We start from the raw sequence: 288,358 nt of genomic DNA on the forward strand, positions 1-288,358 counted from the left end.
AGGTAAGAAACGACGTTCAAATGTCATGCACAGGCAATTTGCTTTAAACATTTGTCAATATAATGTTGTGTTCTTTAAAGACATGTTTGTATTTAATTTGTAAAAATTATTTGTCACTGTGAGTTGTTAGTTTTGAGAGGTTGTTATCTTTTACTCACGCTACTTTATCTTCTTTATTTCTTCGTTGAGGTTGGGTGTTGTTTTGGTCGTTTGAGGATCAGACCCCTTGCATCACATCACATCCCACAGGTCGGATGCTTGTTTATGGTTTCAGTCACCTGCGTAACTCAAGGCAGGTGTGACCTTCTTGTTGACATCAATCACATCTGTGTGTGACATGACATCAACATTGTGTGTGTGTTCCCATAACATCCCATAATCTCGTCTGTCCTTCACCGCGGTGATGTGTTGATGTGCAGTGTTCAGAGATTCATCCGACCCTTTATCTTGATTGTTTTTGGACTGTCAGAACATCCATCATACGAAGAGGTCGGAATGAAATGCCAAATGTGTTCACACACACCAGATGTAACACGTGGTCAGAATGAATGATGTCAACTCACCTGTATCTTATTTTACTTCTAGAGAAATGATTTGTATTCTAAGCATGTGTGTGTGCTTGTTTACGGACATTGTGTGTGTTTACAGGTATCTCACACACAAACACAAAAGCTAGAAAGTGGAAACACGTGTGTGCCAGTAAATAAACGTAAGTGTTGAAGACTCCCTGCAGTTCTTCTTACAGACACTTTAATTAGATAAAGGGCGTCTGGATTAAAGGCAGCTCCTTAATGCAAACACCCCTCCATTGTGCTGGAGCTGATTTATGGGGCATTAGGAGACAGAGCCGCCCAGTCAGGAGCTCGGCAGGTGGGTCAGACAGCAGTCCTCCACCCCCCACTGACGGACATCCAGACATCAGCCTGCTGTCACCACACACACACGTAACACACACGTAGCGGCGCTGTTTTTATTATCTTGTGTTATCCTTGTTTTGTGGCCCTTACGAGAACTGCTGATTATTTTGAGAGTTTCAGATGAGTCACGTCTGAGGTTTTATTTAACTAATGATGTTGCATCTGACTGATTCAGAGTCTGCTTTCATTTAACATCACACTCTTTTATTTCTGTTTGTCTGATCTTATGATGTTTTTGTGTTTGTTTTCTCTAGAATCATTATTCTCCACTGTTTCACTGAACACAACAGAAGCCAAATACTTAATGACTTTTGAAGGAGTGGAAATAAAGCGTGGAAATGTTTAAAGTCCTGAATGTATTCAAGTAATCTGTTGATGACATCAGCGTCTTCATTTGCATTGAAATCAGTCTGTTTGTTGTGTAACACGTGTGAATCTGTCGTCTTGTTTGGAGGGCTAAACAAGCGAAGCGTTTGTGTTTGTGTTGTGTTATCTTATAAACACGGTTTCTCTGATTTTCTGTCTTTTAGGAATATTCTGAACTGCACTTGACTGTTTCTATGGATACTAAAGTTTGTATGGCTTTTGTTTTTTGCCGTTTTTTTATGTAGGCCTGCATGATAGGTGCTTTTCGTCTTTGTGTGTGTGTGTGTGTGTGTGTGTGTGAGTTGTGTACTTTGACACTGTAAATTCCGGCAGTTCACAGAGGATTTTACACAACTCAGCTTTTCCCCGACTCTCTCTCTCTTTTTCTCCCTATCTCACTCTCTCTCTTTTCTCTCTCACTCTCTCTCTCTCTCTCTCTCTCTCTCTTTTCTCTCTCTCTTTCTCTCTCTCTCTCTCTTCTCTCTCTCTGTCTCTCTTTCTCTCTCTCTCTCTCTCTCTCTCTCTCTTTCTCCCTCTCTCTCTCTCTCTCTCTCTCTCTCTCTTTTACTCACCTGTAAATACATATGACGGCCACACCAAAAACGTTTTTATTTAGTTTATAGAGATTAAATGATGTATACAATAATTTTTCGAGACAATAATTTCCAGGTAGGTTGATCTTGTTCTTAAAGGGATAGTTCACTCAAAAATGAAAACTCATTATTTACTCATTCCAAACCTGTCTGACTTCAGAATATCTTGTTTGTGGTTTCTCTTTCTCTGACATCAGTCTGATTATCAGTCAATATCTGATGTTTATAAATCACACCACAGGATATCAAGAAACATTTGTCACTTTCTGTATGTCTTTATTTTTGACTTTTTTTGTCCAAAAAGTTGTTCTGAAGACACCGTTCTGAAGCGTCATATGTCCAGACTTTATCCTTTTCATAGATAAAATGATTCATAAAGACAACACGTATTTTATGATTTGTTCTAGGTAGGGTTTGGGTTAGTCTGCATTAAATTTGAGTCATAAAAACTATATAATCCCTGTGGCATCTTCACAATTAAATAACTAAACGTCTGACTGGAGGTATCAGTGAAGTCACAGCCTATTAACACCGATGACCAACTCGCCTGTCTAGTGACCAACAGCGTGTGAACATAACCAGCGCTGTCTACTAACCAGGTGAGATGTGACTGATTTGTCGCAGAACTAACACTAAGAGAGAGAGAGAGAGAGGGAGAGAAAGAGAAAGCGAGAGAGATGAGGGTGTTGTCTAACTAACAGACAGATTGGCTCCACTAGACGCCTGCGGTTGGCTGGTCATTCATAGTGTGTGAAGAGTAAATGAAAAACATTCCTGCTCATGAGGGCAACAGTGTTATCAGAGAGAAAATGAAAAGAGAATGAGATGAGATGAGATAAGGTTAGTCCTGCTGTCAGACAGGTGAGAGGTGAGACCCCTGCTGCAGGACCACAGACAATATCAGATTAACACACGAATGCTCTTCAGTGAACCTGTTGTGAAAAATATGAATTTTGAGTATTTGTGCACTTTACCCAGAAAGACGAGCCAACACATAACAATCTGATGTCATTGGAAAACCTTTTAGTTTCTCTGTTTCTTTCTTTAGTTCTTTAAAAAGTTACTGATGCTTTGGAGAACTAATACACGGATCTAAATAATGCAAAGAAAGCAACATCTTACTATCACAAAAATACACAACAAAATTATTTCATCAAGCATAGATAAGCAAACTATTTTATATGTACTTCAAGCCTAAATTGGGTCACTTTTAGTTTAGTTCGCTTTACATATCCTTTGTGTTTTTTCTAGGCACATGTTTTATTGCACAGATATATAGGAAAAAACACAGAACAATATCAGACAAATATCACACTAAGTTTTTCTATACTTCTTTAGTTTTAGTTAAAATAATAACTGAGCACTTTAATGAAATATTCTTGCGAGGGATTTTTTAATTGTGTAGGTCTGGGTTTTAGTTTCTGGGTTTAACCTGCATCTGAACATCAATATGAGTTATAGAACTACTGGCCTCAATGACTGTCAAATCCAAATGTATTCACACAGAAGAACTCCACCAAGCAATGTTCGTGGCGTGCTAAGTTTTATTTTTTTGTCGATCCCAGCAGTTGATGTCAACACAACGCCGTCTGTTTTTGTTTTTTGTTTTGTCTGAGCCGAGTTGTTTTTAGCATCTCTGGATGCCTGATTTATCAAGATGCTGCTGCCCGGCGCGACCGGCCCGTCTCTCCGTGAGTCGCTTATGTCACATATCACAAAATAAACCCACTAAAGCTTTTTCCACTCCATATCACCTTCATAGTGCATTTAGATTTCAAGATTTGACAAAAAAGGACGAGAAATATCAGCAATCTTGTGATTTTTCAAATCAGTTCTATTACACGTGAATCTGATCTGGTGGAGCATTTTTGTATTAAATGTCACTGTGTAAATTCTGTGTATATCATTTCTTTTGTATATTGTAACAGTTTTTATTGTCTATATATTGTATTGTGTTTCGTGTATTTGTTTTAGTGAATGAATGACACCAGATTTTCCGAATTCTAATGTAGAATAGAAATGTAATTCATCCTTCAGTTGGTTATAAAACATGACCTTTGACATCAATGACAGCAAACCAAGCAGCTAATGCTATATATCATTTTTCAAGGAAAGGTTTATCAAGATATTAATTTAGTCCATTTGTTATTCTGTTATATCTCTCAACGTTTTTAAAGCTGTCATGAGTTGGTGTTGAGGTGACAGCCGTGTGTTTGTTTATGTTTGTAATAAAGCGTCTCCCTGCAGTCGTGTGAGGTCGAGGCGTCTGTCCGGGTTTCCTGGTCAGCACACGATTTAGACGCTTTAGCAGCGTTCGGATTACACGAGCGGAGACCGGCATGACACTAATACCCAAGAATACCCTCCAGACACGCTCGCATGTGACCCGAGAGACAAACATTCTTACTTAACCTTTATTTTGTACTTTTTCTAATAATTTCATAATCATTTACCTTTGGGTCCATCTGCCAGGCTGTCGGGTTCAGATGGAATCTGGGGCTGTGAATGAAGGTCTCTGTCTCTCGGGGCCGGTCAGGTCAGAGCAGGCTTACAGCCCTAATCCCCCCACCAGACGTCCATATCAGGAGAGACAGTAGGAGGTGTGGCGGCAGTCTAGACGGGGCCACAGACGAGCCCCTCCCCCAGAGTCCTGCTGTTCCTGCCACACATTCAACCCCCGGGGCAGTTGATTTAGACAGAGGGAATGTGCTCTCGCAGTAACCCAATCACATCGGCAACGTCATTTATAAAGAGCTTTAACTAGAACATGAAGCCATCTTCTGTGGTTTACTGAGAGACGCTGGTCTTTAAAATCATCAAGGTCAACGTAAAAACAAACTTAAAGGATCGTTGAACCAAAAATGACAATACGCTGATTCTGTAATTTATTCCAAACCTGTATGTGCTTCTTTCTTATGCAAACCACAAAAGAAGATATTTTGAAGAACGTTGATAACGAAACAACATTGACTACCGTTGTGTGAACGCAAAACCACAGAGACATTTCTCAAAATATCTTTGTATGTGTTCCACTGAAGAAAGACTCACATACAGGTTTACGACCACATGAGAGAGAATAAATGATGACAGAATTTTCATTTTTGGTTGAACTATTTCAAGCAACACCAAAAGATACAAATTCCAAAGAAATTCCAAAGCATTTTGAGTATTTTTTGTTTTATTTTGGCATTTCTCTTGTCTGCATTTATATTAAGCAAAGTGCATCTTCTCATTGTCTGGTCAACACATTGCACAATACATAAATAACAATGCATATAAAACTTCGTATTTACACGTAATAATATATTTATATTTAACATAAAATACATCTTAGCTTTAATTTCACTTAATTAAATCTTCAATAAAGTCTTTTATTCAACCAGTCCAAGTGAGTTTTCCTTTGCGTTCTCTCGGGATGAAAAGAAAACCGTAGTCCGCGAAAGGTAAGGGCTAGTCCGTTTCCACGGCGATGAAGGAATGGCTCGGCGTTATCGGTTATTGAATATGACCTCGAGCCAGCAGGGGCAGCTACTGATGAACTGTCTGGTGTAGCATTGCCCCCAGCCCTTCACAAAACTGATCTGCACGGTGAAAACCGTCGGCGGCTGCAGACTGAACTCGTGGTCGTTGGGTCTCCGCAAGCTTTTCGCCTTCTCGAAGTCGAAGGCCTTTATGGAGAATCCGGGGAACACTTTATGCACCAGCAGCGTCCTTGAGTCCGGGTTGTCCAGTGTGGCCGACTTGATGAAGATGGGATAGCAACTGCGGTTGTACACCCAAACGCCGTCGGCCTCGCGACTGAGCTGGATGCCGTAGCCGATCTTGGCCCGGACCGTTTGCACCAGCTGGCTCTTGTTGTCGGACGCCAGCTGACCCAAGCAAAAGCCCGTGCCTTGAGGTAGGTCGTAAAAAATGTCCAAAGACGACTCCTGGACGGAATAGAGTCGCCCCACGCGGGTCTTCTCCTCCCAATACGCCACGACGCACCAGTGAGGCTGTTCTCCACGTTCCTGAAGAGCCAGAGAGTCTGCGGAGAGATGAAGACACTGGGTTAGATAAGATGCCAGGTCGAGCAAATGAAAGATAAAACGTGATGAGAGAAGAGGGGAGATCTTTAGTTCAAAGAAAACACACGCACAAGCTCTTTTTGTTCTGCCAAACATATCGAGCATCTTTAATATCGGCGTTCATGAGAGACGCTGTGGGAATGTGAGGAATCTGACTCTCATCCAGAGTCTGTTTACACACGCATTCGCCCGTTCCTTACGCCAACATCCCTCCTCGTTTTGTGATGTCACGACTGCCAATTCATGACAACCCCAAAAACATGCAGCTCAAATATTCAATAACGTGCAAAAGATGTCAAGAACTCCCAGAATCCTCTAGCGAGACGTCAATTAGCTAGAGCTGTCATTATAACCCTCACAAACCGTGATTTGACATGATATTAATATCACGATATTCTATGTATAAACAAGAGCGTAGTGTACATACAAACATAATATACAGGTGAGGGGTGGTTAGTCTGTCTGGGCTTGTCAGCACGTCTCAAACCACTATGGTACTCTCTCTCTTTCTCTCTCTCTCTCTCTCTCTCTCTCTCTCACACACACACCAGCATAACGTACAGACTCCAGACCTGCTCACAGCTGCTCATTATGACAGGTTGACACACAACGCGCATCCTAAATCAGACCTTCAGAACAAACTTAAATACAGTCAACACAATGTTTAGCTGTTGTTTGTTTGGTTGCTATGTGCTGCACTGGTGCTATTTTAATCTTGATAGTTCACCGGTCTCTGTTATGACACCATTAACCCAACACACACACAACAAATTCACACGTCAAATCCAAAACTCTAGGTGTAAGTAGACTGTGTGAGTGTGTATTGCTGTGACAACCACACTTTATCAAATGTAACATTACACACAAATTACCAACAATCACACAAAAATACTACTGCACAGGTACACAAATGTGTGTGTATGAATGGATGTTTTGTATGTGTGTGGCGTCTGTGTGTCCGTCGGTTGAGTGACCAAGGTGTCACTGACTGACATGGTGACAGCCAGACGCAGAGTGTGTCCTAAAATAGAGTGTGCAACATGACACACACACACACACACACATCACATGAGTGGGTCAATGGCAGTTAAGGATCACATCTTGTGTAACCTCCAGTTTTCAATGGACATCCTGAATTGTGTTAGTTTAAATTCTCTCTCTCTCTCTCTCTCTCTCTCCCTCTTATTCTCTCTCTCTCTCTCTCTCTCTCTCTCTCTCTCTCCCTCTCTCTTGAAATGTGCTTTTTTTATATTTCAAAAGTTACAATGTATCACCAAAACATATGCAAATGTTACAAATAACAACTCAAATGCAGCAAATTGTAAAATAGTACAAGACACAAATTCACACACACACACACACACACACACACACACACACATCACATGAGTGGGTCAATGGCAGTTAAGGATCAAATCTTGTGTAACCTCCAGTCTTCAATGGACATCCTGAATTGTGTTAGTTTAAATTCTCTCTCTCTCTCTCTCTCTCTCTCTCTCTCTCTCTCTCTCTCTCTCTCCCTCTTATTCTCTCTCTCTCTCTCTCTCTCTCTCTCTCTCCCTCTCTCTTGTGCTTTTTTTATATTTCAAAAGTTACAATGTATCACCAAAACATATGCAAATGTTACAAATAACAACTCAAATGCAGCAAATTGTAAAATAGTACAAGACACAAATTCACACACACACACACACACACACACACACACACACATCACATGAGTGGGTCAATGGCAGTTAAGGATCAAATCTTGTGTAACCTCCAGTCTTCAATGGACATCCTGAATTGTGTTAGTTTAAATTCTCTCTCTCTCTCTCTCTCTCTCTCTCTCTCTCTCTCTCCCTCTTATTCTCTCTCTCTCTCTCTCTCTCTCTCTCTCCCTCTCTCTTGTGCTTTTTTTATATTTCAAAAGTTACAATGTATCACCAAAACATATGCAAATGTTACAAATAACAACTCAAATGCAGCAAATTGTAAAATAGTACAAGACACAAATTCACACACACACACACACACACACACACACACACACACACTCTCACGTCTTTGTTTGAGGTTGAGCTGAAGTCAAATCTCCATTTAGAACTGAACTGCCTCAGGTAACAAACCATCTTTCCTCAATCCACACTGACTCCCTTTAGTCTGAGCACTCACATACCAAACACACGCACACGCGGTGGCTTACGTTTTCTCAGAACATTGGGGCAAAGTTTTTCCTTTTAAGGAGACTCAGCTTTTTAAACAGTCAATTTGTACATCAACTGAGAAAAACAGCACAAAAGAGAGTTTGGACATCTAATGGAATCACACACACACACAGTCGCTCAGCAGTCTGGAAAAGTTAATGATTATTTCTGTCTGTCTCCACGCACACGTGCACGCGCACACACACACAGATGAGGAAAGTCAGTGGGTTTTATCGATCGCTTCTCGTCTTGTCTGTGTACGTGGCTCTGAGTCGCACGCCTGCCAAAGGACGCGTGACTCCAACGACAAACACCTGCACAAAAGTGTCTATCACACTACACGCTTTCCACAATGACACCACATAAAGTCTAGCGTGTGCAGCTACGGTTTGCATTTAAAATCTCCAAAGACATATATGAGCAGTCTTGCAAAATTCCAGCTAAACAAATAAAGCTGGCGGCAGAAGCCTCTGATGTGTGTGTCGATTACAGCTCCAAAAATATGATCTTTTCCCCGGGCGTTATCTCACACACACACGCTTTCAACAGAGAGAACGACACGCAGACAGACACGAGAGACAAATGTTTGGCAGAGCGTCTTTGTTTGGAAGTCAATAAAGGAAACTGCCAATTAGTGTGAGAGCCATTACATAACACACACAAACTCAGGAAAACCTGCAACGCAAAGGAAATACTTCACATCAGCCTCCATTGTGCACTAACAAACAGAAAAGACATTCGGATTTTACAGCGTTTTTCACTGTATACTGTACATAGGTGTGTTGGGGTGAGGAAATGGCTGTTTATGACTGAACACGCAGAGGTCAAAGGTCAGAGAACTATCAGCACCATTTAAAAGCAGGAAAGTGCCTTACTACATATTTATAAAGTCATAAAAAAGTCCTGTTTAATTCAAACAGTTTCAGTCCCATGCTTAGATTTTAGAATACAAGAAGTCAGAGATAGATCTCCAGAACGTCTCCAAAACGTCCAGATCACGTCTTTTCAACGCGGTCACTTAACATGTGTATTCGTCTGGAGCATCACTGCTTCATGATATCACTGAGGTATGACTTCGACCCACACACGCACAATGGTCAGGACAGACTGCCGCCCTTGTTCACAATCCAGGATGTTAAACATCACCGTGGGAACCAAATCGTTGCGTGTACATGTGTGTGTGTGTGTGTTTGTTTTAGACAACCAGTCGGGCAGGTTGAATGTAGGAAGCTTTTGATTGTTGAAGCTTTGTTGTGTTGTTTAAAAGCATTTAATTATATTCCAGATTTCAATCATTCATTCATCTGGAGGCGTGCTACGAGCAGCGAGTCAGACCGGAGACGTTTCTCATCACTGAGTGTCATCAACGGTATTGTGGTTTGAGAAAATGTTTGTTGTTTATGATGTCTGTGTCTACCCGAGGGCATGGCGGATACATCACAATAAACAACTTCTTTTTTGCATTTCTTTACTTCCCGTTGAGTTTTATTTGTTTTGCACGCTTGTTTTTCTTTCGATTGATTAAAAACACCAAAAACATCATCCGCACTTCCAAATGTTTGTCGGACTAAGTCGTTCTAAGTAACGTCTTTGTGTCGTTTTCTTGAAATGTTTTCTTTCCGCTTTGCGGAGGCGACCGGGAGGCCCTACCCAAAGCTCAAGGCTTTTCCCTCCGAGGCATGATGTCATTTCCTGTGCTGGCCTTTCCTCCTCAGCTAACCCAAACAACCCTGGAATGAGACGGGAGGTTGTCACGGTAACACTGAGCTCTTTGGCTGTCAGCGTAGGCCCCCGAAGGGGCCGAGAAACATGCGGCCCTGCTGGGGTCTCTCGGCTCAAGCGTTCACGGGACATTTATAAAGACCTGATTGTGGCTCGTCGGAAATGTTTCAGGAACAGCCGTGATGCAACAATTTTCCAGACTCAAAAAATTTCCCTGTTCTCTCTAAAAGCACAAAATGACAAAAAGATGACTACTGAGAAGGCTGACAACCAGACCTTCCGCAGCGATGATTACCCAATCAGATTAGAGGAGATTTGGTTGTCACATCCATAAAAAACTGTAACGCAGACCAAAGGCTGTAAATACGCATGTCACATTTATATGAGATGAAAACAAAGGTAATTAAAAAGCTATTAGAAAGAGACTGTAATGCTTTGTTAGGCCTCAGATTACGATGAGGAAGAAAAAATATAGAAATGTAAGCCAAAACTAACAACCCCCCCCCCGTCTCTCTCTCAGGGAATTTAGTCTGTTGGTGTGGCTCTTTAAGTCAACTCTTAATAACTTCAGACTAACAGGGACAAACAACAGTCAGACAGTCTTATCCAACAATCCCCAACACACACACACGGGAAGATTATTATTATAATTTTAAATAATCAATTTGAATACCACTTATGTAAAAACTTCATGTAGATAACTATGGCTGAGATTAATAAAACAATCTTAGTAAAAAGGTTTGTTTACTTCATATGAAGAGTAAACACTCAACGTTTCTTTTCTGGACAGACTAAGTTCAGGATTTTCATTCAACACAACACAACGACTACACAACGTTAAGTGTGTGATAACACAAACTAAATCAACCTAAGGCCATAAGTGTTGCAAAAAATCGTGTCTCCAAATCTATCTACCTGTCTCTCTCTAAATATTCATTTTCAATTTAAAGTAAAACTTTATTTCTCTCTCTCGCTTCACACAGAGGTCAAGAGAGTGAATCAGAAGGTCAAATAGACATTTTCAGTGGAAACATTTTTACTTTTTGCTTGCGTGTCTAACTTTGCTTCCTCCTCTGCCAGAAAAAATGACACCCCCACCACACACACACTCTCCTCCATCGAACCTTTCCTCTCTCTGAGCTTCGATCTCTCACTTCAACAGGAAAACACAAGTTCTGAGATCTTATTGTACATCCAAACGGTTAACATGCTGCATATTGATGCTTTTCATGCAACAGCCATGACGTCAACCCTAAGCAAACAAATGAAATGTATAAATAAACGTGTTTTCTGTTAGAGGCCAGAATGGCTTTTCCTTCAGTAGAAATGCAGATTGAACTGGGGAGAGGAGGTGTCTGTTTGTTGTGTGTCGGCACAGTTTCATCCACACACACACAAAAAACATAAAACAAATGCCGGGGCCGTGGAGGCCAGAGAAGGGGACCGACACACACATTCACTGAATAACCCACACTCGACTCCTAGCTCTGTACTTTAACATGTGTTTATGTAAAGCTTCCATCAGTTAACCGCTCTTATCTGAAAAGCCCGAAAGACCCCTCACACACACGCCCAGCGCTGAATTAAACACCGTCATAAAAACTCTTTAAAGTCATCGTAATGAGAAACATCTGTATGCAGGATCCCAGCCCTCCCTCTCTCTCTCTCTCTGTTTCCCTCGCTCGCTCGTAAACACTCTTTCGTCTTGTGCGTGTGTCCAGAGCTACAGAAGAACACATAAAGGAACAGAAATGTATAGGATGATAGAAATATACGATGCTCTTACCTGAGAACCCCATAGGGGCTGAATAAACTGTTCCCCCGGTTTCAGTGGAAGCAGAACCTGGAGAATCTGTGGAGAAAGAGAATGACAGCTGTCAATCACAGGGCTAAAAAACCAGAGCGCCCCCTTTGACACGGTGTCAGAAAAACAGATCGGCCTGCTTTCAAGTACAACGTTCCACATTCAGTTTCCTCTGACTTGTGTTTTTCCGTGTAAAATGTGAGTCTTTGCCAAGAGCGCGGTTTGCGTGAGAGCTGTAACAGAAATACCCCGGATCGTATTTGGGATGAACTTCGGGGACGGGGTAGCCTTCAAACAGTCTCTAACAGACGAGAAAACGCAACGACTCTTTCATCGACCCATATGTTCTGATATGGGGTTTCGGTGTTTATTCTCAATCTAACAGTTGCACGTCATATCAGAACATCTCCCGGCGCAGCTCGCTCCGGAACTCTGCGGTTACCGTGGTGATTTTCGGTTGCCTGACCAATCGGATGCCGCATGCGTGCAGAAACGTGTGGAAGCCAATACTCACTATTTTAGTGTCGCTAAAGACAAGACGTCTAAACTTTTAGGTTTAAATGAAAAGGACAAATGTTTGCGATACAAGCAAAATTAGCGCAATAAACCTAGTTCCCGTACTTTAAATTTGTGGTCACATACAAAACAGACCCTCTTCTATATCAGAAAAAAACAATATTATCATTGAAATGCAAGTTTGTAATGCACATACAACAAGTCATTTTGGTTTGCAAATATACAATTAAATATACATAAGAATGGGTTAAATATAGGCCCCAACATAATCCAGCCACAGCACTTTTCTGAGGTGAGATTTTAACTTTTACTTTTAGAGAACGCTCCTAAATGTTTGTTAATTACGAAGTGAAGCAAAGATATTAATATTAACAACATGGCCGCCGAGTGTCGCGACTTCCGTAAGCGGACTTCGGTTGAACCCCTGAATCAAACTCTCTTTTAAACAGCTGTCTCGCTCATGTGCTGTGAAACACTCTCGCTTTGAATTTACTGTGAACATTATTACACGACACAGACTGTCGATTTTTATCTGTCTGTCAGTCTGTGGGTTTTACAGTAAAATCGCAAAAGACTGATCAAGATGAACAGGGTCACGTCCAATACACTATTAGTTCTAGTCTTGGCAAAACACAAAACTCTAAAACACATTAGAATACAAACACACAACACTGGGTAAAATAGCCTTTCTTAGTTGGCTATTACATCAACATTTTTCTTGTCTCATTGTGTATTAACTAGTTCAGAATGTCACCAGTATATTACACCAGTAAACCAAGTCTTGAAGCACAGCGAATGTTGTCTAGGTAGGCAGCTCACTGGGATTCAAAGGATAGTTCAGCCCGAAAACTGAGAGAGTTTTGGTATCGTTTACTCGACCTCATATCATAAGAAGAAGATCATCTTAAAAACAGTAAATTGAACCCCACTGATTTGAACGCAAGACATTTCTCAAAATATCTTCTTTGTGTTCCACAGCACAAAAACGAGTGGTTTAGTATCTTCGGTTAAACTTTGCTATCACTCTAACTATCTGTGGTAATGAAACCTTCTTTGTCATTAAAATGCATCTATTAGCATGCACGAATGTTCTAGAAGAGCGTTGCCAAACTTTCCGACTCTCTCGTTTGTGCTGCTCTGATTGTGAGCTTAAACCGATTGACATGCAAATGCGTTACATAGACGACGTCTCTTCGCGCCTCGCCGTCAGCGACGTGTGAACGTCGGATGGTTATGCGTGTGTGCGCGCGCGCGCCTGACAGACAGTCTCTTCGTCTCTCTACGTCCACGGATGACAAATAACTTCCTCTCTCAACTCTCTCTTTCAGTCGGAGAAAATCAACCGCCTGCTATTGTTCAGTCTGTCGTCCAAGAGCCGTACTACGCAGCTTATGGAAGTGTGTGCGTGTCCCCGCAGGAAACGTCCTCCCCAAATCGGCATTCCTGTCTTCCGCCACACTGCGTCTCTCGTTCGCTACCAAACTCGTAGAGTCATTCGCGCGCACACATTCGGTCATAAGTCCTATTATAAACATTGCCGGACACACGAATGACGGAAGAAATTCACGCAGACAGGATTTCAAAACAAGCACCCAGGCCGGGCTGAATTTCACGAGAAGCTCAAGCGGTTTCGGTGAAATACCGCGAGGGCTTTTGGCTAGAATATAGAGGGATCTTAACGAGACCGATGGGCACGAAACTTCGTTCTGGACTCTGCCAAATACAACACGCTCTCCGTGTTGCTTATCTGCAGTGAATACACAGGGCATACTTATGAAACGCAGCGTATTATGGGTAGAGAGAGAGAGAGAGAGAGTTCACCCAGAGGAAAGAAACAGGCACTCCCAAAACCTCCGATTAATTCGGAAGATAACTCAGCTCGGAGCTGTTCCCTTATGTGATCCATGCTTCCGCTTTTATACAAACTATTCATCTACTCTCTCTCTCTCTCTCTCTCTCTCTCCCTCTCGACCCTGCGGCAAAACATTCACGCAGACCCCCCCCCCCCCCAAAAAAAGTGGCACCGTGCCACCCTGTGACAGCTTCTTCTGTCTAAACTAAGTCATAACACATCGCACACAGATCTGGCATTACTGTCAGTGTACTTCACTGTCAGCGCACGACTACGGTATGATCGATTACAAGAACGGTCCAAATAATACCGTGCGCGCCTTAACGAGCGGTTTTACCACGGAACGTTCGCGCCAGAACACAGACACATGCTGAGACGATATTTGACCAGGAAAAATAATAGACAGACCGGAAAATACACTCATCGGGAACAAACTGATGGAATTCGCCCGTGTGACGTCACCGGCCTCTTGTTGCGTCACAACTCCGACTAAAACCGTATTGAAATGCACACGCTTGACATTGAATTCGATATAAAACTTCGACTTACCAGGTGGTTTAAGAAAGTCCGTGGGATATTTCGAGTAGGGGGGCGGGGGGGATTCTGGAAAGAGAGAGAGAAGAGTGCAGTGAGTGGAGATGTGGGCTGATGATAAGGCCTGGCATTCTCCAGCAGAAGAAGTGTTTGTGTAGTGTTGAGGGTTAGAGGCAGGACAGCTCTGATAAACACACAGCCGCCTGGCGCCAGACACACACACACACACACACACCGATCACTGCGAACTAACTTCACACAGCTTTAAAGTGTGTTGTGTAAACAAATAAACCAATAATAAACTAAACCTGAAACTACAAACAAACGGTTGTTTAATCGACAATTCAGAACTAGGTATTGGAAAACTATTAAACTATCATGCAGGCCATGTGAGGTTTATCTGCCTACAATATTTATTACAAGACACAAATAATAAAGGATGCGCACTTCTGCCAAATAAGTGCCTTAAAAATGAATGATGTAGCCGACTCCATTGGTTATGCGTTGAATAATTATTTTCAGTTCTTATATTTTTAACTCTTAAACGAGGACCTATATTTACCTTTTAATGTCTTCACATTTAAAACTGCAATAATGACATACATGACAAAAAACTATCTCATTTATATGACATACTGCATCATATCTCTCTCAAATGCATATATTAAAGAACGCAAGGCGACGTCTTACCGAGCTCGCACAGTCTGCTCATATGATGCGGGTTGCAGCACACGAGCTCTGGGTTGATTTTCCCGTAAGATTCACAGCACGACAGTCTTTTTAATTCCGAGGAGTGCCGGAGGTCCGGCCACCGGAACACTTTGTAGATCAGCAGCGGCAGCGCGTACGACTGTTGACCCAGCCGGGCGTCCACTTTAGCGGGCAGCAGGAGGCAGGGGCTCTTCGCTCCCCCCTTGGACTCCACCGCCTGCAAAAGCACATCCAGCTGTTTCTCTTTGATCTTCTTCAGGATGGAGTAGGTCAGGGCTTTCAGTTCGGCCTCGGTGCCGGGGTTCGGCTTACCCGGTTTCCCGAGGCAGCAGCCTGCGGTGCCGCGCGTCCCGGTGTCCGCGTCGCCCTCCGCGGGCGCACGGCTTCTCCAGAGTCGCCGGACGAGCCCCGATCGTTTGGTCCTGAACATGCGGGACGGCGAGAGGGTTCCCCGGCTAAAAAACGGCCATTTTGTCCGCAAATCATGAAGATCTCGGGGTCCGAGTCCGGAGCCGGAGAGGACGCGGCGGAGAAACGGCGAGCAGGAGACGCGCAGGCGATCTGTTTCATGCGCCAGTCTTTAATATTTCACTAACCGAACCGACACGAAACGAAACAAGAACCCGTTTTAGATCCAAAACACTCAAATCTACCCGCAGATTGTTCGGTTTGGTGCAGATAACGCGTTCGCTCTGATGTCACCGTGAAGACAAATCCACGAAACGGTCCGATATTAATCCACACGAACACTGATCCTGTTCCGTTCCTCCAGATATCACCAAATCGTGTGCCCCTTTTCTTCAAGCCGAATCCGCGGATCTGATCCAGTTGGCACCGGCGTAAAATTCCACCTCTGAGAAACGAAGAAAGTATTTTAAGCGCTTGTGTTTCCTAACGAATCTGGGCTTTGAAATGTTACGACGCTCGGAATATCCAAAAAAATCCTCGTTCAGATCAGATTATCCCAAATCATAAATGCGTGGAGACCCCGAGCCTGGGAAACGACAAGCGAGTTGATCAGAACTAAAACACTGAACGACAAGAATAAGAGCAGGCGCCTCTCTCTCTCTCTCTGTGTGTGTGTGCGCGCGTCTCTGTGTCTCTCATTGGCGCGCCGCGGGTCATGTGGTTGTCTAGACACCCTGTCGCTTTGAAAAAAAAGAACAGGCAGGAAAAAAGTGATTGTGTTGCGCAAAAATGAAACAAAGTAACACGCAACATCAGACGGGATGCATTTGGCAAAGAGTTTACAAAGTTACGAAGTAACGCGCGCTTAACAGATGTATTAGATAAATAAAGTCTAACACGAGCTCAGGCTGGAGAAATCACACACACACACACACACACACACTGGCGCCAAGCACACAGGTACACTCACATTAAGTATGAAGCACGCACAAGGATGTCACACAATCATTACACTCAACAAATATTTCTTATGCAGTCGTGACATTTCAGAAGAGAACACAACTCTCCTCCAGAACAGTTTGTGGGTCAATTTAAAAAACATTACATGGAATGTGCTACAAATATATTGTGTTAACGTCTACTGTATGGGTGCATCATTGAACAAAGTATAAATGTGTTGTTTTTAAGAATTATTATTATAAACACGTTAAGAATGATTAAACTATACATTTATATATACAACATTAACATTTATCCTGATTAATGTTGACTTTGGCGGTGTTTGTGAATGATCGCCGCCTAGCGGTGACAAATAAACACCTCTCATGGACAACTGACCCAACAAAATACTTCTAATGTTTTACTGACGCAACTAACATTTCTCTGTTTGCATTTACGAAGCATTTGTAGCCGAGTTTAATAAATATAAGAGTACATGAAGAAATTTGCAAAACTACGTACTGGAAGAAAGAAATACAGAGTAGCTTGTCCACGGAGATAAAGGTTGGGCTTGATAAATGGAGTTAAAATAAGGTTGGAGGACACGCATGAAGTAAAATGATCTAATAACGAGGAAGAGCAATATTAATAGGGTTTTTCTCACACTTAATCCATAAGGGACACTCGGCCATTCATTGTAAAGGTCAAACCCCCACCAAGCAAACAGAATAAAGTAGTTCCGCGGGTGTTTTTAAAGGGTTGAGGGAGGTCACGCCCTCTGATCAATGGAAAGACACAATGGCGCGCGCCGGGTGACTGCAGGGTGACAGACGGGCGGCGCGCGGACACCGTCGCGCCTCACGTCACAAGGACTATTATGACGCAGCACAAGTGTGGCCTGACGCTTCGCGAGCACTTTACTAACGGAATGACATAATCATTAACGGAATGACATTGTGACACAATAATCAAACGAAACGAATAAACGTGCTCATCAAATACAGAAAGTGACTAAAGGAAAACGGTCCTGAACAAAGACAATAAACTAGGACAGAATATTGTATATAAAGTTCATGCAATGGGTATTGTATCATATCTTCGGACTTTAGTAGCCATCCCATAATGGACAGAGAGAGATAAGATCATGTTTGTGGTGAAGACAGAGCGCTGTTGTATTACAGACAGTCTGTGTGGCTGCAGGGCGCTGGAGAGGAAGATAATGATGATGATGATGATGATGATGGCTCGCTATTGTTCGTGGATTCCCCACTGGCGCCGCGCGAGCTCATGTCACACATTCTCACATGAAGTCGGTCTTTTTTTCTATATTAAAAAATAAGAGTCTTTGCTAACTTTCTGTTGAATTTAACTTCTTCCCTCATGTATTCTTCATTTGTTTATACGTGTTCGTTCAATTCTTTTAACGTTGATGTGTCAAGATCAAGGCGGATGGGTAGTCCTTCATTTTATCTCTGCACCTGATTTTAGTTTGAGCTGTAGATGTTGTTCATCTAAACACAGTATTGAATGTTACTCACGGCTTTATATTGTTATTTCACATTTTATGTTATATTTCATCTTTACCCAGCACATCCAAATATACATTTTTAAGACAACGTTACGTTTTTCAACTTTTTTTGTCGTTCTAAATTGCGTCAGGCGTATTTCACTGGTTTTCTGCAAACTGGACATTGAAACAAGTGTGTGAGCTGTGGTTTCAGAGAAAGTCTGAGACAGATTAATGGACTGCTGCTGGCAGGTCTGACATGAGCCGAACGTGACGTGACCACAGGAAAGCTCTGTTTGGATGAGGTCAGAGGTCAGACGGATGGGCTGGTGACATTAAACCAGATAATGTAGAGAAATGTTTGAGTGGATTTTCTTTGGACTCAAACAACAGATTCAGCCTCACATCAGTATTATTATTATTTTCTATCATATTATCCTCAATGAAAATAACAATGTTTCGACATCTGAATGCACCAGATGCATTAAAAACAAATTTTTAAACAATATTAAGCAGAAATGTGTTGTAGTCGAGTTCAATGCGGTTTCTTTTCTGGACAATTTTGTCCTCTGATAACTATTAATTTGTTAACTTAAATGCAAGATAATTCTCCCAGATTTTCTATTATTATTTTAGGATGCATTGTCCTTTCACCAGCTGAGAGGTTTGATAGAGAGACTGCAGTAAAAGGGAAGTGTGCTGGAAACAGGGAAGTCTAGCGTTGAACACAAACAGAAATAAACTCCCTCTCGCGCTCCGTCGCCCCAGATGGGACGCCATATGCTGGGCTCTATCCGCCGGCTGACTCTCTCTCTCTGTCAATGAAAGGTATCGTAAAGACGAAACTTCTGAGAGTCTGTTGACCTCTAGACCTCAGTTTTATGAGTCTTATATGACATTGAATTGCTCTGTTAAACTTCAAGCCGTATACTCGAGTCGTTCAGAAAAGAATGTAGCCGACAAGAGCTCAGTGATGCATTTAGAAAAAGACACCTGTTTGATCAAGAAGAAAAATCTGAAAGTGTTTTCCATCAAATGAGCCCTTTTTTAAAATGATAAACAATTCTAATCTGATGATTCCATAAACAACCAACACTTATCAGTAAGCTCACCGTCTGAATGACAATGCTCTGCTTTTAGAAGATGACAGGATGGTGAAGGTTCCTGTGTGACGCCACCTTTAATGTTTCTTTTAAACTGTGCCAAATGCCAATAGCATCACGGTTGCTATGGTGATGCCCCAGCTGTGTCGGAGTGGGTGGGGATTGTAGACTGACCCAGACGAATGACCTGTCGACTGTCTCCAACGCACTTATCGGGAAATACCCAGACAAACAGAGACACAAAGACACACGCAGAGACATTTGTTCACAAATCTATTAATGTTAACGGGTAAAACTATCCATAATGTAACAAGGAGACATATATATTCAAAATATATTCTTTACAACAAAAAGTTTCTTAATCATTATGCAAAACAATGAAATTCTTATAATAATTTAATCAGATGTTTCTTTTGTAATCAACATGCAAATCAATCATAGACAACATAGAAGTGATTCAACATGACTTGTTTACATGTCTTAAATGCTTTCTCATTCACTTTTGATAAAAGTGTCGGCTAAATGAGTAAATGTATTTTCTTTAAAGCATGAAATTGAACTGTTGGAATTTGTGACATCAATGTTCTTTGTTCAGAAGTTTTTCGTTATAACGACAACATCAATTGCAGAATATTTCTATGGTTTGGCTTGAAGGATTTCTCCAGAACAGGTGTACAGCGGGAAACAATGCAGTGCAACCAATTGTAAACGTTACAATGCTTGCCTCATGAAACATTCATCTGTGTGGTACAGTTGATACTCTGACTGACCGTATACATTTGTTCGTATTCCTATACATCACTATACCGTCGGACAGGAACCCAAGATTAAAAATGACCCCCATTAACAATTCCAAGTGAAAAGGCCCCGAGCAGCGGCTTGCAGATCTACACATCATTACAAATGCAGCGGGTGCAATAAAATACATCATTTTCTAGTTTCTTTTGTCTGATCATAAAAATTCATCTTATTAATGAACACGATGCCACAGTCTGCTGGGAATATGATACTCACAATCCCACAGAACACTTTACTACTGCTATCAACCTGAAAGACAGAGCCAGGGATAGAGAAGGTGACCTCACAGGTAACAAAAAGAATCTCGCTGCAGTGAAACCTTCAGCATCTTTATCAGCCATTTTCAGGATTGTCACATCCACAACGGTACATAGGCTATTCCTCATGAACGGACTGAAGAAAATAATGTAAGTATTTTAAATTCTATAAAGAGACATCGCTTCTCTATTTATTGGATATTATTGCTTCAGGTTTGTGCATTTTATTTCTCAGAAATCCTACAAAATGAGTTGTCTCCCAAAAAACATTTGTCATTTTTGTCACATCCATGGTCATTTGCCTTTTCTAAAATACTATATTTGACTGATATTTTTCACATGTTTAGTCTCTATCAACAAGGGTTTAGCAAAATATAAACCAGATGGTTCAATATATTCGTAACAAATAGATTCTCTGAGTGTTTTTATGTCACATAATGCAAAATGTCACATCCATAACGCCGGAATGGCCCATTTGTTCAAATATATATAAATAAGCACTTTATTAAAAATAAAAACTCTATTAAGGGTTCTTAACAGCAATGGAGGAATTATTTTGGTTCCACAAAAAAAGAACCATGAATTCTCACCTTTTAAAGACGGAAGAACCTTTTCCACTACTTTCATGCAGCAGAAAGTTTCTGTAGATGTCAAAGGTTTCTATATAGAATCCTACATGTTTGAGAATGACGGATGTTTGATCTATAAAAGAACATTTCATTAGAAAATAGAAATGAGCTTTTTCTTTTGCTTTATGAGGAATAAAACTGATACTTGGCTCGACAAACACCAGCTCCTTATAATAAAATAACCGAAATAAAGAGATCTTGATCAAATGAGGGACATTTGCAAACCTTTAAGACACAGATACACTTTTTTCTAATAGAAAGTCTTCTTTCTCCTTGACCTGTAATTACAGTAAGCGTCGACTTCCCGAACATTCCTGCAGTGGAACACTAGAACCTCAAGAGAGAAACCGGCCGGAGGAAAAAAGTGTTCTCAGCTTTTATCTCTTAAATGACTCATTATAATGGCGGCAGACAATCAGAAAGAAAAACAAATAAAACAAACACTCATGAAAGAGTCATTTATTATTTCACGTTTTGTTAGAAGAGAAAACATTCATGCGTGAGTGCAGCGCGAGACATCAATATTGCTTTTCAGAAGAGAAAGTCAAATGAAATAAATCTAATATTATCACGCATAACATAAGAGCTGTTGTGAACTTTAGAAGGATATTAAAGTAGAGATAATATTACGGTGTACAGGTTTATTATAGGTTTATATTGACACCTATATGTACACAATCACACAAAAATAACTGTTTCTGGCTAGCAATGATATAGTAAATAATAACCTATTTGCAAAATTGTCATCAGTAGGAATTTTATTTTGAAACTGAATTGAACTGAAAAGGCCAATAATATTGTTTACTCTGGTGCATTGTAACAGGTGATGACATAATTTCAAACATGTCATATATACAGTATGTATTTTTTGGGGGGTGAACCTTTAAGTCACCTTAAAAAACAACAAAATGTCCAATATTATGATTATACGCTTTTTATTAGTTGTATTTCACATTAGAGAAACTCTATGGAACTAAATGAAACAAAACTAAATGTAATATTGGAAACGCATGGAAAAAAATAACAACTAAAACCAAATGTCTAGATGTGGGATAGTTCACCCAAAAAAGAAAATTCTGTCATGTTGTTCCAAATCTGTATGAATTTCTTTGTTAAGTTGAACACTGAGAAATATATCTGGAAGAATGCTTGGAACCAAACAGTTCTTGGACCCCATTAACTACCACAGTAGATATAAATGGTAGTCAAAAGTACCCCAGAACTGTTTTCTGTTTTCTACATTCTTCAAAATATCTTCTTTTGTGTTCAACAGAACAAAAAAAATATAAAGTAATTTTTTCTACTATGTGAAACAAAGAAATACAGATTTGGAACAACTTGAGGGTGAGTAATGATGACAATTCTTTTATTTTTGAGTGAACTATCCCTTTAAAATCTGTGAATGATTCTGAATGATCCAGTTTCGCCAACTTGAAATCTTTATTGAAACAGATGTGAAACTGAAAGATGACCTCTGGTGAGTTTGTGCTGTGTAACAGGGACGTCATGAAGTAACCGAGTTGACGAGTCGAGCCTACACTCATTCATTTCAACTTTCATGGCCTGACCTTAAAATAAAGAGCAACAACCAATGAATAATAGATGCTAACACTACGAACAAATGTGCTCTGTTTATACAATAATGTACATGCAAATAACCAAATTTATATATATACATAAATCAGACACTCGGCTGCATTTACATGTGAAAGAGGCTTAAGCTTTATTACACAAATATCTAAATATGTTCATATTATCTCGAACCTAATTTAAATATTCTTCTCGACTGGAAAGATAAACCACAAAACATCCATAAACAAAATCAATTTATAAAAAATGGTTTGGTTTATCTTTGCTCATATGAAGATTATATACGGGTAATATTTGAGCACAATTAACAAAAGGTAGTGACAATAAATAAATTAATTTAAAACAGCAAAGCGTCCTATAAAACAACCGAAAATATATATGTATTCATCCCCTGCCTATATGACTTTGTGATATGTGATCAATCTGTGCATGATATGCAACAAACATCTTATTGGGTCTTCGCAAAGCAAAAAACAGATTGATCAGTAGTTAACTGAAAAAGATTTGTTTACATTTTCCTCTCAAAGCACAAAACATAAACAGAAATGATGACGAGTGTCAGTATAAACAAACCATAAGACATCAGGCCTGTGATGAGAACGCACATTTGTACCATTCCCACAATTCAGTGCAGCCAGTGTTTGGGGGATCACGTGTCCTGTATATCAGGATGACAAGGATGGAAGCCTGTGAGCCCCACATGAACACACACACCAAAACAACTCATGACGGAGGCACTTCAGCGTCCGACACACACACACACAGTCAGACTGAAAAGTCTGAAAAGTCACGCTCAGTTTATGGCGAGTCCATGCTGAACAGCTCAATGCCCTGAGAGTTCCAGTAAAGACCAACACCAGAGTTAAAGACCAGCGACCAGACGTACGGGATGAAGAAATCCTCCGGCTGTTCTTCCTCCACGTATTTAAACTTCAGCTCTGGAAACTTCTGCAAGAGAGAGACAAACACACACACACTTCGTAAGATATCATATGGTGATCTGGAACACTGGATTCTGTGAAAATTGATAATAATATATGTACTGTTATCAGAAACATTTCTTTCTTCTTTACTACACTAACTGTGTTGACAAACAGATGAAAGAGAGTAAATGAAAAGTGTGAGGTGAGCGCTGAGTGTTTCCAGCGCAGGTCGTCTGTCAGCTGTGGGATCTCGTGTCACCAGGAGCTCTTTGAGTTTTGACGCAGGTGTAATTTCACACACCTGCGAGGTAAATAAACTTGACTTTGATTGATTATATGACACGCAGCAAGACCTCAGACGCTTCTCTTCGTGTTTGAACACAAGTCTCTTAACCTCTGGGAAAACAATACGTGTGGATTCTAACCCGAGCGGATCAGAGAGAGGACGAGAGGTGTTATCTAACAACAGACATCCAGAATTAACCCCTGTGACATGTGACTTCCTTGAGGACAGTTTGGATTTTCTCGTTTATTAATTAAACCAGGTTGCTCTTTCAAAGCTGAAGACACACTCAAAATAAAAAGTTTGCTGCTTGTTCTATTTACTTAACTTGCTTAAGTTTAATCAACACATCTTTCGGAAAATTTGGTCACAACATGATTTTTTTAATTTAACTGAATTCATTCATGTGTTGTGTTAACAAAAAACAGTTAAAATTGGGAAGAGGACTTATATTTCCCAGCATGCTTTGCGTTTAGCTACATTTTGAGAGATATTTTCTTAAATAGGTGGTATTTTATGCATTTTCAGTAAAATTAAACACTTGTTAGTGTTTAATGTTCTTTTAGTTTTAAGGTTTAGAAGAGTTTGTTATAGTTTTATTTTTGTGGTTACCATTATTCAGGAAATCGTTGTCTTTGGTTAGGTCGTGGTTACGCGGTAACAATCCTTTATTTGCATTTCTGTTGAGTAGTTCTATCAACTCAATATCCTCTTATAGAAGTAAAATTAAATAATGTCTAATTAATGTTAAAATTGTATAATATAAAAAAGTTCTTGAGTGCTTCCGTAACATGATCTAATTGATAAAATTGGGTATTTATATTGGTTTTATGTAAAATATGCGTGTAGATGACACAAATTAATTTAAACAAGTACGCTAGAAAGTCCATACAACAAGAATTTAAAGAGTCGTTTCAAACAAAGTAGATTTTGCTGGAGAAATGTAATTCAATTTTGTGGAAAAGTTTTCCTTAATTTAATTAAGTTTGTTCAACAACTTCTGCAACTTTGAGTGCATCTCATCGAAGTGTAAATGAATGGAGATCATAGAGGTGAAATAATCTGGATTTGGGTCAATTTCATGAGCAATGTTGGGATCTTCCATAATTATTGACGTTTGATGTCAGACTTGACAAATATGAGCTCAGACATGGTTGAAATCTCTTCTGGAACTCTAATGACAGAAACATTTGTGTCTTTATCTCAGAACACAACGGTTTCCATTCGCTCTCCATTTTGATGTCTAGGAGAAATAACCGAGCAGCTCGAGCCGGCTCAAAGCCTCACAACAGCCTTCACGCACAACACAGGATCAACCAAAACTAACAGCTGGGAGACGATGGCGACCCTACGGACTGTGACCCGACCCGAGCCCACGCTCAGGTGAGTGACAGGTAAGCTGGCCATCAGTATGAATAATTCACGCTGGTCCTCTCATATTCCCGCCGCTCTCATTGTGTGAGACAGAGGACGTATTGAAGCGCCTTCATATCTGACTCCACAGAAAGGGCTCAGAACTTGGCTGGACTCTCTGACTCCGGGTCCGCTGGCTCGGCTACACTGACGCTCTATTCACCGTCGGTCCGGCGCTTTCAAGAGCTGCGTAGCAAACGGAGCCGTCCCGTCATGCGGGGGAGGACACGGAGCGTCTCGCTTATCCAGCAAGGAGGGTTAAAAGGTCAAAGGCTTTCAGAACGGCTTCAATCCAATCTGAAATTCTTACGGCTCAATTTCACAAATAGAGAACAAACAAAACAAAAAAAACATTAGATTATGTGTACTGATGAAAACAAACACTTATGTCTTTGTCACATGGTGATCGTCTAATATTTTTAGTTTTTTACGATAGCATGGTTCTTAATAAACATTGTATTTGCCATTTTTATATTTTGTTTCCATAATGTTATGGTTCCAGAATATGACAAGAATCTTATTCAAATCATTTACGTGTTTCAGAAAACACATGTCAGCTGTAGACTGTGGACATAGGAAAAGAGAAATACAGACAAAATTAACTGGAATTATGTTAGACGGGAAAATGATCAAATAAATGGTATGAAGAAAATAAAAAAACCATCTAAAATAAAATATCCCAGCCACTTTGTGGAACGAAAATATGTGGTGGGCTAAAAATATGGTTAACTCTCCTAAAAGCTAAATCCAAAACAAACATAACAGTATTTTTATATAATGTAATACATTTAACAGACACATCTGTGAAAATTGAGTACTAAGGAAGCTTTTAAATGTGATATTGTTCACAGAATAACAATAGTTATCAAAAAAAAATATATATATTGCGGAATATTGTAAACATTTCTCGTGAACTTAGTTAAATACACTTTCAAACGAGTTGAGACGTAAAAGTGATTCTGAGATGTCCGGACAGGTATTAGTCTGACTAAAGGAAGCTTTGAAGCCACAGCGGGGGTCTCTCAACTCTCTAATGTTCTGTTAACTGAAGTCAAACTGTGTGTTTTCCTCAAACACTCACACGCGTCCCCCGCGGGCCCCAGTGTTTCCTGGGAAGAGAAGGGCCAGACAGTGCCCGGGCAGAATTGGCTCATGGTTGGCTGGACTCCAAGGTTGCCCCGTCACACACGCAAACACACACGCACGGATCTCAGTGGGGACAGTCCATAGGTGTAATGATATTTATTCTGTACAAACTGTAGGTTAAGGATAATTTAAAGTGCTTTTTTTTTTTACATTTTTTTGTATGATTTATAATCATTTATAATCTTTTTTTCCCCCATGGGTTCCTTGGTTTTGATCCCCACGGTCACACGTGTCCCCATGTGCTGATGTGTATTGAGTTTTAGGTCCTCAACGGGCTATAAAAACAAGGCCACACACACACGCACACTCACACACAGCAGACAGACTCTGGCCCGGTCACTCACATCACAGCCTTTTCTGTCGGCTCACAAACACACACACACTAAATTGGTCCGTCTCTTTACACACACACACACACACACAAGTATGCAAACATGATGTGAGTGTGTGTATGTGCTGGTGTGTCTATGGTTGTGTGTGTGTGTACACGTGTGAACTCGGCGCTGTAACTCTTTCATCATTTTCTGTATAGGAGCCAGAGTGTCTCAGTCTTATCACTACACAACACACACAACACAGAATTCCATCCCCTCCGTTACTCAGAACACGTCACATACTGCTTCTCTGTTTCTATACAACACACACACAGAGAGAGAGAGAGAGAGAGAGAGAGAGAGAGAGAGAGAGAGAGGGCATGAAAACAGAGGAAGAATATCAGTGCAGTGCTCCGGGCAGACTGGCTGGCCCTTGATGCTTCCTCTGGGTGTGTGTGTGTGTTGTGTTGTGTTCCAGGGAACATCCCACACACACACAGTTGCTCTCATGGGACTGTAATTCTGATAAGCGCTGCCCATTACATGCGTGTGTATGAGTCTGAGTGTCTAGACAAGAATTTTTCAATCTCAGTCTTGGGGGACACCGACGCAACCCCTAAACACACATACACACACACACACACACACACACATAAACGGATATAAAAATACGCAAGCAGACAGACACAAGGGGCAGATTACTAAAGAACACTGAGTACAGATGATCTTTAATATGACACATTACTCACAGTCTGTTTTGTTATATAAACAGTGAGTTAAGTGATAATATTTGTCATCTCATTGAGACTGATGGTACAGACGTATATTTCTCACTCATCTTATCAAGAGGCCAGGCAGGTAATTTTTTAATAAATAATTCTCAATTTGGATCCAAACCATTGAAGACTTGCAAATGACACAACCAGAAACATTAACACAATATAAAATGAATCGCTTCTGTTGAGTACATTTTTATTTTGTTTGATGTTAAATAAACACTAACGTTGGCGAGGTCACAATGCTTTATACAAGAAAGTTTGGATTTTTTCACTGACACAGACACCCTCGTGAGGGACACCATCCTAAAATGTTAATGTCCTATATCTTTTATAAACACTCAATTTATAAACTGAGAAAATAATAATATAAATCTAAATTATTTAATATTGCTACATTATTCTTTTATATATCTTTTATTTTGTAACAATGTTTAGTATATTTTTTATCTTCGTGTGATTATTCATTAGATTTTTTTGATTCGAAAGTAATCTGTTTGATATAAATTTTATATATTTAAAAATGAAGATTTTTAGACTTAATTCTAAATAATTAACTTCCGTTAACATTTATATTTCTTGATTATTTCATATTTTTTTCTCCGTTGTTTTCCTCTGACCCCAGTTTGAAATTAATTTCTCAGCTTTATGCCCCATTTTTTATTTTCATCTGCATTCTTATACATCTCTTTTTCATGTGAGAGCTCATGGTAGACCTGTTTTTAAACGGCTCACACATTAATAGCTAAAAACCCATTTCACTAAAGAGAAAGAGAATGAGATTTTTACTAGCAGAAGTGATGGCCATCTCTTTCCTGAACGATCATAAACACGACGAATGTCATCTGCGATCCCTGCAACAGTGAATGTGCGTTGGAACACGCAATTATTCTGTGGAGTAACGACACACGCTCTCCATTTGACCCGTGATTTAAAGGCAGCAGAGAGGATTGTGGGTAAGGATGAGCAGGTATCATGACATTTACGCCGCTCTTAAATCAGTGACAGATAAGAGCGTGTGTGTGTGTGATGTTCTGTTCTTCACATGTCATCAATCTGGTGTCTTGTAAAGGAGTAATGAACGGCCCCGCAGGAATCATTTGTGATAATGAAGATTACGCTTGACCTACAGTCATGATGGCATGTGTGTTCTCCCGGTCTCTCGCTCTCATTATTCTCACTCTCTCTCAACTGCTTAATTCAACCAGATTAAGTCGAAAAGTAAAAAAAAAAAAAAAACACCAAATGCAAATAAGAAAGCAAACGGAAACATTGTTTATTCGACGGACCAGCTGAACATTTTTCTTTGTTAAGATTCAAATGATGCGAGCGATCTACTTCAGCTCAGTGAATCTTATTGGCTGATGTGTTTTGGGATTTCCCCAATAATGCTGAATACGGTTTCACAGCTGTTGAAGGTGAATGTTCTCTGTTCAGCTGTCTTTGACCGGTGTGGCCGAAAGCTCATTTCAGTCACCATGTGTTGTTTCCATGTCAACAGCTGATGTTTGTGCATGCAGATGACTGTTATCACTGTGTGTGTGAAGCTGGTGAATTATTAAAACTGTGTATCTTTAAACAATGTTTTTCTCTATGAGGAAGTCAAATGTCACCGTTCTGTGGTTTGAAAGTGAGTAAAAAGGAGTGTAGATATCAGGTGTATGTGCGTGTGTACCTTCAGACGGTCTTTGGGCAGGGCCACAGCACCTTTCTTGATGACCTCTTGAACTCTTTCTACTGACAGGTCACTTCCTGCCTGCTCCAGACGCTGACTGAAGAATCCAATCACCTGCGAGACACACGCTTACATCATCACCACGGCAACATCACTGCATCCCAGCATCTCAACAGAAGGCACGCATACTGCACACTTCACAAATGAGTACAATGATAGTACACTATTCTAAACACAGCCAAATAAACTGTTGTGCGAGATTAGATGTTCTCTTAGATGGTGGCATCCCATGTAGACGGCTCGCTAGGGTTTGAGGTTCTTATCACACAGGTAAAGTCTCACCGTTTCGAGGTTCTGCATGATGTCCTGGAAGGAGGGGTGAGATCGGAACTGTTCGAAGAGCTCGCGTTTATAAAGCAGAGCGTAAAGAAGGTTGGGGTTGTAATGGAGCGAGTTACTCAGGCAGGAGTTTATGATCTCCAGCATCATTCTGATCACCTCCTCAATGACGTTCAGATCTTGAGCCTGAGGAACATACAGAGAACATTCTGTAAACATACCGCAGGTGTTCTGAATCTTCAAAGTGATCAAAAGAGTCAAACATGTAGCCTTGCTTAGTAATGCACATTTTAAAAAGAATTAATTCAAATATATAAAATGATGCAAATATAAAAAATAAAAAGAAATTCAAATATACTAAATAAAATAATGCAAATATGTAAAATGAAAAGTTATCCAAACATATAAAATAAAATACATATAGAGCAAATATAAAAAATAAAAATGTAATTCAAATATAAAAAATAATGCAAATATAAAAATAATAATTAATTCCAATACATAAAACAAAAATCATCCAAATACATAAAACGAAAAGTAATTCAAATGAATAAAACAAAATAATGCAAACATATAAAATAAAAACTTTTGGTCATCATTGGTCATAAAGCGTCTATGTAAATATGTTTGTCGCTGTCAATCTCAAACCTCAGATGTCCAAATTCGTTGGAAATTAAAAAAACACGGTGCTTATTAAATGACTGAATACCGTGTTGTTGACTTCACTTTTTAATACTTTAATTGGTTAGATACCAGTTCAGGCAAAAAAAAATATCCATCATGATATATGGAGATTTCAGAAGGAGAGCAGCGATATGATTGTTTCTGCATGTCTGTGATGACTTATAGGAGTCATATAATGAAGTTATCCCAGATTAAACCCTCCGCTCTGGGTCTGGGTTGCTCGCACCTTTCCTTCCTACCAGACGGAGGAAATTCCTTCCCTCCGTTCCCATGACGACCCCCTACACGTGGGAAAGATGTGCATACGCAGCAGTCGGGAACATTAACGGTGTGGGAGACTGTCGCCACTGTTATTAACCCAATTAAAGCAAATCCTTATGAAACTAGCACACTAATAACAAAAGTGCAGGCAGAAGAGGAGTACAGCAGACTTGTCTAGCCCAGCGGATTCTGACTCCTGACGCAAAAATGAGAGAAGACAGAAGAAGAGGTGTCAGTTGTCTGTCTGTGTGCGTGTGAGGTCTAATGATGAGCTAATGACTCAGTACCATCTAAGCCATTAAGAGGCAAACTCTTGTCACCATGGTAACAAGGCCATAGGCTCACTGACAGAGGTCAGAGGTGAAAGGTCGAATCTCAATCCTCAACATGAAGTCAAACAAATATACATTCATGTTAGAACGACTGAGGTTATTTGAACTCGTGAACAAAACAAGCACATTTTCTCTCCATTTACATGTATTACTTTAACGATCTAAAAAAGATTATAAATCAATGTTTTATAATAACACAGAACATATAACTGTGCTCAAATTCACATGAATGTTTTAGATGGGACTTATTTTTTTCAGTGTCTGACTCTTAATCTGTTAAAAGATTTTAAAAGTCGTGTGCAGAAACAGAATTAAGAAACAGTTGAACTAAACAGAGTTTAATGCGTGTCATCATTTACACACCCTTGTGTTGTTTTAAAGCAGTATAACTGTCCGTCTTCATAGGAGTACAAGGACACAATGCCAGCGACGGACGGACGCCAAAATGTTGTGTTCCACAGAAGAGATGACATGAAGATGAGTATTGATAAAACTATATGATCAACCATTCCTTTAACATAACAACCCCATTTATCTGTTATCATTAAATGAAGGAAATCCCATGATGATAACAGTCCCGGCAGACAAAAACACTGTGTGTGTGTGTTTGTCTTATGAGATATGACACAAGAGAAGCTTGTGAAATCGAATGTAGTCTAAACTCTCCCTTGATAAGTGCGGTTAAGGAAATCCTTCCCATGAAGCTCATCTGAGAAACAGAAAGATCACAGTGGTGTGGAAACTACATTTACATTTGCACAAGAGGATCTTCTGTCCCTAAAGACACCAAAATCCCGACCTCACATCCCTGAGCACAGCGTTCCCTCATTTCTGAGGCTTTCAAACCAGTTTCTCATTGTATACAATGTTAGAAAACCAGTTCTGCAACTAACTGTTATTTTGATAATCGATTAGTTGGACTGTTGTTTTTTCTGATTAAACCGTTAAAATTATTAATGAGATGTTTTGCTTATAATATGTTATTAGTGATGGTGAATATTATACACAACTGAACTCACTAGCCTTCTCCCAAAATGTTTTGGATGTCTCCCTATAGACACAAGTCTGATGAGTTGGTTCAGGTGTGTCATGTTAGAAGCAGCCGCCAATAGTCTCCCCCAAACATGGGACGGAGGGTCGGCCAAGGAAGTCATTTTTTGTGGCATGAAAAGTGAGATACTTGTCATTAAAAATAAATAATACTTAAAGTTCAGATACTCAAAAAGTGTACTTAAGTACAGTCCTCGAGTCACTTACCACCCCTGAACTAAATAACCCCTCAAATCAGGGGGTTTAGCCTATTATGTACTTTGCAAAGTGCAAACGCCACAAATTGGGTTTTACTAATATAATCTTTAATTTTGTCATTTAAAACACATCTCCCATTTAAACTTTAAAACTGCGCAGCTTGAAGAGATGCATCCAAAACATCCCTGACTTAAAACCGTGCAAATTGTGCCGCATGGAGACATGCACGGAGGGACGCGTTTGACTAAAAAACTGTGTATCTCATACTGCACGGAGAGTCGAATCTGACTTAAAAACTGCGTAGCTCACGCTGCAAGGAGAGACGCATGCACAGAGACATCAGCTTTAAACATACAACAACCCCCTATCAAAAATAATACAAATAAATAAATTCTAATGGTTAACTTGCGATATAACAATTGAACACAGTTTTGTATATTATACTGCATTTATGTTTATACATCCTCCAAAAATGACACACTGGACCTTTAAAATAAGATCTAAACACACACTCATAAACAAACAGAGATGTGGTGGTTTATCTGTAAGCTATTTATTGTTCCTGTAGCACAGCGGGTAGTAATGTAGTCATCTCAATGCAAACGTGCCCATCTCCCTTTTGAGCATTGCACCAATTTGATGGAAAGGATGGTAGGAGCGAAGATATTTAAATGGAGAGAGAGAGAGCTGGAGAGAATGAGAGAGAGACAGATGGAGAGGCGAAGAGGAATAGATGTGAATAGAGCAGGAGACACAAAGGACGTGTGTGAGGCCTAATGAGGACAGCAGACAGCAGTCTGAGCCACCCAGACACCCAGCAGACATCTGCAAGACACTGGCCTGAGGCTGATTGTGAACACACACACGCACTCTCGCGCACACACACACACAGACACACACACACACACCCCGAGTATCTCCAACACATCAAGGTTGCCCTCTCAACTGAAGACAAATACACACACGCGTCATTTACATCCCTATTGTCCTAGACACCCCTCCCCCTCGGGGTGGTACAGCAGGTTGGGCGGCCCCCCCTAGGGTCAAACCCGCTGACCCGAATGCCCCTCTGAACAGCCCCTCCCCCTTTCCTCCCTATGGAAAGGTGACCAAAGACCACAAAATTGGTATATTGCTATACGGTTCATTAAGAATTGACTCTTATGAGTCTGTTCATTTGTTCAAATTGAATCCGAGATATCAGGGCGTTTTATAAATCGCAGGGTTTACATTACAAATGTGATGTTATCTTGTGCACAACCGGACAGATCTTTCACCCGGCTCAAACAACACAAGATGGAGGGACATCAAAAGCTAATCTGGGTCAATGATTATGATTCATGTGACTGATGAGCAAACGTTTTGTCATTTTCTTCTTATGAACGACAGATCATGCGTTCACGCATCCCAGCAGGGAGAGGAAACACTTACATAATCAGGCTGGACCGTCCCATCATCTGCTCCCAGAGACCCACGCAAGGACTGGGTCGCCTGCTCCAAAACCTTGTTGTGCTTCTTCGACAGCAGAGCAAACAAACTGAAACAGAGAGAGAGAGAGAGAGAGAGAGAGAGAGAGATGAGCAGTGAAATCACACGAGTCTTTCTTAAAATCATGGTGAAATAGTGTCCAGTCTGTCACAGAATTAACAGAAGCAGAACACTGAAAAACAGAATTTTCTTATTCTCCCTGTGCCAAAGGCTACATTTAATATATCATATAATTTTATACTTATTAAAGAAATTTGGATCACACAAATCATATACAGATAAAACCATCCCACAATGCATTTCGATACATAATGCAAACCGATGGAAGTGAAGTGTAGTTACAATAGTTTTATTCATATTTTAAATTAGCTTTTATTATTAAGATTCATGGTTTTTATGTTAATTTATTTAAAGTTTTAGCAATTTTGTTGTATACTTTTGTTATCATATAAGTTACTTGTTTGTTTTTTATGTTGCTTTATAAGATTAATATTTATTTATTTTAATTTAATTTAAAAAAAAAATATTTTTATAATTTAAGTGCTTTGAACTTTTTTTAAAGGCAACATTTTAATTGTTCATTTAGTTTAATTTTTTCCAATTATGAATGAATAATAATTATAATCTTTTCTAATCTTTCCAGGTCAATATTTTATTTAATTTCAACTAACAGAAACATTTTCAAAATGTCAATTTTAGTAAACTAAACTAAGGAAATTTTGGTTATTATACTTCTCTACTTTTTGTGTGCGTTACGTATCTCAAAGAGCTCTTTTCTAATGAAGTTTCTACAATATGTAATCTGGGTCAGAGTTTTCTCTCAGGTCAGCGCATGAGAGCTTTCAAACCACCACCCTCCAGTTTCTCTGAGAACTTCATAAAGCAGCTCATCAGAAATTGGGTCACGCTTTTGACCTGCGGATAGAAAAGACTTCAGGACCACATTAAAACACAAACAACCAAAAACAAGTTTCCTCCTGAAGTGTGTTTGAGTACGTTTAAAGAACATCACGTCTATAGGTATTTTCTTAAAGGGACCCCAAATGGGAGCTCACGGCAATGCATTCTGGGTAGATCTCAGCAGGTCATCATGAATAACTCAACAGCCAGTGTTCCACCCTGTAGTATGTATGATAACAGTCGAGCTGACATGAGCCAATCAGATTCAGTATGTTAAAGGCATGAATCACAGGTTCATGGTCCCATTACGATGACCTTCATATCCTCCCCGTCTCCTTCTGTATTTGTGTGTGACGCCATGCTGAACAAATGAGGGGTGATTGAGAACAGCAGGCATGATGGGAAGGATTAATGCGTCTCATGCTGATGACCTCATCAATCTCTAAAGGACAGCGCATGCCTTGAGCTCAGTCATACGACACACCTCCTAAACTACCTGAACCCCCAAACAGATTGTATTCTCACTGCAATATGATGGAGTGTCATGGTCGGTTGCCAGGGTGTTGCCATGTGTTTACAGCGTTGGGTTTTGTCGCAGCACAGAAAAACAAAGACCCCTGCGATGAGAGACTCTCATGATGAGTATATTGTCATCGTGTTGCTGTGAAAATGTTTTAGTATGAGATTGCAGCAGTAGCAGTGAGCATGTGCGACGCTCAGATGAAACAACATGTCACAGTGACCTACTGAGAGAACATTAAAAGCCGCTGGCACACACACAGAACTAGCTGTCCGTCTAGTCTGGGTCTTGATCTGTCTGATAAACACACACACACACTGTCTGGTACACTCTGTCTGTCTGGATAAGTCTGCTGTCAACTGAAGTGCTGCATTTGTTGACTTGATTTCAAGTCTCTTTTGTGTCTGTCAGGAGCAGGTGGTGTGTTCTCTGTGCTAATGGGACGTGCGGCAGCGGACGGCACTTTGTTGACTTTTGAGCTAAAAATACTTTTGTGGATGTCTTCTTTAGCCAGAGCTCCTTTAATGCATTTCAAACCGCAAACACGCACACACTTGAATACATAAGCCACAGTGTGCGTGTGAGTGTGGCCTTGTTTTCATATCCCAGTGGGGACCTAAACCTGAATACACACAAACTCATGGCGACTCGCGTCACCGTGGGGACCAAACTTGAGATCCCTGTGGGCATAAAAGCTCATAAATCGTACAGGGGTGCGTTTCCCAAAAGCATCTTAGCCAACTATGGTCACAAGTTCCGTCGTTCCACCATAGTTCAACGATTTCGCGAAACCATCGTTCCAACGATCAATCGCAAACAGCAACGCAACGTGGATGGAACTACAGGTCTACAGTTGTGGTTAGTTTGTTAAGAACATACAGGCGCTGTTTTTTTAAAAGTGTGCATAAATGTATGTACACTAGGACCCTGGGGAATCCCTGGGCGGAGTGACGTATGAGGAAACTTATGAATGGATGAAGAATCATGAAATAAAACAATAGATAACTAAATAGGATAAATAAAGTTAAATGCACTGTATGTTATTTACAGCAAGAATTTGACATTAATTCGATCTGAATGTATTTATTAGTAGACCTCATAAATCCACCACCTGTATGGGTTCATCAACTAGATAGATGAACCAACTGGTCTCCGACAGAGTTCCTACAGTTTCAGGAAAAAGTTGTAACTACAATGTTCATTTCCCCAATGATCCATCATACTATGGTCAACTAGCGAGTTATGCCGTTGTTCAGGAAACTCCCCAGAACGATATTTTTTGAATTATTTTATCTAAAAATGAAAAAAGTTTTCTACGATCTTTAGGTCTAGGGTATAAAATATAAAGTTTATACTGTATAAAATAATTTTGCCTATGAATAGTCCAACGTCCCCGCCAAAAGAAGGAAGTCTTTTTTGCAATTTGTTAGCAACTGCCGTTTTAAGACTCAATAAGGCTTTAAAAAAAATCACATGCAGGTTATAATTGTCTAAGAATTAGGAATTTACCAAAAACCTATTAAAAAAACTTTGGAGAGTTGGAACCGGAAGTGCTAAAATGCTAACTGGCTTTTGGGTTTTGCATATAAAAATATGTCATCTCTGAGCCTCCCTATTGAGGAACAATGTCAGCAATCACAACTGCAACATGCTTTTGTTACGATTTTCATCACTATACCAAAAATCCTGATCCTGACAACGAAAAAATGTAAATAACCGTTTATAACGTAGAGTGAAATGTGACATGAAAAGATAATTACACAAAGCTGAATACCCTAGATATATATTTAGGAAACACAGAATATATGGGGGGAAATCTTGCATGTCTCGTGGAGATGAGAGTTTTATTCTCATACTGGGAGCTGAAAGAATCTTCAAAATTACCAGTATTTTATATAGAATTTATTTTAGGAATTCTCTAGAACTTTTAGAATTCTGTTGCAGTCTGTGGAGATTTCCATGCCCAAGTGTTTGGCTTTATGGGAATTTAAAATAAAATGTAAAATGAGTTCATGGCAATGAAGACAATTTATCAATTTTAAAGAGCTTCAATTGACAGTTTTAATATCAAAGCGATCAATATCCCCTTCAAATAACAATCATACCCCAGTTCACACAATTCATCTAAACCAGTTCGTTGAGATCCATTCACACGCCTACAGCGGTTATAAATCCAGATCTTCACACTTCATCATCCACATACATCCGTCCATAATGCATTCCTATTGGCTATCTCAAACTCAAGTCACTGGCTTTCACGACGACACGACAATGTGCAGACAGTGTTTAGACTACCACACAACCAAATCCTGTTTCCTGCTTCTTAGTTTGGCGGTTTTATTATCTCCAGGATTAACGTTAAGCCCTAAATGTCAAAAGAAAAAAAAGAGCCGTCAGTATGTTCCCCTCTAAGAAAACACATTCTGACGTCTGTGAATCGGTGTGTGTGTCTCGTCCTGTGGGTTTAGTCTTTTGTGTGTTACGCCCATTACACATTGAACAAGAAATACAACCACAGAACACAAGCTGATCTGTTTGGTCTGCGTCCGACTCATCTAATACAGCGCTGGGCTCGTAACTCTAAACACTTCCTGTCCGCACAGGAAGCAGAATCCTCCAGACAGCCTGGAGCAATTAAAGTCTTTCAGTTCTGAATTTGTACAGACACAGATGCTTCAAAGACGAGCACACAGTGTTCTTGTTCATTTCTGAAGCAGCTGGGTGCCATCTACACCCACCACAGGAAACAAATAAACATTACACTGACAAAAACACTATCTTTTAAACCATTCTAGATAGGCAAAGACTATAAAAAATACGTAAAACACACGTGCATGTATGAGTGCTGCATTATAAAAATGCTATAACTTGCTAAATAATACTGTATGCAATATGAACTAAACACTTAAAAGTATGTAACATAAATTTTAATGATGTAATTATACTTTTATTACCATGAATAAGTGTAGTAAATAGGTAATAGAACTAAACTGGTCTGAAAACCATTCGCCCATCCAAAATAATCCCTGACTGACATTAGCATAAGAACTCCACCCTTAAAACCTCATTGAACGACATCGTTATTCAATTAACCCACCATAAACACTGACCTTTGCTTACTTGCACAAAACCAAAAACCATCACCTGGTACGCACAGCCATGCCATCTTACGAGCAAACCGCCAGTGCACTGCAGCCCTACAAAACAGTTTTAACAGGAACTTGAGCGGTGCCACTATAATGTTAAATTAGCGCTTGGCCCCGAGTTCCTCCATCATTAGCACGGTTGCTAGGGGCATTCATGCAAGCGATATGTGTTGCTAACACTGGCGAGCACGATCTCCACTACACCAAGAGCATGAGAGCATCGCCTGCCAATACTGCCATGATATGCCAAGAAGCAGGAAAAAGTAACATGGAATGAGCACGAAAATAAAACAGCGACATGGAGGTGCAGGATCAAATAAAACCGATGCTGACGCAAGGTACAATTTTATTTTGGCAGAGATTTGTCTTCCTAATGAGGAAAACTTAAGAAATGGTGTTTCATGTGACTAGGCAAAAAAAAAGGAGTAACAGTTTTAAAACCACAAACACTAACGGTTTGGAGCTGCGTTTACACAAAATTAAACCAATCATCCAATTCAATGTGTGATGTTTACTTTTTTCCCTGACATACATGTTCTATAATTTCCTTAAAAATAAAATGTTCTGTGTCCAGTTGAAAAAGTTGTTTCTATATGTAGACATTAGAAAATAACACATTTATAATTGTGTTGTAATCGCAATACAGCAACTAGGCGTGTCACCATTATTAAATAATTGTCTCATCACAATTATTAGAAACAATCGCAATTATTAGACACAATCGCAAATATCAGATATCATCACAACTATTAGACACAATCGCAAATATCAGACATCATCACAACTATTAGACACAATCGCAAATATCAGACATTATCACAATTATTAGACACAATCGCAAATATCAGACATTATCACAATTATTAGACACAATCACAAATATCAGACATTATCACAACTATTAGACTCTATATTCTGTTTCTTGAATAAACTAATTGTAATAAATCGTTATAACTTTCAAAGCTTATTTAACTCATTCCCCGTCAGCCTCTTTAAAAAAAAATTTGCCAGCCTACGCCAGCGTTTTTTAACATTTTTACTCAAATTTAATGATTCACAGTAAATTTTCTGTAAAGAATATATGGACAAACAATATATGGACAAAAAAATATCTCAAATGAAAGAACAGAGTCTCAGCTTTTAAACAAAAGAAACCGTAGTCTTCTATCTTCATTTGTTCGTTTTTTATTACTCCGTTGATGTGGGTAGGTTTCTTCAAAAATGCATAATTTTGATTAAACAGCTGAGATAATTAAAGTTTTTTGTCAAAGATTCCGCCCAGATTACACTCAAAACAATCATTAAAAACAGATAAAACATATACATTCTAGGTTCTGGGATTCTGTACTTTTCCCCAGTGGTGTGTAATAGCGCCACCTGCTGTACAACAGTACAAACACTGATTGCCGTAATAAATCGTCTTTGGCGGGGAAGCGTTTTTTTTTATGACGAGATAACTCGTCAATGGCGGTGAAAGAGTTAATAGACAATTAACAAGAAGCCAAACGCCTTAATCATGCCGTCGACCAAACTAAAACCGTAATTTCTTGCATTAGATTATCATACGATCAAAATCTCAGACTGGCCTATGCTTAAATGTGACCGGTGTAACACTCGCAGTACCAACACCGGCCACACCTGTGCATGGCCATATACATTCCCGCTCACTTTCCATAGACTTTTAGTTATGGACATCATTACCCAGAACCCCTTGCACTCACTCACTACTGATTACACTCACACCTGCAATCTATCATGAACACCCTTTATATCCTGCACTCATCCGTTCACCATTGTCAGATCTACTTGTTTCATGTTTCATGTTTACCCTATCTCTGACTGCTCAATGGATGTTACCTTAGTTCCCGTGTATGTTTACCTGTTCTGTTTACATTGGATGTTTCTCAAGTTACCCGTTTGACACTATAAACCGGATTTGATCTACCTTTGATGTGAATCGTGTCCGTCATACGTGTGTCATTACAACAGATAAAACAAATTTCATTTGTGTCACGTTAGATGTTCTTCAACACGACTGTAAAATACAGACAGTGTAGCATAAAAACACACAAAACTAAAACTTTACATTTATTTCATTAATTTACTTTATATATTTATATTGTTTTACCTTCAATGGTTGATTTCATAAACAAATTTTATTTTCAATCCGTCTCAAAACAAGAAGAAGAATCTTTGACAAAAATAATTTGAATTAAGCTTAAAATTCTCACACATCAAGCTCAGAATAACGGCATTCACACATTGTGTCTGTAATCGTGACTGTTTATCATTTGCTACGTTCCCAATGAAGTCATGAGAAACACGCGCCAGCAAATCATACGATTGGTAACATGCATTTGTATTCACGCGGCAATAAAATAGTACATAAATGCATCAAACATTTCCGGCAAAACACATTCAAGCGTTTTTCAAACCGTTTACAACGTGGCAGAGAACTCCATGTTTTTGTGTGTGACGACCCATAGAAATTCTCGACCAATCAGGTCGCTCGTGGGGCTTGAAAACATCCTGTACTTCAATGTTACTGTGTTTCAGAGCATCTGAGGTGATCGGAGTGTTTTTCTCCCAGAATCAACAAACATTTAATTCCCTTCTAATATCGGGAGCGTGAAACACGATCTGTTTGTGTTCGACTGTTTGTGTTAGAAACAGTCACATTGTGTTGTGTTCCACAACAGTTGCCCACCTTTCTGATCTCAAACAGATCCAGTTTCTGGACCCATGAAAACAAGCCCATCTGTGATCCTGGCCCACGGCCCGACAACCATCGTACTCCACACGGACACAAAATGACTCACCTAATAACAACTGCGACACACACGCTTCTGAGGGATGTGTGAAACTGACTGGTAGGTGGGTTGTCTGTTCGTTTTAAGACGTGACGTGAAAGACTAAAACTAGTTTCTAGTTAGTTGATCTTTAGAACTCAAACTCTTACCTTATAATTCTCTGAGCGGCGTACTGGTGGAGGTTACGAAACTGAGCCGACATGTTGGCCAGAGCGGCCAGGCAGTTTGTGTGGAGATATTTATCCTGAACGAGAGAAATCAATAAAACATGCATAAATAATCACATCTATTCCTGCTCTCCGGGCAAAACCGAATCAACTAAACCATTGTTTGAACATAAAAAATTTACAATTCATTGGACGCCCTGGACGGAGTCAGTTTGTTGATAAAAATATAACTTCTTGTAAAACTAGGTCTTGTTGTTGCGAGTCTGTTTCCTCTTAACGTTTTGAATCTATGACTTAATGAATCATACATGAGCCGACAGAGGCTGGAGAGATCTTTGCTCATTTAACCACAAACTGGAAAGTCTAATCTACGTTACTGCGGTTTGTTGTCGCGTGTCTGATTCTCACCCTGGTTCGTGTCATGTTGAACTGGATGGTTCGGATCACAACCAGAATCAACAGACTGCCCAGAGAGATCTCCGTTAGGACCCGCTCAGTGTACCACGAGATGTTCTTCAGCGTCTGAAACCGAGAGAGAGAGAGAGAGAGAGAGAGAGAGAGAGGAAGACATGAGTTTGTTGTTATTCAGAGATTGGTGAAAGATGTTTGATGTAGAGCTACTGTCATATGCTACAAATAACATTAAACTTTTCAATTAATTCACATTTTGGCAACTATTTTATTTCCTTTTACAAATGTTAACAAAGCGAGATACACCAGATTAGGGGTGTTGCAACATGCCAGTACTGACAGAGCTGCATTAATATTTTCTTTATTGTTACATTTCAAAGATATCTCTATAATTTTTTCGTAAATTATAAATGTGTAATAAAAATGACATTCCTACACCAAATATACAGTATGTAGGATGAGTCTCTAATGGCAGATTTAATTATTTCATCAGTTTTTTCTGGGGCTGTTAAACGATTAATCGCGATTAATCGCATCCAGAATAAAAGTTTGTGTTTAAAAAATAAATGTATTTGAATTAATAAACACATTTACATACATGCATATATTTAGGAAAAATATACAATACTATTTTTTATAAACATTTATTTATGATTTAAATTATTGGTAAATATAAATAATACATCTAAATATTTCCTTAATATTTTGTGTTAATAAATACAAAATTAATATGCACAGTACACAGACATATATTATGTAAACAAAAACTTTTATTCTGGATGCGATTAATCGTTTGACAGCCCTAACTTTTACCCAGAAGCCCCTGCACTTGCCTATAACTGAATGCTGATTATGAAACACAGGCAGGCAATAAAAATAATAAAAGCTGTCAAGATTTATAAAACTATAAAATATTATAATAAGAACCCAAATTCCCATTTCTAATTATAACGTTAATGAATAATCTGATGAACACATCAAACAGGCTACAAAGAACTGATCGCATTAAATTATTCGACCGGAACATAATTACTCATTAATATTCATGAGCTAAGCCTTCTGTTCCCACCACGAAATGATGTGAATATGAAACCCTATTCTGCACAGCTCTTAAATATTCACACCAGAGTAAATATACACACAAAACATGCACATTAATGAGAGTGAAGAGGTGAGACGAGTGACATCAGTGTGACCTCACCACTTCATGTATTGAGCGGTTGAAGGTGTCGTCCTCTGTGAGGATGAGGAGGATGATGAGGGCCATGTACACGTGATGAGAGTTTCTCTCCTCTACATGATACAAGATCTCCAGAATGGGCAACACCTGCACGCACAAGAGAGAGCGAGACCTGAGTCTGACGTTCTGTAGAATGTGTATGTGTTGTTTTGTTGATGTTTGTGTGTGTTTGTGTATATTGTTGTGTGTGCGGCGGTCTCACCAGGTTCTCCATGTCTGTGCGTGACAATATATAGGTCCTCATGTTGCTGTTCTGATGCAGTAGTGTGTATAGCAGTAACGTCACCTGATCTGATTTCTGCTGTTCACAAAGAGCCGTGTACAGACTGTTAAAGTTGATCTGAAACGAGTGAGGCTGCGGAGACGGAAAAGACGACGAATCTAAAACACAAACACACACACACAGAACACCATGAGTACTGCCCACTTTAAAAACATCTGGTCATGTTGATATGTCATGGGCTGGTAAAAACAAAAAAATCCAGTTGTTTTCAAACTGGGGCTGTCAAACGATTAATCGTGAATAATCGCATCCAGAATTAAAGTTTACGTATGTGCATGTTTTATGTCTGTCAACTGTGCAGTTTTATTTTGCGTTTATAAACATACGCATGCATATTTATATATATATATTTACATATTTAGACGTACTTGTTTATATTTACCAATTATTTAAATGATCCTTAAATGTTTATGATTTTTTTTATTTTATATATTAAAATATAAATATAAGCACGTGTATGTGTGTCTAGAAATACAAAATTAATATGCAAAGTACACAGATATATATTTTGTAAACACAAGCGTTTATTCTGGATACGATTAATCGTTTAAAAAGCCCTATTGCAAACGTTTGTCATCAGTTTAATTTACTGACATTTTTTTCAATTGTCATTTTTGTGAAAGTGTGATCAGTTCGGTCTGGCTATTGCTATCGTAAGGTATCAGGACACAGGTGTGAAGACGGGCCTTACCTTGTGTGTTTTTAAAGCAGGTAATGGCCTGGCGGTAGGGGTTCGGACATTCCGCTCCATCTGTCAGATTGGCCAGAATCAACAGTAATAACAGGCTCTGATTGGACAGCGGAAGGGGGTTCTGCTCCTGCTCCGCCCCCGGCCTGCTGCCAACCCCGCCCAATGTGAACACGCTCCACAATCCACCTGAAAAACACACACAAACTGTTAAATCGAAGTCACAAACCAAGATCTGAACCTTTCTAGCACACGGTCAGAGGAAAAATACAGTGATAAAGAATACGTGAGCTTTACAACGTGACGGTCCCGCACATGTGTCTTTACAGCAGAGGAAGTGATGCAGAAGATCATTCACACATCTTTAGGAAGAGCATAGAGGCAGAAATGGTAATGACTCAAAAAAGGACAATCTTCCGCTTCAGAGATTCTGGACAGAGAAGCACAAACCTCGCTCTGTTCTCGTGTTTCTATAGTGCTGCATGTGACATCACAGCCTCTCACTTGCTCACTTATCTAAAAATAAAGATATCTTACGGCAATTCGCATAGCCGAGCGGAAGAAAACACAAACACACATGGCTTAATGTTACACAACGCCTCTGTCACATGAAATAACATGAAGAGTGTGTATGTAACATATTCATGTGTAAAATGTGTAATACACGCAAAAAGCGCCACCTACAGGCCGGGGACTGAATTTATTTCAATATAGTCTGCGTCAAGTAGAAAATGTTTAAAAAAGGTTGTTGTTTTCATTTTCCGCACACACAACCGATGCACAATGTCAGTGAAGAGTAATTGATTTGAAACCACTAATCGCTCAAGCATCCTATCGGGTGGGACGGAGAACAAGAGCGAGATGGAATTGAGATGAAAACGAGACGCCTGTCTCCGCTTCTAATCACTTGTGGCTGGACATCACGGCCCCATCGAGTCAACAAACATTGAGCACAATGAAAACAACAACATTTGCAGAAAAAGAAACAAAACAAAAACAAAAGCACCCGCCCGACGCACTTCCTGTGGCTCTCTGCTGAGATCTGTTTCCAGAAGCTACTGCTCATTTTGTTAAGAGACTAGTCACGTTAAAGGTCATTGAACTTTTTTATTGGCTGTCGTGTAATGTTAAGAAGGAAATGAGGTCATGTTGAAACCGGAGTCTTGCTTGAAACCAGGTCATTACAGACGCCGTGGCGACTCTAGCCGACCGATGACAAGGCGCGCAGACGGCGTCTACGATCTACAAGTCGGAGCCAATCGGAAGAAAGCAAATCAAAGTTTCTCGCTTACACATGAAGTACATTAGAAAACATAAGACAGCAGTTAAACGTAAGACAGTGATTCATCCGGACGCTGTTGTTTCGGTTCATGACTTTATCCAACAAGGCAGCAGATGAAGGTGGGTGGGCACTTGAGAATATTTCACTGTGCATTATGAAGAGTTGAAGTAGTTTAAAGGACAACGGAAGTCAACTGAAACTCAACTTCCCAACGGGACTAAAGTGAATATTTGATGTTGGTTGAGTGAAAAAGAACTGCTGTGACAGAGACGTGACCCCACACGGCAGTGGGATTCACTCGGCTTTTTACTTTTATTTATGCACAGCCATCTGTCAGACTCAACACAGGAGTGTATACATCAACCCATGTGTGTGTGTGTGTGAGACAGACGAACATATCTGTACTGTCAGAATCACTCACTTCTGCCGGCTGACACTGACCTCTAAAGAGAGAGAACGTGAGTGTGGGGGGGTCATAATGTATACATCAACATTGTTGGGATTTCTTCAAAGTCACATGTAACTTGCAGACTTGGCTGTTGGGAGAGAGAGACACACAGGTGCCTCAGCACACAAGTACCTCACCACTTCCTGTCTTTACTGCATATGTCCATCATTACTTCCTGTATCTTTGGTTTCCGCAGGAAATGTGAACAGTGCCCATGCACAATGAAAGAATGTTGTAGGCGGTTGCCAGGGGATTGATATGCGGTGGCAAATTGTATGGTGCGTTACTTTGTGGTTGCTAGGGGCTCAGGTCTCTGGTACACCTACAGAATTTTTTACCCGCATTATCATCCGATGCAAATATCAGACAAACCAGATCAGTAAAAAAACACCGCTCCACAAAAAGTAACATGATGACATCATTCACATCCGTAGCACAAACACGGCTGAGTGAGTTGTGTACTAAAAGTTCAGAGTCCTGTATAGTGTATAGTATAGAGATTCTGTTCACAGGTACACAAAGCATTTGCCTGCCACATAAACCTACAATAGTACCTCAAAAAAATAAAACTTATTTTTGTAATGCCATGACAGTTTCTATGGCTATGTTCCTGGCCGGAGCCAAGTTTATTTATTCAAAATATATTAAAACTAAATGCGATTAATCGCATCCTGAATAAAAGTGTGTTATTATATAACATATGTCTGTGTACTGTGCATATTTATGTTGAATTTCCAACCACAAAAACATACAGATACATTTAAACATTCACATACATATTTAGAAAAATTTAGATGTATCTATCTATATTTACCACTAATAAGAATTTGATATATATATATATATATATATATATAAAAAAATTATAATTAAAAAAAAATTAAACATGCACGTTTGTGTTTTTATAAATTCTAAATTAATATGCAAAGTACACAGACATTATATAAACACAAACTTTTATTCTGGATGCGATTAATCGCGATTAATTGTTTGACAGCCCTAGTTTTAACTAAATGATTAAATGTTGAAACTTCATTAGAAACCTTTTAAAGTTCCTCACAGGGGCAGAAGTACAACAGATTATCTTTCCTGTTGCTCTTCTCTGTATTCTCAGGGGATTATGGGTAATATTATCTCGAGATGCAAACCTGGAAAATCCACCGGCAATAGCATAGCAACCGACTGCTCTGACAGCTGTTTAATAATCAGACAGATGGGTGAAGACAACTGTGAAGACTCAAATCAAGAGTTCACTCAGATCAGACAAATATTACTTAAATAAGAACATCAGGATACACAACTAGACTGTAGAGCAGAGTATTAACACTACATGACCATATAGATATCTAGAGAATGTTTCATATGTAGATTTTACAGAATGACCTCATGAACGTTATGGTGTAAAACATACTAATCTTATAATAGATAGTATGGGGATATTACGAGGATTCAGCCAGCCACATCTTTCTCTCTCTCTCTCTCTCAATCGGTGTCTGTACAGGGTGGACGGGGAGACGGCACTAATCCTGAACGCAGACAGCATTATGAGATTAATGCAACACACAAACAAAAACAGGATTCTGTTAGTAAAGGAATGCTTCGCCTATTTGTAAACATATATTTATACACCGAAGATTTACGGAAATGCTATTGTTAAACAAACAAGAATCAAGAGTTGAGTAAGATCAGACAAACTGAACTTTAGAATACAAAGATTTCCACAGTATTAATCCTACGGTACTATAACATGTCCTGTGAATGTTCTACTTGTAGAGAAGATTTAATGAAGCTGGTTTTCTCCTCATCTCTCTTGTTTTGAGCTGACAATCACGCACACATCACCTAGATTCCCGTATATCGCATCTACAACCCCTGATGAGATCTCTTTAATACCCGAGATACGTCTCCTAGACATCAATGAGATAAATGGAGAGCAAACGATAACTTCTGATCTCAACAATGTCATAAACTACGCTCAGATTTGTCAAGTCTAAAATCAAGAATGTCAATATTTTGGTTTCAAGTTTTCTGAATTTTAATATGGTCCTGAAGACTTTGAAACGCGTGTAATTCCAGAGTGACGAATCGACCGTCTAATCCTGCATGAATCTTTCCATCCCACAGCATCGGAAACAGGATAAGTTCCAGAATTCCAGCTGGGGGTGATGGGAATGACACACAGGCTGGTGTCTCTATTTAGCCGACAATGAGGACGCGCCGTCTGGGTCCCACACGCACACATTCAGATGTAATCCTGACACTGACTCACAGCTGTTAACAAACACATTTGGGGTGACAGTCAATGACACATTTACTTCTGGATGCTACATCACACTTCTGACCGACTGCATGTCAGAGCGAAAGAAAAACACAAACTCTCACATTCTAGTTTCACTTTTATACTTTTTGCACTTTATATTGAGTATCAAGAAATAACTTTACATTAAAAATAAGCAAGAACTGAAAGAACAACTATTAACTGTCTATCAATGCCAAGCTAAAGAAATGTCAACAAACTTGCAAATATCATCATATACAGATTCAGAAAAAAAAACATATTTTCTGTTTTTTATTTACGGTTTATAGGTATAAATTTAGGTAAAGTGATCATTTTTGCTGCATTCTGTGAACTCATAGCAATATTTCTCCCAAATGTCAAATACAATTTTTGTTTCTATTTGCATTTATTTGTAGTAAATGAAAACTGGAGAAGCAGCTGGAAATAACAGGCCGTGTTCAGACTTGACTTATTTTTCGAAGCTGCTAGCGTCTGTTTTATATTATAATCCTATGGAGTAAACTGTGTTTTCAAAAAATGTCCCGAGCGCTTTTTTAAATGCCAGAGCCGGCATCTTTTTTTGCTGCTCAGTGCATCATTTTATGTTGAAGAAAGTCCAACTTTTCTGAAAAAATGCCCTACGTCAAGCTACTTTTCACAGCTAACCAATGACAAGCGAGTAGTGTGTTGTTTCCATAACAACGTGCGAAGGAGGTGGATGGATGAGCAGGATTAAACTCGAAAAAAATAAAATGACGGACGAAACGCCGGTTGGAATATAGTTTTGTATAAATATAAATTGAATTTACAACTTTCAATAACTTTTGATTGCATTTCTTTAGAGCAATTAGTATTAAAGTTTTTAAATTTGTGATTAGTTGTTTTAAATACGCTCTCTGTTTATAATTCAATTAGACTTCTGTCACGATGCCTATCTGTTTCACTGGGCTGCCTTTTTCCAGTGACGCTGCCTCTGAAGTCATGGCCTTCGGCTTCTATTTTTAAAGTAGCAGACTACTTAGGAATCCAATTTTATTTGTTTTATGTGATAACTAGTTTTCATGTGTGTTGTCATGCTGTCAGTCTTTCACATAGCTGTTGGATGACTTTGTCACTCCTGAGATTTGGTTTTGTTGAAATTCAACAAACACTGGACTGGAATTACACAGTACATCTAGAAATCCTGATTAAAAGAACCCTTCATTGTCCCCCCCACTGTATATGAGATAAATTTGCAAGTAGTTTTCATCTTAGTGCAAGGATCCAACAAAACAGCTACAATAAGCCCTTAAATTAAAATGTAAATAAAACAAGATTTCCATATCTGTTACACATCACTACAAGTCCAAGGTATAACCACAATTCAGATTAGAGGGATTAAACGTGTGTAATCAGGACTGAACACACATATTTCGAGAGGTCAAAGGTCTGTACAGGTCTCGGTCATGTACACATGCTGGTAGACGTCTGTGTTTAAACTGCATCTCTCTCAACCAGTTATTGTTTCAGGACAACATCCCTGTACATCACCAGTGTGTGTGTGGACTTAGTGGGGACCTATACCTGAATGCACACCATCTCATGGTGACCCGTGTCACTGTGGGGACCAAAATTGAGGTCCCAATGGGCAACAAAGCTTATACATTGTACAGAACAATAATTTTTGAAAATCTAAAAATGCAATAAGTTTTCTACGTTCTTTAGGTTTAGGGGTTGAGTTAGGGGATAAAATATACAGTTTGTACACAGTATACAACTCATTACGCCAACGGACTGTCTCCATGGAGATAATAAGACATACATGTGTGTGTGTGTGTGTGTGAATTTTTTTGTTCCCCAGGAGGAAACGAGCTTATAAATCATACAGAATCAACTTTTTTGAAAATCTAAAAGAGCAGAAAGTCTTGTGTGATTCTTAGGTTTAGGGGGTGGGTGAGGGGTAGGAAATATGACATCCAGTTTGTACAGTCTAAAAACCATTGCATATATGGAATGTCCCTATAAAACATGGAAACCCAACTTGTGTGCGTGTGTATGTGCGTGCGTGTACTGACTGGCAACTCCAGAAGCGAGTCCGTACAGAAGTCCTCCTCCATCAGACTGCGTCTGGAACACTTGTGCAGCAGGTGGATAATTTTCCTGTCTGATGAAGTTATAAAGCAGCGTCTTCACCAGACGACTCGTCAGAGACAGACTGCAGACAGACAGACAGATGTAATGACTCACAAGAAGGCAGTTCGCAACCCTGAACAATCTCTTCTGAATGTACAGTTCATTAAAAATGCAGCTACGAGCGTGTTTGGGGGTCGCAGCCCGAGCGGACTAAAGACACACGTGAGGTTTCAAGAGGCGACGGTCAGGACCTCAGACATGCAGACTCAGCTGCAGTGAAGATCTAATGAACTTTACAGGCGCTGGCGATGCAAATGAGCCCTCAGGGTGAACTCGCGCGCGCGCCACCAGACACGAGCATCTGCCGAATTAATGAACTGCTCATTTGCATATGAAATGGCTGCAAGTGACAGTTGTCCTTCTGTTTATGCCGGTCAGGGGGCCACAACGTCACGCTGGGACCAACAACGCTGTGACGGCCAACAACTCGACACAACTTCAATTGGCTCGGCGTCATAAAGTTTAAAAGTTCAGCATGCTTCCCTGGAAACTCATTTCACTCTATATAAATTCATTCAAATGTGAAGGATCTCTGCGCATTTGCATTTAGTTCAGTTCTAGGAGTCGTTTATCCGCCTGAAGGGCTTTATTTTGAGATAACAACTGGCCAGATGTTCATCACCCCACTTATTACACAGCTACTTGCCACATGAGTAGTTTCAGGAGTTGGTATTCAAAATCACATTTTTGGGGATAGTCTGTCTCAGCTACGTGATACACATACACACGGTTACTCACCATCGTTCTCTGGTCAGGTAGCCGTATATAAGCCCCTCCCTCAGAATCTCTTTATGGAAGAGCTGATAGGACAAGAGGATCAGGAGTGTGGTCACAGCCTCGAATAAGATGTTGTAAGTGATGTCCCTATAGGAACACAGAAAGACAAAACAAGGTCAAACATGGACTGGTATTAATGTACACACTGGACCATTAGATGCTAATGATGATTGCTTAGTAAAATAAATATTTACTATGGAAGAACGTTATTTTAACAGAAAACTCTGTGAGGACTCGTGACAGGACCACGGGCCGGATATCAGGATGAGTTCTTATGTTTGATTATTAAAAGTCTTTAATATGCTTAAACTTAAACCAGTACATTTCATTATCCATAAAACTTCAATATTTTCTTGTATTACGGTACTGTGTATTTGGGATAAAAATTTGGGCAAGTTTCCATTAAATGTTATTATGCAAGAAATTCCCTTTTACAGAATTAATTTGATAGGTTTTTATAAATGCATTAACAATGAAGAACAACCGCAATAATCTACAAACAATCATTCATAAATCAACAATAAAGCAGTTTATTTATGAGTTAATACAGTACAATGAACTCACCCACCCTCTCCTTAAACACACACACACTTACACAACATCAATCTCTCTCTCGCTTTTGTCTCTCATATCCTTCCTTCAGATCTCTCACTTCACTTCCACCGCTGTGATGTCACCTGGCACAAATCCCTCTCACTTTCACACACAATAACATCCAGTGTTTCCTGTAGGATCCTGTGGCGGTGCAGCCGGGGACCAAATATTGTCAATGTGAATTTTCGGCCACTGTACTACACACGAAAATGTGAAAAACTCTCAGAGAACCAGCATTATACACATAACCTATGCATGTGTGTTCGTATGCAATTCTGTCATCGTTTACACTCCCTCTTGTCATTTCAAACCTGTATGACTTTCTTTCTTCTCCAGAACACAAAAGAAGATATTTTGAAGAATGCTGGTAACAGAAAACCTTTGGTCCCCACTTGCATTGGTGTCCGTACAATAAAAGTCAATGTTGACTTGCCAAAAATCTTCTTTTGTGTTTCGCAAAGAGAAAAAAAGTGACGAGGGTAAGTAAATGATGACAGAAATGTTCATTTTGATGGCGGACTATCCCTTTAAACGCTCAAGCACACAACAGTGAGATTTTTTTTTTTCAAAAGTCCAATTAGAATCTGAACTGACAAACAATCCAGATCTGAGTACAGAGTACAAACACTTGTTTCTACCTCTGACGCCATTTTTTTTCTTGTTTTGAACCTTTTGGCAATGTAACCTACAATTCACAACGTCCTTCAAAACAGTGCGATAAGAATCCCGTCTCCTGCTTCAGGAGAACTCGAAAACACGTATAAAACCTCTTGATGTGACCCGCGGCTGACTTCTCTCGGTCAGCACGTAGCAAGGAAACAAGACAAACGGCCACCAAAACAGACGGGGAACAACAACAGCGCTCTAAACTGAGTTACAATCCAGTCACATACTGTATGTGAGCCGACAACAATATCACAGCCTTTATTTCCAAAATCACATCCGCTTGTGATTACGTGAGCTTTCTCACTTTCATCCCCTCCTGATTTATTCGTCAATATCTTCTTTATGCGTATATTGGCTGTTAGCTGAACGCCAGCCGGGACTGTGTGTGTTATTCACCAAAATAAATGTTATTTCAATTTGAAGTTGACTAATGGATGAGCATCATCATCATTATATCAGAATTTATCTGGGTTTAATATGATGCTTATGCTTGACGGAGCGAAACACAAGGACATTACAAACACATAACAAAGAGATTTATATTCATCATCTGTTCTTCAAACACATCTCGGCACACACAAACCTACCCTAATCATGTCTGTTTGTATTTTTTTATCTGTCCATCGCTCAATAAATCACATCTTCATGCACGTAGGTGTGTGAATGACAGCGGGTCCAACAAAAGTCTGATGAGACCTGAGGGACCGTCAAAAAACTGATCGTAGAAAACATCCATATGAAACAGGACGCACAATGACTTCATTGAAAATCAATTAAGTACACAGAAAAATAGATCTGTGTAGAGAAACTGAATTTAAAATCAGTGCAGTTCACTGGTGAAAAGAATTTTCAAACATCATTTTTTCGTAATTTCATGTTTAACATATAAACAACATGTGCATTTAAATCAAAATATAAACATTTTAGGGGTAAATACTGGAGTACAATTGACTACTAATTCCTAAAAAGTTCTTCCAATATCTTGCTCAGAAATAAAGAATAACACATATAGATGTTATTTCAAAGATAATAACTATTGTAACGGTTATATATTGCAGATTCAGAATGCATGAATTAACTGTTTACATTAAAAAGTGATCTTTCGACAGCATAACTTTTCATGAAAAATAGATTTGTGTGAGCAAATATTTTCAGTGACAGGATGAGTCAGATTCGACCTTCTCACGCTGTACGTGAGAGACCAATCACACATCGCGACAATAACACACACGTCACACTGAGACATACTTTATCACTTAGTATTTGCAAGACGGAGAAATCTATAACAAAACAAACACTCTGCCGTCTCTCTCACACACACAACACACGTGTCTGGGACTTACAGAAGAGGCACTTCAACGATGAGATGCACCAAATTACAAACCAACTCCTCCAGAAGATCCTCACAGCCGGAGTCTGAAAATACAAAGATATAGAAATCAAAATAAAGTTACAAAGAAATTCTGACACAACAGGATCGTAAATATTCTGTGTGTGTGATAAGTCCATACACAACTGGGACATTATTGTACAGTTTTTAAGTTTCTGTAGGATGGTTTTGTAAGGTTATCTGGTTTGGTAACTCTCCTTTGTTGTCTTATAAATGTCTAGACACGTAATGAAACTGCGAAGACATCAGAACAGACATCCAGTCAAAACAAAAATACCAAGATTCCAGAATTCAAAATCTTCAATAGAAGGAAGTCATTTGAATCGTCAAGGAATGGATATTGTAATTCTTTTAAATCAATTTCTCTAACAAATATACAAACACAAGGGCTATAAGTTTGAATTGGTCATAATGTGCGTTTAATGTTACAATGTCCTGGTATGTTGACAATGTCCAAATGTTAAATTAACACACAAAAAAATATTTTTTTAGTTAAACGTGTGTGTGTGTGTGTGTGTGTGGCCTTGTTTTTTGGAGACTCGTGTCCTTGGGGGACCAAAATTGAGGTCCCCACTGGCAAAAAAGCATATATATTGTACAGAACAATGTTTTTTTGAAAATCTACAAATGCAAAACATGCATTTCTAGATTGCCATGTAGAACCATCCCCAGTGGTGGTAATAAACCAGACGTGTGTGTGTGTGTGTGTTACCGTAGGTGCCTGGCGCCCTCTCCTGGTAAGAGAACTGTAAACGCAGCTCATCTGCATTCATCTCTCTGATAAAGACTTTTAGCAGACAGCGAACCAGGAACAATGCATTATGGGCCTGCCAGATAAATAACTGACTAGAGAGAGGAAGAGGGAGAGAAAGAAAGAGAAAATATATTCAAGTAGCTGATCCAGGATCAGAGTTAGTCCGTTCAGACATTCAAAGAAGTGGGTCACATTGGTTTTGAATGAGATCTGTGTGCATGATGCTCTGGGCTGAACCGCTGGTATTCCAGTGGGAAAATCATATCATCACAGAACATCTTAATGCATTCATCATGAGTGATCATTGAAATATTTCTCAGACCCTCACCATTCTCCTGTGCTTTTAGAAAAACAAACTTCCATGCTGACCCCTCAACAGCTGCTTATGATACATAATAAATACAGCACAAAAAGATGTCACTTACTCTTGACATTCTGTGGAAATCTTCAGCTCTTTGGTTCTGCTGAGAAAAACTCTCACCAACGCCCCGAAGTTCCCCGACCTAGGGTTGTTCTGAACTATAAAGGGCACAAACACTTCATCAGAAAAAAACAAAACTGCAGGGTGCGCGTCAGACTGCTTTATCAAATAAACAATCAAAGTCAAAGAAATGATAGAAATCATAAAAGCCCAGCTGTCTCGACAAACACATGTACATGCTGAACACAGACTGCAGACTAATAAAACAAATCAATTACACATGACACAGTGAGTTTATAATCAACACAGCATGATACTCACTGAGAGTTTTAGCCAGCGGGACAACAGCCTCCTCAAGGAGTTTAGCATCAGCACTACAGAGTCAAACAGAGCGATCACATCAAAATCTGTTCAGACAAATAAACTACAAGTGTGTGATGCTTACAGGAAACTATTATGACACAACATGAGAACCAAATCTCTGTAATAACACATACGCTCAAAGATTACTGGTTTTAGAATAGAAACCGTGAGTAACAGCATTTTTAAAAGACACAATGTTCAATATATAATTGTATTTAATATAAATAAACAATGCCTTTATAAAATAATGATGTTCATTAACCTGACAATAGAATTATGTAATTCTAAAAAATGAGAGCAGAACTATCCGTGATAAATAAATTGTATGTTTGATTTTAATCTTACGGTAATATTCACAGTTCTTTTAAATATGTGTCAAATTTAAATGTACATTAGCATTATTGGTAGCTGTTAAAAATTAGCGGTCTTAAAACATGATCAAATTTATATTCAATTTGTAAGTCAATAAATACAGCAATAGTTAATGAAATGTTAAATTATATATATATATATTTAAAAACTTTATAACCCATTTAAAAAGAACATTTCTATGGAATAAAAGGAATATGATTTAATTTAGTTCTCTGGTTCCCTCTGGTGTCTACTCCCGGTATCCACTGATTCTCACAACATCCCACAAAACCAGTGTCATGAGTTACATCCGCAGTAATATAATCGATAACAAGAGATGATTTTCAATCATTAACTTTATACATAAACAGATAAGAACGTATACACAGAACAAGAGAGCAACCATCATTTGCATTCACATTTACGCATTTGGCAGATGCTTTTATCCAAAAGGACTTACTTTGCATTATACTATACATTGTATCTATGTGTGTGAAATCCCCTGGGATCGAACCCAAGACCTTGGCGTTGCTAGCGCCGCTCTCTAACCACTGACCCAAAGTAAAGCATTTTTAGCATGTAAAGCATGCATTTTAGACATTAACACAGCAAAAATGTTTCCTTTGCCTTTAACTGGTTAGTTCTGTCTGTTCATGTCACAGAAAATGAATGATGTGATTTTGGTTCTGCTTTGTTAAAGAAATTTAAAGTGCGCATGGAGTGTGTGTTAACTTATAGGTGTGTTCCGAGTTCAATGGAATCCATGTCAACAAGTCCATTCCTAGAGAAAATAATTCAACAGACGTTGCGAAACTGACACGGCAAAGTCACTCAAAATCTGTCAGTCATTTACATACATCCATCTTAGAGGTATGGCAGCAAAGACAGACTGTTTATTTGTAAATGTGAAAGCGAGAGGGAATATAGTTATAACATTAGGGTTTTTTTTAGGAGAGAGCAACTCGGACAACATGCATGAATTGTAGGGTCTCCAGATCATCTCACCTGCTGTTGGGGCTGCTGAAGGTGAAGGAGATCAGCTGGTTCCAGAAGGGCTCATTTTCAGAGATGGCATCCGGACCAATCAGAGTGCGGATGCTCTGGCTCTCTGATAGGTCGCTCACCTGGCTGGTGTTTGCACCCATCGCCCTCGGAAACCACGAGGGGAGCTCCTCACAGCCTCATCTCCAGCCCAGAGAGACCCTGGAATATTACAAGACACAAGATAATATTTACCTGTCAAGACGGTCTGTTGATGATCGTTTAAAAAATGACGTGTGTTCAGGAGTGAGAAAGATTCATTTTGTTATCAAGCCATTGCTGAAAACCAACCGAGGCGTATCATAAAGTTCATTTCTGAACATACATTATCACACAAAGAGATCAAACTTAATGTTTAGGCAAGTGTCGAGTCGACATTATCTGATACACACATCATCAAACATTAAACAGGTGTGACAGGTAGACAGAGCGGCCACAGACAAACAACACACCTCTTTCTTAAACACACACCCTTAACACACATTACAAATGACTGATCTAACAATGTATGAGCACTTCTTAAAGGTACTAAGAGGAAAAAATCCGGGTCCTACCGGAGTCTGTTTTGATCACCGAATGTTGAATGATGTCCTGTAACCCTCTCTTAAACTAACATTCAACTCTGTATGTGAATAGTGTACTCTGTCTTTCTTAAAACAGCACATGACACACAATTCTTAAAATTCTGAAGTGAGCATTTGTAGGAATGGAAGGCGGTCGAGAGGGTTTTTAAGCTTTAAGATTTTGAGTGCAAGTTTATATTTAAATGTCATTATAGAGCAGCAAGGGGGATCCAAATTATTTTCACGTGTTTAGGTAAAATGATCATTTTTGCTTCATTCTGTGAACTAATAACAATATTTCTCCCAAATTTCAAATACAAATATTGCATTTATTTACTAATACAAATCTAAAGTACTACAAATAAAAAATGGAAAATGAACAAAAGAAGATGCACTGTATTTCTTCAAGTAGTTCATATTCACTTTTAAGCAAAACAACAGTAATATTCTATATGTCGTTAGGAAAAGTTAAAACATAATTTTTATGTGATAAACTCTAGTTGTATCACAATTTTCATGCGATTACATGCTGTCAGTCTTTCAGATTGCTGTTGGGTGACTTTATGTCAGTACTGAGATTTGGTTGTGTTGAAATTCAACAAACACTAACTACACTGGAATGGCTGCAATACATCTAGAACTGCGGATGAAATGAACATTTGGAATGTTAACCACTCAGACACTGATGTAGACCAAATCCAAAGTGTCTTAACTTTAGCAGTGCACAAAAACACTACACAAATCTTAATTCAATGTCAAAAAGAAAATCCGTGTCATGGCTGCAGGCTTCTGTAAACATTTCACATTAATAGTTAACTAATGTAATGAAGCACCACTGCCTGCCAGTGACAACACATGACAAACGTCAACAAAGCACATGTGAATATCTTTACTACCAGGTAAAACACCTGCATAACTTTACAAATGATATGTCTATGATTTCTTACATAAATAGTAAGTTTAGACAGCTACATCATCAACACAGTGCAATTGCACCCAAACACAGTATAAACAACACTGTATAGACATAAAAAGTATAGTCAAATATACAAGTAACTATATAGATTGTATACTATGTAACGATACAGTAAAATTATGATTATATCAATGTGTCTTTACTCAGCTAACAATCTCCGTGAAGTCTGCAATATAACTAACCTATCAGCTCGGGCTTTCGGAACACAAATAAACACTTGAAAGACTTATCAAGACGTATCGTTAATGCAGTTTATAATTTACACGTGAAGAAATGTGCAGGAATATCAGCTGGTAGCATCTACTAGCCTGCAGATCCGAGTGAACGGAGAAGTCCATTATAAACCCTTTAGCTTTCCAGCTAACATGCTAACAGACTCAACGGCTAGCAAACTTACCGGGTGAATGAGTGTCAGAGGTGACAGCTCTGTGAAAACGCCGCTTATGTTCGTTCAGACACACGACTGTGTGTATCCAGGTGAATAGAAGTCAATGGGGAACAATTGTGGTTGTAATCGTTGTGTGAAGTGAGTTTACCAGTGGAAGTTGTACGTGTATTGACGGTTAGCGCTGCGTCTCCACGTCACCAGCGGCGCGCGTGACATCCCACCTCTTGGAGCATGCGCAGTTTAGCTCTACCTTGATTACGGGAAGTTTACCTCATGAATATTAATTAGGAAATGAGAGCACTGTTGCCAGGGAACGCCATGATGAATTTAATTCTATTTTTGGCCTGGGCGTTAAAGTCGGCATGAAACGGAAGTAGCGATTATCTTTTTTTTCCGTGACCTGACGTATACCGGAGTGAAACGACTTCTGAAATGAGAAATTATTTAGGGCGCGACTTAATTTGATCCAGATCGCAATCTGTCAGTCATTGCAGCCCCGCCCTCGCGCCATTCCTCGTGACCGCAAGTGAAGATTTCTTTACAAATGTCATTATGACCCAGAAGTTTATCGTTTAAATTGTTCCAAAAAATGAGTTTGGTGAGCTAATTAGAACAAGTGCTCGAATTGAAGGGAGGCTCGGGGGGTCCGGGACCCCCATAAGGCAATAGGGACCCCCATAAGAAGTAAAAAACAGACTTTGGGGGGATCCCTCATATTTGTACTTGAGCAAAAATTATAATGACAAATGTGATTAAATTCATGAAATGGATATGGTCAATTTTGCAAATTAATTATTTACAATCATTTAAATTAAGTTTATTTATAGGCTAGTTGTCATGTCTCTTTAAATTTGAAACGCCCCGCCCCACGTCTAAAGAGCGCTAAGCGCAGGACAGTGAAAGAATCCTGTTATTCTATGTAAGCCTGTTTTTAATAAAATAGTATGAAGTAATGCATATACATCAAATATATTGAGTATTTTGTATAATTGTATATGGCGAGAGTAACCCCCACCAAAAAAAAGTCTTAAGAGGGGGACCCCCTTAAGACCTGGTTCAATTCGAGCACTGATTAACACCAATTCAATTCACATGTAAACCATGAAAGACATTAGTAATTCTGTTGTTTTTACTTTTTAGGAGGGAAAAGAAAACAAATAATTGATTAGTGTGAAATAAAGTGTTCCGTGAATTGCTGAATGTGTAATTGCTTTAAAAAAGATTTGCTTGTACAAATCTAATTTTATTTAGAAAAGCATTTATTTTATATGCTGTTGTTGGGTGTCATGCTTGAATATGTTTAATATGTTCAATGTTATAATATTGTCGTGTGAAGGACTTTTAGACTATTTATTTTATTAAAGAGATTTCAAAGAACATCCATTAATCTGCACACATACATTAGTTCTGACACGGTGAGCTGTGACGGTTTCACAAGTATCAAAATTGTATCTTTATTTCCATTTAAATGTATTCTCAAAATTTTAATGCAGAATTGTGAAGGGCACTGCAGACATACATTTGAATGGAACTGAACACGTTATATCATGACCACATTTTTATCAATGTAAAACAAAGTCACAAAGCCGTGAAATCTTATTCTTTATTTATAGACATTTTTGCAAAGTATATTACAGTATGATACAGAGAATCCACAGAGTTTCTTAAAGGTAGATTTCTCAAATTCTAAGGCACTTTTTTGGCTGGATGGATTTACCTTTTAAATGTTTTGTTTCATTAAATACGAACATTGACAGTCAGCCAACATAATAAATATGGGTTTTCTCATATATGACATTATATTATGGTAGGTTATATAAAACCATTTAACAGTTTTCATGTAACTAGTGTTAAAATGAGAAAGAGATCTCCACCCTACAAAGTCCCTGTAGCAAAGTGCAGATATGAGTCTAATTCCATGATGAAGAGGAACGAGATTTACATCATTATGACTTCCTTTCATTACAGTCGACTGTTTTGCATCAATGGCTGAAGGCAAGACCACCCATTTAAAACAACTCGCATATCGTATATTAGTCAAGGAAGACATCACAGACTGCTTGACCTTCAGGGAGATTTCTTAAAAAAACTGAGCTGAAACGGTCACCACTGATAATGGAGGTCTCAAGAAACATGACATTTGTAGAGTTAATGTAAACATGAAGCTTTACCGCATTCATTGTCCTGTAAAGTGTAACGGTTACCCGTAAGGAACATCATGTAAAACAAGTAACCAATACCCTGAAACGCTTAAACCGTGAGGAGGAAAAGTCTTAGTGGGGTTTGTAAGATTCAGTGAGATCAAGATGATAATTCCTTACAATGTTCACATTTACAGATATACACGTTCACTTAAACGTACGTGAATCTAAAGAGTCTCATCGGCGTCATTCATGTTTCTTTCATTGTTGGTGGGTTTGAAGAGGACACACACAAACACACAGTTTAACATTCAATCTCACAAAGGACCCTTAATAGTACATGTGCAAAAAGTAAATCAAGGTCCCAACCACTGACTCCATAAAAGACGACATAAAAACCTGAGATAAACAATTTGTCGTACGCAACGCACAACCTAAAAACCAGTTCTGGTCATCGGTGAGTGTTTACTTGTACTTCCCCTTTAAACACATTCCCCATCTCCCATTGGCTCTTCTGTTAAACCCCTCCCCTTTAAATGACACAATGCCACTTCTCATTCACCTATTCCAGTGGGCCGCTCAGATCTGATTGGTCAAAGGCACATGGTTCAAACACATTCAGTTTTGACAGGTAAGCAGGTAGTGAGTTAGGAGTGCATTCAGAACACAGCTCGAGCAGGCCGTGTCTTTCTTAGATGTTCTCGGCCTGTGGGACCTCTCGAATGCTGTCTCTGAGTTCGGGGCGAACGCGCGGGCGCTGGCGTATGCTGCGACCCGTCGAGATGAGGTCGGCGTAACCGGTGGAGTGCGAGAAGGCGTACGCTGAGCGGCGGGATCGTCCGCCACGCTGGAATGTCGGCTTTCTCTTCTTTCTTTCCTCTTCTTCATCTTCAACCTCATATTTTTTCCTGTTCCTCTGAATCTGCGGGAAGAACACGGAAGTGTCAAAAAAGCGGTTTCAAAAGTAACGTCTTCGAAAAATACAGATTGTGTTGAAATTTTACATCTAGTAGCCATGATATCTGTACTTAAAATGTAAACAAATAGTACTTTTTTTCTTTCCCCTGTGGTTGTTCATAATGTCATGTTGAAAACAAGGTTATTACAGTTATAACTAGAAATAAGGTTAAAACTAATTACTAGAAATAATTAAAACTGTTCCTATTAACACTTTTTAAATTCCTATTACTTAATTTAAATTAAATTAAAATACTACTTTATATGAAATAGACATTAAATATAATTTGAAATAAATCATAAAATATTACAATAAATATGAATATAATCTCAAATTCTAACTTGAAAACAAACTAAACTATTATTTACAATCAAATAAATAAAGTACAGCCTGAGAAATAAAGTAAAATAAGTTGACTTAAATTAATAACCAAGAATAAATTAAAACTAAATTAAAACTGAAATAAAGTTTATTTAACTTATATAGCAATATAAAAAATAAACAAATAAATAATAAAATGACAATAGCACATAATTATAATAAAAAATATATATGTTTTAATAAAACTACAATAAACTGAAAACTTAACTACTTACAGAATAAGTAGTTAAGTTAATTACAGAATGAAATAAATATATTTGTTTATATGTTTATATATTATAGAGCATGATTTGATAAGAGAAGAAAAGAAAAGACTGAATACAGCTCTTATACATTATCTTATGTCCCACACGACCCAAAAACAAACATGTTTCTGAAGCGGAGCATATTATTCATGAAGAAGGATTATGAAGACATGTGCAATGGTGATTTGTACACAATAAGAGCAGGAACTTGCATTAATAAAGTCAATGTTGAATTTAAATCGATCATTGGGATCTCACCTGGTCTCCCACAGATGGCCAGATGGTTTGACAGAGGAACTGAATGCAGATGACAGGCAGGAGACAGATGCCCACAGTCAGAATGATGGTGAGCCACAGGTACGGCTGTCTGAGAGCGTTTGCTGCCGCACCTGACATCCACAACAACAACAAAGTTACATTACGAACATAAATATTAATATACTATATACCATCCCATCATAACTTACAGTTTTCTTATTTGAACTAAATACAATTCACATATGGTACCTATCTGTTTTTCTTTTATATCTAGAGGAAGCAGTGCTTTCACACTCACCTGTGAAAGTGAAAGTCGACGGAAAAATGACGTGGATTCCTGCACTGTGGAGGTCAAACATGATGCCAAAGTATAAAGCCATACTGCCCAGAACAGCGAAACAGTTCACGAAGGTCCAGTAAGAGGTATCCAATGAGATCTAGAGCAACATCAAGTCAAAAAATGAAAACCGTCTCTCTCATTCAGTTAGGAAATCTCGATAAAATAGTTAACAAGCGTAGTTTGTTACAAAGTCGCAAACGTACCTGCAGGTTGACGGTGATGATGAGAGACGAGGCCGCGACCACAGCGAACGATTGGTAATCTGACGGCGCCTCCCCGTCCTGTCCCATGGTCTGCAGGAAAGCACCGTACGGGATGAAGAAGATGATGAGGGAGGTGAAGATTCCGTGAAACAAACTACTGAAGAAGGTCTTGTAGTTGAACAGCACCCCCAGCTGACCCGGAAGATACAGCTTCGGGAAGCGCGAACTGAGTTTATCGTTCACATCCTACACGAGGAGAGATGCAGTTTAGAGTCGAGAACATCCACAGGGCTCATCGCTATGCATTCTGGGATTCCCTTCTCCACGGAGCTATTCTGTTCGTTGTCTTATGTTTTCACACAAATCGTCTTAAACTTTCAGAGACACATACCTGATCCAGAAGACCAACAAGTAGAACAGGCAGACTGCTGTAGAAAACGTTGTACAGGGTGATGAACCAGTCTTCGTAGGCCGTCTACACAATACAAAAACAACAAAACATTTGAAATAAAGTTTACATCGAAAGTCAAGTAAAAAAGGACTCTAACGTCTTTACGGGAAGATATGAAGAATCGATACGGGTCTCTCTTGCTCACCTGTGAGGAAAATCCATTGAAGAAAGAGAACCAGAAGTGCACCAGGGTGAAGGCGAAGTTTTTGTAGAAGAAGTAACGGAGGAACTTGCACATGCGGATGTAGGACCAGCGTCCGTGGACCAGCAGAAGACGCTCGAGATAACGGAACTGAGCAAACGCGTAATCGCTGGACATCACCGCCTGCATCCCCTCCTGACCGCTTATCCCCACACCAATGTCTGCAGCTGCAAAGGATCATGGGATAGAATGTTAGCAACACAATTGAACAGATTCACCGGAATAAACTGAGGCTGTCACGGTGCCAAAACAATTCTTGATAACAGCAAAAATGTATATGCAATTAAACAAACTTCTTTAAGAAGAATATTTAATATAGAAGTATTCAATAATAATAAATATTGCCCTTTTTATTTATTCATTAATTTGTTTACTTTTTATATAAATAGCATGCTAAATTTGGGCTGTCAAACGATTAATCGTGATTAATTCACATTTCTTGATAACATAGCGAAAATTAATATGCAGTTAAACTACTTTAAGAAGAATATTTCATTTTATAATATTCAATAATAATAAATATTGTCATGTTCATTAATTTATTTACTTATTATCTTAATATCATATTTTAAAAAGTTTGGGCTGTCAAACGATTAAGGGCGATTAATTCACATTTAAAACATAATCGTGTTTATATAATACATGTCTGTGTAATGTTCATATATTTTTTTTATTACACAAACACATACACACACATATTTAGGTACTATTTCTTTATATTTACCAATAATTAAAATTCTATATAAACGTCTATTCTTTTTTATATTTAATATTTTTCTTAAACATATTAATGTATGTGTGTTTTTATAAATCCAAAATTAATATGCAAAGTACACAGACAAATATTAAATAAACACAAACTTTTATTCTGGATGCGATTAATCGCGAATAGTCATTTGACAGCCCTAATAAAAACATTAAAGAAATGGTACAGATGCTATGCAGCCTATGCAGAAGTAAATATAACAGTCAGTTTTCTCGTCAAAATGTCTTTATGAATAATAATAATGATTAAAAATATCAAAATAGAAAACAATTTTAGGTCTCACGCACAGATACTGTGTCTCGCCTGTTTAGATTAACTTAAATGAACCGACCGTGTGTTTAGAACACCACCAAAGACAAACATTAGCCAAGTGGCACATCTGATAATTTACACAAGCAAACACACACAAGTGCTGCGTGACTGACAGATGGTTCTTTTCAATCACGCAAAGACTTTTATAATCATCCTGATAACACATATCCAGAGATGGTTTTCATCTCTTAACACGTTTACTGGTTCAGTGTGTAACTTACTCTTGATCATGTTGACATCATTCGCTCCATCACCGATGGACAGAGTCACGGCTCTCTTGTACTTCTTCACCAGACTGACCACGTTGGCTTTCTGTTTGGGCGTCACTCGACAGCAGATCACCGCCGTGCACTCGCACGCCATGTCTACAAAATCCTCCTGACGTTTCTCCTTCTCCCAGTCATCGATGGGCTGGCTGCTGTCCTGAGGGTTGTTGGAATTGGTGAACCGCTTGCCGAGCTTCTTCAGACGCAGACGACGACGCTTCTTCTTCTTCTCATAGAGAATCTCATTCTGCACCGAAATAAGAAGGTGACTTTAGATGAAAATAAGAAGTTTTTCTTGGCCTCAGGTTAAGTAATAATTTCATTCCACAGTTTTTTTTTAATAGTTCCAAACCCATTCTTTCAATGTTAAAACATTGTTTCAATGTTAAAAATTCCCGGCTCTGTTTGAAGTGCATGAAGACGTACCAGCCATCCTCCAGTAATGACGAGCGCGTTCTTGCCAGGTTCTTTGAGAAACGGTTCTTTGCCCTTCTTGTTCCTTCCTTGAGGGTCGTTGCGTCTTTTGCCCTGCCTCTCCATCAGCTGTTGACTAAAAACAAGAAAAGCGCACATTAGAACATCTCATCCCTGACGGCACGGATGATGTCATCTTCAGGAGGCGGAGCCATACTTCACGTCCTCTCCATAGTGGATCTTCATGTCGTCTGTCAGCAGCTGGCAGGAGTAGCCGATGTTTTCAGCCGTCTCTGAATAAACCACAAAAAAACAAAGATTCAAACATACCGCCCTTTAAATGAGCATCATCAGCGTCAGGAATGTGTGTCGCTCACCTTTCTTGTCTCCAGTCAGAACCCAGATCTTAATATCAGCTTTGGCCAGTTTGGCGATGGTCTCTGGAACACCGTCCTGAAGTTTATCTTCAATGGCTGTTGCACCGATCAGCTGAGCACACAGACGGCACACTTACTCTTTATTCCAACATAAACATTTGTACGTTACACCTTTTTTTTTTTTAAATGACTTAAAACCAATATGACCTATGACCGAAGGATGTACATATTATACAATATATGGATCTAGACTATAAAAGATGAAATCTTTTCGTTCATTACCAGAAGGTTTTTCTCGATCTCTTCGTACACGACGTCCAGAGCTTCCTCACGGTTGCCCATGGAAACGCTGGCAATCTTATGTTTCTGCGCCCAGGCGTCAAACTCCGCCTCAGTGATGTCCTTATAGCAAAGACACAGAGTCCGCAGGGTCTCGTTGGCAAAGATCTGTGGAGGAAACCAAACCCTTCAGAAATGAACCTTATACTTTATTATTGAAACTTTTCTTAACTTTTAAAAGCCCTGCGTCGTTTATAAAATGTGTTTCATTGATCCAAAAAAATAAGTTTATTAAGTACATGTAGGAGCCGCATTTGAGTTTGTTTTTTGGTTCCATAATTTACTTAGTTTTCTTTTCTATTGCATTCTGGTAGTACACCTTCTAAAAAGGCAGGGGGCGCGCCACCCTATAAGTTGGAGCAGGTACCGCATGATTGGGGAGAAGAAGTGCCAGCAGATACAGTCTTTGACCTCGGCCCGGATCTGCAATACCGGAAGGCTTGGCTTATACCAGAAAGCGCTACACAGGAATACTTAAAGACATTTAAAACAGTTCTCATTTTTTGTTTAGTCTTTTACTCCATCTATTTTACAATAAACATCGACAAACATTCAACTACAAACACTCTTGGAATTTCTTGGATTCGGGCTGTGAGTCTGACCCTGCACTTGCATTCTCCCGGTGGTCGAAAACAGTAACAGGGGGTTACAGGAAAAATCCAACGTTGTTTTTGCCACTATATTTCGTCAAAGACTTGCTGTGGATTCGTTAAAAACTGCCTGTGAATTCATCAAAGGCGGATTTATGTTGAAACTACGCGATATGAAGATGAAGGAAACGTCGATCTAAGCGTGGGAAGCCAAACAAAGAAACACTTCAGCGGAGGTATGTGCTTTCAAAGTGAATATTATTAGAAGGATATAGAAATGAATTTCACTGCAGATTTTTGAGTTGATGAACTGTGACACAATCAAGAGCGGTGAAAGCACAACCTAATTGGAACAAATGAAATGCAACGATATGTTGATCTTTGGAAAGAATAGGAACTGTTTTCTACTTTTTTGAAGCAAGGTATACTCTCTGTGATTTTTGGAATTTTTTGGATTTTTTTGTTTTGTTTTGTTTTGTTGAGAATAATGGCAGATTCCAACGAAGAAGAAATAACTCCTGTTAAAGACATGAGTGAAGTTGTCGCGCAATTGCGCTCATCTAGAGGAGGAAAAATGTCACATGTAACAAGGAGAATGAACATTGTGAAAGATTTAATGACTGATCCGGAATTTCTTGATGAAGTTAAACAAAACATGATTAAGTTTTATGAATTTCTTGAAGAGTTCAAAGCCTTGCATGCCTCCTATAGTGAAATGTTGGATGAAGAAGCAAATCAAGAAGACCTCGAGACATGGTATCAGCCTAGATGTGTACAGATAACGGCTTTTATGGATAACGTTGAAAATTGGATTTCAGGCATAGAAAACCCAGGTTCCCAAGCCACAGTTGAAGTCTCCTCTTCTGTCACCCAAATAGAAGATGAAGATACTGATACCGATGCACAATCATTTAGATCACAGACATCGTCTGTATCATTGCGCATTAGTGCAGAGGCAGAGAGAGTAGCTTTAATGGCTAAAGCTGCAAAGCTGCAAGAAAGGCATGCAATTGAGGAGCAGGAGCATATTTTAAGAAAAAGGAGAGAATCTTTAGAGTTGCATTCTGAAATTGAAGCCACTACTGCAAAAATTAATTATCTGAAAGAAGCTGAACAAGGAATGTATAAACCTGCTCATTCTGATGTGACGGTTCAGATGCCCTCATTAGGAGCAGAAGCAGATGAAGTGAAGACAAAATCAACAGTGACACCTTTACCATTGGATGAAAGGCTTGATAGCTCTCTTTATTTACATGACAGGACTTCCCCAGTAGTTAAAAGCAAGCCAGGTGTTCAGGTTCAATTTCCTCTTCTTAATTTAGGCCCAGATAGGCATCACAGCAGATCTGTCTTCCAGCCCAGGGCTAGCCGGCAACAACTACAACAGACCTCCGCGTACAGTATTCCCCCTGTCATTCCCCAGTCATTTGCAAGGTCAGCCACAGCAATTCAGTCCACTGTACCTCAACAGCAAATTCCTATACCCAATTCAGCACAGGAAAGCCATATGATCAAAATTCTGGAAAAGCAGAATGAATTAACAAGGATTCTTATGAAACAGCAACTTCTCTCTACACTACCGCAAGGTAGCATTCCACTCTTTGATGGACAAGTTCTTGAATACAAGTCATTCATTCACTCCTTTGAAAATATGGTTGAAAGCAAAACTAATAACAATAAGGATAGATTGCAGTTTCTTATTCAATATACTAGAGGCTCGGCACAAAGGCTTGTCAAGAGCTGTGAGTACTTGTCACAAGATAGAGGCTACCAGAGAGCAAAGGAGTTGCTAAAGGAAAATTTTGGAAAGGAATACAAGATCTCTTGTGCTTACTTGGAAAAAGCCCTATCCTGGTTCCAAATCAAATCTGAGGATTTTAAGTCACTACAGGATTATGCTATGTTTCTTAGGAGCTGCTGCAATGCTATGGAGGAAATGGAATATATGGAGGAGCTGGATACAGTATCCAATATGAGAAGCATTGTGCTCAAGCTACCATACAAGCTTCGGGAAAGATGGCGTAACAAGGCCTATGAGCTACAGGAACAACGAAGAGGTAGGGTAAGAATTTTAGATTTAGTCTGCTTTATTGAACGACAAGCTCGCATAGCAGCTGATCCAATATTTGGTGATCTTCAAGATCAGTCGGCCAGTAGAGGAAAGGCTAGATCCCCAGTCAAATCACAGGCCTCGAAGTCATCTGGCAGTACTTTTGCCACTAGTATAGCTATTGCCCAAAAGCAGAAGAAGTTTGATCTTTCTTGCCCCTTCTGTAGCTCAAGACACAGATTGGACTTGTGTGAAGATTTTTTAAAGATAACACATAGAGACAAGCTCAGTTTTATAAAGACCAAAGGCATATGCTTTGGATGTCTCTCCAAAGGCCACATTAGCAAAGACTGCAAAAGCCGTCTCAGCTGTCAAGTATGTAAGCAAGCTCATCCTAGTGTCCTACATATTGAGGCCAAAGATAGTATCATCAAAAAGGCAGAAAGATCCGCCGATGTTACAGGCAGTGCATCAGCAGGGTTATGCGGTCATATAGGGGCCGGAGCCAAAGAGAGTGTGCTGTCCATTGTCCCAGTTCAGGTTAAGGCAGCAAAGGGCAGCCAAGTCTTACAAGTGTATGCTCTCCTGGATCCTGGATCCTCCGCCACCTTCTGCTCAGAGGATCTTATGTTTCGGCTCAATCTGAAGGGTAGAAAAACTCAAATTCTTCTACGCACAATGAATCAAGAAAAAACTGTTCCAACTCATGTTGTATCTGAAATTGAAGTTGCAGCACTGGACAGCAATAACTTCTTACCTCTTCCTGATCTCTTCACTCAAAAAGAAATGCCAGTTACCACAAACAGCATTCCAAAGCAGAAAGACTTAGCACAATGGAAGTATCTAAGTCGAGTCAAACTTCCCAACATTAATTCAAAGGTGGAGCTGTTGATTGGCACAAATGCTCCAAAGTGTATAGAACCGTGGGAGGTTGTTAATAGTCAAGGTGGGGGCCCCTACGCAGTTAGAACCTTATTGGGATGGGTTGTAAACGGGCCACTGAGAAGTGCTGATGGCAGTGCAGAGAGTGTGAGTGTGAATAGGATATCGGTTGCAAGTCTAGAACAGCTTCTGATCACACAGTATAATCAGGATTTCAGTGAGGTAGCATCTGAGGAGAAGACCGAAATGTCAATTGAGGACAGAAGGTTTTTAGAGATAGCCAATGAGGCGTTCTTACAAGATGGACATTACTATCTGAAGTTGCCCTTTAGGAAAACTGATGTCAGTATGCCTAACAATCGCCAAGTAGCAGAACAGCGCCTCCAAACTCTAAAAAGGAAAATGAAAAAGGATGGACAATACAAACAAGAATATGTTACTTTTATCCATGACATCTTTGAAAATCATTATGCAGAGGAGGTCCCAGAGGAAGAACTCACGCAGGTACCTGGAAAGGTGTGGTATATACCACACCACGGAGTATACCACCCCAAAAAAAAGGAAACTTAGAGTGGTGTTTGATTGTGCAGCTACTTATAAAGGTGTATCCCTCAACACAGAGCTACTACAGGGTCCTGATCTGACCAATTCCCTTGTTGGAGTCATTTGGAGATTCCGCAAAGAACCTATTGGAATTCTGGCTGACGTTAAGTCAATGTTCCATCAGGTGGGAGTAGAGAAATCAGGTGTGGACTACTTGCGCTTCCTGTGGTGGCCACAGGGTGACACCCTTCAAACCCCAAAGGAATACCGTATGCTTGTGCACATATTTGGTGCAGTGTCCTCCCCAAGTTGTGCAAGTTTTGCATTACAAAAAACTGCTGATGACAATGAAAGCTGTTTTCCCCTTCACGTAGCTGAAACAATCCGGCACAACTTTTATGTGGACGATTGTGTTAAGTCCGTGGCTGAAGAGTCTGAAGCCATCCAGCTAGTAAAAGACCTCACCGCACTATGTTTCAAAGGTGGATTCCAGCTGACTCAATGGGTTAGCAATAATCGGGCAGTTCTAGCATCCATTCCAAAAGAAAAATGGGCAAAAGAAATTAAAACACTGGATCTTGACAAAGACAGCCTACCAATAGAAAGAGCCCTGGGATTGCAGTGGTGTGTGGACTCTGACCATTTCCAGTTTAACATCAATTTAAACCAGAAGCCACATACCCGCAGAGGCATACTTTCTGTTGTAAGTTCCATTTTTGATCCCCTCGGTTTTCTTGCTCCTCTCATTCTCCCAGCCAAGCAATTGCTACAGGAGCTCTGTCAGAGAGGTTTTGGATGGGACGAACCTTTGCCCCAAGCTTTAGTAGACCGGTGGGAAGGATGGACAAACAGTTTAGAAAGAATAAAAGGCTTCAGTGTTGCACGTTGTTTGAAACCAAAGGACTATGGAACAACAAAGTGTGCAGAACTACACCACTTTTCTGATGCCAGTGAGAATGGTTATGGCTCAGTGAGCTACATAAGACACGCTAATGAACAGGACATTATACATGTCACTTTTCTCATGGGAAAGTCCAGAGTCCTTCCTTTAAAGAACATCACAATACCACGTCTGGAGCTAGCCGCTGCAGCATTGTTGGTAAAGGTGGACAAAATGCTAAGGAGAGAACTACATCTAACATTAAAGCCCTCCGTTTTCTGGACCGACAGCCAAACCGTACTTAAGTACATTAGAAGTGACACTGCAAGATTTAAAACGTATGTAGCAAACAGGGTCTCGCTGATTCGGGATAACTCAGAGCTGTCTCAATGGAGATACGCAAGAAGTAAAGACAATCCAGCTGATGATTCCTCAAGAGGATTGAGTGCAGTCAAATTTATGGAGCAAAGGAGGTGGATGCATGGCCCAGAGTTCCTATGGAAACCTGAGGAAAGTTGGTTAGAGGTGGAGGCATTGGGCTCAGTGTTACAGGATGATCCAGAGGTCAGGAGAAACACTACTGTTTTTACAACAGTGGTGAACACTGAAACACCCACAGACCAGCTTATTTCATACTTTTCAAATTGGATTAGGCTACTTAAAGCAGTGGCATGGTACATCAAACTAAAAAAGGCCTTGATACTGAGAATCAAAAAACAAAAGGACTTTCCATCGTATCAAGTTATTACCCGCTCCCACAGCCAAAAGGTGAGCCCAGAACTTGAGGTTCTCAGGTCCAAACCCGGTGGACAGCTCCTCTCAGTGGAAGATCTCTTACAGGCAGAAAGGTCAGTTATCTCTTATGTTCAGAGGCAAGCATTCCCAGTTGAAATAACAACACTACAAGCCACCCCACCTAAAGTGAAAAGGAGCAGCAGGATCTGTAGGCTTGATCCTGTGCTAGATGAAGGCATCTTAAGAGTAGGTGGCCGGATGCATAAATCAGCCATGCCTGATGAAACTAAACATCCCTGTATCTTGCCCAAAGATGCACACATTTCAATTCTTCTTTTAAGACACATTCATGAACGCTGTGGTCACAGTGGTAGGAACCACATGCTCTCAGAGCTTCGTAAGAAATATTGGATTAGTAAGGCCAACAACTCCTTAGCAAGAAAGGTGCTCTCAAAATGTGTCATGTGTCGACGTGTGAGGGGCAAAGCAGGTGAGCAGAAAATGGCAGATTTGCCGCTAGAACGAATCCTACCTGACCTCCCTCCCTTTACCAATGTCGGATTGGACTACTTTGGCCCGATTGAAGTGAGGCGAGGAAGAAGCACCATCAAAAGGTATGGAGTTCTGTTTACATGTATGTCCAGCAGAGCTATTCATTTGGAAGTAGCTTTCTCATTAGACACTGACTCATGCATTCACGCTTTGAGGAGATTTGTTTGCAGAAGGGGGCAGGTTAAGCACATCAGATCTGACAATGGAACGAACCTGGTGGGTGCTCAGGTGGAACTCAAGAAAGCTCTGATAGCACTGGATAAGTTGAAGATCCAGGATGCCCTGCTTCCTTATGGAATCGAGTGGAGTTTCAACCCACCAGCAGCATCGCACCATGGCGGAGTCTGGGAAAGGCTTATAAGATCTGTTCGTTACGTGCTGAACTCCACACTCCATCAACAGTCCATCGATGATGAGGGTCTTCAAACTCTATTCTGTGAGGTAGAGGCTATTTTAAACAACCGTCCTCTCTCCACAGTGTCCTCAGACCCATATGACCTGGAACCACTGACCCCAAACCACATCCTCCTGCTGAAAACCCAGCCCATTATGCCTCCAGGAATTTTCCTGAAATCAGACCTTTATGCTAGACGCCGCTGGAAACAGGTCCAGTATATGGCGGATCTCTTCTGGCATAGATGGACCAAAGAATATCTTCTTCTACTCCAGGAAAGGCAAAAATGGACTGTAGTGAAGAAGAACCTGAATGTTGGAGATCTTGTTCTAGTGGTTGACCCCACTGCTCCTAGAGGATCATGGCCACTAGGAAGAGTTCTAGAGACTAAGCCTGATCAAAAGGGGCTGGTCCGATCCGTGAAGCTCCAGACACAGACTTCAATCCTTGATAGACCCATTACCAAGCTATGCCGAATTCTGGAGACTGAAGAGTGTCCGGTGCCTCCTAAAGATCACCAATAAGGGATGTAATGTATAAATACATATTTTTCTAAAAACATTAAGAGATTGTTTATTTCTGGCTCCTTTTTTGTATTTATTTTAAATAATTGGTTCTATAGAGACCAATTAGGGGCCGGTGTGTAGGAGCCGCATTTGAGTTTGTTTTTTGGTTCCATAATTTACTTAGTTTTCTTTTCTATTGCATTCTGGTAGTACACCTTCTAAAAAGGCAGGGGGCGCGCCACCCTATAAGTTGGAGCAGGTACCGCATGATTGGGGAGAAGAAGTGCCAGCAGATACAGTCTTTGACCTCGGCCCGGATCTGCAATACCGGAAGGCTTGGCTTATACCAGAAAGCGCTACACAGGAATACTTAAAGACATTTAAAACAGTTCTCATTTTTTGTTTAGTCTTTTACTCCATCTATTTTACAATAAACATCGACAAACATTCAACTACAAACACTCTTGGAATTTCTTGGATTCGGGCTGTGAGTCTGACCCTGCACTTGCATTCTCCCGGTGGTCGAAAACAGTAACAGGGGGTTACAGGATTACTGAATTACTGAATTATTCATCCGCATAACAACAACACATGTGATTGAAGTTAACAAATAGAAATTGATTCATATGAATTAAAACCAATTTCATTAAAGTCAATTAAAATGTGTTAATATAAATAAAACTAGAATAGCAAGAAAAATAAAGAAAATACTGTATTTTAAAATTAATTAATGTTAAATTCATAATATTAATTTTTCATTAGAAAAAATAGGGGGTTCCTCACGCAAGGATGATCTCACTTTAAGGAACAGCTTGTACTCACATCCAGGGCTTCCTGAGTCGTCTCTACATGCTGGCAGTTTGAATCAAGTCTCTGATAGATCACCGTGTCCGCTCCCTTACAGTATAGACGGATTTTGCCGTCTGGATACCTCACTGCACACACACACACACACACACACACACACGTGTGAGAAACAGACAGACAGCGTGACAGATAGACAGAAACTGAACAAGTGAGACTCACAGATGATGGACATGCGCTTGCGGTCGCTGTTGAAGTCGAGCAGAGCGAGCATCTCGTACGTGGCCTCCTCGCCCATCTCACTGATGGTGATGGTGTCCTGAGTTCTGGACAAAAACACGAAGCCGAAGTTCCGCGCGGCCGTGACCAGAGCGCCCTCATCGGGCGACGCGGCCTGATACACCAGCTCACCTGATTAATGATAAATCAGAAAATGAACGTGTTAAGAATGTCATTTCTCCTTCAGGTGTTAAGATGACAAACTGAACAGCTAAATATCGGTCACAGTGTGAAGCATAAAACCAGCGTGTTTCAGATGCATTGTGGTCGACTCACCATCTTTCTGCTCCACCATGACTGTGTGACACAGAGACAGAAGTTTGAAGAACTCTAACATTTGTGGGTCTTTCTTGGAACGAATTGTGGCGACGAGGAAATGGTCGTTAAACTGAAAATTCTTATCGGCGTGTTTATTCCAGCTGAAATCCACAGGCTGAAAGACAAGATGGTAAATGGACATCCGTTTAAAACAAGTGACAGATGACGAACCATTATTTTGGTTGAGATTTCATAAATACATCAAGTAATTTAAGGGAGTATTACTGGAAAAATATGCATTTATGTAGTATACCTTTCCACGATCCAAAGAGACGCCTTCTGAATTAGTGGGATTACCTATTGAAAAAATATATATAAATATTTGAATTTTTTCTAATATATTCTTTTGCTCAGTTTCTCAATGAACTACGGTTAAATACGAACTCCAAATGAACTCCAAATAAGGGTCACAGAAGAAGTACCATAATACACGTATGCTTGCGTCCTCATTCACCTACTTATCCTATGCCCTTAAAGTATGTTCTGTTTTTGTCATGGAAAATGATGTACACTTTATTGCGTAGCAAAACTGTATGCACGCACTCAGACATATTAATGCGAAACGGAAATGGTCGTTGTTGCCTATGAACTGTCACGAACATCAAACTACAGCTCTTCCTTACACTTAAGTGTTTATTCATTCATTATTTTTTATGTAATGTTTACTGTATACTCACATTTATTAATTTAGCGAAGCATCTTTTATTTAATTTTATTAACGCAGTGTAGCGTTACTTAACTCCGTCTCTCGCGGTGAGTGTCCATGGATGCACACTTCAACTTTTCACCGTAAACGGTAGACCATCCGGGTACTTTGAGAATACTTTTTCAGCATACTATGATTTGGGACATACTCATTCTATTTTCAGATACTATTTAGGACGGATAGTATCACATATAGTGTAAATATAGGTAATTCGTGTCCAGTTGTAAGAAACCTGTCAAGTTAAGAGAACCTTTGTTGTTAGCGCTGAGAGTTGTCTTTTCATCAGGTCTCTATATGCACTTTAGCTTACAGCTAATTTATCATCAGTTTCTGTATGCTTTCCTGGAATTCGAACTCGTAGATATGTACAGTATGTGTAAAAAGCCACATTTGACCACCTCACACACGATGTGTCCAACATTTCAGTTGCTGTCGTCCTAAATCCAACAATACTGCGCCTCTGGTTGTAAACGGCACAAGAAATCTAACGCTTTGTCAAAGAAAAAGGAACCAAACCTCTTCCCACAGTCACACTTCACAGACACAATAAAATCACACAACACAACACACAATGAAGCTCATATGAGCCGAGTCTGCGTGAACGGGTTAACAGATGATTATTCACAACACAAAGACCTACAGACACCTGATGCTTCACTAGTCCTGATTCTGCCAGCCCTCCAACATTAACTTCAGCACTTTAACAACAGCATGATGTGTTACTTCTCAAGTAGCTAGCAATTAACATGATGTGTCTCTCTGACGAACGTGAATTATGCTCCAGTATAATATAGTATAGTCAACTGTAGTTTATTGTATAGTATATTACAGTATTTTGTAGTTTTAATGTCTTTGCACATACAGTCAGAAAGTTTCGTATGCGTTCTTTCGTATTTGCCGCTCGTTTGTATGGTGTCTCTGAATTGTCCAAAAGGCTCTTAAAATTAATTGATGTAATATTTTACATTTTTACAAAATTATAAAGGCAACCACAGCCGTAAAAACAAGTTTTAAGATGTATGTCTTTTCTTACAGTAAATCTTACAGGATTCGTTTACGGTGACTGTCAATTTTACAGAATTATTCTGGCACCCACAGCACCCACAGCTTTTTCAGTAAAAAATTCTTAATTGATAAAAGATTAAATAATATAGTATGCTTTAGTATTTACTATGTAAGGTTTGATAGTATTTTGAAGTTTTAAACTAGTTACTATAGTAAATACTGCAGTATACTACAGATTTGTTTTGCATATGGAATTCAGTGTGTTTAAGTAGATCTCACCGTAGGTTTGTCCAGCAATGGTGCATTTCTTGAAGGCCATGATATTCTGTGTGAGCGTGCCGGTTTTATCAGAGAAGATGTACTCGATCTGACCCAGCTGTTCGTTCAGGGTGGTGGTTCTGGCTTTGGCCGGCGTGTCTTTATCGGCGAAGTACATCTGCAGATCCCAGTTTATAAACTTACTCTGACCCAATCTGATCACCTCCACACTAACACACAGAGAGAAACCCAAAACATGAACATGGGACACATACAACTATAGTCACTCAACTGGACAAAATGTAAAAAAACTTTACTTAAGTTTATCATAACAATATATACACCTGAAGAGTTTGGTTCCAACTAAGTTTTTAAACATTTCCAAAATCAGTTTTTTATAATGATATCATTGTCTTATTGTGTTAGTCACCTTTACTTTTTGAGTTATTATGCCTTAAATAAAAAAAAACTGGAGTTTGATTTATATTAATTGTAATGCACAATAAACTGAGTTCTCAATTTGGAAGCAAACTCTTCACTTCATGAATGTATACTAAAGTAAATATTAGAGTATAAAACAGTCTCTTTTCTAGCATGTGGGATGAGCCGATTACCTGACGTAAAGAGAGATGGGGACCATGGTGTTGAGGATGATGATGTAACCCCAGAAACTGAGGAACCCTCTGTAAGATGAAGTGTAGTCCAGACCGTCGAAAAGATACCAGGAGTTCCTCCCGATGCTCTCGTACCAGTACGTGTGTCCGATGGCCAGACCGGCGCATATCAAAACCAACAACACGAAGATCTGCAGACGCACAGAGACAAAGATCTTCATTTAATGCTTATTCATAATGTTATGTTTCATAGATGCATTTTGAGTGTGAAACCTAAAAAAATAAAACTGCATCCATGTCATTGAAAATAATAAAATAAAAAACAGCTGTTCATCTCACCGTGTACACCATGTAGTTCATGAGTTTGTCTATCCGGGTGCGTTTGAAGCGTGTCTTTCCTCCGTTCCTCATGATTTTTGTGTCATTTCCTAAAGAAGCAAAGCATTCTAGATTTTGCGAACACGAATAAAAATGTATGTTTGTCGTCATGTTAAAGACTGACCTGCGAATATGACCAGGCCGTGACAAAAGTTTGTGTTGCGAATCTTGCAGCCTCTGAGCAGCATGTTGTCGAGATCGAGCGGGTAACTCTGAGAGTCCCAGATCATGGTTCCCACAAACTTATCCAGACGATTGTTCGGCTCCTCGCACATTATCATCCCTGAGAGTTTAGAATAAAGTTACGTCATGTTGTGATCAATTTTTATGAGCCACTAAAATGATTTTGCTTTTCATTCATTGTAAGATTTTTTTTATTTCTAAGACACTTATATCAGATGACATTACTTATACAGCAAGAGTTCTAGTTTACCGTTAAATTTGGCCATCTGATTTTCCTCTTGAAGACGTTCGTCTGTCACCTTCAGACCCATCTTAAACTTCAGATTCGTCTCTCTGGACAAACACAAACACAAACATTACGAATTCCCATCGTGGCAAAACCAGCTCCCATAATGCCATTGGAAACCATCCCTGAATAAATACATCAAGACAAATACGCACATGTCTTTTGTAATGTGATAGATGAAATGATGCATGTGTGTTTGAGTAGAGAGAAAACAAGAAGACAATGAACGCGTCCATTACACCACCCATTATGAAGCACTGACGACAATCAGATTCATGCCACAAAAAAACAGAACCGCAATGTACATCATAAAACTATCCAAATCAAATGTAAACATTTTAATTCCATACAGCCGATATACATTAAGCATGTACAAACATTTTGTTTTGGCTTTTCAAATAAATAAATGATAATGCAGTATGTGTGTTGTGTGATACGCAGTGTTGGGTGTAACTAGTTACTAAGTAATTAGTTACTGTAAATAAATTACTTTTCCCTCGAAAAAGTAAATTAAGGGATTACTTTTCTGTAGTTACTTCTAATGTAATTAAACTTAATACCATGTGTAATATATGTGCCTGCAATTGAGGAACTGACATCAAAATTTTAAGTCTAACTTAAAATTTGTGCTTTAATGTATAATTCTCACATATCTAATACTTTGGTCAGTTAGTAATTCTACTTTATGTAGTTTTATATTATTTATTTGAATGAATTTAAAGAGTGGTTTCATGTCTATTCTTGAATCACTTAACAAATCAAGCTTGATATAAGATATAGAAAGTAATTAGTAATACAATTATTTTTGGAGAGAGTCATTTGTACAGTAATCTAATTATACTATTGAATATGTCATTAGTAATTAGTAATTAATTACATTTCTAAATATCTTGCCCAACAATGGTGGGTCATGTGTAATTATAAAATAAATATTTTGTGTTTGTATGCATATATGTTTATATAATGATAAAGTGACATCTCACCCGTCGAGTTCTGCTGTCTCTACGTAGCAAAGACTGTTGGGGTCTGAACTGGACAACAGCATGATGTCAGCCTACATGAAGTCAAAACACACCAGGTTAAAAACAAACCCAAATACACCAAAGCAAAAAAACCGGGAAAAAGAAGAACTTCATAAATAATAAAACCAATTGAGTGTGTTCATCTCAAGACATCACAGGACTGATCTAAGCACAGAAAGTCGAACACTTGGAATATAACTTACAGGAATAAAGTCGTTTTTCTTTAGTCGGACAACGTCGCCAACTTGTATGTGCATCCACCTGGTCTCCACAAAACTGAGAAGCAGAATGAAACAGGAATCAATAAAACTGTAGAAGCTTCCACAACTCATCCAGAATGACAGAACGTGTCAGTTTATAAACTGAATAATGAAAGCAGATTGAAGTTTCTGGTTCACCTGCCGTTGAGCAGCACGTCACACTTCCTGTTATTGATTTCATTGTCCATTCTGTGCCGTGCCTTTAACACAAGAGACATGCCAAACGACAATGACATTAGTGCGGGTCAATGAATGCTTTCCTACAACAAACAAACACACACAAAAACAAACACTCACCAGGTCATCCACCAGGTCTTTGATGGCGGTGATGCCCAACACCAACACTAAAGGCACCAGGGTGGTGTACCAGGGTAAAGTGGAGATTTGAGGAATGATCTGATGTAAAAACACAGAAAAAACAGATATTACAATATAAACTAGAATCAAAGAGCCTGTGTGTACACATAAAACAATGAAGAATTAAAAATAAACATATACTGTCAGTATATAAAACATAACATATAGGTTAATACCAGTGTTGGGCAAGTAACTCTGAAAAAGTAATTCATTACTAGTTACTTAATACATATCCAAGATTACTGTACGAATGACTTACTACATATAGTATTTAATTACTTATTACTAATAACTTTCTATATCCTATTAATCTTGACTAGTTAAGATATTGGAGGATTGACATGAAATGGGTCTTTTAATTCATTTTAATAACTAATATAAAACTACTTAAAGTAGTATTATTGACTGATCAAAGTATACAAACATGAGAATTGTACATTAAAGCATAGATTTTAAAGTTAGTTTTGTCTATTCCACTATTGCACACACATATAATACACAGAGAATTTAGTTTAATTACATCAGAAGTAACTGTAATTAAATGACAGAAAAAAATGTGAGTAATCCCTTACTTTACCTTTTCAAGGAAAAGTAATTAAATTACAGTAACTAATTACTTAGTAACTAGCTACACCCAACATGGTTAATGCATCTTTTTATGGTCTCTTTATGACCTCTCTGTTTTCCCATCAAATGTTTAAAATGCCTATTAAAATAATGATCTATCAGAAACCATGTGACAACATTTCCTGTTTCTGAAAGTGTTTCTCTGGGTCAAATGGGCGGGGTCGTACCTGCAGGATCAGCAGACACAGGAAGTAGAGGTTGGCCGCTCTTTTAAACTGCTCGTACATGTTCAGCGGGAGGAAAGTGATGGCGTTGTATTTGTACGTCTTGATGGCATTTCCCTTCAAATGGACAAAAAAATGATGATCAGATAGAATCAAACTTTTTGAATCCCACAATGTCATGGAGGTGTAAAATGAATGTAGATTATAGAGGTCAAATCATCTGGACGAGAAATGTTTGACTTCATATTGAGATCTCCTTTAACTTATATTAGAAATATTTGTAAATCTCTTTTGTGTTTTTTCTTTCTTCAGGGAGTTGTTCAAAACTAGTTTTTTTACTCTCTCTCTTGTTTCTATTTTTATCATCTCTCATTCACTATGAGCTTCATTCACTCTCTCAACATTACTGAACCCAATCTATTTCCATAAATGTAAATCACAACAAAATCTGAATATGTTCTCCCAGAATAACATTTCAACCTCAGGATAAAGCCAGACATCTTGAACATAACACAAACACGTTACACGCAACACACCTCTGGCCATCAGATAACTAAAGACCGGATCCATTCAGAGCGAAAGAGTTCAATGTGTGAATGTTTAATAGAAGGGATCATAATATTTTTAGAATGAAGATAGCGCTGTTCGTGTGTGACCGGTTGCATCAGATAAAATGACAGAGATTGACAAACACGTCAACTAATGTTGGGTGTCTGAAGAACATCAGACAGAAGACACACGTGTCTCACAGATGTCTGGAGTGAGTCAGGAGATAAGAGATGAGTTGATACAGGTATCAGGTTCACACGGCTGCTCATTAAACACTTAGGATTACAATCTTATGTAACATTTCCTACTCGTTTTATTTAAAGACATGAGCAATGTCTCATCTGTTATTAAGTGTGATTTCTTCTACAAACATCCAGTGTACAATTCGGGAAAGTATGGTGACACTTACCTTATGACATTTATTTATTTAAAAAACAAAATGAGCATTAAAATAATCTAAAACCGAACTGTCTGAAATGACTGCACTGTACTTCATGTATAATCGTTTTATTCTTAACTGTTTTAGTTCAAGTAAAATCAATTTTTATATAATTAAAAAGTTTTTTAATTCATTATATTTATTGTTGTGATTTTTTTTTTAAATGAACATGTATTATTTAAGTTCATTTAATGACAGACAATATCTAATTAACAAATTATATTTTTAATATACACTTAATATTTTGGAGAATTCTAAAATAAATATTTGAGTTATTCATATTTACTTAATTCACGTAGAAACTCCATTAAAATTTTTAGAGTATGTGTCATGATATTAAAGGTGATTCATGACTACAAATTAAATATTGGATGAGAAAAAAATACTCCAGTTTTCCATTAAGGTTTCAAAAAGAGTAAAAAAATAATCTTGCCTTTCAAGAAATCATTTACAGTCTGGACCATCTGTGCAATACTGAAGTTTATCGGCAACATTTTAAAAACAATGATTCCCATTAAAAATGCAAAATTATGATTTACATACAAGCATCAGCCCGTAACGAACATCCAGAATATTACAATGTTTGTGATGCAAACAGTCAGTAAACTATGAATTATCTGCAGACACAGAGATTTGCGCTCTCTACCGCCATCTCTGGTCGAAACATAAAATTGCAGCTTACTTTATGAACTTATCTTTAAGTGTGTAAAAGTCAAACGATGTCATACTGATATTTCCAGCAAAATCGTACCCAACATCTCAAACCTATACATCTTATTCAAGGTTTTGTGAATCGGTGTGAGGTAAGTCGACAGTTGATTTACTATGCGCTGTGTCACGCCCCCTCTGTGTAACATCCTAAAACACCTTCTGTAGCAGACACGTGCATGATTTTATAAATGATGGTGGAGATGCTCACAGAGTATTTGCTCTTCTTGATGCAGAGAAAGACTTTCTTCTGAAACTCTGGCCGTTGGCAGTATTCCCTGTCATTCGCTCGGACGCTCCAACCGGCCTCTGGAAAGAAAAGAGAAAACACAGATGCAAAATGAGAATAAATCCGAATAAACCCAATTCAACCAAAGCAAAGTGACCCAAACGCTCACCAACGCTAGCGGCCGCCGGTCGGGGTTCTTCTCCCGGTTCTGCAGGAAGTTGGTCATGACTTTGATCCAGCTCATCTTCTAACTCATCGTCCGTCTCATCGTCACTGTAGGGCACTACCTCATCATTCGGCTGCTCCAGAGAATCCTGGGAGTCAGCTCGCTGCCGAGTGCTCATCCTGACAGACTACACACTGGAGAGAGAGAGAGAGAGAGAGAGAGAGAGACTGAAGAGTTAAAAACAATACAGCATCACCAAACCCAGTAGCAGAATAATTTGTTTTCAAACAGCTGTCCATTGGTCGGTCATTGAGATAGCCCCGCCCCCAAAGGTTTCTGTGTAGGGATGCTCAAACAATCACAACAATGTTTTGATAGCAGGTTTATTCTTTTGGCCCATGAAAGTTTATAGTTACTCAGAAAGTCTCATATTGGAGAGGTGACACTTTAAACAGGCGAAAGTCCAGAAAGATTTAATAATCGAGAGATTTGCATGTCGTGACGGAGTTTGTCAATGAGGAGCAGCATGTCAAAACATCGATTTGGTTTGCTAACAGCATGCAGATAGGCACACACAGATTTTCCACTGCATACTGTACACAAAACCCACTTAACCTTCAAAAAACACAATCCTCGACTGTTCATGACACGCACTCAAAGTGCCTCTGAATCTGACATATACCAAGAATTTCCAAACGAAGAAATATGAGACATAAGTGTAGACACTTGATCTGTCTTTTTAACGGGGCTTTCTAGGTCTAATAAAATTTAAATATCTCATTGGTTTTTCTAATCAAAATAAATTAATTAAAAAAATGACCAAATTTGCTTTTTAAATGATTTCCCTTTTTACATCATATTTTTTTTAAACCGAAGTCTCTTAAACAGTTAACTTCATTTGATTTGAAGGTGTGAAAAGAAATGCGGGAGTTCAATCTTTCATTTTATAATATAAAAGTCCTAAGGTCTCGCTGCTGAAAGGATTGTGATTTCAGTATATTTCATCCGTTGGTTTCTGGAAACAAACAACAGATTGAGGGCAGACAGCGTTGACACGCGGGGAAAAGTGTTCAGATCAGAGAAAATTCTTCAAACTCTTGTTACTTTTAACAATCTAGATTTTTTTAAAAAATGGTCTTTGTTGTTACTCTATTTACAATTGTAAATCAGAATTTTTATGAAACATTCAACCTGTATTTTTTTATAAAGCCAGTTAAACGCCTCAAAATGACGAAAGCGCAATACAAAGAATAAAATGGTTATGGTCTTAATTATAAGTATTGAATTGTTAGCGGATTGTTCACGATACGACTAGTAACGTAACATAAATAAGTTTATTTTGATTCTTAAATGACTTTCTCTGTGCTTTACACCCCGAGACATTCGAGTGTTTCTGAAGCGTCTCTCCAGTTGCTCACCGCCAATCATGATAAAAGACTCACTTGGAAATGTTCAGTAGACGGAACAAAGTCTGTAAATATTAAAATGTTCATTAACCTCTGTCCATTCTTTCACAACAGTGATGTGGCGTATCTTTAGATCTTTTCAAAGCCTTGACCCATTTACCCCTGTCAAAGCACCAACACCTTCCATTGTTCTGCTGAAAATAAAATGCTAGCTGTCATCTTTGATGATGCATCTCATACAACCTCAAAGCCATAAAGATAATGTCACACTAAATCAATCAGAACTGGAAGAATTCATGAACATTTTCTGGATAATCCATGAGAGGTGACTGGTCGTGAGAAACTTGCCACCTCAATGCCAGGCTGCTGTGGGTATACTGGGTGTTGCTTTTGCAGAACATCCCTGTGGATTTTGACCGACCCGAGTCCAGCCACAGGTCTGGATATAGCGGTCTCTAGCAGCGCCGCCACATTTAATGTGCGATTTGATCAAGCAGACCAAAATAATTCAAGACCAGAAAAGCGACGGCACAGCTCTTCTCAACAAACTACACAGGGAGTTGTATGAATCTCAGCACAAATGTTTTGTTTTAGTTTGTCTTGCCTTAGAAACCGTGAGCTCAGAAACAACACAACAGAGAAAGAAACCACTCACACTCCCAGAAAATCACAAAAAAATGCACACAGCATGCAAAACACACACCCATGTTTATCCAAGAGTTGTTTTGCGTACGTGATGCAATACCACAGCAGGCAACATTTCCAGCTATGAAAAGCAGAGGTGCAGAAGCCCCAGCAAGACTTGACTGTTCTCCTTCTGAAGATTAAGAGATTACACACCATGGTCACAGATTTTCATACAGAGATTTGATCAGAAGTTTAGCAGAGCGGACTCTTCTTACGAAGAAGAACCCTGTTTCTAGATCTTCTTTAGAGAAGTCGTTTCAAGAAACTGAATTCATTTCTGAGTCCTCTCTTACATTACAAAACAACAAACTCAAAAGTATAAATCTCATCATAAATTGTCATATTTCACCTCAAAATAAATAAATGGATAATAAACTTGTGGCTATTTTAGTACCAGATTGTTTGTATTCTCAAGAGGAAAATGTAACTGTTCAAATGTTGTCATTCATAACCAACACAATCTCACGGCAAAAAGACAAACTGTTTTTCAGGGTGGCTAATTTTGGCTAATTTGTATAAATTCATACAAATCTTATTCTTATATTTGAGTACGATTTGGTTTCTCAAGTGACGTCAGGGTCATGGGCGGGGCTTCAATACAGCTTTTCTCCTAGTAACCGTACTTCTGAAAAGATTCACAAGGTACAAATTCATCCGAATTATCCCCCTCGTAAAATAGTTACAAATTCATCAGGTTTTCATAGCTTGTGTTTCGAGTCTCAACCTAGTCTCAGTTATTTCTCCAAAAATTGCATTAAACACAGATGAAAAAAAGAACGCCGAAAGGCAAATGAATCTGGATTTGGGTAAATTTGAGAAATCAAGTAGAAATGACTGAGACTGCTTTTATTCGATATTATTTAACAGAATGATCTTGTTTGCTCTATAAACACCATGCGCTGTGTTTATATCTTTCTGTTTTTTTATTTTTGGTATTTTCTCCTGTCGAGCATTATGAAAAGCGCAATATAAATCAAATTGAATTGAATCAGAGTTGTGTTAAGATCTTCAAAAACTATCAAAGAGAAATCTGTAATTTTTCTTTCTTTTGGGTAACGACCTTGTCATAAAAGCAATGCCATGAAAATGATGGCAATCCCACCTAACCCCGAGGTCCAATGCTGTGATGCAATTCCTTTACGAAAAACATGGTGGCAGACTCAAAAACTGGACATTTTCAAAATGATTGACAGTCCAAGTGGTACTGTGTATATCTTTTGGTAGATGATGCGTCTAACCTTTATAACTGTTTCCGTTGCCGTACAGCATACCGCCGGTCTGATATTACCTGAGAAACACGTAAGGTGAGATTTCATCCACGTTTGATAATTAACATCATCTAAAAAAGTGCTTTTGTGCAACAACAACAACAAGTGAGATGGATGTGTCTGCTAACTTATGTAACACTTATCAATGTGTAAAGCAGCTCTGGAATGTTTAAATAAAAGAAACGCAAGTCTCCAATGAGAAACATCCTGTTGTTGTAATAATGAACACGTTAGTGAACGTTCCTCTTCCTCAAATGACATTTATCGACGCTCCTGGAGGTTCTCTCTCTCTGTTTCTGTACGTCACTGAAAATCTCACCGCCATCAAACACAACAAAGATTCTCATTGATGACGCTGAACGGCCTCCCACGTCCCCACAGACCTTCCGCAGACGCTTCTAGAGGTCTGATCGCCTCGGGAAACAGGTTTGAAAGTTCTCATTCTAACATGGGGGAAGGGTTCGAGAGCACAATGAAAGCCCAAAACACGGAGATCCCTGTGAGACACCGGCCGTTTAGAAACTGGAGACGAAACAGGAAAAACAGCATGTGAATGTCTACAGCCATACAACTACCGATGACTTTGACCGTTCAAGCATTACAACTACGTCCACTTTTATTTAGGCAAATAGAGAGCTTAATGCGTAAATTGTTCGTGAAAATATTCAAACACAAACTGAATAGAATGCAAGATATTCTCCCCGGCTCAACGATTGTGGTTCGGCAGCATTTACATCCAAGTTTCTCGGCCCATGAAAATATAAACCAAAACAAACCACACGGCAGATGAAACAGGACACACGCATCATTTAACGTAAAGTGTGTGAATCGACAAAAGATCGACTGGAAATGACAAATGATGTGAACATCAGCAGAACATTAAAATGAGAATGTCTATTCTTGTGTTATGAAACAAGTGCAATCTTATCAATCGTCATTCAGATTTTGTTCTTATATATAACAACTTTATATGAAGGACTTGTATATGAAAAAAAATCTACTTTAAAGTTCTTAGGGGAGGGACTCACACGGCCTGCTTTACCCAGGATGCCTTGTGCAAACTCGTTTTGCAATTCATTGGATTCAAATTCTTTCCCATTTGCTTCACAAGTCAGGGGATTCAAATCCTGGAATCGTGGCCTTTCGCTTCTGCCGGTGCGATTTGCTTGTGTTGTGTTGCAGGAAGAGAAGATTTTACTAGCACCACCTGAACACTGACACTCATCTCAGCTTCTCCCAAACCTCTCAAGCCGAATGATATAAACCTCTCAGGGTCGCATTCCGTGTTCTTATGTGAAAGACCTGAGAAAAATGCTCAGACGTTTCTCTTTTCGTAGCTCAGAAGTAAAATGACTGACTCAGCTGAAACTCATTTAAGTTTCAAGATGTTCTCCTAAATGTCTTAAGAAAATATATATTCAAAAAAACACAAATGAGCTCCTTCGGAGTTATACAATCTAAATCTTAAACGGATAAAGATTCAGTCGTCATGTGTGCGAATCTTTCTTCATATTTTGCGAAATGTCTCGGTGGTTTTGTGTTCATACAACGGACCTCAAATAGTTTTTTATATATCGTTGCGTTCTGAAGTCATGAAGTCATGAAGGTTTGGTACGACACGAGGGTGAATCAATGATGAATGTTCATTTTGGGGTGAACACTTTAAACGAAAGGAAAGGTTTGGAATAATGATGAGGTGTTTGCACAGATGTGTAATCGAACTGGATTTTGAAATTTTGAAATGTCGACTGAAACTGATAAAACTGGGATCATTTAGAGATTTCGTTTCATACGCACACCATCAAAACATCAACACGATACCCCACAAACACACACTGAATTTGATTTTACATATTGGGAAAACACGCACAAGCCACATGGACCAAGCAAACACAGATTTCCCATCATTCCTGTCAATGGAGCGGCCACACGAAGATATGAGATGAAAACATACCGAATCTTTTCCCAAACAGAGAGTCGAAAGTGAAGGAATGGATCTTAGAAGGATGTGCACCAGATCTATGAATATTAAACACACAATCTGATGTGTCTGATTCAAACCTTCATCCTTCCAGCCACTTTCAATATGGCCGCTCAGCCCATACAGCTCTTCCTGTAAAAAGAGCCAATCGTCAATCGTTAAAGACTGAAGATTCTCTGCACGGGATGCGGCTCTTGTGATGAGTTTGCTTGCTAAAGCAACTTTGAAAAAGTTTTTTTTAGTGCAATTTAAGCGATACGGTACAGTTGATGACAGGTTTAAAAGTTGGATTGAAATGTGCCAGTTGATTGCGATTTTTGCCAGTGATTTTAGACACAACAGGACTGTGGTCTTGCTATGACTGAAATAGCCACCCTGAGACGAGCATGTCCGCCGAGTGCCAAGACTTTCCTAAATGGATTTTTAGTGATTTCAGAAATTCAGACTCCTAACTACGCTTTCCACACTTTTAAAACTCCTCTTAATTTCTTACCCAACGGTCACAAGTACCCTAAACTCCTGAACTAGGACATACAACATTTCACTTGAAATTCAGAAGTATTAGTACTCTATTAACCTGCTTGGTATTCATGGCACTCCAAAGTACTTCCATGATGGTAGTGTACAAAAAACACGACCCCATTCCTAGAAATGGCAAACCATTGCTCCTCCATTAAAGATCCACAACTACACTTAGGAAAAATGAGCACGTCATTTTCAGATCATCAGCATATCATCGGATAACTGTATGCCCCTGTCCAGTTAGCAGTGATACAATATTTGAGTAAAACAGGCCATGCAATGGAATATGTAAATGTAGGGTGGGTGTTGATTTTATTCGTGGGGTGTTGACAGGACGGTGAAAAGTGGTTTCTATATGTAGGGTAGCTGGATGGGAGAGGCCGAAGAATAAGAATGCCTGATGATGTCAACCAAAGCAGATATTCCATTCAAAATAATCAAACCAAAGTTTTGTTCCAGTCTTTGTTTAAGAGTCAGCTCACGGACACCAGAATCAACAGAGGTGAACCCTTCCCATGATGCTCTGTGTTTGCCTGCAGGAGCGCTGTAGGTAACTGTATCCTCCATTGGAGCGGAGCCAGGAGACGAGCCGTGTTGCCGTGTTTCCGGGGGTCTTCCAGGAGGGATTTCTTATCTTTATTAACCAAGCCGTTTGTGTTCCATCCACACATTAAACTAAACTATGAGTTTCAATGGCACACGTTGAACCTAAAAATGAACTACACCGAGATGGAAACTGAGAACATGAGCTTGATTAAAAACAAACTGAGAAAAAGTACAGCCGAACAGTGATGATATTAGATATACTGTAAATACAATGGTACATATTTAAATAGTTCTACAAAAAACCTAAAGTACATCATATCATCATTATTATAGTGGTGTCCCAAAACCTACTATTCCTAAAACAACATGACAACACCATGGCACTGTTATGTAAGGCATGTTGAGCACACATTAGAAAAGCTTATTATCCTTAATTATTCTAGACGTGAATTTTCATGAGAATAAAACCAACATAAGTTTCACATAAACTCAACTCGACATAAAGTTCCATTATAACAGAGAATAACATGCAAAAAAAAAACGTGTTTTCTCACAATCTATCTGCTTGTTTTAACATATCTAACAACAAATCGCAAACAGGTGGAGTCCGCTCGTCACAAATCACGCACTTCTCTTTGAAATCCTGCAGTTATCAGTTCATCTGGTACACGTGTAAATTAAACTCTTCAAGAAATAGAAACCCCACCTGCAGCATGGCGTCTGACGTGGACGGAGAAGAAACCTGTTCTGTGGCCAATACAACCCTTTCTAGTACAGAGTCTGTTCAATTTAGCCCTCACATACAGAAGACAATAGAACAACAGCGATCAAGCTGAGACTTGTCCGGTCGCTTTCAAGAGAATGTCATTTATGAGAGGAAAAGAAACCCATCACAATAATCCTTTAGGCACACGCAACACTAAAGGTGTGTTTGTTGTGTTTTAAAGAAGGATTCGTTCACTCATAACAGGAACTACATCAATTAATACATACAAATATAAGACACTTGTAAAAGTTAGTTTCCACAAGTTATTCCACAACTTTCCCGGTTATTTGTGACTTCCACCTTTGAAAAAGGCCATTTTCAGTTTAAATTTTACAGCTGAACGTGAAATGTATTTCTATAAATCACAACTTTCTCAGTCCTGGAAAGCACGATTTTAATAATCTGCTATTTCATTTACAATGATGAATCCTTTACATTCATTACAATGACACACATGCATCTATTTCCCATGTTTCTGGTACAATTCTATATCCACCGTGCATTTCTGAAGAGCTTAAAAGAAAAGTTTGATCTGTTTTATACACTTTTACACCTGCCCGTATGATCTCAACGGATGATGGAAAGACTGACGGAAGGAAAAACTGAATCTAAATCATTTGACTGACAGAAACAACCGAGCTTCTTTTCTGACAGTTTTCCCCTAGACTCATCATTTGCATTGACTTTGAGTTCCTTGTGTTTGAGGTATAAATCCTGCATTTGTATAAATAAATGCTATTATTTTTCCTTCTTTGAACTCTTCTACAAACCCACTGTGCGTATAATAATACATCTGAAGCTTTGACTTCTCCTGTTTCATCAGTAAACTGATTTAACGACGTAAAACGCAATAAAATCAAACAAAATATGGTCTTTTATAAAAATATGTTGCTACAGGAAAACCTTTTAAAATTCATGAGCTCCCCTACAGTATACACTGCAACATCTAGACTGAACAACAACAGATCCACAAAGAGCCAGCTAACATACAGAAACCACAGCCAAAAAGGACAATTTAGAAAAGTTTACTTAAAGTCTAAAGAATGATGTTTGTTGAACCTCAACAGATATGTTTTGTGTGTTTGTGATTGTTGGAGAGTTCAACACGCACAGGTAGAGGCACTCAGGTGCGACACACCTCAAAGAAACACTTTACAAAACAACATCTCCACTTCAACACAAACCACTTTAAACACATAAACATGACTTACCGATATCAAACTATCTTCTCTGAATCCTTTAGGTTGTTTTGTATAGAATTATTGCTCCATTTATTCCTCCGGATCAGTGTGGAGGAGCTGATCTCTCTCTCTCTCTCTCTCTCTCTCTCTCTCTCTCTGTCTGTATGTGTTGCGTGTTCTCAAGCAAACTGGAAAGACTGGTCTGACTGGGAGATGCTTTCCAGCTACAAAGCCATTATATACACACTCACAAACAACACACACACACCAGGACGAAGTGCTTCGTTTCTTAAACCGACACACTTAAAGACTGCAGCTCATACCTCTCAGATCACGTGACCGCACAGGTAAGAAAGGTGTGACTCGTTTTACAGTCAAATGAAGAGGGAAAAACTTCTGCTTTTGCTATCGTTTCCTGGTTTCTTTGTCGTGGCGACAAAGAACATAAATAACGCAATAGCTGTCACGGCATGTGTATATTGCATATTTGAAATGAAAATAAGACGTTTGAATTGAAAAGTAGAGCATTTGAAATATCAATCTTTGAATGCTTGTCATCGATCTGGAGTAGAAAAAAATACACGCAACAATATTTTCACATGGTCCATAATGCGACTTTTATTGTAGTTTCGTAAACGCTTTAAATCCACATTTTTTATATTATTAGGCCTACATGTTGTAAAGCATTGCATTACTTTTATAAACTGAATAGTGATAAAGAATCGCCATCTACCGTAAGAAATATTTAACTCTTTTGTGAAACGTGTGCGTAATATGGGCGGGGTTTAGCGGCCCGGAAGCTGCGGTGCTCGGGCTCTATTTGGTCACGTACACGTACGACTGGTCTAAATAATCAATGTTACATTTTAAAATATTACTTTGTAATGTAGTTTCAATGTATGTATGGCTATTCAAATTCTGCGTTGTCATCGTTCAAATATAAATTATATTATTAAATATTATTATATTACAATTACTTTTCTCATCGGTGAACCAATCAAAGCGGCTTCCGGAAGAATCGTTTTTTTAGCAGCCAATCGCGACTGGAGGGGAAGTAATCTTACCTTTCTCGCCTCATCCGAGTTTTGCATAGAAATGGCACTTTACCGCCCTCTAACGTTTAATGTACACGAACAAAGCATACAATAAATAATGAAGAATTTTACTTTGTAATTATTTTAAACTTAATATTGAATATGTAAAACTATTTGTGGTACCCCAAAAAAGAACCTTTTGTGATCGAACCCTTTTCTAAAATACATATCCATCGATACATGTTTATGGATAAAGAAACATTTAAACATTGTTAGATAAATAATTAATGTGATATTATAAAGACAGCATATTGTATCTGAAATTTACGTGTGAAATAAGGAAAAGGTATTGAGAGAAAAATTCACTTTAAAGATAGAAATAAACAAATCGTGAAACCATGCATGTAGCAAAAAATAAGAGAAAAAGACATTTTATGTTTTTCTTCTCTGACCCTGGACCCCGGTTTGAAAACACATGCTTTTAAAAAACTGTAGGTGGATATAAGCATCTGCCAAAATCATGCATAAAATTGAAATAAAATATACTTCAAATGTATAGGAGACCAGTGGGTCTCGAGAAATTCAATGTATAATGTATAGCATTTCTCAATCTTTAAGTATAAAATAAAGTATTAAAGTTTAATATAAAAAGTAATGCCTATAATCTTCCTATATGGGGAAAGAATTCATCCCATATGGACCTATATACAAGATGGTTATGCATATCTGTTTAAACAAATATATATTTACAACACTATTTTGTTTTCAACCTAGAAGTAATAAATCATGTTTCTTATATCTAGTTGCAGGGCTTATAAAAATGCTGTTGATGAATATCAAGAAACAGATGAGACTTAGAATGCAAATCAATAAAACACAGGTTTCGCTGTTGTTTTTTTATTTTGTGTTAATACAATAAATATACAAAACTCAAACTACTCAACATGCGACTACAGGAGAGACGCGAGTGCGTTTGTACAGTACGATGAAATTAAGGACAACAGGCCTCCTTCCTTTAGTTGTACAAAATATACAAATATCCCTCGATTCTGCATTAAATAACATCAGACTTGACGGTCAAGATTCATGACAACCAGTGCTGCCTCTCTCAATACGTTTCTCATGTATCAGTGTTTCAACTAAGATCCCTAACATCACTAATTAAAAAAAAGAGAGACCCCTAAAGCCACGATCCATTGCACCACACACTCTTTTTTGTGTACAAGAAAGTAATTCAAAACAGCTGAAAATAGAAGAACATTCAGGTGCCATTCATTGAAATTTATTTATAAAAGGAAGAACGACTTGCAGTGTCACACAATGAAGGAGTGTACAAATTAAATAAAGAAAATTCAAACATGACACTCATCAGATGTTCAAAAAAATCAGGAAATGTCTTTTGTGTTCCATGACGGAGAGATAAGAATTTGGAATGACATGAGGACGAGTAAATGATGACAGAAGTCCTGGGTGAACTTTTCCTGTAAGTCATAAGGCAGAAATATTTTAAACAAACTCAACACTGAACATGGGTGAGGAACACACGCACAACGACAGGTTAACATTTCCATCTCGATGCATATCCCATAATTACAAAACTTGGCTGTCTCTTGGTGACAGTAACCAAGGCTACAAGGTTCTCTGCTCCACTCAAGTGAGAAAAACAATTTCAAACACAAGCACATCTGCACATCTACAGAGACAAAACAACAAACCAAAGACAGATGATGAAGGACAAATGAATTTGTAACATGTTGAGCTTTAGTCAGGGCAGACGCCACAGTCCGAACAAACATCTGGATAAATCATTCATAAGACCTCAATAACTGCTTTGATTTGAATACAACACTCACAAAGCGTCTGTGTATGATTCTCAGCGTCTACCCGACTAAAGTGCATTAAGAATCCACCATCAGCTGATGTAACGGTACTGATCCGGCCCAACACGGTTCAGTCTTCAGTGATGTGAAATTTGGGCGGAGTGATGCAAAGATTGGTTTATTATTTTTTATCCTCATTAAAGTGTTTTCTCCAGTTTATGTCTGTACGACTGGCAGAGAGGAGAGCCGGTCTACAGGTCAGCAGGCTTCCCATGCATGTGCAGGATCACATCATCCAGAGTGCTTAACCTTGTGTTAACATTCCAATACAATTCTGTTACGAAAAGAAACCAGGAAGCTTCAGAATCATTCACAGGTTTAAAATCAATCAATACTTTAAGTCATCATACAGGTTTATATATATATATTTATATATGTACAGGTATAGAGACCCTCTGAGCTGTGTGTGGGCCTGTTAGAAGCTCCAGCGCTGGCTCATTCACAGGACAAAGTTCTTGATAACTTCTCTCACGATAGTTAGAAATGATTAGGCCAATTTCATTTCGAACGTCAAATAAATTATTATTAAGTACTATTGACATTAAGAGTTTGAACATTTCAGTACAATGAAGCATCCATCATCGTATATTTTTAACCGCCACGATCAATCCATACATTTAACTTTGCAAATCAAGACCTGGGGAAATGTATGAGACCGTTGTGCGATGACAACAATCATAATTTCCTGAAATAAATAATGTACTGTTTTGCAGCCATCGTGTTTGTTTTAAAGCAGATCGGCAAGACAGACTTGTGAGGGCAAAAAAATCTCTCTTTTCTTCTTGGATCCATAAAAGGTCACCTGATGACATCACTTCCAGTTTTTTTTTCCAGCACAACAGGGACGCACGGAAATCCAACAGTGATGTGAACGTACAAAGTGACGACTTGGTTGTTTATGCACACATAAGCACACACTCGAGAGTTGGTAGGCAACTCACACGCACACTCAAATTAAAGATCAGGCGCGCACACCTTCTGATTGACGTGAGGGGAGGGGCCGGGGGGATCTCAGTCAGTCACAGGAGTGCATTGAGGCAATGTGAGCGGTGTGGTCTTGACCAGCCAGTTACGGCTTATGTACGACTGTAAGTACAGTTAGAAGGAATGAGGGGGGGCGGGTGGGGTCAGAGTAGCTTGGACGGAGCAGGGGCGGGTTCGAAGCTCTCTGGACCAATCAGATCTGCTCTTTGAAGGCTCCCCGGGCAGCGTTGGAAGCAGCGCTGGAAGCAGCGCTAGCGGCGGCGGTCTGCACCGTCTTATTGGCCATGACCCCGGTGGCAAACTCCTGTTGCGCTTTCTCGAAGCTGGCGCCGGTGGTCCGGTACAGCGCATGGACCTGAAAACAAACACTCACACGTTACTTTCATTTAGTGAGCTGCCTCGAACTGTCTACATAGTCAGCTTAGCCTAAATGAAACATGATGATTTCAAATGCAGCATTAGGTGTATTTCACGTGTATATTGTCAATACTGTATTTGGTTTGTCACCTTTTTAAACATGATGAGAGAGATGACAGCTGAGGCTGTGAAGAGAGCAGCGATCAGGATCATGATAATCCCCACAGGAATACTGGTGTTGAGACATGTCAGCGCTGAGATCCAACCGCTACGCATACAAACAAACACCGACCGTATGAGTTGTTTTTATAAACAGTGTGTCATCGATTCGTCATAGATACACATCAATAAATTCTACATTTTGTCTCACCTGGCTCCCCAACCTGCAATGCCGATGGCTTGTAGCACATGGACGCCAAACTGGCAGATATAGATGAAAAAGAATACAAAGAACCTAAATGAGCTGTCGCTCCTTCAAACAGACAGAGAGAGAGAACACAATTACAAACTGACCTCTGCATAACATTTCTCTTTGTGTAAATGTGTGTGTGTGTGTGTGTGTGTGTGTGTGTACCTGAACGCTCCATACAGAGGTCTGTACCAGCAGACAAATGAACAGGGTGTGAATAACATGAACCAGAGCATGGCCAAACCAAAATCCACTCCCCTCAATGTGTCTACACAGAACCACGCCAGACAGCCGAATATATTTGCAAACAGCGTCCCCGTGTGGACTGGAAGAGAATCACACGAGAAAATGATTAGCAGATTGTTAAAATACATTCCATTCTTATCAAGCACAATATGACAACTACATTTATTACTGTAAACAATCAATTAATTGTAAACTAAACTAAAAAGAATTAAAAAATGAATGAAATCGAAAGAGCAATAACTGCTACCAGGTAAAGAAACAGCCAATGAGATTCATTCACATTTGAAACCTATAGCGCAAGTTTTAGGCTTGTACAAACAAGCATAAAAACATGATTTCTTGCCCGTTGTTTTCAAATTTTAACAACAACCTACATTATAACATTTAAGTGATTAGGGTTTTCAACATTCCCTCTTTCTTTGCGCCAATTGTTTGCCCTATAAGATCAGCCAAAATAAAGTGTCAGTCACATGATATCTTTATCACATGACACAAGGTGCACCAGATCTGTCTCGCACACCATCTGACTATGATGTCTAACCACACAGGGATACAAAAACCACAAAACACTCATCTGCAAATAGAAATCTAGGACAAAAACACCTTCTCTAGTAAACCGAGTCTATTAATGTCAAGTTGTACCACTATACTATTATTATAATACAAAAAAAATGCCTCTTCAGGAACAAAGAGTAAAAAACACACACAACCCGGCAAGACCAACTTTGTACACAGAAGAAAATTCACTAATGCTAGTATTTACATGTTACACTTCACAGCACTTTGTAATCAACGTATAATCCAGAACCAAGAGTTACTCACACATCCAGAGATAGTACATGATCTTAATGGTTTTCTGATATTCCACTGGGATGTCCACTGATATGTCGTGATAGAAACACGGTCCCACAGGAAACTTCTCTGGGAGGGGGGGCCAGTTGTTTTTCCTCCCTTTGACAAAAGCATTCGACAGACAGAAAAATATGTTAAACGGCTAAAAAGAGATGGAGAAAAGTTAGCGATGATGCTACATCCAGCACTGTAGCACGGTCAGAATAAAATGATTGACAGCTGTTCTGAATGTAAATGCAATGTGACATCACTAGCTTTACATCCAAACTTGGTATGTGACATAGAGAATTTGATGTACAGAATGCACGTGGCTTTGAGCAGAATTGGTGTGTACTGCGCTTATGAGGGTGTTGCTTGTTGTATACGTCAGAAGTCGAGCTCTGTAATAACTCACCTCCCGATGCGCTCAGAGACTGCATCTCTCTCTCCCTGCGGTCCAGCTCGGCGGCTTTTCTCTCCAGCTCCTCTTGTCTTCTCAGTAACTCCGCCTGGGCTCGCACCGGATCCTACACGCACACACACACACAATCCAGTTATTAACACATGTGTCTGTATTTCACACACATCTGAAGTCATTTTCAGTGAACAGCTGTCAGAATCAAGCACAAACACAATCTCTCCACCATCACTCAGATACCAAACCTCATTTTGGTTTGACCACACTGGGGAAATCTCTTCATTTTTAATCGTCCAAGTCATTTAACATTTTACACGTACACAGAGGATTCAAACATGATCAGAAAATGACTGTTAGAAAACACATGATCTGAGTTGGCTTTTTTATACTCACCTTTTCTGATAAGAGCCCGAAGGTAAAGAATGACTTCACAGTAGCAGTGAAATCTTTTGTCTGGATGGTTAAAGTGTTCTGACAGCGAGGTTCTCGTTCAGCAGACTGAGCTGGTTTTAATGTAAATAACGTGTGGGTTGTGGGACTTATGTGTTTGCCTATTTGAGCACTCTACAGTGTTTTGTAAATAGACAGAAAGTCAAACTTGGGAGTTTCTTTTAGTCCACGTCTATTAGATTTGTGGTCACCTAAATACGTGTGTATTCCAACAGCCTGAAAATTCAAATATGTTCGCACACATGTGCACTTTACATTTTTTTTAAATGGATGACATCACCTGTTTAAGGGTGTATACGCATTCTTGTTCAAACAAAAGCTCAGAAATGACACGTCTACAAAGATCACCTGCCACCGACTTGCAACAGCGGTGCTTTGATGTAAACGAAATGCAACTTCCTGTTCCAACAGAAAATACATAATCAGAGTAACTATTGCTATAGGTTTATAACTGGTAAAAAAAGTGCATAAGGCCCAATTCAGTCTTTTGAACAAGTGACTGTCTGACAGATTAGAATATTCAGAACGACTCATATCTGAGCCAATCTGTTGATAGATAGTGTCCTGAAGAGGACTTATTTCTGGGTCATTGAAGGGATCAGAAAGCCCAGAGTTCCCGGCTTTTTCCTAAAGGCTACATCACGTGACGTGAAGCAAGCCTTCTGTCGACCCCCGAGGCTCGGACCCTCCCGGCACCCCACACGCTAAGATTAAAGCCACAGACACGGCGCCAAATAACAGCAGGTTTCTATTCGCACTCCAGCAGAATCTTTGGATCACCTTGCGTCCTAACCCGAAGCGCCTGACGTAACGGTGGGAAGCCCGAGCGAGTGAGTCATCTGATATGCGTCTGTCCATTTGTGTGAGAAGTGAGGTGTCCCATTCATCTCGAGGGCTGTTGAATCACACATTATAACAGCATTGGTGAACAGATCGCTTGCGCTCTGGGGTCTTCTGGCCTGCTCGAGGGGTCTTTGGGGAGTATTTCTCAGAACTATAGTATGTTCAAGTATTTGTTAACTAAGAAAGATTGTGAGTTTGGAGATGTCTAAATGTGTGTCTTTACCTGTGTTTGCTGAGGTTGGGTGTACGCTGGCGGCTCTTCGGTGGGCTTCATGATGGCCGGCTGTGTGTTAGTTGTAGGTGGGATTGATTTATGGCCAGCGCCTTTTGGTACCTATAAACACCAAAACATCCATTTGAGATGTTGTTATCCAAAACCACACAGATTCATTAATCACAACAACACAACACCAGACATCTTAATGAATTCTGATTGACTGAATGTGTCATTGGATCATATAGAAATGCACTCATTCATATGCACACATTTCACAATCAATAAAATAAAGGGATGTCTAGATTTATGTGACTGTTGGGCAGAGGACGACTGGCTTCATGCTGTGGAGGTGTGGGATGTTCTGGGCAGGCGATACCAGACCGTAAATGTGTTTTTGTTTGCATTGTATGCTAGGTTAGTCTCTCTTTTCTCTTAAGCTGTGTTTAGAAAAGCAAAAATACGCAATATAAAGCGTGTTTACTTAAAAGGATACTTCACCCAAAAATGACAATTCTGTCATCACACCCGTTTCCATTCAAAGTTGTGAATTTATGGTATGTGCATATTTGGAACATTGCATAAAAGATTTTCGTATAAGCACCGTTTCCATCCAACTAGTCAAACGTCGCTTCCTAATAAAGTGCCACTAAATATCAGTAAGAAAAGTAAGAGAAGCCACTGAATATAATACTTTTCATATATAACAATACTTGTGCAAGCAGACGAATACGATACACAATAAATGCAGTGCTTTTGTGGATGCTTGTTGTTTGGGAAACATTGTCGTGACAGTTCTAAGAGGCAATTACAGAAATACTTGACGACTTTGCTCAGTTATTTAAGTATGACCATAACAACATTTCTGATCCTGTGTAACAAGATCAGTACTCTGGTTAGTCAAGTTACGCCGTCTCATAGTGCAGTTACATGACTTTAAGTAGGAATTTATTCGCCCATTATTCCCATTAACCCTTTTTTACAAAAAAACACCTCAAGCGAGCGTAACCCTTTTTTGGGGGGTCGTTTTCATCACTCGTTTCTGATGCGAAACTTCAAAATGGGAATAAAACCAGAGTGATGGAAACTCTCCTTTGAATTGTTCAAAATCTGTATAAATGTCTTTGTTCTGATAAAGACAGAGGAAGATATTTGGAAGAATGCTTATAACTAGACAGACCTTGTCCCCTATTGATTTCCATTGTAGGAAAAATTTCTTTATCATTTTTTTTGTTTTGTTGAACACAAAAGAAGATATTTTGAAGACGTAGGACAACAGTTCTGGTGCACTTTTGACTAGTTCCATCTTTTTCCTACTATGGGAATCAATGGGGGCAAAATCTGTCTGGTTATAAGCATTCTTCCAAATATTTTTCTCTGTGTTCATCAGAACAAAGACATTTATACAGATTTGGAACAACTCGAAGGTGAGGAAATGATGACAGAATTTTTATTTTTAGCTGAAGTATCCCTTTAAAACACAAGGTAAATGTTACATTGGTAAATGTGAATTAAATGGAATACAGTATTCCAGCTTTAGATAACAGTGTCTGTCAAATGCAACTGTTTGACTGGCTTTGATTTTCTGACACATAACTGGATTTAAAATGCTAATAGTGGAACATCTCCAAAGTAGTACTGTCAAATCGGTCAATCGCGACAAATCAAATCCAAAATTATCCTTTGTGTTTATATAATATATGTGTTTATATAATATATGTGTGTGTATATTAACATCTAAATATTAATGTTATATAACATATACTAACATAAACCTATAAAAAACTAGGTAAGGTATACTGTACAGACGTTTCGAGTCGGGTCCTGATCACACTGTCGGGGCTTATTTCTGCATAACACCCGGCTGCTTGTAAAATAACTCGCTTATTACACTTAAAAAAAAACTGGACATGAAATGTGAATTTGAAATATTATTAGCTAATTTTTACAGAATGCAAAGCAGGAAAAGCAACTTACTTTCGGTTTTAAGGTAAGAAAAGATGCTCAAATGGTATGAACAGCAAGTTGGTTTAATCAGTTGTAAATATAATGTCATATGTTATTTAAAGATATATTAATATTAAATTTGTCAAAAAAAAAAAATCATTTTGAGAGGTTGTTATGTGGAAATAATGAACCTGCAAATGTCATGACTGGCCAATCAGAATCAAGCATTCCAACGAGCCGTGTAATTAATTTAAATAACATATAAATAAATATATGTTACTCATATTTCTTAAATATACTCATGTATGTTTATTTACACAAGCACATAAATATACACGCCAAATCACAATTTATCATTTGGACAGCAGAAGTTCAAAGTAATAAAATCACTTGACATTGTAACAAACTACACAGAAACTTTAGTAACTAATACACACTACACAGTATGTAGTAAAAAGGATGCCTATAATCTATTGGGAACACCACACGTCTCCCTCTCAGAGATACTTTCAGCCTGTTTCAATTATTACTGTCCTAACAAAACCTTCACAACAGTTTGCTGACAAACTCCGGGACATCTGTGTGTTTACAGCCTCTCACAATGGTGTCAGGTGTGCACTCCCTCAGCAGTTGCATCATTATGGGATTTCATTGCAAAAACCTGCATATTTTTACCAACCACCCACAATTTAGTCTAACAATGAGCTTAGACAGCACTAGCCCATCTGTCAGTCTTTTCTGCGCAAACACACCTTAGACACATTAGAGATTTAATTTAACATTATGCTTAAGAGCTGGTGGTAGTTTAAAGAATTTGCACATTTTCGGATGGATCACAGTAGCATTAATTCACCAGGACATCAAATAATGATCAGTTGATGGATCAGATCCGGGCACACATCCAGACACACGTGGCGTGGTCCAGTGCACCTTCGCCATTTTAAAGAGCAGATTCAATGGTCTGGACTGCAGTGCTGAAGTGATGCTGTGCGGCCCCAGTAAAGCACGCCAGATTGCGTCAGTCTGCTGCATTCTTACACAGGGACGGACTGCAGGATTACCGACTGCACCATGAAAATTGCATTCAGCCCAGACTTTTGAAGGTGCAATTGCGCTGAAAACTGATTTACATAATTCCTTTAGTGAATCGAGAGCTTAAACAATACAGACAGAATACAGGAAAAAATATATAAAAACAGCAGTCGCAATTCATTCTTAGTGTGCAGCCACTCACCGGCTTTGAGTCTGTGAAAGGGTTATACTCCTCCAAGCCAGGAGGGGCAGTCCGCGTCACTTGCGTCACGGACGGATCCTGCAGAAAAACAAAGTAACACCAATATTTAGTTTTTTCCCAAATGACATAATATACACTATGCACTTCAACCATGCCCTATGCACTCAACCATCTAGTGCATGAATTTAAGAAGGGTAGTCTTGTCCAAATGTGCGCAAATGACGTGCGAATAAAAAACAATTCAAAACATTTTACATTTAATGCCATTTTCATCTGTTTTGCCCAGCATTACTTTAGTCATCATCAGATTGAAGTGGTATCACTGTACACAGGGGCGCCGTATAGGTTGGAAAAGTTAGGACAATTCCAAGGGCCCATGGCAGACAGGGGCCCCAAAAATAGGTAAAAACTAATATAAAATTATCAAACCATCATCCATTATATATATTTATATAATGATACAATTAATAATCTCTTTGTTTTCGGCAGTAAAAGGTAATTGACCCATTGACCAAAAAGTAAACATCCATATTGACCAACAACCCCCCCCCCCCCCTGTATCTGAATGAAATGGTTTGGTCCTGCCTTAGCGCTCTCCGTGACGGTGTTAAGTTGCAGTCAGTAGACACGCCAGAACTACAGTGGCGACGATGTTCCCTAATCAAAATCTGGTTTCCAAAAAAGGAAATAGAGAAAAAAGAGAGAGGAAAGACAAAGGAAAGCGTGTCAAACTGTTACCTAGTTTTTCACCAAGAATGGTGTGTAGCCTATAGCAGTGGTTCTCAACTCTGGCCCGAGAGATCCAGTTTCCTGCCGAGTTCAGCACCAACTCTGATAAAACACCTGAAGAGGCTTATCAATGACTTCAGGAACAGACGCATTCAACTTAATGTTGGGCTGCGCAGATTGTTTGGCAAATCGCATTAAAGTACTGCGAGAGCGATTAAAATGCTTACTGCCCAATATGCACTTGAATCTCTTTTGCGGTATTTAAATGTCATACGATGATAGATTTGCGCAGCACTAAATTAAGTTGAACGCATCTATTCTAAAGACGCTGATTAGATTGTTCAGGTGTTTTTTAGTTGGGGATAAACTCTGCAGGAAAATGGATCTCGCGGGCCAGAGTTGAGAACCACTGGCCTATAGTCTGTGAGTGGTATTAACCTGTTTAATGTCCATAGTGAAATAAGCTAGCTAACAAAAGTCTAGCCTACATTTAATCAGTGCAGGGAAACGTTTAGCACTATAATAACCCAGGTGTGGAAATTCCATTTTACTTTATTTCTTGTTGCCACTTTATTTTCTTGTTGGCATATATGTGCAGCTAAGTAAAGAAATCTGCCATTTTCATTGTTTTGAGAAGATGATGTTAATTTTTAAGTTTTTTTTTCTTTTTTTATATTTCATTAATAATTATAATAATAATTAATTACAATAATTAATAATAATTTTGTTAAGATAATTTTCCATTTTGTCAAATTTTACAATAAAAATACATTGAGACTGTAAAAGATAGCCTTGAGCAAATTTTTTATTGTTGCTTTTGCATCAAATAGTTAACTGCATTAAAGACTTGCATGCATGTACAAATCACCAGCAGTAAATATTGTGCTAGTACAAGTATTGAACTACAAGAAGCAAGACAGTTGCAAGCTTTTAATAAGAGTTGTGTAAAGCTTTTAATGGGACAGTTAGGTCCTAGAGATGTGGTGACAACAGCTGCGCAGAGGGGGCCCAATTAGATTTTTGGTAATGGGGCCCAAAATTCCTGGCGGCGCCCCTGACTGTACAGGAGAGCAAAACTGCGAGCGTTGAGTGCGTGAAGTGTCCACACTTCCACACTTCATATTTTCAGTTAAAAAAGTGCATCTTCCGGATACTTAAGGTGCACTTCTTTTTTAAGAATTTTCAATGTGAACGCACTGAGACTCACACTATTTATAAATGCTGCACAATTAATCGAAAAGGAACCGCACTTGACTTGGCAGTTGGCTGTTATGTTTTATGCCCAGTTTGTAATGATTATCATAATTCACGTCACAGATGATGGTTAACACCACAACGAGACAAACTCATTCACACGGCCAGCGTTGAGTCAGCATCAGACAACAGCAAAGATCCACAGACAGAAACCAAACATGTCACTCTCTGTTGAGGAAATACTACAAATCCTCTTGCGTGTTTTCACAGCCTTTAACTGCAGAAGCATAAGAGCCAACCTGCAATTTTCTGCTGCTTGATTCCAGTAATTTCCACAAAGCTGAAGCTATAAATAGATGAAGGGGAGAGATTCAAACATGAGGAGATATCAGAGGAGAAAAGAGTGTTCAGAATACGACACCAGCATTACTTTGTGTACTATTTCAGTATGTACACTGTGTCTCCCACAATGCATCATGCTAGAACAAACAGCAAGTGATATCAACTGTAATTTTACATTGTTTTTATTTTGAATATGATAGTTGCACCTGCCAAATTAAACACAAAACGGAAAAGAAAACTCGAGCTAAATTAAAAATGAAAACACGTTTTTGTCGCTCTCAACTGGTTTTCACTCCATAACGTCTGTATGCTGGGACACGGAGAAGCAGTGAAAAAACTACAGCTATAATAGAGATGAAAACACAATGGCAAGGGTCACATCTGTTGTGTCAACCTTAGCTTGTATCTTGTGTGAACACAAATTACCTTTCGGTCAGCCTGATGAAAGGAAAAGAACAAAATCTGAGATCAGATTTCTTTAATATCTCAGTTTATAGATAGTTTAGACATCAGAGTAATTAAAATGATTAAATGTAAATTCGGTTAACTTTCATCTGCGTCTCAGATATTTCTCCTGAGAAAAATAGTCAGAAATCTGACGAACGTCTCTGTCCTTAGAGTTTCAGAAGAGAAGTCTACAATGTCTCAAAACCTCTAAATATTTTCACGTTTTATTCTATGACAGAATAAAACCTGCTTATGATTTTTTAAAGCCTTATTGTCTCTTAAAAACGGCGGTTGTTAACAAGTTGCTAAAAGCGACTACTTCCTTCGGCGGGGACGTTAGACCTCATTGTGCATATAAAGCTCACGAATAATACACATGGGCACAGATCTTTTAAACCGTCGATGCGGATTCATTCACAGAGTGATTACTTACCAGTGAACACATTTTTAATAAAGTTTGAAAGAGTTGCGGTGGCTTCCTGGTGGTGACGTTGATATCGAGCGACCTTAAGTGTAGTCTGTTTATATCATCTTGTTAGCTTTTGACTTCTGCCAATTGTATTTCGGCTTCAAAAGTAACAAATATGGTGTTAATTTGCAAAGAATTTGTTAATCACAGAGATTATTTTATGGAACCTTCAAGTCTTTGGGAAAAATGAATAGGCTTTCGGTCGAGGGAAGCAGCGCGGTGCTTACTCTCAGGTTATCCTAGAAAAATGCGTCATCTCTGAGGTACTGGATTCTTCTATATCTAAACTGTAAAAGAGCAACTTTTGAGCAACTTTTTTTTTCTGGAGACCAATCAGATTTTATTAGATTGAATACATAAATTTCCCATTTAATGTGCAATATAAAGTACAGTGATTGGTTGCAGGTGGGCTGCGGGTGGGCGTGGGATGTCAGAGCTTTGTCTGCTGACCTAGAAGTGACATCATAACACAACAATGTAACACGTTACTGAAAGAATGTTGTACACATACTACTAAGAGACATCTGCAGACAGCTTGGAAAAATAGTTTTATATTCCCTCAATGAGTAAATGATAAATTCCATGTTAGCTAAACACAAACACACACACTAACTCAATCCCTTGTTTCCATAGCAGCCCCTGTAAGCGGCGCTCTGGTCCTGAAGCGGATCCGTTTCAATCCAACTGTCAGGGTTCCAGAGCCATGAATATTTCACTCAAACACTGAATGTTTTATGAGATAATCACACACATACAAATGTGATGCGTGAGGAAGCCATTGTCTGCATGTATAAAAATTTGTCAAACACAACACGAAACACTTTTGTCTGATGTCACACCCCAGCATCTCCCGACTATCGTCAGGCATGGATGACACCTCTTAACTGACTCAAACATCAACTCAAACAACAAACTTTTCTCGAGCGTCAGTCTCATTGCATTTGAATTCGGTGACCTGATTCTAAAGCAGAAACCCCAGCAGCATGTCTAAGTTTGACCTCCTTCGTCTGTGTGTTCCTACATAACTCAAGATCATTTCAGAATGTACATGTAGAGAGACGAGACTCAAATACACAGAAATCAAATATCACAAACTCCAGCCTTATTTTAGACAGAAACAAGATTACAGTTGAACATAGCTGAGATGAAAACAGCAGAAATCAGATCAACGCTGAAATTACTGCTTCAACTTTTCAGAGTAAAGGGAAAACAAAGCTAGCGACAAAATGGAGAGGATTCTCTAAATTCAGGTTTATTAGCGTCTGTGTCACTTTTAACTTTTGGCATCTCAATGCACCTATTTCTGAGAGTATGAGTATAATAAACACATGAGTTTGAAGTAAAGGAGTATGTCAATATTAGAACACATTTTCTGTGTCATACATAATTGTCTTGTCATGTACACACGGTCAGTATTATCCAAAATAATTAACCTAGAGAACCCCACATAAATCAAACTTTGAAACCATCTTTATCAGGGCTTGAGACTGAGACAGTCTCATCATTGACAAGTTTACAGACACAACATGAGCGCATTACAATACAAAGATTCGCTGTTTTCTGTGATGGGATGTTTTGAGCCTGGAGGACAAACAATATGATATTTGAGACGTTTAAAAAAACAAAACTAACCGCGGAGGAGTTCAGAATATGCCATTTATCTGTTGATTACTTGAGACAGCACTGAATCATTTCCAATCCGATCACAAAAAGAATTATCTCTCGTTACGTTTTATTTGAAGTTATCTTTACATTGTGTTGTGTTAATACATAATTCATTCATCATGAGAACGTAAGACGAGCCCTTTCGTTTTGCTTTAACACTATAAACTATATTTCATACAAAATGAGATGCACATGTTCTGTGGGTTCAAATGAATTCAGAGTACTGCTTTGGTGTGGTGTATTCAGAGTTAAAACGCTCTCTTACTTAGCACTTAAAGCTTCTCTGTAGGCTCTGCCTCTTTTTAAATGATGAGCAGAACCAAACCACTGTCACCTGCAGTTAAATGCATAGACAGGAAGTAACTATATTAACACATATTTCCATTTCTGTACAATGTAAACACATTTAAAACTGTTCCACAGAATTCTGCAGATTTGAGCACAGAATTAACAAAAATGTCTGCAGGTTCCTTATGACACTGGTATTGAGTGATGTCATTTCCCTCCGAAAAGAAAATAAAACTGCAAATTTTCATTTCTGTGAGTTAAGTATGTGCCACAAAACAACTACTAAAATGTAATGTCAAAACCATCAGATGATCCACAGACTCTATCTACAAGTTAAGGGTGTGCGAGATATATCGTGTGCGATAATACCGTCAATCTTGTTTTAACTATGTGCAGTAACGTGACAGAAATTTCAGAATTTTGTTCGGTCAGTTGAATGTTGTTGCTTTTTCTGCCAGGAGCTGCACAGATAGACCAAGAGAATGATTGATCGTCTGCGCAACGTTGCATGAAGTCAAACACACCTGGTATTAACAGACATCGCGATGATTTTAAAGTCGATTATCAATCTTTTTTTTTTTAAACACATCTCCCAGCCCTATGAGGGAGTATGACAAAACTCTCATCAGTGAAAGCTCTCTCTGAATGAGTCCCGTGACAACAAACTTACAGCACTGACGAATGAGTCAGAGAGAAACTAAACTCAAAGGACTGAACTGAGTCATCACTTCCTCACACACAGTGACAGGTTCTCCTTTCTCACATCATTGTAGGTTTGACATCACTTCTTTTGTTCTCCTGTGCCAAGCAGCAAAACAGCTCAAACTCATTTAAGGGAAGACTGTATTTAGACTAGGGATGCAACGATATATCGTCCACGGATATTAATCGGCAGATATTGGATTAATTTAACATCATCTGCATATCGGCAATAGCATGAGAAAGGTTTTTAATTAACTGCATGGAGGCATTGAGTTGCATGTCTGAATATACAACCTTTTAACTGAGCAAAATAATGAAATAGCATCAGCATAGACTTGTTAATTTTATTATGAAGTTTATTAAAGAAATGTCAAATATGTGTTAATGTTGTTAATAAATTAAATATTGGATAGGAAGAATCACCTTTAAAGACTGTCATGGTGTCTTATTGTCTAACTTGTGCCTCTCTTTAAAATTGTTTAAAGGATTACACACCCACATGACGTTCAAGAGGTTTTAAGACCTCCCGCAATCTTCAGAACACAAATAAAGGTATTTTAGGTGACATCCAAGAAATGTCCAGGCCTGCTCATAGACATCATGGTTATACTGTAGTTGTTGTCAAGGTTCAGAAAAGTACTTAAGACACAGTTACATTGTTCGATCCGCTCATTATTTTTCCTCGCATAAAGCATTCTCGTCGCTTCAAAAAAAAAATCAATCTCAATTGAGGCACACTGAGAGGATGGACCAATTTAACGATGTCTTTAGTAGTTTTCTGGACCTTGATAAGAACTATATCCATGATCTCTCGGATGTCACCTAAAATATCTTTATTTGTGTTCCGAAGACGCCTTGAGGTACTAAAACATGTTGAACTTCATGTGGATGAGTAAAAAATAATACAATTTTAATTTTGAGATTAACTTTTCCTTTAAAAGGATCCTATTCTTGTTCAGTAAAATTAACTTAATGCTAGTATTGTAAAATGAATTTGACCAGTATCGGATGATAGTAATTTGTTAAAATTGGTATCGGCCAAAAAGAACTATATCTAATTTAAACGGCCTAGGTTTGACACATTTTGTGTCTACAAAAACACACACGCACACCCACACAGGTTTTACAAGACAGCTTTTAAACAGTTGCTGCATTATGAAATCATTATAATAAACTCAAACTGCACCGTCAGGTCCAATTCACAATACACATGTGCGTCTTTATCTCTCACTCTCTCTCTCTCTGCAATTCTGCAACATCCTGCAGCACGCCTACTTGTTGCTGAAACTACATCAGTAAAGACGGGTTCAGCACGCCAATCGTTGTTTCTATCAAGGTTACATACAGGATCAAGACCGTTTACTTTGTGTTTTTTGGAAACTGCTTATGAGGGTAAAGTCAACATTCAACTTAATGATTAGCAAACAGCACTCTGGAGGATGAGACATTCAGAGGAGCATGAACTAAATGTCTACACTTTTGAAAAGATCATTTATTATAAAATGGAAATGCACGTGTTTTACACACTGTGTTTATTAAACAAATTTATCAAACTATGAGCTCCAGAAGTCAAATCTGATTGGATGAGTAATACAGTTGAATCATAGAATATTACAATGTGACAGGTTTAAGGAATGATCATTACATTGTTTTAACAATAAGGTCTGAGAGTGTAAGATACACAGTAGCTGTTGAACAGGCGTTTCACGTCAAAGCGGTTACTGTAGTGCCAATTTAATATGAATGCAATGGTGTATCGACCAATAAGCATCAAGGACCAGAACAAACCAAACCATTCCACTTTATGAAAAAACACAATTATTAGAGGGGTACATTACAAAACAAAAATTTTACAAAGCAATGCAAAAAACTTTTTTTAGGAAGTATTTAATCCTTTGGTTAAGCTGCAAACATGTGACCTATGTCAACATCCATAATGTTTTAATACTAAACTTCTTAATTTGTGCTTTTAATGTTTTAAGAATTTATCTTCTCAGGTTTACCTTTCTCAATTGTAATCTTGTTTTATTTTTCACAGACAGGCCAGTTACATTTTCATTAATTTAAATACATCAGTCTAAATAAAACATTGATCGTTGTCAAATTTAGAATAAGCTTAGGTGTGTGTAAATTTTTTTTATAAAAATTGAATATCGAATAACATTTCTGGAAATAAATCCTAATCTAAATATAATTTTTTTAATATGTATTGTGAACCCTGTGTCTTGAATTATGTCACACTGTGAGCCAAGTATATCATTAAAACCCTAAAAATAATTAAAAAAATAACACTGTAAAACAAAAAAAGCCGTTTCAAATGAACACAACGCTGTCTGTATGTTTACTGGCAAAAAGAGATTAAAAAAACAAGACAAAAAACAAATAGCACTGTTTTGTAATTGGCTAACCATAATGCTGATGTAGACCTATATATCAGAGAGGTTTTCACTGCAACATGAGGTTTGGGTGGCAGGTCAAGCCAAGCGAAATAAAACCAAGACTGAGACCGTCTATACACCCTAAACAACAGCATCAGAAACACAATGAAATCAAGAGACAGCGTGAATTATTAAGACGTGTCGCTACAGTCGGTCAGCTACAGGACCGCACTCGTGTTAAGTTACCACGGCAACTCCGTGACGGACCGCATACCATTACTGCTAATCGCTTCTGACCAGATGAAGTCCATGACGACTTCCAAGACAAGCCAGAAAACGTGAAGACAAATGACTTTCTGTCTGTGTGCGTAACAGCAGCAAATAAGATCTGAGTTTGCGTGGGTGGTTTGATGTTGACCACTGGACACGAGGGAGAGATAATGAGAGTGCACGAGAGAGAGTGAGAGACAGAGAGAGAAAGAGAAAGAGAAAGAGAGAGAAAGAGAGAGAGAGAGACAGAGAGAGACAGAAGGGTGAAAAAAAGAGGTCCAAATGATCATGTCCTATTCAACAGATCAAAGGCCACAATCTGCTGTTCATAAATTAGCATTTGTCCACACAAGTGGAAAGCTGGTAAGATTCCACCTGTGTGCCTCTTCTACACCTGTGATGTCAAACACACACAGTCACGTCTACATCTCCCCAGAGAACAGCCCAATAATAACAGAGAGAAGCCCAAGGCATATGGCATTTGTGTATAACTGACTTACAAAGCAGTGTCGTTTCTACAACCAAATCACCAGATATAGTGAATTATGTACGGACAACAAATGTTTGGATCTCCCCCTGAAAACAAAAACATGCAAGAACAACAAGATAAATACAAAACAAAACAGGCGGTCAGGGATCTTATTCCCTCGGCTGACCGGAGCTCACATACACACATACAAGGATATCACATATCAAAACACATCATCTATTTTTCCAAGTCTTCACAGCAGAAGTACAAACCTCAGAACAGAGATTAAGCACTTACTGACCCTAAACACTAAATACATAATGACAACATTACCCATCTGATTATAAATTACTGTTCAAATGACTACAAATCCCCCAAAATAAAGTCAATGAAATATAACATAGAGAATAAAGCTCCCATTATCTCTACATCACTAGAATAAAGCTAAATGGATCTGTTAATATGGATAAATGTGAGGAAAATACGTGAATTTAGAGTGAATTCAAGCTGGTTTTGTCTGGACTGTCAGACCAGAAGTAACGTTAGACCCCCAGAAATGGACCAGAACCGTCAGATTTACGATGATAACAATAATAACACAACCCTAATGATTTAACGACTTTGTCATTGCGTACTGACACAAAACTGAAGGATGGTAAATATGTACATGTAAAAAGATCATTTTTCAGCATAATAAATGTATCGACTATTTAAAACGACCAGAACATTGATTGACATGACTGGAGTAACATAAGAAACTAGAGAACAAAATACAGCAATAAAACATGTTTATTTGACTTTACCTGAAACGGGTTGCTAAAGTCCGGGTCCGCGAAGGGGTTACTGTCAAAATCCGACATTTTATCGGTTTATTAAGACCGTTTCAGAGTGAAATCAGACGCTGGGTTGACGGTGATCTGTGAGTGAACGCAGCAGCAGTGGCTCGACTCGAGATCCGCAACCGCAAAATGGCAGAACCGGAAATGACGTGATGCAGCGGCAGTCCGTTAGAAATATTATTACGTTTTTAAATTCGTATTATTCCATCCTCAGTATTATTTATTTATGTTAATTTTACTCTTTATCGTATTGTACTCCGTTTCAGTGAATCCAATATTTTTTACTGATGTTTTAGTTTTTGTACTTACCATACCAACACAGACATACTTGAACCATGTAATGTGTGCAATTCATTTCCTTATATATATGTATAATGTATTATAGTACATTTTTATGTTTTTATATCAGATTTTATAACAAGAAAACACCTATAAAAAACAACAAATGTTAGGATGATATAAATATAGAGATTGCTGACCTCTAGAGGGCATTCATGATCATTACAAAAAAATTGTCATCGTCGTCTTGATATACTGACAGAAAATGTAGCACTTCATATAAATGTGGTAGTGAGTTAACTATATTTATTTTACACGTTCTGAAAACCTCTGATTTCTGAGGTGAAAAATGATCTGAAGTGTATTTCTTCTTCCGTAGCTTTTAACATGAGTGGACTGATAAAAGTCTTAAGCTGGGGGCTATTTTTAACATGAAGAAGATATTGAAGAATAAAGCCCACAAATTGAAACGTTATGGTTTATGCAAATAATAAATTACATGCATTTTCTATTGTTAAAATAAAGGACACAATTTAAGGACACTGACTATCAGGAGGTCCAAAACTAATTTAATTATTAACAGATGAACAAATGTTGTCGTTCAATGTGTTGATGTGTGATGGAAGAAAAGACCCATCTTATACACTATATGCCATTTATATCTTATTAATATAATTGTTTTAAAGTCATGCAGTCTTGAGATGGAGAATGTATTAAAAATATAAGAATTATAAAATAAATTTAAAAAAAGATAAAAGAATGCAATATACATAGTGAAAAGAGCAGGAACACAAATATTGACCTTTGAATGTAAAAAAAAGTAATTTCTCACCTAATAATGACACTGTGATTATAGTAAAACAAATACTAATTTACCATAAAATAATGAAAGCATATAAATAAAATGTTTTAACATGCTTGCTATGCACCAAACACCACGTATATGTTTAACCACGTACGTGTAAAATCTGCACCACAGAGTCGTATTATGATTTCATTTGATTAGTTATAAAAGATCTTCGTGACGTCAGAACGTGTTACCGTTTGATTCGGTTTGCGGAAGTGGCTTCATTATCACACCGAGCAGGATTTAAACAATACACAATTCCATCGGTTTTCAGGCTGCACGATGCGGTTGAGATGTTGGCTGTTGTTTGCTGTGTGTGTTTCGGGGTGTTTGTCTGTAACGACGGGAATCGAGCCCATCAGCACCAGCATTGCTGTCGGGATGGCTGCTGCTATCACCGGTTTTCTGGCCAGCTATCAAAACGCGTTTTATTACTTTCACGAATGCTGCAGACCGGAGTGGATCTCGTACAACAAAACAGGTTTGTGCGGAGTCTTTATTTGTACCCCTTGGGTAACGTTACACAACTCTTGTTGTGTTTTATTTTGTGGTGTCTGGGCCTGTGACATGGTAACCGAACGTTATTAAATTCTAAATAGTTCACATCAATGGGTTTGCTACAGTAACGTTTTGTGGTTTGAGGTTATACAAATTGTAACAGATTCGATTACTAGAGTTACTAAATATTTTCCTAAGGACAGTTATTGGGTTTTTCATATGCCGGTTAAACGATATTTAAATATAGGCTGTGATAAAATAATATAACAAAATGCTGTGCAACAGTGTATGATGAACTTGGCGCACCGCGCATGCGCCTTTGTGCGCGTCGCAGCCAGTTGACGTCACGTAATCAGGAAGTGGCGGTTGTGAATTGGAGTCTCGACGTTTTGCGATTGAAAAGGTTTCGATGACTTAGTTATTAAAATGAAGGAAAGTCGTTCTCGTACATACATCACCCTGCTGCAGTGTATCCTGATTTCAGGGACGGTCGTGAGGGCGATAGAGCCCGTGTCCACATCACTGCTGGTGGGCGCAGGGGCTGCAGCATTGGGCAAAACGATCTATCGGTATTTATTTGAATCGTGCGACGATAAATGGGTTCACTTTAATGCAACAGGTAATGTGGGTTTGATCAGACCTTGGAGAACAATTTGTTGTGGTCAGGGTTTGGTTTATAGGAACATGCTTTTGTGTGCAATTTCTTGTGAACACATTGCTGTGAATGCGCAAAATCACACTCAGAATTGTGCTTTTATCATAATAGGTTTATTGTTTCATTTTTTTATGTAAGGAATAATAACATTAAATATTGATCTGTTATCTAGACCAGTCTCTGAAGTTGGTTGTGGTATTATTACTACTGTATTTGATTGAAGTTTTTTAAATAATGAGACTTGTTTGTGAGCCATGTTTGTTAATTTTAGTATTTCTTTGTTCATTGTTATAAAAAAGGTATCTTGTCAAAATGCATAATCTCATTTCCTAAAGCATTTGAATCGTCACCAATGTGTCATTTCTGTGTTGGCACGTTCTGAAGATGGGACAGATTTTAATCTGTCGGTCTGTTCTCTTGTCCACAGGGCTGAAGCATGACCTCAACACAAAGTTGTTCGGGCAGCACGTCGCCTCTCAGGTCATCATGAAAGCCGTCACAGGCTTCATGAGCAATGAGAACCCGAAGAAGCCGCTGGTTCTGTCCCTCCATGGCTGGACCGGTACTGGGAAGAACTTTGTGAGCCAGCTCATAGCCGAAAATATTTACCAAAAAGGAATGTCCAGCAGTTTCTTTCATCTGTTTACCGCCACAGCACATTTTCCTCATGAGAAACACATAGAAACATACAAGGTAACGTCTTCACAAACACAGGAATTTTACTCTTTGTTTTGTTAAATAAATAAAGGGTGAAGGTTATGATTGAAATATAACACATTAAGGCCCGCTTTCACAGACAAGGCTTTAGGCTAGTCCCAGACTAAAATGAATGTGTGACCTGTCTTAACTGAATAAAACTTGCCCAGAAATATCTTAAAATATATCCGTGCAATTGTTTTGTCCTGAGATGCTCACCAGTAATGTATTCTTCTAAGGCATTTTATAAAAGCGAAATAAATATCTTATTTCAACTCAGGCATAGTCCTGGTTTAAGATTAGTCGTGTCTGTGAAACCGGGCCTAAATGTAATGCATTAAACTTGGAATGTTTAATTTAATAAATAATTTAGTTAAAATTTCATATCAAATTGTCATCAAAACATATAGTTACACCTGAGTGTCAAATCATATCTCTGTTGTGTATATGGTTGTGTGCACAGACGCAGTTGCAGGAGTGGATAAGGGGAAATGTGTCAATCTGCGCACGCTCAATGTTTATCTTTGATGAAATGGACAAAATGCATCCTGGCCTGATTGACAGTATTAAACCGTATCTGGATTTCTATGATAACCTGAATGGAGTGTCGTACAGAAAGGCTATCTTCATCTTCCTCAGGTTAGTGTCATTCTCATGATAGTAGTTATGAGTCACCGCCCCAGGAAACGCATGCAAATAAAAAGTTATTAAACAAAAAAGAAAATATAACTGTTTCAGTAAACACAAACGTGTGTGTCTTATGTGTGCAGTGTGCACAACTTTATCCTGCTTAATGGCTGCAATGCAAGATATTCGATTTTGTCTTGCTACTGAGCTGTACCGTGTTTCTGTAGCAATGCCGGGGGAGAAAACATCGTTCAGATCGCTCTGAAATTCTGGAAGGACGGAAGAGAACGTGAGGAGATCAAGTTAAAGGATCTTGAGACAGCTCTGTCACTGTCAGTCTTCAACAACAAAAACAGTACGTCACCCGTCTCCTCCTTGATATCCAAACAATGTTATATTCAGTGTGATTCTACTGTATGAAAGCATCATTTGCGCATTTACCAATCGTTCTTGTCCATAATGCTGATTAAGCAATTCTGTGTGTGTTGCACACCTCATGGAATTTGCTTGATAAAATATGATTTCATAAAAATGTGTGTTTCTCATTATTTTGGCAGTAACCACTTTATAACTACAGAATGTTTGTTCTCTCTATTTCTGTAGGTGGTTTCTGGCACACGAGTTTGATCGATAAGAACTTGGTTGATTTCTTCGTGCCGTTCCTCCCGTTGGAATACATGCACATCGTCCAGTGCGGTTTGGCCGAGATGAAAGTGAAGGGTCACGCCCCTGATAAAGAAGTTGTTGAAGAAATGGCACACGAACTCAACTACTTCCCCACAGAAGAACGTGTGTTCTCCATGCAGGGCTGCAAAGTCATCTCCAGCAGATTGGACTTCTATATTTAAAAGAACGAGAGAGTGAAAACAAAGCATTCAAAACCACATGATTATCCGCTGTGTGATTTCTTGTGTGGAACTGCCACGCTCTCTAAAGACTGATGATGAAAACAGAGGGACATTTTTTACTCAATCCAAGTGTTCTCTTAAGGAACAGTTTTATTAATTCCTGATCTTGAAGGTTATATCCTTGTTTTTGAGGATGTATTTGGTTGAAATGATGGCCAGACAGAGGAAGCTTTTTTAAATGACTTTGCACATTGTGGATCTCACAAACACACTGGCTGTCAAGATTTTATAATTATGAACATTAATTTGCCTTTGTGTTGAAATGTCAGTTATACTGATCGATTTCTTTTTTTAAAGAAAAAAAAGATTTTCATGATATGTTCTTAGTTTAACTTGTTTTTTTAATGTGGAGTCACAAATCAAAGTGCCTGTTTAACATACATCAACACTACAAGCACACTCGAGCGCTGATAAACCTGTCACAGTCTTCATTTACAATCTTGTTTATTGATCACTACGTTTGGGTATAAGGTGTATGAAAGATTTCTTATTTTTGAGATCCACAAAGATAAAATGGCAACATACTTGAAGGATGTACATACTTCAGTGTACAGATTGATTTTGATAAATCTTTGACTCAAACAGACTTTGTTTTATTAGTCTAATTGAGCTCATATTTTAGACAGGCGTGTCTTTGCTCCTCTTTAGCGATTAAACTCACTTTAACATGTTATGCGGATAGATCTGGAGATACAGACCTGTTTGACACATTTTACACTCACAAACTCGGTTAAAAGGTGTTTTTTCAGGGAATGATTAACATTTAAAAAATCTGTAAAAGATTACTTCTAAAAAATACCTTTCACACACTATTGTCATGTCTCGGTTTTCTTGAAATGAATTATAATGCTAATACCATGGTTTACGAAACAAAGTAATAGTGTTATTAAATCACAAGGGTATCACTACCACGGCACTGCCACAGTACTTCTGTGGATCAAATTTCTCTTAAAACCTAAATTAGTAAAATAAACTGAAGCCAAATAGGGAAAACTCATTGATAATTTTTATTTGAAAGTAAACAGCACTTTTTTTGCGATCCACATGTTCTTGCAAGCGTTGTGTCCAGATGCAAAGCAGAAATTTCAGGATCTCCAAATCATATCCCTTGACAGGATTTTATGTTTTTAAGATGACAGTTTTCCAGAGAATTGATGATCCCAGTTGTACTCTGAGGCACAGTTCGATTTTAAACATCTCTGCTTTCCTTATACCAACAACACGGCGTTGATGCAACCATCATTTTCCGGGTTATTCGTCACCTGGGCATATTTACCTAAAATAGATGATTTTGGATTAGAAAAGCATTCAGAAATGATAAATTATAAATGTGCCAATCAAACGCTCACCCCAAATGACTTTCCCGCCCTGTGTGACCAATCCGAGCTCGCTGACGTTGACCTCGATGACTGTTCCCTTGGTGATGACCCCCAATGTGGTGTAGAGTGAGGAGGAAGGGTTCTTCTTCACACCCAGGATGGGCAAACAGAACGTCGCCTTTAGCTCAGGATGAGTGACATGGGCTTTCTTAAATCTCAGACCCTGGACACAAGTTCAATTACAACTCGTTTAATATTTATACAAAATAAAATTGTTTCTGCTTATTATGTGAAGCACATTGAAGATAATATAGAGATACTTAATTCATATAATTGTAAACCAAAATCTTACCATAGGTCTGATGAAACGTTCATATTTGGGGGGTTTGCGTGTGAAACTGTCTCCAACAAAACAGACTTTGGTCACCATTCTCTTCCAGGCTTTCTTTTGTCTCTTTCCTGTGCGGATGACTTTCAGGACTTCTGTCTCACCCTGAGCTCGGACCTTGGGGAGAGGAACCTCCCACTTCCCCTAAAGAAAAAAAAAAAAAAAAAACTTGTATGAAGTGTGGGAAGTTAACCGACAGACAATTTAATAGCAACTGATTTTATTCAATGTAGTTTCAAACAGATCAGGACATTTATCAAAAAAATATGTTTATTAAGGAGAAATTGAATGAATGGTGAAATCTGTTAATTTGCTACTTTTAAAAATGAAATTATTAAACAATAAAATGGTTAGAAGTTATAAAATAGAATAATTTGACATCTTTCATGGGTTTTCAAACTTACAGCCTTCTCTTTCCTCTTCTGTTTAATCATGTTTGAGAGAACTTTGGCGCGCGATTGGCCCTCTCTGTCCAGCAGGTAAGCTGGCACTGCTCCCTCTGGTGTTTTCTCATCATCTTTCTGTTTGCTCTTCCTCTGTTCATGCATCTTAATCCTGTAACAAGACAATAAACAAAAACGTTTTACACAACCAATTTTTTTAAATTTATGAGTTTTCGCATTTTATCCAAATGTAAGATCATATGTCAGGATGGAAGGCTGAGTTGCTAAGGATAACTTCCATGGCAAATTTAACAAATGTCTGTTTCTATAGCAACCGGTTCACTCACGTCTTCTTCATCTGGATCTTCTCGGCATGCCTCTGTTTGTGGTAAAGTTTGGCTTTAAGGCCGATCATCTTTCTGGCTTTATGTGATCGCTCGTGCGCCTCACGGCTTTCCTTCTTTCTCTTCCTCTCGTGATGGTCCAGCCGGTATCCATGACGCTTGCGGTGTAACTCCATGTGCTCGTTCTGCGGCTGTGGACAGAGATGTGATACTTAAGAAAGGGGCGAACTGAATATCATACAAGCAATGACAAAGTATCATGATCATCATATGATAAAATGTACCGTCATCCAGTCATTACCGTCAAATAAACCATGGCCATCACTATGCTCATGGAATGGTACATTATTCGGTTTATTCGACAGCTACTTATCAAATTAGTACATAAACGGAAGTTAAAATCACATCATTTGTCAAAATAAAAATGAATTGCCCAATATATAAAAAAGAAAAATTGACAATACAACAGCTCTTGTTTGGTCAAACATGGTAATCTATTCATCATGACAATATCAGATGACATCACACTTAGTCAACTCTTTTCATCATAACAAATAAACTCCAACCTGTAGTCTTTAGCAATGCCATGATTACCAGAAACATAAACTTTCTCCCAATAAAATATTCACATAAACTATAATATGTAAGATTATTCAGTCAAAACAGAAGTTGCAGCAGTTGGTGTTACTTACTATATTAAAACTGTTGATTGTAACAATAAACATACTAAAATAAACTCTAAACTACACAATTAAAAGATTTATACACAAACAAATTCTCACTCTCACAACACTTCATCATTGTAACTGTCAAACAAAACCTTATATTCTTCTGTTATACACGCATGCGCGCACAAACAGCCACATGTCAGACATTAAACATTTTTACACGACACTGACAGTATTTCTCTTCTTACCATGATGAAATTTGATGTGTTGACTTATTCACAGAACTTCTGGGTGTTATTGAGTGCGCTTTAATCGAGTATTTCGGATATTTTGGTGTTTTAATTTCAGGCTCGAGCTCGCGATGTTGTTTCCTCAGAGCCTGCGCTTAAAAGGAAGCGCAACTGTATAATCCGTCCGGCTGAAACTGACATTTACCGCTGAAAAACCTTAAATATGAATGTTTTTAATAGAAAATGCATTTTTTTATATATGTAAAATATATGTTACACATACGTTTATTTATCTATATATTTACGCAAGTTATTTTAAAATGAAAGTAATTAAGGTTTGTAAAGGAACCATACAATGTGGGTGTTTGTTCTCACGACGAACATTGTAGGTGAAACACAGATTAGACAGCATGGCAGATGAGCCTCCTGTAAAGAAAGATAAACTAAATACACCCTCAAATAAAGAGGTTTGAACTTATTTCTTACTTAAGTCTTATGTAAACTTGTTTAAAACAATAAATTGAAACGCTATTTGTGTATTATTTTGTCCAGATGTGTCACGCTTTATTTGAAGATGTTGTTGTCACATTGAATTTCTTCCTATATCATTTTTAAATATAAAATGCTTATGATTTGTTTCTCTTTCAGGGCGTGGAGAAAGTGGACTGGAAACAATGGAAAGCACAAAGTGATTGACAATCTCATTCAATTGTTTATTTTACTTTAGAGATTTGTAGAGATGGATATTGGATATAATGGGAATATGAGAATCGAATAATTAGTGTCACTGCTATTTTAATATCCATTTGATGGTTTCATGGCTCCTTCCTGTGTTTTTGTGCTCAGAGAAAGAGGAGAAGAGGTTACGCAAAGAGAGCAGTTTAATCCGAAAGCTGGAGAAACAGAAGCTGAAGAAAGAACATGAGCAGGAGGTTCAGCAGGAAGAAAAGGAAAGTACAGGTAAGACAACAACACTCGGTCTGTTTATGATGTTAATGAATCGTTACGACCATATGCCCTCACACACGAACAATCTTTAACCTTTAACAGATTAATTTTCTTATTTAATGTCTCCAATGTTTGTCTCACATTTATTCTTATGTCTTTTTTCTGGCAGGTCGTGCATATTCATTGAGCGTGGCTCTGCCTGGATCAGTGATGGACAACGCTCAGTCTCCAGAGCTGCGTACATACCTGGCTGGTCAGATCGCTCGGGCGTGTGCCGTGTTCTGTGTGGATGAGGTGGTCATATTTGATGATCAGGGAGACAACACAAGGCGAGGGACTTATTATTTGATAATGGTGGTGTTTTAGGAGGTCAGGAGTTGAACCTGAAGCTCCACTAGTGGAACCAAACAGGATTACTGTTTTCAACCATGCTTTTGCAAATCATTGATCTACAAAACAGAAAGTAGAGTTCAATGTTTTCATGACATTGTTTCATCAAACAGGCTCACGTGGTATTATGATTATGGTCATGCTGAGTCTCACCTTAATATTTCAGGAACATTGAGGGCGAGTTCAGAGGTGTTGGTAAGAAAGGCCAAGCCTGCGTTCAGCTGGCACGGATCCTGCAATTCCTGGAGTGTCCGCAGTAAGTGCGACATAAAAATGTAATGTGCATGATTTCCCGTACGGCAGTATGCACTTGAGAATCACATTTGCATTTGTGTGAAGGTACCTGCGGAAATCCTTTTTCCCAAAACATCACGACCTGCAGTTAGCCGGTAAGCATCAGAGCAGAACTGATTCTTACGACCTCTGTAAATATGATTCCAATTCCCGTCTCGTTCAATGTGTGTATCTGTGTGTATTTAAGGTATTTTGAATCCACTGGACAGCCCCCATCACATGCGCATCGATGAGGAGGTGGAGTTTCGAGAGGGGGTGGTGCTGGATCGGCCATGCAGATCAGGAAAAGGGTCTTTTGTAAACTGTGGCATGAGGAAGGTTTGTGTTGAAGACACAGAATAGAAGACACGGAAAGAAAGAAAAACAGGAAATGACCGTTTGTTTACACTGTTTACAGGAAGTTCAGATCGATAAACAGCTTCAGGCGGGACTTAGAGTAACTGTACAACTCAACAAAAATGACAACAAAGGTATTCACACAAACAAGTGTTCTATATTAATATCTGATACTGTTGTTTTGACCTTATTTTCATCGGGAGCACAGCCGTGGATGTTGTTGTTATGTGAACAAACATTTCTGTGTGTGTGTTTCAGATGGTAAAGTTTATAACGGTAGGGTTGTAGCTCCTCACGTCCCGAGAACAGAAGGAGGGCTGTACTGGGGCTACAACGTGCGGCTTGCTTCTTGTCTCAGTGAGTTCTTCTCATTTATTCATCTTCCCCGTCCTCCTTTTATGAAACTGTGCACATCATCACGTGATGTGTTTCTGCAGGTGCAGTGTTCACAGAGTGCCCGTATAAAGAGGGTTACGATCTGACCATTGGCACGTCTGAGAGAGGAACCAATACGGATCAGGTCACTCTATCTCCATTCAAGTGAGTTCTGAGTGGGGTTGAAAATCCACAGCTTGTGTTTTTAAATGTGATCAATGTATTAAGTTTAATAAATCCTCTCTCTGTATCTGTCTCGCTGTCTGTCAGACACATGTTGGTGGTGTTCGGTGGACTTCAGGGTTTAGAGGCGAGTCTTGATGCTGATGAAAATCTCAATGTCACCGACCCCAGTGTGCTTTTTGACCTGTATCTCAACTCCTGTCCCGGGCAGGGCAGTCGCACCATTCGAACGGAGGTGAGAGAGAAATAAACTATTCACATAATGGCTACATATATTTTCTTTAGCCTCTGAGAAGATCTAAGGATAGCCTTTGTTGCAGTGTGAACTTCACAATTGTTGCAACAGCTTTTACAACAACTTGCAAATGGTTTTGTTTAGTGTGAATAGACTTTAGGAAAATCGTTTCCCAGTGAAAGTGTTCACTTGATGTTTTTCTTTTCTTATTAAAACAGGAGGCTTTATTAATCTCACTATCAGAACTCCGGCAGAAAATCGCTGCTGTATTTTCTGACGCGTCTACAGGATGAGCACGAAAACTACTGCCACCTGCAATAGAAGTTCATTTTCAACGGGGTCCAATCAGAAAAGAACTGAACAGATGTCTGGGACACAGCCATGAAAGATCTTTTCGACAAGCAGCCCTTTGCGTTCTTTTTACATGTACATTTTTGTAAAACTATCTTTCTGAACTACGATGAGTATTTGTGTGTATTGTGTTTAGGACAGTAAACAAATACATGATGATGAAAGTCCAGAGTCTGTTTTCAAATGTATATTTTCTTTTAAGACAGGCATATAAAGAACATTCATGACACGAGCACAGCCAAACAGTTTATACTGTCATATCAATGCAGTCAAGAGTAATAATGCATTCCCCAATACTGCTCAGACCTGAACACTGTCAAATCTTACAAATAACTCTGATCATATCAACACCCAGCATTATGCTTGATTTTAAATGGCTAAATGAACAAATATAACAGGGATTGTTCACACTGCCCACAAATATGCGGTCATGCACACGGTGATCTGTCGTGATGGTTAAATAAAGCAGTCCGAATGCCTGCTACCATCCATAAAAAAAAGACGGACGAGATTTTTGTCCGATTGATGGGGCCATCATTAATGCACACTCGTGTCATTCTAAACCTGTTCCTTCTTCTGCAGACCACAAAGTCGTTCTTTTATAGAATGTTGATCATTAAAAAACATTGAAACCCAATGACTAAACCACTGAAACATTTAAAAATATATATTTTGTGTTCCACTGAAGAAAGAGTCACATACGGGTTTCAATCATATGAAGGTAAATAAATCCTTTAAAATGGCTCGACTTGAGCACATTGCACACGTCCTTGAATTCAGTGTAAAGTAAACTGACCCGTGTGCTGTGAGTGATCTGAGCACCAGACGGGTGATGTACAGGTCAAAGGCAAAACACATCCAAAGCAGCACAGACCTCAACCCAATTCTCAGATTAAAGCACAGTGCCAGACACAGCATTGTCCAATGAGAGCAGGGCATCTCATTTGTTAACAGAAGCGAGTTTATAGTATGATATTTAAAAGTGTGTGTTTGTGTACTAACAGCTATGGCCAAAGGAGTTTATCAATAACATTAAAACAGCATGTTATAAAGATCATCATTATAAATCTAGAGGCCTCTACACGTTCAAACATGTTTAACACAGCATGTCTGTTACTTTTTGGTGTCATCAAAAGAAAATAGAAGAAATGAAGAAATTAAATATCTTTGTTTTAAAGGTTCACAAAAAATGAGATAATTCTTTATTTACTCATCATCATATAATTTCAAACCTGTTTGACTTTCTTATTTCTACAGAACACAAAAGAAGATATTTTGAAGAATGTTGGTAACCAAACAACATTGAACCCCACAGACTTGTATTGTATGATCCCAAACCCACTGACGCATTTCTACAAATATCTTCTTTTGTGTTTCACAGTAGAAAGAGTCACATTCAGATTTAAAACCACACGAGGATGAATAAATGATGACAGAAATATTATTTCTAGGTGTACTTTACCTTTAAAGGTGAATTATGAGCTGATTGTGTTCTTGCCAGTGTCGGTCAGAATAAACCAGGAGATTGTTTACTGTGTTTACTGCTGAATGAAGGCTGTGATCATTGAGTTTGTGGACTTTTTGACGTTCTAGATATTAGTGGAGATTATATCTGTTTTTAATATGAGTCTGAAGGATATCATAAAGTTAAGAGCAAACGGATACCGGAATGTTGACAAAGATTTCAGAAAATGTGTTGTTAATGTGAAAATATCATTTAAATAACTCCGGTTTAGTTGGATTAAAAACGTGTTGTAAGTTTCTTGTGATCTGTTTTCATTTAGGGCACCATATAAACATGTAAAAATACATTTTAAATAACAATTTACATCATTTTTATTTACAAAATAAAACATTTATATTTTAAATTGAATATTGACATTTCCTATTCGTGTTTTCTGAACGCCTGGTCTCTTTAAATGACATTCGGATTGAAGCAGAATGTTAACTAATTACCTTTTGGCAATGAGACAAAGTTCTGAAGTCTTTCTTGTCCTAAAAGGCCTCTGTTCGCTGTAAAATGATGGATTATAAGCGAGGGTCGAGGAAGGGAAGTAGAACTGTACAGCAGTAATACGTCGATGTTTTAGGAACATGCTTAAGACAAAACTGGATAAACGTTCCATCGGCTTCCACATCTGTTTTCCTGAGAATTCCAAAAGAAAACAGAGACTGGCCATCTGTGGATATGATCTCCATTTCGCTCAGTTTTTCATCCACAACGCGTTTTCGGGCAACACACATGTGAAATGGCGGGTCATCGAGTTCAGATGTGACCGTGCTGGAACCTCTGAGATGAATATGTGACAGATGATGATAAACTGGATCGTTCTGTCACATGTCTCCATCTGTGAAGTTGGTGTCGGTTGCTCACCATGTTGGGTAGGCGTAGGTGATGTTGTACAGCTTGGCCCAGCGTGCAAACACTTGTTTCTCAGTGATGAAGCGATGATGTGATCCACGCCGGCCTCTCTCGTTCTGCAGGTACGTCAAGCACTCGTCTGGACCTCTGGGTTTGTAATAGTGATAAGGCATCCGTTTGGGCTGTGGACGTCTCCTGTATGAAAAAAGGATTCAGAAAACATCTCTGTGTCTTTAGGATTGTAATTAAAAATGAAACGGATTTACTTCTCAATCCTGCTGCGGATGCTTTAGTGACCAGACAGTTCTCTCTTACCCGCAGTGGTTGGGCGGTACCATCCCATAAATCTTGATGTTGTCACACATTTCTATCGCAATCACCATAGTGAACCACCCTGTGCTTAACCAAGACTGAGACTTTTTTCTGTGGAAACAGAAAACCATTATTATAAATGAACGTGATGACTATTTACAGTATCTGTAAATGTTTTTTCATCCATAAAAGTGTTGCTCAAGTGGGGCCTGTACCTGTCTCGGCCGGTCTCTTTCTGAAAGAGTTTGTCAAACTTCTGCATTTTGTTAGGAGAGATGATGAAGAATGAAATGTTACTGTAGGTCATGCTGACTCTCTGGATCAGACGGTACAGAGTTCCCTTTGCTCCACGTCCGATCTTTGAAGCCGGACCCCAGAATATAACGGAGGCGTTCTCGGAGCTATTGAGGAACTCTGCAGGTTTCCGGACCACCCGGAACACGCTGGAATGAGCCACAACGCGCACGCTGGTTCGGTTCCCCACGTCCGATTCGTAACTGCTGGTGGGGGCGTCGTTCATTCGGATGACGCACTCGGTGCGGTCGATCTCCTCTCCTGCCCGAGTCCCCAAAACGTGACTGGAGCTGGTCACCAGAGCACACTGACGGCAGCGCAGATTCATGCTCTACAACACAACAGTATTATTTCACAATCTGGCATCATTAGATATCTGACAGACTTGTTCATGGACAATCCCTGAATCACCTTGTTGCCGTAAACAGGCACGTATCCGTCCTTTCCGGCCCATTTCTTGAGGTTAGTGTTGAGGACGGTGCGGTGGATGTCATGCGAGTCTCTGAAGGGGCTGTAGAGATCGGCGGTGCTGTTTGAGCTGTACAGGATGAGGAGGGTCATTATGAGGAAAGCCAGCCCATAGATCGCCATCCGCTTTCCCTGCTGCCATTGCTGGGGAACCAAAGACACAGAGAACATTGATGATGTCATTATGTAGTGACGTCTGTTTAATGACAAATGACAGCATGAATTTTGTCACATTTCGTCTCTCATCTGATTAATTTACAACTCTGTAATGGTTTTAGTAAACAGCTGCATTGAAGATATAACACAAAGGAAATGTTGTGTATTACCCATCCACCAGATAGTATCTCTCCAATACAACTCACTACATAACCAGTAGACTACTTTTATTTAAAGCGCCTTGAAAAGCTTATTTAAAGGCGCTAGATAAAAATAAAGTTATTATTATTATGATAAAATAGTTCCAATTATGTTCTTATAAAAATAGGTATAAGTTGATTTTATTTCATTTAATTAAACATGCTGAAGTATACTTCATGGAGTAGGTTCTAGTGCTAATATACTGTACTTGTGAGTGTTCTCTTCGATACCACTTGGGATTAAATTAGCCCACTTTTCAGTTTATAAAAGTGTACTTTTTAGTATGTTAAAGAAGTTTGACTACATAGTTAGCAAACTGGATCGATCAAACTAGACTGAAAGTATATTCTAATTTACTTTAAAAGAATAGCGTATTTATACAAATATTACATTTTATATTGAATGTGAATTTTAAAAGAAAAATGTGATAAAGGGTTAATACTGTTAAAATAATAAAATATCTTTCTCCCACTTACTTTATCTACAAACTGCGGTCTCATTCTTCTTCCTTCAGGTTTCAATACTCATGCCTAGAGAAAGAGAGAGAGAGAGAGAGAGAGACAGAGAGAGAGAGAGAGAGAGAGAGAGAGAGAGACAGAGAGAGAGAGAGAGAGAGAGAGAGAGAGACAGAGAGAGAGAGAGAGAGAGAGAGAGAGAGACAGAGAGAGAGAGAGAGAGAGAGAGAGAGAGGGAGAGAGGGAAGGAGAGAGGGAGATTGGATGATTGGTGAAACAAATCGAGTGACCAGCCTCCTAAAGCTCATGTTGATAATGAACATAACAACAATCTCTATTTAATACTATAAACCACTCCCTTGATAGAGGAAGAAAAACATGATGATGATAAGAAACAAAGGAAGTCTTTGCATGATAGAGCAAAGTCTATCTCATCTGCAACCTGCCCAGCTGGTTACCTGTCGTCTGTGGTGGTAAACACTTTTATCTCCATTACAAACCAGTCATATAGCTGTACATACATGTACTGGACAAGGACCGCGGCACCCGACTTGAAAGTGCGTTGTACATCTGAGAAACCAGAGCGTCTTCAGATGTTAAGGTACTTTTAATATTTTAACCCATTTTCTGTCTCTGTTTAAACAGTCATATGTTTGACCATTTAATAAGTAAGGGATAATGTACAGGCTGCCGGTTGTTATCGCAGAAATAAGCCCTGATTACTTTCGGTTTTGAGGAAAGAAACGATATTCAAATGTCACGAACAGGCAATTTGGTTTAATCATTTGTAAATATAATGTCATTACAATAACATTAATGTTATTAAAAGAGATATTTATATTTAATTTGTTAAAAAAACTGTCACAATGATTTGCTGCATCTGGGTTACCGTGTGTTATTAGTTTTGAAAGGTTGTTATCTGGGAATAATGTACCTGCAAATGTTGCGTGTGTAATCATATTATTTATTCTTGCTTAAATGTAAATTTTAGGTTATTTTGATTATTCTGGGATTTCAATCTCAACTGGATCAATTTCAATATGCGTTTACTGGCAAATTAAAACCAGGACCCAAATGAATGTGTTAATGGTTTGAAACATTTAATTTTGGTTTGAAACATATCTCATATCTAAAGAAAAACTAAAGTGCTCAATTATTGTCATGCTAAACCTTAACGGTCTTATAATAAGCGTCATGTAAAATTGTAATAACAAAAATAACTTTTACTTACTGTATGAAAATTATAATCTGTACTCTCTGTATTAAAATTATAATATTTAATGCATGCCAAATATAATGTTTACCTCTAATCAAAACATAAACTGTATTTAAAATATAATCTTCACTTTCATTATTCAAAAGATAATCTCTACCTCATTCATGCTAAATATAAATATATCATTTGTTTTCATTTTGAGGTGAACTGGGCGTTAATTCCACAACACTGTGAAAACAGGAAACTGTCTCCTATAGTCACACCTATAAGGCCTTTAAAGATTAAAAGAGCAGCATCTGTTTATGTTACACAAAATGTCAGATCATGTTTAAATCAAATACATTAATACATTTATGATCAAACACACGCAGGTTTAACACGCATGCACTCGTCATTAACGCATTATATGATGCTGAGGCTGCTGCGCAAACCGCATTAAAACAGGTTTGATCAGCTAAATAAAGCATTTGATCTCGACAATAACGCGACTGAAGATTCATCAAAGCAGTTCGGTTATAAAAACAACACAAATCGGCTGTTGGTCGTGATGCTTACCGATGCATCAGGTTTCATAGCGGCTGTCGTTTGATCCGCGCAGCATCATCATCATCATCTGTCGTTTCTGTCATCAGTTTCATAATTGTGTCCGTTTGTGCGCATGCGCTGGAGACGCGACGCAATCCTGCTTGACGTCCATACGCCGTTGACCAATCAGAACGTTTCTACGGTACGTCGCGTTCGTATACTGTATGGGAATTATAATCGAAATAATATTTATTTTATTTAATAATTTTTCATTGAATTAATAATAATTTATTTCATTTATACATAAATAAGGTAAAATAATAAATAATGTAACACTGAAATATTAATTATACGTTTAATTTAATACAATTAATGTATAAATGATAAGTTAACATAAAACTATATGTTGGGCTTTTTCTCTTATTGTTTACCATGACTTACCTACTTTGTTTTGTAGGAAACTTAGGAATGGAAACAAGAGTTTAAAACAAGATACAGAATGAAGACACATAATGTAATTCACACAGTGTTTAATATGTCAGTACGTTACAGAGAATGACAACAGATAAGCATCAAGCACCAGTAAACACAAATTAAATATAAAAACATAATTGTATCGGTGTACCACATTGACAGGTTTTCATTTAGAGACACTGACAATAATAAAGCACGGCAGCTTTTGATTTACTTGAAATGAACTTATGCAAGTAAAGATAGGAGGAAAAAATCCCATTTTGTATAAGGAAGCGTCAGTCTGAATTGTTCGTGGCATATTTAAATATTTATGTTCAGAGAGCTATCCACAACATTGTTTCAAAGCAGCTTTTAAAAGAATAACTTCTGAAAAATTCTCAAGGTGACAATAGCAAGGAAAACTTAAAAATAGTGTAACACACACAGACATGAACGCTCATACAATATTCAGTCACACTTCAAACTAACTTTATAAAACACTCACTTAAACAAAAAATTAAATAAAACAAAGAAAATTAAGAAAGTGCAACAAAATCAAAAGTATAAGAAAAGACATCTGATGTCTGAGGGCCGTTTCTTATACACGGATATCATTGTGCAACATCTGGGCACAGAGTCAAACTTTTGTGATTAGATGTGATAAATTACAGAGTTTGTTTTACTACAAACAGCATGTAAAATGCCAGCCATCACGTCAGAAGTCTCAGTATAGTAAAAGTCCAGCATGCAGTAAATGCATTGATGTGCACACATACCTGTCTGTATGTTTAACCGTAATGACAAAACAACCTCTTTCCAGTCAGAATCCTGTATGCTTTATGAGCGGAATCATTTAATGTAAATGTCCACTACTGTTCTAGCAACAGTATGACATATTTTTATACAAATTACAATGTTATTTTTTAAAACCATGCAAAGTTTGTACATTAAAACTAGTAAATTCAGTGGTTTTCTGTTAGAATTGATGTAAAACACAAAATGACAAAGAAGAGATAAAACATTATACTACAGTGAAATGCAAAAGGCTCATCATATAAAATATTATGCGAAAATAATTTAAAATTGTATCACACAAAACATAAAGGCAGAGCGGCATGAGTCAAAAGCCAAACTGCTGTCTGAAAGTAAATACGATTCCCCTAGAGCAGAGAAACGTCTGCTGTAGAGGAAAAAAGACAGTGATTGATCTACATGACTTAGTTAAACTTTAAAACAGAAAAAGGCAGAATGGCCTGTAACTTTTGTTCTTGACCGTGTTATGTGGACCAGGACGGATAAACAAACCGTAGATTCCCCTGGGATGCCCAGCGTTTGTAAATCCCTTTTTCTGTGACGAAGCGATGGCCGCCCCTTCTAGCGTGCTCATGAACACGGTACATGTCACACTCGTCCAGACGAGACGGCTCATAGTAGTGGTACGGAACCGAGGAGTGGTTGGCCTTACTATAAACAAGCCCAAGAAAATGTTATGTTATGAAATAACAAAAGTTTAAGACAGTTACAAAAAAGTGATCGAAAACATGATATGCTGTACATTTTTTTTTTCAATTTGTACACTTTTTAATGACCCCTCAATGATGTCTGTCAAGCTCACCTGCAGTAAGATCCATCAATCATCCCGTAAACCAGAGTACTGTCACACGCCTCCAGGGCTAAAATCATAGTAAAAAACCCTGTACTGAGGTATGCTCCTGATCTCATCCTGAGAGGGAGAGAGTATTGTAAATAACATGCTAATGATTTTTTTGTTGCCTAGACAAAACTTAAGAAAAATGTACGAAAAAGAGATAAGGTGTAATACCTGTTCTTCCCTGTTTCATTTTGAAACACAGAGTCACAGTACTCAATCTTTTCTCTGGTGACAGTGTAGATTTGCGTGCGCGGGTACTTCCTGGCCAGCTTCACTAGCGCGTTGAAGATCTTCCCTTTTCCATCTTGCTTCATGTTTTTCTCAGGACCCCACACTACGTATCGGGTGTCTGCCTCTTGCCCGAAGAAAAACCCCTGCTGTCGTACCAGATGTGGCACGCTGGTGTGAGAGACGACCCGCAGTGTGGTCTTATTCCCCACATCAGCCTCGAATCTGATGGTGGGCGCTGCGTTCATTCGAATCACACAATCATGTCCGTCAATCTCCTGACCTTTGCCACCACCCAACATTTGTCCTGAACTGGACACCACGGCGCAACGCCCGCAATGGAACTTCAGCAACTGAAAGAGGTTAAGTTTATATACGCCACATGAACAACCGCATTTGGTTTTATTTTTGGAACGTTTTGTAGCTGAGATCTTGTACAAAGCATCAAAGAGACAAAAACAGGAGCATAACATACATGTGACCTCGAGTAACCGGTTGAAGGAACCCTCACGTAACCATGGAGACCCCTTCTCAAGAAAAACCCAAACATGGCCATATGATTGTACCATAGCACCAGGCAGAGAGACAGAAGAAGGAGGCAGACCCACTGAAACTTCTGAACGATGACAGACAAGAGAGAGAGAGTATGTGAGAGAGAGAGAGAGAGAGAGAGAGAGAGAGAGAGAGAGAGAGAGAGAGAGAGAGAGAGAGAGAGAGAGAGAGAGAGAGAGAGAGAGAGAGAGAGAGAGAGAGAGAGAGAGAGAGAGAGAGAGAGAGAGAGAGAGAGAGAGAGAGAGAGAGAGAGAGAGAGAGAGAGAGAGAGAGAGAGAGAGAGAGAGAGAGAGAGAGAGAGAGAGAGAGAGAGAGAGAGAGAGAGAGAGAGAGAGAGAGAGAGAGAGAGAGAGAGAGAGAGAGAGAGAGAGAGAGAGAGAGAGAGAGAGAGAGAGAGAGAGAGAGAGAGAGAGAGAGAGAGAGAGAGAGAGAGAGAGAGAGAGAGAGAGAGAGAGAGAGAGAGAGAGAGAGAGAGAGAGAGAGAGAGAGAGAGAGAGAGAGAGAGAGAGAGAGAGAGAGAGAGAGAGAGAGAGAGAGAGAGAGAGAGAGAGAGAGAGAGAGAGAGAGAGAGAGAGAGAGAATATTTAAAGTTAAAGTAAAAAAAGATGAATCATGTGACGGATTTCCTTCCCAAACCACCAGTTATTCTGCTTCTGGTAAAGATCATATTTAATATAAAGTGTAATACCATGCCCCTCATGTCCTATTGAGACTGAAGTGCCAACCCATGAGTTCTACTGGGGAGGACAGCCGCATTTTCCTGGAATATAGAGTAATGAAAGCTCAATTCTGACTCAAGACATCATTCAATAACAGTATACAAATATGTAACAATTTAATGTAACTTTCAAAACTATTTTAGTTCAAATCTACTGTAAAAACAATAGACCCATACTTTAAACTGCTGTGACTACAGTAATGATGACATCTTAACAAAGTTATATTAAAACGGAACGATAACATTACAAACACATAATAAAATCCCTAAACGCCTTTCTGACATTATTTATGTTTTAGCTTTACAAAGACTGCACGTATATATTAAAATATTGAAAGAATGTAAACAAATATAACCATATAATTAGCTGCTCGATTAGCCTTCTCACATTTTCCTAGGTACGCAGGTGTTTACCTTCCTACATGGAACCGTGCCTGTAACTTTAGTTCCGGGCTTGCAAGTTCGCACTTTTTCTAATGACAGAATTTTTAATTATATATTAAATCATATTCGCTGTTGTCTTAAGTCTTTGTGGTTTAATGCATAATTGTTTTGGAAAATAAATCAGTATTGTTTAGCATATTTGTTTAGTTTTTAACAAAATGATTACTTCATGACTGAGAATGAAGATGAAACCAGTAGACCACACATATCAACATGTGTCATGGGAACCGCAATCAAATATAATATAAAATGCAAAGCTATATATATGTATTACTAACATTTTATTTATTATTATGTTGTTATTATTAATATAATGTTTCAGTTCAAAAAAAAATTGAAAGTATCGGTGCAGCACTATCTGCTAGAAAAGATTTGAAATAATATTAATAACGGATTAACCTCATAACGTAAACATATATTTATAGCATGCACAGTATGGGACAACGTTTCACAGACGCAAGCGTCAAGTCACGACTGTTGATCTCATTGGATAACCAGCTGGTTGTGTCTATCTGTCCTCCTCTCTGATTGGTTATTGCTCGGTCATCAAATGCGTCCATAGGTTAACTCATCTGTCGGTCAAACATCTTACCCCACCCACCAGGAAATCACAGGTAACCGTTAGTGCAATGCGGAATAAAAATGTCCTTCCAAACCTGACGAGAGTGAGTATGCTGCAGTCTTAACACAATTTATTATTCTGCGTTGCGTTTAAAGCGTATTTTGAGTGTCTTTAAGCGTCACTTTATGCATGACTTGTTGCGTATTTGAAAGGAAACTGTTGAAAGCTGATGGTGTGTGTGTGTTAAGCTAAGCTAATGTGCTGCTGCTGTTTAAGGACATCTGAGGTGCATCAGTGGATGAGTGTAAAACAAACGGAAACTCTTTAAATAAACATGTGCTGCACAAAAAAAACGTCTGTCTGATACCAATGTGATCTTTATAGGCTTTAATGACTTATGTGGTCTGCAGTACTTTTGTTGATCACATATGATGGGGAATTGCCATAGTGGAACTGTTATATTTATGAGAAAACAGGTTTATGAAGAACCATTAATGCTTGATGTCAGATGTCATATTATAGCCGGTGTGATCTAGCTGTCAGATTTATAGTGGGCTTTGAATTCCTGGTTGAAAGATGTCTCATTCATTTTATGTGGGAATTGAAAAAAAGTTGTTTAGAGAAACAGTCCTTCTAAAAATAAAAATGATTGCATCATTTATTATTATTCAAATCTCATTCCCAATCTGTATGACTTTCTGCTGCAGAACACAAAAGACATTTTGAAGAACGTTGATTCCCATTGACTTTCTTCATTTTATTTGTGCTGTTGAAAAGCAATCGCAACATTTCAATGGAATGTAGTCTGTTTATGTAAAGATGGCTTCTGATCTAAACAATGCGACCATGTGTGAGATTAAATGGTGCTTTCGTCTCCAAGGCAACCAATATGAGCAAGTGGTATCTGGACGAGCGCTCGCACACGTTGGATGACTCCCGCTGATGTCCAGTCAGTGTCAAAGTCAGAACTGAGTTCTTGCTGCAGCTGTTCGCGTACGGGTTTAGAGGGTCTCGCATGTTGAAGCGTCCGTAGGCGAGAGGGACGGAGCGGAGATGTCAATCAGAAGAGCAGAGGGCATGTCCATCATGCAAGCCTTAGCCATGACAGTGGCTGAGATACCAGTGTTCCTGTATTCCACCTTTGGACAGGTACATTGTTTGAATTCTAAAATGCTTGGGACGCTCGTGTTAAAATTTAACTGTGTGATTATAGTTTACAGGTATTGTATACTCACAGTTTAACCATGGTCTTTTTGAATACTCGATTCTGATTGGATGGAAGGTGTGCATTAAAGGAATTTTTCAGGCAAGCAACAACATTTCCCCATGTTTTACTCACCCTCGAGGCATGCTAACTGAATATTACTTTCTTCTTGAAGAATACTGCAGTCGGAGTTATAAAACCACGTATCATTTAGTGCCGAGCGATAATATGGGAGTGAATGGGGGGCAATTTTTATGAAGCGCGTGAACCGGAGGCTTGTTTTTCCCGACACGCGTGTCGTAAGTTCCGGTGACGAACTTGGGACTTTTCGTTTTGTTCCATTAAGATACCGTCTCCTCTTTGCGGGAGCTTTCTTCACCGTCATTTGCCGGAAAAACAAGCCTCTGGTTCACGCGCAGCCGAGGTATAATGGAAGTTATCGTTAATAGCGCTGTCAATATTGTTCAATATTTCTCTTAAACAAACGCATCCATTTGCTTCACAAGACTTTTGTTAAGACCAAGGAGCCGTGTTGAGCCACTCCTTGATCGATGGATGCACTTTTTGGGGCTTTGGAAAATTGCGCTCCCGTTCTACCGCTTGGAAGTAAAAGGTTACGTGGTAATATAACTTAAACTGCATTATTCTTCAAGAAGAAAGACATATTCAGTAAGTATGTCTTAAAGGGTCAAGCATGGGGAAATTTTGTTTCTCGCCCCAAATATCCCTTTAAAACCATTTCATGCATGGGAAGTTCCAGTCAGTTTGATCAACGTAACTGACGAAAATAATTTTCACCTGTCTGATCAAAAATGACACTGTAAACATTATAAACAGCTTTCCCTTGCAAATGACCATGGTATAAACGGGATAATCCACGGCTAGCCTTTCATTAAAGACAGTAGTGTAACAAAGAGATGACGGGCCCCAGGTTTGTTACGCACTTCAATCCATTCCACTGATGTTCTTGATTATCTTCCAATTTATTAATTGGTAGATGCAACATTGATTCATATTAAGATACATTTTATACAAATAGAAATTCACTTTAAAGAAAGGCTTTATACAAACCATAACATAATATTAGGTGGTCAAAATCATGTCTGACCAACTACATGTCTCCAGACATATTGCGCATTTTATGAGCCTATCATAGTCAAGCTGTTCACTTTCCATAATCAACATAGTTGAAAATAAAAAATAATATTATTCCCGAAAATTTATACATAAATATGAAACTAAATAGGATACGTTTTCTTTAACCCTCTGGCCGATGAACGCTCCGGTGCATTCTAATGGATTTCTTCCTCATGACAGCGAAAACAACTCCAAAAATACTTTGTACAGTTTTGGGCATAAAGATTTGTGCAAGACATCATTATAAACCTTTCTCAACTCTTAAAGAAAGAAACATCTCCATTCGTTCGAGCGCATAATCAAAATTTACTACAATTAACCTGAAAAACTGAAAGTATTATTAATAATTAAAATATTAACTAAACAACAAAAAAAGTCACTTTTCACGCAATAAAATGCAAGCTAATATTCAGTTCAGTTATAAGAACCATAGAAGGTTTTAGAGTTGTGTTTTGTTATGTTCAGTCAAAACTAAATAATAATCCTCAGTTTTTTCCTCCTCTCTCTATTCTTCCGTACTAATATCATGTCTGTCTTATCCCAGTCTATATTCTCTCAGCTGAAGCTAAGCCCCAATCTGAAGAAGATTCTGTTCGCCACAGCGCTGGGCAGCGTCGCTCTGGCTCTGACCGCTCATCAGTTAAAAAGGCGGGGCAGGAAGAGGAAACAGGTGGTCGAAAAAGAAGCCCAAAAACCTGTGGGCATTCCAGAGCAACTTCTCCGAAGCCACAGACCGTCTTCGCTTAAGAGAGGTGATTTGTCTTGCATTTGATTTGTCAATGTGGGTTGTCATACATTAATGAGCTCCAGTTATCAGTCTGTTTGTTTGTTTGTAGGTCCAGTTCCAGCTCGGCAGATGATGAGTCCCAGCACTCGCAGTAATGACACGCTCAGCGGCATCTCGTCTCTCGGTCCCATCAAACACTCCAGCTCCTCACACAGCATCGCCTCGGTGCGTCACACTTCAACACGTTCTGCCCTTCTGTTTGTCACATGGCATCCTGGAAAAGTGGATTGTCATTGGTCAATAATGACAATCTACATAGATGTGCTAGTTTCGTGGCTTCCGTATCGTTCTGCACACGTTTTACATGATAATAAGAACTTTACATTCACATGATCTCCTATTAGTTGTGAACATGCAAACTTGATCGGTCGTGTTTCAGATGCGAGGCCCTTCCTCTCCCAACCAATCGGTGAATGCTGGGATGGCGTTGGAGGCGGAGCCGGTAGCTGAAGAGGTGGGGATTGGAGAAGATGCTAATGCTGAGAACCTCTATCTCATGGGTATGTGATTTTTAGTGATGTATATTAATGAGATAAATAAAAATAAGATATGTTCACAATGGAAGTGTACCTAGTATGCACTACATATACCGTTCTGTAAAAGTAGTGTGTAGAATGCAGTGTTGACAAGGTTTAGAGATGTCTTCAGCGTTCTGTTGTCCGCTCCTGCAGGTATGGAGCTGTTTGAAGAAGCCTTGCGTAAGTGGGAGCAGGCGCTACACATCAGACATGGAACTCATTCGGGTAATTCAACCGCCGACAGTTTCGTCCCAGAGGGGTCTGAACTCGTGGAACGTCATTCGGTAAATATCACTTATAAATAACAATGCTATTGCCAGCGATTACATTTTCCGACGGTCAGTTTTGTTGAGTGAGTTGAAACTCACGTAGTTCATCTGATTTAATGACTGGTCTGTGGGAGGCGTGTCATTCACGTTTATCTATCATTCTCGCAGCCTGAACTTTGTAATCATCAATTTGCGGTGAAGCTGGAGACTTTACTCCACCGAGCGTACCACCTGCAGGAGGATTTCGGCAGCACCATCCCACCCGACAGCCTGCTGGCCGATTTGGGTAACACACACACACACACACACACAAACAATAGGTTACATCCAGGGCCGGATTAAGAACACGTTGGGCCCTGGGGCTATAGCAAACCCAAGAGCCCCCTTCATGTTATTGCCATGCCACGGGGTCTTCAGCAGTGTTTATTACATTTTATTGCTATTATTATTATATTTCATTTTCTAATTATTGCATCTAATTTTCTACCGTTTAAATATATTTATTTCTTATATTTACTTTTCTAATTATTTCATCTATTTTTTTATTATAGTAATTTAATTTTACATGTAATACTTATATTTCATTTCTATTTTATATAAGCACTAGTTTCCATACTAAAATTTCTAGGCTATTCAAAAAACTTTAACATTAACTCAATATTTATTTCTTATATTTACTTTTATAATTACATTAATTATAGCAGTTCAACAGTATAATTGAGAGGTATCATTTCTAACAGGTAGGAAATATACAGAAATTGAATGAAGTTCTCAAACACTTCAAAGTCTTTAATGCTAAATTCTAAATTAAATATAGAAGAATTCTCATTAAAACTACAAAACACATTGAATTCCTATTTTCTTCCGTTCTTTATTAACATTATAGTGATGGGAGTGACAGCAGCAGGTTTAAGAATGTGTCTCCTTTAAAAGCTGCCGTGTTGTGTTTTGCCGCGTCCCACAGCTAGAAGCTAGAACTGTTTCAAATCGTGTTTAAGTGGTTTAAAAGCCTTTACATAAATAAGAGCATGATTATCTAACCTAAGGCTAGACAAAGCATGACAAAACAAACTTATTTTTTGTTAATTGCGTTAAATATTTTTACTGAAAGAAAAATTTTATTGCATGCTTCAACGCGTTAACATTGACAGCCCTACTAATATTATTTAATTGTTGAAAATTATATTATATTTAATTTCTATTTTCTATTCGCACAAGTTTGCAAAGCCTACTTAACTTTTTAGGCTATTAAAAAACCATAAACTCCAGATATGAACCTCAAAACAACAGGTTTCCAAAATCAGCAAAAACATTTGCAATCACTTTTTTGAACACCAACTGAATTCTCGACATGCGAAAGCATAACGCAAAGAGGCGTTTCCTGATGTAATGGTGCATTATAACCGTGAATTATATCAGTCAGGAACATTTTCCAGTAGTTTCTTGCTATTTTATAATCAAGCACCTTTATGAATTGTCAATCAATGATGTACGGAGAGCTCCCAGTTTCTCCAGCCAATCAAGCCTTCCGCTTCAGCCCCAATTTGCCCTTGTGTTAATCCGGCCCTGGTTACATCAATTTATAGCAGTTTTTGAAGTACATGAGTGTGTGTTTGTGTGCAGAAAGTGAAGGAACCCTGATTCTGCCCACGCTCGGAAGTTCTCATCCAATTCTAGACGATGACTCTGCGACAGTCACATCAGACGACTCGTTTTTCTCCGCAGCTGAGGTCAGAAAACATACACTTTATAAAAGGTATTCTTTTAAGTGCCATAGGTGTGACTCTTTCTTTAGTGGAACAGAAAAGAAGATATTTTGAGAAATGTCTGGGGGTTTACACAATGGAATTGAACGTTCTTCAAAATATCTTCTTGTGTGTTATGCAAACATTTGGAATGACATAAACGTGAATAAATGATGACCGAATTTTAATGTATGGGTGAACTACCCCCAAAATGTTTTTGGGTGAATGCTTTGACTTTATATGACATTTATTTATAATATATTTATAATGAATCTCTGTGTCGTCCCTTCTTTTATTTGTTTGTGTAGTTGTTTGAGGCGTTCTCTCTGGAGGACACATTTCATCTCTTAAAGCCTGCAGCTCTCTATGAAGAAGCTGTAAGTTTAGTTAAAGATGGAGGCGTGGCCTGCAGAACAATGAGGTATTTCATACTACACTTACATACATACTACATACTACACTTACATACTGCATACTGACGCAAACCACCACACGTCTTACTCTATAAACACAACACACTGCATGTATCATAGTCTGACTAAAACAGACAGATTGTATACTGACACCCTAAACGCTGCATACTAATATCTTACACCCTACACTAAATGAACACTCTGTTTCTAGTGTGAGATAAGAGCACATGTGGGTGTGTCACTGCACGTTACAGTGTTTCCACTGGGATTTGAAGATTTCCTGTGGGGCTGATGGGAGATCTCGAAGGTCATGTGAACGTAATGCCTCTGTTTTACAGGACGGAGCTTCTGGAGTGTTTCAGCGATCAAGACTTCCTCGCCAAGCTGCACTGTGTTCGACAGGCCTTCCAGGTCAACACACACTCAAACGCGATTAAACATGCACACACACACACACACAGATATACACATGGGAACGGGGCTGTTTATCAGTTGTGTGTGCCTGTTTGTATATGTAGGTGCTGCTGTTGGATGAAACGCACAGAATGTTCTTCATGGAAGCAGGGAAGCAGATGATCTCTGGACTCATGGTCAAAGCCAGCAAGGTGCATGATTGCAAAACCATTGGGTTGTGTGATAAACTAAATATTTATTATTAAGATAATTATTCATGTATTTGATATATCTCAGTCATGAACAGTGCGTTTTTTTAATGTTCAAGCAAAATAAAACTTTCTACTCTTTCAATCTAAATGTGTCTTTGTTTAGAGTCCGAAGGCGTTTCTGGAGAGTTATGAAGACATGTTACGCTACACACAGAGAGAAGAGACATGGGCTGTCACAAAGATGGAGCTGGAAGGAAGAGGGGTGTGTTGTGTCTTGACTGTCCTTCTTGTCTTTCTGTCTGCCTGCTTGTCTGTCTGCCTGCTCGTTTGTCTGGACTGGAGCTTCATTTTAATCTGTGATGTTTGATTCTCTTCTAGGTGGTCTGTATGAACTTCTTCGACATTGTTCTGGATTTTATCCTGATGGATGCATTTGAGGATCTGGAGAATCCTCCGACCTCTGTGGTCGCTGTACTGCGGAACCGATGGCTGTCAGACAGTTTTAAAGAGACGGTACACCAACATAAGACTTCTGATTCTGTTATATTTATGTTGATTGACAGTGTTGTGTTGTTGTTAGAGATGTCTGATTTCAGCGGTGTCTTTCATTCTCAGGCTCTGGCTACAGCCTGCTGGTCTGTGTTGAAAGCTAAGAGAAGACTGCTAATGGTAAGCATAAAAAACTAAACATGCGATAGATTTAACTCGGAGTTGCCTTATTTTATTTAAAAAATAAATACAATTATATTATTAACAAGAGCTGCAAGCAGCACAACGGGACCAAGCCCACACTTTGCACCTTTATCCACCATGCCCACCACACCCAGCCCACACTTCCCCCAGAGTACCCACAACACTTAATAAGATACACAGTGTATTGGAGGAACGGATTCAGTTAGAATATATTTTCATGTATTAAATCCCTGTTTGTTACATTACATACATCACACTTTATTTTATTTCATTACTAAAAACCCATTACATTACATTTGTTTACATTGCACTATTTTTGCACATCATTGCAAATCGAAATGTGTAAATGCGCACCACAAGGTATAAACCAGCGTCCTTTTGCTCTTGAGACATTTGCGAAATTATATATACATAATATAAAAACTCTATATTTCACGATCGCTACATGGTTCAAAAGATATTGAGACCAGCAGATTGTTCAACCGCGATATAATCTTACTCACCCGATCCTGCACGATTCGAGGAATCCGGAGAGATCGAGATCACGGTTTTCTGACAAACTTTTTCAGGCAAAAAACAAATCAAATCTCCCGACCCATAGGTGAGTGACGCAGTTCTCCATTTTGGGAAAAAAAACAATTCCGAGGTGTAGTGGAAAGGTACCAAGTGTCGTATCGATGAATCAAACATTGGTGGAGTTACAGCCTCCAATACATTTTGGGGGGAACTTTGGAAACTTTGCGAAGTCGTTACTTATGAGCAACGGTAAAAATCACAATTCTTTTAGTTACATCTGTGCAGCTTATTCCAAAGATAAATTGAGCCAATTTTCATGACAATCAGTTTCAATTACTGTATACTGTATACAAATACTGTACTTTTCAAGATGGCCGCCACTGCAATGGGTGGAGTCTTAGTGTAACGTATGAAATGCGATGAGCGTGACAAGTGCATGAGGTGTGCGGAGTAAAGTCTTTGTACATCTCCGGGTTCAAAAGTTACAGCTGTTTGAAAAGTCAATTTTTGATCTGTTGGTGGCGCTATAGAGTGAGTGCTAGAGACCCCATACTTGGTCACGGGACTTATGGGTACCACTTCTACGAGTGTGCCAGTTTTCACCATTTTCCTACGTACGGTTCATAGGGGCTACCATAGACATCCATGGTTAAGAAGAAGAGGCAGAATATCCCCTCAAGGCTTGGCCCCTAACAATAGTTAAAAGATAAAAAAAAAATATTTTGTATAATATATTTTTTGACATTTTTTGGAAAATGAAAATTTGACAATTTTATACACCATAAAGCTGAATAAATTAATTTATGGTTTGTAAGAATAGGAAAATAGTTGGCTGAGGTACAACGATTTGAAAATCTGGAATATGAGGGTGCAAGAAATCAAAATATTTAGAAAATCGTCTTTAAATTGTCATTTAGAAGCGCTGTAGCAGGCCGTTGCTAAGAAGAAACGGGTTTGTTTTAATGCTCTCTGTTGACCTACCGCTGTAATGACGTTGTGGAGCTGATATTCTAAGCTTTACATAGTGACCAAACTTGGATAATTCCCAAAAAGCATGTAGGTGTGTTTCACGCCATTTTCGTTCGCGCATTTGCTGCATCCAGTCACAAAAATAACGTTTTGATATATTTATAGTAGGAAACTTCCAAAATATCTTCATGGAACATGATCTTTACATAATATCCTAATGATTCTGATAAAACATATATCAACAATTAAGTAAACCCCTAATGCCAAGTATGATCGATATAAGGGAAAGCAGCACTAATAATGTATTTTATATATCATTATCCTCTGTCTGAATGCAGCTCAAGTGTTTTTGTTTGTTGTTCAGGTTCCAGATGGTTTTATTGCTCATTTCTATGCGATCTCTGAACATGTCAGTCCAGTTTTGGCTTTTGGTTTTCTGGGCCCCAGACAGCACCTGAGTGAGGTCTGCACTACATTCAAGGTAACATGTTCAATGTTCTCACAAACATACTGGACAGAAATCTTAATGTGGTTAATGTGAGCTTTCCTGTAGCTCAGTGGTAAGAGCATTGTGTTAACAACGCAAGGTTGTGGGTTCGATCCCAGGGGATTGCAAATACCTGTGTAAAATGTATAGGATAATGCAATGTAAGTCGCTTTGGATAAAAGCGTCTGCCAAATGCCTAAATGTAAATGTGACTAAAGATCTTGGTTGAAACCAAACGTTTCCTATAATATTAAACGTCACAATGTTCTCATTTGGTCTGCACAGCAACAGATTTTTCAGTATCTGATGGACATGTTTGACCACGATAAGGTGCGCTTTTCATCGGTTTCATCTCTGGCTGAAGACATCCTCAGTTTGTCCCACAGACGGGCGGACATCCTGGTGGGTTACCTGGGCATTGACTCTTTACCTGAGACCAACGGAGCAGTACCCAAGAGCCCTTGCCAAGACAACAGCGAGAATCCAGACGTCAGCGAACAACATGAAGTTGTGGATCTCATCGAACAAGTTACCTCTGACCAATCAGTGTGACTATATTAACGTAAAGATGTTACTGCTACTGCGTTTTATCAGATATGTAGAGATATAAACAAAGATCGACTCTTCAGAGCTCATCGGGGGCCTTCCCCAGATTCGCTTCTGGGATTTTTCATTTGCCATCGTATTTATTGCGCTGCTGATTAGGAACCTCACATTTGAGAACCAGCACAGTTGCATTTGGGAACTGTCGCAGAACCCGTCTTGATGTCTGTAGGAATCGACAGCAAAAGCAACAAGGCGAACTTGCTAACCGCTTCGTCCCAAAGCTTGCATACATCAACGGATACCTATTGTGTCAAAATACTATATATTGTGTATTTCACAGATCAGCTTCCAGTGTGTGATTGTGTGCCGTTGTGTTCATGGCCAATTAAAGTCTTGCACTGAATGATGGGTAGTACAGAACACAATATCTAAGAAGAGCAGTTGGAGGTTTTTTGCGTATGTTAGTGTAGATTTGTTAGCAGGGATGAGGTTTGCAATGGGTGACAATATATGTCAAGAACATGTCTGGGTCATATTTTACCCCAAAACCACAAGAAATAAATAAAAATAGCACCCGATCATCTTTATTTCTTTCGATTTTGGGGTAAATTTGTGACCTGATCGTATAGAGGATGTACAGGTTGTGTGAAGAGACGGAATGAAGTTTCTGTCATCGTTAATTCAGCTTCATGTGGTTGTTAACCGGTCTGACTCTTTCTTTAGAGGAACACAAAAGATATTTCGAGAAATGTCTCATACAACGGAAGTCAGCGAGGTTCATCGTTGTTTGGTTATCTGACATCCTTCAAAATATCTTTGTATTCTGCAGAAAAAGAAAGTCAAGAAACGTTTGGAATGACGTGAGGATGAGTAAATGATGAAAGATCAGTTTTGGGTGAACTGCCTCTTTAAGAGAATGTAGAAGAAACAGACAGGAAGTGCATCATGAAGGAGGATGACAGGATGCGGTGATCAAAGTCACATTGGTTGCTAACGGCAACGAATGTCCGCTGAGAGCTGATGGAGGCTTTGCGTTTTTTTATGCGGTTAATATCGAGCGACACCATTGTGTTTCGCTCTAAGAGTGTGTAAACGTTTGTCCACTTAGGCACATCATTCTTTGGTGAAACTTTATTTATATACAGAGTCTTGTTATTCAATATACAAGCCTCAAAATAGCTAAAATCAATCATTATCTACTATAAATATTCTCATTTGTAGATATGATCAGTTTTAATTCAAACATCTGTGCTATTGGGTCAAACAGGCTTCATTTGTAGAATCATCTCTGTAGGGTGAAATGATCAGTTTTGAGATAAAGTGAAGCCGCTAGACGCTGTTGATTATTAAATAAAATAATTTAAACACAAAAAAAACCACAAATGAACTTACAAATGAAGTCTGCAGAGCAACAAAGCTTATAGACCTTCTGTTTTCTTTGTGTTTTGCTTTTTTTCACAAACTGTAGGTTAGTCGTTTTCTGTGGTGGTTCACTGCTTTACTTGAATTCAATCTTTAACGTTATTATCTGTGTTTTAAAGCAAACACCAGACATTTGTTAGTGTCCACGTGGATCACACAGTTATTCGCCGTATCATAAACATCACCTGCGATTGCAGCGTTACGTAAAGCTTTCACTTGAATGTTAGGAATTAACGTCCGTGTTGTGGATTTTTATTTTCAACTGTATTTGCATGATTGTATGCAACAAACATTAAATAGCAAAACCCATTGACCTTAAAGAAGCTTGACCATGTTCCTCAACTGTGCGTGAAAGGTAAATGAGAAGATGAACTGTCAAGAGTGTTTCTTTCGCTCTAGTGTTTTAATTTAAAGTCACTTGGCGGCCCTGTCTGTGTCTGTAGACTTGCACTTTATTTGTTTTAAAGTCGTGCACTTAATTTGTTGTCAATGTATTGAATGCAGCTCATAGCTGGCCTGTATCCAGTGTATTTGTCAGTCTGTTTTGTTACAACATTTAATTGCTTTCATGTGTTGAACGGACAGATAATATATATAAAATGTCAAGATGCAAAAGTGAGTGGTTTGGTTTTATAAGTTTGAAAAGTTAAAGACGTTGGCTGAAGGATGTCAAATCTTTTTAACCATTAAATGTGTTGAAATCAGATTTATGAGAGGGAATGTGTGCTTCTGTTGTTAGTGATACAGGTGTATGTTATTTTCCTGTATTAGATTCACTTTAACACACACATTATTAGATCTGTGCTTCATTTTTATTAACCTTGCCAATTACAACGTTCTTTCACTGATTATTATTATGTTTATAAAACCAGAAGATTGACTTTATTTTGCTGTGTTATGATGTGAATTGAAGTTGGATGTAGATTGATTCTAAATCATTCCCATGTGTGTCAGTGATCAAACTAAAAGACCCATTTTATCCGTTAAGTCAATTGATAATATTTGTCAATTCTTTCAGTGCTTGTATACATCGTAAATTAACGGTAACATTTTTCTTATGTATTACTGTGACAGATGCACGTGTCGGCTTGTTTGCGATGACAAATCTTGATTTTGACATTGTTAAAAATGTTTCTGTTGTATTGAATCTGTTGTTTATTAGTGGTCAAAGACTATGAACCAATAGGAATATTCAAGGAACTCTTTCTTCTTCTGAATCATTTCTTGTTGTGTATTTGTATTCTTTAAATGCCTTTTGTTGTGTGTATCTTGTTTGAATGCAGTTTGAATCATTGTATTGTTTGGTTTAGTTATTGTCATTTCGCTTTCCAGAGCTAACATAAATGACTTTACTTTTTCTGTCCGTCTTCAAAACGTGTCCTTATATTTATTTATTTATATCTAGATTTATATTCATATATTGTAGTAACGTCTTGACCACGTCAGACATAGTTTTCAGTTAATCAATCCTGTGCATATACATTTTAATATTTTGTCTGAATAGGTCAAAGGTCTTTACCAGTCTGCACTGCAAAAATTGACTTTCTTACTTTTCCAGTAAAAATGTCTACAATTCTTGAATCAAGTTGCATTTTCTTAAAAAATATGAAGTTTCAGTGAATGTTTGCTTAAAACAATCAAAAATATCTGCCAATAGGGTAAGAAAAATAATCTTGAATTAAATTTTATCTTTTTCTTAGTCACTCAATTCAAGATCCCCATTGGCAGATATTTTTGCTTGTTTTAAGCACAAACTCATCGAAATTTCATATTTTCTTTACTAAAAATAAGACTTATTTTCTTATGTCAATTTACTCATCAAGAAAATGCATCTTGATTTAAGAATGTTAAGACATTTTATTGGAAAACAAGAAGAAAAGTCAATTTAGTAATTAAGAAAGTCATTTTTTGCAGTGTGCAAAGTTTTTCCCACGTGTTCAAGGTATTAAGTAAACACAAAGTCTAGTTAAGTTGCAGTATTTTTGGTAATATTCTCTTTACTTGTTTTCATAAAGCAGAGTAAGTGTGTGGCTCATAGTAGCTGATATCAATTGAAGAGAATCTCCTCATTCACTTAATTTCTCTTCTTTCGTTTGAATAAATCTATTTTCATATGTCCAGCCTGACGGACTCCGATTGGTCCGATACGCTTAACAACAAGCCTCTGATTGGTCGGTGGTTCCCGTGCAGATTTTTTTCCTGAGAGAAGGCGTTTGGTGAATGGCCGCTCGTCGTGGAAGCGTCCGGTGAGTCTGATTGGCGGAACGCGTCGGGGCGTTTCATTCTGATTGGTCGACGCCTGATGCCCGGTGTCCGGGTAAGATGGCGTCGGAAGAGCAGTGCTCGGCACCACTTCGATGGCGGTCGATATCCTTAACTCACGTGCAGTATCCGGCGGGTAAGAGCATTTTTAAATCGTTGTTCTCATCGCGAAGTCGTTCGCCGCACAGTACGCCGCGTAAATTGCATCGTGGCGTGTGTGGAAGATCGCGCGACTGAATGGCTACGGCCGGGGCTGGGCTGCCAGATAGTGCGCCCTCGTTACACAGCGCGCAGGAAACGGAACACCAGTTCGTGTTGTGCGCATGCGCGAGGATGCTGTATGCTCCCTAGTACACCGCAGCGGGAAATCCTTCCAGTGTTTCTCAGGATTATGAACAGTTTATAAATAATGACGTGATCTAATGCATGCTTGTATAGAAAAGCCAATAATCTATAGCATTATATGTTGGTGATTTTGTTTTATTTAAGCGTTGAAGCCCCGTTTGCTTCTGTGGGTTTCGGGAAACACTCGTGGCTTTGATGGGTTAATCCAGTTCATTCCCCGTTGGATCACGCCCTGCCTTTGCTAGGGTCTGTCTGGTTTTACGAGTAAATAAACGGCCCCAAAATCCCTAAATATGTCAAAGCAACTAAGGGAAATGACATTATGTATGAGGAAGACTGTGCATGTTCAGAATTGAAGCACGCATGTTTTGATGTATGTGCACATTAAAGTGTCATGCGGGTTGCATTAGATGGGAAGACATGTCAGCATAAGTATGCATGAGATATGTGCTGACATCCAGATTAGCATAATTGATCCTTTATACATGTAATGAATCTGTACATCACATTGATAAGGTTTTCTTAAATGGTATTTTCACATTTTTTATAACACTGTTATGTGGAATTGTGTGTTCAATGGCCAAGACACAAACCAAGCAATATTTCTGTAGATTTGACGTTTTCTTGAAGTCCATTTAACTGGAATCATAAGTTCCACCATTCCTCTAACCTGTACCATTAAGGGGTCTTTACACCAAGGGGCAAACACATGTTTTTCTGTGTAAAAATCGAAGTTTCGGAACAGAAGAAGTTTTCTATGTAAGAGCGAATGCTCACCCAGACCTGCCTGAAACGCCTCATGTTACCAAACCCCCACAAATACATGTCAGTTCTAGGTTGACCAATACTGCCCAAATGTATACACACGTCAGTACAATTGCTTTGGAATCTGATGTTCCAGATGGTTAGATGCGTTTCATTTCCGTCACACGCTTGCAGTATTCGACCAATTACTACACTGGTTAACTGGCCAATCATAGCACACCTCGCTTTTGTTGTGGCGAATCGGCCTTCCACCGCAGAAAGAAATCTCCGAGACAAGGGCTCCAGGAGCCAAGAGTTTAAACTTTATTTGCCAAGGCAAGCAAAGTGGGATATTCATCTGAAGTGATCCAACGAATACATATCTGACTCCATCTTTTATACATTGTTCTCAAGTTGTTATCACAGTTTAAACCGATCATGTTTGCCTGACATCATCTTTTTCCAATCAGGTTTCATATGATATCATCTTTTTATTAGCCCGTCCCTCTGCGCTCGCTAGTGTTATATTTCCGGCCTTCCATATAAGGATTTAATCGTAGCGAACGCCTCTCAAAAACAGGTGTCTCTTTATCTTGACACTTTTCTGGGGGTTTCGGAAGATACATGATTTAACCTTGTTTTTATTAAAAATGAGCTCATTGATTAGCGTAGGATGAGCTACCCAGTGTCCTTGGTTGTATGCAATAAATTACAATTCTCTACAAAAGTGTATGTGGTGTACGTGCAGTTACAGTCTTAGTGTGATAAGATATTTGGTGTGTATGCAGGTGTTCAAGTGTTCAAACTCATACTTGAGGCCCATAGCCCATATTTTTTCTGATGAATTACATTAAACCTATAACTAACTAAATGTATCATCTTTAACTAAGAAAGAAGTGTATGTGACCTAGACCTGACGTAAATGTATAAAAACTTAATACTATAATAGAAAATCCACCATACTTTCTAACTTAAAGCGAATGCTCAGTCAGACCTGCCTGAAACGCCTCATGTTACCAAACCCCCACAAATACTTGTCAGTTATTGGTTGACTAAAACTGCATAAATGTATACACAAGTCAGTACTGTCAGTACCATTGGTTTGGAATCTGATGTTCCAGATATGGTTATAGGCGTTACATTTCGGTCACACGCTTGCATTATTCGACCAATCATTACACACTGGTTAACTGGCAAATCATAGCACACCTCGCTTTTCAGCGCAATGAGCTATGTTAAAAATCTGTACGTTTCAGAGAGGTGGGCAAAGAGGAGATACAAACAAGCACGGTTTGTTGAAAATGCGTTTTTTAACCTTAAATCGTGGATACACATGTCGCTACATTTAAAACAAACCAAAATATTGGTTTTCCCTTTAAACAAATTAAAGTCCCAGTGAAATTAAAAAGGACAAAACCTATTTCTTAATGAAATTTAGCAGTATTTATTGTAAATAGTTTATCAATGTGGGTCATTCTCTTTTTAAATTTCATGTACACATATAATCTTCAGTTAAATTATGAAAATGCACTTCCTTCCTGTAATGACAAAACATCTTAAATGACTTCTAGACGGTTTTGGTCGAGCATCCGTTAACTCCTCCCCTTCAACTGTCAGTCCGCTAACAGTTCCATTGCAAAATGCAAAGGCTGTTTTTATACAGCCAATCAAATCACAGAGAAATACAGATGCCACGCCCACTATTTTTCTCATAAGAAATTCCATTTCACTAAGAAATTTGTCAAAATATGGAAGTTAAAATTTAGTTTAAAACATCTCACTGGAAATAGAATATGAAGTAAAGCGTGTTACATTTGGGGATACAGTAAACTACGCAGGCCGCAGATATTCTGAATGTTTTGACAAATGTGGTAATCAGGAATCTCATGCATGATGAATATTCGTACTATGCAGAGTATAAATAGTGCGTACTGCAGAAATAACCCTTGTTGTGTTTTTGACACCGTGCAAAACTTCAGAACTTTTTTGACTCTTGTGTATATGTGTGCATTCAGATGATCTGACAGGACAGGTGCTGGCTTACACGAGTCTGCTGCCCATAGCCATCCTCGTCGGCTTTGTCACACTGATCGTCTTTAAGAGAGAGCTACACACGGTGAGTCAAAGGATGTATGTAGCTGTAGTGTTCAAAAAAAGATTATAGTGCATACTTCAGTGTTTAAGTGCTTTCTGCCATGTTCATTACCATGTCTTTTGTTCACTCTCAGATCTCCTTTTTTGGGGGTTTGGTAATGAACGAGGGGCTAAACTGGCTGCTAAAACACATTGTACAGGAGCCGCGGCCATGCGGGGGTGAGTAATATCAACGTGCTATTTAAGAAAACACTTTTAACTTCAGTTAAATATCAACCATCATTCACTGTATCTCCACACAAGATCCCAGTGGTTTAGAAAATATGCAATACCACTGAGAATCATGGATAGCAAATGACAGAAGTTCATTTAGTAAATTAAGATTTTTGTTCATAAACTAGTCAAAAACTATGTATTTTTTCTACACGACGGAAACGGAGTATTATAGTGTTTACTGAGGGTTTCCAGGTCGGTGGCAGGACTTTTTTAAAAGGCACAAGACTATAAAAGCAAGTTATGAAGTCTGCACTAGTGCTTTCTGATTCCTTTCTTTATTGTTTTCTGTATGTAGACAGCTGTGCATATTTTTCTACGCTATTTCATATTTAACTGTGTTTGGTGTCTTGCTCGTTCATAATTTTGGGAGTCTGATAGTACCGAGCACCGGCAATCTCATGAAAACAGCGTGACCTTGTAAACAGGAGATACTCCCTTCAGAAAATAACAAACTGAGACTCAGCAAACATTGACGTGATAATCCTCTCTTCCTTCAGCTCATCTCCTACACTGAAATAAATGGGGTTTGGGAGTTGCTTAAAAACCCTGGAAAATTACTATGCAGAAATGTTCTATGCATTTCTTTTGCCTATAATTTTGCAAATGCACTTTAAAAAGCTTTGTAGACTTTTTCAAATGCACACATGCAACGGTTTGTTGGTAAAGATAGAGGGCTGAATGTATGTTGTTTGCTGATGTTTCTGAATTGTGTCTTGTGTTTTATTCACAGGTCACAGTTCACTCACCACAGAGTATGGGATGCCTTCCAGCCACTCTCAGTTCATCTGGTTTTTTGTTGTATATTTTTTTCTTTTTCTTTATTTAAGGTAAGACATTGTGACTTAAAACAAACTTCTTATCCAGAGCTCAGGGGAGAGAGAGAGATGTAAACGTGATGTATTTAGATTCACCAATAACAGACAGTGGTCCACCCTACCGCTTCTGATAGTGTCTTAGCGCTTTCAAAAAGCTGATATACCAATATAAATATAAGTAATAAAAATATATAATATCTATAATTGATCGGCCAGGCCAATATATATCAGTCATTGAGTTGTGGCAGACGAATCCCTTGTTAAATTTAAACATGAAGAATCAAAACAAAGCAAGGTGTCTTCTTTTCCCAGAATGCATCAGACGAACAATGCTAGGTGTGTTGAACTGTTGTGGCGACATATACTGTCCATCATTCTACTGGGTGTGGCTCTGTGTGTTTCATACAGCAGGTAAAGAGCACGCGCGTGTTTGTGCGTGCGTGCGTGTGAGAACATACTTACTTCCAGGCCTTTATTTTGAATGTCTTAAAACAACATGTTCGGTGTGTTCACAGAGTCTACCTCTTGTATCACACCTGGAGTCAGGTGATTTATGGAGGTGTGGCTGGTATGGTCATGGGAGTCGTGTGGTTTTTTATCACCCAGGAGGTGCTAACGCCGGTGTTTCCTAAGATTGCAGCCTGGTAACAACACGCAGATGTTCTCATGCGCATTATTAAACCCGCTCGTATTTATCATAATGTGACCTTTCGCTTTTTCTTCCCAGGCCGGTCTCAGAGTTTTTTCTGGTGCGAGATACAAGTCTCATTCCAAACATTCTGTGGTTCGAATACACAGTAACCAGATCAGAAGCCAGGTAAAGCCCTTCGCAGCACTTTCTTGACAAACGTGGGACAGAAATCTGTGAACTCATATGATTTGTCATGGACAGCATGTTATAAAGCCTTTTTCTTCTTGCACAGAAACAGACAACGAAAGCTGGGAACAAAACTTCAGTGATCAACAGTGAAAACTGACAGAAAGGACCACATGTACACACACTCACAATTACACACAAACACACAATCAAACACACTGGAGTTTCATCGTCTGGACTGTTCTGGTTGACACACAAGCGCAGAATGGTGTACTTGTGGACCAAAGGAGCGAGTTCGTTTCTCAGACGATGACCGTAATCATGCGACCCCACCTGTTCGTACGCACGACAACATGGCCGTCAGCCCTCCCCTTCCCTTAGACTGCCCCTGCCATCCTAATGCATGCGGACCGTGTAAGACACAAAAACTATTTAATGAGAAATGTAATATATATTTTAATCATTACCGCTCGCAGGAAATATCATACCGGTGAACGGGGTCAGAGGTGAACGTGGCGAATCAGTCAGCATGGCATTACTTTTATTTAAACGATGCGTTAATGAATGATTGACGGGAGGGCAGGAGGGGAATCGCAGATGCAACACTGATAGCAGACGGGGGTGTCTGACGGACAACTTCTTTAGCTCATTTGCATATCTTAATAGAAATATATCTTTTACTCAGTAAATCTCATGACAACATGTCGCATTTTCCCCGTTAAGCAATTCGTAGCAGTTTTTTTGCACTGTGACTTTTTCAGGGCAGTTAAGCGCATCCCTCCGCTCTTCATTGAATTCTGTGCTTGGTTATCATGAAATAATGTCACAATGCAAAATAAAATCCTAAAAACAATTTTTTTTTTTTAAGTTATTTCTTTTGATGTTTGGGGTAAGATATGACCTGGACACGTTCTTGAGAGGTTTTGCAAGATTCACTCAATAGTTCTGTTAAAAGTGTAATGTAAACGAAACAGTTTGCACTTTGTGAATTTAAAAACGTGTTTTTATCATATTAACACTAGTTATTTCAGAGAGGCAAGTATTCTTTTGTTCCCGACTTTCATCGCTGGCCTGTTTTAAGAACGAATGTGTCATGCAAATGTTTATTGGTTTCAATTTGTGCTCAAAGTCTGTAAAGGCATCGCAAGTATGGATTTGGGTTTTATAGATTCATCCGTTTCAGTGGTGTAGGGAACAAAATTGCCTAAAATTTGTCTAAATGATGTAGTACTTTTATTTGTTTTTCAGATTGCATTATTTCTATTTTGCATAATTTTTGTACTGCACTATTGGTTAAGATATTAGAAAAACACATAGCTATTTCTGGTTTATTGGGCTTTAGAAAGCTTTATGTCGGCTAATGGCTTTTTTTGTTTAATGTGATTTGAAAGATATGCAGAATCACGTTGTAATATTTGGGATCTACATTCCTTATAAATATATACATATCAATCCAGATCTCAGAGGTCACAGTTCTGACAGGTGGCTGAACACGTAATGCTAAGAGTTTTAAGTTACAATTTATCTAGACTTTGTCCATTTTGACCCTTTTGTGCTGTCGCTGAAGATTTTCCCTTGACATTCCATAAAACCACTTTCGAGTATTTAGTATTTAGTAAAACTGCTATTACAGGATGAGATTTCAAATGGACAATGAAGCCCAAACCTCAGGTGAACTCTAGCATGTACCGAGGCCTCTGATTTATTAGGATGAAACTGTCCCCAACGGGGTGATGTTTTTATAAAGGGAGGTTATTGCATAACAATAAGTTGATCCTCTCTTTTATCATGTGTAATTCATATCAGGCTGAACAATAAAACAAATTGTTTACGAATGAAGTCTTGCGTTATTTGTGTCATTTAACACATTTTGTATAGGTTATATTTTGCACCTTATAATGCTACATTTTGTACTATTAATTATTTGAGCGTAGTAATTTAGCTCTTTGAGGTTCAATCTTTGTGGAAATTTGTGCTAGCCTGTGTCCCTCTACCATAAATACTCCTTATCTAAAGTGCATTATATCCTGACATGCCTTATTGATATATTATATATTGATTATATCTTGTTTGTAACAATATAAGGTGACACTGTGAGTAACGACCCAATGTGCCTTTGCCATTGTTCAATATGTTCCAGAACCAGATGTATTGAGAACACGTACAGAACTCAAGTATCGCTGAGCTAAACAGACATTACTAACAATATGTCTCGTCATTTTCCACCGACCAAAGTGTTTATGTCTTAATCTGAGCATTACATCATTCCCTCATCTTTCGCATATACTGTATATGACCTTGCCTCAATAAAGATTTGACTTTGAGTGAATTTAACTTGTGTGTCAATCTTGGTCCCTGGATCCAGAGCTTCCTGTTGTTCTATTGACTGACTCTTAAACTTTCAACCTAGACAAAAGTTATATCTTAATCTTATTTTCATGTATGATGCACATTTTTATAAATGTTATGTTCAGTCCAAGGTTTTCCGAGTACTTTTCTTAGTTAAGGTTTTAGCAGTTTTTGGGATATTTCTTCATTTTTAAATATGAATGATTGTTAATTATACAAACATTAGAAATCAAATAGTGTATATTTGTGTGGTTTATTTTGATTCGTCATCTGTTTTAGCTCTCTTAATTCCTGTTTAAACATAAAATAATGACTGAATATAAATAAAATATGAAAACACGGTTTCTCCCACCAGATGTTACTTCCTGTCACCGATTTTAAGTGCTGACCAACATTATGTTCCAGAAAGTTTCAATGTTCTAAGAACATTGTGCTGCCTTTGCTAACAATATTAATAGAGGTCTGGTATGTTTCCATGACATATCTTAATTCCTCTTTTATGAATATTGTATTGGACCTATACTCAATAAACTTTGGACTCTGATTGAACAGCACTTGTGTGTCTGTGTCATTCTTGGTCCCCAGGCCTGAAACTTTGTGTGCTCCATCAACTAGACTCTTTAACCTTCTACCTAGGCAAAAAGTTATAATTTTACAAATATGCACATGGGATTTAAGGAAATGTAATGCAATATGATATAATAACAATGTGTGTAATAACAATATGATATGATGACAAAATGTGAAATAACAGATTTACGTTAAGCGACACATTGGATATAAGGACGTGTAATGCAATATGATATAATAACAATGTATGTAGTAACAATATAATGACAAAATGTGAAATATCAGATTTACGTTAAGCGAATAAAAATAAAATCAGCATTAATTAAAATGTTTAAATAGACATTTATAAAGGAATACAGATAGGCTATGCGAAAAACACAAACATATATATTTTATGTATAAATTTAATGGATGAAATTGCATATTTGAAATCTAATTGCAAAAGTGATGAAAGGAACAATGGAGGTTGGGCTATTTAATATGAATTAACATTTTGCCGTTTAAAATAATAAATCCGGTTGCATATTCAACAGCATTGTATACTTTTTTTACCACCAGTGGTTTAGATCTGTCGGGCATAAATGAATCAATAAACTTTAGCTTTTAAATATATTAATATTACAATCAGAGAACAAATGAGCATCACGTTTGGTCGATAATTGACTACGAGTGTCGTCAGCGCGATATAAATCACTCGTCTGCCGCTGGTCTGCGCAGGGGCAATGGACGGCCCCGCCTACCTCGTGATGTCACCGATGTGCGACTCGGCAGCAGGAGTGTCTTCAGTAGAAATGAGAGTGAATGTAGACTACACTGTTGAGGAGACATTTACAAATAAGATGAAACTCAGTTAAAGGATACGAACAGTCCTGTTTTGGAGCTTTGTCGGTAATATACAATTGTTGTTTGTTGCCTTTGCATTTGTTTGAGCGTTTATAGAACATTTAAATGTGTTTTGTATGTAGTGTGGCGCCAAAGTTCGCTCATCGTGTAACGTTACTTCAGTGATTTATAGCTTTGACGGGACTGACTAAGTAATGCGTTATGGTTTGACATTTATATTTGACTTTTCTCAGTCTGACTGTCAAGTAATATTTGATCAGCCTGTTTTAATATGTCATTATTATTGGCTGCGCATGTTTTGTTGGTGTCAATAGAAAGCTGGTTTGTTTGTGCTGGTTAAACCCTTTTATTTGTTGCTTCTACTGGTTTGTGTGCATCACGTCAGAACAGGAAATCCTTGCGGCGAATGCGGCTTATATTTGAGAATCTGCTGGTTCTCAGTTTTTGGCGCAAATTCATCTTCTTAAACAGACAGCTGTGGTCCTTTAATTCTGATTGGCTGACCGCGTTACAAATCCCAATGTATTTACTTTATTTTATGAAACCTTGCTTGCATATGGAGTAACCGTTATATAAATGCAAGAAACAGCATTTTATATTTTGTTATTACACGACTCCTTTGAATGCTTGGTCCCTACATTTGGAGGTTTGTTATTCCCAGATAATAACCTCTCAAAACTAATAACACACGGTAACCCAGATGCAGCAAACCATTTTGACTGTTTTTTTGACAAATTAAATATCTCTTTTAATAACATGCATTGCATTATATTTAGAAATCAACTAAATTGCTTGTTCGTGACACACAACAACGAACGTTGTTTCTTACCTTGAAAATGAAAGTAAACTGCTTATCCTCGCGGAAGGTGAGCTTATAAAGTATTTCAAATTCACATTTCATGTCCAGTTTTTTTTTTAAGGTGGCAAGTAGCCGTGTATTAAGCGGGATAATGTACAATCAGCCCGCTGTTATCGCGAAATAAGCCCCTTAAGTGCGAAACAAGACCGTATCACTGATCACACTGTCAGGGCTTATTTCTGCGATAACAACCGTCTGCCTTTACACTATCCCTTAAATATGAACTTATTTTAATTATTATTTAAGCTGATAAGAAATTTGCATTTTTTAAATGTGGTCTGGCGGACTCTAGTTCAAAGTACTTATCTCTCGATGTGCAGACCTCCTACTTTCTCTCAACTCTTGTTTTATGGCTTTGGCTTATCTTTTGCTTTGACCTCCTTACATTCTTTCAAATGGTAATCTTATGACAAATGGCTTTCCTTTCATTTCTCAGTTTATCACATACTTGTTTTTCCATTCATGTAATTTGTTGCATTTTAATAAGATTTATTTTATACATTTATTCACTTTTTATTCAAATGCATTTAGCTCTGTAAAACACTGTTATACTGCAGTGATGTTTGGCAAATCCTAGATTATTAATGAACTTGTTTTTTTTAAGCTCTTTTAGTCTGGTGTCTGCTGTGCGGGTACATTATCTGTACATTAAAATTGTAGATTCTGGGGAAAACTGTAAGTGCACTTAAAGACTCCATATGACTGTAAATACTAAGTGGACAATGTCTGTTTGTTTTTCAGGCATGCACAGAGAATGATGATGATCGAGAATTGTATGTGGTGTACCACATCGCTGGATGTGGAGGGAGGGGAAGCCATCAGAACCTTGTTGAGGCGCTACGGTTTAGAGAAGCTGTCGAAGCATGAGATGGATTCTCTTAATGAAGATCTCAGTTGCTGTATGGATTGTGTGGTGGAGTATCACCGAGCGAGAGACCGTGTCACTGAACTGCACAAGGTACACAAGCACTATACAAAACATTTTAAATGATTTGGGTCTAGGAGCGTGTGCATTTCATTCAGGAATAAAACCTTTTTTTTTGGATTGACTTGGAGAGATGTGGTGTTCACCATAAAACTAGGAATGTGCTAATTTGGCTAAATTAGACCATTTCATTTTTGACGTTCTTCAGATTAGTGTGAATTGGTGTTTTATACGTGTGTTCAAATCTTTTGTTGTTGTTCTTTATGGAAAATACAAGTAAAATCTTGTTGCACATTCGCTAAGAGCAATAAAAACGTCACTATAAAATGTTCAAAGTTGGCATGAAACTGAAGAAGCGTTGTCTTTTTTTTTTTACCTGAGTGAAAGGACTGACTTCATCCACTGACAATTGTTCAGGTCATTAGATTTGAAAAGATTTGGACAATCTGACAGTCAGTGAAGCCCTGCCCTTGCGCCATTCTACGTCACCAGAAGTGATGAGAGGTCGTTTCGAGATGGGGAGGAGGTTCATGTTTCGGAATAATATCACTAGTGCAAATCAATTAAAGAAATGATGATATGCACAGATTATTTGAAAAAAAAATACTTCACCACTGTGTAAAACTATTAGAATGATAATTTCTTGCTGGATTTAAACTGCAAATTAATTTTGCTTGCACAGCCATGAAGATAAAGACATAACTTTTGAAAAGATGGAGCATAAGGGGCAGTATTAGACGCGAGCAGTATGGAGGTTTATCTATTATAGTTTTGAGTTTCTTATATGAAATGATACATTTAAGTTTGTTATATCAGAGAAGTGCATGAAACCTATAACTAAGACAATGGGTCTCATGGGTTAAGCACCATCAGGCATCTGCATAGCATCACACAAGCAGCACATACACTTTGTAGGCATTAGTTGGTTCAAGTGAGTATATGTTTTACAACACAAGTCACAAACACTGCTGTGTTCAGTTTTATCTTGTTTGAACGGTAATCTTTTTGGGTTACACAGTATTGATTTAACCATGAGCTCATTGTAATAAAAACTACATCAAGAAAGGTTCTAGTAAATGATAATGTGATATACTATACATCTGTCTTCTAAAAGGAAATGTATAGCCTGACATATAACTGTGGGCTGGCATTAATCCGGGTGCCCGGAGTTGACGAATGCTGAAGTTTGGCCTGAGCTCCTGAGTTTCAATTTTTGCTGTGAGATACAACTCTTTTAATTCTTTTCAGTTGGCAGGGAGCGTTTTCCATGCAGTTTTAGACACAAAATGTGAATCTGACCTACAAACGCCTCAGTGCCTCAGACGTGCCTCAGCCCCTTAGACGTGCTCTTTTGATTAGTTTTCAGTTGGAAGGGAGCGTCTTGTACTCCGCTTATGTGCGCTGGGCGCTTCGTGTTTTCGCCGCCAGCTGCGCCTCACGTTTTTGGGCGGAGCGCTCCAAGCACCTGAAGTTGAGAAAATCTCAACTCTGAGCAGAAAAGCACTTGACATGCGCCTTTAACTATTGTTCAATCGAATGAAAGGAGACGTGGGCCTTCCAATGTGTTGACTGAACTTTTCGGTTATTGGAAACGTCCGGAGACTGCAATGATGATGGAGAAAATTGTGTTGGCTGACGCGGGTTAGTAGTACAAGCTCAGAGCAAGCGTTCTCTACTTGTACCTTTTAAGGCCTGATTCACATTTTGCATCTTTTCTCCACGCATATTTGTTATTTTAAATGTAGGCGAGCGGCAGCAATGCGCAAATAGGGGGTGACCTAAAGGTTTCATAAAGGTGCATGCGCACCGCAGGTCATGTGACAAGAACCAACTAGACAATATAGACAAGCTCAATGCATATGGAGACACAGATGATCACAGCATAACTAAATCTAGTAGCGGAGTTATTGCAACGTAGTTTCAATGCATATAATCCATATATCCTTTGTCAATACCTCCTCGTCTCAACGGCTATCGAGGCCCATGGTTGTTTTGCGACGAAAGGAGAGTGCGAAGTCCAGGCACTTTGGAAAAAAAAGAACGCAGTGGAACTCGTGTTTTCTGCGCGGGTTTGGAAGCAAAATATTATCATAAACTTTAAAGGCTGATTAACAAGACAGTTAACGGCAACTAGATTGCTCGCGCGATAATCTTTGATTGACAGGACAGCTGTTCCGGTGCATACCTAGCAACATGAAAAAGCGCTCTTTTGAAAGAGTCAATCAATGAGCCGCGCGGCACGCCTCGCATTTTCGAACATGAAAACACATTTTGTGTGATCGCCCGCTAAGTCTCCTAGTTAAGTTTGTGTGTGTTAACCTGTAACTGTATTAATATACGACCTTGGACAACAAAACCAGTCTTATGGGTCAATTATTCCAAATTGAAACGTTTACATAATCTGAATAAATAAGATTTCTATTGATGTATGAATTGTTAGAATAGGACAATATCTAATATATGTATTTTTATCTTTTACTAAAAATGTTCCTGTGCTATTTAAGACTGGTTTTGTGATCCAGGGTCACATATGGTGAACTGCCCCTTTTGTGTTGACACGAGTAGAAAATGTTCTGTGAGGCGCCTCCGGTGCTGCTTCTCGTTGGGAAAAAGATAAAATAATAACAGTAGCATCTATGAAATGCGCTGAACTCTTGGGAGAAACAAATACAAAGATGAACACAATGCATCATAGGATCATCTCCAAATGTGAAAATCATTTCTGAGAGAACTTCTGTTGGAGGAAAAAAAATTGGTACAAATATCCACATGAGATAATAAAAATGTGTAAAATAATGTGGTTTTATTAACCATGACGTCACCCTGCCAATGTGACGAGAATGCAATCTTACCAAGTTCCATATACTGATGGTATAAAAACATGCATGTTAATGTACGGGGCCCGTAGACCAGTTGTGATGAATGACGATGAGGATTCAGGAATGCAATCAATAAAAATAATTACTGAAGAAATATTGCCAGAAGAATTCCGCTTCATCACTCGCGAGGAATTCCACAGACAGACCTGTAGTTACAGCAAAATGTAGTAGTATTTATGCCAACTAAACTGCGTCATTACTTTACTCCGTATTATCTGTCGTCCAACCAATCATATCCAAGGACAAAAAGCTGGCAAACACTTCCAAGGGTAACATGCAGTATAGTTCTATATGTTATCTAAAATGTGAGCACACGGTATAGAACCAAAACATGTCAAAAGGTTGCCAGCCGTTGTGTCCATCTTGTGATTTTGTTTTTATCCTCCCGTTTGTACTGTAATTTCCTGTAGGAGTACAAGCACTCACACACACAACCCCTCAAGGCACTTTGCTGAACCAAAAGAGTGTTTTCACACATGATGATAATAAGTCCTTTCTTACAGTCATGATGACCTTGCAGTAAGATAGGACCTACGCCTTCATTGTAGACTCCCTATTAAGCTCTACTGTTCATATCATAATCATAAAAGTTTAAATACTGATCAAATCATATTTTTTTTTTTAAACAATTATTGATTAATAAATGATGATATATTTGAAGCAGTGTGGAGCCACTGTACCCATCCCTTCAGTACATTAATGCATTTTGTGGGACACTTATTCAAAGTAAATATGATTAAACAGGTTTTGTGGGAAATGGAGAAAGCTCGACTCCTGCATGTGTTGGGATCCATGTTGGACCAGGAGCTGGGGGAGGATGATGATATCTTAATCATCGAAGACGACCACGAAGAACCCGTGTCAAAGATCTCGCCTACAGAATTCCTCAACGGTCTTCGCTTCCCATTGTTCGAAGTTCTCAAATATCCGTACCTCCTCTGCCACCCTGAGCTGTGTAAGTCATGTTGGCACAACCTACAGATTTCTATGTAATATGTTCATGTGGTTCTATATTCTACATTGAAAATGGCATACTTGAACTTGTTTGAATTTTTGGTAGAGCCAGTTATGTGGTTATTTTGGAGAGCGAGAGCTTTGTGCTTCTTAGAAAATCGATTACATGATAATTATTCCCTCTCTCTCTCCACAGGTGCCATGGCGGTAAAGGCCTTGTGTATGCTGCAGGACATGAAACAGTCTTTGAATGTGTTTGAGAAGTATCAAGGAACATACCTGCTGCTTGTTCATCCTGATGAAAAGGTATTTCTCCTAAGCCCAGACACCTTTGCATCCGATTTCTCATACTTCCAGTTCTGTAATGTACTTCTTTTTATTCCAGGTACGACGCTGGGCGATTGACGCAGCGAAGACTATGAAGAGTGTGGACCGGGACGCCTACTATGACCTACAAGAAATCTTCTCTTGCATGCTTTATGTCATTGAGCTGGGATTTTATCAGGATGTTCCCGATTTGGATCTGGATTCCTATGCATGCGGCACCATAGAGAGATTGCCCTCTCACCTCTATGATGCACACAATAAGAAGAACTATTGGCTAGGTTTGTTTTTAGAAGTCTTCTTTTATGTCTTCCTCTCGTTTCTTATACTTGGTCAATTCTGGTTGGAGGAACTCTAGTCTGTTTTCACTCCCTCACGCAAAGAACATACTATTTACCTTTAATCTGTAAGTGATTTCATTAAATATGCAGTTGGAAATGTGTAGAAAATGGTAAATGCATTACAATATATTATACTACATTTATGCATTTGGCACACGCTTTTATCCAAAACTGACATTGCGTTATCTTTAGGGATGGGCATTTAAAGCAAAAATAATATTCAAAGATCGATGAGAACTAGTCTAAAATTATTTGAAATTCGCACCCCTCCCCACATGGACGCATTTACAGTATTACACACAGAGAGAGAGAGAACATTTACACTTTAAATCCGTATAACCGCACACTGCTTGATGTATTATGGAATAGGAAATCTTACATCAAGCAATACATTAAGATAACGTGCTGAAACATTAATATATTAACAAACGAATGACGGCACTTATTAACAGTACGTCGATCAGCCTCAACCACTCATAATGCTAGAACATTTCCCTACCAACTAAAAAACAGTGTGATTGATCAGGAAAATATATTAAAGCCATAAAGATTTTAGACCAGACTTAAAACGTATTAAAACATATTAACCGAATGACGGCATTTATTAACAGTTCGGAGTGATTTCATGCATTAATAGCTCAAAATGCTTCCATTTCTATTGTCATAAAAAAGTTTCTCCAGTCTGGCAGTGATTGTTTTTTCTAGACGAACAGTAAACTCGGGCTGTTCAAACTCCATAAGATTGTTCAAACCCTCTCCACCGACAAAGCCGATCGGAAGCACATCCTTAGCGATCAACTTAGTAATTAAAGCCGTTATTTGCTCCGCCCGTCTGGCATCCAAATTGGTTGTTCTGACCATAAAACTAGCATTCGATTGCTGACCTGTGGATGGACCTGCTGGGTGCTTCGCCCTCAGATGACTGTGCAATGTAAAGCTGGTTTATCATGGATCAACAACTACGATGCAGAGTTTGCACTGCACTTTATTCTTATTCATTTTATTAAAGGACCCCACACAGAACTCATTTTTGACATCGTCTCAATTTACCGTATCTGTTATGCCATGCGGGTCTACAATGTGCCTAACTTCGTTACCAATTCTTGTGGGAAAATGTTTTCCTCTAATGTCTCTTGATTGACAACCTTTAGGTTTTAGGTGCGTCGTTATTGGCAGCGCCACCCTTTGGTTACATGAACACATGTGAAAACACAGCGAATTTTTAAAGGTCGCACACACTATTCGAAATTCTATAATTAAATAAACTATTCGAATATTTGAAATTCGTGACTCATCCCTAGTTATCCTATACATTGATACATAGGTATGTGCAATCCCCTGAGATCGAACCCACAACCTTGCGTTGTTAACACAATGCTCTTACCACTGAGCTACAGGAAAGCTTAATACTAAATCATAAGGAATTGATTTTCTTCACATACTGCTCTCCACCATGTGGAAATGGATTTAGTATATAGCATTATACACTGCCCGTCCATAACAAAGTCACCACCTGGATTTAACTAAGCAAATGGTTAAGAACCTCATTGGATTGGATTGGAGGTTAGGGTTAGGGTTAGCCGAAATGTGAGATTAACCCATCCAGTGAGTAGTGAACACAAGCACAGTAAGTCGTGAAGACATGCACAGCCGGAGCAGTTGGCAGCTATCACTGCTGCGCCCAAGGGAGCAAGTAGGTGGCTGATGGCATGGGCGAATTCCAAGATGACAATGCCAGGATACATCAGGCTGACATTGCGTAGTTCAGGAAGCATGAGATGCATGGATTTGCCACCACAGAGTCCAGACCTTAAAGGGATACTTCACCAAAAAATGAAAATTCTGTCAGCATTTACTCGCCTTCGTGTTCTGAAGAACACAAAGATATTTGGAAGCATGCTTATTACCAAACAGATCTCCACCCCCATTGACTCCCATAGTAGGAAAAAAACCACAATAGTAGTCAATGGGGGGAGAGATCTGTTTGGTAATAAGCATGCTTCCAAATATCTTTCTTTTTGTCATCAGGACGAAGAAATGAATACAGATTTGGAACAAGTCGAAGGTGAGGTAAATGATGAAGGAAATTTCTCTTTGTTGGGCTGAAGAATCACTTTAACCCCATTGAGAATCTTTGTGATGTGCTGGAGAAGAAGCGTTCAGACTTTCCTGTCAACAATAAAAGAACAATTAATGCAACTCTGGATGGGACAAAAAAATGTAGATTCTTGCCATTGCAGAAGCTTATTCGAAACGATGCCACAGCAAATGCGTGCCGTAATCAATGCAAAATGCAGTCCAACCTATGATTAGAGTGTGTGACTTTTGTTTTTGAACGGGCAACATATTATACTAAACATAAGGAATTGATGTTTTAACATATTGCACTCCAACATGTGGAATTTTTGCATTATATTTTCCAGTATATTCTGTAGATTTATTGTGTAATGGCTGCGTTTGTCTGTGTGGCTCTGGATGGAATAATCTGTTGAATATGATTTTTGCATCTAAAAGGTGACCGATATGTCACACTTGGGTGTTTGTACGCACTACTCATTCTTTATGGTTTCATATGCTACATTGTTGATTTTCAATAACCTAAAAGGATGTAGTTCAGTGCTGTCTAGATCGAATCTCGGGGGAAATGTCTATTTCTATTTCTAGTTTCTCTTCTGCGTTTTGCAGCTGTAATGAAATTGAAGGAAAAAATGATACTGTAGCTTCTGCCTAAAATAAGTTTGACTCCGTGTCAAGTGTGCATCACAGTGCAGATATGTTGATCATGGGTTTAATCCTAATGAATGCAAACATTAAGAAAATGCATAGCTTGAATTGCGTCGAATTAGGACCACAGCCAAATGCATAACTGTGAATCGAAGTTTCTTTCCTAATCTGTTCCATTTTCTACAAATACCCAAAGTTACTTTGTGTTGGAAACTGGTTAGGCTGTAGTGTAATAATGACCTTGAGAAAGCGAAATCTTCTGGACCACATTTCAGAATGCGAGGTATGTTAAACCTGAGAAAGCGAGTATAAATTACCTCTTTTAGAAACGTGCTTGAATTACCCCAGAGGAAGTTACTATGGTTACTGATTCGGTGAACCTAACCTGGTTGGGGTCAGGGTTTCTATGCTAAACCCAGAGTTTCTTTCAATCTCCTCCCCCTTTTAAAAGCGGAGGTTGTGTACCTCATTCATTCATTCATTCATTAATCATTTGTGGCACAACATTTTGATCACACATAGACCATCTCTGTGACAAATATGACATATGTTCTTATATAGAGGATCCTGTATGTGAAGAGGCCACATTCATTCATAAGGATGTACTTTGAATTCAGGAGAGCAATTTAAGACCCAAGTGGAATTTTGCCATTTGCCCGTACAGTTTTATTAAAACAGTACATCTAATTCACTGTAAAGAAAAATGATTTTGAAATGCATCTCATCCATCCTTGCATCAATAACATCAGCCATCGTGGTCGTGTATTACATCCGAGCATATTCTTTCCCTTGTATGTTCTCACAAATGGTTGCTTTCTATGGGGGATAAAAAAATGACTTGAAATGAGAAATTAATAAATACAGACATAAATGTAGAAATGAAGCGATAAAGGTAATAAACAATTAATTTAGACCTGCAGCCATTCCTATCAAAATCTGCTCCGGGCAGGGTTCGAACCGATGATCAGTCTGACTTTGACACGAAAGTCTGACACCCTAAGTGACCTATACACCATGACGTCTCGCACTGATCACTAAAGCTCTGATGGGGAGTGAGAACATGAGAATTTTGTATCATTAATTTACTGATTGTTTTGTTTATGTATCTATTCATTAATTGAAACTTAAGTCATTTTCAGCACATTACTAAATCCACTGTATGCAGAGCAGAAAGTGTGTCTCTCTCTCAAGCACTTTCTGCCGCCATGTTGCTCTTTTGGTGCTGTTGTCATGATGAATGTAGTATCTGTGCTCCATTGATCCTGGCTTGTTGTAGTTGTGGTGCAAGCGCTTAAGGTAAGCCTACCCAGAGTTGATATAATGAACTCTACTAAGCTGTTCTGGCACCAAAAACTCAGTTTCGCATCTATGTGTAAATTCACTCCATTCACATTTTAACTGTGTTGGTTGAACCTCCTTATTGAAACAACCCCTGGTATCCAGCTCTCAGGCAGTTGGAGTGCGTTTTCTTTTTGAAATTTTGATCTTTGTTCCTTTTAGGCATCTGTATGTTACTTACACAGCTCAGTGCTGAAACAATGGACTCACTGTTCATGGGGCAGTTCAATATCCCTCTCTGCATACTCAACACCATGGACGGGTTAAAAAATGGTATGTAGCAAACTATATCTAATAGTGTTTCTTCTCCCATAGACGTTATGACCATTTGTTAAAATGTCATTTTTTTTTTTTTTTTTTTTTTTCGCCAGAGGATGATTTTGCTTCTGACCCATTCTGGCCAGCCCTTCAGTGTTTTATGGTTATTCTGGACCGACTTGGTTCTAAGATCTGGTTTCAGGTCGACCCTATCGTGGCTTTTCAGACAATAACTGGAGCAGCCAGATACACTGCAGAAATAAGAAACATCCAGCAAAAAACCATGGGGTAGGAAGTTTCCGCATTGCCAGAATTTTATTCTATACCCTACAATTAAATGTCCTTTGAAATGCAGCCAAAGGAGTTTGGCAAAGTGAAACTGGTCTAGTTAAACCTATTACCATATCTGTTAAATGAACACTTGATTTTTTTTTTATGAGCAGGGGGAAGGTTAAGGTAGAGCCGGATTATGACGATAACATGGTGACCTGCAGTCAAATGGTGTATGACTGTTATGCTTCAGAAAAAACAAGCAAAGTAAATTTCTTCACAAACAGCACAGATCTTTACATACGCCACAAATTTACCACATTCTCATCCTTGTTTTAGTACTGAAAGTGTTTAAAAGTGTCATGGTTTTCACCTTGCAGACGTCAAGTTCATCGTCCAGTGGTGGTATTTGCAACAACATGATCTATGAAGATATGCAGTCCCTGGTCAATGTACTTGATTCTGAAATGGGCCAGAGCATGCGCGTCTATGGCAGCACATTTCTGTGGTTCATTCCTTTTGTACGGTCCATAATGGACCTTCCGGAATTCAATGCCTCCTACATCAGACAGGTCATTCACTACCTGTGTGATAAGATAAACGTCAATCGACACATGCTGAACGGACAGACTAACATGTGCGATAAAGTGACAGAGTTGTTCACCCGCATCCTCATTAAAATTGTCAAGCTACATTTTGATGAAGGACGAATGGGCAAACTATCACGCTGTGCCCACATATGGGTGGACGTGATTGCCATGTGTACTGTCCTGTCTGATGAGTTATTCAATTCTAGACCACCAGGCTGGATGGGTGGGATTCACGGAGTCAGTTCAACCTCGAACACTCTCGGTTACAGACTACCTGCACCTGGAAGTGGTGTTGGTGCCATTATTCAGGGCTGCAACACTTTGATTCGGCAACTGCTGCAGGAAGGAAAGCGAACTGGATCTGACCAACGTTCTACCAAATATTTGAATTCGCTGAACAAGCAGCTGCGTGGAGATCCGAACAAACGGTGGAAGCTAACAAGTTCTGAATCTGCTGAGCTTCAACGATGTTTAGAAAGCATTGTCAAGTCCATGCCAGAAAGACCTGCTTCGCCACCTTCTGCACCCTCTGCACCATCCATAGAGGCAGCTCCAAATTGTAGTCTTTTTAAAAATACGACTTTGCGTGCATTTCAACATGAAGACCAAGAGGCAGGTCCAAGCAGAGCAGGAGAAGCGTCCACTTTCATCAAAGAAGAGCCACTTTGGGATTGCATCTCTGATGATGATTTCTTCAGTAGTCTTGAGGACATCATGGAGGCTAAGAAGGAACCTTCTGAGCCAGTGATGATTTCAGAATCGCAGAAACCTTCTGTTGAGTTGGCACACATTAAACCAGACATGGGAAAACTGCAGGAACTTCGATCCAGGCTAAATGATAACCAGAATTTAACAAAGATTGAAGCTATAGCCCAAAGGATGCCTGGTAAACCTAAGGCTGGAGGAGACCATATTGGCCATGAAGGGCTACCCGTGACATCAAAACGGGTTAAAATAGCAGCAGCTAAAGAGGAATGTGGTTTTGGAGATGAGATGGAGGAAGATGATGATGAACCTCTTGATAAGAGACGGGTCCGCCTGATGAAATCCCAAAGAAATGTTGGAAAAAAGCATGCCATTGGTACCTCAAAAGAAAATTTTGGTACCATAATTATCTCTGACGATGAAATTTCTGAAAGTGGTGAAAGGCCAACAAATGAGATTGGGATGTCCTGTGAAGATAATAAGTCTCCAGTGTCACCCGAGAGTCCAGGCCGTGACTATGATGATCTCAGTGAATCACAAGTGTTTGAGTTTGAGACCCAGCAATATGTGGCATCCGCTTGGGAGGATTCAGACTTTGACACATCAGTCGTGACTAGGAAGTTTAAGTTTGACTCTGCTCTCAAAGCACAGGTGACTCCTGTTCCTGATGAAGGTTCTCCCTCGAGGTGTTCAGAGACCGAAGCGGTTCCTGATGAGGACATCGAAAGGGCCTGTCAGCAAGCAGAAGAGAAAATTAGACAACAGCAGCAATCCGAAGAAAAGATCCGACAACAAAAGCAAACCGAAGAAAAGATCAGACAACAAAAGCAAACCGAAGAAAAGATCATACAACAAAAGCAAACCGAAGAAAAAATCAGACAACAAAAGCAAACTGAAGAAAAGCAGCAAGCAGAAGAGAAGATCCGGCAACAGCAGCAGCCACAAGAGCAAACGGTTTCATTTGCATCTTCTTCATCCAAATTGAACAGTCCTGTAGAGTGCAATGATAAATTCATCAAACCAACTACTCTGCCAGTAAAAAAACAGAAAACTCCACCATCTGGAAAAAGAGACACTGTGCAGTCCAAGAAACCTTTAATAATTGAGGCTCTGGCTCAAAAAATCAGCCGCCATCACCGGAAACGCACCCGGAGTTCTCAAGATGATGAGGAACCACATTTAACTTCTGCATCCTCATCTGAGCTGCCTGCTCCATCCACATCCTCCAGCTCCATTAGCTCAAATTGTTATTTATCCTCCACCTCACGTGGCATTCCTGCTGTCGTTCCCCCAAAGAAGTTTCGTAAAGCCATCGAACCGGAATCAACAGTGGAGCGTCTGGGATTGAAAAAAAGGGAAAGGAAGGCCTTTGAACTTTCTCAGCGGTCCCTGGACAGTGTTGCTAAACTGCGGGGCCATGGCCAGAAAGTGCAGGTCGAACATCAACAGATAAGAAGGCGACTGAGTGCCACCAAGACCTCCCCACAGAAACGTATTGGGAAAGGCAACAAGAAACTCCTTGCATCTCAAGATATGCAGTTTTTCCGGCAGAGCCGTGATAAGCGTCAAAGGCCAGCAGTGGTGTCCCCCACAACGCCAGCGCCCAAACCAACCATGAGCACCCAACCAGGGGACATGCACCCACTGAAACCTAAGGTTGGAGAGAAAGATTTCGCCTTTCTTCCCTGCCCCCAGCCAGATCTTGACAGTCCACAGAATAATGAAAGTACTGCAACGGAAATTAAATCAAACCATACCAATGAAAACTGTGACACTACATCTGCCGTGTTTGAACATAACAGGACAGAGTCAGAGTACTTGGGAAGTGGTGAGTTTGCTGATGTTGCTGTCAACAAGAAAGGCAAAAAAGATGCTGAAGATGCAAAGGAGGAGGTGGATGATGAATGGATGTTCCTCACCCAAATGGAACCCACAGACATGGAGCTATGCTCTCAAATGGAGCAACTTGAAGAAAATGATGAGCGATTTTTCCTTACACAGAGAGATCCTGTAGATATGGACCTGGACATGGATGATGAAGTCAACGAGTCCGATACCACAGGGCAACAAGTGTCTTCACAACCTTCACATCCTATGCAAACTCCTAACATTTCTAAACGTATTGATTCAAGTGATGATAATTTGTTCTTGAAGCCTGGGATGTCCCCCATGTCTCAGAAAAAAGCCAAGCCTTCCACCACGAAAATATACACCCCAAGCTCACGAAGTGCCTCCCTTGTCCAGGAAATGGAAAGAGGAGATAAGCCACCTCCTATGTGCAATACTTCTAAAGCTAAAGTAGCCCGTCCGCCTTCAGCCATGCCACCCCCAGCCATTCCACCCCCAAAAACAACTCCTCCCCCTTCTCCACAGTATGCACATCCAATGCCTTTAAGGCCAGTTTTTCGACCACAGAGTCATGCACCTAAATCAAACACCAGTACCAAAATAAGCTCTACCTCTGATCCGCCAACTTACAAAACATACCCAAGACCTGAAGCTCCAGTTCACAGACCCCCGTGTACAATGGATCAAAGCCCAAACTTTGACATGTCGTTCCTGACCCAAGCAATTCTCGATTGGGAATATCGGATGTTTGAGAACTACAAAGCATTTGGCAGTCCAGATGACCTGTGCCGGCATCCACTGAAGGAGGTGCCAGTTAAATTCACTAGCTACCTAGAGTACTTCTACACCATGTACCCTCTGCTGCTTGTAAATGCATTTGAAGAGGTAAGCTCTATCATTCCTAAATCTTTGTATGGTTCTTACACTGTGCAAGAGATCTTAAATTTCGCCTTGTCTAGAAATTAAGTCTTGATATCATCTGTGGGCTGTATGTCAATGTTTCATTGGCTTTCCTAATAGATGGCTAAAGAGTGGCAGAAGAAGGGAAGAGTTAGACTGTTTGCAAAAATCCAAGGAATGGAGTACAGCAATCATATAGCCAGCACCAACTTCATAGGTAAGTCCAACCATGTTGGGCGTTACAGCAGATCATCTAGTTTGTGATGTTAATTTTCTTGAATTTTTATATCTAACGCTTCTATATTTGAAACATATTGGCACTTTTGAATTGGGCCAAAAAATATCCACCCAGACCGCCATAGAAAAAACACGGCAATGCCCAGATAACCATTCACAATGCTAGTGCCTTTTGGAGAAGCAGCACACAACTCGCACCATAAATATATCCATCAGTTAGATTTCATATTTTGCATTTGTGTTAGTCAGCCGCAAATGACATGAATTTCTTGGTGATGTGCTGCCAGTTCTTTTACTCCATAATATATTTATGAGGGGAATGTCTGTGAAAAGTGGTATCTTTGTACATCAGTTTAGTTATGTTATGTTATGTTTAGTAATGTTTCTCTGGCTTTAGCTGGCCTTAACACAAATGAAGAAATGAAACAGCTCTATCCCAAAGAAGAGGACCTCGTGCTGCTTTGGCTGCCTGAGAACACTGGGGCGTACGAACACGATGGACACGATACCGTAGAACATGCTCATTTTGGTTATGTATCCCGGTCCAACATTTCCAAAAGAGTTCCAGGTGTGTGGCTTTTATTTTAGACTAGGTGTTTTTGAGATGTATTGTGTGCAATAATATTGCAAATCTTGTTGTAATCCTTTTAATGAATATGTCTCACAGTTTTTAAGCTCCACTAAAGACTGCACTCAGTGTCCACAAATACTTAAGTCAAGCACTGCGTGTACATATTTACAGCTCAGTTAGCATTTTAGCTGACCGCACGGTCTCTGTCAGCTTTTTATCTGCTCTATAATGGTGATCACACAGTGGAAGGCGTCAGGTGAGGTGATGTTTCTTAAGGAGTTAGTTTGGTTGTCCTGACGAATACGGTCAGTTCGGAAGAAAAAAATCCATATAGACCTGATTTCACAGCTGCAATGCAAAGCTCTGATGTGAAAATGTAAGCATCCCACACAAGTTTGCTTTTGGTAGGCAACTTTTCTATTCCAGTGTGGTTCTTGCTGTTGTGCTGCACAGTCCACCGAACACCAGAGATGTCAGGTGTTGTGTTTCTACGTGAATGATTCCATTTAAAGAACGTTTTTTAAAGGGATAGTTTCCTCGAAATATAATGTATAATAAACATTGTTTATTTATCCTTATGATGTTGAAAACCTGTATATGACTCTTCTGTAAATACAAAGATTTTGTCTCAATGGTTTTTTGTTTGTACAATGGAAGTCCGTGTGGTTCAGTGTTTGGTTAACATCATCCGTCTTGCACGCACACAGGCGTCGCGCAGCTTCCAAATCATACTGTACTGCGGATAAGCATGAATGGACAAGCTCGACACATGGGCAGAATGTCATAATGTGGACTCTGCTGTGAACATTTGTTTTGGGAATGTGCTGTACACGGACTGTATGTGCGGACGACCAAGGACCCTCCTGATGAGGAAAATTGCGTCATGCAGGGAAATCACGATGCCGGCCCAACCCTAACATCAACAATTAATGTCCTGGTTACATTTAAGATTGAGCTAGTACAACATAAGACTATAGGATGCAAAATATCGGTTGCTTATCGGGAAATTCTAGATATCTTATTTTTTTTGGCCAATATCCCCTACTTTAGACGCAAATGTACACCATACCACTGTTTCACTTCTCTTTCTCCCCCTCAGGTACCAACTCAACCTTAAGCATGACTATCCAGACTCGTGGCAATGTATCATCGGTGAACGCCCAGCCTGTTCGCTGTGAAGTCATTGGATCGTTGGTCAGTACATTTCGGGAGTTCCGTGCACTGTGTCTACTGCGTAACGGAACCATGTTGCGTCCACTTCTCACTTCACATGTGTCATACTTCACACACAGTCGGGATATCCAGCTGAAGATGGATACGCCAGTGAGTTTGGCATTGTACAGTGCTCTTCCAAACATGTGCTTTTAAAAGAAATGTGTTTAATCCAATGTATTCCTAAATGCCCGCTCTCCTTTTCTCTCTGCATCATAGGAGTACAACGTTGATCAGTCCAGAGCAATAGCCTGTGGTCTTGCCATGATTAAAAGAACACAGAAGACACCCAAGTTTTTACTGCTTCATGGACCTCCAGGAACAGGGAAGAGTAAAACCATTGGCGGTCTGCTGCACAAACTACTCTCTTCGGTCTGTTGGTTTAAGTGTGCACTATACTTCTATACTACGGCTCCCTAGATGCATTTAGGGGCCAGTTTTGCTTTTTGTTGACTCTGTTTGTGTTTAATTGGCTAGGTTGGTAACGGCGCTGCTCCAGTGGGGAGTCTTTCCTCCAAGGCTCGGAGGACACGCATTCTTCTCTGTGCTCCCTCTAATGCTGCCATCGACAGTCTGATGAAGAAAGTCATTGTGGTGTTTAAAGAGAAATGCCGTAACATCAACATTCCACAAGGTTTTGCGCATTTGATAACTGACTGAACCGTGCATGTCTTACACTTTGACAAATCGCAATTTGAGCGTTTACACGCCACATGTGTTATGTGCAGGTAATTGTGGCGACATCAATTTGGTGAGGTTGGGAAGTGAAAGGACCATCTCAAAGTCACTCAAACCATTCAGCCTCGACCACCAGACCAAAGCTAGAGCACGTGAGATGAATGCAAACACCTTGAGTCTTCTCCTTCGAACTCTTGTGAATTGTGAATCTAAACGTTGTGTGTCTATGCGTAGAGCGAGTCCAGCAGACTGTTGAAGCTGATATACAGACACAAAAGGAACAACTGGACCACAGCATTGATATTCTGTCGCAGCGCCATGCAAAAGTCAAGAAAGATACTCCAGAGGTACAGAAACCAGTCTAATACTTCTAAACATTTGGTGTGGTGTTGAGTTGCTGTTTCATGTCCAAGGTTGTATCCTGGAGTGGTTCTCATGTCATGCATTTTACAGAGGATACTGCAGAAAATATCGGTATCCCTAAATGCAATGTTTTAAGCTTCATCTTCCATTTCAATGCAATGAATGAACCAAAATAAACCTCAGCGTGATTTATAATTCCTTGATGACTCAAGAAAAAAAAACGTAAATATGCACTTAGCATTCTGTTTCAGAAACTGGATTAAAAATCAACTTCCTGAAACAGAATGCTATGTGGAATGCAGGAAAGAACGTATGACCCAATTTCGTTGCCAAAACCGATTGAAAATTTAGCTTAGCAGTAAGTTAGCATTCTATTCCAAATGTTGCCCGAATAAGTTTTGAGCAAATGTCTTGTTTTAATGCTTGCTTATCTTTTTATATCCTTGTGGGCTGGTTTAAAGTTCAACGAACTAACTAAAAAGAAGCTGCAGCTTCTAAAAGAGAGGGAAGGTCTTAGTCGAAAGATTAAAGAGGTGAGCTATCACATTTCTTCATGTTTTGCTTTGTTCATTATTATCAAAATAGCCACTTCCAACCAACAGTTGTCTTTTGTCTTCCTCAGTGTCGCAGTAAGCGGCAGGAGTCTCAGGCTCTTGTGCTTCAGAATGCTCATGTGATCTGCTGTACACTCAGCACCAGTGGGAGCATCATCCTGGAGAATGCCTTCCGTCGTCTCGGACACGAGCCCTTCAGCTGTGTCATCATTGATGAGGTGATCACGTGATCGCTGTGATTGTACTGTCCTTGGACTAAGACAACATTAGGGGTGTAACGGTACGTGTATTCGTACTGAACCGTCACAGGCAACATTCCAAATGTTGTTATCATTCCTATAGCCTACTCCCTCCGAAGAGCAGAGCCATCGGAGTTTAGACTTCGGAGTGAACAAGGTATTTGCGTGCATTATGTAGACGTTTAGAATGTAAGTAAGTGACGTAATTTCCTCATTATCTTCAGCTTGCATGTTCCTGTGACAATGAGGCATTGTGTCTAAAACAGCGACATCTGCTGACAATGGCAGAACTTAAGCATAAAACTTGTTTGGAAATAAACTATACACTTTATATTTTGAAAATGTTATATATATTATTGTTCATATATAGTATTATATTTAGCATATTTTAAAACGTTTTATTTTGCCAAGTGAATTCCAAACATCTACATAATGGCACGCAGCTGCCCTGCTCACTTCAAAGTCTAAATTACAAGGACTCTACCCTTCGAAGGGAGTAGGGCATAGGAATGATAACTTTATTTTGGAATTTGCCCCTCAACAGCTTTTGACAGTTCGTTACGAATACGCGTACCGTTACATCCCCACAACATATTGTTCTAACAAAAACGATTTCTGGACAATGTCATTTGTAGCTGAGTCTTGTTTATTCATGCAAAACTCTCAAGGTTTATCTACACGAGTGGTTCGCAAACTGGGGGCCCCAAGATGGATTCGGGGGGGCACAGATTTTGCTGCATTATATGAAATGGACATATATATTTTTATGTTCAATAACATAAAATTATGATTAAAGGCCACCAAACAAAAGTACTGATGTTCCAGCATTGTATAACAGAATTTGTTTTTAGTTTAATTAAAATTCTAACTTTAAGATTATACGTTTTTAAAAGGGGGGCTCGCAATGCACTGAACCAGGGGGTTTGAAAAGCACTGATCTACACAATGTCTATGTTTACATAAAATGGCACATGGGCACTCAGAAACTCTTCGTCTGACTTTTGTAGGCTAGTCAGGCTAAAGAAACTGAGACGCTGATTCCCATGCTGTATCGATGTCCTGCTGTAATCCTTGTTGGTGATCCCAACCAGCTTCCTCCAACCGTCGTTTCACTGGTATCCAAAACAATATTCATGCTTTCTTGAAATCATTTTATTAGTAGCATTGGACGTAAATAATGTTTAATGAAACTCTTTCATATATGCTTCCTTTTCAACAAATTTTTTTTGGTTCTTTCATGCTGGTTTTGAATCGATGTGTAATCTTTCTGTGTTTGAATAGAAAGCCAAGGAGTTGGGCTATGACCAGTCTCTTATGGCGAGGTTATATAAAAGCCTCCATCAGTCGAATCAACAACCATCTCCCGTCTTCCTCCTCAGCATGCAGTATCGCATGCATCCCGACATTTGCGAGTTTCCCTCCAAATACATCTACAACAACATGCTTAAGAGTGACTGGTATGCATAAACTCACCCTTGCTATCAGGTTGTATGCAGAGAGGGAGCGAGATAGGGATGAGAAATTGTTACATCAGATCACTCCCCCTTTGTATGATCTCAAAATGTGTAGGCAGGGCCAGTGCAGGCAGCATGAGAAGGAGGAGAGGGCTTTGACCAGGGCCGAGTTAGGACTCATGAGGTTTTTTGGTGGACCGTGCAAGTGGTGAGTGCTCAACATGGTGGACTCCAGCCTTAGTTTGCAGCGTTCATCAAGATGTCGTCCTGCTTGTGATTGGCTGAAATAGGCCGTGTTTGTACTGGATTTGAATATGCCTTGAACCTTAACCCCGCGTGCTGTGATCTCTTGTTGAGTGACTTCCTAGTAAATATTGCTCAAATATTGGCATATTTTTTTTGCTTCAGTGTTAGCAGTGCTCTGTTATTAATAAAAGAATGTGGGTTTTCCAATTTTCTCATTAACTGGACGAAATGTTAAATGGTTTTCGTTTTTGTAAAAGTTTGTTTGTTTGTTTCACAGTGAGACAGCTCAAAAGCGCTGTTCCTTCAGCTGGCCCTTCAAACCCTACAGAGTGTTCGACGTGACTGATGGGAGAGAGAACAAGGAGAGAGAGTGAGTGACCGGGGGGCTGGGTGTGTTATGGTCATTTACTGCGCGTGGTGTTCGAACAATGAACTTACTGTGTTTCTCTGTTTTAGTTCATTTTTTAACCTCAAAGAGGTGAAGCTGGTGATGATGCTGTTAAACCTGTTAGGGGAAAAGCAGTCGGTCCGTGTGGGTGTCATAACTCACTATAACGCCCAGAAACAAAAAATATTGGAGGCCCTGAGAGAGTCGGGCAGTGAATACAAGCACCTTCAGTGAGTCTTTTTCTTTTAAATGACAGATGGAAGAAAACCGTTTACACAAGTGGCCAGTTGCATAAACTTAGCCGCTAAGTTAAGACTGCGCTGCATCTGAAATCGCCTACTTCTATACTATATAGTAGGCGAAAATGAGTAGAAGTCACGAGTAGTATGTCCGAAACCTCAATATGCAAAAATCAAAAGGCTACAAAAATCCTTGAAGAGATTTGTTATTGTGGATCGGATGGACACTTATCTATCCCATGATGCCACGGGAGCAGAACAACGGTCAAATTTAAAAAAAGAAATCAAATAAATATATCTAAAAATGTCTCCTAACTAAATTATAATTTATCAATGCTCGCGTATGGGTTGTTGTTAATACAAAATGGAGATGGTGGTCTAGTGGGTTAAACCACTGAACTGGTAAATCAAAGGTTGCTGGTTCGATCCCAGCAGCCACCACCAATGTGTCCTTGAGCAAGACACTTTACTCCATGTTGCTCCAGGGGGATTGTCCCTGTAATAAGTGCACTAAGTCGCTTTGGATAAAAGCGTCTGCCAAATGACTAAATGTAATACGTCATGGGTCAAGAAGCATACGGGACACATGACCATAAAACATGGCGGACGCAGTATGTCCAAAATGAATTCCTACTACTCATACTATATAGAACTTACTGTTTTAACGTCCAACAGGTAGGTACTTCATCATGTACTGTCACAATTTGCCATTTCAGACGAAGCGTGTCTTAAAAAATGCTAGTCAGTGAGACTAGTTGTTTAGGACCAAGCAGTCTTACTTTTCAGATTTCAATTAGAACAATCTACCTTTTTATGTTACTGAGAAGTTATGACCAGAAGAAAAATAATGAGATGACTAAAGCAGCGGTCAGATGTTTTGACTTATTGGTAACTGGCCCAAAGTGATGACGGAAACAAACATCGGTGGAAATGCCAAATGCTATTATTGCTTAAATAAATAAACAAACTAATGATTTGATCTTTGTTCAAATTAGATGTGGTGTTCACGTATGTTCAAAAAAAAAGTATAATTGGGCAGAATCATTTTTTTACATTTTTATTAAGTGTGTAAATGTTTCAGGGTGGAAGTAGATACCGTCGATGGCTTTCAGGGTCGAGAAATGGACTGCATTATTGTGTCTTGTGTAAGAGCCAGCAGTGAAATGGGTTCCATTGGGTAAGTGCGTGCGCGTTATGATGAGGTATTGATGCATTGGTGTGAACTTGTTAAATATTCATATTTCTAATCGAAACTTCCATTTCTTCAATATAAGATTTGTTGGTAATCGGCAAAGGATGAATGTAACCATTACCAGAGCCAAGTTTAGTCTCTTCGTACTGGGACATCTACGCACACTCAAGGTAACGTACACGCATATACACTTGACTGTATCCAAGAAATGTCGCTGTTTTGTGTTTTTCAATGAAACGTGTTTCTGCAGGAGCAAAGCGATTGGGGAGCGTTGATCGAAGACGCCGGAAGACGTGGGACTGTTATCAAGACACGCGAGCGAGATTTCTGTAATGACGCCAAGAAGATTCTTAAACGGGAAACGCCATCTCGCAGTCTATCTCATCCCCCTGTTAACAGGCCTAGCGCTGTGACCCCACCAGGCAATCACGCCCTCATGGAAACTGGTTCTACCTCCACTTCGCGACTCCAGCTGAGTAGCGGTCCATCGCGGCAGCAGCAGCTGCAGCAGCAGCAGCCTAGTCCAAAGCTAATACCTCTGGACTGCCCTAGAGACCCACGAAGTTGTGTAACTGACAGGCCCACAGATCCCCGCTTTGCAGAGTGGCGGCCAAAACAGATGCAGGACATGGAGAGGAGGAGCTCATCGGTGTCACGCCAGTCGGAACAGAGAGACTTCTCAAATGATGTAGACCATAGAAATATCGGCCACTCTGACAGATACCATTCGCAGCATCATCGTTCTTCATCGCACAGGAGATAATTCATCCCTGTTTTTATTTATGGTTTATATTTGAAAGAAATGCAAGAAGATTTCGGCATCTTTCTCATGTTTCGAGTGCCAGCTTTAAACCACGAATGTGTTTAACATCTCTTTCTCAGGCAGAAGTTTATTAATTAACTTACAAAATGGGTTGGATGGCAGCATTTGCATCTTTACTAAATGTCTTCCTCAAATTTGCTGCTAAAAGCATAAAGTAGTTATTCAGATATCTTCATGAAAAAATAGTTTTTCTTTGTTATGAACATGTTTTGCTTCTCTCAAAAAATAAAAAATAATTGCACTTTCCTAAGCAGTGGAACCCGGTCAGAAATAACCAGTCTTTTGGGTTTGAGGTTTTGTACTACTTGTATGTCACTTATTTGAGGTTTTTCTACTACTTGTCTGTCACTTATTTGAATGTAAGAATTAAGGTGTTTGCAGGTGAAGATTTGCCGTGTATATTGTATAGTGTTTGGAATATGGTTTGTTTTATACTGAATTTTTATAGACTTGATAGACAAGGTAAGTACACCTTTTCTGTTAAAGCTGGATGCTTTTTTTTTATACGAGTCCACGTTATTTCGTCTGGATTGTTGAAGTCTGATACATTATAGATGTTCAGGAGATGGAGCTAAACAAAACCAACAGAACCGGGAGAAATGTATCCCTAAACCTTTTGCAGTCGAATATAAAAAAGAAGTCATGTTTGAGTGAATTGTGGCTGTTGGTTTAAGTTAAGTTTGACATGGTCAAATTGAAAGATATTGCCACTTTTGTTGTGGGGTTTTCATATTTTTGTTGACCGTTTTACAAAAGTGTATGAAGAATAATTTTTTTATGCTGATGTACTTTGCATGTCTGCCTCTTTTATAGAGCTGTGCAGGTTGTAAAATAAAAAACCTTTTTTATTATTCGATGGATTGGTTTTGTGTCATGAGATTTTCCTGGGTTTAACCATGCAACTGTATTTTTTTTATTATATCCAAATATGTTTCCCCCATTCCAAAAATTCTTCGTTTATTTGCCATATATATATTATAGTTCGGTCTAGCCGGGATTTTATTGTGTTTTATAAAGAACTTGGTGCCATATCCACATTATTAAGAAAGAATCCTTGCATGGCATTCACATTTTATAATTGATGAACCATGAAATATTAGTTTTACAGTTAGTACATAAATATTAAATAAACATTTCAATGTAGAGGGATTGTACAATTGCAAAATAAACCGTTTTTGTCTATACGGTCCGGATCAAGTAAGCGCGCGCACAGAACTGGCGCCAATTTCTGAGGTGATCGAGTAACTGTTGACTTAAGACGATATGAATTACACTAAAATGTCATTATTTCACCTCCATAAAATCTACAAATTTTGTAACGTTTTAAACAGATGTGTGTTTTGCCTGTTTCGCCACAAGGTGTCTCTACGCTTCAACGTTTGAGAGACATATTGCACAAAACTGAGGGAGGAACTTCGAGACCCCATCACCACACCATTTCAATATAATGACACAAATTATGATAGTTTATGTTGTTTTATGTTCCAAGCAGTTAGCCAGCTAGTGCTATGCTAATGAACAAATGTTAAACTCACCATTAAACCCCCTTCAGGCTATCGAAAGGCGCTGTTGTGAAAACATCAATGTTTAGGAACACTTAAGTAGGGGTACACATGTATTATATCTTCTTTAGGAGACATGAACTGAATACTGAGGGAAGCCCGCCCACAGAGAAAAGTGATAGGTCTGTTATCAGAAAGAGGGACCAATCAGGTTGCTATCTTTGGTTGTTCTCCCTCCATATATATGTTTCTTTCTGTCAATCTCTTGAAGCCATACAATATTACATACATATTCACACTCACATCATTTATTGCCATGTTTTATGTCATTTTAGGTTGTCAGGAAGCTGCTGAATATGAGGGAGACTCCCGAAACCTCCACGAGAAGTAGGACACCACAGTTTTGACACAGTACTGTATTTTTCCAACGTTAAACAGTTACATATATATTTTTTTAAATGGATATTTTGGCAAAACGGATGAAGATGTTGTACCACTTAATATTTGCCTCCCTTGAGTATATGAACCGCTTAAAATAATACAAATTTGAATGCATTCCATTATGAATATCATCAGCCGATTAAAGCTATTACACTTTTTTTGGTAGTGTTTTACAGTAGGATTTTATGGTGTTCAATTCACCATTCAACACCCCACACAAACCCGATATAACAAGTCTTGTGTTGTAAGACCCACCTTGTAGACCAACAGAGTCCATTACAGTTTCCATTAAAACCAATTAAATTCTCAAAACCATTATATCCATTAACATTTCTTCTAATGGTTTCTTTTTCAAAGCATGGATGGCACTTACCAAGTTTGGCCACACAGATTGTCCTCATGACCAACTGATAGGGCCCGTGTGTACAAGAATCGTCATTTTAATCATGTTTCTATCTGAAGGTGATGAGATTGAAGCTCTGGACCCATAAAGTAGCATCTTGGGATATTCTCTCTGTGTGCTGTATTGATATTGTGAGGAAGGGAATCAATGCTCGCTGACTCAGGTAAAAGGTCTGATCCTCTCAGGTGCGGAAGCTCAGTCTGACTCCTGTGATGTGACGCAGCATTTTTCTCTCATCATAAACATGCCATCTCAGCAAGGACTGGGATCTTGCTTTTGTTGTAATTTCACGTTATTGGAGCAGCATTCAGTTATGTTGTCTCACTGGCTCAGATGTTATTGAGAAATTTCATAAACCCTGTGACCACGCTGACCAAAAAATAAATAGAGAACTCTCTTTGGGTTCCTGTACAGCTGATGTAATTTCTCTGAAGTGTGTCAGACTGTTACATAAGACCAGATACGCTGCGAGTGGGTCTTTCCTTCTATTGCTTTTCTTTCTGTGTACATATTTTGTTCCTGTCATATGTACATCTGTGGGGGAGAATAGGAGACCCATTTTAAATGTTAAATTTAAATCAGCATTTCTGGATGTACCGTGATCATTCCAGTCCAGTGTTTGTTAAATTTCCACAAAATCAAACCTCAGGAGTGACAAAGTCATCTAACAGCAGCGATGGGTGTAACTAGTTACTAATTAGTTGCTGTAATTGAATAACTATTCCTTTGAAAAAGTAATGTAAGGGATTACAGTTACTTTTGATTTAATTAAACTAAATACTTCTTGTGTTTGTAATAGTGGAATTGACATCAAAATTCAAGTCTAACGTTAAAATCCGTTCTTTAATGTATAATTCTCACATTTGTAATACTTTGGTCAGTTAATAATAAATTTGTTTGTAGTTTTATATTATTTATTTGAATTAAAAGACCCGTTTCATGTCTATCCTTGAATCACTTTACTTATCAAGGTTGATATAGGATATAGAAAGTAATTAGTAATAAGTAATTAAATACTTTTTGGAGAGAGTCATTAGTACAGTAATCTAATTACACTGTTGAATATGTCATTAGTAACTAGTAGTTAATTAATTTTTTCAGAGGTGCTTGCCCAACACTGTCCAGCAGCAATGTGAAAGACTGACAGCAAGACCCATGAATACTATTTATCACTTTATAATTTCCTAAAAACATGAATAAATATGATTGTTGTGTTGCTTAAAAGTGAATATAAACTTGTTTTCTGTGCAGTATTTGAGGTGTGAAAAAATACAGAGCCCCTTATCTGTTATTTCCACCTGTTTCTCCAGTTTCATCTTCTGAAAATGAATGCAAATAGAAACAATATTTTTATTTGAAATTTGGGAAAAATATTGTTAGTATTTCACAGAATGAAACGATCATTTTACCTATAAATAGTACATTTTAAAATCAGAAACGCCTCTAAAACGGTCTCTTATTTTTCTCGGCTGTACATATCTCTAAAAAATGCACATTTAAGAGTGTTTTCTTTCCAAAGCAAATTTCTCAGTTTCATTATCCACCCAGCTGCTCGACTAAAGCCTGGAATATGAAAGTGAGTAAATGATCACAGAATTTTCATTTTTGGGAAAACTAACCATCCCTTTAAACGCCTGTTGTGACAAAACAACCTAAAAACAACATTTGCCAATGTCGAGCTGTGCTGTTTTCGCAGCAGTGCTTTTAAAAAGATTCTTTTAAAATAACCAAAAAAGCACATTTATTTCTTTAATGTTACCGAGTTCAAACGCTAGTTCATGTATAAATCAGATGTTTGCTGAAATCCTGTTTGTCAATGTGGTGCAGAGGAAACAAGCAACACAGAAACCAGTCAAACACGTCCAAGTAACAGTCAAATTTACTGTAAAGTTTACAGTGTCAAAATTGTATTCATCTTTTTGTTCTGTAAAATTCGTTACAGTGTAATAAACCCCATCCCAATACTTTTCTATAGTTTTACTTCTCATAAATTCTGTATTCTGATGTCAAGATTCATACATTTAGTGTCTTTCATCCCTTTGTAATACAGTGCAAACTTTACATGATAGTTTCTCTTTCTATAATAATCTGTGTGCTTGTGTAATAAAACCTTTTGCTTCACAAGGACAGCTGTAGATCCAAACAAAAATATTCTCTACCCAAAAATATGTAAATAATGTGGGTTTATAATAACAATCACATTTCATTAGATATCTCTTTTTCTGTGTTGGATAACCTGCTTGTGTCCTGAATACTTTATAAATATTGTTGGTCTCTAACGGTGCCGACAAACATCCTTATAACAACCAGCGATACAGTGTCTAAAATCTTAATATTCATGATATAAGAAATATCACAATCATATTCATACTCTTTGCTTTTTGAGATCGATTTGCTTATGCGCTCGCTACATACATCTGAATGTCAAAAACTGGAGGGGATGAGTGTAAAAATGTGAAGCGAGGCCTTTCTTGTGTTAGAGTAAAAACAGACCCTGATGAACACTACAGTCGGACCGTACCGAAAACGGACTCCTCGTGAGATTGTGACTCCACAGCTTCTGATTGGTTCCTTCACAGGAATGCTGCTATCTGATTGGTCCCCATCTCTAAAGCCCACCTTCACTTCTAATCTTAACTTTAGTAGGGACTAACAAGGGAGTAATAATCCCACGTGAGTCTGATTTTGATACGACACCACATGTTCTGAGCACGTGCCCCTACTTAGGAGTGAAGGAAGTGCGCTGAGCTATTGCAGAAGAAATGAACCTCACTTATTGTCGGTTTATTGGAATTGTGTGCGTGTCTTTTTTGGTATCTTTTAAACAAACTTTATACTTTGAGTTTCCTATATTTCCTTGTAGAGTCTCTGTTTCTCTCTCACAATCTCCTGCGGGGCGTTCTGCACCGCGTAGGGAGCGCTGGCGAGCGCCGTGCCTTCTCTGCGCCCGCTGCTGGTGATGCAGAGGTATCTCAGGAAGCGGCGGTGCGCAGCAGGATGGCGAGGAGCGGGCAGAGGAGCAGTGCCAGGCTCAGACCGAGCCCGCTGGCACCGTTGCACTTTTTACCTCCGTCGCAGCGCGACTGTTGGCACAAAACGCCCTTAAAGTCCGGCGTGCAGATACAGCGCTGGTTCTGGAAGCACGTCCCCCCGTTCTGGCACAAGAGCAGCTCCTCTTCGCACACATTTGCTGTGAGAACATGAGAAAGTCACGTGGCACTTTATAAACGCAATCATGCAAATATACACTGATATCGGTTTCCTGTCTCTCTCTCTCTCTCTCTTTCTCACTCTCTCTCTCTCTCAGACACATTGCTGATTATTGTTTGGGGCTTGAATCTGTGTCACATTAAGCATGGGCGTCTGGTGTCATTTAAAGGTTGTGGGTGTCTGAGTGCTAATGAGTCCAGGTGCAGCACACCTGACCCCAAACTGTCTCACCGTCTCCGTAGTGAACAATGAGTGTGTGTGAGAGAGAGACAGAAGATGATAAAGAGGGCGAGACTAGGCCCATGTTCAGAATAGCATAGCACTTTTGCTTTTTTTGCAGTATAAAGTGTGTATGCGGTGCGTGGTGTGCACATTATCTGTATGCTTTGAATACCCAGATGACCCGCTCACACTGTGTGGAACGCTGTTTCCCACAATGCAATGTGTTCAACTTGATCTTCCATTTATATTGTAATGAATTCACATATTTTTTGGTCATGATGGCTAAAAGTTATAATCGTTTATAAAAAAATGGAAATGGACTCGATTTTTTGTATTATAAGTGTACTTGAGTAAAGTTCAAGTATATTTTTAAAGGAATTATTTACCCAAATATTTTAATCCTGTCATGAATTACTCACTCTCTAGTTGTTCGTGATTTGTGTCAATTTCTTTGTTGGTTGAACACAGAGAAAGATATTTGGAGGAATGCTTGTAACCAAACAGTTCTCAGCCACCATTGACTGCCATAGTAGGATAAATGACAACGGTAGTCAAAAGCCCAAACTGATTGCTGTCAGAACAAAAAAATGATCAAGTCATTTTCCCCTGGGAGTCAATGGGGTCCAAGAACTATTGGGTAACAAGCATTCTTCCAAATATCTTTCTCTGTGTTCACCACAACAAATACATTTATACAGATTTAGAACAACTCGAAGGTGAGTAAGTCAAGACAGAATTTTTATTTTTGGGTGAACTACCCCTTTAAGTATAATAAATGTAGTAAGTATACTAATATAAATGTAATAATAGTACACTTTTAAGTGCACTAATTCAGTACTACCTGGGACAACATTGGCCCACTTTTAAGTTTATAAAAGTTGCAACTAGTTTACTTTACAACTTTATATTTTTCGCTTTTCCTGCATCTACATTACATGTGTAAACTAGTTTAGAAACTACTATACTTGTAGCACTCTATTAGTTAATGAAAAAGTACACTTTAAAGTATACTACTAGTAAAACTACCAGGGCTGCGTTTCCCAAAAGCATCATAAGCCTACGTTGATTGTATCTCCATTGGTTCCAAAATCAACTTAAGGTTACGATGCTTTTGGGAAACGCAGCCCAGCTTAGTAGTTAGGTAGTCTTTATACTTAAATCCTAAAAACATAAAAGTGACGAGTTAGTAATGCAAAAACATTATATACTAATTTAATACACTTCATTCACTAGATCCAGTAAATCGTTCCAACATGTAGAAAACTTATTTTTAAGCACACTGACTAATCCTGAAGTGTTTTTCTCTAATGGATTGGCTCTGTTTTCTCTCTCTTCTTCTACACAGAGCTGGTGCTTCTGGCTGGGCCTGTTTCATCTTAAAGATGGATCACATGGAAAATGCACAGTGCAGGGATTCTAAAACCATCTTGGGAATCCAGGCACAAATGTGATCATTACCCCACAAACCAGTTTCCAATGAACAAGAGCTTCTCAGAATTTGCACACATGCAGCGGCGTGTTATTTCAATCCATAAAAAAGCAGAGAATTTAAGACAAAGCAGTTTAGACATTTTTAAAACATCTCTTTGCTCTTTTCATGTCCTACAAATATCAGACTATTGTATTGTGCAATACAAGTTCAGTCTCCGTCAGATGAAATTCACCTGTATCAAACTTCTTTCAACAAATGCCATTGATTCTTGCACTAAGTACAATAAAAATTTGAAAGAGAAGATTGTCAATAATACATTTATTTATAAATAAGTTGTGTCTGAGGAACAGATAATGTATATTTGTTTATAATGAAGGATGATGTTTACAGTTGAGATTTATTTAGTTTATTGAGTTTTCTTCATGGTTTATTTATTTATTTGCAGCTCAACACCGTTTGTCAGTTTACTTTGATTCCTGGCAGTCTGAACATCCTACAAAAAACACATTCATCTCACACGAAGGTGAGTAGAGGATTTTCGTTTTTGGGCGAATTTCTTAAGGTTAGAATAGTTGTTTGGTCTGGTTGCTTGTTTGAAGATAAAACTGGTCATGTTTTCTTATCTGCCAACAAGGACTTTGATGTTAAGGGTTGTTAGTGAGTGAAAGGTTTTAATATCTGATCGAAGTGTGAGGTCTGGGGAGAACTGAAATCGATTCATTTGTAAATAAGTCTTGAATGAATTGAAGAGTGTCATGAATGAAGGAGGTACTTACGGAAGCAGCCCTGTTTCCAGTAGTAACCAGGGAAACATTCATCACATTTGACTCCCATAGCGCCGTCTTTACACTGACAGAAGCCGGTTCCGTTACAGCGGTCGTGCACCGAGCCCATTGTGTTACAGTTACATTCTAACAAGACAAAACATGGACACACATTATTAGTGACACAATCTCTGTTTATTCCGGAATCTTTCTGTACTTTTACTGTAATTTAAAGTTTCACCTTTACGTTTTAACAACACAATCTCACGTGAATTTGTGACATTGTCACGAACTGTAATCTATTCATTAGTGTTTACTGACACAAATTTTCCCCTTTTTTCATGTCACCCAGCACGACTTTCAATCTAATATCTTTCATATTTATGAATATATATCAACGCAATCTCATGGGAATTCATACATATTTTACAAGGTGGCACATTGGTGTGAATTCCTATTTCCTACGATCTCATTGGTATGTTTTTTGTTATGATTCGACATTCCCCTGTGATGTTAGGTTCAGGGGCGGGGTTAGGGCAGCCACTTATCGTCAAAATTAGCCTTTGCGGCTGTGATTTTAGGGTTTGGGGTGAAGTAAGGTGTTGTTTAGCCACATCCTAAAATATGTACGACTTCTTTTGATATCAGGTTATAAATATATTAATGTAAATACACACAAAGTCTGTGTATTTAAATTCATGCTGAGGGCGACACGAAAAGAAAGTCGTGTTGAGTGACACGAAAAAATTGACATATTCATGTCCATAAACACAAATTAATAGATTCCAAATTTTGTCCCTATGCCACGAACTGCCTCGAAACTGTGTTGGTTTTAAACCCATCAGCGTATTCTATTGGGCTCCGGCCAGATTTATTAGAGGACAGTTCTCTGGACTGCTGCACTCGTGTGAAAACTCCTGAAAATAGACGGTATAAAGTCGGTGAGATCGGGGTCTCAGGATGAGGTAAATGTTCTCCTGGTGGAGATCTCAGTGTTGATTCTGTGCCATGTTGGCACCTGGCACACGCCCGATGGGGAGGGCAGATTTGTGCTGACTTCACAGCGTGATTTCATTTACCCTGCGTCCTGCCTCCTCGTGCGGCAGATGGATTCCCTTCTCCGTCCCGGTCCTCTCAGCGCCGGGCTGGAACCGATGCCACTGATTTGAAGGTGTCATATCCGGGTTTATTTCTGGAACTTTATTTAAGTGCCGCTGGGAATCTCTAATGTGACGCTTCCAGTAGGATAATGTTGCAGTTTAACTTTGACCTGCGGTGTTCGGCACAGCTCGATCTTTCTTGCTTTCTCTTTTTAGCTTTGTGTTTATTTGGCAGTGCATTTCATTTGTGCGTTCACCGGGAAGCTAACCAACAACTTTTGCCTGTCTGTTTGTCTTCTGTTCAAGGTTTTTGTGCTATCGATTTTTCTACCGTCCTGTCTGCAAAACTGTGTAGTTATTTTGCAAAAGTTGGGAGGATATCCTGGCGTTTTTTTTGCATCTGAAGATTTCTTTGATGCACAAACACTGGCAGTCGGACATGACTTCACTGACGTCCACACTGCTGGGAACAGCTCTCTTTAAACATGAACTCTTGTACTTTTTTACAGTAATCTTTTGCTGAATTGCTTTAAGTGTCTATCCAGAGAAAAAAAAATTATCTTCTGCATAGCTCAGGAGATTTTATGTAGTTCTCACTTATGCTTCATTTAAGTATTAACGTAGTAATAGATGCTTCTCCAAAAAATTCTCATGAGAAATAAAACAAAGAAATGAGTGAAATTGTTGAAAATAGTATGGGGGTGTAACCTGTATGTAGATTGCGGAGGTCAAATAATCTGGATTTGAGTAAATTTGATGAGAAATGTTCGAATTCATAGCGAGATCTTCAATTATATTGACTTTTGATTGACAAATCTGAGTTTGAAGAACTGTTGGGATCTTTTCTGAAACTGTAATGAAGACATGTCAGTCTTTTGTTTCCTTTTCTTTTTAGGAACAGATCTAGAACACTTCAAAGTCTCCATGAATCTCATTACTATCTATGCAAAATTAAGTTTTTAAGATATATTATCTGCTTATCTTTCTTAAAAATATCCGTACTGTTCAATGCTCCTGAGTTTTAAAACCTTCAGGTGTAATTGGTAATATTAAAAAATGTAATTGCATGAACATGAACAAATAAAGTCATATCCGTGATAAACTTCTATTTTAAGATTGTGAATCATGAGCATAGCTTGTTTCTCTTCTTTTAACAGTTACTGCGTATCAATTATTGCTGAAATCCTCTTTTCTATGAACACACACACTGTTACTCACCGATACACACGTTCTCATCATCGGGCTCAGCAGATGTGTTTTTGTAGAAGCCCATGCGACAGTGCTCACAGTTCTGACCCCGCGTGTTGTGTTTACAGCTCACACACGTGACGATGTTCAGGAAGTCGATGTAACTGCAGCGGTTGGAGTGTCCGTTACATTCACAGTCTGAGAGTGAAAGAGAAACACTGCATCAAATAAAAGACGAGAGAAAGGTGTGGACACAGATAACGATGGGGTGAAATGAGATGTTGAGTTCCGTTTGAAAGCCCTTGTTTCTTCTCTTCTCAGAGTAACATTCGTGTTTTGGATGGATGACTAAAGTGGAAGACTGTGCTTGGTGTGTCATCTTCTCTTTTGTGGGTGGCCTGTGAGCTTGAAGCGCACATTTGTCAAGGTTTCTGACACCCCCCAAAAAAAACCAGAACAACAAAACCATAGAGACATTTTTCAAAATATCTTCATTTTTGTTATACAGAAGAAAAGTCATATACAGGTTAACAACCACATAGGGGTGAATATGTTTTGGATAAACTATGAGGCAACATATTCATACTAACAGCCAAAAAAAATTATTGCGACGTGTATGGCTACATACTACATATAACTAGATACTTGTTTTGCATCTGTTTGTCTGTCCAGCCACACTCACGGCACTGACAGATGAAATGGAGATTAGTGTGTGCATGTGTGTGTGTGTGTGTGTGTGTAGTGCTGACAGAGCGATATCCACACAGGGGTCCTCCTCGCTCCACATGCATATGTATGTGTGTGTGTATGTGTGGCGGTAGTGAGACTTAAAGGATGATGGGAAATCTGATGACAGAAGATTTGTTGAAAGCATCTGTTTTATCCATCTCACTCGGCTGGGCTTCTCTCTGTTCCACTTCACACCTGCCCTATATGCTTGTCAGTGTTAAATGTCTCTTTCATTCTGTCACTTAGAGAGAATCAATGTTTAGTTCATCAATGAACCAAGATTGAAGGAGTCATTCCTCCTGGATCATTGAATCTGAATCGGTCGCTTTGCTTTGAGACGTGTGAATGAAGTCCCGACCTAGAAAAGCATCAAATGCCGACCAACAGGTAAACATCTTGGAGTTTGTGTCACTGTAAGCGAGGAAGCCAGAGATCAAGTTAAAATAGCGAACGCCGTGTGGAAGAAGAAGCACAGATACAAGTTATTGATATCAGAGAAAACGATATCATTATTTATTCACCCTCATGTCATTCCAAACCTGTACGGCACTCCTTCGTCTTTTAAAGAACGTTGATAACTGAACCCCATTGACTTCCCTTGTATGAACACAAAACCACTGAGACCTTTCTCAAAATATCTTCATACCACATGAAAGAGAACAAATTATGACAGAATTAAAAAAAAATAGGTGAACTGTCCCTTTAAGTAAAATTAAAGGCAATTTTCACATAATCATAAAATCATTTTCACCATTTATTCAGCTTTACAAACTTATAGTTATTTCAGCATTTTTGTAATTTCGTAAGTGCGTTTCAAATATTTATGCGCACCATAAAAGGGAGAAGTACAGAGCCTGTCTCAGCACACAGGAACCGGCAAATCAATGAAATATAAATGAACGTTCGCTCGCCCCATGCATTTCAGCGCTGGTTATGACAAACTTACCGTCTATATCACACATGACAGAGAGGAGGGTAGAGATGGAAGAGAGTTAGAATGCAGGAGGAAATTGACATGATGAAACGCAAAACACAAAGTCTCTAGACTGTCAACGTGCAGTGACATGTTCTAGATCTCTCTACTGTACTGCTCATTAATACACATCACCATTTGAACATGTTCTCACGGGAAAATTATTTTTCCAGGTGAAGACTTCATAAGAATTTGTATGATTTGAATATATCAAAAACTGCAAGAATGAAACTAAACCTTTAACGTTAAATGAAGCGTTTTTATAAATAGTTCTAGCTTCAGACTAAGCTCTCCGTTAAACCACAGTTGTTGAATGGAAACATGCAGAGGTATAAAACTGTATAATGACAGAATTATCATTTGTTTGGTTGAAATCAAATTATGGTTTATTAACAGTTCCAGCGCCCACTGTACGTCTGTCATGTTACATCATTGTGTTATTGATAAATATCTGTTTATCCAGAGAGTTAATAAATGAGATTTTTATTTCCAGAAGGCTGCTGTTGTGCACATCACAGTAGCCAGGTTTTCATCACCCTGGTTTTGTGCATTTTTAATTTTCGCATTAGAAACGAGTGATTGGAAATGGCAAATTTCTCAACAAAAACTGTTAATTCGCTCATTTTCCAAAAAGGTGTTAATATGAATAATGGGAGATGAAGACGCATTTGTCGAATAAATTCCTTCAAAACATTATGTAACTGCACTATGAGACGGCATAACCTGACTAACCGGAGTACAGATCTTCGCATTATACATGCTACCTCTAGGAGATATAATAAAGCGACACGGAATTAGCTTTCACTGTTATGCTGATGATACTCAACTTTATATTTCCTCGATGCCTCATGAAACCCAGCAGTTTCATCGAATAAAGGATTGCATAGTTGACTTAAAAATGTGGATGAGTAACAATTTTTTACTACTAAACTCGGACAAAACAGAAGTGTTACTTACTGGACCGAAAACTGCTATGCGTAACAACCAAGAATACTGCTTAACGATTGACGGATGCTCCATAAAATCCTCGTCATCAGCTAAGAATCTTGGCGTTGTATTCGACAGTACTCTCTCATTTGAAAGCCATGTCGCAAACACCTGTAAAATTGCATTTTTCCATCTTAAGAATATATCTAAATTACGTCATATGCTGTCACTGTCAGATGCAGAGAAATTAATTCATGCATTCATGACATCAAGACTAGATTACTGTAATGCACTTCTAGGTGGTTGCCCTGCGGGCCTATTACAAAAACTGCAACAGGTTCAAAACGCGGCAGCTCGAGTTCTTACACGTAAAAAAAAGTATGAGCATATAAACCCGGTTCTGTCAACCTTGCACTGGTTACCTATAAAGCATCACATTAACTTTAAGATCTTGCTTATTACCTATAAAACCCTACATGGTCTAGCGCCGCAGTATTTGAATGAACTTCTATTGTATTACAGACCTCCACGTACATTACGCTCTAAGGGGTCCTGTCAGTTGGTAATACCTAGAATTTCAAAATCAAGTTCAGGTGGTAGATCCTTTTCTTATCTAGCTCCTAAACTTTGGAATATTCTTCCCTGCACGGTCCGGGAGGCAGACACACTCTGTCAGTTTAAATCTAGACTAAAGACTCATCTTTTTAATCTTGCATACACTACACCTCCATAATATTAATCCTCAGAGGATTTAGGCTGCATTATTTAGATCAACCGGAACCAGGAACACATCCAACAACAAATGATGTACTTGTTGCATCAAAGAGTGCAGAACAGTACTCTACTCTCAGCCAGTCTTGTCTCTTTGTTCCAAGGTTACCGCAGGATGCAGTTCATGCCCAGACCTGATGGCAGAGCTGAGAATGGGAAGCGGTGACCTGACCAGTGCTAAGAGGATAGAGCTGGATAAAGGACGCGACAACTTTGTTTTTCCTACAACATTTCAAATGCTATTAGATTGTTAATGATAATCTTTAATCCTTAATTTTTATATTTTTATTAAGCCTTATTGTGCAAGCACTGTTGAGCTTGTGCAGAGGCAGCAGCTTTTGCCAGAGGGGAACTGGAATCCCCTGGTTGGGCCTGGGTTCCCCTGAGTTTTTTTTTCTCGATGGGAGTTTTGGGTTCCTCACCACCGTTTACATATTGTTTTGCATCTGCCTGGCCGGGGGGGGCTGCTTTAGAATTCATACTTGTATTAAATGTGTCTCATGTACAGCTGCTTTGTAGCAATGAAATTTGTAAAAAGCGCTATATAAATAAAGTTGAGTTGAGATCTTGTTACACAGCATGTGAAATGTTGTTATGGTCATTCTTAAATGCCTGAGCGAAGTCTTCAGAGTATTTCTGTTATTGCATCCCAGACCTGTCACGACTGTCATTCCCAAACAGCAGGCAGAGTGTGGGTCCAGAGAAAAGATGTTTCTAAACTGGGCTGGATTCTGCTAATATAGAGTTCATTTGCAAAAACTGCAGTTGGATGGTTTTGATTAAGTAATAATAACTCAATATTGAAAAATATAGCTAACTAACACAATAAAACACGACAAAACAATAAAAAACATATTTTTTTGCTAATGAACTCTTCAAATGTATCTGCTACATCAGAATATTGCTGGTTAGTAGTCTCCCTCTCTCTCTCTCTCTCTCTCTCTTTCGCTCTCTCTCTCTGTCACTAACCCACCCTTTAACTCACTTTTACTCACTCACTCAGTTTCAATTTAGAGGTACTTTACTGACATTATTGTGTGTTCTTACAATATTACCAAAGCATAACACATACACAAGAGACATACACTCACTCACCCCCTCTTTTATACACACACTCTCTCTCTTTTACTAACACACTCTCGTTCTTTCATTCACTCAATCACTCATTCACTTATTCTCTCTTTTATTCACACCCTCTCTTTCTCTCTTTTACTGGGATATTCTCTTTCACTCACTCAATTTTATTCATTTAAGTCTCACTTATTCTCAATTTCTCTCTCTCTTACTCACTCACTCACACACTCGCTCTCTCACTCTGTCCCTCTTCCCTCTCTCACTCTGTGCACACATGCACATTTTTGTTTTTGTTTCGAAACTGATTGATGAAGGTTCTTCAAGTGGTCATGAAACATTTCATGACCACTCGTATCATACTCGTGCTGTCGCTCTACCATTTCCGCATTGAGTCGTAACTAAAGTTATTATTTTGACGGTAAACAAACTTGCTGAAAACGAACTTGATTTATTAACATATTTTATTAGAACTAGGTTTAGCGTAAGGGTTTGGGTTAACAAATATTTAACTTTGATCATTACTTACAGGCGTACACTAAATTATGGCATTGATAAGAGCAAACGTTGTCGACCACAAGTTGTACATACAGTGCGAGTAGTTGGAACTGGATCCGACTTCGTCCCTTGGATCTTGTGTTCTGCAATGAGGACCATCTCAAGTGAAAGGGCTTCTGAAATAAGGAAAAATGTGGGACGGGACTTGATATCCCACGTTGAGAACTGATTGGATCGTTGGAGGCAGAGTTGAATGCGACTTTGCATTTAATATTGAAGGATCACGCCCCAAGAGACCAGAAAGATCGTTTTTGATTAAAGATTATCAGGGTACATGATTTTTTTTAAATAATGAAGTGCACAGATACGTCACTTATAAAGAAATATAATTATATTTATGAATCATTTTTATTCAACTTTTTATTTCATGCCGTCTTTAAAGCATACACGTTAGAATACCTGTTTTATTTATTATCTGTTTTTGTTGTGTTATTTATCATGTAATATCTGTGTGTTGTTGCCAGTCCACCTGAAGTGACCTGCTGTTCTAGTTCTCATGTGATTCTGAAACTGTGATTTGCTCCCTACAGGTGAAATGTCAAGCTACTCTCACAACCGTGGTGTCCTTGACATCTCCACAGCTCCTCCATCTTGTCAATACCGAGAGGACACGGTGCAGATCTCCCTCATATCTGTACATTAATATAAACATATCACGTTGTTCTCACCTTTAAAGTCATCATATATGATCCCCTTAAGCTGCACCGTCTGCTGCCCCCCAGACAGTAAGAACTTCAGAAGAGCTTCAAGAAATTAAAAGTCTGATTTAACGCTTCTGTCTAGAAACACAATGGGAGTAAAGCTACAACATGCAGCTCTCGACCTACCCAACTACACACTAGGGGTTGTCTAATGGAGAAAAATCATTTTATGGAACATTTAAAAAGCGCAAACATGTTCTCTACAAGGTTGGACTAGTGCGGGCAGATCTAAATGACTACACTGAACACAGCAGTAGACTTCACTACCCATAATGCACCTCTACCTTTTTTATTCTTTTCGTCTTTGTCCTCTATTTTATCTTCCATTTCCCAGTTCTTTTCAAAGTGCCTTACTTTCCCCTCTTTCTCGGTTTTCTCTCCTTCGCTGTCTGTCTCCTCTCGTCCTTCACCCTCTTCCGTTGAGGATTTGTGTGGCGCTAGACGAGCAAAGAGGAGGACTGAGCAATCCACAGATCAATTAATAATATACCAATTACCCACAACACCTCAGCTTAAAGAGGATCATTTCTGTATACAGATCAGACAATGAGGCTAGAACGTGCCAACACAAATATAGTTTTGTGATGAAGTGTACTAAGGTCTTCGAGGGTTAAGATATCAGGCCATGTTTTCTACGTAGTAAGCCTCACAAAACTACCTCTACGGGTTCTAACCAAGTATTCTAACTCAAGATCATTGGTCCATTCATACCTTTTTCTGTCTCTTTCTCCTCCTTTCTTTGCTCCTTTCCTTTTTCTTCTTTCCATTTTGACTTATCCAGTTCTGGCATTAGAGCCGCATGTTTTGGTCCTGAGGCGTCAAGCTCCAGTTCTGATTCATCTGGCATTGGCGTTGGTGAAATTGGCACTTCTTTTGGTTCGACAGACTCTGATATTGGCCAGAATGACTCTTGTACTACTGGGACAGATTCCAGATTTGGTGGGATTGTCTTCTTTATTGGCTCTGTTGAGCTGGGTGTTGGCGGGACTGATTCTGATATTGGTTCAACAGACTCTTTTATTAGGTCGAATGACTCTTGTGTTGGCCAGGCAGACTGGTGTTTTGGTGGGACAGACTCCGGTATTGTCTCAACAGAGTCTGTTTTTTCCTCAGCAGACTCTGGTATTGGATCAACAGACTCAAGAGATTCCGTCATTGGCTGTTCAGACTCTGGATTTGACTCCACTGATTCAGGTATTGGTGTGGCTGATGTGCTAGTAACTAATAAAACGATGCAGGACTTCATCACTCACAGCAGATTAACAATAGAATAAAATAAAATAAAAAACAGAATTTATACCAGTTTCTTTCCTCCCTGTGTCGATCTCTAAAACACTTTCTACTCTCTCAGTTTCTCCATCAGTAACTTCGTCTTTCCCAGAAGGATCCTCATCCTTCCCAGAATCCTCCACACGAGCGTCTAAAGGAAACGCTAGTTTGCATTGATGATAATAATCAACATACATCGGTATGTACATACAAACACACACACACACACACACACAAGCAGCACCCGACAGTCATTAAACTATCTACCAATAATTCAATCTGTATGATAAAACTAACCACTGTTCTCAACTCACGCCTCATCTAATTTTTCACTCGTCTTAAAAGAAACAAGTTTGAGACGAGTCTAGTCGAGAAAGACTCTTTGTACTATTCTGTACTTCTGTACTAGTATAAATAATGAAAAGTTGAATATTTAAAAAAGAATCCATTTACACATGGTTTAAAATGACCAGTTATTTGAATTGGTAATACTCTAGGATGATGAATAAAACTGAATCTAGGCTATCATATTAAAATGTTTATACAATAAATGTTTAGTAAATAAATATTTAAGAGATTGTTGTCTAATTCAGTTTTAGTCATATGCTCTTATAATTACGTGTACGGTATATATATTTTTCTCATATTTCAGGTTAATGTCTATAGACAGGCAGTTCAAAACACAGAGAACGTCTCATCTCAATGCATTTGAAACAGTGCTGCTTTTTATGTGTTCTACAAACTATTTGCATCCTCCTTTTTACGACATCTTTGTTTGAGACCAAAATGTAAGTCTGAGAACGGGATCAGTCTTGATTCTTGATCAGTCTACTTTTTATGGTAGTTGCATTTAAAATAACAACCAGCTGTTCAAAATCCTCGTTTTGTTGAGGTTGAAAATTTTGAAACAAAATGTGGGTGAGTAAAATCATTTTTGGGTGTACTATCCCTTTATCGTGTCTCTGCAGTGTTGCCTCTGTGTTTTCCCTCATGAACACAAGTGCTGTTTGACATTTAAGCCCTTTGCACTCATCATCAAATTCAGCATGTTTTGTAATATTTGCACACTACACGTTGACGTGATCTGCATTGAGGTTCTGCATTGCGTTTATTATGTTGCTCTGAGCCATTGTTAACATTTGATGTAATAGACAAACACATGGAGCAAAACTGGACTTACAGTAGCCTAAAACAAATGTGTGATGGTGTTGTAGTTTTATGCACACACATCCACTGGGGCTTCAAAGTTCTCCACCTTTATTAAATCCATCCACTCGCTCTGGCGTCTCAGCCGAGCAGTTTATGCTCCTCTCCGTTTTTACTTCCAGCTTGACATTTTGGATCTCAGTTCGACAATCTCAGACTAGCTCACGAGTTCACTTGTTAAACGTCATGCACTATTCATTCCTCTGGTGTGTGCACGCTTCGATCAGTGTGTGTGTGTGTGTGTGTTTGTGTGGTTTGTTCATGCAATGTATGCCGCCCTAATCCGCTTTACGCTAAAAGATGCAAAGTCACTCTATTTTGACAGAGGAAAACACAGTCTAATTGAGCATTGATTTCCCACTGTGCACACGGTCTGCAGCCGTTACCCACAATCCTCTAGGGGTAGCTTCGAGTAGATGACTTACTGGCAACTCAGTCGCTGAGCTCTTCGCTTTGCTACAACGCTTTGAGTGCCAAAACATGTGTTTGAAAAATCCTTCAAGCTCAAACACAGACACGCAAGTGCCCGGCACTTACCTGTGCTCTCTGTTGTTGTGGGGACGGGCCCCTCCTCCAGGGGAGTGGCCTTGGTGAGAGGGGGTGTGGCTGGGGTTGTTGCGGTATCTGTGTTTAGAGGGGATTGGGGGATTTGTGGGGTGTCTGTGATCGGTGACGGGGCATCTAAGGGGATTTTAGGAGTGAGTGAAAGAAATGTGTCAGAGAAACAGGAGTCAGCATGAAATAAATAACAAACTGCTGAGCTACACAGAATAAAATAAATATTAAATAGTGTGATTGGATCTACCGAAGATCTATTTTTATAACTTCATTGTACCGTTTCAGAGTATTTAATATCTCTTCCGTGCTCTTCCAGGTGCCTATGCATGAGCATAGGGGGCACTAGTGACGTCCCACAAAGTGAATTAAACATATGTCGAATACATGTTTTTATGTGTCTTTAGTGTGTTATAAGTTGCCCATGCATGTATAAGACGTATCGGAAGAAAAGATGCATCTGAAAGCGAATTCTCACCCAGACCTGGCTGAAACGCCTCGTGTAACCACACCCCCACAAATCTACGTCAGTTGGTGGTATGATTTGACTAAGACCGCTCAAATGTATACGTAAGTAAGGTGGGCGTACCTGTCAGTATAGTTGAAGAGGAACCTGATGTTCCAAATATGGTAAGAGGCGTTACATTTCCGTCTCACGCTTGCAGTATTCCACCAATCACTACGTTCTGGTTAACTGGCCGATCATAGCTCACCTCGCTTTTCAGAGCCATGAGATTTGTAAAAAATCTGCACTTTGTCAGAGAGGCGGAGCAAAGAGGAGATAAAAACATACACGCTGTGTGGAAAACACAGTGTTTTTTAACTTTAAATCATATATACACATTGCATTACATCTAAAACAATCGAAAATATTAGTTTTAGCCGTGTCATATGTGTTAAATCAGAATTTGGAAAGAAAAAGCAAGCAAGCTGCATAATGTGTAGTCTACTAATGTTTTAAATAGTATGTGAAACAATATGTGACCCAGTCTGTGAAAACCAGGCTCAAAATCTAATTTCAATCCGACATAGTCTTAGTGGAGATGGTGGTCTAGTGGGTTAAACCACTGAACTGGTAAATCAAAAGGTTGCTGGTTCGATCCCAGCAGCCACCACCAGTTTGTCCTTGAGCAAGACACTTTACTCCATGTTGCTCCAGGGGGATTGTCCCTGTAATAAGTGCACTGTAAGTCGCTTTGGATAAAAGCGTCTGCCAAATGACTAAATGTAAATGTAGTCAATATTAAAGATATCAAAATTATAGATCACAGAATGTTTATGTAGTCACGTTGGACGGTTTTATGTTAAAAACAGTAAATCGCCCCAAAATAACTTTACTTGGTTTTTCATAAACTGGGTTACACATTTAGTACTATGGCTGCTGCATTACGACAAAAATCATAATCAGAATTATTTTGGCCAATGTTGAGATCAAGGTCATTTCACCATGATTACCCACTGACTACTGAAAGAACATAATTTTGTCATTTTATTTGAATTCAACTGAAAAACTAGTAGATGTGCCGCTGCAGATCCTTGCAAAATGAAATGCTGCACAATAATTGTTTTGTTTTTGTAATCATTGGAGGCCAAAGTCACGGTTATGAATAATAACAAAGAATTGCACAGCCCTATTTAGTTTGCACTGCGTTTTTGTGGCACACTGAGAAAAAGTTGCTGCCTTAAATTTCTTATTTGGTCATAAGTTTCTACAGTGTCTCTACAGTCTATGCAGATCATGATTATAGGCATAATGAATCATCTTTTTTTGTTTTTCAGGTATTTGTTCTGTTATTTTTAGAAAAGTCACGATTTGCAGATTCAATCTTTGTTTTAAAATAATTACTATACTATATAATAACGGAATATTTCTGTACAGTGTTTAAATCTCAATTTAAAACTTGGCCATATTTCTCGCTGTTCTCTGTGACACCGTGTGACGTCATTCATCTAGATTGGGGCTAATTCAGGTTTGAACATTTCTATTCACATGCTACTTTGTTTCCTAGCACTTTTCTGAGTAGTTTGGATACATCTGACTTTCCGAGTTCAGTGGAACGCAGAGATAGTTTAATACCCAGAGATTAACTCTGATGATACTTGATGTCATGTCCTGCGTGGTGGTTAATTCTCCCTCTTGTGGCCGTCTGCCCAACTGACCAACCAGCTGCCAGATCACGCCACGGCGACCTCGTAATCCCTGTCTGAACGAACACACTCGCACACACTGATGGTATAATCCCTGCCTGTGTGTGTGAGGAAGGACACACACACACTGGCCTACATATCAACTCATCTTCTTCCTCGTGCTTGTATGTATGAGTGTGTGTGTTTTCTGTGTGTGTGTGTTTATTGTGTATAACCCCCTGTGTGGGAGACCCTTAGACCTTTAGACTACAGGGGAGACAAAAACATGGACATGATCTATGAGTTTGATTTCTCTGGGCCATATGCTCTACACACACGCACAAGTACGCACACACTTCGTGTGTATTTTCTATTAAAATTAAATGGTAATATGGATGTAGTGACATCATTTCCTGCTTATCTGAAAAAATGCCCATTTTCCTATATTCCCACTTGGATCAAATGGCGTACTTTCACAATCATGACACACTGCTTACAGAGAGTATGTGTTTGTGTGTGTCGATGAAAGACAGTTTAAAGCTTTGCCATGCTGCACAAATGCTCTTAAATTCCTAACGTCCCGACCTCTATTCTGCCTAAGTGCTTTTCCGCGGGAACACAGACAGTCGACGAGCGTTAAATTAGAATCACCGCTGCGGCAGGATCTACTCAGCAGTCCTTAAAACTCGCTCCGTCACAATGCATAAAGTCAAACCCGACTGTGTGTCTGCGTGTGAAGGAGACAGGCAAAAAATAATGGCCAACCTTAAGGGCGATTCACTTTTCGGGACTTTTGCGCGCCCAAGTTTGTTATTTTAAATGTAGACACGTGTCAGGCACACGCAAATAGTGAGCGACACGCATCCACTGCAGCGCGCACATTATTCTAGGCGCCGAATCGAGATGGAAATCGTTAAACTTTTCAGCAAGGCTTTAGACGCGAAATGTGAATCGCCCCTAATGTTTTTTTGTAGGCTGTGCGTTGTGAGATTTTTTATTTCTAAAGCTAGCTTTCACAGTCACGTAAGCACTTGGTTTGTCTACCTACATCTTGATTTAAAGCTACTGTAAATCCAGGGTTCAAAATTCACATTTGCCAAGCAGAAAATGAAACAGCAAATACGCATGTTTGGACCGGCTGTGGTCATGAAAATTTTTGCTTTCTTTGCCTGTTATTTTTCTTTGACATCAGTACACAATGATTTACCTTGAAAATGCTAATTCATCAATAATTTATGAAACTGACAGTATTTATTAACATTGTTGGGTGTGGCAAACAGTAAATTTTGGACCCTGGTCACATCGTGCCATTCTCTGTCCCACCTGCTGTTGTGGTCATGATGTCTTTTTGTAGGGTTGTTGGAAATAAAGTTGTTTTGGGAGGTGTAGTTGTATCGGGGGGAACGGTTGTAGAAACAATCACCGTGGTTTCTGTGGATGTCAGGGGCACTGCCGTGATGCTTGTTGCTATGGAAACGATATCCGTAGCAGCCGGCACCGGAAGAGTTGCTTCGGCTGTTTGAAGAATAATTTGTTACGACCTCTTTTGTGTAACAATCATACATGGAATCATAATGTAGGAAAGATAAACCAAAATTTCATTTCCAACCCTATGACGATAAAAAAGGGACACCATATAAACGTTTACCAGGCTACACATCCGTCAAAATACCACATAGAAAAGTTAAGCTAATGTTTTGTGTATCAATTAGTTTATACATAAATATTAAGGCCTGCTCACGAGAGCCGTACAGTCGGTTCCAGGGAAAGCCCTTGATTTTTCCATTTTGTCGTGAGTGTACAGTATGTGTGTGTTTGCTTGATGCTGTGGGCGTGTCCTCAGAGAAAATCTGTACTTCAGCTCCTTCTGCTCAAACCCTCAAGGAATAACTGTCTTTCCTGCTTTCTATCTGTCATCCTCTCTTTCTCTCTATAACTGTCCGGTGTCTTTCTCGCTCTCTCTGATGTCGGACTGAACTCAAGGCAGATTTTGCAGCTTGGTGATGATGAAAGTCAACCGACGAGCGGCCCATGAAAAATGAAGAAGACATAACGAGGGATGGAGCGCAGAGACAATGAAAAGAGAGTGAGAGAGGGATGATTGACATATCAGAGAGAGAGAGAGAGAGAGAGAGAGAGAGAGAGCACCTTCTCTCTTGTTTTCAGTGTTCTGTACTTACTGGAACCAGAAGAAGAACCAGCCAGGGCCTGAGAACCTGAGAGAGAGAGAGAGAGAGAGAGAGAGAGAGAGAGTCAATAGATCTGTTCCAAAACGCTATCTTCAAAGACAGCATACTGACAAGAATACGACCTCATATCTATGCTCTTCAAATGTAAGGTTCTTCGTTGCATAGAAGAACCATTTTGCCTTCGTCAAAATATAAGTCAAGGGTTATTAAAAAAAAATGTTTTTCAAAGTTCTTATAGCCTGAAGAGCCCTTATCCACTACAAAGAACATTTTGAGTGAGGGATGTAAGGTTCTTTATACTTCACACGTTCTTTATAATGTAGAACCATTCAGCTTGACAAAAAAACTTTTAGGAACTTTTATTTTTTGGTGCGTTATTGAGAAACCTTGAGTACCTTTGCAAACAGTGCATCACACAAATTGACCAAACTAAGTTCAACACTTAATTTTTTTCCATAAACATTTAAAAAAATCTTAATTTGGGACACACTTACTTGAGAAGAAAATTAACAAGGGTTAAAACATTTTTTTTATTTCGTTTAATTTATTAGAATCTATTTTCAGGATTTGTGTTCAGAATTAACACAACTTCAAATAACTTTTAAATGTCATTTTGCTTCTCAAGTAAGTGTATCTTGATTTAAGAATGTTGAGATATTTGTACTGGAGATCAAGTCAGAAATGTATGCAGTGAGTATCGACACAAAGCCAAAGAAAAAGTGTAATTCTTACTACAGATGTGAATGTTATATTATATCCAAGTTAATAATCAACACTTTTTAGTGTTTGATGAAATATATCTGTGAAGGATGCACTGCTGCTCTTGTGAAGGATGCACAGTGCTGTCTAGTTAGGCGGCTCAATAGACTTCAGAACAGAGCTGGTGTTTGATTGTGTGTGTTTGTTGTTCAGTGAGCGATCGGTGCAGATTGGAGATGTTGTCTGCACACGCTGTGCATCACTGAACATGTGTGTGTGTGTGTGTGTGTAGGCAGTATGGCAGTGTTAGTCTGCGCTTCTCTCTGCTCTGTTCTCTGGGAATAGGGCCGCCACATAGCGGTCTTGATCTTACTGTGAACTGACAGATCTGTGAAGTCTAAAAGGCTCTGCAGTGCTCAAGCGCTCGTGTGTGTGTGTAAGTGAAGCAAGTTGAGGTCTGCAGTCTGCTGAATTCATCTGTGTGTGTGTGTGTGCGTGCGCACTGCCCTAGATTATTATTTTATCATCAGTGCTGCTGGTAAAATGGAGGGGCGTTGTGTTCCAGGGGATCTCCCTTTAGATACTGTACAAAACGAGAGGAAAATGAAATGAAAATGAAATCCCTGGGTTATTTTTGGCTTTGTCTTGATTTTTCCTCTCTTGGTTTCTTCGTTTCTCTTTCATCCCTCATTTAAGCTCACACGCTTGTTTAGGGCTCTTGTGTTTCCCTCTTGATCCCAAGTTTGCAAGAATGGATCAGATCCGGGCGGCTGGATAACTGGCTGTCTGATGTCTCTGTGTGTGCACCTGTAAAGATCTCTGATGCTCAACAGAAATTTAGACGAGGAACTCTGATCCCCGGTAGTCGTAATGATGTGTTACTAATGTGTGTGTTACTCTTGTGTGTTTAGTGCAGCTGAAAGAGTGGAAGCTGTACAGTATCATGTGGTGTGGGTAGAAGAACTGTATGTATATTTTAAGTGTGTGTGTATGTATCTGATATGTGTGTTTATATCTGCATGTCTATGGTGTGTGTTTGTGTATTTCTCTGATGAATGTGTGTTTGTGTATTTTGCGTGATGTGTGTGTTACTCACATGTGTTTGGTGATCCGTTTGGTGTGGGTAAATAAGATCCTGCTTTCCAGGCCTTGGCTTTGAATCCTTTCTTGCATCGCTGACAGTCCTGTCCGGTTGTGTTGTGTTCACACTGACACTGTAAGTTTCCATCCATGTACAAACATTGAGACGCGTGCAGGTGACACTTACACCTGTGTACACAAACACACACACCACAAAGAGAGAAAAGCAGACGTTCATTTTATTGGCTATTAATATACTGTAATTCAATTTTTTCAGCAGTGCCAAAGAACAGTGAACGCTGTGCACAGTTTTCCTGATGCAACCGGGTTGGTGTGTCTTGATGGCTTGGGCCCGTCATTGCTGCTTGCAGCTATATTTATATTGGTTATTTGTATGTTTTTTTCTTCTTATGATCATTGCTCGTCTGTTTAAAGTTTTGATGTGTTTGTAAATAATATTGTAAATGTAAATTTGACAAAGATCAACACACTTTTTTCTCCTTTTAACGCAGTACCGTTTAGAACACTTTTAATGATATGATTTGCCAAAATATGACTGAACACTGTGCAACCTGAAGACCGTTTTAATCTTGTTGTTTAAATTACAGGTGTGAGTGTGTGTTGACAGGTGGAGATGAAAGAGAGAGAGAAAGAGCGAGACACAGGTGTGCTGTTGTAGATTGGGTCCAGTAGAGCGGATATGAGCGTTTGTATAAGACCAAATGGCCCTGATCCTAAATGAGACTTTTCCACCTGAGCAGTGTGTGTGTGTGTGTGTGTATGTGTGTGAGAGAGAGAGAGAGAGAGAACTTGTGTGAGTGTTACTGTCGAGCTCCAATCCAGTTTGTTCCGCTGGAGTGAACATGAATCCATCAGCATCAAATATTCACGACATCATCCTGTACCTTGAGCCAGCCCTCATCTATCTCTCTCACACTACTTTTATTCTTGCTTTCTCTTTTCTACTGTAAAGTTTTTCTTCTTTCCTTTGCTCAGTTCCTCTCATTCCCTCGTTCTTTTACACCCTCTCTCCTCCTCTTTAAGGGTCTGGTTTGAGCGGAGTGGTTTGTAGAGCGTTGTGTCCTTCATTCATCACACCACGCCTTGAAGTGGGCTTTGGCGTACACGCTTAAAGAAGAGTTTACAAACTAAAAGAGGAATCTCTGTGGAGCTTGATGGCCATATGTAATATAAACTGATGTTGTGCCAAAGAGATGCATAAAGATTCTTTAAAGGTTCTCCTTTTGTTTTTCATTGCAGACAAACACCAACATATTGATGTGAGACTGAGCTAATCGTTTCAAGAACCCAGAAAGAATGAAACATTAAGAACTTTTCTAATCTCTGAAGAACCATAATGCAGCCTAAAATGGCTTTTGATAAGAAGAGGGAGTTGAAGAACCTTTATTGAGTCTCTGCAGTGTTTTAAAGCGCTCTGTGATGCTCTAGACTTGTGTTCTGTCATAAAGTCCTGAAAAGATTGACAGTCTGATTCTGTATTATAAAGTGATTCATGTCCTAGTGTATTTCTCAGGTTGCTGTTATATAGTTTAATGAGGGTACAAGAGATGTTTAGAACTTTACAGGGGCCATGTTCTACACCTACACCATTTTATTTCTCCACATACTGTATAAGGTTAAAGTTTCTTGCTGCAAACTGAAAACTAAACTAAACTGAAACAAATAATAATTTATTTTTTGCAGCTGTACATTAAAGATTTGAGATTTTTTTGTTGTTGAAAAAATCTGTAGAATGTAGATGTTAGTTATGAGTATTAATGTGCAATTTTAGGACTGATTCTTATATTTTCCTTTTATACAAAACTCTGTGTTTTTAATTAAGTGTTCTGTTTTTGACGGTGAATTTTTTTTTTTTAAAACAATTGTTTTTATTCTTTCTCCATTTTTGGGTATTGCGATTGGTAAATTAAGTGTTGTATTGTGTAATGGTAGATTTTTGTAATAAAGGCGTTGTTAAATCTCTCTTACACTCTCACTTACTCTCTCACTCTCTCTCTTTCTTTTCACTCTCACTCTATCTCTGTCTCTCTCTCTCTCTCTCTCTCTCTCTTTCTCTCTCTCTGTCTCTCTCTCTCTCTCTCTCTCTCTCCCTCTCACTCTCTGTCTCTCTCTCTCTCTCTCTCTCTCTCTCTCTCTCTCACTCTCTGTCTCTCTCTGTCTCACTCTCTGTCTCTCTCTCTCTCTCTCTCTCTCTCTCTTTCTCTCTCTCTGTCTCTCTCTCACTCTCTGTTTTAGATTATGTGTTCTGTTTTTGACGGTGAATTGTCTTTTACCCATATTTTATGTTTATTATGATATATAAATCATTTTTGGTTATTGTGAATGGTATTAGAAGGGTTATATTGTGTAATGGTTGATGTTTTTTGTAATAAAGGCCTTGTTAAATCTCTCTTTCTCTCTTTCTCTCTCTTTCTCCCTCTCTCTCTGATTTGGATTATGTGAATGTACAATGAGTAAATCAATCAGACTGAACAAGCATGAATGCACACTGGGATTTATCACTTTTTTATATTCTCTCTTTGTTTTTCTTTGTACAGGTTCATCTATTAGATGTTTAAGAAGACCCTCCAGATTCCATCATGAGGCATTTCTTCTCTCACACAGGACATACAGAACGAGAGTCGTGGAGTCATGAAAATCTATTCAATGTATGTAAATTAAGGTTACATTGTATTTAGTTTCTGCTTATTATTAATAGAACAGACTGCGGTCTTATTTTCAAAAATAATTGCACAAAACAAAAATATACAGCATTCACAAGCAGGGGTTCTCAAACTTTTTCGTTGTACGGCACCCTTTGTGTAGAGTGCATTGGTTTGTGGCCCCCACAAATAAAACTGACCACCAACTAAAGGAACTGATGCTCCAACATTGCTTAACCGAATATGTTTTTGCCACAATTAAAGTTCTGAGTTTTATTGTATAAAATTTATAAAAAATCTATACATTTCTATAATTCATTAAAAAAATCGCAAAATCTGTGGCCCCCCGGATCCATCTTGGGGCCCCCAGTTTGAGAACCACTACATTAAAGCCATTTGTGAGTGATCTTGTATGTTGATAAACATACAGTATCTAGATGAAAATGCTCACAATAACATGAATTAAATGAATGTTTTTCGTATATTTCAAGCACATACAGACCTCACTCATCAGATGTGCATCTACAGAGGTCGTGTGTTAAGTCCTGATCCCGAACTGAAAAATATGCGCATGCACAGCTGGAAAGATTGGAATGTGTGTAGCTGGGGGAGGAGAGACTTTGAATGACTGGGAGTCGGACGGGATCGCGAAGGGAATACCGCTTTCACTGAAGCGTGACTGAAGAGCAAAGCAAACATGCCGATGGATGAGAAAGAGTTTGGAGTGTGTATAAAGCAGGAGGAAGACTGAGAGTGTGCTTTTCATTTGTTATGTGGAAATAATGACTGAAGGATTCAATCAAAACTGCTTGATTATGACGATTGAGAAGTATAACCATGATGATCAAAAGATTGCGTGTGTGTGTACAGCAAGCCATAAGATGCAAGCGGGTCAATCTTGACCTTTCTGCAAACCGCGGTGTCTGTGATACCTGCACAGAGCTCTCCGATAGCATCCCACTCATCTCATCTTCTGCTGTCTTGTCTTAAGACCCCCCAGAAGTACGCAGTTTGAAATCTGCCATCTTTGCGGGTGTTTTGAGTCAGACAGAAGAGTTGTAAATGTCATGAGACTTTTCGCTATGAATGCCAAAATGTTTTTGGTTTTTTGAATGGCTCTCACATCAAGTCGAACAAGCCTATTGATTGAAAAGCATATGTAGCAGTCGGCTCTCGCGGTAATGTGATGTCATCCGCCTGTTTGTTAAACTCAAACAAGCCTACAGTCTGAAGCTTCAGCGTCTTTTATGATGTAGGGGCAGGATTCAGATTCTAGACAGCCTGTGATTAGACAGAATATTTGATGAGACACTTAGTCACTTACACTTGAATGATGTCGTGAGGATTCTAGACTTTGTGAGAAACGCATATGTTTTGTAAAAATGAATTTTGTCATTGTTTCAAAGCACAAAGACGGTTTCATCGGACGCACATGCCCGGCCCGAAGTTAACTTCTGGCCTTGTGTTTGGTTATAATGTAACAATTTAATTGATATTAGTATTAATATTTTATCATATATTAATTGTAATAAACAAAATTTAAAGTGCTCAACAGTTATTGATTCTTTGCTGAGGTCTACGGAAGTTAAGTTTGGGCCACATAAAATCATCTATAAATAGTCTTACTAAATGCCATAAAACGTCATGATGTCATGAGGAGGAATCAGACAAAGAAATGTCTATTCATACGTGTATAACCCATCCAAAGAAAACTGTATCTCACTATAGCATAATTTATGTGCTTTATATTTTCCCTTTATGGTTTTAAATGAAAGTCAGTGGAGAACGGATGGATGGATGCTTTTTTAACTGTAGTTATGGCATCTGCCAGCAGGGGCTAACTTGATCTAAACTAGTTTATGATACACTAGACTTGTGTAGCCGAAGCTTTGACTCAAGCAGAAGGTCTGGTGTTTTTTGCTGTTTGAACCGGTCAGAAACAAGACAAGTGATATACATCAGATAGTTTGTGAAGGGACCGTGAGCGTGTCATCTGAGGCTGATGATACACAAACTCCATCAGGGCCAATTAGAGACAACACATGATGTGCATACCCTCCAAACACACACGCACGCATGCACACACTGATGTCCTCTATATTCCTGTTGTGTGTGTGTTTAGGTTTGGTTGTACTTTCGTGTGTATAAGGTTAAGTATAGGATATACTGTAGTGTGTGTGTGTGTGTGTGTTAGCATATATGTGCGTGTGAACCTACTACAGTACATACTAACCCATATCTAAAACCCATTCATTACCCATAATGCTGTATGATAAAAGCTTTAGGGTTACAAGGTCACTGAGCATGCTCAGAACCCAGAGGAATTCAGACGGCTTTTAAAGACGACCTTCAACCGACCCGAGTGTGTATGTGCGAGAGAGAGAGTGTGTGTGTGTGCATGCTAAAAGGTCAAAAGTTATGTCTTTTACCTTATACATGTAACATGCTCAGAGGTGGCTCTTCAAAAGCTTGAGATATAAAATTGAGTTTTCATTTGGGTTTCATTCAAGTATCAACTTCGTTTTAGATGTTCCTTCCAACTTGAACTTCTGACTTGCTTGAACTTTTCTTCTGACGCTGGTCTTTTAGTGGTTCCTGCGACTCGTTTACGCTCTATGGGTGATCGTGCCTTTTCTTCTTATGTACCAAGATCAGGACAGCTTGAATCTTTTAGTGCTTTTGAATATTTCTTAAACCTTATTTTTTAAGATTAGCCTTTAGGTAATACCTTGTGTTTTAAATATGTTTTTTTTCTGTGTTTTTTTATTATTTGTGTGTTTACTTATTATTATTCATATTTTTTACTCTTCACTTCTGTAAAGCGCTTTGAGATTCTCCTTTTAAAGGGGATAAATAAAATAAAATTGATTATTATTAAATCTGAGATCAGTTTGAGACATTGTTGACATCTCTTCTGAAACTCTTGCAAGAGACATTTCTGAGATTTATGTCTCTTGGGAGAAACATCACAGACGAGTTTCATTTGAGATATTAACGAGATCTCATCTGTGGTTTTCAATTTTTTCTGTGTATGTATTTGCGTGTGGGTGAGTATGTGTGTGCCATGTGTCGCAGCGTGTGGCTTGTGTATGGTGTCCTACTGCGTAGTGGAAAGTGAATAATTTACATTGACTGCAGCGAAACACTTTACATCTGAACTCTGTTTGTGTCTGTGAACGTCAAAGATCCAAGATGAAAATCCAGCGCAGAAACTGGGGTTTTAGGTGTGTGTGGGGGAAAATAGATTAAAAACTGAGAAACGTAGCCTTGCACACACACAGACATTCTCCAAAAGCGTCTTCAACACACAAAGATAGTAAATGAGAGAGAGAAGAGGGTCAGATATACATCAGGAGATGCAGGCAGTTAGAACAGAGGAGTTCAGTAAGCATCTCTTTCTTCAATATATTTGACACGTCTAATAATATAAAACAATTAAAAGGAACTGTTCACTCATTCCAAACTCAATGTTTTGTGTGATCTCACAGTTAATTCTCGATGAAATATGTTCATACTGGTTGCAGTTGTTCACGAGCCGCATGAGAACTGATCGTACTTGTGTTAATGGCGTGGGAGCTGGCACAAGTGAGATTTGAGAGCTGAGGCGGAGGAAGATTAGAACAGCCACCATTGCTTTAAGAAGTTTTATTTTAAAATTCAGATTTATTTGTCTGTGGTAGACTTATTCAATTTCCATTCGTTTACAGACAGAAGGTTCAGTTAAACCTCTTTAATTCCCGTCTACACAGGACGCTTGCGAAGCAGCGTGACATGTTAACCCTTTTAAGAACACCACATTTGTCGCATCGCATCCAGTGGGGGGAAAAAATTGGATTTGAAGGTTTATTGTCTTGTGTCATGTCCGCTGTAGGCATGGGCCGATTACCAGTTTCAAGGTGTATCGCGGTTTGAAACGGTTTTCTGTCTCATCAAAGATGGAAAGTTTAGGAATCCATCAGGTTCTTTGTTGTTTTTTGTTAATGCTTGATTTGTTGTTTATTGATTTATTTATTTATGTTTAATTACTAGAAATTAATGTCAACAAAGAACATTGAAGGGGTTTTTGGGAACCACAGTTTTAACCTGACGTACTGTATATGTGATCCTGGACTACAAAACAAGTCAAATGGGTCAATTTGTCGAAATTAAGATAATCTGAAAGATTTATAAATAAGATTTCCATTGATATATGAGATGTATAAGTGAGATACAACCGTTTAAATCTCAGGAATCTGCAATCTGCAAAAAAACTTAATATTGAGAAAATGGCCTTTGAAGTTGTTATTAAGCGGCACTGCTGCACGCCATCAACTCTCAGAAATAAAGTTTATTTATATATTTAAGGTAGGAAATTTACAAAATATCTTCATCGAACATGATCTATACTTAATATCCTAATGATCTTTGGCATAAAAGAAAAATCGATAATTTTGACCCATAGGATGTATTTTTGTCTTTTACTAAAAATGTTCCCGTGCTACTTAAGACTGGTTTTGTGATCCAGTGTCACATATGTTTACAACTGTTCCAAATATGTTGTGTTGCTTAAGAATAGAATATATTGTGTTCAATGGGAAAATAAAGTTTTTACCCAGACATTATTAACAACAGTTTTATACAATTGCAAAACCGCCATACCGTGTTTTTTTACCATTCCGTCAAAATCTCATATCTTGTCAAAAAGTTAATGTTTTGAAAATAAAACAGTTATTTGAATGTCAGTTGTATTTTTTATTTGGTCAAAATACCGCGGTATCGTAAACCAGTATTGTGTACTGTATTGAATTGTGAGGTGAATGTTGAAGATTGTAGGACAGCAAACAGTTCTGGGGCACTTTTGACTACCATTGTGATTTTTTCTTCTATTTTTCCAAATATCTAATTATAATATAATCGTATACAGATTTATAACAATTCGAAGGTGAGTAAATGATGACAGAATTTAATTTTTGGGTGAACTATTCCTTTAAGTGTGCAGTGACACTTCTGAATATGCAAAATGATAATTGTGTATAAATCACAATGTTGTCATGTAGTAACACCTCAGTGTGTATGAGAGAGCACTATAACTGCTGACGTGTGTGAAAGCTCTGAGTATGTTTTGCTAACGTTTTTAGCGTCTGTTAAAACAGACTCTCTTCAAGGACATCCTCACACCTTTCTCTGCTCTCTCACTCTCTCTCTCTCTCCTCCCTCCCTCTCTTCCTTTTCCCCTCTACCTCTCTCGCTCTTAGTGGCTCTCTTGAGAAATAAACAGAGTAAATGTGGGGATTACTGTAGAGAAGGAGGGATGGAGAGAGATAGATGAAAGGAGAGCTGTGGGGCTCAAAGTTAGCTTGTTTGTTTTAGTTTGTTCGTACATTTAAAAATTAAAGGACGTAGAGAAAATGATCCCTGTAAAAATAACAGAGTGGAGAAATAAAGAAAGAGGGAAGAGTCGAGTAAAACGCTGACACTGAGTGAAGACGCAGCGCAGGTAGAGTTCACTTTTATTATCAAATCATCCGTCTGCACGAGAGCATAAATCACTCCAGCACTCATCTTCTCTCTCTCTGTCTCTCTCTCTCTCTCTCTCTCTCCGTCTCTCTCTCTCTCTCTCTCTGTGAAGAGCTGCGATCTGATTCTCTAATCGCTGATTTAAATGCATATTACATAAATGATAGTTTGTGTATGAAAGTGCGGTTGTACATTTGAGTGATGAAACAAGAGAGCATGTTACTGAAGTTAATTAGAAAAATTATGAATTCTGTCTTCATCTCCTCATATTTTGACTCGTAACTTTTATTCTATTCCACACAAAAAAGCTGTTTTAATAGTATTTGATGTACACACAAAGTCCATATAAACATAACCTGAAGAAAAGGAAACTGATGTGAGACATGCTGAAGTTTGACATTATAATATTGTGAATTGCCGGGTTTAAGCTGTGCATTTCAACGCTAGAAAGCCAAAGGTCACAGTCCATTTTTGTGTTGTGAAAAAGAGCAGCGGAGACATTTTTTCGGCCCTCGAAGAAAGAAAATCATTCAGGTTTCATTGGCCGAATTAACAAAGACAGAATTAGCATTTTTGTGTGAACTGTTACTTTAAATCCTCCCTGATTTCCCTCTATCATCTTTCTGTGTTTTATAAAATCTGCTCTGGTCTTTTGAGATTACTTTAATACAATCACTCCAGGGGTCGACCACACACAATCTCAACTCTCTCTCTTCTTCTGTCCTTCGAGGAGAGGAGGACACAGGGTTTAGTTATAACTCGGAGAGACAGACATCCTGGCTTTTCCCAAAGTCACACTGTATAACGCCTATAGAAACTGTGTGTGAGATCCCTCATGTGCCGACACTAGACAGCCCTCCAGAGCTTTGAGAGCACAGATTATTTATTGGTGACCTGTAGCTGTCACAGCACACTCACATACGTTGCAGTTCACATACAGTGCAGAAAAGTGGAGTTGCATCAAGTTCTGGACATGAAATATGTAGACGCTCTTGTCTGAAGCTCAAAGGCAACATTTGTAAAGAAGGAAACTTTGAAATGTCCTGCAGTGTAAACAACTTGATAAACTTGAACAGTATTTGCTGAGATGATTTATTATCACTTAAATTGATTCTCAGAGTACAGTTATTAAAGGCTCTAAAAGGGGGTTTCGACTGAATAAGTATTTACATTTTTTTTAACATTTTTATAGACGGTTTCAAAGTGACAACATAAACAAACGTTACTGCGCATGCGTGCGATCGTGGACTACCCATAACTTCCGGTACATATTCACAAACAAAGTGCCTCTAGATTAAATCTGATAACAAGCCAAAGAAACCGAGAAGAAGCGTTACTTGTCTAAACTTGTCTCTCCAATATTTTGAATTTAGACTGCGATACCAAGCTCAACCGCTAGATTTCAGTGTACCACACGCTTTCTTTAAATGCGTCAAAACTACAGGACCCGTATAAAAAAATAAAACTACAGTGACCAATCAATGGATGGGAGAAGTCTGCCATTGCCGCCTCCAAAGTCTCAGAAGTCAACTCGACGAGCGAGCAAGTGTGGGTCTGAATGTGAGAGCTTTGAAGGGTTAAAGCGTGTAGGGGACCAAACAACTGTTTCTGGAAGTGCCCTTTTGTTTTGAGAATGACATGATTTCTTGATTTTTAATTGTTGTGCATGTCAGCGTCTACATTTAATAGCTCAACCTCACGTTTTACTTTTTCCTCTTTTTTGAATAGCAGAAGTTATGATCACAGACATTTTGCTACTATGCCTTCACGTTTTAAGGTTTTGCAGTGTCCTGTTTCATTGTCAACATTTTCGCATGGATCTGGCATCCAGGAATCTTTTAAATATAAACTTAATGAACTGTTATGATACAGAAGTTTAGGATATGGCCTCTTTAAGATGACGTTAGCTCTTCTTTCAAATACCCTCAGCATGTCTTGAAGGTCACTGCAGCCTTCCTACAGTATAAATCCAGTAGTCTTCTTCTCATTGTCTGAGCTTACACAGATTATTCTCTGCTTGAACACAGAGAGACTTGAAGTCGAGTTCCAGTTGTGCATGGAACTCAATTTATAATGTGATATCTACACATTATTTCACCCACAGCAGCTGCTACGGTCAATGACTTTAAATGAGATATCTTAATATTCAGTCTTGCTGTATCCTTGAGTCTTAAGAAACATACAAAGACTGCTATTTCTATTTCTGTACTTTCCAGGTTTAACAGGATATTCAAGGAGATGTATGATGAGACTTGATCCTTCAGTAACTGTTCACTGGAGGTAAGTGATCCTTATTGTATGACAGGGGCTGGATGAGATGGGTTGAAAAATAAAAGTGATGTCATCCATAAAGAAAAGTAGTTTTAGAAGCGTAGCAAGTTATTGTTGTGATAAAGGATTACAAAACAATTATTGATGTTTTTCTTTTTCACTTTCGGAAAAACGTGCACACTTAATCAGATATGTGTATTAAGGTCCGTTTTTTATTTCATATTGACATTTTTGTACACACACACATATGCATAATTATATATCCTTGTTTCGATCATTACAAGCTAGCAAGCTGCATTTATGCATTTTGAAGATGCTTTTATCCAAAGCGACTTAAGCCTGTGGCATATTTTGTTTTATTACCTGTATGCAAGCGAACGCACAACCTTGCAAAGTGTACTTCTATTGACTCATACCTGTACACACGGGTTTTGACGCATGCGCATTACAACATATCTCTCCAGTCAATATCTCTTTGTGCCTACAGGGGTCAGGCTTTCTTCAACTACATTGAATTGATGCTCCCAGGACACAGTTGTTGGTAACTGCAAGAAATGGAATGCGCATGCCCAACCACCGCGAACGTTATATGCAAAGTAACGGTGGTGCGTACTATTCTGATGACGAAATTTGCATCCTGCTCACTTTACGCTTTCCCTCGCGTTTTCGTAAAAAGGAAACTATACTCTGCGCTTTACATCGCATTATACTACACATTTGTTTCTAAGTATGTGCAATCCCCTCAGTTCGAACCCATGACCTTGGCGTTGCTAGCGCCATGCTCTAACCAAACAGAGAAAACAAATGCATGTTTTTCAGTTGTAAGTAACTGAGATGAGATTTTAACACGGATCTTTCTCTGTTTCTCACTTTAACACTTTCTCGTGCGGTCTCACCCTCATACATCTCTCACTGTGTGTGTAAGTAGTGTCACATCCAGTCTGTTACTCCGCAGCATTAATTATCCTGTCAAACCCACAAATTCAGAATTTAATCTGCATGAGGTCACACACCATGTGGAACCTAGAAAATCATATCGGCAAAAGATATTCCACTTCCGACTCCCATAACAGACACACTTTTACGACACAATACACACACTCACACATACAAGCAGTGTACTGTAGAGGACTACACACACAGACACACATGTTGTGATGGATCGATAGCTGTCAGGCCGATCTTACCCAGTCTGAGTCTAAGAATACTTTATCGATCATGGGATTGTGTTACCGTGTGTGTGTGTGTGTGTGTGTCTGTGTTTAAATGGCTCTATTATGACTAAATACTACAGGAAATGCATCACCAGGGCGGTTATAGATACACCATGAAATACATATTCAATATATAAATATATTCTGATTCCGATACACGACCACAACACACAAAGGAAACCTTTTACTGTTCACCTTCTGTTTTTATTTCAGTGGGCAGATTGTCACAGTTTTATCCAGCTACACAGCACAGCAGATAAACATTATTCATATTTTTAAATGATTGTTCTGTATAAACTGTGTTGAGTAGTGACATCTAAATGCAGTGATGTTTGTGTGTTTGTGACCTATACTACAGCACCTGTTTGTGTATCGGTGACTGTGTAGTGACACAGACACACATTATAGTATGTTATCACTCACTGTCACACAGAACTGTACATGTCAGGATTTTACACTGTCACCGCGTGTGCGCGTGTGTCTTTAAATGCAGCTAAACGTTCACATTTATCAAAGTGATCTGCAATCTCAGCAGTCGACTATATAGAAATAGGTGTGTGACAGTAAACGCTGAGAGTTTGTGTGTGTGTGACAGTAAATGTGTGTGGTCAGGTTTTAGAATGTAAACTCAGGTGTAATGAAGTGTATCTTAATTCAGATGTCTAAGGCATCGCTGAGTACAGGAATGACAATCCATAAATCTTACAATAAACATGTACTAGGAGTATTCATATATTCATCACACACACACACACACACAGCAGTAAAGTTTTCATCTTGAAAACATTCTTGTATGAAGTTTTAACTATTTTCTTCTGTTTATTGATACTCTAATCCTTTAGTAAATGTTAAGTAAATGTTAATAGTTATCCATATTTTGACACATTTCCGAGTGAAATGGAACTTCTTATGAGAGAAATTGTGGGCGTGTCTTTCGTCTATCTCTGCGATTTGATTGGATGTATAAAAAACAACTATTGCATTTTGAAATGTAACTGGCAGCAGACAGTTATAGGGGAGGAGTTAACGGAAGCTCCGCCCACGCCGTCTAACATACATCTTTTAAGATGCATTGTCATTACAGGAAGTGTATTTTCAGATTTTAAATAAAGATTATGAGGTCACACAGATATAAAAAGAGAATGACCCGCATTGATAAACAATTTGCAATAAACGCTGCAATATTTCATGAAGAAATAGGAATCGTAAGCTTTTATTTCATTGGGACTTTCAGGCTCCTGTGTCTCAGCTATTTAGAGATAAAATGTCTGATAAATGTGTCTGTCATTAGAGTTTGAGAAGAGATGTCAACAATGTGACAAACTGAGCTCAGATTTGTCAAGTCTGCATTCAAAAGTCTATATTATAGAAGTTCTGAAAATGAACTGTAACATTTCTCATCAAATTTACTCAAATCCAGATTAACCTCTAAAATCTAAATTCATTTTACACGTTTGAAAAATTCTCTTATTATAATTTTTTATTATTTCTCCTAATCTTTGGACTAATAATACTAAGTTACGTAATACTTAAATGAAACACAATTCTGAGAGCTCCATCAAATCTCTTGAGATATAAAAGAGACCCATCTGAGCAATAACAGTAGTAAATAAGTACCTCAGTACGTTACGATAGTCATTTATAAAATATTTGTTTACTTTAGCACTTACTATCAGTTTTATCTTTTGGTTTTGGTGCATGAACTGTACCCATCATGCTCTTGGGCAGGTGACCCTCACGTCTCTCCGGCTGTTCCTGTGATAACTGAATCTTATTGTCTTTCTAAGTGTTTACTTTCTGACTGCAAGATTTGTAGAATTCGCTGACGAAGTCTTTCGTTAAGATTGATTTTCATCCAAAACGTTTATATTCTCGAATCCCACGTTACCAAAGCTGTTAAGTACCAGAAAACCAAATTTGCTTTGATTGGCATCTGTGTGAAATGAAGCAAATACTTTTATCTCTCTTCCCATCACTCATTTTAAGAATATGAGAATCAACAAGATGATTTTAGTTCCTTTAATTCAGTCTCATACAACTCCTCCAAGAAATGTCTGTGGTTGTTAGTGATGGAGATGTATTGTGATACGTTGATGGTATCAGACTACGGTGCTCTTGAGAACCCTTATGTACATAGAGAAAGTGTTACTGTTAACACGCTATCAGTAGCTGTCATATTAACACCCTACAGGTAGTTATATCTGTCCAAGTAATGACTCAACCGTTATTGCACATCATTTGTGCATCTCCAGGTACAGGAAATGCTTATTGGACACGTTCTTAGCTAGACACAAGAGATGATATAACCATAACAAGCATCTGTTTGTCTCCGCAACAAACACAAATCTGATTAGATGAGCTGTTGTGAACGGTTTATGAGTAATAACTTGCAAAACTCACATTGGGGCAGAGTAGATTACTCTTCATCTAAGACTGCTTAAACACGTCCATGCATCCAGAGGGGAATTACAGTAACTTAAGATCTTATTAGGATTTTTCATAAATTTGTTTTAGAAAAGCAAATTTGTAACTTTTTTAATTGTGAACAGGTCCATCGAGTTAAATAATCAAATCTCACGAGCAACCGACAATGCACAAAATATATAAAAGATTAAAAGTTGTGTTTCTTGAAATATCTTCAAATATAAATGCGACAAATGTACAATGTGACAAAATTTTGCTTTTTTTCTGCAATGTATGTCATTTTGTCTGATAATTGCAAATTTTACTCGTGTACTTCTAATGTGTTTCTCTAAAAGTTTTACGCAATGTCTGTTCTTATTAATTCAGACATGTTTTTTTGTCATGATTCTGCCTCACCTTGTCATGTCTTTCTTGATCTCGTGGCGGATTTAGGCAGGATCCCTTGTTTTATGTGGAGAGAGGCAGTTTGGCCCACTTGGCTTTCCATATGCTCTCTCCAGTCTCGTCTCTGTTTGCCCCATTGCGGGAAGTCTTAAGTTTATTGTTTATATCCCATCGTGGGTATAATTTTAAATATTAAAGTTATTTGTTGTGTGCACTGCCGCCTGCGCTTGGGTTCTTCCTCCAAATTCATGACTTTTCTATATTGAACTATTCATTCATTGGACATATTTTTCGTAATGTTACGTCTAGCTTTTTGCAATTGTGGTATGTTTCTCAAAACATTTTACTTAATTTTTACAACTTTTTGTCTCACAATGTTGAAACTCTTGTCATTTTAATTTAATTCTCAAAATGTCATAACTTTACTCTCATAAACTTACAAGTACATTTTTTGCTGTTATTTACATTTTAGCACAAAAAGCTGTCATATGCAGCGCACCATCAGGGTGATCCAATGTCTTTTTATCATCAAACATTACTGTTTTTTTTAGCTTTCAAATAAGTTAACATACTAATGGTTGGATCCTAAAATGATTATTTAAGATTTTTAAATATGAATGCTTCTATAAAACTAATATTTATAATAACAATTATTATTAATATAATAATAATGCTCCTTTCCCCCTTATCTGTAGTTACGATAAGATAAAAACAGGTTTGTCTGTTTCTCACCTGGCAAGGACTTCCACGTTAGAGATGGCGTAGAAGTATTTCATCAGGTTGTCTCTCTGGACGTACGTTCCTCCGAGAGCGGGCCTGAGCAGCCGAAGCCTCAGATCTGTGAACGTGAAGAAATCCCGCAGGCCTTTCATGCTCTCCATCCGTGTGTATAACCCCTCCATGTTGAGCAATCTCTGTCCGGCGAAGATGGCAAACCGCGAGCGCACATCGAACCGCACCACCTTCTCATTCTTAGAGCCGACCCAGCGGGAGTACTGCTCCGTACAGATGACCCGCGTGGCGTTGGCCGCGTTCAGTTCCCGCACTTGTCTGGGCGGCATGCCGAAGGTGTCGATGCAGTCGTCTGCGTAATACTGGTAGGGCTGCCACGTGCGGCCGAAGTTCAGAGATTTTTCTAGAACCATAATCGTGGGCCGGCCGTACTCGAAGGTGATCTGGATGTCGTCTGTAAGCTCGAGGGTTTTGTTCCAGGTCAGGGTGATGTTGGCTTGAAGAGGTTCGGGAAACCGACTCCACGTGACCGTCTGCCAGTATGTGATCAGACCACTGCGCTCTCGGTCCTGCATCAGCTGCGGCGGGTGAGCCAGGTCGGGGTTAGACGCATCACATTCATCACTACAGAGGTATGGATTCTCCTGCAGACAAAGACAAGAGCGAGACGGCCGCTGAGAGAGAGACGGACACTGCTTGGGTGTAAGATAGACAGATGGACAACAGTACTGTAAGTGGAAGACGTACGGATGAATGAGTGTGACTGTGAGTGAGAGACACAGAGAGAAACAGACCGGAAGAGAGAGAGAGAGACAGATTGAGGGAGAAGAGAAAGTATGTGATAGAAAGAGAGACAGATGATGTGTTTGTGAGATATTTAGAATGGGAGACTGACAGAAAGTGTGTCTTACAGAGAGACAAACTGTGTGTGTTTGTGTTAAAGTAAGAGAGAGAGAGAGAGAGAGAGAGAGAGATGTAAAAAGGGTGCCAGTATGGTTTTGTGTTTGTGACAGTTTTGTGACGGTGGGATCAAGTGTGTTATAGAAAGAAAGAGAGAAACATGCCATGAGACTTACAAAAGAAAGCGTTAGAACGAAAGAGAAAAAGATTGATAATACAAACAGAGAGAGAGAGAAAGAGAGAGAGAGAGAAAGAGATAGAGAGAGAGAGTGATTGCTAGAGAGACAGAACGTTACACACACACACACACACATGGAGCGAGAGGGTTGTCATATAGTAAAACTACTGTGAAGAAATCCTCTGGCTTTTATGAAAAGCAAAGACTGCAGGGAGTCTTGATGTGTGAGCACAGAAAACTGCACAAGTGCATCATTAAAAATCTAGGTCAATTTTATCAGCTTTATAAAATCATGCAAGAAAATGATAACATCTAACCACCACGCGCACACAACCTGAACACACACACACAAACCTACACACACAGACACACACAATCATAAACACACACAGACACACACACAAACCTAAACACACACAGACACACACACAAACCCAAGTAACACACACAGAGTTTGTGGTTATGCTGCGTGTGGGCAGTTGTGTTTAAATTTGCTCACTCAGCAGATTTTCAGCTCTGTTCGTCTGTCAACATATCTGATATGATCCCATCAACACTTCAGTTCACACCACCCACAGAGAGATAACGGAGGGAAATAAACATACTGCTTCTCTTTTGTTCTTCATCTCTAAAAAATAGGATCCACGACATACACAAATGCTGCTTAATAAAAAGAAACACACACCCATACAGACAAACCTCATAAGCTTGTTACAGCACAACATCTAGGGAAATACACTATACGATTTATGAAGGCAGGCACGCGGAGAATAAAAAATAAATTAAAGCAGAGATAAAACAAAATGTGTGCATGTGCGAGAGACACAGCGAGAAAAAGAGCGCTGCTGATGAAATAAAGTCTTGAGGTTCTGAGGCTGTGCATCTTCCCTCGTCGGCCCAGAACGCTCACGGATAAGTTCACTGCGAAGAGATGGAACCTTAAAACAGCTGAGCAATGGACGTTGTGGTTGGTCACCTTACATGTCTAATCCTATCATTTTGTTGTGCTGCGTTATGTTTCCGTCCTCTCCAAGATCACATTGCTCAGTGCTGCCTGTCATTTCTATACAATGTTGATTCCTGTCTTCCTCCATCTCTCTCTCTCTTTAATGTTATTAGAGAAATCTCGTTCTGTTAGAATCACAGTCTGTTTCATAGACACTGCAGACAGACAGGATCAGACAGCATCTGACCTCACTACAACATCTGCGCACACGCCTTCGAACATGTAAACATGCAAACACACACACAACCCCAGACACACTAACACTATAAGTGGATTAAGGAAGAGAATGCGAGACAGAAACATTCACTGAAATCCACTGAGACTCAACCCTGCGACCAGTGTCGGATGAATCTAGTTACTTTGTAATTAGTTACTGTCATTTATTTACTTTTCCAGTGAAAAATGTATTTTTTTCTAATTAAACTAAATACTTGTATTATATGTGTGTGAAATAGTGGAATTGACATCAAAATTCAAAGTCTGACTTAAAAATAACGTCCTTTAATGGATAATTCTCACATTTGTAATACGTTGGTAAGTTAATAATATAACTTTATATAGTTTTATATTATTTATTTGAATGAATTAAAAAAGCTGTTTCATGTCTTTTCTTGAATCACTCGACTCATCGAGGTTGATATAGGATATAGAAAGTAATTAATAATGAGTAATTATATTTTTGGAGAGAGTAATTTGTACAGTAACGTTATTACACTATTGAACATGTAATTAGTAACTAGTAATGAATCATTTTTTAAGAGTAACTTGCCGACACTGCCAGCGACACACTTAGTGTCATGATGAGGACAGAACCCATGCGCAGGCAGACAAAGGGTAAACACAAAACTTTATTAAACAAAAGGAAAACCCACAATGGGGAAAACACGGCGAACAAAACAATAATCAAAACTAAAAAAACTTCCTCGAGGGGAATAAAACACGGTCATTACTAAACCAAAACAATACCATGCACATTCTCCACATAAAACACATGGGTCTGACACACTTAGTGTGTTAACGTGTGAAGTGTGTGTGCAGTTTGTGTGTATCTGTATGTAAGTGTACATTTGTATGTGTGTTTATGCATTTACATGTGAGCATCTGTGCATGCGGCCCTGTGATGCACCAGCCACCTGTCCAGGGTTTCCCCGCTTCAGTCCGTCACAGCCGGTACAGTCTCCAGGATTCCCAGTGACCCCAATAGGGATAAGCGGTATGGGGGATGGATGAATTGGTGTGTGCGTGCTTTGGTTTCATGCATGTTTTGTTTGAATGCATTTTAGCGAGTTTTATAGCACGGTTGGGTGAAATAGGACAAACCCAAGCGTTGAGTTAAATTTCATGTAGAATTTCTAGATTAGATTCAATTTACACGGTTATATGCATATAATATATATAATATTATACATAATATATAATATAATTTTGTAAACTCTATTTTTTTCTATTTTCAACCCAATGTTGGAACAAAACGGGATGAACCAAACCATTGGGTTGAAGATTAACCTATCTTGAGATGATTGTATCCCAAATGCTGGGTTGCTTTAACCTATTGTTGGGTAGAATATAAAACAATTCTGGGTAATTTTAATCCTACAGCTGGGTTTGTCCCTTTTTTGACTCAATACTTGGTTGAAAATAATGCAACATTTTTGAGAGCGTATAGAATGCACACCGTCCAAGAAATGAAATGAGACCATTCTAAATGTTATTTAATCAGGATTTCTAGATGTATTGTGGCCATTCCAGCCCAGTGTATGTTGAATTTCAACTAAATCAAACCTCAGGAGTGACAAAAAGTCATCCAAATGCAACGTGAAAGACTGACAGTATGACACTTGGAAACTGTAATAAAAATCCAGGTTATAGCATAAAAAAAACTTTTTGAACTTTTCCTAATTACATATAGAAATATGACTGTTCTTTTGCTTCAAAGTGAATATGAACTTGTTTTCTTTGCAGTATTTGTGGTTTGATGGTTTTCTGTTTCTACGATTTTCATTTTCTGCAAATAAATGCAAATGCAACATTTTTTATTTGAGCTTTGGTAGAAATATTGTTAGTAGTTCACATAAAAAACCAAAAATGACTATGAATAGTACCTGAAAAACTACTTTTTACACGGCTGTATATTTGAACCTAAGACCAAAGTATATCAAAAATAATTTAAAAGAACAAAAAAGGTTCAGGGTTGTGTTAATTCAAACAAACAGCTGCGTTTCTCCATATTTGACCCAACTATAAGTTATTTTATATAGTGTGCATATGTGTGCGTCTGCTACCCACACCGTCTGAGACAGAATCTTCCAGCTAATGAATTATTTATTTGCGTCTTTGCCGTGACCTTGTCGTAATAATGCATGTGGCAAAGAGGCAAAACTAGAATGTATATGCACATGCTTGTTTTTCCAGCCCCATATACACACACACGCATGTTCTGTACACACCAACTGTTCCGGCAGGTGGCCCACATCCCTACGCTCCTGGAACAATTATCCGCATTGGAATCCCGTGGCTGGTACAGCACCCAGCGTGGATCTAGATTCCCGTCACGCCATCCACATTACAGCCTGATAAACCAACCAACTGGAGCATTACATCACCGTTCAACTGGAACTTCACTTATGCATAGTACTGTACGGCACGGTACAGCTCACTTTTGCGCGTTTTTCCACCTGGTAAAGTAGCACATACTTCGAGTACAACCTCGGTTGAGGTTCCAAGTGTACCATGCCGATACCAAAACATGACGCGTTTACACACAGATTGGGCCGAGAAGAATCATTAAATTGAATACGCACATGATTACGCATTTTACTAAACCTGTCGTACTAAACCTGATGGTGCCATGCCGTGGAAAAGCGCCATTAGACCCCCTCGCATCCCATTCAAGTGGTTAGATCTCCCCCATCTGTCTGTTCGTGTCTCTCTTCATTGCTTTGTTTCCTCTCTGTAGATTTATGTACCTTTAGATATTTTGTGTGTGCGCGAGTTATAGCAGCATTTAAGAAACCGGGAGAACGCAATGTGCGCTCCATTCAGTTTTACGAGAACATCTAAGAATACAACACTCGAAGGAATATACAGGGAAACGTCAAACTCTAGTGTGCTGCCTCCATGTCAAGTAGCTTCCTTATGAGACGCCATCCAAAACCAAACTGAACCTCACAAGGGCCTAGACCGAATATGCAGTTTTTCATCCTACGATTTTTTCTCAGTGATGGCGAAACCAGAGCCGACAGAACAGCGGAGCTCACCTGGTGTTTCAGCACAGGTGCGTGCCGCGATGAAGTGTAAATATAGCCAATGGAAAATGCGTATTTCGTGACTTCTTCCAACAAGAGTGCAAAAGCTGTTCTTTAATAAAACTTCACAAAGTCCTTGCAGACGCATTCGTCTTTTCCAAATGAAACCCTGTGAGGTCAACGCTTCGGAAAGTTTTCCTTTATAAGTTCCTCGCATTAGCATTCTGGGTGTTTTGGATAAACAATAACAGTAATCTCACATCGCCAAACACGTAATCAATCACTTTAAGATATTACAACATTCAGGGTGGAGGGGTTGAATATGAGATTTGGAAGAGAAAGCAATTTTATGCTGCGAGGCCAGTCGTATAACACACTCGATCCCTTTTTTAAACACAATTGTCACAAATGCTTTTATAGTTTCAGCTCATTGCATGAGCCGCGTTCAACACCGATGTAAAACAACAACATGCTGCATATAGTAAGCAGTTTTAAGTATGAATGTATTAAGTTATACTGCATATTTTTTGGTGGAAATGTAGTCGCACTTCTGTATTCTGTATAATTCTATCTCCATTCTACTATCATTTCTCTTTCTCCTTCCTGTTTCTCTCTGTGTATTCTATTTATAGCCGTGGCTCATTTGTGCATGTAAATCAGAGAGTGCTGTTGTGTAGCGTGAGGGTCTCTACCTTTATACACGCACCGCAACATATGTTCACACGTTCACACCTCTCGTGGTTTTAAGAAACGTGGCTGCGTGTTTTCAGAAACATGCATGACAAACACAAAAATGCTGTGATTCCCTTATATTATTAGGGAGCTTTCTCTCACTTCCTCCCCCTTACTCTCGTTCTCAATAATAGCAACCAGCTCACAAACATGCACAAACTGGGACAGACTTGCAACGAAAGCATGCCAACACTTTCATGGCCACGAAACGCACACACACACTATAAAAAGAGTAATACACAACTGCCTTATTCACTGTGAAAAATGAAGAGTTGCCTTAACTTTCAAGACAATTCGCAGCACAGCCTTTTGAGTTTACTCAACTTTTGGCCAAGTATTTCACCTAACAATTAACTGAGTAATGTCACATGACTGTAGTAATAGAGTTGAACCAACTTAAAATAATTATGTAATCAACTAGTCACTCAACTATAGACTTAGTTGACCCAACTCCAAAGATCATGTTTTATATAAAATTAATGTATAATTGTTCTATTGTTATGTACACACGCTCTACTTAATAGATATATTATGTTTAAGTTACTGCTTAACCTGTTTATGTTTTAAACATTTTAGTAGTGTATTTTAGTGTCATTTACTTTCAGACCTCAAGCACATGAGCGTCAATGATAGTTACAATCATCAAACATCATATAGTTAAAAAAGGAACTCTAAATACTTAAGGTAACTTACAATGACAACAAAAACTAAAATATAGCCAACAAACACTTAAATAACAATAATTTTAACCGGCAAATTGAAAATCCTGCAATGCATGCTGGGAACCTTCAAACCATAGAATTGCTTTTTGAGATTACACAATTTGGCAAATTGGTAAAACTTCTTGACGCACTTTGGACAATCACTTAGATATCTATGTACAGTCAACAAAATAATCTTTCTTGGTACCATATTTAGACTAATTTTGTGCAGCATACTCAAAATAATAGATTCTACTACAAAAAACTTTGTTCAAGTTACTTTATTACCTTTGTTGGGAGAACAATTTGAATTTGTATTTTTTACAGTGTTGAGTGACTCGTGATTATTTGAAGTAAAAATCATTTTTTCAGACTCTCTGAGTTATGTTGATGTTCTTCAGTTGGTTAACATTACTTTAGTGACTCTCTCTTATGTGAGTTTGTCATTTCCTTGGAAGGATAAATACCGGAGAGCATATGTCTTTTGTGAAGTGCTGACTGTGCCGGCCTGCTTCCCCCCGTCATGGCCCATTAAAGCCCACATCAATATTAAAGAGCCTGGGACGACCCGAGGAACATTCCAGAAGCAGGTCCATTAGCACAACTACAGAACAACAACTAAGTAAGTGGTCGATATATTTGAAGTAACAATCAAAATGATTTTTTTTTGATCAAATAACAAACAAATCTGCCAAACAAGACTTTAAGGATTAGAAGAATATCAACCAAACAATAACATTCTGTCCTTATGACTTCAGCACATTTTTGTCTTTTCCACACAACAGAAGCAAACGGTGATCGAAAAATGACACAACGGCACTATTAAAGTATTATAAAAGTCCATAAGTCTCCTGAAGAGATGAAGAACAGACACACATCTCCTTTTATGTTCCACCCCTGGTGTGTAAATTGTGACAAAGTGTTTGGTTGCACTATTCCTGTTATTTTGTGTACACTACTGTTTGAAAGTTTAGGGTCACTTACACAACTTCATCTTTTTATAGACAGCCGCCGATAAATTAAAGGTTTTTTAAAAGAAATATTGTTTGTATTTGCATTTATTTGCAGAAAATTAACAGTGAAGAAACAGGTGAAAATAACAGTAAAGATGCGGTGTATTTGTTCAGACCTCAAATACTGCAAACAAGGAAACAAGTTCAGATTCGCTTTTAAGCAACACAACAGTCATATTTCTATATATAGAAAATATTTCATGTGTTCTTTGAAAAAGTTCAACGATGATTTTTTTATGTGATAACCTGTTTTTGTTTTGTTTTCACATGTCAATGCTGTCAGTCGTTCACATTGATGTTAGATGACTTGATGTCACTCCTGAGGTTTGATTTTGTTGAAATGCAACAAACACGGACTGGAATGACAATAATACATCCAGAAATGATGATAACATATATAGAATAATAGTAAGACTGAGAGGAGAACACACATGAGAATGATGTCAAAAAATAAAACTGTTATATTTGATCATCTTCGGTGTAGTCAATCTGTTTAAAGGTTTTAAGAACATGAGACACATTACAGTGAAGTGACCCTGAAGTCTTGACCCTGAAGTGTAAGAGCGTTCTTTCTGTTTGACATTAAAGCAATCATTAACTGTTGAGTGTCTGATAGCTTCTCCATTTCCTCTTCTCCGGACCAGTAAATGTCTTTCTCTCAGATTTCCATCATCATCCTCGCTCCATTATTGAAAGACTCAGTTTCTTCAGAATCATGTTTAATGAACAGTGTTGTGTGTTTGTGGGTCTGCAGTGCACATGTTTTTACACGACATTGCGGTGTGTGTGGATAATTTCATTTGAACTAATCAGTGTTGTATTTCCTCTTTTCCCCTGATACTAATGTTTGTTTAATCGCTTGTTCTATCTGCAGCCCGCCGCTTTTTCTGCTTTATCATATTGCGATAATCTGTGTTATTCCATATCATGGATATCTCAGAGCCTGGAGATCATTATTCACTCATGTTTTTAAAGGGAAAAATCACCCAAAAATAAAAATTCTGTCATCCCTCACGTTGTTCCAAATCTGTCTAAATAATATTTGGAAGAACAGTTTGTGGACCCCCTTGACTGCCATGGTAGGAAAATGCACTGTATAGAGAAGATATTTGGAAGAATGTCGAATGCAAAACAGTGCTGGTGCACTTTTGACTCCCGTTGTCATTTTTCTTTTAGTACTTTTTTTGTAGTCCCTTTAAGTTAACCTTTAACAATGGTACCGATATTATACACAATCTAAAGGTTTTGTCACTTTGTGGTACTGGCTGCTTTTGTTTGGGAAAAAAAGGAACACCATACTGTCATGGCGATAACTTGCGCACTGGTAAGCATTAACATATTCAGATTTCTTCAATGCTAAAGTATTGCTAACTTGTTTATTGACATCACTTTAAAGTCAAGCCTTTTTCCCTTTATAAAACTCAGTTTATAAAACCCTAGGCGTCTCCTCAGCGCATGACCTCCGTGCCCTTGAGAATCCCCTTTGAAGCTGCTGTTAATGAGGTGATGGTTTCTGTTCCTGTGAGCTTTGCTCTGCCAACAAATTCCACGTGGGTAAACAACACTTCTGCCTCCTCCTCTCCATGTCTGCTGACCTCAGCTGCATTTTTTTTTTGTGGTCGGTGACCCGCACAGCACATCCTGCTCGAATCCTGCTTCAAGACCTCTAACCCCATGATGGGCATCGGTTGGCATCGTTCTCCAAACCCTCAATATTTTGCTTGGACATGGTGGCCGGTGGTTAAAAGGCCTCGCAAACATGCTGGAGGTCTGCACAAAAACATCTGCCTTAGGTCCCGCAAGGCCGGAAACTACTCGACAGTCTGCATTGTGTATTTGTGTCTTTAATGGGCTGAAGTAAGCATGTAGGGAAACAACACAGATGATTCAGTTTATATCACACCTGCATCCTCCTGAGAGGTAGTGTGTTCTAAAAGGACAACGGTTCTGAGATGGTGTGCAGCAGATTTTCAAAGGGTGCTTATTTGTGTGCATGCTTTTCGGGGATAACAGCTCTTTAAGTTATACAATGAAAGAAATTAAAGTTTTTGAGAGAGAGAGAGAGAGAGAGAGAGAGAAAGAGAGAGAGAGACCAAAACATCCTGAGAAAATGCCAAATTGGTTTCCAACCCAAATACGGCACATCCGATCATATATACACTCTTCGTACCTTAATTGACAAAGAAACAAACCAAAAGAAAAGAAAGCTCTACTCATGCTTTGTTGACTTCAAAAAAGCTTTTGACTCAATCTGGCATGAGGGACTTTTTCTTCAGTTGATTCAATGTGGCACCGGAGGAAAAACCTACGACATCATCAAATCAATGTACACCAATTTGCACATTTGCAGTTAAAATTGGCAACAAGCACACAGACTTTCTCTCCCAGAGTCGTGGAGTGAGACAGGGCTGTAGTCTAAGTCCTACACTATTTAACATTTACATGAATGAATTAGCTGGAGCTCTAGAACAGTCACCAGCACCAGGTCCGACCTTACAAGACACCGAAGTGAAATGCCTCCTGTTTGCAGAAGATATGGTGCTGCTGTCACCCACAAAGAGGGTCTACAGCAACATCTGGACACCCTGCACACTTTCTGCCAAACATGGGCCATATCGGTTAACCTTAAGAAGACTTGAGTCATGATACTCCAAAAAAAGCCCAGTAGCCAAAACCAACATCACCGTTTCAAACTAAACATTGTGCCCCTAGAACACACCAAGAACTACACATATCTCGGTATAAACATTAGTAACACCGGAAACTTAAACAAGGCTGTGAAAGACCTGAGAGACAAGGCACGAAAAGCCTCTTACGCAATCAAAAAGAATATTAAAATTGACATCCCAACCGTAATCTGGCTGAAAATAATACAATCAATTATAGAACCAATCGTGCTGTATGGAAGTGAGGTTTGGGGTCCTCTCGCCCACCAAGAGTTCAGCAGATGGGACAAACACCCAATAGAGATTCTGCAAACAGAAATGTGTAAAAACATTCTACGGGTACAGAGAAAAACTCCAAACAACGCCTGCAGAGCAGAATTAGGACTGTATCCTCTAATCCTTAAAATACAAAAAAGAACTTTAAAATTCTACACACACCTTAAGAACAGCGACACAGACACACTCCATCACAAAGCCTTAAGTCATCAAGAGCTGAGCCCAGAGAGAAACCCCTTCATCCAACTGATCTCACAACTAACTCTACAACCCCAAACATACCCAAGTCAACCCCAAACCCCAGCCAGACTAAACCAAATGATGAAAACACAAAAAGAGAAATATCTCAAACACTGGACAGAAGCAACAGCTCAGCACAGTAAACTGGAATGCTATCTGTCACTAAAGAGAGAATATAAAGTGTCAGAATACCTCACAAGCGTATCAGACCCTAAACTAAGAAAAGTGTTGAGCATGTACAGACTCAGTGATCACCAGCTCACTGTAGAGACGGGCAGACACAGACACACATGGACACCGAGAGAAGAGCGACTGTGTCCACACTGCACACACAATCAAGTGGAAACAGAGCTGCACTTTCTCCTCTCCTGTCCCAACTACACACACATCAGAGAAACATTCTTCCCCCAGTTTACAAACTTACACAAAGACTTTGACCAGTTTCAACAAAAGGACAAGATCTCATACATACTGGGAGAAAACTCAAGAAGCTCAAACCTGCTGCAAGATATGTCAAGTCCTGCCACGACCAAAGAACAACCAGCACAACACAAAACAACACTGAGAGGACAACACACACAAACTGACACTATCACCCTCATTGAGAACTTTAATTAAAACTCTTTTTCTGTTTATATTGAGATGTATATATATAGATTTTTACTTATAGACTTTTAATTTTATTCTATCTTATTTTCTATCTTAATCTGTATTTCTGCATGTTTATATTTAATCTTGTGCTTTGGCAATGTAAATTTTCTTTTATCATGCCAATAAAGCTCCTTTGAATCTTGAGAGAGAGAGAGAGAGAGAGAGAGAGAGAGTGGCTGCATATGATATTTTAAATCTCTAAAAAATATGTGATATGTTAGTATGTATCACATTCTTGTATACAATAAAATTGGACTGCCTCCATCCCATCAACTCCACGCCCTCTCCACAGAAACACGCCTTTCAAAAGCATAGAGGCTAAATGATTGACAGGCAGAAAGTTTCTGAACAAAGTTCTGACAGTTGTTTGTCTTTTTAACAGAGCCCGGGACTGTCACCAATAATTTCTCAGGACACCTATTTCCGTGACGTCAGTCAGGTAGTAAAAGTTTAAAAGTGATATTCACAGAATCTCTCACAGCAATTATATTTACGCACTAGGCAGATTGTCTCTAAAGGGAATAACGGTGCATTTAATATATACACTTGTGCGTATTCACTGAGAACTGAGCCCACAAACTTTCCGCTGGTAATGCATTAAAGCTACATAGAGTTTTCACTCTCATACAGTAAGTTTGGGGAACTCACCAGCGTGCAGAATCTCTCCGGCGGGTTCCCGCAGGTGACGCCAGGCGGCTCGACGCGGATGCGCATGTACTCCTTCACGGACTGTGCTTTGGGTTGGCACGCGTAATGCTCCCACAACGCGCCGTCGTCCGTGCTCACCAGCGACTTGCACAGGTCGTACTGGCCTCGGGCTCGCGCCAGCACGTGCACCAGCAAGAAGAGGAGCCCCGCGCGTGCACGCATGGTAGGCGCACGACCGACAGAGGGTCCGGAGAAACGGGATCGCGGTGGATTCATTGGGGGGACTTTGTATCACTGGTGGTCAAGTTAAAACATCCCATAACGTCACCAACGTCATGCTTTGGTTTATTCAGGACACAGTCAAATATCTTGATTAAAAAGTGTTTCCCGTAATGAGGGGAATCTTTGTAAATCGAGTTTATTGTGTTGTGTGTCTTCTTCACTTCTGTCCTGATGTGTTCCCTCAAAGATGCTGATGCTTCTCGTCGGACTCACATCCATAGCAGCACCTGTCCTGATGCGCCACAGAGCATAGTGTTATGCTGAAGGTCAGTGTCCCACACAAAAAGTGCGATGTCTCGCTTTTAAACTCAAGAAATGTTCTTCCACTTCTTCCCGTCACTCGCGCGACATTTCACCGGCCGCTGTCCGTGGTTCTGAAAGAAAAGCCCCTAACATGTTAACTTCACGTCTCACATACACAGACACATGATGTCATTCTGTTTTTTTATGCGATGGTTTTTAGTTGACGGTTTAATTTGCCAACACCCCTAAACAGACGTTGGATGTCATCTCGCGAGCTGCCAGCAGTCCGGACAGATGGCCGGTCGCGTACAACACGAGTCTGCTGTGCGGAACATGCACACACTTCACAGATAAAAGCTGTTCAAAGCAAGACTTCTAGAACGAGCCTGGGCAGATATATTTCTGGTTTAGCCGTGCAGTTGTTGCACGATTTTACTCTGGTTGCAAAAACAGTGCATGCCTACACTGTAAATGTGTTTTTCCGTGTAAATCGAGTCGTTTTGTACTCATGTTTCATTTTCACTTTAACAGTTTTTGAAACACATCCGTGTCTATTTGATAGTTCTGATCCATTGTCTTCTCTAAATTTCAGAGCTGAATTGGGCTCAGAAAAGTCGTTAAACTCCTACTCTTTTGCATTTTTGCACATTTGGTCGTGTTTCGCGTAAAGACGTGGGAAGTTCAGATATGGATACTCTATTCAAAATAGAAACATCTAAAACAATACCAACACATTTAGGTTTCTCAGCTTGGAAAGTAATAACAGACTAAACGTGACTAAAGTTGATTAATTGTAAGAGTTCAGCTCGCGCTTTCCTCCGCAGCACGCGCGGGGTGTGTCGTGCGCGTCCCGTCAGCTCCGATATAAAGATGAGAAACTGCGAGATACGAAGCCGTGATAAAACACGTTTATACACCGAGACTCACGGTAAGAGAGCTGCTTTTGAGATCTAACACGATCAGAAACAACTTTTTAGCCGTTCAGACATAAATCAAAAGTGATGAGCCCGGACAGATGAGGGGTTCGGCCCGTTTCAGAAAGAGAGGAGCTGGTCTCTATACCACTCGTCTCATCCGGCTTGTTGTTGTAATAGTAGTTGGGATGTACTCACCGTGAGGTGCTGTCCCGGTGCTTTAGGCACTCACTCGGGTCCGGTACCGTGCCGTTACGCCGCCGCCTCCCGCAGCGAGGATGTGGTTCTTCCGCGTTTGTTTGTAGCGTTTATTCCTCCCTGCCCGGATAGTTTTTATAAAACAGCCCGCGAGATGCGCACACACAAGAGGAAGGTGCCCTACTTCTGCCGGAGATACTGGATTACCGGAGGAGGGCGTGTGTGAAGTATCCAAAAGTGAGAAGATCGACTTGTGTGCGTCCTCCGTACTTTACCGGATCGGATTTGCCCTGTGTGTTCAAGGGCAGCGAGCTTCGTGGCACATATCCCTCCCCTCTCTCCCTCATCTCTCCCTCCCTCCCTCTCTCTCTCTCTCTCTCTCTCTCTCTCTCTCTCTAATCCATTTAACCATCACTCTCAATCACTATCTAAGCCTTTATCTGCGGGCTTGAGCCAGGCTGGCCCGGCTGTTCTGCTGTCGTCTTTGAGGGTCTGAAACGGAGCTGTCCCGGCGGTGCTGAGCGCACGGTTCCGCACTCTGGGACACCAGGGAATCCTTTGCGGTTTACGCACTACAGAAGGCACCGATGGGGCACTTTCGTCTTTTTTTTCCCTTCTTTCCCTTTTCTTTCTTTTATGGATGATTTGGTTATGTAACCCTGAATGGTTAGTTTGGTTTGGTCAGAGTTTTATCACAACATTTTAAGTGTAGACAGTGTGTATTCATAAAATGAAAAGTATGGTGGCCTCAAAAACTATCTGCAAAGCAAAGACAATTATTTCATTCATTTAGAATAAAAAATAACAAGGTGCAGTTATTTAAATAAGAAAAAAATGTTATTCAATCAAATTGGAAAAGTTATTCTTGTGTATTGGCATCTTGCGCTATAGGCGGGAATACAGAGTTATTTCTGCTCTGAGATCACATTTGGTAGATTAGATCACTGTTGCACTTTGGTGTAGAGTTTTATGTTACATTTCCAATGCACCATGACCCCCAAAAACTAAAATGTATGAAGGACTTTGCATTAGATAACAAAATATCAAAGTAAGTGGCATTTATTTTAAATAATCACTACACATTTAATCAAAAATATTTAGCAAATATAATGTTCAAATTTATTTCAAAATCCAAAATTGTAAATGTTAGATTAAGACAAAGAGTTTTAGTGGAACATCTGTGAATGTTTGTCACAACCTGAGGGAATCTCTCTCTCTCCCTCTCTCTCCCTCTCTCTCCCTCTCTCTCTCTCCCTCTCTCTCCCTTTTCTCTATTTTCCTCAATGCAGCTGTGCTGATTTCAGGTTTTACTATCAATAAGGGGACAGATGCTTCACACATTGATGAAACCTGACCTAAAAACACACTAAAATACATACACACACACACACACACACACACAGACACACACACCAACACACACACACAATTGCATTTATGAGGAATTCATGTCTTTGGATTTTCACTGGCTTTGTTGCTTGGTTGTATAGCACATTAATAACATTTCTTTATACCTTACATTTTATTATGGAGTTTCTTGTGATTGGTTAATATGTCATTATAATAATTCATAAAGTATGTGTGATGTTTAAGATAAAGCGAGCAGGCTGGTGTGATTCTGTACTCCGGCCGGTCTGCATTGACAGGAGTGCAGATCAGATCGATAGTTTGTCCTTGCTGTGTCTCAACGGAAAGATTTCCACATCTGTCTCTCTCTCTCTCTCTCTCTCTCTCTCTCCCTATTTCTCTCTCTCTCTCTCTCTCTCTCTCTCTCTTAGCGCTGACTTTACTTTTTAGTCACCCTCACTGTTATGTCGTAAAGAGCTTTTTACAAAAATGTGTTTGGATTAGAAAACTTCCTTCAACTATATATGGTACAAAAAATGTAATAAAGGTTTAATTTATAAATAATTTGAGTGAACCCGTGTTGGCACGAATCAGCCTCACAACACAAACGCAGGATTAGAGATCAATTACACAGGAAAGTCCCTCATCACTGATGACGTCACCGGCCGTCTGCCAAACTTCATTGTGTGTCTGCTAGTTTGTAATCTCACTGGCACCTGTCATCATGTTGACATATCTTGTTGTAATGAGCTAGAGATTAGCGAGTGTACTCATTGAAGTCATGCAAAAGCTGCACACATATTCCCTGATAAAACTCCCAAACTCATGACATCATCAGAGGTCATGACCTTTTACACCCCATGACCTGTGAGGATGCAAACGAGTGACTGATAAAATGCAACACAAGTGAGAAAAGCTGATTTGAATCTTTATTTTCTCCGCACAGGAATTACAGCTCAATGAGATGAAGTCAGCGAAGCCAACATTTTGGCTCATATTTGGTTTTGGAGCTCTCAAAATAAGACAGAAAAACATTCCTCCCCTGCACTGGCGTGTCTGTGTGTGGAGTGGGAGGCGGCTGAGGTCATTTACACACGCACTGTTCGGCCAGACGCTGCCTGTATCAGATCTTATGGTTGGCGTCATTCGCACGCCTACAGCACAAACGCTCATGCACACAACCCCAAAAACACACACACATACTCAAAACTGGTGAGTTTAGGAGAAAATGGCACTTTAGTCACATTGTTGGGCATGAACCCACATGCTGATGTCTGACAGACCTGTTTTTACATTGAGCAGCATTACTGTATTTAAAGTTTGTTTGTTGATGGTTTAAAACTGATCAGAATCAGGGTGACTGCTAGAGAATTTCTGTGCATTTGCCAAGGTTTTAGGACAGATGGACAGACAGATAATATGATTGATTCTCTGGACACAGAACTGTTACCTTTGGTCACAGGTTATGGGTTTTGTATGTTGTCTTAACAAACATAACTGTCCCTCCATTCGACGGAATAAAAAAAAAGTAAGGCATTGAGTAGAGGTTTGATTTGGTAAATTTGGCAGTGTGTGTGTGTGTGTGTGTGTGTGTGGGTACTTGGCAGACCTTCATGAAGGTATACCCTTCACAAACACACCCCACTGTGGTGTAACTCTGTTTATCTCTCTCTCTTTCTCTCTCACACACACATTAGGAGTCAGAAAGTGAGAGTAGAGCATAATGCAGTATGCATCAGTATTTTATGCAGGCTTGAGTCTTGGGATTTAGTGCGTGACCTGCAATGTGTTTCCTGAACTTCCGGGACTCCCAGCTCAACCACACACACACACACACGCGCGCGCAAGTCTCTGGTCCGGACTGCAGAATCTTGGCTGTCACTTTTAAGTGTTGAGTCAGGATGTGACGCAGCTTTTAACAAACATCTTGACATTGACGTGCTGTCTCTGTATTGCAGCGTTTAGCTGCGCAAGCAAACAAAAAAGAGACAAAAAACGGTTTGATTTCAAAAAACATTCAAACAACTTATAAAGCGCTGTGGGTATAGTTCTGGTTTTTACGTCTGCATCTGTTCACTCCTTCAAAGTCTTGTGTTTTTGACGTCCAAAGGTCTCTTGAATTTTTAAACAGCTCACAGCATCAACCGAATGACCACGTCGGCACATTTTAACGTATATTAAGGATGAGATCATCAAATCCAGGGGTTGATCTGCTCTCTTTTGGTCCATTATAACTCTTTTCTCTCATTCTTGTGTCAATATTAATTGGTCGTAAAGAAGTTTGGCTAATATTCTTATCGAGCATCTTGTCTTTGTTTTCAATGGATTGAGGTCATACTCGTTTAATACAGAAGCATCGATCTTGGGTAGATTATTTGAAGTCTTTATTGAGGTTGCAAGGCCGAAGAATGAATATTGGGGTGGGCTGAATGTACTCATTTTTTTACTTTGTTCTTTATAGCTTTAAAGGAATATTTCACCTTCAAAATGAACATGCTGTCATCATTAACTCATCCCGTGTAAATTCAAACCTGAATTACTTTCTCCCGGAGAACGCAAAAGAAGGTATTTTGAAGAATGTCGCCACCATACAGCGCTGGCACCCATTCACTTCTATTGCATGGACACAAAACCAATGCAAGTGAATGGGGTCCACTTAACAACATTCTTCCAAATATCTTATTTTGTGTACTGCAGATGAAGGAAACTCATACAGGTTTGAAATCACACAAGGCTAAAGAAATTTTAATAGTATTATTATAGTATTAAGCAGTATTATAATCCTGATAAAGGAGACGTGAATCGGATGTGTGTCACAGTAGAGTTGATGTGTTCCTTATAAAGTCCATGAACAGCCGATGGCCCAACAAATTCTCTCTATCTCTCTTCCGTCACGTCCAGTTCTTCCAGTTGGTTGGATTTGGCAGAGGTAATCGCCATGACGACCTTGTGTTTCACCAATCGATGTGGACGTTTAGAGGTGCCTTTCACAGAACTCTTGCGTTGTGAGTGCATAAATGTGTTTTGTATAATTATGTGCATGTGTTTGCATTGTTTATAGGCTCTTTGTGTTTGTTCAGTTTATGTGTCTCTGGGGTTGTGCTCACCAGCCTGTGTTAGTTTTTGCTTACTCAGAGAGATATAAAAGGATCAGGGGCTGTGTTCTTATGATTGATTGGTTGTGTGTTCCCCAGACCCCTGACCATATCACCACCGTAGACCACCCGCTCGCTCTGCTGTAAGTTCATTTTGAAGGATGTTATTAACTCATTGGCGTACAACAGTGAATCTCGATATCATCCAGATTCTCTGTCTTTTCAGTCAGTTATATCCTGATCACATTACTTCTCATCTGAACCCAATGGACATCATTAAAAATGTTCATAATGTCAATAATCTCACACCACATTATTTATATTCAATGTGATTGTTACAAGAACCATTTTCGGTCGATTTTGATGTGACCGAGTAGAACTATTGTGTTTGATAAGAACCGCGAGAGGGTGAATGTGAAGAAGTGCAGGTTTTGCTGTAGTTTTCTGTATTCATGTGTTGTCGCTGACGAGGGAGCATAAATGAATGTCTTGAGCTTTAAGACTCAACGCTGTCTCGGGTCTATTGGGTCACTGATCACGTAAGTGCTGGCCGGACGTGAGGTGGAGTTTTTCGCAAGATTCCTGGCAGGGTTTTGATCCGTGTTGAGGGAACATCAGAGCGGCTGTTGAAGCTGTGCATCACAGTGAGAGCCAAGTGACACACACACTCTCTCTCTCTCTCTCTCTAGAACAGTTGTTCTTTTTATTCCTCCTTACCTGACAGATGAAAAGAGTCATCGCTGAAGGCCTTTATCAGTTCAGCTTATCTGTCCATCGCTCTCCCTCCATCTTCTCTTTTTTTCTCATTATCTGTCCCTATCATCATGTACTTGTGTTTGGCACCACAGCCTCATTTTCAATAAAACCAGAATCGCAAACTTATGCCCTTGCTAGAAGAGAGTTAAGTACAGTGTGTGTGTGTGTGCGCGCTTGTGTGCCTGCGTGTTTGTGTGCCTGTGTGTTTGTGTGCGTGTTCTCTATAAAGACATCACACTTACCCCTTTGGCTTCTTCTGTACATACAGGATATCCCTACACACCTGCTCCTGTGTCAACACCCTCTCTCTCTCTCTCTTTATTTTTTACACACACACACACTGTTGGTAATCACACTCTTTCTTTGCACCTTCTATATGTAAAACCATTGCAATGGTTATTTTATTGTGATTATTTTACTCTGATTACTCAGTTTATTTTGAACTGACTATGCTTCAATATGTATAATTTTATTATCATCTGCCATTCAACTCTTCCGTTTCGTCTTTTAATACAATTTCTTACAATTGAATCTAAGGATGCTTATGTAACACCATGACACCATTCTTCATTGTTATATTATTCTACTCATGTGTGAAGTGATATGTTGGCATTTTGCCTGGGGTAAGAAAAGAGCATCTGTGTTTTTTCCCTCATCAGTAGGTGCTGTAAGTATGACTAATTCGTCAAATGTTCATTGAAATATAGTTATTGATAATAACTTCTTGTTATACATCTATAAATGTCTTCCATAATCTCTTCCATCATTTCATCACACCAACACACACACACAGAATGTGCTCTGGAAAAGAGTTTTTGGCTTCCGGCAGGTGTTGATAAGTGACATCATGTCACAGCATGAGAAACGACTGGGGATTTAAAATTTAGAACATTCTTTGTCTGTATTCTCTCTTTCATTTGTTCTTTAACACTTTTATACTGCGACACATTTAAGTTTCTTCTGTGTGTGTATTTCCTGTTTTTCGTCACTGTGAAGAAAGTTATGTGTCTTTAATCATGTGTCTTCAAGAAAGACAGCAGCAGTAAAAGCTATATGAATTATTGTGTGCCTGCTTTGAACATACCTGGTTGTTTGTGTGTGTGAGTGTGTGTGTGTGTGCGTGCGTGTGTGTGTGCATGTGCGTGTGTGGTCTTTGTGTTTGTACTGTATCATATTCACATCTGAGTTTGTTTTCCAGGCAGTGAATGCTTGTTAGTATTGAAAATGTTCAATGGAGCATTTTGGTTGGCCACATGATTGCTGCTTTATACAGAAAAACTCCACCCACGCAACATCACAGGGACAAAAGAACAACACCCAGAAATCAAAACACTGTTCTACAGAACTGAGAATGTATAAAACATTCTGTAGAATGATGCAAAACTCATATCTCATAGTCCTATACAGCCAAAAACACGTCATAATATAAAGAGGAAACCTTAGAATGAATATATTGAATGAAAATATGAAATGAATTATTTCTGTATTAAACATCATATTAAACATTCAAATTGTAAACACAGACTTGAGCAATAGATTTTGTCAACAGGTTTTACTGTTGTGAACTTATTTTTCCTTAATTTTAGGAGTCATTGTTGCGTCAACTTCTGGCAATATTTTACAAAAGGCCTACATGACATCAACAGAAAAGGAAAGTCATTACATTTTCATAGAAGGAGTATTTTTCTTTAGAATAACATGCATTGTTGAATTGTTCACAATATGATTGAGTGTGTATTGACAGGATCACAAATTTTGCTATTATTTTGACTCAATGTTAAATGTTAAAACTACAGAATCAATTAAAACACAAAACTTATAGATCCAAAATAATCAACACTTGACCATCAATTAAATCGTTATCATGATTAATGTAGGAATTCCATCTTTAGAACAGATCAGAAGAAACATATTCTCACTTTTATTGTTGATTGACACCTGCTGTCAGTGGTGCTGAACACACTGACATACATTCTGCTGCTGTCCATGGTGCTGAAATAACACACATTCTGCTGCTGTACTGAGAGCAGCCCTGAGAAATCTGATCTGTGGTGAATATCTGTAAGTGATATCTGTGATATCTGATCTTAAATTGTCTCAGAGTGTCTCTCAGTGGTTTGTAGGTGTGCTCATCTTTGAAAGCGTGGCAGTTAAATTTGAGTGCTGTGCAGCTACAGGAATTGAGAGAAGACCTGGTTTAGACAGTCTGCAGTTCTTCATATAGCGGCTGATGTTTCGGCTTTGATCCTGCAGTCTTAGATCATTTTTGTTTTGCTTTATGAGAACACCTTCAGTAGGATCTAATCCTGGATTGAAGAAGATGTCTCAGAGAGTGCTCTTTTGTAGCTCGGAAGAGTTCATAGAATTTCAGTATCAAACTATTTTTTTCTGAAGTAGGGAATCAAAAATATAAACAAGACAATCGTTGACATAAACAGCATTTGGCTATGAAATTTTGGATGACATTGTTTGATTCTTTGCTTGAGACGTTGATGTGATCTCTTTTGAATCTTAGGTATTATATTTGTTTTTCACTCTTAAACTGACCAAACATACTGTATATGTTAACGTCATGACACTAAGTATATATTCTATTAGAAAATAAAGCACTTATTTGTTCAGTTTGGAAATCTGTAAGAGTCTGATTACAGAGGCCTACCTGACATGATGTCTCCATTTACATTTGTGTACCTTGTTTTTGACTTTAGAGTCACTATCACTAATGTCACCTCTCTTTCTCTCGCTCTCGTTCTCTCTTTCTCTTAAAATCTGGGCAGAATTTCAAATAGTTGCCTCATGTCGGAATGACTGCGCCAGAAAGCCTGTCCTTAAATAATCTCTCTCTTCCTCTGAAACGTACACGCACATACTGACTTTCTTTTTATCTTCCACCCTTTTCCTCTCTATCATTTCATCTTTTCTTCTGTCACTCTTTCTGCAGTTTAATGATCTCACTCTCTGTATGGTTTGGATTTCAGAATGTGTTTCCTCTGGTAGGCACACGCACAGACACACACACACACACACACAGCTCATTAGTTTTGGGACTGAGCTACTGTTAATTAAATAAATTCATGGTCTGTGTGTGTGTGTAGATATTGTGTAATGTGGAGGGCGTCCCTGCCTGCAGAGAAAAGTGAGTGATTACACAAACACGCACACGTGGTTTCTGCTTGTGGTTCCAGGCCGATAATTAGTGCAGGAGGAGGAATGTTTCACGTTTGTTGGCAAACACACACACACACACACTTTCGTAAAAGGCCTGTAAATTGGTCAGGATCAAACGTTCCATTGCTTTTTGGAAAAAAACTTTCACAAAGAATGCAGTCTGTGTACACACACACACACACACATAAAATGAGTTTGCATACACACAAGTGGGATGTGACAGGTTTGTATGAAACTCTGTACTTTTCATCTGTCATAGAGTAACAGTGTTTCCAAAGAATCTGTTGTTTAATGTTTCAATTTCAGGGAACTCGCATAAATGCTGTATTCAAGTCTCTCTGCATTCAAAAAACTTTACTGATTTGAATTTGACTGAATTAATGAATGTATTTTTCAAATTTTATTTACAGTAGAAGAGCATTTACATGACTATGTCAATGCTATCCTATTGAAACATTGTATCTCCGTTTTTCGTGTTTTCTTGTAGTTGTTGCCAAAATCATTATTCTAAGTTAGGCTTCATGTTTATCACTGGGTTTTGCAAATATCTAACAAATTTTTTTATTAAAAAGTGCTTGTCAACTTTGACAATATTTTATCATTTAAAACATTCTGTGTTTTTTTCAATTTTCTGAAAGACAGCGAATTTGGACGTCTGAGGTTTCTGAAGGACAGCGACGATAAAACATATTTACAACTTTTACAAAATACACATGTGGACTATTTGGCTCACAGGCTTATTATTTGCAATTTGTTGATTTATTTCTTTGTTAATTAATAACCTTGCACTGTAAGAAAAATCTGTGAACATAGTGCTGTGTGAGATGGTGGTCTAGTGGGTTAAACCACTGAACTGGTAAATCAAAGGTTGCTGGTTCGATCCCAGCAGCCACCACCAATGTGTCCTTGAGCAAGACACTTCACTCCATGTTGCTCCAGAGGGATTGTCCCTGTAATAAGTGCACTGTAAGTCGCTTTGGATAAAAGCGTCTGCCAAATTATTAAATTATAGTGCTCAATTTACTATTATTCGTTTCCCCTGTATTTTAAAATACAGTATATATAGTTTTTCCTTTACATTTTTACAGTGTTTAAACTTTGGATTCAGTGATCATACAGTTGTGTTTACAGGAAACCGTCACCTAGCTTCTAATATTTCACTCACTTCAGAACTTGGTTTAATATTTCATGAATCTTACATACAGTTTTCATGGTCATGCAAGAACATACTGTTGTGTTTTCTGTCAGAAAGATCAGATGTGAGTTTTGCAGTGGACCGTCTGCTCTTATTCTTCAGTAGAGCAGATGAATAGTAAAGAAAGAGCGAGAAAGAGCGAGAGAGAGCGAGAGAGAATCACAGGTCTCACGATAAACACCTCAGGCAGATCCACACTCACACACACATATCATTCACGCAAGAGAAATGCAAAGTAGCAACACTTAAATCAAAAGATCTGTCATATGTGTGTGTGTGTTATTGTTCCATGACACTTTTGATATCCAAGGTCATCCCGACAGGCCTGCTGGGAGTTCCCTCTGTCTCTGTGTGTGTGTTATTGTAGGACAGGTCCGGGGGCGGACATGTCAGGACGTTTCTGATCTGAGAGGACGTCAGGCGATGCTTGTGCCCATGTGTGTCGAGAGAGATCACCTGAGCATCAGGTACGTTTAGTATGACACATGGTAATTAGATGGTGATGATGTCACAGTGTCTGTTTAGTTTATTCAGCTGGTCGTCTCATCACGACACACGTGAAGCAACAACGCTCACACAACTTCCATGACTGCTGGACGTTTGTTGTTCTTTAAACACATTTCAGGTTCAGGATGTACACACAGCTGTGTGGTATCCCAGAGGAAAATGTCAGAGATATCTCTTACATTGCTTTCACAGAGGTTTGATGGAGTTCTCAGATGTGTTTCATTTAAGTGTCAACTGAGTTTGAGATGTTTCTCATAAAATTGCCAGGGATAAATGAAAACAGTTGAGGGTGTAATTGGTGAAAAGAGTGTGTAGGAGTAAATGAATGTAGAGATCAAAAATCAAAAAGCATTTGGGTAAATTTGATGAGAAATGTTTGAGTTTATATTGAGATCTTCACTCATATTGACTTTTGATGTCAGACTTGACAAATCTGAGCTCAGTTTGACACATTGTTGACATCTCCTCTGAAACTCTAATGACAGACACATGAGTGACATTTCTGACTCATTTCTCAGGAGAAATATCTGAGGCCCAAATACGACAAGTGTGTAGTTTTTTGGAGCATCCGTTGACAGAAATGTATAAAGACCATACATAATGAAGCGTTGTGTTTTTCTTATCTTAGAATGAGCTATTTCTATCTACATACACCGCGGGTCACCTCACATGACTTGTTTCTGCAGTAGCCCTCAACAGACAAACTGCTCTACAGAACACGTTTCATAAATCCGTTATGTCATTTCGGGAAAGAAGCTATTGCAATTCCCTCATCTGCAAGAAACCTCATCTGTGTTTTCTTCTTTCCTATGTGATTATTCTATAAGGTGTATAAATATTTTGATTATGGAAATATAAAGGGCTATTGTAAGAGTGAATTGATTCCGAGGAAAATTTTAATGTTTCTGATACATCTGAACCTCTATTAACCCGGAGACATTTTCATGTTATAAAGAGCTTAAAGATCATAAGCACGTCACCTTTTTTTAACCCCGTCACACACACAGGTCACATCTGTCTTTAGTGTGTCTGTTAGATGTCCTGATAACAGCAGCTTCAGAAGCACTTAGGACGAGTCTCTAAACAATCCTGCTGTGGTTCTTCATCTGTGTCACATTCACTGTGTGTGTGTGTGTCGTCAGTGAGAGATTACGGATTGAGACAGAGATTATGCACCGCTGGAATAATCTGACCCTGATGCAGCAGCGTGGTCATGTGATCCTCAGATGACCCGACTCATGGGGTGTGTAGAAACATGTGCATACTCTGCATACTGCAAAAAAAATGAGTTCAGATTGTAGAAAAGCCTTGTGTAGTATTCTGCACCGACCGCTTGTCCACTATTCCTCTTTAAAAATGAGTCACTTAAATGAAAAGCAAATGCACCTCATGGTCTTAGAAACTACACTTAAATGTTTTCAAGTCGTTTTAGAAGCCAAAGTCAAATTGTGCTAACATATTCATTTCAATCTCATTACAAAATTAAAATGTACTTTTATGTACGTTTTTAAAGCAGCAAAACAAACAAACGTAACTGCGCGTGAACACTTTTGTGGCCCAAATTTAACTTCCGGTACACATCCGCAAAGAATAGAATCCCTATAGATTATGTGTGATCACAAGGAAAAGAAATAATACGTAAATAACATTAGCTAGCAAGTTAAAAGTATGTCCAGCCAGTATTATTTTGAGTTACTACACTAAAATGTGACAAAGTTACAAAGTTTATTTATTCAAAATAATATACAATACTATTCAATAAATTGTGTGTAATACAATTGTTATACAATAAAATGTTAAAATAAATTAATTTTAATTAAATTAAATGTAAATAGTTATATTACTAGCCACTAGCCAGACCGATCAACAAACACAGACCGGAAGTGAACTTCGGGCCATGCGCGTGCGTTCAATGAAACCGTCTATAAGACTTATTAAAAATAGACGAATAAATGTGAACTGAAAAGCCTCTCAGGATGAGACCTCAAGAAGCTGCTTAAAAAATGATGGAAATTCCTGCAAACAAAGTGCGACTACACTGGGGATAAAAGTCAAATATAGTATTGTTTTGATTTATTTGTGAATGATTCCCAACGTTAGTTTTGACAAATAACTTTTTTTATAATTGACTGAAAAAGAATCAGGTCATCTAAGTTTGCTTTGATGGCAGTGATCACCAGTGTTATTATGTAAAAACATGTTTTTTCAGATCAAAACTGTGGTTAAAAGGATGTGAGGGAAGTGACAATGAACATGAAGAAGCAGCTGGTACGCCCTCTTGTGGATTTTATTCGCAAGAATAAATGAGTTAGATCAATATAGTTGACCAAAGGAATAACTGAAATTATCTAAAAATATGTACAAGTACACAACCACCACGCATACAACACTCTGACCCGACCTCCATACCGACAGTATCAGATAGAGAGAGATAAAGAACAGGAAGAGAAAGTGTGACTGACATCTGTGTGTGCGTGTGTCTTTGAAACAGCACTCTGTCATTAATGGCATTGATAAATCAAAGACAGATTTGTTTCCACGGTAACGGTCTTGTCCAGTCAGACACATTGACGACACATTGACAGATGTCTCAATTTGTTCCTGTAAGCAGCGATGAGAATCCATGAAAATGAAAACGCAACTTAACATTTGCTCAACCTCTCTGCTTTTCTCTCTTTTACATGTTCACATGATGTCTCAACAAAGACTCAAGCTGTGCTCAAAAAGTGCTCTGAGATTTGAAGATAAATTCAGGTTTTTCTTATCTAGCTTCATTGAGAAAACATTTGAGATATGTTATCCAGGTTTTTTTGTAGCTTCCTATTACCTTGTGAGTCATCAGTAGTCTTCTAAAGGAAACATCTGAGAATAGGCGAATTAAATGAGACTCCTCAGAGCGAGAACTCTCTATTCCGGTCATTTGTCAATGCATTTTTACCTGGAGAACAGGTGACCCAAATAAACGTGTGTGTGAACGTGTTTGTAAATGATATGAGGAACACATCTCTTTATACATGAGAAACACAGAGTCCCTTCATGCATAATCAAAATGTACAATATCAACATTTTCTGAAATTTGTAAATTGTTTTTTTGGAACAGGTTGAACGCAGATCAACCTTCTGATCCTGAAAAATCACTTAATTAAAAGTGCTTCGAATGATAAGGTTCTGTCTGCAAAGCATTCACTAAATCGATACTTTTTCAAGCAACACAAACAATTAACTTGATGAAAACATGAAATGAGTGTATAATTATGTGTAAAAAAGGTATTTTTAAGGATGCTTTTTTCTTGTTCAAGTTAAGCTTAAAAGGTCGTGCTAATTGTTGAATCAATGTTTTATCCACAGAAGGTGGGACAGAAAAAATACTTTTTAGAGATGAGTATGGCTGAAAAAATATAATAATGTTTATTGCTGTACTATTTGGCATTAACTGCATTATGAGAGTCTATGTGCACGTAGGTATAAGGAATCTAGCGCTCCTGTTGTGTCCATTCCATTCCATTCCATTTTCTACCGCTTATCCGAACTACCTCGGGTCACGGGGAGCCTGCGCCTATCTCAGGAGTCATCGGGCATCAAGGCAGGATACACCCTGGATGGAGTGCCAACCCATCGCAGGGCACACACACTCACTCATTCACTCACGCACTCACACCCTACGGACAATTTTTCCAGAGATGCCAATCAACCTACCATGCATGTCTTTGGACCAGGGGAGGAAACCGGAGTACCCGGAGGCTCCTGTTGTGTCGATAAATATAAAAAAATCTCCTCAACAAAACCTAAAATGGAACAAAAAATACTGTAGTTTGAGCTGTTCTAGTTGACAGGTGTATCAATAAAAGAGTCAATCTTGAGGTTCTTAATAAACAGTTTTGTGTTGCACTGTTTCCTCAGATATTCCCCTGTGATTGAGGAGTCCGGTCACATGACAAAGAAAGCTGATCCTGATTGGTCCTCTTGTGTGCATTTAAAGTGCTGATTGGCCTTTGCAGATTGAAGCCATTGTGTTCTTAAAAAAAGTCCCAATATACACACATTTAAAAAAGCAAACATGGCATAATGTAAATGAGTGGTCACAGAATAAGAACATGTGAATAACTCTGACCAAAATGTGAGATCAAAGCTTATAATTCTTAAGCGACGTAATCTCAAATGTATTATTGAGAATGACGTCTGAAGGCCCGATTTTCCAGACGCAGTGTTTTAGAGCTCTGTTACGATTCAATTTCATCATTTTAGAGAGATTTAAACATTCTTGTCTGTGTACAATGTTTTGTTTTGTAAACAATTACTGATTTCCTAAAATCACCAAAATGAATGTGTTTCATTTACTCAGCTTTGTGTCGCTCTCTGCTTTAAATTACTTCTTTCATAGACACAGGAAATGAAACACTTGGAAAAGCATCAAGGAGTAAATGAACAGAATTTTGACGTTTAGATGAACGATCTTGTAAGTTAAAAGACACTGAATTTGATTTTCACGTGTGCAGACTTCAGTAAAGAGGACACTCAGTCCACATTACAGTGTGTGCGTGTGCAGTAAAAGTGATCGATCAGCTGATGTTAAACACGTGCCTTTCTAATTACCTGACAGAATTTATTGAACACTTAACGTCGATCAACTATTGACAAGACATTCACCTACTGCTTTGTACAGTGTTGCCAATCTACACACACACAAATGAGAATTTAAATTAAGCAAATATTTAAATTATGTTGTGGGAACTGCTGGCGTTTCCCCACAGTGAAAGTGGACCGGACTTGTGGGCACAATGAACCCCACACACCTTTTTAAAAAGTGAAAATTCTGTCACCGTTGAGATGGACTTATGATGTCACAAAGTAGTTTATTAGCTGTAATATGAATATGCGCGCACACACAGACACACACACACAGTCCATGTGAAGGTGTGTGTATCCACGCTTGAATGATTTTAGAGATACAACAGTTGTGATTGACCCTCACATCAAAGCTTTCTCTCACTTCATTTCTGTCTAATAATCAATCATATTTTCTCTATCAGCCTGTGAAACTCATACGTGTCAATTTCAGTTTTTGTGTTTGTAAATATCTGTATATAGAAACCTCCGTGCCCCCTCATCGAGTGTTGTGTGTGTGCAGTGTTCTGGATTATAATTGGATTGTGGGTAGTTGTTATGCTGTAAGAGTCTTCAGGGTTTTTGTGTAATAACAGAATATAGTTGAAGTGAAAGAGAGAGAGAGAGATTGTCAGTGTGCTGAGGGGTATCAAAGCAGGGCTTCAAAGCTGATCACTGCAGTCTCATGGGTAATCTGCCATCCTGCACTATAGTTCAAAGAGAGAGAGAGAGAAATGGGAAATTAAAGAGAGAGAATCAGGCAGAGAGTATTGTGTGTCTGCAACCGTAATTTTATGTCTTTGTCGATAGACATCTTGTGTGTGTGTGTGTGTGTGTGTGTGTGTGTGTGTGTGTTGCGTGTGTGTGTTAAATGCTCAAGGTGTTTTTCAATACAACTGAATTTCAAACAGACTTCAATCCACTTGTTAACCCATAATGCAGGGTGCCATGTTCCTTTAATGTTTTTAGATCAACGATTGACCAATCATATATATATATATTATCCAAAGTATTCTACATATAAATATTAACCACAGGCCTATTCCTTTCCTCAAATATCGCTTTTCGATTATTTTGTGATTTTTTCTAAACATGTACAGCTTTCAACACACACACGCTTTGAATGTTGTGCAATGTGAGCTCACGTTATATTTACTCTGTATGTTTATATTTACATTTGAATCACATCGATACGAATACATTGCAGTAGAATGCACACTAGAACGGATGTGGAATAAGAGAGAGAACAGATGATGTGTTAGTTCATGAAGAACAGCCTACAGTGAGTGACGTCCCCGGAGAATTTATATCACCACTGCACGCGTCATTCTTTCACTTTTTCTGTCATTTTATGAACACATTTTTAATCTAACACTCCCACCAACCCCAAACAACCCTTCACACACACACACACAAACACACACTTGGGTCTCTTGGGTGCTGGATGTTGTGTTCGCTTTGTTTTGCGATTTGTTCAAGTTTTGTCTTTTGGTTGCAAGGACTGTTAAAATATTCTGCCTTTTATCCTGAGCAGAAAGCTACAGAATCTTAATCAGCTGACACACACACACACACAGTTAGCTTCATACACAGAAACAGAATCAGGCGAAGCTGTCAATCATATGACATCATGTTTAATTGTCATGAGGGCAAGTTCCAGTGTCACCATGGTGACCGGGTGTGAATGAAGAAGTCATGTTTGTGATGTGGAACATGACAAAGTTGAGAAAAGAGAGCTGGACCCCGAGCCACACGTGTGCATGCGTGTGTGTGTGTGTGTGTGACATTCAGGCACAATCCATTACTGTAAAAGAATCTCACCTTCAAGGTCACTGAAGGGTTTTACTGGATGTGAGAGGTTATATGACGGTACAGGACTCAATAAAAGCATTACTCTGACATTGTAGAAGTCACATTGCAGGCTGGCTGTGAATTTTAACCATTCTGAAAACTATTATCAAAACATATGAGCATATCACCTCATGTGACATTGTTAAAGATTTTCGTGATTTTCTTTTCAAGAGGTTCAAGCTTTTTTTATAGAACATGTGTCAGTCAATAAACTGCAGTATTTATTTTGTATTTATGTATTTATTTTGTATTTATTTTGTATTTCTTTTGTGGCAGGCCTACATTATAATCTATTTTACAGGATACAAACAGAACAATTTATTGCTAACAAATCATAAATCCATAGGGAACCCTGGACAGATTACACAAATGTCGGGTTATCCCAACTGTTGAGTTAAACTAACCCAGAAAATGTTTATATTTGACCCAACAATTGGTTAAAACAACGCAGTTCATTTATAACCCAATGGTAGGGTTTGTCCAATTTTTGACCAAACGTTGGGTTAGAAAAAACAAATCTTTTTAGGGTGAAGTCTTAAGTGTTCTCCTACAGACTGTGTATCTGTCCTCGATGGAGATCATGTTAATGTCAAGAGATGGTGGAAGAAAAACCATGGAGCTCTGAAGCGTAGAGTTTTATTTCGTAATCGCTTCATTTGGTTGTACGTACGTGTTTAAATGTGAGTTGGGTGTTTGGTACAGAAGATGATTTAGTTTCTTTCAAACATCTAGACTTCTTCAGATATTTCTCTCTCTTTTCAGCGTCTTATGGAGTTTTATTCGTGCCTCATTCATCTCTGGCTCTCCCAGGACAAAGTTTTCTGTTTTGAAACATTGTGTTTTGTGAAAAGCATTTACGAATAAAATTGACTTAATATTCATCTTTATCTGTCAATGAAACGTCCCAGCAGCGTCATATTTTGCTTGATTTCGTGCTCTGAATTTTTTTTTTTGATGAAATCTGCTGTGAATTTAACTGAACCGTACTGAACTCAGAACAGTGCTGATTTTTATAACTTGTGACTGCGTGCACTTTTGCGGTTTTCAACTGAACCGACTCAAAAAAAAAAGAATGAACGCTAAAAAAAATTCAGGATTCTCTCATTTAGTTCTCAGATTTTTGGCATTGAAGTTCTCATAAAACATGATAATTGATGTTGATCTTCATGACGTACCAGAAGAGACTTATTTTAGATAATTGCGGTTAGACAAATGTGAGAAGCAGGACACTTTAGGCCCTTTCTCCCCATCATCTCTGACTGTGAGACCATGAAGAGCTGTTTGATGTCGTCTGTCCTGAAGTTGTCATTCATGGATCTGTGATTCATGTGCTCTCACATCAAATTTATTCAGCGCTGTATGTGGACAGATGGCGTCGCTTCGGCTGACGCCAGTGTTTTTTTAAAGAAATGTTTTGATGGAAGTGTCAGTAGAATGGTGTTCACACTCACCGTTCAGACACACGGCCATCTGCTCGACCAGACACACGTGGATCTAGAATCATCGGCACTTCTGATCTAGAACCGGTGCGGTTTAACTCCGATCCACAGCTGCATGAATCTAGAATGCCTCCGCCTGATTTTAAAGTAAAAACTGAAATGTTATTTCTGAAGCTCTCTGTGTATATAATAATCATTGTTGGCTTACGTGTCCGTTTGGTGAAATGAGGCTGGGTCTGGACGAAGACTTTTAACATTGTTAAAATAAGTTTAACATCTCATAGGCTGCCCTAGGGGCATCAGAACCACGTTTCATTTAAAAAACACAATCAAAGATACTTGTCAGCCGAGCAGTTCTCTGGGTTTTTCATCACAGCTTTTGACACTGTTTATTGTGGACAAGATCTTGTGGTGTGTGAGTTCCTGAACATGAAAGAAACATGAGAAATGAAATATTCATGCTGGAATGAAAAACAACATTTTACATTGCACATCACACACGCGCGAATACACACAAATACACACCAAAGCATGTCAAGTTTTTGTGAAGCAGAGGTCTTGTGTTGTGTTGTGTGTTAAGGAGGGCTTTTATTTTAACACTCAGCGATGGTTTTACGCCTGACTGACAAGTAAAAAAGTCTCATAGGCCGCATCTCAATTCCAATAACGCAAACGGATTTGTGTTCTTATGGAGACCTGTCTTGATGTGCCACAATCAAGAACACGTACTTACTCTCATGCGTTCTCGAGTAACGGACTTTGACGGTTGTTGATGACGTAGTGCGAGAACATGTGGCGCAAAGAACGCTTATTGAGAAATGGCCATAAACATGTATTTAAGGAGGCACCTGAAAAATTTTTAGAGAGCAGAAAAGGGCCAGAAAATCTCACAAATGTCTCAGAGATTAAAGATCTCAATCTGAACTCAAACATTTCTCAAAGCATTTATACAAATCCGGATTATTTTACCTCTAAAATGTATAGATTTATTCTACACCTCTATTCACTTTATGGATGTGAACAATTGTTTTTTTATTTCTTCTAAGCAATTTTAGGAGAAATATGTGAGATGAAGTTGGTGCTTTACTGAAACAGTGTCGACTCATTTGTGACTGTATTCTGCTGTTGCTGAAAGTGCTTTTGATTCCTCTGAAAGGTGCTGGATGATGTGAGGACAGGTGGACAGGTGGAGTTCCAGGTCTCTTGTGTGATGTTTCATCATTAACGTAAAGTTTAATTGGTGAGTTTTTCCGCAACAGTTCAAGGTGTGTTTGAAAATGACTCGCATGACTTTTTCATTTCCACTGAGGTCCTCCTGCATTTGTGTGCCAAAAAACATTTAGTTTCTCCTGCCTCTCTGACTTTTACAGTTAAACTTGCATGGAGTGTCAGATCAGACTGAATTTGATTACAAATAATAAACTTCACCTGCTGTGACGCTAACAGAAATGAGATTTGATTTGCCCGCTTTTAACTCTTAAATGACCTCATTGTGACCTGACGGAGCAAATATTTAAACCATATACAAGGATTATATTAAATAATAATGTCTGAAATTTTACTTCAGCTGGAGAAGGTATATTGTGTGTTTTTATGAAATTAAATCATATTTCTTTTGATCTGGTTCATTCTTTGATCTGTTGGAAAGTTACTAAGTTACTTATTACCTAGTTACTTATTACATATTCAACAGTATAATTATATTACTGTTCTAATGATTCTCTCCATAAAGTATTTAATTAATTATTACTAATTACTTTCTATATCCTACATCAACCTTTATTAGTTAAGTGATTCAAGGATAGACATGAAATGGCTCTTTTAATTCATTCAAATAAATTATATAAAACTACATAAAGTATTATTATTAACGGACCAAAGTATAAGAAATGTAAGAGTTATACATTAAAGCACAGATTTTAAAGTAAGACTGTGATTATTGATGTAAATTCAACTATTGCACACATTTATTATACACGGTATTCAGTTTAATTACATCACAATTGTAATTAAATGACAGAATAATAAAAGTAATCCTTTACTTTACTTTTTCAAGGGAAAGTAACTTTTCACACCCAACACTGTTTGTCAGTCTAGTGATATTAGGATATGATGGTGTTTGCGCTGTGAGGTTTATTGATTATTGGTCGCTCTGAAGCATGTTGACTGCTTTCCTGTCTGCTGCAGAAATATTCGTCTGCTTAATCCATTTTAGTCTCAGGTGTGTGTGTGTGTGTGTGTGTGTGTGTTTGTGTATGTGCGTGTGTGAATGCTAACCAGCCTGGTCTGATCAATAACTGCTTAATCAGCCATTCACACTGTAGCTCAGATCACAGAGGTCGTGAGAAAGTGCAGATCTGGGTCTCCTACGCACAGTTGTCTCTCTCTCTCTCTCTCTCTCTCTCTCTCTCTCTCCATCAGTGTGTCTGTCCATCTTTCGGTAGAAGAGTTTAAAGAGGATTCACTCTGGGTGATTAAACTTTCAAAAATTACTTTTCCTTTTGTTTCTGACTTTATTCAGTTTGCTGGGAATTTCTAGATGTTATTTTTTTGGGTCTGTGTTTGGTTTTTAATCTATTTTTTCCTTCCTTTCTCTTCTCTCTCTCTCTTCTCTCTCTCTCTCTCTCTACGGCTCTGTAAAAAATGACCCTGTGACCTGATCTGACAGCTTTCCGATATAATGAAAAATGTATTTTGGAAAAAGGAAACAAAGTGTGTTATTAAAAATGCTAAAGATCAGACACATTTGTTTACCACACACACAGCCCGCACTACCCAGTTTTTTTTTATTGTTCTGTGCACACATTTTTATTAGTGTTGAACTTTGACACAAACACACACACTGGATGAAAGTTGAGGCAACACATCAGTGTGCATTATGTACTAATCTGTTATAGTACAGTATGTGTGTGTGTGTTACATTTAATATAATGTATATCATCTTGACCATGTTTATAGACAAATAAATAAAAATCTAAAAATACGTGTTTCGATGACATGCAACTGAGGTGCTGTGTCATACAACTGTATAACAATCACGTGTATCGTCACATTCTGTCTACTGTTGTTTATATTATCAAAACTAGTGTAGGCAGTGTATAGTGTGTACTTTTGGAAGGTTGTGAGTTGTTTATTTGCATTTTTGTTTTAAAATAATTGCATTTTATTTTTAAGTTGCCTTTCCAGTTTTGATTGATTTTTACACATGCCATTGCCACAGTATGTGCATGCAAACCTGCACCGTATCATTAAATATTCCTTTACATTGGGTACTGCATCACTAGCATACACAAGTAAAGCTTTAAACACACACTAAAGACTGTTAGGGATTACTCCGGAGTCTGCTGCGGGATGCAAATATCCTTTCAATGCAACAATACTTTGTAGGACAATAACAATGTCAATGAACAAGAGTCAAGATTACACAGTCATTGATCACAATGGGTACCCACAAGATTCAGACTAGGGCTCGAGCGCTCGGCCGTAAGACCAGGGGAGAATTAGTATCAGCAATGTTCGGTCTCACAGAGTGAGAAACGTTCCAAAGGAACTCAGTTCAAATGACGTCAACCCCATGGAGAATGACTGTTCTTCTTCCCTTAAGTTCGTGCCGAGCAATGTAGTGGAGCAGTTCCGCATCTCTGATGTCTGTGTCGGCGAGATTCCGAAGGAGAAAGTGTGACTACTCCACAACCTCAAATAGCATTGACAGCAGGAGAGAGGAGCACTGGTCAGGGGAAATCGGGTTCAGCAAACCCCGGTGTACTGCTACGCCAAACCCAGAAGCCGAGATTCAGAGAGCCTCACAGGACATGAACCGAGGAGATGAGGTCGTCTGGGCAGCTGGGGAGAAATGGGGAACACCGTTCAGGACACAAACAGCGCTGGAGCCTGGACAGGACAAAGGTGCACACTCAAAAGTTAGATAGCCCAAACAGATTGACTAGACAAGAGTCTTCACAAGGTAAAGGAGGAAATCCTGAGCATAGAATCCAAGCCAAGAGTTGTAGTTTCCAAGGCAAGAGTTGTATATATTGAGTAATACTCTCCTTTGCGTTCGACAAAAACACAACAGACAGGACAAAACAAAACAAGTGAGGTTCAGACCCGGACCATGACAAAAGACATTCTTCTGCCTGATGGAGGTGTGTTATATTGATAAACAGCTCAGTATAGTCTCTGTGACTTCGGGGAGTTGTTGTATGAAGTTAAAAGGCTATATTCACGTTTAAATGAGTTTCCTCGCTATAAAATGTCTATGGATTCAGGATAATGGCCTTCACGTCTGTATGTGTGCGTGTACGTGCGTGCGTGCGTTTTCGGTCATGAAACATTGAATCACTTTTGTGAATTCCCCATTCGCCATAATGAATTTAACCTTGAGTCAATGTCCACACGTCACACACATGACAAGCAGCACAACGGTGAGATTGTGTTTGTCGTGTGTTATTAATGCTGCTGGTGCTCTCTCTTTCTCTCTCATTAAGGAATACAGATGAAAGCTCGTCCTGCCCCTCATCCCTTCTGTGGCAGTTCTGTCCGCTCTGATGTAGATGCTCGATGGACTGAATCTCTGGTTTGCTGGAGCCAACACGGCAGAACAGATTCTCTGATGTTTGTCCTGTCGCTTTTAATGTATGAAAGTAATACTGTCCAGTTTTTATTGTCATTATTGTCATACGTTTGTATTTTATAACATTAGTTAACAAGAAAGAAACCATTCATACACATTTGAAACAAAACGTTATTGAACATTTACAAAGACAAATAAATGCTTTAAAACAATTGTGTGAGTGTGTGTGTGTGTGTTGGTATGTGTGCATTTGTTCATGTCACACTTGAATGATCTTTCTATTTCTAGTGAAGATATCGAACAGTTTAGAGAAGTCACCTTTGACCCTCTTTACTCTCTCTTTTGTGGTCTGTGATGTGAGCAGCAGATGCAGCTTCACCCTTCACAGTGACCGCTGGGCCGATCAAGGTGAATCAGACGACCCCTGCCGCACTCCTCTGATCTCTCTCAGTTAGTATACAGACCAGAGCAAACCCCTGCTGATGTGATATTGACATGATTCTGACAGAGAGCTTCTCCAATCTCAGGCATTTTACTTGACACCTTTTAAATGTTTTAGACGAACTGCATGATTCTAGACAAAATTACTTCATTAGTAGAACTAGGAAATTTAATTTAGATTTGTTCATTGAAATGTGTTCAATTTGTTCATTTTAGTTGTTTGTTACATGACGAAAGGGTCAAATAAATGCATGTTTTCCGAACTGTTGTATGAAGGTTTTTCTAAGATTGGGCGCCATCATGTGGTGGAGACAGTCACTGCAGCCTCGCAAACACGCTACAATAAATCGTTAAGACGTTTCCAAGCGAAAAGATTAAAAATAAAAACACTTTTTTGTTTGTTTTCTTTTAAATTTCTACCAGACTGATGTGGGATTCTCCCTCATTTACAACATTAAAACAATCATCGATTTATTTTATGTGAAGGGTTAATTTTTATACAACACATTTATTTAAAACATGGAAATTGGTCAAATTAAAATGTATTAATTCGCCAAAAAACAGCACAAACAAAGTTGTTCGACCTAAATATTAGCATTTAGAATAATGTGTATGTAGTTATATTATTAAACCACTAGATGACACCAGAGGTTCAGCAGAAGCTTAATAGCGAACTTTTGCATTCTGTTCTTAAAATTGATTAGGTTATTTAAATTAATTCAAAACCAATTCTAATTATACAGTCATTTTTAACTAAACAATATAACATCCAAAAATAACAAATTATCACTCAAGTCTTGCTTCTTAGCTGTTTCTCATTCCTTCAAAACTCAATAAAACCGTAATTCTCATGCAAACAACAACTAAACAACCATGTTATGCATTATACTGTAGTTCTACAGTTTACTAACTACAATATTGCTACAATATTAATTACAGTTGATCAATTCACTAAAATAACCCCCCCCCTACAGAATACAAGTGTAGTAATTCTTATAATATACCACAATATAAAACTCACAATAACTGTTTTACATTTTACCATCGCAAATACAGCGTGTCCTACTACGGTATTATTCATGTGGGATTTGACTGCAGGATCTGATTCCGGTCTGAGGGCGGCGCTGTGTCGCATCCCACTGGATCCAGCGGACGGGTTTGCGCTGTTGTGGCACATAGACGCGCGCGCGCGCAGCCACACCAGCGGTATCTTTCGCTGTCTGTGCTCGTGAACGGCTCGTTCCCCTCTTATCGGGCACCCAGACAACCCCACGGACCCGGCGGATCACAATGCGTGGCTGAAGTGCAAAATCCAGGATTATTGCGGTGTAAACTCCCTCTTTTCCACCCGTGACCGCGCAAACCGAGGATCGGGTCCGATCATGTCGGGGAAGATAGAGAGCAAGCACGGTAAGCGTCATCTCGAGGCCTTGTTGCACGGAACTTTCAGGACCGCAGGAATGTGTCGTTAATGCACTTTTTAGCGATGCGTTAAATGCACGAGCTTGATGCTTCATCCGACCCGGTGGCAGAGCACGAGAGGGAAATAAATCAGTGCCCGCTAGCACGCGCTAGCTCACGGGACTTTTAAACGGAACCTGTGCGGTGTTTCTTCACACGCGTGATGACACTGACATGCTTCAGGTTGTGTTTGCGATTAAGATGCGTTTTAACGAACATATGTGTGAATGTTGCACACACAGACACACAAACCTGCTGCTGTTGTCAATCTTCACACAGTCTTGACACAGGTTGTGTTGTTTATTTTCCAGTGCATCTGTTTTTCGTATCAGACCTGCTTGAGTTGAACTGTAGTGACAGTAGGAATGTGAGCTGTGCCAACACCATAACGTCGAAATGTAAATAGGTGTGTGTCAATATAGAGTGCGTTAAATCTATATAAAGAGTTGAGAACTGCGTTAAAGTGACGTCTGGTGTGATTAAGTTGTTTCTTAAAGGGGCGGCTGTGGATAAACGATACGATCTGTAAGTCTTCTGTTCTAATGTGTGCGTGAAAAGGAACGTATACGTGTGTACGTTAAATGCTCTTTCGGCTCGTGCTGTGTTTTAAATGCATGAAAAACTACAACTATGTAGTCTGTCAATTCATATTTAGTTATAAAGGAAGAAGGTAACTTTTTTGTGCAGAATTGAGTGTTGCTTTAAGGAAAACGCTGCGCGTGACAAATACACAAATGCAGGTGTTTTTTGTGCACTTTTCTACAAAATCAGATATCTGTGATCTTTGAGAAGTGCTTACGTCCTGTGAAAGAGTTCTTTTGGCTTTCCAGGGAAAACTCAGGGCGCTCTTATGCATCATGTGTGCTCGGGAACATGACACAAACTGGAACCACAGGGTGTGTGTGAGTTAAACATGTGTGTGTATGTGTGTACGTGTGTGTTAGAAGTGTCTCTCTCTGGTTGTAGTAAGTGTACTAACAGAGAGCAACAGGAGGTTTCTTTCGGCAGCGGGACGGATACTCAATCCCCGTCACCTCACCCGAAACAGCTGTCCCGTTCGCTCGGGTCAGGGTTTTAGGGTGAGGCTCCAGGGAGGGGCGAGCTTTGTTGTTGAGTTGATATTACTGTTTGTTATAAATATCTGAAGGTCAATAACTGTTACTAAGGACATGTTAAGTGTAATAGTGTCGAAACTGTGGCAGATTTTGATCCTCAAGTTCATCTTCTGTACTAAATGTTGTGTTATTTGGATGCCCCTGATCTAAAACATCAGCACGTGTGATCTGAAATAGCGTGTTTATTGAAAACACATTTCAACTGTGTAACATTTTGGCGAAGTTGAAGTGAATGCGTAAGGCACTTTAGAAAAGTCCCTTAAGGCAATAAATAATCATATGTTGTTGAAATGTCCTTGATTCCTGTGCTTAACTTAAAGAATGTTGATCCTGAGGCGCTTCTCACCTCAGCATTCCTGTGTGGCTCACATGATACACTCTTCATCTGATGTTGGTGCATTAGACGTGTCTGAGCGTCAGACATCATGTTGAATTGACCCAATCTGATGTCGTGGAGGTTCTGTGCACATTTATCATTCCTCGCATGCTTCTTTCAGGTCCGTGTTGTGTGCTGTCTTGTACGGACCTGCAGGAGTTGTGTGTGTGTCAGAGCATCTTCTCCAGTATAATAACAGGACAGACTGTGCAGAACTGTCTGTTGTACTGACGTAATTCTCGGCATCAACATGTTTCTTTGTCACCGTGGATACGCTGCGCTGATGTCATAATGACACTGTCATTCATGCTTAAACTGTAAAACATGTCAGCCTACTGTAGCTCACCTCTCTCTCTCTCTCTCTCTCTCTCTCTCTCTCTCTCCTCTCTCTCTCTCTCTCTCTCTCTCTCTCTCTCTCTCTCTCCTTCTCTCTCTCTCTCTCTCTCTCTCTAGTGTCAGTTTGTGTGTGTTGTCCTGTCAGTGTTGTTTTGTGTTGTGCTGGTTGTTCTTTGGTCGTGGTAGGACTTGACATATCCCTCTCCCTCCGTCTCTCTCTCCCTCTGTCTCTCTCTCCCTCCGTCTCGCTCTCCCTCCGTCTCGCTCTCCCTCCGTCTCTCTCTCCCTCCGTCTCTCTCTCCCTCCGTCTCTCCCTCCTTCTGTCTCTTCCTCCCTCCCTCTCTCTCTCTCTCTCTCTCTCTCTCTCTCCCTCTGTCTCTTCTCTCTATCTCTCTCTCTTCTCTCCCCCCTATCGCTCTCCCCCCTATCACTCTCCCTCCGTCTCGCTCTCCCTCCGTCTCGCTCTCCCTACGTCTCGCTCTCCCTACGTCTCTCTCTCCCTCCGTCTCTCCCTCCATCTGTCTCTTCCTCTCTCTCTCTCTCTCTCTCTCTCTCTCTCTCCCTCTCTCCATCTCTCTCTCGCTCTCCCTCTGTCTCCTCTCTCTCTCCATCTCTCTCTCTTCTCTTCTCTCTCTCTCTCTCTCTCTCTCATTCTCTGTCTCTCCCTCCGTCTCTCTCCCTCTCTCCCTCTCTCTCCCTCTGTCTCTTCTCTCTCTCTCCCTCCGTCTCGCTCTCCCTCCGTCTCGCTCTCCCTCCGTCTCGCTCTCCCTCCGTCTCGCTCTCCCTCCGTCTCGCTATCCCTCCGTCTCGCTCTCCCTCCGTCTCTCTCTCCCTCCGTCTCTTCCTCCTTTCGTCTCTTCCTCGCTCTCTCTCCCTCTCTCTCTCTCTCTCTCTCTCTCTCTCTCTCTCACACACTCTCTTTCACTCTCTCAGTCTTTCTCTCACTCTTTTTGTTTGTCTCTCTCTGTCAAGGAAGGTGGAATTCACATGGTTAAGATGTTGTACTGTTGTTAGATCGAGGATTTCATGTGAATTTGAATACTATACAGAGATGCAAAGTTTGGAAATCTTAGTATTAATACATAACATAGGACCTTAAAAATCCATTGTTGGTTTATGGAGTGTCCATGGACAAGTTTGCGTGATTAAGAGTCGACTCCCTTTTTTCCAAGCAAACAACTTTGTTATTCATTCACCTTCGGTCTTACTACTTGGGAGACTGCATGAATCTCTCTGTTACTTTCTCTTTTTATCTCTCTATTTTAATTGAAGTGTGCTTTATTGGCATTTCAAAAATTGTACATTTGTATAGATAAAGCATGCAAACGTAGTGTGTGAATAGTGTATACAAAGAAAAGGGGCGTAGTGCAAAGTTAAAAAGTTCGAATAGATAACTATGGTTAAGCATAGATCTATATACTGTATTAAAACAGAATAAATATAATGTAAACAAAGATTTAACAAACAAAAAAGTAAATAAACGTGTCTTTCTGTGGTGTTGGACAAAACCAGGAAGCTGATTCGACCTCCTTCGACTTCCTTACGACAGTGAGAAAATAAACTTTGTGGAGGAAAATGAGTGTGCGAAGAATCTTGAATCAATAAGTGTGTGAAATATCATGAGTTATGAGTAACTTTATATCACACTACATTGAGTCATTTTTGTTGATTTATGAATGATGTAATGCTTTAATGTAGGGATGTTTTTCATGTTGAGTGTTCAGAGTTATATCTGAGTGTTTCTGAGGAATTATGTGAAGCACTTGTGACAGTCCCAAAATAACTTCATAATGTCATTTATTCGATGGGTGTGTCGGGGTTCTGTGAGTTCTTGTCTTGTTATGCCAATGCTTGGAAACAAGAGTATCTACATTTTATTTAAACATGATGAGTGTGTATAAATTTGAACAACAAGTTTTTTTTTAACATGTGTTGCACATTAGAAATGAGCTGAACGTGTGTGTTTGTGTTTGTTCTTTGATTGGTATTCAGATCTCTGAAAGAGAGTTCACGCATTTACACGGCAAGCTAGCGTTCTGTGTTCAGCAATGTAATAAAATTAACATCTACTACACAAATTACACAAAAAACACAATACATTTTACATTTATTCATTTGGCAGACTCTTATCCAAAGCGACTTACAAGCAGAGCATATAAACATTTTGACAACACGCTAAACAGTACCGTTAGTTTACTCAGCAGAAGATTATTTGTGCACGAAGTACATGTAATTTAAGATATAAAGTAAAGTGATATTGTGTCATTCGTATTATAAAAGAATTGTTCTTTTCCCTATTGGCGTTTGCTGAAGAATAAAATCTTACGTGTGTTCATGTTGATCCTTCATTCACTCCTGAAAAAAACAAAAATAAACCTTATAAATCACTGTAATATTTTCACAGGGCCTGATTGGTTGTGTTGCATTGTGGTGGAGTGTGCTGTGATTGGCCGCTGGCTATATTTTGACCTCTGACTGGCCAAAATTATCCCTGAACTGTAATTTGGGGAGATTTTGGAGAAATAAGTGCAGTCGACTACGAGAATAAAAGCACGCTGATGCTATCCTGAGCTTCTGTAATTACACACTTTCTCTGTTCGTGCTTTGAGAGAAACAGCAGACGTGTGTTTGTACACATACAGAAGTTTAGTGAGCTCGAGCTGGACGGGTTGATGGATGTCGCACGAGGGCAGAGATACACAAAAGAATGATTTTTTGACTCATCCGAATGTTGTAATGGAGATTTATTGATCGTTCCCAGTCTTTTTCCACATCGTAGTTCGTGTCGAGCGTTCCATGCCAAAGGCTACGTATCGATCATTTCTCACGTGTGTGATGGTTTTTCAGCGCTGTGCTGAGCATCAGACTGTCGCTGTCTGATCTGTCCACGGTTCATTTTGGAATTTGGATGTTTTGGCACATCAGCGTTATCCGGCACGCGATCGCCGTGACGATGGATTCTGGAAGTTTTGTTTATTTATAAAATCCAGTAGAATTGACGTGTGAGTCAGGTCATGAGATTCGAGTGACGGTGACTAATTGTGATCCCTGTTATGTCTCCGGTCCTGGATGCTTATTTTTGACGTCTGGTGGTTGGATCTCCTGAAGGTCCATGTTTCGGGCTTGGAGGATCAAAACTAATTCTTGAGTTTGGTAGCCAAAGCTTGCGTGGGTTCCACATGGGGAACAGCAGCCGGAGAGCTCAACATCTTCTAGAGGAGACAGAGTATTTCAATACTGGAGAAGCAGATGACACGGGTGAGCTATGATCTTATCTGATGATTGTTTTGTATCCTAAAGGTCATTTGTAAAGCTTCTTTTGAAAGAATTTGGACTTTGCTAGATAACAAGAGTGATATGTAATATAACAACATGGACTTTGCATTTCGTGGTTTTATTTACACCGTACCTTTTTTATGTGTGTTAATGCTAGTAAAGTCTCTGTTCAAACACAGTAGTTGTCCAAGTGATTAGAGTTGGGTGATTTTATCTCGACGTTTCGAAATGTAATACTTCAATATTTATGCATTTTCCGGTTTCAAAATTGCAACTACTTTGGCTGCAGTTCTAATAAAAATCAATAAAAATTATAAAGTTAAAAGCAGAAGAACATTGTTTTCAATCTTTCCTTTTCAAGGAAAAATATTTGTAACTTTCTTCTTAAAAAAGTTACAGTAAATTCAGTAAGGGCTGGGATGATATATTGTGCAATATGGGACACAGAAGAAGAACGATTTCTCAAGTAGTTCCAGGAAATTTGTTTTGGATAAAAGTGATACAGTTACCTTCACTGGGCATGCGCAATTCACCGCATAATTTTTGTCTCGCTGACAACAGTTTATTACTATGTTTTTATTATTGTTAGGTTAAGGGTAGGTGTAGGCGTTAGCTAATGTAATTAATTGTAATTTTATGATCAGATTTTGCTTCGGCTGTAACCCTTTTAGCCACAACCCAGGAAATGCCAATGGTCATATTCTATCGCTGTTCTTCAAACCGTTTTAGGTATTTTCATGATAATAATATATATTTTTAACGATGAAGTTTGACGACTGTTGCTTTTTCATATGCATGTTTTAAGTGACTGATCGAGATCGAGCCGTTCTTTCTGATCAAAGATCCGTAGTTCATGGAGGAGGACGGTATAAAACACAGAATCAAAACATTTATTTAAGAATTGCCTTAGACAGGTATAAATTGTAGAAAGTTTGTGAACCTTATCCCAAACATTACGGTTCTTTAGTTTCCCAGCATGCTTTGCACAATGGCTAAGTGATGTTAAGATTCATCTTTTATGCTTAGTGCACTTGATTATTCTCTTAAGAAATACTAAACCTCCGACAATTCTGTATGCGATTTGTCAGAAAATAATTATATATACTAGCACATATTATTTATTCATGTTTTAATCTGCTGATGTGGCTATTAAGAAATAAATGAATAAGTCATGTGTTAAAGGGGTGAAGGGTGCTCGAACGCAATTTAATGTTTTGCTTTTGATTAAGTGCGTTATATAACCGTTTGTGCATGTATAAGACGTCCAAAGTCACTAAACCATGATAGACGAGTGTTGATTTTGCAAATGCATGTTATAAACAACTCAATCTCGTAGTGATTTTAGATCGAGCAGTACTTCCTACATATCAAAGAGCAGTAGTTCACGGAAGAGCTGGAAGTTTGAGCTTGTGGTAAAAGGTGTAACATTTCTGCCACACAATTGAGGTATTTTAGCCAATAAAAACAAACTGCTCAACTGGCCAATCAGAACACAATGTGCTTTTCAGAGCGATGAGTTTTGCAAAAATCTATGCATTTTAGAAAGGCGGGACAAAGAGAAGCAACAATAATGTACGGTTAAAAATATTTTTTTTCCTTTGCACCAAAAACACAAGTTGATACGTTTTCTTAATCATGTCATACGACTCCATTAATTGATCTCTTGAAGGACGAATCATTGTTTGAGGTCGAAGATTTATGAATGAGTGTTGTTCTGGTTCTGGTGTTGTCGGTCAAGAGAGACCATTGCCATACTTTAAAAAATTTGCTGCATATCTTTAGATTTAGATTCTATTTTACAATTGTTGTAATTGTGTTTGTCTGTTTGGGTTTGTATGTGTTTTGTAATGATGTAAGTACACGCACGATTTGTGTCATGTTTGTCTTACCGACACATGACTTGTCTTACCGTGGCACTTTTATTCTCAACGTTGCGATTATAAGCGAATATATTACAAAGCTCTCAATCTGAATATGCTATTTTCCAACAAAGACAACATTTCTGGAAACACTGAAGCTTCAGATGTGACATTCCAGTCGTGTGGCTTTTGTGCAAGTGCTCATTTCATCCAGTCCAGTTCTGGGTGGATCCGCCCGAAAGATCTGCATCCACAAAGAGTCCGGAGGAGAAAAACCGACAGGAAGTCTTCACTCACAAAGTCTTAATAAATGCTTTCTGAGACATTTGTTTGGATTGTTTAGGAATGAGTGCTCGGTCTTAAGTGAGGTGATGAGAGTTTCTCTATAAAATACAAAGCAGTTATTCTTAAATCCACTTTTTATAGCTTTCGTAAAACTTGCTGTTTTAAAATCTATAAAAGGAATGGTTCATCCAAAAAATCAACTTCCATAGTGGGAATAAAAATGACCAGGGTAAATTCAATAGGGATTTTTAGGTGAGCTGTTTCTTTAAAGGGATAGTTTAGCTAAATTTTACTCGAGTTGTTGCAAATCTGTATGATTTTCTTTGTTCTGAAAGATACTTAGACCAATGCTTATAACCAAGTTCCTGGCCACCATTGACTCCCATAGTAGGAAAAATGACAATGGTAGTGAAAAATGCTTCAGAACTGTTTGCTTTCCTACATTCTTCAAAAATATCTTATTTGGGGTTCAACAGAAAAGAAAAAAAGTCCTACTATGGGAGTCAATGGGGTCCAAGAACTGTTTTGGTTGCAAGCATTCTTCCAAATATCTTTCTCTGTGTTCATCAGAACGAAAACGTTTATACAGATTTGGAATCACTTGAGAGTAGGTAAATGATAACAGGATTTTTGATTTGCGGTGAACTATCCCTTTAATATCCCTTTATTGAGACGGCTGATAGCAGAAACTCTGTTCTTATTAAACTCTCTGTCTGCAGTCTGTGAAACTCAAGCCAAACATTGCTACGGAAGCCTCCTGTCTGTTTTTGAGGTGATATATTATCATTTGTCCTCAAATCAGGGTTGCGGTTTTGGACATGCTGAAATAGAGCTCAATATTGACTGTTTGTTTAAAGAGACAGTTGACCTTAAAATAAACATCCTTAATAAATAAACATAATTTATTCCCCCTCTTGTTGTTCAAAACCTGTTTATGGCTCTTTCTTCACTGGAACCACAAAAGTAGATATTTTGAGAAATGTCTCAGTGGTTTTGTGTTAATGCAGTGGAGGTCAGTTACCGACATTCTTCAAACTATCTTCTATTGTAGATAATCATACAGCTTTGAAATGACATCAGGAGGAGTGAATGATGAAAGAACTTTTGATGAACTATGGCTTAAAGGCCGGAAACGTCTTGTTGAACAACCTTTTTATAAACGCAAAAGAAAATCAATGGGAAAAATACATCCGGACCCCGGAGCGCTGAGAAAGTGCACAGTCATGACATTGAGCAGACAGAATAAAAGGTCAGACAGAGAGACTTTTAATGTGTTTTTGTTTTGGAGATGATCCGTCTTGTTTATTTCTTCCCTGTGGTGTGATTCAATCTTAAGCTGTTATTTACCAAATAGATTTGAAATCAAAAACTGTCTGTATGGTGCTGATCAGCTGACGTAACCAATGTTTCCAAGTTAAAAATGCCATGTTTTATTTATTTTCTTTAAGGTTCCGGGTTGATGTTTCTAAAATAACTCATAAATGTCACTGTTGGCATTTCCAGTCCTTTATTTATTTATTGGAATATTTGTCTGTTCTAGAGGTGCAACGGATTACAAAAATACGGGTTTGGATCGTTTTATAGATATTGGGTCACGGATCGGATCATTTTTCGGACCAGCTAATGTAAATGCTCATCATAGTTGTATCATTAGCAGTTTAAAGAATTTTACCAAAATGAATTTGTGAAAGTACCCTGAAGATATCAACAGACACAATTTAACACATTATTTAACTTTAGTATTTATGTTATACAGAGTGCATGAATAATTTTAAATATGACAATATAACAAATAAAATAGAGATGTCAATTAATTGATTGCATCCAGAATAAAAGTTTGTGTTTACATAATATATGTCTATGTACTGTGCATATTAATTTTGTATTTATAAATACAAACACATTGTCACGAATACAAATTTAGGAAATATTTACATGTACTTGAAATTGTATATATATGTTTTTTTCTTTTCTTTTTTCTTAACTATATACATTTTATGTATATATTATATAGTTTGTATGCGCTAATAAATACAAAATGAATATGCACAGTACACGTACATATATATCGTAGAAACAAACTTTTATTCTGAACGCGATTAATCGCGCCCCAGAAATGTTCGTGTTCCTGAATTCTTCACAATATCTAACTTTGTGTCCAACAGAACATCAAAATATAAAAAAATAAGTTTTCTACTATGAATTGCTAACATTCTTACAAATATCTTTGCGTTGAACAGAACAACAAAATGAATGTAGGTAAGAAACAACCTGAGGGTGAATTAATGATGACAGAATTGTTTATTTTTGTGTGACCTAGCCCTTTAAATGCGTCACTGAATGAGTAGGCGGTGTTTCAAAATTTTTGTTTAGGTTAAAGGAGAAGATAACTTTCAAAATAAATGTTCATGATAATTTACTCACCTCCATGTCATCCAAGATGTTTATGTTTTATTTTCTTTAGTCTTAAAGAAATTAAGGTTTTTGATGAAAACATTCCAGGATTTTTCTCCAGATAGTGGACTTCAATGGACTCCAAACGGTTGAAAGTCAAAATGACAGTTTCAGTGCAGCTTCAAAGGACTTTAAACCATACTAGACGATAAATAATGTTATTATCTAGCGAGATGATCGGATTTTCAAAAAAAAAAGTATATGCTTTATAAACACAAATACATGCCTTGCTCTGTTCTGAGATACACGCGTTCAATACTTCATTTTGAAAGTGAACTACTCCTTTAAGATATACGCTTGAATTGGCTTCAATATCGTAGCGGTCCAGATAGGGGAGAGAGAGTTAGTGTGCGTGCCTGCTCAAACTATCTTTTACTATATGATGAATAAACATACAGTTAATTGGCAGATTAATTGTTAAGATATAAATACACAGACATTATACAAAAAAATTGAACATTGTTTGAAAGTTGCTTTTAAATGTCATTTAAATGTCTATAAGCAATTTGAGACTCTTTGTTTTGTGTATTACTGGGATGTGTTGTAACGGCAAATAGTGTAGTCATGGAAACATGTTTATTTTAATTGACAGACGTCAATCATGTGTCATCTCGCTTACAGTATGTCACCCTGGTGACAGACAGAGGTGTGTGTGTGTGTGTGTTGTGTAAAGCAGAAATAGATGTGTGTGTGTGTGTGTGAGGGGAATTACTTTTGGGTTTGTTCATGAAGTCATATGAAGAGTCTAAATCCTCTAAACACACTCATGCACACTCTTGTATTTTGAGATTACTCATCTCTGTCTGCTGTCCTCCGGCGGGGCGACACGCTGCTGTTTAACACTTGAGTATATCTCTTTATATCACGTCTGCTCCAGTAACCTACATTACAGCCTGATCTCTCTCTCTCTCTCTCTCTCTCTCTCTCCTCAATGCATGATTGTTCATCCATACTCCTGCTATTATCTAAAGATGGTTTCGTGACCCATTTTACATCCTTGTTTTTAGGGCTGCTCAATTATGACAAAAATCATCACAATTATTTTGGCCAACATTGAGATCCCGATTATTTTACACGATTACTCATTAACGTTTAAAACAACATAGACAAATAAATAACATCGCTTTTAAACTGTGAATTCAACTGCAAAATAAATGTAAAGAAATGCCACGGCTGAACCACTGTAAAGGGGCGCGCTGTGGATTTATACCAAAGGAAAAGAGAGGATCCATGCCAAATGAAATGCGGCACAATAATAGTTTTCTTCGATTGTTTTGTTTTTGTAATTGTTGATGGCAAAAATTGCTGATAGCGATTCATTTTCGGTTAATTGCACAGCCATGTTTGTGTGTGTAGAGAACCACCGGAAGTGTTGGAGCACACTGGAGCCAGACAGGAAGTTGATGGGTAGGCTGAGGACATAGCAGGAAGTCGTGACCATGACCTACAGGTGGCACAAGAGATTAGTGTGTGTGCGTGTTTCGTGTGTGTGTGTGTGTGTGTGTTCGTGTGCGTGTGTGTGTGTGTGCGTGCGTGCGTGCGTGTGTGCGTGCGTGTGTGTGTGTGTGTGTGTGTGTGTGTGTGTGTGTGTGTGTGCGTGCGCGCGCGCCCGTGTGTCTGTTCATAATGTCGAAACAGATCTTGAACCGGAGGTCAAGAAATGCAGTCTGCAGCGATAGGGTCACTGACAGGAAATGATGCAAAAAGTTGGGCGGGGCATCCTTTGCTGAACTATTGTGTGTGTTCATCAGGACCTCTAAACATAGTTTGAGCATCTTATATCTGCTTTATCAGCCTTCCATTAGACCGGCAGAGGGAGAGAGATGTATGATAACATTATAAAGTGTGTATGCTTGTGATTCTGATGGTTGTGTAGAGGATGCTTTATTTAGTCGTCGCTGTCTGTAGGATCATCAGATCTATGTTTTGTCTTTAACTTTGTATGACGCACACTTACACACATTAGTGTTGAGTTGTGGGTGATTGGTGAGGGGGTCATGGACTGTGATCTGGATTTTGATTGTGGTTTAAAGACTACATTACCCACGCTCCACCACCCCCTTTATCAGCCTGCAGGCCTTAATACACCCATTGTGTGTGTGTGTGTGGTGAGGTATTACGAGTGTGTGTTGTGGGTTTTGGAGCATAATGGCTCCACCTATGTGAGTTACAGTACGACCTTTCCGTTTTGCCCAGGAGGCATTGTTCTGAGCACGCTCGCAGCGGAAAGGCTGAGCCCCTCACTGTCAATGAATGTCAACACACACACACACACACACACACACACACGTAATGTCATGAATTGTCATACGCCAGTCACACACACATACTCAGTCTAGCGCTTTCTCTCATCAGAGGTCAGAGTTCATTGTGTGCGCGTGCGTATCTGTGCATGCGTGTGTCTGAATGGAATATTTTTGCAGTTAAATTGTAGTCGTCTATTTTATTGTGAATGTTATTGAATACAAGCAACACATCTCCCACTCTCTTATAACTCTCTCTCTCACTCTCTTTCTATCACTCTCTCTCTATCACTCTCTCTCCATCACTCTCTCTCCATCACTCTCTCTCCATCACTCTCTCTCCATCACTCTCTCTCTATCACTCTCTCTCCAACACTCTCTCTCTATCACTCTCTCTCTATCACTCTCTCTCTATCACTCTCTCTCTCTATCACTCTCTCTCTATCACTCTCTCTCTATCACTCTCTCTCTCACACTCTCACTCAGTCACTCTGTCTATCACTCTCTCTCTCTCTATCACTCACTCTGTCTATCACTCTCTCTCTATCACTCTCTCTCTCACACTCTCACTCAGTCACTCTGTCTATCACTCTCTCTCTCTCTATCACTCACTCTGTCTATCACTCTCTCTCTATCACTCTCTCACTCTCTATCACTCACACTCTCTATCACTCTATCACTCACTCACTCAAGCACACACTCACTCACTATCTCTCTCACATGGTCACTCACTATCTCTCTCTCTCTCTCTGACACACTCACTCACTCACTCACTCACTCTCTCTCTCTCTCTCTCTATCACTCTCTCTCACTCACTCACTCACTCACTCAAGCACACTCTCTCTCACATGCTCACTCACTATCTCTCTCTCTCTCTCTGACACACTCACTCACTCAATCCCTTTCTCTCTCTCTCATACGCTCACTCACTCACTCAATCCCTTTCTCTCTCTCTCTCTCTCTCTCTCTCTCTGTGATTATGGCCCATTAAATTCCAATTATGATAAAGTTTTGTGTCAGTGACTGTAGTTTATGTAACGGGGCTTTGGGAGTATGTTTGTTTGTTAATGTTTATCTGCTGCAGGGCTTGTGTGTGTTTATTTATTTGTACAGATGAATTGTGTTGATTATTTCAAATGACTCTGATTGTGGTTGTAAATATCCCTGCGTACTCATTCAGTGATGGATCTCCTCTCTTAATGGATCAGTCATCGTGCGATTCTTAAGGGCTCAGCGTAATACATTCGAAATCGAAAAACGACCGTCTGTGACCTGATTTCGAACAAAATCCAAAAAAATCCCTGAAAATCTCCACTTCCTACTGATCAAACAGCCGCTGTTCACAGAAGAGCTGTACATAGAACATCCAATCAATTTCACAATTGATTTAGACATATAGAATGAGCGTGAATCATGATATATATCACCCAGCCCTATGTTTTAGGCTTTTTATTGCATTTATGCTTTTTTGTAATCAACTGCTTCCATTGTTTATCTGATCTGTACGTCGCTTTGTATAAATGTTTAGTTTTGTGTTTTCACGCTAATGTCTCTCTCTGTGTTTCTTCTTCTCAGAATCTCAGAAGTCTCACCTCTCCTCGTTCACCATGAAACTGATGAAGTTTCATTCACCGAAGATAAAACGAACTCCATCGAAGAAAGGAAAACAACTTCAGGTCGAGCCCACCGTGAAGACACCAGAGAAGCCCGTCAACAAGGTAGAGCAACTCTACACAACTCTACAACACACTCTAATAATTCACATCTACATAAATCTTTTTACACATGCTGCTACACACTCTTGACAAACTCTACACAATTCTGCAAAACTATACACACACTCATTCTTTACACTCTACACACACTCTCTCACTCTTAAAATGCACTGCACAACTCTACACACACACTACACATCTACACTCACTACACACAATCTACTGCACATCTACAAAACTTCACACACACTCTAGTACTTCACATCTACACAAATCTTTTTACACATGCTGCTACACACTCTTAACAAACTCTACACAATTCTGCAAAACTATGCACACACTCATTCTTTACACTCTACACACACTCTCTCACTCTTAAAATGCACTGCACAACTCTACACACACACTACACATCTACACTCACTACACACAATCTACTGCACATCTACAAAACTTCACACACACTATACTCTACGCACACTCCACCACGCATCCACACAATTCTACAGACTCTTTTTTTACTCACACAACTACACATTCTTGACAACTTTATACACACATTTTTACACAAACACACTCTTGACAAACTCTAAACGATTATATAAAGCTCTTCACACACTTATTCTTTACACTCTACAGACTCTCTCTCACTCTTTAAATCCACTACAAAACTCCCTTAACACACACACACACACACACACACACTACACTTCACTACACAACTCTACACACACAAACACTCAACTACATATCAACACAACTCTCACATACATTTAACACATACAACTAGACACACACACACACACACAAACTCTAAACAATTTTACAAAGCTCTACGCACACTTATTCTTTACACACACTACACGTCTACACAACTTTACACATGCAACTACACTCACACTCTTGACAAATTATACAAAGCTGTACACACAATCTCTCTCACTCTTTACAAACACTACACAACTCTAATCACACACTACGCAACTCTACAAACTCTCTCACCCATTGCACACTATTTAAACAAACTACCCACACTCTTTACACACTTTACATACTCTACACACTTTACATAAGCACACTATACACTCTTCACACTGCTGTCGCTCTGTCACACTAAACATGAGCTCTAAGTCTTCTCTAATGAATATTCATGTTTGGTTTCGGAGCAGAAGGTGAGCCGATTGGAGGAGCAGGAGAAGGACGTCGTGAGCGCGCTGAAATATTTCAAGACGATTGTGGACAAGATGACCATCGATACCAAAGTTCTGATGATGCTTCCAGGCTCAGCCAGTAAAGTCCTGGAGGCCGTCCTGCCGCTGGTGCAGGGAGAGACGCGGGTTCATCACAGGTCAGTGTCACACACATCATCACCTCTGCTGCCGGACTCATTCATATCAACACACATGTGCATATACACACCTGAATAATCCAGAGCATGACGTCAAACCCTCTCTCTCTCTCGCAGCTCAGCGTTGTCGTCCTGTCATAACCGTGTGTATCAGAGTTTGGCTAATCTCATTCGCTGGTCGGATCAGGTGATGCTGGACGGATTCGACCATGAAGACAAGGACACGGTGACGACGGTTACAACGGTGATCAAAGCGGTGCTGGATGGCGTGAAGGTCAGGGGCTGACCATTGCATTTGTGACAAGGTTGAAACAACACAGGAATATTTATATCTTTTGTGTGTGTGTGTAACAGGAGCTGGTGAAACTCACTATAGAGAAACAAGAGCAACCGTCCCCAACATCCCCGAGCAAACCTGTGCCCCTTGTGGCCAAAATAGAGAGGTACCATCATAAAATCTGATATTTATTTATCTGTAATAAATAGATGAAGTCTGTGACATCTCTCTCTGTCTCTCTCTCTCGCTTTCTGGATTTCAGTGTGTGTGAAAATCCTTTAACTGAACGAGAGAAGGCGATCCTGAGTAAGACCACGCCTACAGTCACACCCACCGACAGCTTGACTGACATGTCAGAGGAGGAGGTGGCTCCGCCCAAACCACCTCTACCCGGGTTGAAACTAGCAGAGCACAGGTGAGAGGGCGTGGCTATGAAAGAAATCAAAACACTTTCGTTTCTAAAAGCTTCTACACTAGCACATCACATAAAAAGGTTTAGTTGGACTTTTGAGCTTAGTGTGCTTTGTTATATAATGCACATTTGTGAAGTAGTATGCTGTTTTTATCTTTTCAGTTTTCACTATTCATTTAGTGTACCTCAATGTTTACTTTACAGCCCACATATTAAGGTAAACATGTTTGTGTAGGATGCTTAGGGCTCTTAATGAGCACTACTGTAAACATCAAGTGTACTCTGCAGAGCTTTTTTAAGTGTGCATTAGTTATTTTCTAAAGCATACACTAGGGGTTCGGTAGTGTGTGCACTAGTTCGTTTGTGCAATAGTGTATACTCTTAATCATCTTTTAGACTGTGCTGTAGTTAGTGTGTACAACAGTGTTTCTGTTACATTGTGCAGTAGTCAGTGTGTGCAGGGGTGTTTATTCTTGAGAATAGAGTGTGTCTGTTACAATGTGCTCTAGTCAGTGTGTCTGTTACAGTGTGCGCTAGTCAGTGTGTCTGTTACAGTGTGCAATAGTCAGTGTGTCTGTTACAGTGTGCGCTAGTCAGTGTGTCTGTTACAGTGTGCGTAGTCAGTGTGTCTGTTACAGTGTGCATGAGTCAGTGTGTCTGTTACAGTGTGCATGAGTCAGTGTGTCTGTTACAGTGTGCGCTACTCAGTGTGTCTGTTACAGTGTGCGCTACTCAGTTTGTCTGTTACAGTGTGCAATAGTCAGTGTGTCTATTACAGTGTGCACTAGTCAGTGTGTCTGTTACAGTGTGCGCTACTCAGTGTGTCTGTTACAGTGTGCTCTAGTCAGTGTGTCTGTTACAGTGTGCGCTACTCAGTGTGTCTGTTACAGTGTGCTCTAGTCAGTGTGTCTGTTACAGTGTGCGCTACTCAGTGTGTCTGTTACAGTGTGCAATAGTCAGTGTGTCTGTTACAGTGTGCAATAGTCAGTGTGTCTGTTACAGTGTGCAATAGTCAGTGTGTCTGTTACAGTGTGCAATAGTCAGTGTGTCTGTTACAGTGTGCTCTAGTCAGTGTGTCTGTTACAGTGTGCTCTACTCAGTGTGTCTGTTACAGTGTGCACTAGTCAGTGTGTCTGTTACAGTGTGCGCTACTCAGTGTGTCTGTTACAGTGTGCGCTACTCAGTGTGTCTGTTACAGTGTGCGCTACTCAGTGTGTCTGTTACAGTGTGCTCTAGTCAGTGTGTCTGTTACAGTGTGCTCTACTCAGTGTGTCTGTTACAGTGTGCATGAGTCAGTGTGTCTGTTACAGTGTGCGCCAGTCAGTGTGTCTGTTACAGTGTGCATGAGTCAGTGTGTCTGTTACAGTGTGCATGAGTCAGTGTGTCTGTTACAGTGTGCATGAGTCAGTGTGTCTGTTACAGTGTGCATGAGTCAGTGTGTCTGTTACAGTGTGCATGAGTCAGTGTGTCTGTTACAGTGTGCGCTACTCAGTGTGTCTGTTACAGTGTGCGCTACTCAGTTTGTCTGTTACAGTGTGCAATAGTCAGTGTGTCTATTACAGTGTGCACTAGTCAGTGTGTCTGTTACAGTGTGCGCTACTCAGTGTGTCTGTTACAGTGTGCTCTAGTCAGTGTGTCTGTTACAGTGTGCGCTACTCAGTGTGTCTGTTACAGTGTGCTCTAGTCAGTGTGTCTGTTACAGTGTGCGCTACTCAGTGTGTCTGTTACAGTGTGCAATAGTCAGTGTGTCTGTTACAGTGTGCAATAGTCAGTGTGTCTGTTACAGTGTGCAATAGTCAGTGTGTCTGTTACAGTGTGCAAAAGTCAGTGTGTCTGTTACAGTGTGCTCTAGTCAGTGTGTCTGTTACAGTGTGCTCTACTCAGTGTGTCTGTTACAGTGTGCACTAGTCAGTGTGTCTGTTACAGTGTGCGCTACTCAGTGTGTCTGTTACAGTGTGCGCTACTCAGTGTGTCTGTTACAGTGTGCGCTACTCAGTGTGTCTGTTACAGTGTGCTCTAGTCAGTGTGTCTGTTACAGTGTGCTCTACTCAGTGTGTCTGTTACAGTGTGCATGAGTCAGTGTGTCTGTTACAGTGTGCGCCAGTCAGTGTGTCTGTTACAGTGTGCATGAGTCAGTGTGTCTGTTACAGTGTGCATGAGTCAGTGTGTCTGTTACAGTTTGCGCTACTCAGTGTGTCTGTTACAGTGTGCATGAGTCAGTGTGTCTGTTACAGTGTGCGCTACTCAGTGTGTCTGTTACAGTGTGCTCTAGTCAGTGTGTCTGTTACAGTGTGCGCTACTCAGTGTGTCTGTTACAGTGTGCTCTAGTCAGTGTGTCTGTTACAGTGTGCGCTACTCAGTGTGTCTGTTACAGTGTGCATGAGTCAGTGTGTCTGTTACAGTGTGCATGAGTCAGTGTGTCTGTTACAGTGTGCGCTACTCAGTGTGTCTGTTACAGTGTGCGCTACTCAGTGTGTCTGTTACAGTGTGCGCTACTCAGTTTGTCTGTTACAGTGTGCTCTAGTCAGTGTGTCTGTTACAGTGTGCGCTACTCAGTGTGTCTGTTACAGTGTGCTCTAGTCAGTGTGTCTGTTACAGTGTGCGCTACTCAGTTTGTCTGTTACAGTGTGCTCTAGTCAGTGTGTCTGTTACAGTGTGCGCTACTCAGTGTGTCTGTTACAGTGTGCTCTAGTCAGTGTGTCTGTTACAGTGTGCGCTACTCAGTGTGTCTGTTACAGTGTGCTCTAGTCAGTGTGTCTGTTACAGTGTGCGCTACTCAGTGTGTCTGTTACAGTGTGCTCTAGTCAGTGTGTCTGTTACAGTGTGCGCTACTCAGTGTGTCTGTTACAGTGTGCATGAGTCAGTGTGTCTGTTACAGTGTGCTCTAGTCAGTGTGTCTGTTGCAGTGTGCGCCAGTCAGTGCGCCGAGACACACTCATGAGAAGGCACTCTTGTCCTAAAGCAGAACTTTGTGTCTGTTTATTTTTCTGTCTGGATAATACAGTAGTGAAACCACCACATAAACACTTTCTCAAAGGAAAAGTCTGCGAGACGCTCTGATCTTTGTACTGTATGATTGTTTGACTCTGTCACAGTTTCTCTCTCTTCATCTCTTGCGTCTGTCCTTCAGTCACATCATCTGTGTTTTCTGTTGTTTCTGTAATCGTTTGTCTGTCCTGATCTTCTTTCTCTGGGCTCGGGTATTGTTTGGTCGTCCTGGGATCAGGACCAGGATGCAGTTGTCATCTGATGCTGTAGCCGGGCAGCGGATGGCCACGGCGATGGAAATGTACGTCAGCCGTTGGTGAAATTGTGTGTGTATTATGACATGACACGGTTGCACCCATCGGGCTTCCTCATTGGCTGGACACAGTTACCAGCATGTGATTGTGTGGCAAAGCAACGGCCAATCAGGGGAAAGCTTGAGTCTAGTGGATTTGCATGACAGATACTGAATGACACCTAGTTAATAAATCCAGAGGGAATGTGAACAGGATTCCAGATGGGATTTCTGTCAAAGTTTGAAATCTTAAAGGGTGATTTATACAAGATATTGATATGACTGAAACAAAAAGTAGATCTCTTGGTTTTGTAGAACACGTTGTTGGTTAGAAGTATATAAAGAATAAATTATATTATAATAAAACAAGTTAACATTGCCGTAGCACAAGCAGAAAATTAATTTATACCAGCAGAGGATAAAAAAAATTTAGTTTCTTGTTTCTTCAATATTTTCTGCATTATTCTTAAAAGAATGTCTTAATAAAATGTCCAGTTCTGACAGAAATTCCAACATGAATCATTATTCCTTTGGGATTTATGTCTAGCGATGCTTCACGCTTTAATCCCGCCCACTGGAGATTATATCATTCCTTTATGTTTCCATGGTAACCTGGAAAAGCTTCATTGAAGACCTAAGATCATCACCCACACATTCAACAGCTCTTCTGCTTTGGTGTGTGTTTGTGTGTGTGTCCACTAACTGTGTTTGTGCTCGTTTCATTTGACCTTGTTGCATTGTTTACTTCATACTTGTCAACTCATTTGCATATTCATGTGCGCTGTGCCCATAGCCCGCCCGCTTTGCCACCGAAGAAGCGACAGTCTGTTCCCTCCCCCACTCGTGTTGCCGTGGTAGCGCCGATGAGTCGAGTCTCATCTGCTCTCAGCCCGTCTCCAGGAGCTCTCCGACAGGTACGGCACCTGATCACATCATGACAACTTCTGTTTAATCTGTTAACTGATCTGTTTGATATGCAGAGAGAACAATAAGTGTGTCATTGGAAGGTTAAATATGTTTTGAGCCGCCGGACGAGTCGATCTTTGCCTCAGCCAGTGGCGTGAGTTTAGGGCGGAGCTTCTTGTATAAAAAGTAAAATAGAGATGAGCACGACCTAATCTTGTCCTTTTTTAATGTGACGTATCCTTAAATCGTTCTAGTTTCTTAAAGTCCCAGTGAAATAAAAAATGACAATTCTTATTTTTTTCCTGAAATGTTGCAGCTTTTATTGTAAATAGGCTATCAATAGGGCTCATTTTCTTTTTTAAATTTGTGTTCCCTCATAATCTTCCGCACTGAAACGGCGATCCATCTCAAATGACATAAATTTGACGGCTTGGGTGGAGCATCCCTTAACTCCTCCCCCTCAGCTGTCAGTCTGCGGCCAGTTTCATTAAAAAATGCAACGGCTGTTTTTACACATCAAATCAATTTGCAGTGAAAAACGCAAGCCACGCCCACAAAATTTCACCTTTGAAATTCACTTTCACGTGTCTGACTATGATCGCAACTTCCGTTTTAGGGGGACTTTAAGTAAAAAGTTATATTCATTAAGTCACAACATTCATTTTAGTTCAGATTTTTTATTCCACGATTATAAATGTCAATACAGATAAATAGTAAGTAAAGTAACTCTCTTTTCTTAAATGACTCTTGAATGATTCTTTTTTTTTATGTGTGTGGATTGATAAAATAACACAATATTTTACATGTTACTACAGAAGAGTGTTGTGAGGATGTGATGTCATCTGTTGTTTGTTTGTTTTTTGGCTTGAAGCATCAGGAGTTTGACGTGGATCTCCTCCAGAGGCGTTTCTCGGGTGGCAGTCAGTCGTACGGAGGAGATTCTCCCCGTCTCTCTCCCTGTAACAGTATGGGAAAACTCAGCAAATCCGACGAGCAGCTCTCCTCTCTGGAGCGAGACAGCGGCCGGTGCTCACGAAACACCAGCTGTGAAACACTCGGTACAAAAACACTTTTTTGTTTCTCCTTAAAGTAGATGCTTATTGTCATGTCTTGCTTCCTTATTTATTTGATTCATTCTTCCTCCGATTTTGACCGGCAATCATTCACAGCACAAAACATATTTTTTCTCTCATGAGTATTTTTGTTTGTGCAATTGTCACCTGCTTGTCAAACAACAAATTTGTGTTTGTGTAACTAACGTGTGACACTCGTGTTGTCCTTCAATAGAGGGATACGATCCTGATTACGACTTCCTCAACCAGGACCTTTCCGTTTCCGATCCCTTGCCGTTTCCCACGGGTCCGAGCAGCTGTCTGAGCCCCCTCCCCGAATGCCAGGTGGAACCGCAGTCCCTAAGCCCCGCCCCGTGCCCCGCCCACACCCGCTTCAGTGCTCCCGTGACCAATCAGCCTTCCTTGGATTACTGGACTCCGCCCCCGCCAGGATCCGCCAATAGCAAGCGCCCCCCCGCCCTCCCGCAGAAGAAGCGGCGGTCTGCGCCGATTCTATCGACCTATCCTCTTTACGAGCGCCTCCCGTCTCACTACGACAACCTATCGGAAGAGGAGCAGCCCACGCCGCCCTTCCCTCTGGTGACGCCTGCATCGCCCGTGCCGCAGGTCAACGGCAGGGATGACCTCTCGCTGTCCACCGACCCCGACAGCCCGCCACCGCTGCCGGAGAAGAAGGGCAAGCAAAGTAAGGGCAAGTGTGTGGATCGGAAAGTTTAAAAAGTACAAATGTACAATTGTGTTTAACTGCATCTCTCTCTCTAGTCCTGCAGTACATGCAGTTTGTGGAGGATTACTCGGAGCCGCAGCCGTCTGTGTTTTATCAGATGCCTCAGAACGAGAGTATTTACGAGCAGAGGAGGAATAAACGCTTTCAGGAGGTTTACGGATTTAACGATTCTTACAGCAGCTCGGAATCTGTGCTCGAGCCCGTGCCACCACCCGCCCTGCCGCCCAAACAGAGACAGCTGGTGAGTCACTGTCCACGTGCACACATCACACGCGTGTTATCGGTGACCTGCGCGTGAGGTCATTGTAGAGGTTTAAGGTCAATAGGTCAAACTGAGGTGCTTTAGAGGAGACGAACGTGATGTGTCTCTTTCGGTCTTCCTTTCTCTCTTCTCTACAGAAATTGTAGCTCTTACTTGTCTCTCTTCTCTGAGCTTTTCGGCTCGTTCCCTTGTTTAAAGACAACCTGAAATAACAAACTGACTTTTTTGCAATTTCTTGCACGATTGTGACATACAGCAGACCGTCATAGGAAACCGCACCTCTGACAAAAATGCTGTTCATGTAATATAATATATTAATTACATGTTATATGTTTTTCCCCAACACACGTGGGAGTAATTCAAATGAAGCCGGAATAACATGTTTCCATCCGAATAAATACAGATGGATTGAGTCGCGTTCAAGAAAGTGCGTTAAACACATTTCATGTCGTCTTTAAATCAACTTTATCTATTCTCCTGCTGCTATATTTTTCTTTAACTCTTGTTAAACAACTTCTCAGGTATTTTAGATCTTTATCTGTTTTCTTCTGATCTTTTTCTTTTCATTTCCTCCTCTTCCGTGTTTCTCTTCTTCGCTCCAGGCTTCCCACAGCTCTCCCTCTTCATCCTCTTCCTCGTCATCATCTTTTTCACCGCTTCCTCCTCCTGCTGGCCTTCAGGAGGCTGAGCCTGATCTGGGTCTTAGCCTATCAGTGTCTAACTCCTTCCTCAGTGGCCATTCCTCTTTGACCACGCCTGTGGTGAGTGTCATCCAATCAGAGTGAAGAGCTCACGTGAAGCACACATCAACAAACAATCTGTCACGATCAATGTCATGATTTTCTGGTGTGGTTGTTGTTTTTTTGCGTGATTTTCATTAACATGTGAGTTATTAAACTGATGTTTAAATGCTACATAGAGATTATTTATGGCTTCTGTACGTCATCTGTGTTGTATCGGGTGGCAGAACCAAAGCTGACGTAATTCTAAAGCTGAACTAATCTTCGTTTATCTCTTTATCTGGGTTTAACGTTGAAGTCAAGAGCTTATATAAAGACTCTTAAAAATCTTAATGTAGAATTTAAACAAAATTTTAATAACACTATTCTGTGGGTCTTTGCTGTAATAATTACACTTACAAGAGAAAAATCTGTTCTTAGATCAGTATTGGCTAACTCAAACTGACATGACAGAAGAGGTTTATTTATGTTTTAATTAACATCTCTGCTTCAGTGGTATAAGCTGTTTGGTTTTGTGGCATAAATTCGTTTCACTTGTTTGTGCGAATATAAAGGGAAAGATAATGAGATTCATATCCTGCGATATATATATAAATATGTTGTGGTAACACCGATCAAAACTCAATGATTTAAACCATTGATTGAAACTGGATAATCGTTTAAAAAGGAAATAATGGTCCTGATTTTATCCATCACCACGTAATAGATGCTGTAGTACACTTTGTAGTGTGCACTACTGTAAACTGTAGTGAGACTGTCGACCTAGGTACTATAGAGCTGTCGAAACACTATGGATGTTAAGTTCACATCAGTATTTATTTATCAATTCACTGCAGAATACTTAAGTATACATTCAAAAGTGTAGGAAATGCTTAAATGTGCTACGGTATACTACAATGTATTTGTTTACTATAGTAAATATTATAGTATGCTACAGTGAATACTATAGTTCAATGGCACTCAACAGGGGGGCCAGGGCCCACAATGGGTCCTCAGCTGACTTCCAAGGGGGCCTCAAGATGACCAGTGTGTTAAAATGAGACAAAATGAGCATTGAAATGCATTAAAACTATATAGATATATATTTTGTACATTTTAAGTATAACACTTACAGACATCTCAAACACAAGACATGCTACTTACACTTGACAAAAAATAAATGAATACAAATATAATAATAAATAAAAATTATACAATTAGGTTAGGTTATACAGGTTTTCATTAATAGTATTGTGTAGCACTTTATTCGAGAAGGGGATCCTATAAAACTATATATTTCTTATTTTGGGGCATTTTTATTATTAATAAATGTTTTCCAGTTAATATTAATCTTTAAACTAATTGTGTAAGGTTTTTTTTGGTTTATTGGGTGGGACAGGGGCATTTGAATATTGTTGAATACAATGGGGGGCCTTTGAGTCAAAAAGGTTGAGGACCCCTTCTATAGACGATCAATTTCCTATAGTTATTAATACTACAGAATACTATAGTTTGCATAAGTAAATTGTAGTATACTGAAGTGTATAGTTATTACTAACCACACTTTATTACAATTTACTACAATATATACTATATATGGGTTGAAACATGACGTTAGAGAGCAGCCAAACATTTGTTGTTTTCAGAGTAAATACACTTTAATTAAAGACTACAAACATATTTTTTGGAGTAATGTACAGTGATGAATCATTTACAGTAGATGTGTACAGTTCATGTTGACTTTAGTTAGTATGTATTGAATATTATCTAGTAGTCAAAGTAACTGTTATAACAGGCCTGAGATCAGAGAGCAATTATTCTCGGTTGCCACGCTGATGAGTTTTAGCGAGTGTCCGCTTGTCATGGTAACGGCATCTGGGAATTGTTGTGGAATGTTCCGCGCTCTTGACCCCTGACATCTGAGGTCACAGCAGAAGAAATATGGTGTGTGTGTGTGTGTGTGTGTGTGTGTGCGCGTACGTGTTTGTCTGGCGAAAGAGTTCCCTGTTTCAGTCAGTAGCTGATCTGTGTGTGTCGGATTCTGAGGATGTGTGTGTGTGTGTGTATTCCTCACCCCCTTTTCTCGTTCTCTGTGGAATGCTTACATTCCCTAATGTCATAGGCGGAATCGAATGGGGGATTCTCTTCCCGTTCTCTTAGGAAAACAAGTTGAGCCATGTTTGTCGGGATCTGAGTGTTTGTGTGTGTTTGTGTGTGTTTGCACGGCCTGATGTGGAATTTTGTAAGCTGTGTTTAGGGCAAGTCTATGCAGGTCCTGTAATCCCTCTAAGAATCATCCGGAAGTTTAGACTCGCTCTCTATACACACACACACACACACACACACACTCACACACACAGCTTTGTTATATTACATGAGTGGGTTGTTCTCATAATAAGAGGTTTCAGTTTCCCTTCTTTAAATCTTCATCTTTTTCTTTTCACTTTTAAACTTGTCATACCATACAAAGACTGAATTCCTCGTCTGATTCCATCTTTTCTGTGCCCTGTTTCGACCAATCGCAGAGTTCCGACCTGGTTGGCTTGACCAATGCCAGCAAAGGTTTGGATGGTGGTGGTGTCTCTAACGAGTCCTTGACCAGCTCTCTGGTCTCTCTGGCCGTCTGTCTTCCTTCTGAGTCGTCTCTCTCTGACTCTCTGCTTACCTCCGCGGTAAACACACATTTGATGGCACACACTATTTTCTGCATTGTTGTTAAATACTGCACATCTGTCCCTAAATGAACACACACACGAGAAGACTTGATGAGTTTAAGATTTATTTTCACTTTCACACTATGTACACATAATGACTGAAGAAAGCATCTTTAAAGGAAATAAGGAACGATATGTGGGATATATATTCTTATAGAAACGTGTGTGCGTGTGTTTTAGTGCCATCTAGTGGTCCATGCACAGAACTGCATGTTTTTTAATTTTAATAAATGTCAGTTTATGGAATGCATCACTTTTACTGTTGCTCAGACTTTTTATGTTAAAGATAAATTATCTTGCATAATTTGTACGTCTCGACTTTTTGATGCGATTCAATTTACAGTAAACCTTACAGAATATTAAACCACAGACAAACATTGAAGAGACCTGAGCCATATCTAGAGAGAATCAAAAATTAAAAAAATACCTGAATCAATAACAAAATATTTAACAAATTTTGTTTCTCTAAACTAAAATTAGAAATGTTGCCTTTTTAATAAATTGAAATAATTTCTGATAGATGAATTCTTAAATGGAAATCAAAATCAACTAAACCAAAGCTAAATTTAAATGAATTGAACCTAAATAGCAAGAAAAAAAAAATAGAAGTAAATAATAAAATATATGAAAATATAACCATGTAAGCAAAAATATATAATCATTTTTTTAAATATATAAAACTGCAATAAAAAAATCAGTACAATGAGATTAAATATATATGCAATTTAAGAAAAAAATTGTGTTTAGATGTATAGATAGTATATATTGTTGCTTAGTGTTTTTTTCCCACAATTTATTTGATTTTCTGGTGATATGAGACATAAGCTACAAAAATGGGGTAACACGTTTAACAGATTAAAGATGTCCGAATGCATGACATAGCATGTTATTCTTAAAGAAGCATGAAACATGCGTGATGTGTCTCTCTTCTCTTACTGTAGAGCGAAAGTGTTGATGAAGGCGGCGAGGGGGAATATGTGAATCTATACGCATCCACGCACCCCAACGGCGACAGCACACATCGCACTGTGAGTATCACACGCTTTCGTGTTTTATTCGTCTAGGCTTGTGTGTTTTTGCTGTGGGCTTATTTCTGGAATCTCTCAGGACTCCGTATGTTGTGATGATGAAAACCACGCCCCTCACATACCCTCGTCCAATAGCAAGGAGGCATTGACTAAGGACAGGTAAACGCTGTGAAGTTTGTGTGGCTGCATTTCTAAACAGATCAGAGAGTTTTGGTTTTGTGTAAATGTGTGTGATGTTGTTTTTTTCTCATCGCAGACTGAAGGAATCCAGTCATGAAGAGATAGATGATATCAATGAACTATCTCTCATTGATCACAATGAGGTTATGAGCCGCATAACACTTAAAGCCGAGGTATTCATGGATTAATAATTATTACAGAAATTTATTTTACACCTGTGTAGAATATTTACATTTGGGGCCAAAAGTGATGTCCGAAGGGGATTATTTGTACAATATTTTCTTTTAAGGCCCCTTTTAGACAAAACACTAAACTTTTAAAGGAGTTGTTCACTTCAAAATTAGGGGCAAATTTTGAAGTGAACTACACGTCCCGTAAAAAGTTGTGACACTTACTAACTTATGTTTTCATATTTTCCCCATATTTTAATAATAAACTCATCCAAATAATGAAATAAAACAAAGGGAACTATAGGAATTAGGATTTTCTTTTTAAATTTTCAATATTTTATCAACTTCCGTGTAGTCACCTTTCAACTAGAATTTGCAGAAAAGTTTTCTTGTCATTTTTCAAGCAGCTCCTCGAGCTCTCAACCTGAGATGCTTTTCAAACAACACATTAGTTCACATCTATTCTGTGGTCTTATTGGCTGTTCTTTCTTCATTAGTGAGTCAAAGTCATCAATTTCAAAAACACTTTTATTAAATAAAATGTTAGTTTTGTCATGAAAAGTGCATCTTTGTTAGTTAAGGTGTATTTTTGTCTACTAAACTAATTTCAGACATTTAAACACACTTTTAGATCATTTTTTTAAAATAACGGGACACATTTCACTCAAAACTTTTGAACCTCCTCCTTTCGGGAATTTATTGGACAAAAAGTATTTGGCAAAAAAGCAAAACTTAATTTTTTAGCAAATAATAAAATAAAAGTTTTTATATTTTTATAAATGAACTTATATTAAAAGATGTTGCTTTACTTAATTTTAACTTTTTATTTTTTACATTGTTATAAGCATGTTTAAATTATTTAATATAATGTAGTTCATTCATATGATTTTTTGGCATTATGTTTGTCATGAAAATATAGTTTGTTGCTAATATTCCATGAAAGAATAAATATTTTGCTAAAAGGCAAACAACATTTTGTTAGGGAATATGGGAATACGTTGTTTTACTATACAAATAAATACATAAATAAATAAAAATAAATAAAGCAACTTTTGAAAAGAGCTTCACAGTTGTTCATGTTTTGTGTATTTGCAATATTTTTTGCCAAAGCCTCTCTAAATATTTTTTTAAACGCAGAACCTTCACTACATCTTACAAAAAATATATTGGAATAAAAATCAAATACTTGAATTTTTCATAAGTTGGACATCACGTTTGGCCACTACTGAACATGATTGTGTATGTGTTTGTGTGTGTTATCTGACAAAATCATTCCTGGAGAGTGTAGTCGGCTGTGTTAGCTCTGTGTGTGTGATCCTGTAGTTGATGGCAGTCACACACACACACACACACACACACACACTGGTGCAGTGCTGTTGATGGGCAGCAGGACTTCAGACGGTTGTGCTGCAGTAATAATTCTGCGTCTCTCTGATAGAACGATGACGGCCCGGATGTGAGAGCCGGATCCGGTGACATACTGTTAGTTCACGCTACAGAAACGGACCGCAAAGGTAATCTGCCTCATCTCTTCATCTGAGAGCTGTTTGTGTTTCATGTATTCCTTCAGTTGTGTTTGTGTGTTACTCCATCTGCTGTGTATTTCAATCATATTTCTTTGCGTTGTAGATTTAGTTTTGTACTGCGAGGCTTTTCTCACCACATACAGAACCTTCATAACGCCTGAGGACCTCATCAAAAAATTACACTACAGATATCCTTTAAATGACACCAGGTGTGTGTGCGTGTGTGTGTTCACGCGTGTGTGTGTGTGTGTTTCCTTAACTCCTCTGCACATACACTCGGTTCTGTCACAGTCCAGACACTTTTAAGAAGCGTGTCAGTAAAAACACATTCTTCGTGTTGGTCAGAGTAGTGGATGAGCTCTGGTGAGTAAACGCGTGTTTTTATTTCAACACACAAAGTGTGCGCGCGTGTGTCCATGACTGATGTAACTATTGTGTTTGTGTCAGTCTGGTGGAGTTGACGGAGGACATTCTCCGGCAGTTGATGAATCTGGTGTTCCGTCTGGTGTGTAATGGAGAACTGAGTCTGGCGCGGGTTCTGCGGAAGAACATTTTAGATAAAATGGAACAGAAGAGAGTCCTGCGACACACGCAAACACTTAAACCTCTCGCCGCGCTGGGCGTCTCTGCCAGGTAAAGGTCAAAGGGGTTTAGGGTCTGTGTGAGAGCTCTGGTGTGTTTTCTGTGTTCTGATTGGTTGTCTCCCTGAAGGCCGGGCACGCTGCACGATTTCCGTAGTCATGAGGTGGCTGATCAGCTGACCCTGCTGGACGCAGAACTCTTCTATAAGATCGAGGTGAGACGCAACGTTTACGCTCAACAACACTCTTCATACCTAGTGCTTTGTTTGTGTTTCTCTATACGTCTGACGGTGTGTGTTCGTCTGGTTCCAGATTCCCGAGGTTCTGCTTTGGGCAAAGGAACAGAATGAAGAAAAGAGTCCGAACCTCACCCAGTTCACGGAGCACTTTAACAACATGAGCTACTGGTACACATTTACCCATTCACACTACATGCATTCACTGCATACATTTAACTTAAATATTTACATCTGTGCATCCTCCTGTCCACTAGGGTGCGCTCTTTAATAATGCAGCAGGAGAAAGCTCAAGACCGGGAGAAGCTGCTTCTCAAATTTATAAAGATCATGAAGGTAAGTCGCGCACGAACACATGCTGAACATCACCGAACCGTGAGATTTCATTTGGTTTGTTCTTCTCTTCCGTAGCACCTGCGAAAACTGAACAACTTCAACTCGTATTTGGCGATTCTCTCTGCGCTGGACTCTGCACCAATCAGACGGCTGGAATGGCAGAAACAGACGTCTGAGGTCAGAGGCGTCAGCCATCAGAGTCTGCGTTGGGTCTTTGTAATGCAGAGATCACATATAAAATCTAAAAATATGTGCAATGTTTCTTTCTCCATCTAACAGGGCTTGGAGGAGTACTGCACTTTGATTGACAGCTCGTCGTCTTTCCGGGCGTACAGGGCAGCGCTGGCCGAAGTCGATCCTCCATGTATCCCTTACCTGTAAGTGTAATATATACATGGTCAGCCAATTTACTGTCCATCTAAAAAAACACATGTTCAAAGATTTTTAAAGGCTTAGAGAGACTTTACTGAAAGAAAGTAATGTTGATGTGTTTACAGTTGTTAAAAAGTGTGTTACTGTGTAACCAAATCAGTTTATTTTTTCTACCTTTTTAATTTGATATCCTCATGTCGGTGAGGTTCAGACTTGGTTTTATTCGAACTTTATTTGCATTAAAGTTGATATAACTTACATCCTAGGTCCCAAGTCTTATTTCTGCTGATCATGTTTCTGTTGCAGAGGTTTGATTTTACAAGACCTGACGTTCGTCCACCTTGGAAACCCGGATTATATTGACGGTAAAGTGAATTTCTCCAAGCGCTGGCAGCAGTTCAACATTCTGGACAGCATGAGACGCTTCCAGCAAGTGTGAGTAATCCACCGGCACAAACCAAATATGAGTTTAGATGACACACGACCTGCACAGCAACACTCTGATTTAATCTGTGTGTGATGGTTTAGACATCATCTGATCTGGAATAAGACATGACAGACTCAAAAATAAATAAACATTACTAAATGCATGTTGTCGAGTAAATTGGTGTCCATAGGAACATCATATCTATGCTACCGGTTGTCAACAAATGTGATGATAAAAACAAATCTTTGTCAAATAAAAATAAAACGCATAAAAATGAAAGTTATATAGTTTACACAGGGTTTGGGGAGTTTAAATTAAAAATACAAAATTTGAGTAACTGTATTTCATTACAATTACTTAAAAATGGGTGGTATCAAACTACAGTTACATCCAAAAAGTATTTTAGATTACTAAAATGATAGCATGGAATTATATGTAATTTATTTCCTTTTAACCTAAATATAAACTGTAACAGGCAAATGATGTAAACGGCAATCTGTGATTCTCTGACAATCTGCAAAAGGATCCTAAACTACAGTTTATGCCCATAAATTTCATACCCCTTGCCAGTTATGCATATCTTGAATAATTTAACAAGAGAAGGTTCATAGAAATTGCATGTTAAATTTGATTAGTACTGTCCAGAATAGGCTACTTCACACAATAAAAGTTAACATATAGCTTACTCCAGAAGACAAACTGCATAATTTGTAATGATTGACACATTAATAAATGAATCTTTATTGCGTGTCGTTAGCTGAATGATCAACAACTGTTTTCATGTTGTTATTGATAGTGTCTTGTTTAAGTGATTTTTTTAAGGTTATCGCAACTTTTTATCACATTGACTCATAATTCTCACAATTGTTTCCCACAAAGAAACAATTGTGAAACCAGAAAATCATTTTATGTATCAGAACAACCCAGCTCTATATGTAGCATGTATATTGTGGAGCTACGAAGAATTTTGGTCGTGAATATTTTTTAGATAAAATTATGAAAACACGTGACCTGCATTTTGTTATTTTCTAAATATATATTTTTATTTGATTGATTTTTGTGTGTCTTTACTGCTTTTAAAAGTTCTCTTCCTTTCTTAATCCGTTTTAATATTATATTAGAATTTATTTAATTTAATGTAGTCATAGACTAATTCAGTTTTTATTCATTTACATGCAAAAGGTTCAATTAAACTTTGAATGTTGACATATGACAAGTTGTAAATATGACAAAGAAATCCTTTATATTTTGCATATATATGT

The 288,358-nt window shown here is 39.0% G+C and overlaps 15 protein-coding genes across 28 annotated transcripts in view; 7 read left to right on the forward strand and 8 right to left on the reverse strand.

The window, feature by feature from the left end:
* Positions 1-5,042: 5,042 nt before the first annotated feature.
* smad7 (SMAD family member 7) lies at positions 5,043-16,345 on the reverse strand. Of its 2 annotated transcripts, XM_056730453.1 has the most exons (4): positions 15,248-16,345; positions 14,573-14,626; positions 11,638-11,703; positions 5,043-5,903 (listed from the first exon to the last, which is right to left on the reverse strand). In XM_056730453.1, exons 1-4 carry the CDS (start codon positions 15,696-15,698, stop codon positions 5,365-5,367), a joined length of 1,110 nt encoding a protein of 369 aa, XP_056586431.1. In that variant the 5' UTR covers positions 15,699-16,345; the 3' UTR covers positions 5,043-5,364. The 2 variants fall into 2 exon arrangements, with proteins under 2 accessions (XP_056586431.1, XP_056586432.1); XM_056730454.1 differs by lacking the exon at positions 14,573-14,626.
* A 5,482-nt stretch (positions 16,346-21,827) lies between these two features.
* On the reverse strand, positions 21,828-58,221 carry dym (dymeclin). Of its 2 annotated transcripts, none has more exons than XM_056730452.1 (17): positions 58,159-58,221; positions 56,048-56,245; positions 54,650-54,702; positions 54,333-54,426; positions 53,866-53,999; positions 53,107-53,179; positions 50,465-50,590; positions 49,609-49,748; positions 43,550-43,735; positions 42,778-42,956; positions 42,537-42,662; positions 41,333-41,446; positions 40,907-41,001; positions 33,325-33,430; positions 29,372-29,554; positions 29,030-29,143; positions 21,828-23,447 (listed from the first exon to the last, which is right to left on the reverse strand). In XM_056730452.1, the coding sequence occupies exons 2-17, from the start codon at positions 56,185-56,187 to the stop codon at positions 23,298-23,300; spliced, it is 2,013 nt and encodes a 670-aa protein (XP_056586430.1). In that variant the 5' UTR covers positions 56,188-56,245; positions 58,159-58,221; the 3' UTR covers positions 21,828-23,297. The 2 variants fall into 2 exon arrangements, with proteins under 2 accessions (XP_056586430.1, XP_056586429.1); XM_056730451.1 differs by having other exon boundaries at positions 58,020-58,213.
* A 1,378-nt stretch (positions 58,222-59,599) lies between these two features.
* Positions 59,600-90,795, reverse strand: atp8b1 (ATPase phospholipid transporting 8B1). Its single transcript, XM_056731444.1, has 28 exons — positions 90,535-90,795; positions 82,151-82,341; positions 81,964-82,061; positions 80,060-80,173; positions 79,206-79,304; positions 79,047-79,108; positions 78,852-78,924; positions 78,610-78,680; positions 77,591-77,673; positions 77,282-77,440; positions 77,119-77,207; positions 76,780-76,970; positions 76,187-76,395; positions 74,450-74,493; positions 74,155-74,311; positions 73,822-74,010; positions 73,618-73,730; positions 65,607-65,771; positions 65,325-65,436; positions 65,165-65,240; positions 64,960-65,083; positions 64,489-64,780; positions 63,133-63,356; positions 62,928-63,011; positions 62,537-62,782; positions 62,292-62,430; positions 61,994-62,124; positions 59,600-61,073 (listed from the first exon to the last, which is right to left on the reverse strand). The coding sequence occupies exons 2-28, from the start codon at positions 82,323-82,325 to the stop codon at positions 60,843-60,845; spliced, it is 3,750 nt and encodes a 1,249-aa protein (XP_056587422.1). The 5' UTR covers positions 82,326-82,341; positions 90,535-90,795; the 3' UTR covers positions 59,600-60,842.
* LOC130408040 (uncharacterized) lies at positions 65,828-73,331 on the forward strand. The gene has a single exon (XM_056731445.1). It carries the CDS (start codon positions 69,598-69,600, stop codon positions 72,811-72,813), a length of 3,216 nt encoding a protein of 1,071 aa, XP_056587423.1. The 5' UTR covers positions 65,828-69,597; the 3' UTR covers positions 72,814-73,331.
* A 1,603-nt stretch (positions 90,796-92,398) lies between the features above and the next one.
* scamp1 (secretory carrier membrane protein 1) lies at positions 92,399-111,256 on the reverse strand. The gene is made up of 9 exons (XM_056731392.1): positions 111,108-111,256; positions 101,352-101,429; positions 98,180-98,290; positions 96,661-96,772; positions 96,237-96,365; positions 95,334-95,493; positions 95,130-95,231; positions 94,910-95,027; positions 92,399-94,757 (listed from the first exon to the last, which is right to left on the reverse strand). The coding sequence occupies exons 1-9, from the start codon at positions 111,162-111,164 to the stop codon at positions 94,596-94,598; spliced, it is 1,029 nt and encodes a 342-aa protein (XP_056587370.1). The 5' UTR covers positions 111,165-111,256; the 3' UTR covers positions 92,399-94,595.
* A 1,200-nt stretch (positions 111,257-112,456) lies between these two features.
* tor1 (torsin family 1) lies at positions 112,457-115,629 on the forward strand. Of its 2 annotated transcripts, none has more exons than XM_056731853.1 (5): positions 112,457-112,750; positions 113,850-114,115; positions 114,582-114,757; positions 114,973-115,100; positions 115,349-115,629. In XM_056731853.1, the coding sequence occupies exons 1-5, from the start codon at positions 112,552-112,554 to the stop codon at positions 115,591-115,593; spliced, it is 1,014 nt and encodes a 337-aa protein (XP_056587831.1). In that variant the 5' UTR covers positions 112,457-112,551; the 3' UTR covers positions 115,594-115,629. The 2 variants fall into 2 exon arrangements, with proteins under 2 accessions (XP_056587831.1, XP_056587832.1); XM_056731854.1 differs by lacking the exon at positions 112,457-112,750 and adding an exon at positions 113,111-113,386.
* Positions 115,630-116,637: 1,008 nt separating this feature from the next.
* nsa2 (NSA2 ribosome biogenesis homolog (S. cerevisiae)) lies at positions 116,638-119,141 on the reverse strand. The gene is made up of 6 exons (XM_056731856.1): positions 119,004-119,141; positions 118,091-118,278; positions 117,765-117,915; positions 117,325-117,504; positions 117,003-117,195; positions 116,638-116,929 (listed from the first exon to the last, which is right to left on the reverse strand). Exons 1-6 carry the CDS (start codon positions 119,004-119,006, stop codon positions 116,862-116,864), a joined length of 783 nt encoding a protein of 260 aa, XP_056587834.1. The 5' UTR covers positions 119,007-119,141; the 3' UTR covers positions 116,638-116,861.
* Positions 119,142-119,378: 237 nt separating this feature from the next.
* On the forward strand, positions 119,379-122,207 carry spout1 (SPOUT domain containing methyltransferase 1). Its single transcript, XM_056731976.1, has 12 exons — positions 119,379-119,452; positions 119,634-119,673; positions 119,832-119,945; positions 120,103-120,262; positions 120,490-120,579; positions 120,663-120,712; positions 120,805-120,935; positions 121,015-121,087; positions 121,212-121,310; positions 121,391-121,493; positions 121,599-121,746; positions 121,965-122,207. Exons 1-12 carry the CDS (start codon positions 119,396-119,398, stop codon positions 122,037-122,039), a joined length of 1,140 nt encoding a protein of 379 aa, XP_056587954.1. The 5' UTR covers positions 119,379-119,395; the 3' UTR covers positions 122,040-122,207.
* Positions 122,208-123,908: 1,701 nt separating this feature from the next.
* st6galnac6 (ST6 (alpha-N-acetyl-neuraminyl-2,3-beta-galactosyl-1,3)-N-acetylgalactosaminide alpha-2,6-sialyltransferase 6) lies at positions 123,909-128,204 on the reverse strand. The gene is made up of 6 exons (XM_056731977.1): positions 128,117-128,204; positions 126,367-126,420; positions 125,477-125,677; positions 124,987-125,396; positions 124,775-124,882; positions 123,909-124,654 (listed from the first exon to the last, which is right to left on the reverse strand). Exons 2-6 carry the CDS (start codon positions 126,388-126,390, stop codon positions 124,468-124,470), a joined length of 930 nt encoding a protein of 309 aa, XP_056587955.1. The 5' UTR covers positions 126,391-126,420; positions 128,117-128,204; the 3' UTR covers positions 123,909-124,467.
* Positions 128,205-128,601: 397 nt separating this feature from the next.
* st6galnac4 (ST6 (alpha-N-acetyl-neuraminyl-2,3-beta-galactosyl-1,3)-N-acetylgalactosaminide alpha-2,6-sialyltransferase 4) lies at positions 128,602-132,100 on the reverse strand. 2 transcript variants are annotated; one of them, XM_056730154.1, is made up of 5 exons: positions 132,045-132,100; positions 131,659-131,730; positions 130,362-130,771; positions 130,155-130,262; positions 128,602-130,003 (listed from the first exon to the last, which is right to left on the reverse strand). In XM_056730154.1, exons 2-5 carry the CDS (start codon positions 131,668-131,670, stop codon positions 129,817-129,819), a joined length of 717 nt encoding a protein of 238 aa, XP_056586132.1. In that variant the 5' UTR covers positions 131,671-131,730; positions 132,045-132,100; the 3' UTR covers positions 128,602-129,816. The 2 variants fall into 2 exon arrangements, with proteins under 2 accessions (XP_056586132.1, XP_056586131.1); XM_056730153.1 differs by adding an exon at positions 130,894-131,034 and having other exon boundaries at positions 131,659-132,091.
* Positions 132,101-132,716: 616 nt separating this feature from the next.
* Positions 132,717-145,364, forward strand: miga2 (mitoguardin 2). The gene is made up of 16 exons (XM_056731917.1): positions 132,717-132,797; positions 133,575-133,843; positions 135,580-135,787; positions 135,872-135,987; positions 136,202-136,322; positions 136,494-136,624; positions 136,778-136,895; positions 138,233-138,339; positions 138,663-138,775; positions 139,106-139,178; positions 139,286-139,372; positions 139,536-139,634; positions 139,751-139,885; positions 139,988-140,041; positions 141,915-142,031; positions 142,323-145,364. Exons 2-16 carry the CDS (start codon positions 133,748-133,750, stop codon positions 142,587-142,589), a joined length of 1,842 nt encoding a protein of 613 aa, XP_056587895.1. The 5' UTR covers positions 132,717-132,797; positions 133,575-133,747; the 3' UTR covers positions 142,590-145,364.
* A 632-nt stretch (positions 145,365-145,996) lies between these two features.
* dolpp1 (dolichyldiphosphatase 1) lies at positions 145,997-153,197 on the forward strand. The gene is made up of 8 exons (XM_056732016.1): positions 145,997-146,403; positions 149,372-149,472; positions 149,585-149,669; positions 150,457-150,553; positions 150,854-150,952; positions 151,057-151,185; positions 151,269-151,358; positions 151,465-153,197. Exons 1-8 carry the CDS (start codon positions 146,328-146,330, stop codon positions 151,499-151,501), a joined length of 714 nt encoding a protein of 237 aa, XP_056587994.1. The 5' UTR covers positions 145,997-146,327; the 3' UTR covers positions 151,502-153,197.
* Positions 153,198-155,042: 1,845 nt separating this feature from the next.
* Positions 155,043-179,087, forward strand: setx (senataxin). Of its 6 annotated transcripts, none has more exons than XM_056730904.1 (26): positions 155,043-155,165; positions 156,721-156,937; positions 160,528-160,738; positions 160,934-161,043; positions 161,123-161,342; positions 165,627-165,737; positions 165,836-166,010; positions 166,166-166,259; positions 166,373-170,020; positions 170,156-170,252; positions 170,670-170,840; positions 171,943-172,166; positions 172,275-172,427; positions 172,533-172,689; positions 172,784-172,885; positions 172,968-173,080; positions 173,558-173,629; positions 173,719-173,868; positions 174,897-175,004; positions 175,171-175,346; positions 175,459-175,551; positions 175,867-175,959; positions 176,046-176,207; positions 177,298-177,393; positions 177,491-177,578; positions 177,659-179,087. In XM_056730904.1, the coding sequence occupies exons 2-26, from the start codon at positions 156,734-156,736 to the stop codon at positions 178,169-178,171; spliced, it is 7,341 nt and encodes a 2,446-aa protein (XP_056586882.1). In that variant the 5' UTR covers positions 155,043-155,165; positions 156,721-156,733; the 3' UTR covers positions 178,172-179,087. The 6 variants fall into 6 exon arrangements, 4 of the variants coding, with proteins under 4 accessions (XP_056586882.1, XP_056586881.1, XP_056586884.1 ...); XM_056730903.1 differs by lacking the exon at positions 155,043-155,165 and adding an exon at positions 156,302-156,377; XM_056730905.1 differs by lacking the exon at positions 155,043-155,165 and adding an exon at positions 156,534-156,611.
* Positions 179,088-182,444: 3,357 nt separating this feature from the next.
* On the reverse strand, positions 182,445-232,704 carry ntng2b (netrin g2b). Its single transcript, XM_056732105.1, has 8 exons — positions 232,426-232,704; positions 230,789-231,444; positions 218,533-219,176; positions 203,365-203,537; positions 201,561-201,596; positions 188,524-188,691; positions 186,218-186,352; positions 182,445-183,767 (listed from the first exon to the last, which is right to left on the reverse strand). The coding sequence occupies exons 2-8, from the start codon at positions 231,062-231,064 to the stop codon at positions 183,550-183,552; spliced, it is 1,650 nt and encodes a 549-aa protein (XP_056588083.1). The 5' UTR covers positions 231,065-231,444; positions 232,426-232,704; the 3' UTR covers positions 182,445-183,549.
* Positions 232,705-256,536: 23,832 nt separating this feature from the next.
* rapgef1b (Rap guanine nucleotide exchange factor (GEF) 1b) overlaps positions 256,537-288,358 on the forward strand; it is a 33,825-nt gene continuing 2,003 nt past the window's right edge. Inside the window, exons 1-26 of one of the 5 annotated variants that reach the window (XM_056731040.1) lie at positions 256,537-256,812; positions 270,383-270,525; positions 271,692-271,870; positions 271,988-272,144; positions 272,225-272,313; positions 272,410-272,562; positions 275,786-275,848; positions 276,633-276,753; positions 277,617-277,803; positions 278,033-278,503; positions 278,581-278,786; positions 279,410-279,568; positions 282,052-282,198; positions 283,182-283,268; positions 283,348-283,427; positions 283,525-283,621; positions 285,057-285,132; positions 285,248-285,332; positions 285,415-285,507; positions 285,592-285,777; positions 285,856-285,940; positions 286,038-286,132; positions 286,219-286,297; positions 286,373-286,474; positions 286,577-286,674; positions 286,976-287,104. In XM_056731040.1, coding sequence (XP_056587018.1) covers positions 256,785-256,812; positions 270,383-270,525; positions 271,692-271,870; positions 271,988-272,144; positions 272,225-272,313; positions 272,410-272,562; positions 275,786-275,848; positions 276,633-276,753; positions 277,617-277,803; positions 278,033-278,503; positions 278,581-278,786; positions 279,410-279,568; positions 282,052-282,198; positions 283,182-283,268; positions 283,348-283,427; positions 283,525-283,621; positions 285,057-285,132; positions 285,248-285,332; positions 285,415-285,507; positions 285,592-285,777; positions 285,856-285,940; positions 286,038-286,132; positions 286,219-286,297; positions 286,373-286,474; positions 286,577-286,674; positions 286,976-287,104 — 3,395 coding nt within the window. In that variant the 5' untranslated portion in view covers positions 256,537-256,784. Of the gene's footprint in view, positions 256,813-261,809; positions 261,949-270,382; positions 270,526-271,691; positions 271,871-271,987; positions 272,145-272,224; positions 272,314-272,409; positions 272,563-275,785; positions 275,849-276,632; positions 276,754-277,616; positions 277,804-278,032; positions 278,504-278,580; positions 278,787-279,409; positions 279,569-282,051; positions 282,199-283,181; positions 283,269-283,347; positions 283,428-283,524; positions 283,622-285,056; positions 285,133-285,247; positions 285,333-285,414; positions 285,508-285,591; positions 285,778-285,855; positions 285,941-286,037; positions 286,133-286,218; positions 286,298-286,372; positions 286,475-286,576; positions 286,675-286,975; positions 287,105-288,358 lie in introns of those variants that run through there. The other 4 variants (XM_056731039.1, XM_056731041.1, XM_056731043.1 and 1 more) reach the window with 4 other exon arrangements.

This window comes from Triplophysa dalaica, chromosome 19 (assembly GCF_015846415.1).
Source record: "Triplophysa dalaica isolate WHDGS20190420 chromosome 19, ASM1584641v1, whole genome shotgun sequence".
NCBI classification, from domain to species: domain Eukaryota; kingdom Metazoa; phylum Chordata; class Actinopteri; order Cypriniformes; family Nemacheilidae; genus Triplophysa; species Triplophysa dalaica.

Excerpts from the sequence above, each read along its gene's own strand:
- smad7 (XM_056730453.1), bottom strand. The coding sequence starts at position 15,698 with ATGTTCAGGACCAAACGATCGGGGCTCGTCCGGCGACTCTGGAGAAGC. Across the intron at positions 14,627-15,247 it reads GAGCAGACTGTGCGAGCTCG|AATCCCCCCCGCCCCCCTAC; the intron begins GTAAGACGTCGC and ends CTCTCTTTCCAG. Across the intron at positions 5,904-11,637 it reads AGCCCCTATGGGGTTCTCAG|ACTCTCTGGCTCTTCAGGAA; the intron begins GTAAGAGCATCG and ends ATCTCTCCGCAG.
- dym (XM_056730452.1), bottom strand. The coding sequence starts at position 56,187 with ATGGGTGCAAACACCAGCCAGGTGAGCGACCTATCAGAGAGCCAGAGC. Across the intron at positions 29,555-33,324 it reads GGACGGTCCAGCCTGATTAT|GCTCAAGATCTGAACGTCAT; the intron begins GTAAGTGTTTCC and ends TATGTTCCTCAG. Across the intron at positions 29,144-29,371 it reads TCATGCAGAACCTCGAAACG|GTGATTGGATTCTTCAGTCA; the intron begins GTGAGACTTTAC and ends TGTGTCTCGCAG.
- LOC130408040 (XM_056731445.1), top strand. The coding sequence starts at position 69,598 with ATGGACAATACAAACAAGAATATGTTACTTTTATCCATGACATCTTTG.
- atp8b1 (XM_056731444.1), bottom strand. The coding sequence starts at position 82,325 with ATGAGCACTCGGCAGCGAGCTGACTCCCAGGATTCTCTGGAGCAGCCG. Across the intron at positions 77,674-78,609 it reads GAGACAGCAGAACTCGACGG|AGAGACGAATCTGAAGTTTA; the intron begins GTGAGATGTCAC and ends GTGTTTGTCCAG. Across the intron at positions 74,312-74,449 it reads TCTCTTTGGATCGTGGAAAG|CCTGTGGATTTCAGCTGGAA; the intron begins GTATACTACATA and ends CTTGTCTTTCAG.
- scamp1 (XM_056731392.1), bottom strand. The coding sequence starts at position 111,164 with ATGTCGGATTTTGACAGTAACCCCTTCGCGGACCCGGACTTTAGCAAC. Across the intron at positions 101,430-111,107 it reads ACTTTAGCAACCCGTTTCAG|GATCCGTCCGTGACGCAAGT; the intron begins GTAAAGTCAAAT and ends GTTTTTCTGCAG. Across the intron at positions 94,758-94,909 it reads CTCTCATCATGTTTAAAAAG|GTCCATGCGCTGTACCGGAC; the intron begins GTGACAAACCAA and ends GTTTGTTTTCAG.
- tor1 (XM_056731853.1), top strand. The coding sequence starts at position 112,552 with ATGCGGTTGAGATGTTGGCTGTTGTTTGCTGTGTGTGTTTCGGGGTGT. Across the intron at positions 114,116-114,581 it reads AACACATAGAAACATACAAG|ACGCAGTTGCAGGAGTGGAT; the intron begins GTAACGTCTTCA and ends TTGTGTGCACAG. Across the intron at positions 115,101-115,348 it reads AGTCTTCAACAACAAAAACA|GTGGTTTCTGGCACACGAGT; the intron begins GTACGTCACCCG and ends CTATTTCTGTAG.
- nsa2 (XM_056731856.1), bottom strand. Across the intron at positions 117,916-118,090 it reads AAGATCCAGATGAAGAAGAC|GATTAAGATGCATGAACAGA; the intron begins GTGAGTGAACCG and ends GTCTTGTTACAG. Across the intron at positions 117,196-117,324 it reads AACGTTTCATCAGACCTATG|GGTCTGAGATTTAAGAAAGC; the intron begins GTAAGATTTTGG and ends ACTTGTGTCCAG.
- spout1 (XM_056731976.1), top strand. The coding sequence starts at position 119,396 with ATGGCAGATGAGCCTCCTGTAAAGAAAGATAAACTAAATACACCCTCA. Across the intron at positions 120,263-120,489 it reads GATCAGGGAGACAACACAAG|GAACATTGAGGGCGAGTTCA; the intron begins GCGAGGGACTTA and ends TTAATATTTCAG. Across the intron at positions 121,494-121,598 it reads GTCACTCTATCTCCATTCAA|ACACATGTTGGTGGTGTTCG; the intron begins GTGAGTTCTGAG and ends GCTGTCTGTCAG.
- st6galnac6 (XM_056731977.1), bottom strand. The coding sequence starts at position 126,390 with ATGAGACCGCAGTTTGTAGATAAA. Across the intron at positions 125,397-125,476 it reads TGCCTGTTTACGGCAACAAG|AGCATGAATCTGCGCTGCCG; the intron begins GTGATTCAGGGA and ends GTTGTGTTGTAG. Across the intron at positions 124,655-124,774 it reads GTACCGCCCAACCACTGCGG|GAGACGTCCACAGCCCAAAC; the intron begins GTAAGAGAGAAC and ends TTTTTCATACAG.
- st6galnac4 (XM_056730153.1), bottom strand. Across the intron at positions 130,772-130,893 it reads CCGGTTACTCGAGGTCACAT|TTGCTGAAGTTCCATTGCGG; the intron begins GTATGTTATGCT and ends AACCTCTTTCAG. Across the intron at positions 130,263-130,361 it reads AATGAAACAGGGAAGAACAG|GATGAGATCAGGAGCATACC; the intron begins GTATTACACCTT and ends TCTCCCTCTCAG.
- miga2 (XM_056731917.1), top strand. The coding sequence starts at position 133,748 with ATGTCAATCAGAAGAGCAGAGGGCATGTCCATCATGCAAGCCTTAGCC. Across the intron at positions 138,340-138,662 it reads CGTTTTTCTCCGCAGCTGAG|TTGTTTGAGGCGTTCTCTCT; the intron begins GTCAGAAAACAT and ends TTGTTTGTGTAG. Across the intron at positions 139,886-139,987 it reads CAGACAGTTTTAAAGAGACG|GCTCTGGCTACAGCCTGCTG; the intron begins GTACACCAACAT and ends TTTCATTCTCAG.
- dolpp1 (XM_056732016.1), top strand. The coding sequence starts at position 146,328 with ATGGCGTCGGAAGAGCAGTGCTCGGCACCACTTCGATGGCGGTCGATA. Across the intron at positions 149,473-149,584 it reads TTAAGAGAGAGCTACACACG|ATCTCCTTTTTTGGGGGTTT; the intron begins GTGAGTCAAAGG and ends GTTCACTCTCAG. Across the intron at positions 151,359-151,464 it reads GTAACCAGATCAGAAGCCAG|AAACAGACAACGAAAGCTGG; the intron begins GTAAAGCCCTTC and ends CTTCTTGCACAG.
- setx (XM_056730904.1), top strand. The coding sequence starts at position 156,734 with ATGATGATGATCGAGAATTGTATGTGGTGTACCACATCGCTGGATGTG. Across the intron at positions 170,021-170,155 it reads TTGTAAATGCATTTGAAGAG|ATGGCTAAAGAGTGGCAGAA; the intron begins GTAAGCTCTATC and ends CTTTCCTAATAG. Across the intron at positions 176,208-177,297 it reads AGTGAATACAAGCACCTTCA|GGTGGAAGTAGATACCGTCG; the intron begins GTGAGTCTTTTT and ends TAAATGTTTCAG.
- ntng2b (XM_056732105.1), bottom strand. The coding sequence starts at position 231,064 with ATGAATCCACCGCGATCCCGTTTCTCCGGACCCTCTGTCGGTCGTGCG. Across the intron at positions 219,177-230,788 it reads CGGAGAGATTCTGCACGCTG|GAGAATCCATACCTCTGTAG; the intron begins GTGAGTTCCCCA and ends CTTTGTCTGCAG. Across the intron at positions 186,353-188,523 it reads TGATGAGAACGTGTGTATCG|AATGTAACTGTAACACAATG; the intron begins GTGAGTAACAGT and ends TTGTCTTGTTAG.